We start from the raw sequence: 226414 nt of genomic DNA, 5'->3' as shown, positions 1-226414 counted from the left end.
TGTAAAGTGCCTTTTCTCTCTTAACAGCATACTTAGACCTTCTGTCATTTCACAACCTGGGAGCACTCCATCATTGGCATACTATAATTTGATCACTCTGCTGTTGACAGGCATTCACATTTACAATCTCTTATTATAAACAGTGTTGCAGGGAAGATCCTTGAGTAGCACATGGGGTGTCTGACTCAAGCTTTAAGTTGTTCTTCCAGGAGCTGAGAATCGGCCTGGTGATGACCAAAGAACATGGGCTTAGGATCTGAAGGTACTAGCTGGGAGGTGAAGTGAAAATGAAGTTGTTCAGTCGTGTCCGACTCTTTGCGAGCTCTTCATATGAGCATTGAAACAACATGGTCCTTCTTGCTCTGGGAAAGGTTAGTGGGATCCCCTTTGATCTAGCGGTTTTAGGAAATACAAGGGAAGAAAGAAGCCTCAGTTTCCCCCCAGGCAGGCAGAGTCCACCCTGCCCGCCCAGTGAGGCAGGTTGCTGTGGATCACCTTCTCAACCTGCTCTGGAATCAGACAGGCTTTGGTTCAATTGCTAGCATTGAAATCCTGGCACCACCCCTTAAAAGCTTTTGAGAGTCTGGAAAAATCACATCACAGTGTCTCAGAGCCCCCAGTTTCCTCATAATAGTTGTAAAGATGAAAGAGATGTTTGCAAATCACCTGGCTCCTACAGGCATATGATAACAGTAACAGTAATGCTGTTAAACCTGAGGTCATTTTGCAGACTCATTCCTGCTTTTTGCCATTTACTGTTGCAGACCTGAGCACACATGCCCAGGGAGGCCTCTTGAGAGCACGGCTATAGGATACTTTGAAGATGTGGAGCAGAATCAGCCGTTATGAAGCCCAGACTCCTCTGACTTGCCTCCATGTGCCTTCTAGGAAGCAATGGGTGTTAATTCCTGTGCCACAGACTCTAGGATAGAGTTTTCCCACCCAGGAGCTTTCAGTCTCATCAGAGATAAGACACACTTGTGAGGAATAAAAAAATACAAGACAAGATGAAATAGCTGTCAGATTAGCAGACTAGACTTCAGAGGACAGCTGTCACTTTTGGTTAGAATGGTTGGGGGGGAGGGCGGGGTGGATTTCATTATAGAGGTTTCATGACGGAATTGGAATTGAGAGAGCTGGGAATGGCAGGTGTGTTTTAATAGCTGCTGTCCCAGCCCTGAGGATGATCTGTGTTAGCCTTGAGGGAGAATTCCCCATGAGACAGGATGTGTGCCTGGCCCCCCAAAGTGAAAATCTGAGCACATTTTCCTCTAGAAACATTGTTGTACATGATCTAAACCACAGTGCAGTGACTGGAGCTATGTTATGGTAGATAAAGTCTATATTTAGAACAACATAAACTTTTGTGCCCCCAGAGGTAAGTAGCAGTATGTGCTGCCAACAGGAAACTTTGTTCCACTGTTCTGAAGGGCCAGCTAAGTGATGATGAGCTTTGCAACACCACCTGTTCAGACTTTACAGGGACCACAGTAGGGAGGCACTCAAAAGTTCCTGAGCAGAGGAGCAATATCAGAATGTTCAGGAGGAAGTTATCTGGTGCAAGCACACAGGAGGGATTTTCAGCTGCAGAGCTTTAACGAAGGCTACTGCTGAAGCCCGGGTGTGAAGTAACAGCAAGAAGGACCAGGTGCAAAAGACTGTATGCAAACAGTATCTACCAATTTTTTAGAAAAAAATTGACCTGACACCTGGATCCCTTTACTAGTAAGGTAGGTATTGTGCACCCACTGGCTGCCAGCACTGAGGACATAACAGGAGCGAAACAAAACTCCATCCTCAGGAATTTACAGCACAACTGGGGAAGGCAGTGAACATTTGAGGGCTCATGGCTGCCAGGCACTGATGGGGGAGCCGGGGAGGTGGCAGGAAATAAAACTTTCAAGTCCCTGCTTCCATGGAGCTCAGATTCTGATAGAAAATGCAAATAAATACATGTTAAAAGGAAAAACCAAGGAGAGTAAGAGGGACAGAGTATACAGAGGTTTACAGGGCAGACAGTGATGCCCTGAAGGCAGTGGGTATATACTGTTCATTCAGTAAGTCTGGTTGTGAATGAAGAGAAATGAAGGGACTGCTGAGAACAGTGGGGTGAATAAAGTATTTTCCAGGATAGCGTAGGTAGAGGATTGGCAGCCAGTGAACACTAAGGATAGAGTAGTAAGGATGAGAGGAAGGTGGGTTAAGAGCACTTTAAAAAGCTCAACTGTTAGAGGAGAGTCGAGTGCTGCGGAGGCTGAGGGGAAAGGGGAGGGACCCCCGAGCCTGAGGTCTGGGTTCAGAGCCAGCAGTGCCCGGGGTGGGAGGAAAGATGAGGGCTAGTGTAGCAGAGGCTGGGGAGGGACCTCGGAAATGCACAGTTCAGGCTGGTCAGCAGTGGACTCTGAACTTGCTGAACTCTGTTGAGGGAAGAAACAATTGCTGCCATCAGGTGACGGGAAGTGGGTGCAGATAAGAACAGAGGGCAGCACCACCCAACACGCTGGCCCAGGAGGGAGGGAATAAATGGATCCGTGGTCTCTCCTCTGATGGGCCTGAGAACTGGCCCCTTAATCCCCATCTGCATGTTGCAGGCTGAATCCTATCGAGACTTGGCCCTGCCCTTTGGTCACCCCTCTTCCCCATCAAGTAGACATGAAGCCCCTAGATTGCAGGGACCATCCTGTTACCCAATGGGACCTGGACACAGTGGGCACTTGGTTTCCATTCAGTTAAAGTGAAGCCACACCTAGAATTTACAGAGTTAGGAGCCTCAGAAATAACCTGATTGAACTTTCTCAAGTTTGCTTTCTGTGAGGTGTGGACCAAATTTGGGGTCTCTTACTGTAACTCAGGGTCAGGCCCCCTCCCATTATAAGTAGGATTTTTCTCCCATCTTCAAGATTCGATCAGAATTTTCTAACTGCCTTCTAGAGACACCAAGGCTCCTTGTGAGACTCAAAGGATTCGTGAAGCTGAAACATTTTCACAAAACTGAGATGTCATCTGCCTTTTCCACTCATTCCTTAAGAGTGCATGTTGGAGTCTCCCTGGGCCTGCACAACATGGGACATCACAGTCGACTGAATGCAGCAGCAGACGTGAGAATCCAGAAATGCAGAGGCGTGCAAAAATGCAAAGTAGTGCTGCTCTCCTCAAACTTAACATTTGTTATACGGTTATCTATGCTTATGTGTAATAGATTTATTTTAGGTGAATTAATGGAGCTTCTAAAGTTGACCATTTTTCTAAGATGGTAAGTATCAGTAGGCAAGTTACATATAACCAAGAGTTCTTTGGGGTACGCCGTCATTTTTCACAGTGTAAAGGAGTCCTGGGGCTGAAAGATTTGAGAAACACTGTGTTAAATACTGCAGTACCCCAAGCGTCCCACTTCCCTTCTTTATGAGAGTCTAAATGGTAGTTTGTGACCCAGCTGCCATCTCAACCAGCCCTCAGAGAAGCGTCAAAGTGAACTGGTATTTCCATGCACACACACTCAGGAATCTCACCCAGAAATCCCACTGAGCTGATAATCTTTGGACTAGTTTTTCCAGTTTCCTAAGCTTTGTTAGGATCAACACCTACCTTCCCCTGGGGCAGTCTGCAGGGAACCCTCCTGGCAGCTCAGAACCGCCCAGTCAAACAACTGGGCTCCACCTCTTCTAAAAAGTGAAGCCCACTCACTTCACTGAGCCACACGCCAAGAACTTGACTTGTTTGTTAAATTCGCCTTCCAAAAGCATTTTCATAGTGTGACCCCGGGGCTTGGTGACCACGGTATCAAGAAATGTGGGTTTGCTTTTCCAGTTCTGCAGCCAACTGGCCACATGACCTTAGGAGACACTCCCTTCCTTCCCTACCTCAGTTTTGTTGTTGTTCAGTTATCCAGTCCTGTCTGACTCTTTCCAACTCCATGGATTGCAGCACGCCAGGCCTCCCTGTTCCTCACCATCTCCTGAAGTTAGCCCAAGTTCATGTTCATTCCATCAGTGATGCCATCCAACCATCTCATTCTCTGACACCTCTTCCGCCCTCGATCTTTACCAGCATCAGGGACTTTTGCAATGAGTTGTCTGTGCGCATCAGATGACCAAAATATTGGAGCTTCAGCTTCGGCATCAGTCCTTCCAATGAGTATTCAGAGTTGATTTTCCTTAAGATTGACTGGCTTCATCTCCTTGCTGTCCAAGAGACTTTCAGGAGTCTTCTCCACCAGCACAGTTTGGAGGCATCAATTCTTTGGTGCTCTGCCTTCTTTATGGTCCAGCTCTCACAACCATATGTGACCACTGGGAAGACCACAGCCCTGACTATATGGACCTTTGTTGGCAGAGTAATGTCTCTGCTTTTCAACACACTGTCTAGGTCATAGCTTTCCTGCCAAGAAGCACTCGTTTCTTGAATTCATGGCTGCAGTCACCATCTGCAGTGATTTTAGAGCCCAAGGAGAGGAAATCTGTCACTACTTCCACCTTTTCACCTTCTATTTGCCATCAAGTAATGGGGCCAGATGCCATGATCTTAGTTTTTTTAATATTGAGCTTTAAGCTGGCTCTTTCACTCTCTTCCTTCACCCTCATCAAGAAACTCTTTAGTTCCTCTTTGCTTTCTGCCATTAGTGGTATCATCTGCACATCTGAGGTTGTTGATGTTTCTCCCTCCTGTCTTGATTCCAGCTTGTAACTCATCTCGTCCAGCATTTCTCCTCATAAAAAACGGGCTGGCTCCCAGCCTCTCCTACTTCAGCAAAGACAGGACTGCTGTCCAGCCCAGGCACAGTGAAGACCCGTCCACGTGCTCACATGCCTCTCTTCAGTGTTTGCGACTACATTCAAACGCAGTAATCAATCCGCCGGAAAGATCTGACTCTAGGTTGATGGCTTTTCAAAACTTGGGCTCAAAAAATTAACACCTGCAAATTCTGGGTCCATGGTTACTCTCCAGATCAGAGCTCTAGGTGCCCACGCTTCAGTCTCTGTCCACACACCTCACTTTCCTCACACCATCCATGGATGCAGAACCTCCCGAGGGCCTGCCATGTACGTAGCGCGTTACCTCACCCACTCCAGACAGCCTGGGGGGCTGGACTGTCACTATCCAGGCGAGGACACGTTCTCATACACGTTAGGGGACATGCTCTGGCTTAACATGAAGCAGTCAAGTTAAGGTTTAAACCTGACTTCCAAGTCCATGCGGCTCCACCAGGGTGCTCTGTACGAGAATTTTAAAGAAACAGCTGTGTTTCCTTAAAAATATTTTAGAACCTAGATCTTTAAGTTAGGCTGGTTCCTGTTTTTCCTATTGCTCTTATTTAGAAAGGCTTGGAGCAGTTCAAGACCGGCCCACACAGAACCCTAGTTAGAAAAAAACATCCCCAACTGCCTGTCTCGTTTTGACATCCACTCTCAGTAAAATCATGTCCCCAAATCCCTGCCAATAAAATAGTGTTGACTCTGCAGGTCCCCTGCCCCCTCCCAAGCCCTCCAGCATCCCGGTAGTGGGATGAAGGCAACGACAAGGGACGTGAACCACGACATATTCCCCCACATTTTAAAACAAGTTTCAACGCCAAGATTCCAGAGGCTCCCAGAGTTAAAGGGTTGAGAACGCTGTTTAGTTTTCTCCAGATTAGCTAAAGGCACACCATCTTGTCACTGCCCTTCTAACACATGGCAGACAAAGATAGGGGTTCCCTCTCTCACAAAGTCTCAGAAAGGCGTCTTTTCGAAGAACAGGAAGTGTCCTGTACGCAGGGTGAGGTATGGCTCAGGCCTGTGGCCAGTCACCTGGAGCCGCCTCGGCACTTCACCTCGTGCGCTGCAGGACGAGAGGCCTGCAGGAACCAGTCTATAGAGTGACAGTGACAAGGCTTTTGCCCAGCTAGCCAGCGCAGCAGGAGGAAGAGACAGACTAAGGACACGAGTGGCTCTGGGGACAGACCGCCACTTAAGACTATCCTGCACCTCAATTTCCTCCTCAGGAAAAAAGTCGTAACTAGAGAACCTACTCCACAGGTTGAGTGTGTTAAGTGGGAAAAAAAAAGCCAAATGTCACCTGTTATAATTACTATTAACCCCTAAAGAATAACTTTAAGACATATGGAGAGCTTCCATTCCAAATTCCTCATTTTGCAGATGAGAAAACTGGCCCAGAAAGGCTGGGTGACTCCTCTGAGGCTTAACAGCCCTACCAACCACCAGGGCAGATGGCTTCGTTCTCTGCTGCCAAGCACCTTCTCCTCCAGGGTGTTCAGTCTGGGCAGCTGTCTTCAGGACCGCAGTGATTGTGGGCTGGCAGGGTCCCCTTCACCAGCTCCACTGGCATGACTGTGACAGCCCTTCGCAGCCCACTTCCAGACTCAGGGGATGCAAGTCAGTGCACTCCAGGACTGAGTCATCTCTGTCAATCAGCCTTCATCCATCCATCCATCCTGAATAGAGAGATCTCACTGTCCTCCAGTCTCTGAATGGGAATCCGGTGTTTCTCCTTTGAAAATGTCAGTGTCAGTTGCTCAGCCATGTCTGACTCTTTGCAACCCCATGGACTGTAGCCCGCCAAGCTCCTCTGTCCGTGGGATTCTCCAGGCAAGAATATTGGAGTAGGTAGCCACGCCCTTCTTCAGGGGATCTTCCCGACCCAGGGACTGAACCCAGGTCTCCTGCATTACCAGCAGATTCTTTACTGTCTGAGCCACCAGGCACGTTTGGACTTTGCTTACTAAGAGTCCCCCAGCTGTAAGTACATCAGGCTCTCCTCCCGATTTCAGACTGGGCACGGCACACCAGAGGTGGACACAAGTGTCTGCTCTAAGATCCTGGAGGAAGCACTGAACACTTACATTGGGGGCTTAAAAGAGGCTTCCCAGGCCACAACCTCTCCCATGAGAACTTCACCTGCCTCCCCAGGGCTGACTGGCAGAGGTGACTGTAGCTGCAACTGGCTTGCTGGACATGTGCCCCAGGCAGCTGGGAGCCTGCCAGCGATCATCTGAATCCCAGGAGCAGAGAACAGTTACCATGGCTACCAAAGCTGTAACCATTGGCTGCTTTGGCTGTGGGGACTGGCTCAGCTGCCCTCTCAAGGTCCCTTCCAGCCCTGGGACTCTACAGTTCCAATGAGCCAGTGGAGACCACGTCTGTTGCAAGAGGAGTCCTGTGACACAAAAGGCTGAGGCAGACAGCAAGCACCTCAGAGGTCACCTTGTCTTATTCCTCAGAAGTGCTGAGTCACAAGGCTACTTTCTACCTCTGCTGCATTATTAATAGGCAAAGCCTCACTTTTGTTTGTTTTTTGGTATAGTACTTCAGGCCTTTTATAATGTGAGCTCGCTCCCACCATGTTTCATTTTTTTTTCTTCCTTTTACAGCTCATACTCATTTTGGTACAAGTTTTGTTCCGTATTGTGACCAGAGAAAACAGCCCAGGAACACTTGTGTCACTGGGGCCCGGAGGGGCGGGCTCCATCAGACAGGACGCCTGGATCACGAGCCTTCTAAGAACCAGGAGGAAGGAAGTCATTCATAAAGGAGGCAGATGCTCAACTGCGACTTTGGTTTCCTCTCGCAATTCTGATTACAGGAATGTGGTTTGTTCTTATTCCACAGAAGGGAAGACTTTCTCTGTAAAACTCGACTCTCAGAAACTGCCTACCTTTCTGATTCAGGACAGAGCAGGGAGGTGGTTGATTTGACCCCTGGGATCTCCACACCAGTGAGATCTCAGGCCTGACTGCAGCCCTCTTGAGATCTGGTCTCAGAACAGACATGGCTGCAGGTATCTATGGGACTTCAGAGAGCAGGAGTCGCCCGGAAACCAGAGAGTTAGTTGCCTGTGCTCATGGGGACAGCTGCATGAGGCCTTGCCTTGCTCCTGATGCACGAAGCTTCATGTTTAGTGGATGTTTGGAGATTTTTAAAAATCTGCTTATCAAGATCAAATCAAAGCCTTTATTCAACATCCCTCCTTCAAACTACCTGTGTTTAAACCTGCTCCCCTCCCCCAACTTGCAAACTACTAGGGCTGTGCGAGTTCTGTCCCTGTCACCTGATGGGTCAGATCCAGGTGGGCTGCACAATGCTGAAAAGCCACGCCGAGACACTGCGCGGGCAGGCCTCTGTGGTTCTGTGCCCCTCGGGATCTAGGCAGAGGTTGGAAGCACTGGCCCTGGAGCCAGAGCTCTGGCACAAGAGACCGGGAGGCAGATGTCTGAGCCTCGCGTTCTGGACCCAGCCACGCAGAGTGGACGAGCAGCTCCTGGTGACCACTGGGCGAGGCTCACACCTGTGCTTTTTCTTCTCTTCTCCAAAGAAAAGGGTGAGAGATGGAGGAGGCAATTTTCAGTTGTGTGTAGGTTTGACTTAAGGCTTTGGCTGTGGTCTGTTGATATATTAAAATACTTTCTGGGAACGCCATCTCCTAAGCTCCCCATCAGAACAAATGTATTTTCAAAAATGAAAACAGTGAACAAAGAGGTGGAGCTGAAATGCTGACGCAGAGCCCAGCGGACGGGCCTGGGTCTGTCAGGTCAGGATGGTGTCGTCCACCTGCTCCGTGGAGTCGGCCTGACCGGCCAGCTTCTTCAGAGACCTCCGGTTGCATTCATTCAACACTTCCAAGCTGGCCACATCCAGGATCTTGCAGAGGGACTGGGGGGAGGAGGGAAACGAGGAGACAAAAATCAGAAAATGTGGCTTCCGATTTCTCCAATCAAAGACAACACTGAATGTGGACCCAGAACTAGAACCACTGAGGGGGACCCTGGAACAGCAAGGAGACTGGGTGATCCAGGCACAGCCAAGACATGCAGGCCTCATGCCCTGATGCGAGGACGGAGTGGGGCCTGGAGCGCTCAGCGCTTTAAAGGTGGCTCAGCAGGCAGGGGGCTGAGGGACAGGACTCTGGGCCCCAACAGGCAGCCCGGGGGGGCCTGTTACAGGTTTGGGAGCCACCTGAGGTTTTACTTGAAGGAGCCCTACTGCTGAAAGGAATCTGAACACCTCAGGAATAGAGGGATGTATTTCTAGGCACCAGAGCAGTCACCGCTCATGCCTGTGGGGTGGCGGAGTATGAGCCTTAAACACCATCATGCAGAAGGCCCACAAGACAAGCACCCAGAAGCCGTGGGGAGGCCCGCCAGTCCCAGGCTCCCACCTGAAACACTTCCTCTCCCTGCCTCATCTTGAGGAGGTTGACAATTGCCTGGTCGCTGTAGGCCCTGACGACGGTGTTTTTATCCTTGGTGTTGTCCAGGAGGGCCTTCAGGATGGGCTTGATGGCCTGGGGGTCCAAGGCAGGCAGCGGGTCCTTGTTTGCCCACCAGATCATCTTCTCAGCCACCAGCCTGATGTCACTGGACGGGCTCTGCAGACACTGTGCAGAGGAGCACGGGCCTCCGTCAGGCACACCCAGCCTGCTCCTCGCCGCGACCCAGGCTCTGCCCTGATGCTGCCCCTGTCGTGGGACCTGACCCCCTGCTCCCTCTGCGGCGTCCCCACTGTGGGAGGGCGGCCGGGTATGTTCGGACCCTACCTCCTCCACGTCATCTCACACCACCCTCTCCTTGGCTCGGCACTCTCAGCCCACACGGGCTTCCAACTTCCTCAAAGGCCCCACGCTGCTTCCTGCTTCACGCCCCTGCGCTGGCGGCCCCACTGCCTGGGACGTGCTTGCAGATCCTCACATGGTCAGTCCCCTCTCATTCTTCAGGCCTCAGCTCAGATGTCAGCCTTCAGGCATCTCCCCGACAGCCCTATCTAGATGAGGGCCCTCCCACAGGCCTTTTGTGTACCTCCACCTCCAGAGATCTTGCCTGCCCTGTTCACCTCTGTACTTCAGGGTCTAGCCTGGCCAGGCGCACAGCAGGTCCTCAGTAATAAACACTGAGGACAGCTGCGTGCGGGGTGACACAGGCTCAGTCCAATCAGGGCCCCGCACACCCTCCTCTCCGGGTGTCTGCAGGGTGGGGACAGCAGCCGTGGGAGCCACACTGCTCGGAGTGAGGTCAGTGCACCGGGCCACTGACACTGCCCGGGGGCTGGTTACAAAGGCAGGGTGTAGGGCTCGGCCGCATTTCTTAAAATGCAGTTTCTGGTTTTGTGTGCACACCAACATTTGAGCAGCGTGCTTTATCACACAGATGCTGGAGGCCCCTCTGCCAGGCTCCCCAGCTTTCCCAAGGGGGTCCTGCAGCCACCACAACAGCCACGCCTGCTAAGTACTGTCATGCCTGCTAAAGGGAGGCAGGAAAGCGAAGATAAATTTGAATCCAGGTCTGTCCCAAAGTTTGCAAAATTGGGGTGCCTAGAAAGAATGCCTAAAACAGAGATTCTTAACTTGATTTGGGGTCATGGATCTATGGGAGACTCTGACAAAAAATCGGGCAAAAAAAAAAGAAAAGTTGGGCAGTCTTCCAGAGACCATTCTGCATCCCAGCAGTACGGGATCAGAGACCCCCCCCGCCCTGCAGGCCACCCTCAGAGTGCCTGGAACACACGAACACACTTCCGGGGTCTTCTGGTCACGGGTCCTTTTCACGAGCCAGGCTGCCCCGCTCACCTTAATGAACAGGCTGGAGAGTTTGGCCGGCAACTGTCCTCCTCCGGTCTCGATGTGGTGCTTCATCAGGAAGCCCATGCCCCGGACCCCGCTCACAGCGATGGGGATCTGGACAGTGAGTGGAAAGCTAGATGGGGTGCCTCCGGCTCCCTCCTCGGGGCAGCAGGGTCAGGCACTGTCCCTTCCCCAGGCATTTCCGGGGACCCTGGCTCTCCACCACCAGTCCCCACCCCACCCCCGACTATCACCACCAAGACTCTTTGATGGCTCTCACAAAGAGGCTCTGACTGGCTGTGGGACAGGTGAACAAAGCCTGAGACACTAGTTTCCAGGAACAGAATCAGAGACTTTCTGGCCTAGAAGGGACCTCTGGATACTCCAACCCAAGTCCTCACTGTTTAGATGATGAAACCGGCGCCCAGGGAGACCAAGCACTGGCCCCAGGGCACAGGAGGTTACTGGCAAGTGAAACATGAGCCTCTGACCACCTGGTCCAGCCGCCCCAAAGCCTCACCCTGTCCGCCACGGCGTTACTGAGGATCATGTCCTGGACGTCGCCGCCGTACTTGCCCACGCAGAGTCTGCCGGGAGCCACGCTCACAGCCACGGAGAGAGCCAGGCTCCGCCCGTGCCGAACCATCCAGTCAATGCCAGACACATCCGCTGGGTGGAAGGACACAGGGAGGTCGACCTGCACCGTCTACCACCGGCGAAGCCCACCTCCACCACCTGAGACTCGTGTGTCAGCTCAGAGCCAGGTGGGAACCCCAGTCCTGCACACGGACCTCCCTGCCCCAAGTGGCTGCCGAGAGGCCATCCCTCACAGGCCACTCCCGACCACGGCTGCGTCCTCAGAGCAGAGACACTCCAGGCCACAAGACTCCCGGAAACTCCGTTTTGTTTTGACATTTCCAAGGAGAGGGTGGTCCAGCTGCCAGAAGACCCTCTGAGGGGCGAGGGAGACAGAGAGGCCCTGAAAAGTGCACACAAGAGGCCTACCCAGCAAGTACTGCTGAAGAACGGTGCTGAGCTCCTCTTCCGTCAGAAAGGCACACAGCTCCCCGAGGCACCCGGCCGAGGAGATGCGCGTGTTGTCCTGATAGGGCAGAGAAGGTGGTGAACCAGGGTGCTAGCCCACATGGGCTCCGCGGGCACCAGGGTGGGAGGGAGGCGGACGCCAAGTCCAGCCCTCCCTCCAGCACACGCACTCCCGCCGCCAGAGCAGGGCTGCCACTCACTGCGGATGCCACTCGGCGCCGAGTTAAAAATTACACACCCAGCACTTAACTTAATTATAGAAAACTCCAGCGTATGTGCATATGGTGATCATCATCATAATAGCAACAATAACTGTATTTACATAGCACCTTTCTTCTTACAAGCCTGAATGCTTCACGTTCATTATCTCAGTTACTATCAACAGCCCTGTGAGGCGGGGAGGGGTGCAAGCTCTGCCCACAGTCCTCAGGGAAGGCAGCTGCAGGACCACTGGGAGCTCCACCCCACCCCACTCCACCCCACCCCACTCCCAAACCTCTCATGTGTCCGCCTGTGTCCAGAGAGGCTCCCTGCTGCCCCAACATTGTGTGGGTCTGTCCTGGAAGTCAAACTGAAGCTCTAATTGGCCCAAGGCAATAGGGAAAGGCTGAGGGTTCTGTGTCAAAACCAGTCTTGTACGTAAGCGCTTCCTGGCCGCTCTCCCTGCTGGCTCACTACGGGATGCTGTGCGGAGGATTTTGGGTTACGTGCTATAGTATTTGAAGTGCCAACTTGGCGTGCCTCTCCCAAACAAAACAACCGACCAACCAACCAGGGCCTCAAGGGCCAGTGGGGAGGCATGAGCCAGGCCGGCACCCTGGATTGCCACCTCTGATCCAGTGGAAGTTCTGAGCGGGAGGAAGGTGGCCAGCCGGCAGTCTGGGCTTCTGAACTCCCAGGTGTCACACGAGGCTAAAGCTGGCTCTCTCTGACACAACACCCACTCTCTCAAAGGGGTCTATTTTAAGCTCCATTGTGGTGAAATGCAAACTGGTTTACGTACTAACTTTTGCTTGCACTGTGAGTGGCCCTATAAAAGCCCTGACAAACTGTGACCAAGAGAAGGCAGAAGCTCCCATCTGCACCCCACAAAAGACCGGGGCCTCAGCTGCGGGGGATAACTGGGCATGGGCAAACAAGGTGTGGCCCCATGTGAACCCCGAGGCCTCTCTCCAGAGATCAGCCCCACAGCATCAATCTGGCGACATGGCAGAGAGACGTCTGTCAAAGGAGAAAGAGAAAATCCTTCTCAAAGACTCAACCGCTTCGGGGCTCACCAGAGTGCAAGGCAGCCAACTGGTACTTCACAGATGCTTGCAGACAGGGCCAGGAAGGGCCTTGGGACAGAGAACCAGGAGTCACGGGCTCAGTCCCAGCTCTCACTCTACCACGTGCTAGGGCACGGCCCCAGGTCAGTCTGCCCCTCACAAAAACTGCTGAGCAGCCCGCCCGGACAGACACCAGACACTGTTTCCTAGGGGCTGTGCCCACGCTTCATTCACCTCTGGGCGAGGCTCTGCACATCAGCAAATGTTTCCAGAACCAAAAAGCGAAACTCTTCATTTTACAACTGGGGAAATGAGGGGCAGAACGGGGGAAGCGACTTGTTTAAGACTGGAGAACAAATGAACGAGAGACCTGGGACTTCAGAAACCTTAGCTTCCCTTATCTATACAATACATTGTCCATATCAACACTAGGTGCCTGTCTCCCGCACGACCAGAGGTGGGGCAAACCACAGAGTGGCACGAACGTCAGCAGTGATGATCACTCCTGACCAAGTTCTGCTTCTCGAGGCAGAGACACCAGCCCAGGGAAGGGAAACCAGCCCAGCCCGCGCACCCCGCGTCCACCTGCGGCGGTACCTCGTCGTGTCCCAGCATGTTCAGCAGGAGCGAGACGATGTTTTTCCGGATGACCACATCCACTTTGGCCCCCGCTCCCTGAATCACAAACCTCAGGGCCTGCAGCATGGTGTCCCTGCAGAACCAACGCACCCGACTCAAACCCGGCTCTCCTCCACCCGTGTTCCCACCGCACAGGCAGGGCGGGGCCACCCCACGGCCACGGCTCTCCCCGCACCAGCGCCTCACCTGACGCCCGGGTCCTCCATGACCCGGATGCCGTTCAGCAGCTCCGTGAAGAGAGGATCCACCTTGATGTGGATGGAAATGAGCTTTCCCAGTGCGTCAGCAGCCTTCAGGCGCACGCCGCGGTTAGAGTCCTGCAGGGCTTTGGTGAAGGTGGTCTGCAGCTGGGGCAGGAAGGGCTTCAGGGCGATCCCGACCTGTCGGAGAGACCCCCATCCCAGAGCCTGGCTGAGGGGGAGTGCGGACCACAGGGCACCACAGGCAGGAAAACAGCACCCCAAACCCACACGGCTCCACACTCAGGCCAGGAGTAGCGGCGCCGCAAGATGGGGGCGCCCGGCAGAGAGGGTCCCCTCAGCCTCCTCTTCTGTTTCCAGCTTCCCACGGGCTGGGAGCCGTCAGCTCGGCTTAGGGGAGCTCTGTCCATGTGGACAAGTGACTCAAAACCCCGGCTCTGAATACATTACAGAGCGGACCAGCAGACCTGTCAGTACCGTGGAAGAACATTCTGCAAAGACAGGTAAACAGGCCAGGTGCCACCTACTGCGCTATCCTACAGAACAGGCGCCCTGGGGAGGTCATCCCTGTACACACGTGCACCCACGCACTGACAATCCAGTCTGAGTCCTGACCACATGGAGGAAAAGACGCACGTCTGTGACAAACTACAGACGGGTCCCAGAGGAGAGATCTACTCAAGGCTAAAAGGGAAGACCAAAGAAGCTGTTTGCAGACTCAATGCCATTTAGGGTCTAGAGACGCTGGGGTCGGGGCTGGCAGGCTGCTGGGAAGCAGACCACAGAGTAAAGCCAGCAAAGCTACGGTGAGAGCCACCTGCCCACGGTGACACCTGGCTCACGGGCTGTGGGACAAACTCCAGGAGGGAAAGGCTCCATTTGGACACAGAATTAAAACACACACACACACAGAAGAACAGCACAGAACGGAAGGCAAAGATGATACTTAATTTAAAAGAAAAAAGAAAAGACAATTTCCAAAAGAATGAGGCTGATGCTCACAGTCCCGTTTTTTAACTGGAAAGTTGCTCCCCCACACTTTTCTCCCAGAAGGAAAAGAACTACAACTCTGTTAAGCTTTTGTATCCAAACCACAAGATTTTTTTTTAACAAAATAAATCTTGGCTGTTTATAACTCTCTAAACCTAAAGGCTTTAATTATTAGCCTGTACAGTATCAGAAACAATGTGTTGCTTTGCTCCTGACACTTTGGGCAAAAACTAAAGTTCCTGCAGGTACTCCCGGACTTCCTTTGCATTCTCTCCTCAGATTCTCTTCATCTCCCTTTACGAGGTGGTCATAAAGATGGGAAATGTATGTGAACAAGGTTTCTATTGTAGTCACATGGCCCTGGATTTTCTTCTTTGAACCACTTTAATAAAAGCGATTATCAGACACACACACGCTGGTGTGTTGAGTTAGAACGTGTCGTTAGATGTTATTTCACCTGAGCCCCATATCTCACAGCCCTTTGAGAGACAAGCAGCGTTATACCCTCAAAACACAAGTGAAGGAGCAGACTCAGAAGTTGCACGACCTTCTGAGGTCACTCTGGCCATACATCTGCCAAGTGGTGGCCTGGACTTCACCACGTGTGGTGAGTCTGGAGTCCAAGGTCTCCGCCCCCTCTGCTCTGCCGATTCCCAAGCTGAGCTGTCACCTGCCCGCGCAGCACACCGCGTGCCAGCCTCCTGTGCGCAGATCTGTGCTCCAAGACCCGAGCGGACCACGTGAACCTGTCAGTCCTCACCTTGGCCAGCAAGAGGCTGAGCGTCTCGAGCAGAGCCGCCTTCACGTTCCAGCTGAACCGGTCCCCCAGGATGCGAATCAGAGGGCCGGTGATGTTGACCACCGAGGGCCGCAGGGCATCCGCCGAGGTCAGACGGATCACCAAGCCTAACGCTTTGGCGGCTTCCTCTTTCTGTTCCGGGCTGCCAGTCAGGACCCCCTCCCGCAGCACTGGAAGGATGGACGTTACCCCCTGACAAGAGAACCACACCTGAGAGTCAAATCACAAAGGTTTTGGGCCGGGGTGTCCCCCACCCGAAGCCAGGAGCTCCTCTCGGCCACCCTCTCTTCAACTCCGTGAGCAACCGAGTCAGGTGGGCAGGGTCGTGGCCTGAGAGGGCGCTGGCTGGGGAACAGTCTCCTTGACTTGACAGTGATGAGAGCAGAGTCCCTGCAGGCCTGTCACTCATCTGCTCTGAGGCGACCTCCACAGCTGAAACGAGGTGGTGAACTCTGACCCCGTCCCCGCGGGGCCACCGTGGGGAAGCAGCATGCTGTCCGTGGAGATGTGCAGCAGCACCCAGAGCACTCCGTGGAGCAGCACACAGCTGCTCCAGCGGCCCCAGCACGGCGGCCTGGGGAAGGCGGAGGAGGGCCACACGCCCGCGGGGCCCTGCCCAGGGCCCTGGCTCACCTTCTTCGGGAGGCAGAAGCCTGGCACGTGCTCGCCTTTGCTCTCATTTCCTATGAACCGGATTTCCTTGTGCAGTTCCTCAATGAGGGCCAGCTGGTTGCCCGCATCCAGTTTCTGTGAGACACCAGGGAAAAGCAAAGAGAATATCAGGGTTCAAGTCAAGCCCTCTCAAGACGCCTTCAAAATAGTACAGCAGAGGGAAGGAAGGGTGTGGGCTGGAGTACAGGCAAGACTGGCCACACATTGACAGATGCTGAAGCTGGCTGACAGCATCTGGTCTTAGAAACGCCCGGAACTGTCTTTCACCAGAGGTGGTCCAGCAGCCCCTCACCTTGGTGATGGCATTCAGGGCATCCCAGCTCTCCTCCAGAACCACGGGGCTGGAGTCGTTGAAGAGGCGGATCAGACCTGAGACCAGGCTCCGCAGGTGGCTGGTATAGTCCGCCTTGGAGCGCGAGCAGTAGATGTTGAGGATGATGGCCGCGGCCTGCCTCATGCCCACCTCGGGGCTACGGGTGGCTTCCAACAGGTCCTCGATGATGATCCGGTGCCCGGTGTCATCCTCCACCGACAGGATCACAGCCTGACAGTTGGCCATTTCCTAAAAGCAAAGGCGACACCTCGGCTGAGCACGCGCCTCCAGGATGGGACAGGACATGGATAACAGTCCGCAGGGGTGACCGTGCCCCTCACCAGCTGCTCGTCTGGAGTCCCCAGCTTCTCCTTCAGGGCCAACATGACCGCCGGGAGGATCACGCCAAGATGACGCGTCAGGGCATCACCCGCCACAGACGAAAGGAAAGCCAGGACCCGGGTGTTGACGGGCGGGGTCGTCAGCTGCAGGAAGATGACTATCAGGCTCAGTGGGGGCTGCCCCGTGCCAGCTGTGGCGCTGGGCTCTGGGAGATCCCGTCCCTCTGCAGAGTCGCCGGCCTCCCCCAGCATCCGGGTTCAGAGCTGGTCCTCACGTAGACCCGGGGAGGGTGACGAGGCTGTGGCTGCTGGGCTAGAGGGGGTCGCCATGTGTGGGGACTTACCTTGGGCACGAGGTAGGGCAGCACCACACGGCTCTTGATGGCCATCACCTGCTTCAGACCGTCCAAGGCAAACTCGGACACCTCCTCGTCATCCTGCAGAGGGGCATGGGGTGACGCCTGGGAGCCGCTCTCCTCCCTGCCTCCTCAGTCTGGACCTCCCCAGCCCCGACATCCCCCACCGGCCCCCCAGAGTCAATGCCATTCTATACACCCACTCCCTCTGGGGCCCACACTGGCTGCCTTGACAGAGTCAGCCCCGGTGTGCGGCCTCCACGGAGATAGTGGAACCCCTCCTGGCAGGGGTGAGGCAGACCCACTCACCAGCTGCTTCAGTAAAAATGGGAGGATGTCCTCCAGGGCCTGGTGGCCGATGGTGGAGTGCAGCTGCTCGAAGGTCTTGGCCGCGGCCTCTCTGACCTCCTCCAGCGGGTCACACAAGGCCTTCCTCGCCGTGGGCACAAGGGACTCAGAGAAATACAGCACCTGCAACAGCATGAGAGCGCTGAACCTGATGTGCTGGAGGGAGGGGAAGTCAGTGGGGGATGGGGGTGGTGAGGACCTCGGCCTAGGCAGGCTTCCTGGACTCTTGCCGGGTCTACTTTTCACTCAGCTGGTTTCTGTGGAAATGCACAAGTATAAGAAAGCAGACAGGATATGTGATCTGCCCCTGAGAAGCCTTCCCCCAGTGGTGGTGGTTTTGTTGCTAAGTCACGTCTGACTCTTGCGACTCCCTGGACTGCAATCTGCCAGGCTCCTCTGCCCATGGGATTTTCCAGGCAAGAATACTCGGGTGGAGTGCCACTTCCTTCTCCAGGGGATCTTCCCAACCCAGGGATGGAACCTGCACCTCCTGTGTTGCAGATGATCTCCCACATTGTAGGCAGATTCTTTATCAACTGAGACATGGACTTAACAGTTAATAGTCTTGATTTTTTTTGGCAAGTTCCCCAGATACTCTGGTCTCTCGTGGGAATGCCAAACTCCTTCCCACGGCGAGGCCCCAAGTGACCTGGCCCCCACTCCCCAGGCTCCTTTGTTCATCCTCTTGGGAAACTCCCAGTCCTTCTTCAAGTCTCAACTCAAATACCTGCTCCTTTATGAAGTCTCTGGGTCTACAGTGGGGCCAACAACTGCTCTGTGCCCTCCGTAACCAACTCCACCAAAGCAACACCCCTCCATGACTCTAAGGACAGAATCTGAATATAGTGGCCATGCCATGGGCAAGGCCTCAGGCTTTGGGGCACTACCTATTTAATTAATCACAGTCCTATTTGATGACAGAATTTACAGAATTTGTTCTTTGAAAAATGCAGCTATAAAAACCCAAATGGCACACATGTACTGACACACGCAGAAGGATCAGATGAGGCTATTCAGGCTGAGCAACTGGCCACATGCTCGCATCTCTGACCCGCTATCCACTCATCGCTTTGGCGCTTTCATCCCAATCGAGAGTTCTATGCCTATGCTCAACCTACTCCCCAGGGATGTCTGGGAACTCAATTAGAAAAAGTAGGGATGGTGAAAGACTCCAACCCCCTTCACTGTTGCTATATGGAAACAATCTCACTGCTGGAGACGACGCATTTCCACCCACCAGGTGCTCACTCTTATCTACTCCACGCTCTCCTGCTCCCCACCACCCTCCACCTCTCACATACATGCACCTCCTTTCCTGGCTAAGCACACCACACATGTGAACTGAAGTGATGCATTGACACAAAAGGATTAACCTGAAGCCACCTCAGGAGTGCTGAGAGAAAGATTATCTCAATCTCCAAAAGCCACCCCAGGCCTCTAAATTGCTGAGGTCTTAGCCTATGAACTGATGGGAAAGCTGAGAGGTGAGAAAGCCCAGGGGGCTGTGGCCCCGTCAGTACCTCACTGCCCACAGCACCCTCTGGAGTGAGGCTGGCGTGTCCCTGAGGGTGAATTGTCGTTAATGGAGCAGCTTTTCCAGGAGCCCCCACCCCCCGGCCCTCTGAGAGGGGTGGGGGGCAGGCCTGTGGGCCCTGAGGAGATGCTCACCATGTCCCACCCCCTCGCCCTCTGAGAGGGGTGGGGGGCAGGCCTGCAGGCCCTGAGGAGATGCTCACCGCGTCCCGGCTGGTGGACTTCATGATCTCGCTCAGCCCAATGCACACGCCCTGCCTCTCGTCGCTCTTGGGAGATCTCAGGCCTTCCTCCAGGATGGGGATGATCTCCGGCAGGATTTTCTCCCCTAACTTCCGGACGAGATCTCCCAGCGTCCTGGCTGCGATCTGCCAGGCAGAGCTCAAGTCAGGACAGGGACTCCCTGCAGACCCGGGACACCCAGTGGGCCACTCCAGAATGAGGGCCCCAGGACCTCCCAGACGTTATCTGAGCCAGACTTAACTTTCCCCAATGCCCTATCCTGTGAAGAGCCCCCAGGGTGCTTGCAAAACACCACAAAATAAAATTCTCTCTGCGTCACACAGGCCTACACAGCCTAAAGAGTCGGCACCTTATGGATGAATGAGAAACTCAACACATGTTGTCCAGCTGAGGGCTGATACCCCTGGGTTGAAAACTGTGGCCTGGAAGTCACTTAACCCTCATGCTCTTGCCCAGGAAACGAGAGCTGGGTTTGTAATCACAACTTTCAGGGAAAAAGACCCATCTCCTCTGAGGCTGTGTGCAAACCCTTCTTCAGAGCCAATTATGCAATCTGTTTGCTGGGGATGGGGGTTGGGAGTGGACTGGCAGAAGTGATCATTGGCCCTGGGGGCCCTCCTCCAGCTGCCCTGGCCTTTGCTCAACCCCTGCTGCGGGCAAATTCCTTGCCCACCTCAAGGCTTGGGCGTGTCCAGCCCTGGTGTCTCAAGCACTGATCCTTTGGTCCTGAACCTCCTCACCTGCTGATGCTTACTCATCGCTCGTCTTCAAACATCCCTTTTTCTGAGAAGCCTTCTCTGAGCCCCCCAGCTGACTGACGTGATATAAGCACTGGCAGTGCCACGTAGCCCTTGCCATGGTTGCATTTTCCCCTTGTTTGTGTGACTGATTCACATCCGTTTCCTCTGCCAGACGGCAGCTCCACAGGGCCGCCTTTCTTCTCTACAAGGTCCTAGGCCCCTGCTTAACACATGGTAGATGCTTAAGAAATATTTCTTAACTAAGTAAATAAAAGATCCCCTGCTAGATGGTGGACCCCACTGCTCTCCCATTCTCTGCAGACCCAGCCTTCTAGCCTCTGAAAGGAGGCATCAGGGTTATGTGGTCAGAAGCCAGGCCCGGGACACTTACCGTTCTCTTATCCGCACACGTGCTGGCCAAGAAACCCAGCAGGAGCCCAAAGAGGGTGGGCAGGATCTCACGCAAGGTGCGGGGGGTGTTGGAGACCACAATCTTCCAGACATGCAGGGAGGCCTGCCGCACCACCAGCTGGGTGTCCGAGCGGCCCATGTACAGCCCCGCCAACACCCGGTTCCGCCGATCTACCCCCAGGGCAGTGATGATCGCCTGCAGTGGAGGAAGGGAGCCAAGAATGAGAGGTGGTGAAGCCCCCACGGTGTGCGTGCCAGTGAGTCTCCCCACCGGCAGCAGAGGGAGGAAGGGCACCTGGGGCTGCTCACCTTGTTGGACTGAGCGGTTCCGAAGTTGTCATCCTCCGAGGCAGTTTCTGTGGTCATTTTCCCAGTGACTCCTGAGATGTGGAACAGGAGATCGCCAAGGAGCTGAACAGAGCTGAACCTGAGGAGGCCAAGAAAAGAGTCACACGGGCGGAGGAGGAAGTCTCGGCCAAGCACCAGCCAGAAAAAGAGACTGAAAGGAAACGAACCCCAAATACTGGTGGTGGTTCTCTTAGAACGCGAGAAGTCACAAATGATAGTCATTTTTTGACAGTCTCCCATGTATGTTCCTTCCAACTTTTGCACTAATTAACATTACTTTAATAATGGAAAAGAATAAGCTATTTTTTAAAGCGGATACGAATATTTCTATAATAAAAGTTATTAAAGAGAAACAGAACACAGAGGGAAGTATGAGCAGGGAATCCAGGAATGCAGACCATCAGAATGCCACGTAATGAGAAGCCTAGGAGAAACTGTTTCTCTTTGAATGAATAATTATAAAATTAACAGTCATATTCAAACTGAAAATTCAATTAATACAAAAAAATATAAAGAAAGAGAGAGTAAACAAGTGCCCAGACTGCCAGCACCCAGGCCACCACCCCGACACTCCGGTGACACCCGTGTGCACATCAATCACCCTGTACACAGACACCCCTCCCACACACAGGATGTGCGAAGTGGGCCTGCACATGACCCGGCCGCGGCCCACACCACCCCACCCAACAGAAGGTTGAGGAGAGTTCTGTGTCAGCGGACGTGATACTTACACCATTCTTCGTAACGGCCGGATCAAAGTTCATGGTGTGGACGTGCTACCTGACTTTTTCAAACCTACCTCCAGGTTTTCAAATGATAAGCAGTATCGCAACACACACCTTCTAAATACATCTTTAAGCACTTGACTAAATATGCCCCTGAAATGAAATCCTAGAAGGAGAATCTCCAGATGAGAAAGCACTCACATTTAAAATTGTGATACAAACTGAAGGACTGAAGAGAAAGAACATCTTAGAAGAGAATCGGAATTACAGACACTGCTGTAGGAAACTGGAGAGTTACCAAATGGTGAAAAATGAGGATCTGGAAAAGTTGAGAGATTTTGGCAACATTCTGTTTTTCATTTCTCAGTGCGTGCATGTGTGTGTGCTAAGTCACTTCAGCTGTGTCTGACTCTTTGTGATCCTATGGACCATAGCCCACCAGACTCCTCTGTCCATGGGATTTCCCAGGCAAGAATACTGGAGTGGGTTGCCATTTCCTCTTCCAGGGGTTCTTCCTGACCCAGGGATTGAACCCATGTCTCCTAGATCTCCCACACTGGCAGGTGGTTCTTTACCACTAGCACCACCTGGGAAGCCCTCATTTCTCAGTAAGTTCCCCAAACACAAAGTTATGGCCACTGGGTCTTTCCGCCTGAGTTCTTACCTTATTCTCCAGAGGTCATCAAAGAGGCCTTGCTCCAGCTGGGGCAGCAGCAGGGCGATGGCTGTCTCGGCATACATGGAGATGACCCGCTGGCCCGCACGCAGGGCAGTATCACGCACAAACTCGTTCTCATCAGCAAGAGCCTGTGCACAGAGGGGGTGTCAGCCAGACCTGCTGCCCCCTAAGCACCCAGACCCAAGAAGAAATGCAACTCCCTATAGAGCAGGATGAGGACTCCTACCACCCAGCCGCATCTGGCAGAGAGGCCAAGCCCCCCAGGATAGAGCATGTGTCCTGGCCCCCACCCTAGGCCCTATCCTCAGTGGGGGCACTGGTGCCTACTTTGAGAATACAGGGGATGATGGGCCCCACATAAGGAGTGAATTTGTCCCCGAAGGTGATGGGCAGGTAGTTGAACATCATGATGTAGCCGTCTCGGACGTGGGGGGCAATGTCCACTTTGCTGGCTGTAGCCACAATTTCTGGCATCAGCTTCTCCAACTTCTCCACCCCCAAGCCAGCCATGACCTCAGCCAGCCCTGCAGGAAAGGGACAGAGTGAGCCCACAGGACCCGAGGGCCCGCAGAGCGCCTCCCAGGTCTGGCCCCCAGGCCCACCCTGCCTCACCCTGTGCGGCGCCTGAGCGGTCCACAGAGCTCTGCTCATAGGTCAGTGTCTCCATCAGCCACGGCAACAAGTCCTCAAAGCACGATTCCCCCATGCCCTTGACCATGGCCCCGAGCGCCTTTGCAGACACCGTCCGTACCTGTCAGGGAACCAAGAGCAGGGAAGGTGAGGAGATGTGACCACACAGGAGTGAGGAGGGGTCCCTAGGCTCTTCTGCCCTAGGGATGCAAACGCAGCTTCTCTGGCTTCTTAGCAATCGGTTGTCTGGGGTGGGGCTAAAACCATGCGCTCCCGCCCCCTTCCCTCTCAGACTCACCTCAGGCACAGGATCCAGGAGAGAGGCTTTCAGACCAGGCGTCACACTTGGCAGGTAAGGAGCCAAGTCCTGCAAAGACGGAAGGAGTGACTCAGTGGAGGCCTGAGGCCCACTTTCTCCAGACCGGTTCCTGGGTGGATCTTGACCACCCCGCTCTGCTGACTGGGAGTGCTCACAGGGGTAGAGAACCCCCTCCATCCCCCTGGTTCCCTGAAGGCCCTGTGTGATTGCTCGGAAAAACCTCTGAGGGACCGCAGGCCCTCCTCAGGAGGTGGAGAGCCCCCAGCTGCCATTCAGAGCTCTTCCTCCTCCTGGGACCGAGGGCTGCCCAGCCTCGGGCATCCACAAGGTTCTCTTAGTACTTTCCTTTCAGAGTTGCACAATCTTTACCTTAAAAGGTTTATGTCTCTTGATACAGCACCCGACTTTCAGAAACAGTTTTAAATATAGAAAGAACCTTATGTTCACTGCAGTATCATTTAAAATAGCAAGAAACCTTGGACACTATGTGACCGACAATAGAATTATGTAAGTTGCGGTATATAAACTTGTTGGAATGTTACGTAACTATTTAAGACCCGGTTTTATGAATAACTCGTTATAACTTGGACATACATTTATGTTCAGAAATGTCATTCTTAAACGTAATTTTAAAACATAATTGTCTAGGCTTCTGGAGGGCTATGGGTAAAATGTTTTGATTTTCCAACTTCCAATTTCCCAAATTTCCTAGGATTGACCTAACTTTCCACCTTATCTCTGGTGCCTGTAGCCTCAGCAAGCAAATCAGAGCTGTGGTATTAAGAGCACACACGTCAGCCTCTGGGCCTGAGTAAACAGAGCAGACCTCCCAAACTAGGCTAATTTCCTGAGAGGCTCACAGAAGCCAGCGCTTATGAGAAGAAGACACTGCCAGCAATCAAAGTGGCAGCCGCTTTCCCAACACCCCTGAAAAGTCAAAGGCCAGGCTGGACCTTTCCTCCCCATCAGTCTGTAAAAGGAGTTCATGGGGACGGGCCTCATCTAGGGGTGGAGCTAATTAAGACTTGTGTGGCTAGGCTCTCCAAGATGTGCAGAGAGCTCAGACTTCCACCCTCTACCCCAAATAGTCTATTTCTGCCCTGATACCATCATGGATCAAATGCCCACAGCTGCCCTGTGTCTACTATCGGTAGGGACTATGTGCCCTGAGCCAGCATCCATTGGTCTGTCCTGCGTGAGCCCCCCACAGGCCCATACCTTCTGGTCTGTCAGCGAGTACATGTTGCCAATGATCTGGGCGGCCATCTTCCGTGTGTCCGTGGAACGGTCCTGGAAGGCTCTCTGGACGATGGGCATGATGAGGGCCAGGGATGGGGCATCGATGAAGTGGACAAACTTGGTGTCCAGCAAGGTCTGCAAGCACTTCTGGGTCTTCCGGGAGGGGTCTGTCAGGGCGTCCAGCAGGACCGGGGCGATGGCTGCGTGTCCGGACAAAAGAGAGACAGCTGGGTACAAGTCTGTGGGGCGGCTGCCAGAGTCCCCAGCACTAGACGGGTCAGAAGAGAAGGAGGCCAGGGGCCCTCTCCCGAGAGCCCCACAAGTCACCAGGTGAGGAAGCCAGCCTGTCTGCAAAAAGCAATTCTATTCTTGCTCCCCAGGAGGAAGCAGCGTGGGGGCGGCAGCTGTCACCCCCTTGCACTGCAGAGCTGTGGCTGGTGGGGTGCCTGCCGGCTAGCTTCAGTGGCCCTGAGCTGCAGCCCCAGCTAGGCCTCCAGGGGAGGCCACTTAGCAACGTGGATCTTACTCTGTAAGCTATAACGACCCAAAGTGGCTTTTTGAAAAAAACCGTTTGGAGACGACAAAGGCCCCCTGAACCAGTGGTGGGAGTGAGGTCCACAGATAAAATGAGCTCTCCAAAGTCAGCGCCATCAGCCCAGTAGAAGGAATTCTAAGAGGGGTACCTGGCTCATCTTTCCCACAAGACCAGGGAATTCAACCACTAACAAGATAAACACCGGTCAAGAGTTTTGAGGGAATTCCCTGGCGGTCCAGTGGTCAGAACTCGGCACTGCTGCAGCCCGGGTTCAATCCCTGGTTATTGAACTAAGAACCAGCAAGCCACGCAGAGTGGTGCCCCATCTCCACCCCCAATTTAAAAAAAAAAAAATAGCCCAATTTAAAAACGGGCAAAGGATTTGAATAGACAGTTTTCCAAAGAAGATATGCAAATGAAAAATAAGCACATGAAAAGACGTTCCACATCATTAGTCATTAGGGAAATGCAAACCAAAACCACAATGAGTGGTTAAGACTCTGTGCTTCCACTGCAGGGGGCACGTGTTCGATCCCTGGCTGAGGAAGTAAGATCCCACACGCCTTGTGGCGTGGCCAAAACAAAACCACAGTGAGACGCCACTTCATACCCACTAGGATTTCTGTAACCAAAAAGATAGGGGGTAACAGTGTTGGCAATTGGAACGCGTGTTTGTGTATATACAGCTACTGACAATGTCAAGAATGGTACAGCCGCCAGGTTAACCGTCTAGCAGTTCCCTAGAAAAGGTAAACAGTTATCACATGACTCAGTTATTCCATTCCTAGGTATCTAACCAAGAAACCTGAAATCATGTCTACAAAAACAAAAATCAAATAACACCTTGGACACAAATGTTCATAGCAACATTAAAAACCAAAAAGTGGAAACAACCCAAACATCCATCAATTGATGTATGGATACACAAAACGGTACAGTCATACAATGAGATATATTATTAGGCCATAAAAAGGAATGAAATATTGATAGATGCTACAATGTGGATGAACCTTGAAAACATAATGCTAAACACAAGAAGCTAGACATAAAAGGCCACATAGTGTATGATGCTATTTCCATAAAATGTCCAGATATGCAAACTCAGAGACAGAAAATAGACTAGTGGTCATCAGGGGCTAGAAGTAGAAGGGGAAATGAGGAGTGAAACCTAATAATGGGGGTGGGGTTCCTTTCTGGGGCAATGAAAGTGCCCCAGAACTAGACAGTGGTGATACTTACATAATTTTGTGAAGATGCTAAAAACCACTAAGGTCTACATTTGTAAAAAGTGAATTTTATGCAAATTACACTGCAATTTTAAAAAAAAGAAAAAAGGGCCCACGCTGGATTCCCAAAATGAAGGCATTCATTTGATAAGAGATAAGACTGTTCTGGGCCTTAGAAATCCCCAGGACTGTTGGACATTGTAAAGAATGACAACAAAACCCACATCTACCTGTTCCTCCCGTAAAACTTCATCCTTTTCTGATTAAAATCAAGTCTGAAAATACTCAGGCTGAAACGCACTGAATGGGCACCAATGTCCTAAGTTGAAGCTTAAAATTTAACAAGTATGGTGCTGCAAGTCAACATAGCTGGCTGGAGTTTATTTCTAGAAATCAGTCTTTCCTAATCACTCAAGAAACAGCTATGCTAAAGAGTAAGCTCCCTAACCTTCCCTCCATCACAGGTCTCCTGGAATGAGCATGAACAGAAAGTCCCCTGGAACCTAACCCCTCTGAGGGGTGCTGCTGCTGTGATCCAGAGCCTGTCATTCAGTTCTGCGGATCTCAAGGCTCCCTTAGAGTCAAGCTGCCTCCGGGCCAACAACTCAGTTTCCCCACCTCTGTGGTCAATGACTGCTCCAGACCAAGAGGAGAACAGACCACTTCCAAACTATTTTCCACTGATTATCGTAGGAAAAGGGCTTCCCTGAGTTTAAAGGTTATCTCAGGGCAACCGTCTCCGTCCTCAGAGGGCCTGTGCTAAACGGGTACATGCTCCCCGCAGTGTCCAGGGGCGCAGGGAGGAGCAGGGCCCGCGCCCTCGTGGGACAGGCCTTACGTACCCAGGATCTCTGGGTTCCTGATGACAGAGCCGATCTGCCTGAGCGCCTGCTGCCCGGCCTTCTGCACTTTGACGTGGGAGTCGGTGAGCACCTCTGTGAGCTTAGGCACGATGTTGGGTAGGCAGGAAGACAGCTGCTTGGGAGCACAGTAGGCCATGGCCCCAAGCAACTCCACCGACCCTGCAGATGGCAGACACACGCCCGCGTGAAATCACGGGCCACAGGCTGGCAGTTTGCCCGGGCTGGCTGCCTGGGCAGGGGAGAAGCGGCCTGCTCCTCCCTGAGGGGGAGGGCACAGGGCCTGGCTCCAGCCAAGCAAGCAAGATGCACCTGAGGCCACCTGAGCCGGGGAAGCCCGGGTTAGAAGATGGGCAGTGGTGGGGACAGAGGCCAGACCTGGCCTAGAGCTGGCAGTGTCCCCAGGTCAGTTCACTGAGCTTCTCTGTCCTCTGTCCACTCACCCACTGAGTAAAAGAGTGAGTTTTCAAGACGTAGGGCAAAGCCTGAAGGACCAAGGGGGAAGCCCCGACCGACGTTGACCCTCCCCAAACCAGAGAAGCTCCGCTTTACAAATTAGGATTCCAAATAAGATTGTATTTTAAAAAGAGGGCTTAACGGGGGAAGAGGGCTTAGACTCAAGAGACCTAGCCACAGACCAACTTTAGAGCTCTGGGATTTCCTGACTTAAGTCTGTGGCTCTTGTCAAAGGCCTGTTTCTTGCACGAAAGTGAACAAACTATTATAGAAACGAGCAGCCTGATGAGCCCCGGCCTCGCCCCTGGGCGGGGGGGTGGGGGGATGCACACAGGACAAGAGCAGCGTCTCTGCACCCCTGGGAGGGCACTCTTCAGAACAGGAAGCTGAGACAGTGGCACCAAGGGAGCAGCCTCACCGGCTTTGGTTCTCCAGGATTCCTCCTCCAGGGCAGCCAGCAAGGAGGGGAGCACCAGCTTCACCCCATGAGCACTCAGGTTGCTCATCACAGCCTTGGCACAGTCATCTGCAGCCTCGAGGGAGGAGAAAAGACGTTCAGGGGCCTTCTCAGGCACGCCGGGGTCAAGGCCTAAGGCTGGACAGTGCGTGCGCCCCCCGGTGATCATCGCTCATCGGGAGTCTACCGTGTCAGACCCCAGGCCCCAGCCCGCAGAGGCAACTGACAGGAGGGACGGGGTTTCTCACCTCACCAGGCTTCAGTACTGCACTGGGAACCAGGGGAGTCTGCGCGGTGGCCGGCACCCGAGGGGTGGGCAGAGGCGCTCCCGCGGGGCAGGCCCCCCAACACCTCCGCCCCACGCGGCCTCAGGACTTACCTCCCGCACGTACTGGTTCCCGTCCCCAAAGCACAGCAGCAGATGGGGCAGCACGTGGACCACATACGGCTCGAAGAGCTTCCCCAGCATGGTGCAGAGCATCTCGAAGGCAAAGAGGGCTCCTGGGGGTGGCAAGGTGAGGGGTGTAGTGAGGCTGGGATCGGGACGTCCTCTGGGGATGGGACAGCCACGGGACAAGCTACTCGCCCTCTCCTCACCCTCTGGAAATGCTCAGGGCAGCTGGGGGGCTACAGCGGCCGCCCAAGAGGGAGCAGCACCCTCTGCCCGCCCTGAGCAGAAAGGAGGTGAGAACAGGAAGCACCACCAGTGAGAACGGCACCGTCTCCCTCAACTGAGGGTGCTGCAGAGTCAGAAAAGAGGACGCCCGGGCCACACCGGCGTGGCCGGGATGGAACAGCTCACAGCAGCACACACCCCGACACCGGCCTTCGGTAGGGGAGGAAAAGCCAGGTTCCCTCCTCGGGCAGCCAGGGCAGGGAGGGGGCGCTGCCCGCCCACGCTGGGCAGAGCTGAGCCTGGAGACACTCACCCTCCCGGCGGCGGAAGTTCTTCTTGTCCTGGATGGCATCGGTCAGCGCGGCCATCATCTCCTGCTGCTTCAGCGACAGGATGCCCAGGCCCTTCACCAGGCCCGCCAGCCCGTACGCAGCCCCTTTGCGCTCAGCGTACTTGTCTGACTCCAGCAGCTGCTGCATCAGCCTCTGGATCATACCCCCTGCATCCTCCTTGATGGCGGGGACGAGGGGCGGCAAGCAGCTGGCCACGGACTCCTGGACCTAGGGGAGGGGCCTCCCCGTCAGTGCCGAGGCTTAACCACGGCCGGTGCCTGGCGGCTGATGCGGTCCCCCAGGCCAATCTCCGCCACTGCCCATCAGCCCACAAGGAGCATCAGAAAGGCTGACGGGGCCCCACGATCACGTCTGAAGTGCCTGCCCACAGGATGCATGCTACATCCGTGAGCCACGAAAGCATCAGCTGTTATGGGGCTGTTTCTGGTCTGAAGGGAGAACCAAGGCCTGGGTAGGTGGGGTGAAGGCTCAGAAAGGTAAAACCCACTTACAGAGAAAGAGCCTGAGAGAAGCGGGCTACTGTGTCTTCTTAGAAACAGCCCGAGTCTCTCAGTTCTCAAATCTGTTAGAATCACAGGGAAACAGGGCTGGGCCTTAGACGACCAGGCCCAAATTGAGTGGTTCCAGAAGATGCTATCAACCATCCAGACACAGTTCAGGACGCCAACCAGGCCTAAGAAGCGGCCTGTGGCCAGGGGCCCTGGGCAGGATGCTTTGGAGGCCGGGTACTCTGACAGCTTATTTGACCACAGTTCTGTAAAACTATTCTTTTCAACTGTGCCTTTGAGGACACTCTGGATGGCTCAAAATGCAAGTCACAGAAAATACACGTAATGTGTTCTTCAAAAAAAAAGAAAAAAAAAGAAGTCCTTTGCACTGTGGCCTGGAAGCTGCATTAAAAGGCCCCCCCCTAAAAAAAGGCCCCCAAAACATACAACACAACACACACACAGAGAATGTCAAAAAAAGCCTAACACACTAAGGACAATTTCTTCCCCCTAATCTTTGTGTCTCCAGAGCCAAGTTTATACTAAGTGCAAAAAAAGACTATTAGAAAATAAGTAGAAAAAAATGCAAATATTTAAGAGATCTAGGAGAACAACGTAACAAACTGACTCCCCACTAGGGCATTACTAACTTTAAACTAGGCAGTCCCCTGAGAGACCGGCAGAGAACACAGCCTTCTGGACTTGATACCCGACTCCATCTGTAGCAGCCCACCGCCCACCCATACAGGGCCTGGGTGGTCGGGGGACATACTTGCTGGGAGGGGGTGGAGAGGGCAGCGATGAGCTTGGCGACAATTGGCTTCACTTTGGGATCGCTCTTGTCCAGGTGCTTGGCTAGAGAGCCCATGAGGACCACCACACTCTGCCGCACGGCGTCGTAGCTGGCGTCATTGGGCGCGTTCTTTAGGAACTCCTCGAACACCGGCAGCAGCGAGTTGACATTCTCCTGAAAGCCCAGAGCACCCGGAGCCTCACGTCAGCCCCAGGGACCATGCCCGGGGACAATGTTCTCTGCCTAAGCCTGGCTGGGAGACGGGCATCCTGACGAGTCAGCCAGCCATGCCATCGGGCTTCCCAGTTTTCTGGCAGGATTGCAGCAGACTTACAACAATTTAACACCCTTTGGGGGTCTTTCTGACCCAAGAAATACAAACAGAATCCGCTGGAGGGCCAGCGCCCAGCCAGGACGTCCAGTACCGGGCCTCGCCGTGGCACCATGGTGCAGCCTGCCGCCTGCCCCAGCCCAGCCTTCTCCCCACTCCTCGGGTGGCTGGGACCTTCTCCCCATCTCCTCGCCTGGCTGAGATCTCCTACCTTCCCATGTGTGTTGAGCGTCGCAAGAGCTGCATCCAACATGCACTTCCGGACATCTGGGTTTCGGTCATTGAGGGCGTCGGGGACAAAGAATTGAAAGAGTGGCTTCACCTGAGAGCTGTCCAAACACTGGGAGAGCTTGTTCAGGGCCAAAGCCAAGCCACACCTGGGAAAGAAGCGGGAGCGTGTCAGGGGAGTCAGAGGCCTCCCGGCTGGGGGCCTCTATCCTAGCATGTCACAAGGAGAGCAAGCCAGCCAACAGCACACACTGCTCCGGGGCAAGCACAGCATGGAGCCTGGCGCCCCGTGCTTGCCCTGGGGTCTGCCCGTGGGTCTGGAACTGCCCACATGTAACATAGGGTCCTGCCATCTGCTCAGAGGTTACCCTACGGGGTGACTGCAGGCAGGGGACCAGCTCTGCCTGTTTCCCTCTGTGTGAGTGCACTGCCTACCCTTCTCCCACCAGGCAGAAGGAGATGGAGGGGAAGGAAGCAGAGATGAAGACATCAGAAGTAGCCGTATTCTACAAAAGCCGAGTGTGGTGAATCTTTCAGCCATAGCTGTGAAGAGGTACCTGGAGACCTCTAAGAAAACAGTCCCCAGGGGAAAGGAGAAACATGAGCAGAGTCGCCCAGCTGGCCAGGAGGAGCCGGAAGTGGACCTCAGACCTCTGACTCGGAGGGAGGTCTTGTCTCTTCCCACCCCTGCTGACCCATCACCCTTTGCTGCCTCCTAGTGGCATGCAGCCTCCACCCGCCCACACGTCCAGAAGCGCTGAGTGGTACAAGGCTGCAACAGCTGTCGTACCTGGCTTCCCACTGGTCTGGAGGAGATTCGGAGATAACTCGTCCCAGGGCATCCAGCACCGGGGGCGGCCGCTGCAACAGACAGGTGATCGATGCACTGCAGGGCTCTCTCCGGGCCAGCGGGCCAGTCAGCTGACCGGGTGAGGCAGGATCAGGCACAAGCTGCCCTGAGCCATGGGGTGGCTCTTGTCTGGATTAGGTCGGAGGCTGATCAGGGTCTAACCCACCCTTGCATGCCCAGACCACAGTGCCCGGACGACTCACATAGAGCTTCTCCTGGTAGATCTCCATGAGCCTGCCCATGACCTCGGCCGCCTGCCGCTGGTAACGTGCCACCGCCTGGGAGAGGGCTTCTGCCCCGGCCTGCCTCACAGCTGCCTCATGATAGATGACGTCGTCAATGAGCAAGGAGCAGAGGTCTGGCTGCAGATCTAGGCCCATGGTCAACCAGAGCCTACAAGAGACCAAAGGCGGCTGGTTGGACAAGCACCTGCAGCGCAGGCCCCGTCAAAGCCAACGCTGCAGCCCTTGATCCCTCTATAGGTGGAGCACGCTGGGTCCAGTTATTCCACAAGGAGGAAGGGAACAGAGCAGGACAGGCCGGCCTTCTGACGGTGCTCACCTCTCGGCTAGCTTCCGGATCTCCTCCTCCTTGTCAAACTTGACCACCCAGAGCCTGCGCAGGAGATTCAGGCCATTCTTCTCATCAGTGTCAGGCGCCGGTAACACCATGTGGAGTTCCAACAGGCCCTGAGAGGGGCAGGATCGCACCAGGTGAGGCAGGACCTTTGGGAGGACACTCCGACCTGCCCTCCCCCCGCCGCCCTCGAGGGCTGCACCACCCAAGATGAAGCCACCAGCCACACGTGGGTCTCCACAGAAAATCAATTAGAATGGACTCTTAACTTCTTCAGCTGCACCAGCCACATTCCAAGTGCTCAGGAGCCACGCGATGGCTGGTGGCTGCCCCGCTGGACAACACAGGGAAACAGTCCCATCCCAGCAGACAGCTCCACTGGACAGCAGTGCTGGTTAGGGAGTGCCATGAGGCAGCCCGACTCCTTAGCGGCTCTGTCTCTTCAAAGAGCTTTTTTTCGTGAGATGATGGCATGCAGTGGTAAAATTGTTTAAGTAAAATTTTAAAATTTAACTGTAAACATTCAAGATGAACAAAAATCTCTGAAAAAGGATGTTCCCTTTGTTTTAACAAATATCTGCCACACTGCAATTGTGTTTCCCATTTTACCAAGGACCAGTGAACACTCCGTCACAGAGCAGTAGCTGGAGACTGCAGACTGGCATTTGGGAAACACTTTCTCATGCTCCAAGGGGATCCTTTAGTTTGGGTCCCAAAGCTCCAAGAAAGGGCAAGTATAAGGTAGTGGACTGAAGAAACGAGCCCATCCTGTGAGTTAGACCTGTCTACAAAACTACCAAGTTCCACAGTGCATTTTAGAAATTAAGTGACATCTTCAAAGGTAAAGGAAAAAACCAGTGATACAACTGCTCAGTTGTTCCAATTCCCAGAATGACCCCAAGTCACCCTCTGTGACCTTGCTCTTTGCCTCCAGGACACACTGGTGCACACGCGCGGCACCTCCCGTCAGGGCAGCTCAAACAGCAGAGCTGAGGGACCGGGGGCGGGCGGGCACCAAGGTAGCCCCACGAGCGCGTGGGCACGCACCCGGAGTGCAGTGTCCCGCACGCTGGCACAGGGGGACAGCAGGGCGCAGAGCAGCACGTCCACCTCCTCCTGCTCCGCAAAGGCACAGCCATCCTCGCCACTGCTGCTGGCACACAGGGTGGTCAGGGCCTCTGAAGCCAGAACCTGAAGGAGACATCCAGCCACTGGGCTCAGTTCTACAAATCGTTTCCTACTACGGGGCCAGGCAGGGGAGCTGGGGATGGGCTTCGGGGGGGGATCTGAACTAAGAACGTCCACCCCACCCACCCCTACTAGGCCTCAGATCCCAGCGCCAGGCCAAGGCCAGTGGCAGGATCCAAGCAAAACCTCTCACGAGCTGAGAACAGTCTGGCTGGCTGTCATGAGCACCGCTGTGCCTAAGGCCAGAATTGAGGGCTGGGAGAGGCAATCAGAACCTGAGGGTGGGGTTGTGAACGGCAGAAGCCAGTGGGGGACCAGATCACCTGAAGTCGGGGAGAACCTGTCCCGATCACCCAGGTCAGAAGGCGCAGCATGGCCACGCGAGGTAGCAACTCCGGGCCGTTCTACGGGAGAAAGCACATGAGGTGAGACGAAGCTCCACGGAAGGTCGGTACCCAAGCCCAGAAGCACGTGAGTCCCTCTCCCCCACAGGGGGAGGTTTCAGGTCTTCCTGCTGACCACACTGGAGGGACCCTGTCAGGTCTACCACTCAATCCACAGGAGCCAACCCCAGTCAGCCGTGATCTCCGGGGGCTAAAAATAACTATTCTTAACCTTGACTGAAACTCAGACTTTTGAAATATAGGTGGCTCATGAATACACAAAGAGATACTGAACTTTTTAAGTAAGTAAAGAAATGCAAAATAAAACAAGACACCATTCTTCCACCTGTCATTGGCAAGCCAAACACTATGTGAGGTTGTATGAGGTTTGGAGAAAAGGGAACGCTTAACGAGCGTATAGCTCAGAACATGTCACATGACCTAACAATTCCACGCCCAAGAATCTGTCCTATGGGAATGTTCACATGGTGTGCAAGGCATGTAAATGAACAAGGGGACACACCAAGCTTTGTTCAAAACCTGGAAACGTTTGTGGCCTTAAAATGTCAATCAGCAAGTAAAAACCTGACTAAAACATGGTGCGCCCACAGAACAGAGCCCATGATCCACATGATGTGGACCCCACAGGCCCTGACACTGGAGAAGGCCCAGAGAAGGCAGCCCCATGGAAGGAGCGGTGCAATCCATTCTTTGCATTACTGCGTTTGTGGATATGAGCTTTATATGTGCTTAAATAAAAAAAAGTCCACAAGGGTATAAACCAAACTGTTATCAATAGCTACCTCTGAGGAGGAGCATTTCTCTTTTTGCTTCTGTACTGTTGGAATTTTTTAAAGTATGTAAGCATTACTTTCAAGTTTTTAGAACATAATCTATTAAAACTGGGCTGCCCTGGTAGCTCAGCTGATAAAAGAATCTGCCTGCAATACAGGAGACCCTGTTTCAATTCCTGGTTGGGAAGATCCCCTGGAAAAGGGACAGGCTTCCCACTCCGGTGTTCTTGGGCTTCCCTGATGGCTCAGCTGGTAAAGAATCCACTTGCAATGTGGGAGCCCTGGGTTCAATCTCTGGGTTGTGAAGATCCCCTAGAGAAGGGAACAGCTACCCACTCCAGTTTTCTGGCCTGGACAATTCCATGGACTTTATAGTCCATGGGGTCGAAAAGAGTCGGACATGACTGAGTGAGTTTCACTTTTAATCTATTAAGAAAGAAAACTCGGGACTTCCCTGGTGGTCCAGTGGTTAGGACTTCACATTCCAATGAAAGGGGTGAGGATTCTATCCCTGGTCAGAGAACTAAGATCCTTCATGCCTCCTGGCCAAAAACCCAAAACATAAAACAGAAGCAATATTGTAACAAATTCAATAAAGACTTTTATAGATAGTCCACACCCAAAGTCTTTAAAAAAGAAAAAAAAAATCCTGACTGAATGAGCTCCAGTCTCGAAAGCAAGTGAAAAGGACAGTAACCAGCACTGTCTTCTTAAGAACAAAATACAATAAATTAGAGTCCGTCAACTTCTTTGGGTCAGAAACTATCAGACACAAGAGACCCACAGCTTCTGTCAGGCCCTGACAGCCTCTCTCAATAGAACATTTGGGGTCTCCCCACCAATGGCTGCTGCCGTAGGATCCCCTCTCCAGAACTGTTCACGGGTCAGGAAGTGTCAGAAGCCCCTGCCCCCGCCACCCCGCTCAAGCCGAGGGGGAGCCGAGCTCCCCGGCCTACCTCATCCACGCGCCCGGGCGGGTTGCTGGAGGAGGCCCGCAGCTGGGCGTGGACGGTGAGGATCTGAAGAATCTGGGCCATCCTTTCCTCCTCCTCCTCGCTGTGGTGGGGCATCTCAGTCAGCACCATCTTCAGAAACGGGAAAACCAAGGAGAAGGCTGGCGCAGACAGGGGTGCAGCGTCTGTGAGAGCAAGAAGCAGACAGTCTCTGCAGGCTGGCCGGGCCCCAAGCTTGGCCGCCACAGCGTCCATCCTCAGGGCAAGCGGGCGGGGAGATGGCTGGAGGCCCTTTCTGACACCCTGAAGCCAGCAGCATGACAAGAAGGACGAGAGATGACAGTCCAGTTCTAAAGCCAATGCCGCTCCTACCCCAGACAGCGCCTGGTTCCAGAATGTGAGCATTAAACAGACAAGTAGATTCCAACAGCAAGAACTAAACCCTCAAGGGTGGGGGGGTCACAGTGACTCAGTACCAGGGACTGGATTCAAAAATCGTCCATCTGGTTCAAGGGGTGAGGTGAGGAAATCAAGGCCAGCATGAGGAGAGACCAGTGGAAGCCGCGGCCTCGGAAGCCGGGGGGATGGGAGTCCAGCCCCTGCACAGTTCACACTGCCTCGTGCCCTTGTCCACCCTACCCTGCCCCTCACCTGGCTCGCCCTTGCCCGCCCTGCTGGTGATGGTGTGACTGTGCAGCAGGGTCACCGCCCTCTTCACGGCCACCGACAGCTCCTCCTGGCACCATGACTTGTCCAGGGCACATTCTGGCTTCAGCAGGCGCAGAGTCACGTGGCTCACCAAAGTGCCTGTGTCCAAGAGAAGGGACCCACAGGGGATGGCCCACTCACAGACACACAGTCTGGCTCAGGTGTGAACCAGGGACCCAGGGCACCACGTCCCCGAGTCAACAGTAATCAGCTCTGCTCTGCCCGTCTCCTCAACCTAGTTTCTCGTTTCATCTCCATGACACCCCAAAAGGGTGGGCAAGCCGGCGAGGGGCTATCCTGACAGCAAGGAATCAGAAGTACGTGGCGAGGAGGCATGAGCCACACAAAGTTACTCAGCTGGGAGTGAAGCTCTAGCCACAGGGCGCTCCCACCTTCCATGCAGCAGCCCAGTCAGTCGGGTAACGCTTCCCATAGGTTCTGCGTGCACGGCCTGACTCCAGCCTCACCATGGGAACGTATCCTTAAGGCTCAGAGGTGTCATACAACCCACAGAGTGAGGCTACCACAATTCCCAGCCACCCCACATGGCCTTTGTGGCTAAACAGAAAGCTGTTCAAGGCCACAAAGACCCCTGGTCATCCACACCTGGCTGCTCAGAAGCACTGGGCTCCAAGGGTAGACCACGTGGCACCAACTATCCCACTGCCACTGAATTTAAAACTGCTACAGAAAGATCAAGGGCTTCCCATGTGGCCCAGCGGTAAAGAACCTGCCTGCCAATGCAAGAGACGTAAGAGATGAGGGTTCGATCCCTGGGTCAGGAAGATCTGCTGAAGTAGGAAATGGCAACCCACTCCAGTATTCTTTCCTGGGACACCCCATGGACAGAGGGACCTGGAAGGCTGCAATCCATGGGGTCACAAAGAACTGGATATGACTGAGCGACTCAGCACGCACGCGCGCACACACACACAGAAAGATCACTGACTAGCATCTAAAACTTGGTCCTCAGAGTGAAGACACAGTAGACGTAAAAGAGGAGAGAGGAGATGGCACCACGTGCTCCCCAGGATGTGCAGCTGGGGCTGCCCGAGGCTGCGCCCACGGGAACACAGGTCACTAGCCGAGGTCACTGTGAGCCTCCCCCTGTCCACCCCCGCCTGCCCCGGGGCCACGCCCACAGCCAGCCGACAACGACTAACCCAAAGCCTTGAGCCTCGGGGGCATGACACAGGCAGCCAAGGACAGGAAAGGGGTCTTGATCCTGGGAGCAGCCAGGGGAGACTTCAGCAAGGGCAGGAAAGAGTCGACCAGGACAGGGATATACTGGGTCAGGCCGGATGGGTTCTTGGCCAGGATGGTGTCCAGCAGCCCCAGCGCCGCCTCCAGCTCACCGTCCAGCTGTAAGCAGAGTCAGCCCAGAGGGCCGGTCAGCAGGACCCACCCTGACAGTGAGTGAGGCGGGGGCACTGGGGCAGCTGCTCACCTCCTGCAGCCGCCTCCGGATCTGCGCCTCCTTATCCAGCTGGGCCTGCAGCATCTCCTTCTGTTTGCTGGTCAGCTGCACCTCCTCTTTTATGCCTTTCTTCTTTTTTATCTCCTGAAGGAACAAGCACAATTCCATCTCCAGGGGACAGACCTGCCTCCCTCCCACCACCAGGCAAGGTGAGCTCGGCGCCACCATCGGCCCCAGGCCAGCTCTGAGTCTATGATCTGGGCCCCAAACCTGCCGGCTGGCCTCCCCAACCTCCCACAAGCCCAGGGCCACCTGGTTTCTACAGAACAGAAAGCAGTAGAGCGGCCATTTCTTGCCAGATTCTCTACGAGCAAAACACAAAAAGAGTCTTTACGTGTTAAGAGAAATGGGAAGTTCCTCCAGTTGCTGAAGAGGGTATTCTGGGAGCCACATAGCTTCAGGATTCTAGCCTAAGCCTCTCCCACCCCTGACCAGCCTGCCCTACACTCTCCTCCAGTGTAAGCTAAAGCCTGGCAGAGGCTGAGAGCATTCGTTCATCTGATATTTACTGAGCACCTACGAGGTGCCAGATGCTGGGGAGACTATGGGAACAAGACCAAGTCTCTGCCCTCATAGAGCTCACCATCTTAGTGGGGGCAGCTACACAATGAACAGGTGAACAGATATATAAACAAGGTGACTTCAGATCATGACTGATGTTATGAAAAGAATAAACATGATGCGTAACAAATGAGAAAGGGGCGGCTCAGCTCTGGGTAGGGTGGGCAGAAGGGGTCACCTCTCTGCGGAAGGGGTAGAGATGTAGAAGACAAGAAGAACTCAGCCTGTAAAGACTGAAGAAAAAAAATAAAAAAGACTGAGGGAGGAGCACAGGCTCTGAGACAAGAGAAAGAGCCCTGTGTGCTGTGCTTCCACCAGAACCAGTCCCGTCACCACTGAACACAGCCATGAACCCCGAGGCCCCAGCGGCTACACTGTGCCAGGGCCCGTGCCCACTGTCAGGAGGACAGGTGGGACCCGCCCATCCAGGAGTGGGGCGTGGGGATGGGCATGGAGTCAAGCTACACCATTTAGCAGAGGAAATACACGAACTACTGACAGCAGAAAGAAAAATCTCTTTTCCTTGAGTTGCGGGTGGAGAAAGCTACTGAGAAAGGGCAGATCAAGAAAGTGACAGGAGGACCCGGGCTGAGTGGGGAGGTCAGAGGAGCGTGCCACAGGTCAGGGTGACCCAAGGAACCGGCCTGAGGCCTCCGCACACCCACCTCCTTCAGCTCCAGCTCAATGATCTGCTCCTTGAAGGAGTAAGCTTTGTTCTCTCGCTTCATGTTGGCCTTTTTTATGCTGTCCTGCTGGGCACTGAAACACCAGAGCAGGTGATCAGCCAGGTTCCATCCGGCCACAAGGCCCTTTAGCCTCCCACCAGCCATGAGATCCCTGCTAGCTCTTAAGTCACGGGCACCAGGCAAGTGCTGGGTCCTCCACACACTCTCATATCCGGGACCGAAGACGGTGCGTGGACTACAGCCAGCACTCCCCCAACGAACAGACAGCCTGTGTCCCTTACTGAGCCCTCGAGCAGGCGGCGCACCTCTGGATGATGGACTTGTCGTACAGCTCCCCTGCAGGGGTCTGCATGATGGCAAACTCCTCCCGCGTCACCTGGCACAGCGCGGGGTTCTGCACGGAGGCGGTGACGGTGCTGATGAGCTGCGGGAGGACCCGGTCGGGGGACAGGATCGAGAGGGAGCCCATGGCGTTCATGGAAGACTGCCAGGCAAACAGACACGGTCAGCGCCTGCCGCGGCTGGCACAGGAGAGAGGGCCTGTCGTGTCTCACGCCCTGGGCAGCTGGCTCCCCTTCTTGCCGCTGTCTGTTCTTTCTGAGCCCCACCCACTGGAGTGGACGGCTACAGGCTGTGCCTGCCGCACCCCGACATAGGGCACACCTTTCTCTCCCACTCTCGATCTCTGTGATTCAGGCAGAGCTTCCCCCACCCTCGCTAGAGATGGGCGCGTGACCCAGACCAAAAGGATGGGCCCTGGGATAAGCACAGACCCGAGTCAGGTCAACCCAGGCGGTAAGGCCCCCTGCCAGCTGGAATGGTTGGAAAACGCCGGCTATTCCCGCTGGAGCTAACGAGGGACGAGATGTAAGCCCAGAACAGCTATCCTGTGACGGAAAAGTGGAGACTGAGAAAGAAGCCCATGCCACAGAAAGCAGCAGTGAGGCACAGACAGAGAAGGGAGACGGACAGAAAACAAGAGACATACCACTTATGAGTTCTTGAGGACATCTGAGTCCCCGTCCCGTCACATCCACAGGCTTTACCAGTTAAGACGCGGCAACCAGCAAACTCCCTGCTAAGCTCAAACTAGTCTGCGCTATCACTTGCAACCCAACAGTCCAACCCACTTCTCATCACCCTGTCTTCTGTTTCTCTGAATCTTCCCCGTCTGCTGCTGACCTGAGGCCAGAGCCAGCTCACAGGCCCAACTACCTGGTTCAGGGGGCTCTGTGTGGTGATCCTGGGGATGATCTGGTCCAAGTGCCTGGTAATGAAGGCTTCCGGATCAATCTTCATCCTGGCGAGAAGTGCTGGCCAGAGGCCAGACTGCACAGCCACTGAAGGGAAGGGGAGCTCTTTGAGGCCTTCTGCCTGCCTGCTCTTCTGACAGAGTCCCTGGCCCCCCACCCCTGCTCGGGCTACAGACCTAAGGACGGGTGGTGAGAAATGATCAGCATCTCCTGCGCCAGCTGTTCCATGCCGGAGACACCGCCCTCCAGCCCTGGCACCCCGGAGATGACGCACAGAGCCTCCTGCAGGACCCGCGGGGGCACATAGGCCTTGCCCGCCTCAGTCACCTCCCCAGTGTCGGTCACCAGAGCCTCGAAGGGCAGCACCTGTGGAGACACAACGTGTGAGCTCCCAATGATCAGAGCCCCGTGCTGGCCTGACCCCCAGGAGATGAAGACACTGGGGACGCAGCTGCCTGTCATTCAGGCTATTCTCTGGGCCCCCTGCCGGCGTGGAGACCAATGCCTGGAGCCCTGCACTGGGATCCACACAGGCTGTGAGATGGGCCTGGAAGGAAGCACCTAGGGTCCTGAGCCTCAAAGAGGCCACAGTGGGGAAAAAGGCAACAGAATCCGATCCAGGGGGAACAAACCTGAGACTGCAAGTCTGTCACCAGCCCACATCCCTCAAGCCTGCCCAGGGAGGGAGGGAGGGAAGAAGTGAAACGGGACACAAAGAGCACTGAAATCAGGAGACAGGTTCCTGCCACCACCCGCTGACGGGAGACCCTGAGCAAGTCATTTTAGCTGCCAGAACCATGAACGACACCCATAAAACAAGCGTAGAAAGCCTCTTGGCCTTTTAAAGGCATTATGAAAAACGGACGGAGAGAAGGATTAAAAAAATGTTTTAAAAATTATAAAGTGCTTTAAAAACGAAGTGTTTTTCCATTACTCAAGAATGTGTCATAAGTCATGGGAAGAAAGACAGGCATCTGCAAAGGAAAAGAAATGGCATGAAACAAGGTGGGCCCTGAGCTGCGGGGCCGCGCAAGAGACCCTGGCAGCACACGGAGCCTGCGCCGAGTGAGGACAGCGGGGAGCGCGCAGGTGAGATCCCACAGCGCAGGCAGGGGCGGCTCGGGGGTCTGTGAGCCCCAGTTCCGGAACCCAGAAGAGGCCTTGACCTTGTGAGAACTGAGGACGGTCTTCAGCTCCTCCAGCAGTCCGTACGCCAGCTTGAAGCCCCCGAGAGAGGACAGCAGCTTCCGGGCCGTCTGCTGGGCCTGCCTGCGCACGTGCCAGGTGCGGCTCAGGAGCACGGCCGCCAGGGCCCGGTGGTACTGCCTGCAGCAGGGCGACAAGGCGCGCTGGCGACGGCCGGGCGCGGCTCTCCGCGGCCAGCCTCCCGCCCCTCACACACCGCTGTGGTTCGGGCTCCTCCCAGGGAACAGGGTCGTCTGGCCCGAGGGGGAAGGTGAATAAGCCCCACGTACTGAACTTTGTTGCCTGTGAGTCGCTGCGGATGGTCAAGAAACAGTCTCTCTGTCAGCTGCAGCACGGTGCCCAGGGCTGGCGAGGAAAGAGAAACAGCACAAGTGTTTTTAAAATAGAGAATACGGCCATGGCCGAACCGCCCTGAATGTGCCCGATCTCGTCTGAAACAGAGGAAACGGGGACGTCCCTGGTGGTCCAGAGGCTGAGACTCCGTGCTCCCAATGCAGGGGGCCCAGGTTCCATCCCTGGTCAGGGAACTAGATCCCACATGCCGCAACTAAGGCCCAGAGCAGCCAAATACACAAAGAAATTAAATAGAGAAAATACCCAGAGAGAACTGGAAAAGTTGGAAATCAAAATGTAAGCATAAAGTTACAGTTTCACTTGAACTTTCTTTTTTTTAAACTTTTAACTTTATATTGAGTATAGTTGATTAACAATGCTGTGTTAATTTCAGATGTACGGCCAAGTGACTCAGTTATACATATATGTATTATCTATTGAACTTGCTTTTCTGCTAAAAGCAAGTTATGCTTTTAGCATATGCACACGTGTATTTTGGAACAAGCAAAAGTATACACTTTCTTCTAATTAAAACAATGAGATCCTATGGTATAGCACACGGAACTATATTCAATACCCTGTGATAAACTATAGTGGAAAAGAATATGAAAAGGAATGTGTATATATTTGTATAACTGAATCATTCTGCTGTATAGTAAAAATTAACACACGAATGTATTAATAAATTCAACTGTACTTCCATAATTTAATTCGTATGCAGTTCTAAAGAATAAGAGTACTCATATACTGATGTGAAATGATTTCCAAACCTAGACAGCACAATGCATATAGCATGCATATTACCATTTATTTGTATAAAAAAGGCAGAGAACTAACACATAAGGATATTTATTGGTATAAAAATAAAATATCAAAGATACACAGCAAGTGGATAAAACTGGTTCTCCAAGGCTAGGGACACTGGGCAAAGATCAAAGCAACGGTGTAACTTTCAGTGTAGCCCCTCTTGGGGCTCTAACTTATTTTTGTATTATGTGAATACATTTCCTGTTCAAAGACTAGCTAAACGTGTTTTAAACATCAGGAAGTGACTAACAGTTGTAGCTCATTAACAGAATGTTGTGATGTGCGAGTCAAAAGACTTTTCAAGTCACCAATTAGCCAGATACTTCTAAGGCAACCTAGAATTTTAAACGTACATTTAAAGATCAACGGTTCCTTTTCTGCCAAGATAGAAACCAGTAGTTTTTCTATCTCCCGGTGGGGGAGTGGAGCCAGCTACACTTCACTAGAGCTTCTCAGCTGCCTCTGAACATAAGAAAACCTCTGAGACAGCACCAATTACCCAATCAGCTATAATTACATCTAATATCACAGCTCTACAACTATTAGTGCTCTGTCTCCACAAATCTCCCACTTCACTCCCACCTCCCCAGCCTTCCAGGCCCCACAGGAATAAATTCATTCTCAGGAAAGCTGAGCTGTTGGTCAGATCGCTCTGCTCCAGGTCTTTGCCGAGCTGACTGGTCAAAACAACAGGCAGTCCGGGAAGGGTCCTCTCTGAAGACCCACCAGAGAGACTCGGCCCCAAACTCAACTTCAATTAGGCAGGTAGTGACTCACCATCCTCTGAAGCCATGAGCAGGAATTTCTCAGAAGTGAAAACCTGCTTCTTCTCATCCAAAATGAGCTGCCAAAAACCGCTCAGTTTGGCCTCTGCAAGAGACAAAAGGTCACTCCATCACACAGCCCACTGCCTCGCCCAGGGCTGGCCCCGCCACACTGCAGCTGCTGTGGCTGGGTCATCTGGCAGACCCTCCTCGGTGCAGTGGGCCGGGGTCCTCCCATGCTGAGAACTAACTAGTTCTTCTGGTAGCATCACCTCTTATGGAAACCTCTGGTGCTCCTCCACTGCCTACAGAAGCCCAGATGACCTGCCTCCCACCTTGGATTCCCACCTGCTCCAGGTGCCAAGCTGAGCTCCTTAAGGTCCTCACATGGTGCCTTCCCTTGCCCTCCCCTGGTCTGAACTCACACTGCGCCGTTACCTTCCAATCAGTGAAACTCCTAGTCCTCAGGGCCCTAGTTCAAACACTCCCTCCTTCAGGAAGCCTTTCCTGGCCCCCAACCCCGAAACTAAAAGCAATCCATCCTTCAAACCTGCTCTCATGCTATGTTTTGCCTTTAACGGCAAATGATGTTTGCATATACCTTCTCCCATTACAGTAAAGGCAGCTTAAAATTTGCTGAAGCGGGGTCATGTTCATTTCTGCCTCCCCCCACGGAGAAGTAGCTGAGTGCCTTGGCATATACTCAGAGGTCATGCAATAATCTGTGAAAAGAGCTGAATCTTGTTTCTAACCACAGGAGCATGTCCAGCGATGTCCGCACAGAGCAGGAATTAGACCAAACAAGCATGAACACCTTGTAGCCACAAAAACAGGAAAGCTCTTTTTGTTGCACTGATTTGGAATCTTTTCCCAGATGTGTTCAGTACATAAAATGGCATGTGTACTACGTTGTTGTTGTTGTTGTTTAGTTGCTAAGTCGTGTCCAACTCTTTTGCGACCCCATGGACTGTAACCTTCCAGGCTTCTCTGTCCATGGGATTTCCCAGGCAGGAATACTGGAGTGGATTGCCATTTCCTACCCTGGAGGATCTTCCCAACCCAGGGATCAAACCTGAGTTTCCTGCATTGGCAGGCAGACTCTACCACTGAGCCACCAGGGAAAAGCCTGTGTACAGTACACTACCCAGAGTGTTTGGGCAATTACACATCAGCCACCTCTGGGCACCAAACTGGTAATGTCCTCCAAGGAGAGAAACTGCGTGGCTGGAAGGCAGGCTGGCTAAACCCAGGGGACACTGTTCATGTTACACCCTAAAAACGTATAACCGATCAAAAACAAAGGCCCACCGAGCACCTGCAGGGGTGAGCCTCAGGAGGGCACGGAGCGGTGGGCAGGCAGCCAGGGAGCGCTGTCACCGTCCTCCTCCGCTGTCGCTCCAGTGCTCAGGGACGGGAGCTTGCGGACAAAATCCACCCCGGCAGGTGCTATGTGGCCCCGTGGCTGCCCAGGGGGTGAGTGGCCAAGCTGACGCGGCCAAATCCTGAACATCTGGCCCTCCTCCCAGGGACGCTGGAAGAGGCCCTTGTCTGCAGCCTCCTGGACAGCGCCGGACTCTTACCAGCCTGCGAGTCAGCCATTGAGAGCTTTGTGAGCAGCAAGGCAGCGGCGACCCCTTCGGTGACGACGGGAACCTGAGTACCTTGGGAGGCCGCCTTCTCCACTGTCTGGATGAGCAAGGGCAGCAAGTCCAGGGCTTGTAGCAGCGTGTCGCCTGTGGAGACAGGACCGGCGCCTTACAGAATGCCTCCATCATGCAGGGCCGGGGGGGGCGGGGGGGCAAGATTACCCGAGAAAGGACACTCACGCCTGTCTGAACTGGCTAATGATTACCTCTCAAATACCTCGAAGAAGTGGAGTAGAATCTAGGGCTTAACTCACACTCTACAGCCTACAGCTAGTGCTAGAAGGGCCCTTACTAGCCCGAGCCTGGCTATTCATTTGATGGATAAACAGAGGTAAAATGAGCTGCCCGTGGCCACACAGCTGGTTGGGAGAAGGGAACCAGAGCAAACCTCAGGCCCACCAATTTCTTTCTGGGGCGCTTCCCCCACACCAGACAACCTCAGGACCCAAACCCCCCAACCAGAACCAATCTGCTGACCTATGAACTAATGTCTGTTTTAAAAAAGGTAAAAACTTATTAAAACCTGTAGCTAAACTCATAAATTACCAAACTGGTGTTATCAGAAGGTTTCACACACAAAAAAGCATTTCATCTGGACAATGCCATGCTTTTGAATCCAAGAAATATATATCTTAAAGGTTTATTCTATGTTTGCTTTTAAAGTCTGGAGCAGAACTAGAACTAGCTCCAGCTAAAGGGACGAGGTTAAATCAAGACTTGGCTATTCAGAACTCAATCTGAAGTCAACTTTGATCAGTGCAGCAAAACTGCAGTGATACACAAGCTCAGACAGAACAGAAGGGGGTCACCTTTCTAGAGGGCGCTCTGGAATCTCCCAGACATTTCTTTAGACACAGTCAACATCCATTTAAACTGTAAGTGAAACATGAGTCCATCTCAGAGGTGGAAATCAGTGTTAGAGATTTTCACTTTGGGGTTCAAGCTCCTATACAGATTTGCCGTGTCCCCTCACTGCACGTGGAAAGGAGGCAAGTGCCCAGACGACAGGTTTGTTAGCCCTGACGCAATGGCAGGGCTGGTTTCTCACAGGTCCAGGGTAAAGACTATAAATTTACACCTCACACATCAGTCTTATCAGAATCATATCTTCATGATTTCAGAAAACAGAGCGACGGGCTCTGGTTGTGGGTCCTCTCTGAATAAACTTTGTACTCTGAACGTCTGATAAGGAGGAGAAGTCAAAAACGGGGCTCTGATTCTAGGCTTTGTGGATGACTAAGCTGGATGCTCCCATGGACTCAGGAGGAAATGATGCAAAAAAGGCTGGACCAAAAGGGCAAGCCTAGAGGGGCAATGACACCCTGAAGACTGGGTCTCCTCTGCGGGGAGCCTCTCACCTCGGAAGCAGACTAACATGCACTGCAGGTAGGCATGCCTCACGGCAGAGGTGGAGGTTTTAAGGCTGAAGGCTTTCTTGAACCATTCGGTGAGCTTCTTGGGTACTTCCGTGGTGAAGCGGTGACACCAGAGAGCCAAGACAGAGACAGCATGCACCAAGGTGCCTTCGTGAACTAGGGGGAGAAGTCGGAGCCCAGTCAGCCAGACATCTTACAACCACGTCACATCACCGCGAGCCGCACGCGAAAGCAAGCCAGGTAAAGGGAACGGAAGTACTGATGCTTCGGGGAGGGGAAGCAGGGCCTTCAGAAGGGGTCACCGCAGGCTCCAACCGTGAAAACCGGGCTCAAACACGGGGCCCGGCTGCAGCCTCGCCGTGCTGCCCAGAATTACCTTCTTGCTGGAGGAACGGGATGAAGAGCTCAGCCACGGTCCCGCTCAGGACTTGACTGGAAGGCCCCGACACCACGTGATGACTGACACTCCCGATCCCTGGAAGGCAGGGGTTCCCTGCTCAGCCCCTGCTCAGCACAGAACTGCTAACGCACCATCTTCCTGTCGCTGCCCCCCTCCCCAGCGGCCACGCCTCTCCTCTGGCCATCACTGACCCTCCCTCAATCTCCCATCAGAAGTCCTGCCTTTTACAGAAGCCAGGGTGGGACATCCCAGACCGTCAGAGATGTCAGGACCTGACGGATTCGCCGCACCCGACGGGCAGGGTGACCCTCAGCTACAACCACACTGCGTGACCCCGCAGAGAAGTTCTCTACCTGAGAGGACGCTCATCTTCTGGGCTACAATAGTTAGCTTCCCCTCCGAGCCTGAGAGGAGAGAGGGCAAAGATTCAGAATTCACATCTGCCACCTTTCCCAAAGGGGTGAACAAGGTAGTCACGTGTGTGACATCAAGACACGCCAGGGGACTTCACTGGTGGTCCAGTAGCTAAGACGCCGTGCTCCCAATGCAGGGGGCCTGACTTCGATCCCTGGTAGGGAACAAGATCCCACAGGCCAAGTGATGTGGCCAAAAAAGGAAAAAAGAGAGAAAGAAAGATACAGTTTCTGATTCCAAAAGCAGAGCCTCTTTATCATGAAGTTGGGTTTAAAACCACAATTATTGGGTTTTTTTTTCCTAAGTAAGTAAACATGTTCTTGCAGAAAATGTGACGAACAGAAAAAAAAAATCTAAAAATCACCCGTCTAAGAATATTACTTATATTTTTGTGTGTTTTTCTCTATTTTTTAACCTATGTGCACAAAAACACCTATACTTAACCTATGTGCACAAAAACATCTATACGGTATGGATGAGATCACTCCCACCCACACCACTCTGCCTGTGCTTCCATTCACACTGCTGACACAAGAAAACTCAGAGCACCGAGCTCCCATCAGGCCCCGGCACCCAGGGAGCACCAGAGACCACACCTCAGCCACCCCCGTGTCGGGAAAGGCGAGCCCACCTCCAAGGATAGCAAACAGGTGCCTGGCCAGGGCTTCCATCGCCGAGGAGTCACTGCACTGGCGGGCCAGGTTCCGCAGCGCCAGCACGGCTTCGTCCATCAGGCGAGAGCTGTTGGACTTCAGCTGGCCTGGACACAGAGAGCCGCTGCTCAGAGCTGAGTAGCCAGGCTCTCGTCTTTCTCTTCCTGGCTCCCAACTCATCCATCCTGGCTCTGCATTCTCATGATCAAGGATCTCAGGAAAGAAACTCCCAACAACTGTAGTTTATTTCTAAATGGAGCTGTCTCGTTCCCCTTCTTCTACAATTGGGACAAGTGCAACCAAAAACCCAAGGTGTCATTCGAGGGGCGGGAGAGGCGTCAGGACACTCACCAGCCAGTCCTTTCCCGATGTCCAGGGCATACTGGCTGAGATCAAGAGTCACTGCTGCCAGCAGACTGGAGATAGCTGAGGGGGACAGAAAGCACACATCATGTTGACCTCGGAGGGAAAATGCCCGTTTCTGCCCGACCCCCCAGCCAATGCTCAGGCCCGCTGTCCAGCCACATGGAACATGACCACTCTTCACCTCTGTATAGTCACACCTTTGTCCCTCCACTCTGCTGTAAAGCTGTACACTGCCCCATCCCAACAGCAAAAGTCCATGCCCCCAACACTCCACCTACACCTCTTACCAAGATAAAAAGCGACAGAGACTCAACTCTCACATCCTAGGGTTTCAAATGCCACCATGCACCAAGGTCAACCTGTCTAGAGCAGAGGTTCTTAACCTGGTTTCCAGAAGGTTCTCAGACCTCTAAAAATGTACGTGTGCAGCATTTTCAGTGGGTACACTTCCACGCATTCTTTCAGCAAGAGGGCCCATTACTTTCAACACACTCTCGAAAGGGTCCCAAATCTCCTTCTCGAGGGGCCCAACGAGGTACACAGTGAATACACTCCCCTACACACCCCCCATAAACACTGCCTGTTGCCAAGCAGCTGAGATCTGGCTCATTGGGTGACGTGATCTCCCTCCCACCATCCTGGCCGGCAGCTACCTACTTTCAATGACATTCTCTGGACTCCTCAGTAACGACTTCTGTATGGTGGGCAGGACCAGATCCTTAAACTCCGAGTGGGACATGTACCGGAGCAGAGGGGTGCAGTTATCCTGCCAAGAGAAAGGGGTCAGGTGCCCGGCCCTCATGGCAACAGACCGAGAATAAAGGATGGCTCCGAACCACAGAATTTAAAAGGGGATTTAGCTAGACGGACAAGGAAAGGCCACCTCTCACTCACCAACAGATACTTTTGAGGCTTCACTTTGCTCATCAGGATGTTCTTCACATAAAAGTCCAGCAGGGCACTCTGGGGAAGAGAGAGACCTGTCAGACCCTGACGCTCTGAGGTCCCTCTTGTGTGAGCGCTTCTGAACAGTACCAATCAGGGCCCCAAACGTCATGGAGTCAAGCATGGAAATGCCAGTGTCCCCGCCATTCCCCAATGAAAAGCCCTCCATAGCTTTCCAGGCCCCTGGCGTGGCTCACAGGCCTGCCGGCTCCTCTCTCACCCAGGCAGCCACGTGCCACCCACATTCCGGCCCACACACTGCTCTCTCTGCCCCAAATGCCCTTCCTTGCCTCTTGGCCTTGTTAACACCTCTTCATCCTTTAAGTTCCTTCCTTAGAGACGTGTTGCCTGACCCACAGCCTGAGACAGGTTCCCGCCACAGAGTATCACAGCCTCTTGCACAGTTCCTTTTGTAGCGTGTCTCACAGAGATGACAAAATGCCACTCTGCCTAACAGCGGCCTCCTCAGACTCAGCCCCACCCAGGCAGGGATCACGGCCCCCTCGCTCACTGCTGCACCCCCAACACCTGGCACAGAGCTTGGCACAAGGCAGCTGCTTGGGGGTGAGTGACTCAGCGACAGCACAAACAGGCAAATCAGCATCCCAGTAACTGCGCAGGGCCCACCGCCAGCCAGAACCAGAGAGGAAACGCTCCCGCTCCTCACACACCACTGCGAAAGGCCGGGGTCTCGGGAGCGAAAACCAGCCACCTCCAGATGAGGCCAGCGGCCGGGGCCACCAGGGGAAAACGCGTTCCCCCGCTCCGTGCCCAGCCAGCGCCCACTTGCCTTGTGCTGGCTGACCACGTCCATCTCCTTGTGGCTCGTGCAGAACTGCACCAGCAGCCCCAGCATACCCGCATAGCTCTGGTTGGGCTCCAGGCTGAGAATGGCTGACAAGTACTGTTCCACCAGCCCAGGGTTCTGAGGAGGAACGGGGAGGGCAGGGGCATCAGATGGCAGTGGGGGTGCAGAGAGGAAGCACTGCCCGCCACCCGCCGCAGCCTCTGGTCACCTCTCTCCACAGCTTGGTGAGCTTCTTCACGGCACCGTCCACGGCGTGCTTGTGGGAGCCGCCCAGCACCTCCAGCAGGAGCAGGCACTGCACCTCCACCTGTGGGGACAGGGGCGCTCAGGTCCGGACGGAAAACGGGAGCCAAGCACCCGTGGCCCTCACAGCCTGCCCAAGGCCTCCGTCAGGCCCACCGGCCGGAACCTGAGGTCATCCCCGCAAGGCCTCTCCCACCCGACTCCAGCCAGACCCTCTTGCCTCCACCCCCCGGCCCCCGACTCAGCCCGTCCCAGAATTACATCTGTTCACTCAAGCACTTCGTAAGTAAGGATCTGCTGAACACCTACTATGAGTGAGACAATGAAAACACCGGGAGAATAAGACAGATACAGTCCTTGCTTTCATGTACCTCACAGTCCAGAGGGAAAAAGAGATACTAAACAAATAAAACACACAAATGAACACATAATTACAACAAGGGAAGTGCCATGTGGAAAAAGGGTAAGAGTCTTGTTTCATGTATTTCTTCATCTGCCTTGACTATCTCCTCATTAATTCCCAGGCAGTGAGAGCTGATGAAACGGCAGGCACTACGCCTCTGTGGATACAGAAGTCAAGACCGATAGGCTGACCCTGCCTGCAGGGAGCTCACTGTCCAATCCAGAGTGGAGCACGTAACAGGTGCTCGGTTAACAAGCCTCGGAGACCGGATGGGCCACAAGCACCTGAGGTCACTGGTGAGCGCTGTGGACTGCCACCCTGAGAAAGAGGGCATGCTTAAGTAGTCGGCCGACTTCCATCTGTATGTGTACAAAGTGGGAGGTGCACAAGGTCATTCACGGCAACGCTTTTTATGATGAGAGGCTGTAAACAACGTAAATGGTCATCAACGGGGGACTGGTTATATACCATGGTACATCCACTCAAAGGATTAGTAACAGTCGTAAAGAATGAGAAGCTCTTTATATAATACTCTGGAACAAATTCTAAATCTGGTTAAAGAAAAAAACACAAGATGAGAGAAAAAGATTATATGTATGCTATCATTTGTATAAAAAAATCTACCTAGTTACATACACAGGGAATATCTTTACCTATACAAGGAACTAGTTCTAGTGGGGGACCGAGATGCCTAGAGAAGGGGTGGGAAGGAAATTGGTGTATCGTTTGACATTTGTTGAATATTGAACTTTTTTAAAAAAATTATTATTAAAATAGTTTTTTAAGCTTGCTAACATCTCATTCAGAGCTATACTGCTGTTCCTTCTTCCTGAAATGCTCTAACCCTTCATCTGGGCATGGCTTCTTCTTTCATGTCCCTCATGTCTCTGCTCAAACGGTACCTATTCCAGAGGCCTCCCTCCCACCATTAGCATCCGCCGTCTCTCCATCCTCCTGCCTGCTCTTATCACTCATCTGCGTCCAGCCTCTCCCCAGGGCTGTAAGCTGTGAGAAAGCACGGTCCTCTCCCTTGTCCTCTGCTTCAGCCTCAGCTCCGCCAACAGCACCCGGCACACAGGGGCCCTCAACAAATACCTCAGCGACCGAATGAACTGCCACCTATGTGTAGAGTCAACATCAGCAACAAGCAAAGGAAAAACCCAGATTCAAGACCCAGAGAAAACCACCCTGGTCTCAAGCTCTTGATGCATCCTGTCCCATAAACATAACACGACAGGGTGGACCCCTCCAGCTCACTGACCCACAAGCACACTGACTCACCTCGGGTAACGGTTATGAGAAGTCCCTGGAGACGCACCAATGAGGGGGCCCGTGAGATCAGCCATCTTATAAGAAGACCTTTTGGTGACAATGGAACCTACACTCCAAAGGTGGGTTTGGAGTGCATCCACTACTTGTGACGTCTCAGTGTCCTTATCCTCCTGTCAGCTGCTGATGGCCGATCTACGGTCACCCCCACAGGTGTGCAGGACAAGCCCCCAGGGGTGAGCCCTCAATGAGTCTTATGAGCTGGCTGTGTCTGGCAGAGGTGCTGAAGGTTTTCTAATGCCACGTGTTCACCTGCACAGCTCTCTCTAAGTTTCCACAGCCCTTCCACACCTCTTCTGGGCCCATCTTCATGACAACTCTTTGAGGTGGATGGGTGGGTGGTACTTGTTCCCATTTTCACAACAATGGGAAATGGACTCAGAAACTAAGTTAAGTACTTGGCCAAATCTCAAGGCCAAGAATCAAATCCACACCAAGATCCTCAGACTCCTTTTTGTTAAAACCGTGACACCTCTCCTCTTGCCCTCCACTAAGCATATCGAGACACTCAAGAGAACCTTCCAACCTGGCCTGTGGGGCCATCTCTGGTTAGCAGACATGCTGAAAGGCGAGGAAGGAAAATGGGAGGAGCAGGCATAGAACACGGAGGAGAGAATTCAAGGATCAAAGCACAGGGCAAGAATCCCACTCCATTAGCCAGTTCAGCACTGAAATCCAAACACAGGGAAAGGAAGGATTAGTCAGAAAAAACCAGAATGATTTACAGTGTTTTCTGGTTTTCAGTTTTTTGGCTGTCTTCCCTACTCTGGCCTGTCAGGAAGGCAGGAAGCGCGTCTCTCTCGCTCATCCCTGTGTTTCAGGTCCCTGGGTCTAGCCCACACCTGATCCAGGAAAGCTCACAGATATCTGACAAGTAGATGAGTGTTATGCTGCCCTCACGCCCATCCACCAAAGTCACACACCTGAGGGTAACTCTAAGCGCCCGGTCACCTGGCCCTGAGGAGAGCACTGGCCAGAGAAGGTGCTTAAACACATCCCAACCCTGTGCAGGGAGCCAACTCCAAAGACACGGGGAACCTACCAGTTTGTTCCAGATGTCTCCTTGCCGCTTGGCTCTCGAGGGAAAGACAATGCGCACCAGCAAGCCGGTCCAGGACAGGGCCAGCAAGGCGGCCGAGCCGCTGCTCTTACTGGGAGGGGAGTGGAGCAGAGGCGAGAGGTCAGAGCAGTGGCCTCTACCTGAAGACAAGGCTCCCCGCAGGGCCCTGCCTGGCACATAGGACCCTCCACTGACCTATGACTGGACGGACCCAGACACTGGCTCTCCACAAACCACCTGTGACAGCTCAGGACAAGGAGTGCCGAGCCCCGACCTCTCAGCGCTCACAACTATAAAATCCGAAGGATGGTTTCCCGCCTTTAGGGCCTGGCGGGGTGGCGGAGGCGGCATTTGGTTTCTCCTTAAAATGGCCTTGCTGCCCCTAGTTTCCCAACCCTGCTCCCCAGGAAAGCGGTCTCCCTGGGGGGCCTGACATCCTGGCTTCTCCCTCCATCTGGAAGGCAGACCGCTGGCGCCCCCCAGGGCTGCAAAGGGGGAAGAGGCGGGCGTGGCCACCCCAGCTGGTCTGCAGGGGCTCCTCCCGAGAAGGACTCCGGAGCCCCGGGCGCCACCAGCTTCCCCTCTTACCTGGGGACGCCTGCTTTGGAGCCAATGCCCGAGGACTGCAGAGAGTGCAAAAGGTTCTTGGCAGTGGCTTCGGGCTGGGCCTCGGCCAGCTGCTGGATGGCTGCCTGCAGGGCCCGGCGCGAGGCTGCATCCCTGGGGAAGGGGCGAAGGCCAAGATGAACACATGGACCCGGGGCAGGGGGCTTCTGCCAAGCCCCGTCTTTCCAGGAAAACTACATCGCACTTATTCCAGCCCGTCACAGACAATGGGATTTGGAAGTGACTGGATAAATCTACCTCATCCCAGAGTTCTGGAAGCAACTAACAAGGCCCAAGGAACCTTAAGGCTGTACGGGCAACATCTACATTTACAGAACACTTACTACAGGGCTCAAATGAAGCCGAGTGGCTTTCACATGCACGACAAGTGAAAGCGCAGAGTGAGCAAGGACTTCACACGAACCACCACGAAAGCATGATCCCTAGTCCACAGAGGAGGAAACTGAGGCACAGACAGGTTCAGCAACTTGCCCAGGACACAGGCAGTCTGGCTCCAAAGCCTGGGCTCTAACCACTGCCCTCTACCACCTCTCCGCACAAAGTGCTCTGGACACTGGGCTGTTGGCCGGGACTCGCCTGTATCGATGCAGGGTCAAGCAGAAGAGTTTGCAGAGGCCTTTCACAGCTCCCTCCGGCAGATCTAAAACCAGAGATCACACAGGGGTTAGTCAATAAGCACTATCGACACTTCCTGGGCACTGGCCCAGGAATCACACCACCCAACACTGAGCTCACGAGGCTCAGGCCCTGCTCGCAGCACTCGACACACATTAACTCAGTTCCTGTAAGGTGGGTCCTGAGGCTGAGCCCAGTTTTAAGAAGAAACCAAGGCAGAGAAAACGAAGCAGGCCAGTCGAAAGAGAAGCTGGTGGAACAACGGTACTCAGTAATGGAGAGCCAACCTGTGATGGTTCTGCAGGCCAGGCTGAAGCCCAAGGATGAAGGGAGGAGGGTCTGATGGGGGAAATGGAAGCTGAGTGTCAGACAAACCAGCAAGCAGGAGGCTCATGAAGGGTTCGCATGGGCCCCCGAGTGATGGGGGAGCAATGGAGGAGGAGCACAGACCCAGCTCCCCCAGTGCCCTGAGCCTGGCACTGGCCCACCTGATTTGAGAACGTCTCAGTAACTGAGGAAGAGTGACTGGGGCCAGGAACAGGTTGTGGCTAAGAGCTTCCCCAATGGCTCAGCAGGTAAAAAAATCTGCCTGCAATGCAGAAGACACAGGAGACGTGGGTTTGATCCCTGGGTTGGGAAGATCCCCTGGAGAAGGAAATGGCAACTCACTCCAGTATTCTTCCCAGAAAAATCCCATGGAGAGGAGCCTGGGGGGCAGTAGTCCAATGGGTCGCAAAGAGTCAGACGTGACCGAGCGACTAAGCACAGCAGAGAACAGCAGTTAGTAAGCGCTAAGAGACGCCGGGGCTGCCAAGAGCCAGGCACTGTCCCTACATGTCGCACTCCCTCCTGCTCTCACCCTGAGGGAGGCACGGCCTTACTATCTCCACACTCAACGCAAGGAAGCAGGCTCACAGCTGAAGGGACCTGGACCGGGTCCCGCAGCCTGCAGGCAGCAGACCCATGGCCAGAACACAGAGCCCGTCACCTCCCACTGCACTGAGGGCCTGTGACTGGCAGGGCCAGGCCCAGCAAAGCCGCCTCGCTAGCCTCAGGCTTCAGGTTCAGGGAGGCAGGGCTGAGGAGAGCACCAGACCGCGGGGCCAGGCGGGGCTGAGCCGGGCTGGGCACTGCCTCCAGGGTCTGACGGCCTCTGAAGAGGCCTTCCAGCTCGTCCCACCTTGGATGAACCCACCTGGGGACCTGGGACTCTACACAAGGAGAGGCCAGAATAACTATCACTACACAATGACTCCACAGACTCCGAAAACGAGCAAAGTGAGAACTAACGATTTCAGGTGGCGAGTTCGCTTTCCCCCAAAGACCTGCACATCAAAGGCTAGCAAACATTTTACAAATATGATTCACCGTGAACTGTAGAATTTCAGGGTGACTGGGGAGTAAAATCACCTGGAAAGGCCTGAGTAGTTCATAAACTTCACCTATACGGGTTGAACTCCTTACTCCACAAACGGGGGAGGAAAGGGTGGTACTTGGCAGCTACTTAGCACGGAGTCAGCATTAGGGTTAGGGCGGACAGCCAGCGTCTGTCATGTGGCAGCCTTTTTTAACTAGAACCCTGCTGAGAAATGACCAGAAGGACTTCTGAAGGTGCCATAAACTCATGCACTAAAGCTTTGATACACAGCAGGATCTCTCAGAAGCTCACGAACAGCAATTTACTTAATTTACACACAACTTTAACAAGCTTGGGTATGTAACCAGGCGACAGTAGATCAGAAGCAGCAAATGAGAGTATGGGTGAGACAGTGGTAGGAAAAAGGCTCTTTCCTAACAAGAAGTGAAAGCTGACAGAATCGGAGACCCAACTCTATACCACCACGGTTCTCAAACTGCAGCAAACATGGGAATCAGCTGGGGAGCTTGTTAAAACACAGGTGCTGGGCTCTACCCCCAGAGTTTTCATGAATCTGCATCTCTGGGGGTGCAGCTGAGATTCTGTATCTCAAACAAGTTCTCAGGCGATGCCTATACTGCTGGTCTGGGGACCACATTTGAGAAAAACACACCAAAAGGGAACTAAAAAACTAACGAGGATTTTATAGCACAGGGAACGCTGCTCAATTTTATGTGGCAGCCTGAATTGGGGGGAGTTCTGGGGAGAGTGGATATGTGTACATGCATGGCTGAGTCCCTTCACTGTCCACCTGAAACCATCACAGCACTGTTAATCGGCTATACCCCAACACAAAATTAAAAGATAAAAAAACCAACTCATGAAGATTTATTGGTTGAAGGCAAACTAGTCTTATACACACCCCCATAGTTTGCCATACGAGCCCTCAGTTATGGTACAGAATCAGAATAACTACATGCGCTCAGCATTTCCCAAAATGTGCTGCCCAGACTCTGAATAGGATTTCAGCAAAAAAGAGGTTCAAGGAAACACCGGATTAAAAGGTGACAACTCCCAAACTTAGATGATCTTGGAATCCTTCGCTAGCCAATCACTAGTTACCATCTTGCTGATTTTCATGGAACGCTGGGAAAAACAGTGCCTCCAGTCATTAAAAAAAAAAAGTTTTTGCATCTAATAAATTACTTAAGAAAAACTGTTGGCATCGATTACAATTATTTCCAGTCAAAATGGTTAAAACTGTTAAAAGCTTTGGCACCTAGAAGGATAAACTCTCCACCAACCCAACTGTTTCAATGCACATTTATAACAAGCAAATATAGACAGTGAAGACAGAAGTTGCTGGAAGCGGGGAAAAGGCCATGGTTCTAAACAGAGAGCCCGACTTAGTCTGAAATGGAATCAGTGACGTGGAAATAAATACCTTTTCCAGCAACACACTTCCCCAGCTCACTGAGGATCTCCCTCCGTTCCTTCACGCTGGCTGTTGTGACCTTCCCTGCAAAACGCTTCAGTGTCTCAGAAACCTGCAAAGACCAAGCCCACAGAGAAAATGCCACAGTCAGACTCCAACACGTCAGCGGGGAGTGAGAGGGAGGGCCGTGCAGGACTCAGAGAGGCTCCTCTAACCCAGGGCTTCTCAATCTCCACTTTGGGGGCTGACTTTCACTCCTGACTTTGGGGGCTGCATAATTCTTGGTTGTGGGGGCTGCCTTTACACCCCGGAGGATCTTGAGCAGTGCTCCTGGCCTCTACCCACTGGACCCCAGTAGCAGCACACCACCCTCCCACCACAGTGAGGCAATCCCAGCTGCTTCCAGGCATTGTCAAACGCCTCCTGGGGGACAAAATCACCCCCAGTTGAGATGCAGTGCTTCTAACCCAACCAGTCAGCCACTCAGTTAAACTTAAACTTTGGACAAAAAGAGGCAAGGCCTAAGGCAAAAACCTCAAGACAGAAAACATCCTTTCTGGAACTTTCCTGGTGGTCCCATGGCTAAGACTCCACGCTCCCAATGCAGGGGCCCTGGGTTCAATCCCTGGTCAGGGAACTAGAGCCCACATGCCACAACTAAGATTCAGCTCAGTCAAATAAGTAAATATGTATTTTTTAAAAAAGAAAGAAAAAATATCCTTTCCAAACTAAGCCAAATATAGGGAGGGCCTACTACGTGCCTGGTATGTTCCCTTTATATTATCTCTTATAAGCCTTCTGTAAGGAGGAGTATCCGGGCAAGTCATAAGCACAGTTGGCTAAAGGGTAAAAGGTTAAGAAACTGAATCCCAGCTCGGTCTCCTACCGGCTGTGGAAACTCAGTCAAATTATGTCATCTGCTTGACCTTCAGGTTCCCCATCTATTCAATGTAGGAAACAGCACCTACCTCATGACTGTTACGGGGAATAAATGAGAGAGTGTATGCAGAGCATGACTCTCACTCCGAGCACAAAATCAGGTACTCCTAACCAGCAAGCCTTCAAGACAGGCATCATATTCCCCATTTTCCGGGTGATGAAGAAACCGACTCCCAGAGGGGAAGCCACTCCTCAGACCGGAGTCGAGAGCCACAGCACCTGCATTTCTGAAACTAAACCTGAAACCAGCAAGTGCAGAAACTGATGCGAACAAGTCCTTAGCTGTCCACCACCATCCATGTTACAACTGCCTCCCTTGCACAGGGAGAGAGCATAAGACCTGGAAAGAGGGGCGGTTTGCAAATACTCCTGAAAATCTGCTCCTGAACAATATTCCACAGCGGTATTCCCCAGTGTTTCTGGCACCCGAGACTGGTTTTGCGGAAGACAATTTTTCCACGGACTGGGGAGGCAGGGGGGAATGATTTGGGGATGATTTGAGCACATTATATTTACTGTGCACTTTATTTCTGTTGTTACAACATCAGCTCCACCTCAGACCATCAGGCTTTAGATACCGGAGGGTGGGGACCTGTGTTCTACAGGCTACAAAGCAGGCAGGTCAAGGATACGAGCAGTAGAGTGGGCATAGTAAGACCCAAGTGACCAACTCCTGCCCTCTTTTTCTTCTGAGGGTATTTGACACACAGGCCCTATTAGAAGAGTAAGACTTAAGGGTGCATAGAGAAGTAAAATAATGCCGAGTTCCTCTTATAGTTAAACCTTTGCCACAATTCTATCAGTAATGAATAAAATCATGTGCAAAACTCCATCTTCTACATAAAGGATCTGTTTACTGTCTTCTGCTCTTATAGCCATTCATGCATATAATTAAAGAGTCAAAAAGTTCTGGGAGGTTTGCTCTAAAAACCAGTCCCATGCCCTCACACACAAGCACAAACTCTTTCACCAACACTGGCTGATTACTTCGGTAATTATTCCTCAAGTTTCGTAATATACATTAGTCCAGTAATTCAGTGTTTACTTTACATGCAACTAGTATTCAACTTCCGTTTAATGAACTATGTTTGCTCTCTTGCACGGCTTTTTAAAATTAACCCTGGAGTTGAATAATGAGCCCTTCATTCTCTCCACTCTGAGCTTGCCTTGTTTTATCTGTTCTAATTAACCATTCAATCCCCCAGTGTGCCCTGTGTCTAAATCTCAACACACTGATGCAGATCATGCAGTCTGACCAAATTCTACCTTCCCGAAGAGGTCTCTCCCAGTTTTCTGAGCTGTCCTGATTTGGTGTGTGATGACTACAGCTAGGATGCAGTTTATCACCCTGAGAATGTACTCTTTTGTGTGCCTGGGTGAACCATACACTCCATCTTGTGAAGTCCTTGCAGGTTTGAAAATGTTCTGACCTCCTACCTGAAGTTTGTCTGAATACAGAATGTTAGATTGAAATTTTCCTTCAGAATACTGAAGACTTTTCTCCACTGAGTTCTAGCATTCAGTATTGCTGGGAACCCCCATGCCATTCTGATTCTCGATCCTTTGTCTGAGATCTGATTTTTCCCCCCCCGGAAGTTTCTAAGATCTTTTTGTATCCAAGGTTCTAAAAGCTGGGACTTTCCCGGAGGTCCAGAGGTTAAGAATCTGCCTTCCAATGCAGGCAACTAAGCCCACGCACCTCAACTAGAAAGCCCACATGCCACAACGAAAAGATCTCACATGCCGCAAATAAGAGCCGATGCAGCCATAAATAAAATATAAAAATAAAGAAGAAAATTTTTTTTTAAAAATAGAAAAAATTGGATTTCACATTAATGTGCTCTGTCGTGAGTCTGCTTTCATCCATTGTGCTGAGCATTTTTTATTTGAAAACGCACGCTTCGGTTCAGGGAAAGCATCTTTAATTATTTTGTTGATGATTTCTGTGGATACTGGACCTCCGACACTTTTGTGTGGTCCTGTTTTACACACTCCAGAGGAAAACTTCCAGCCTTTTGCCAAGATGGAGAAAGAAAGCTGGGGTTCTGAAGGCATGTGAACAGGGCTTTCAACCAATCCTCCTAACTTAGACCCTCCCCACTCACCCTCACATCCAGGGGTTAGCGGATGCCACCAATTCCCACCTATCAGAGACTCTACAATGTAAACCAGGTTGGTTCTCAGCTTTCCGAACTGCTGGCTTAAGATCCTTTACCTCGCCTCACTTTATAGCTTCCAAAAGTTTGCTGCTGTTGTCTGCTCCCCATTCTCTCAAGTCTTTTTTTTTTTTCAACTGTTTACTAGTTTCAGTAATGCTGGAGGAGATAGCAAATTTAGATGCATCTTTATATATATAATCCACCCTGTACCTGAAATTCCCACATAGTTGTTTTTCCATGCTAATGTTAAATTCCTGGCTACAGTCTCTCCCCCAAAGATGAAAGGGCATTTCAGGTACAAGGCTCTTCTTTTTCTTAATCAGAAAATGAATGTCACCCACTTGGGACCCTGTCAAAACAAAAGTGAGGAAGAGCACACTAATATCCTTCAGAGAAGTCATTTGTTGGTTGAAATCAGAGGCAAAGAGCTTAAAAAGTTCACAGGTTTCTCTCTAGGGTAACACTGTCCAGAAGCACTTTCTGTGATGATGGAAATGTTCTTTTCCACTGTTCAATGCAGCAGTAACCAGCCACATACAGCTACCCAGGCACTGAAATGTGGCTAGTGCAACCGAAGAACTGAATTTTTAATTTCATTTAATTTTAACTAACCTAAGTAGCTAGTTGGCTGTTAATTAACTGGTTACTATACTGAACAACACAGCACTAGAGAGATTTTTTTTTTTTTTAATATTTATTTATTTGGCTGTGTCAGGTCTTAGTTGTGGCACAGGGAGCACCCAGGCTCAGTTCCCCCAAAGCATGTGGGATCTTAGTTCCCGGACCAGGGACTGAACCTGTGTCCCCTGCACTGGCAGGAGTATTTAACCACTGGAGCACCAGTTAAGTCCCAAGAAGTGTTTGCTTTTTTCATTTGAGTTTTAATGTTACACATTCAGCATGTATTCTCCCAAACCCTTTCAAAATACCCAACAGACTATGCCTTTCTTTCCAGGATCCATCACAATAAACTGAACAAATTACCAGTCCCTCCCGTGCACAGGAAACTCACAATATACACATTCTGAATAATGAAGTTAAGGGCTCACTCTATGGTTTCAGGGCCTTCACATCAAAATCAATACAGCTCCTTACCCAGACACCCAAGTGAGCCAAGCTGTCATTTTGAGACCTGTTTCATTTCCCATAACATTGTCTTTTCTCTCTAAAACACTCACAACTACAAAGGAGGCTGGGGTGGAGGAAAAAAGTTTCCCCCCACAACACCCAAGGTGACAAGACTCTTCCCAAGTTATGATAGCTCTTTTATCTAACGCTGGACCTAATAATAACCACCAACTTACTTGAAGCCCTACTTTATTTCATTGATTCCTCACAACGATCCTACAAGACAGGTTATTAGTTTAGCCCCATTGTATGGATGAAAAGACCGAGACTTGACAGGATTAAGAAATGTGCCCGGCGTCTTAGAGAAACTGATCAACCAGCACTCAAACTCAGATCCGTACGAATCCAAACACTCTGCTTTAAGTCCCTGTGCATAGTAGATATCCTAAAAATATTTGCTGAATATAAAGTTTTAAGGCATAGTTGGCGCTGGCCGAGGTTCATGCTGGAGGGCTTCGGAGAAATGGAGCAGACTCTGAAACGGGAACTGTGGCAACTTAAGGATCAAGAAGGGCCCGCTGAAGCCGAGGCCGGAGTCCGACTCGTCGAGACCACGGCCAGTCGGCGCCGCCTGGGCCGAGAACCAGGACGAACCCGGGCCCGTGAGGGGTTGGCCCGAAGTGCCCCCGGGACCGCGCCCTCCGCAGTCGCCGCCCCCTAACCTCCTAGGGCAGCTGCACCAGCGGTCCGACCCGACCGCCGCCGTTCGCGCCCAGTAGCTGACCGCGTTGGCCTCGCAGTCGCCCGCCTTACCTGCGTGTCCGCCGCCATCCTGCCGGCGCTGACTCCGGAACCGCTTCCGGAGCGCTTCCGGGTCACAGCGCGGGCCCACGCGGCAGGGCGAGGCCGGGAGCCCTCCCGGGCCCGGGGCCTGGCGCCCCCGGGCGGGACGGCGGTCGCCGCGGGCCGGGCTTTGACTCAGGCAGCCGGAGTGGGTATCTGAGGGATACCGGGGACTATCAAGGCCTGCCAAGGGCGCGCTTTTAGACCCCCGGGTCCCAAGGCCCTTCTCAGGCCAGCCTCGTGGAAGACGAGGGTCCCTACAGCTCCGACCCACGTGTGCGCAGGCAGGTCCGGCCCAGGTACCCCCACGTGGGCCTCTCCTATGTGAAGACCGTTTTACTTTTAAGTGTGGCCTACTTGTTTGCTAGAGGGGTTTCCTTGATGACAGGGGCTGAACTCACTAACAGGCAGGCAGCGAACTCGTGTCTTATCCCGTTGTTTGTACCCCAGCAGCAGACTATGTTAGAAGATTCTGGAGCTGTGGGAGGAAGCTGCCCAAGGGCAATTCCTTAAACCAAGGCCACAGGGTAGGAGGCTGGGGCTAGTTTAAATTTTATTCTGTATGCAAACCTGACAACTCTACCTACTTTAATATGGTCCGCACAGATCAGTCCGTCTCTGATGTTAGCAATGTCCGGGTGCGCGCATGCTCAGTGGCTAAGCAACTCTTTGCAGGTAGATTGAATTGTAGCAGACTTGTAGCAGGCCAGGCTCCTGTCTGTGGCATTTTCCAGGCAATACTAGAATGGGTTGTCATTTCCTCCTCCCAGGGCATCTCCCAGACCCAGGGAGATGCAGGCAGATTCTTTACTGCTCAGCCACCTGGGGCGCCCCTTTGGACTTCTGAGACTTGGATACAACCAGCACTTACCTCAGTACAGAATGTTATGATTCACAACACCTATAGGACATTTTCTCTCCTTAAATAACGGTGGCCACTAAATTGGACCACCACCCAGTCTGAAACACCCTGGCAGCACACATCTTATCTCAGTTATGACACTAATCCTACTTATATTATCTTAGAGTGACCCAGGTTTGTGGCCTGATGGTCATGGAGACAAATTTCAGTTTAATAAACATATAGTTAACACTGGGTAGAGGCAAAGTATAGGATGCTAGGAGAGCAATGTGTCACTTACAAAGAGGACGCCCAAATGTCAATTTCAAATCAAGCTGATTTTACCATGCCTTTGGTTTCTAGCATACAGCACTAACATAACCTTCAAATGCACAAAATGAAAAGCTCAGAGACTCGTAAGAGAAGTAAGCCTTTATTTTCTCATTTCACAAATTATGCTGGCCAGGTTGGCTGCTTTCTGGTGATCAGTCAAAGAGACCGAATCCCATATCCTCGTCCGACTCCTCCGACTCCTCCTTTGCTTCAACCTTGGCTGGGGCTGCGGTGGCGGCGGCAGGGGCAGCAGTGGTGGCAGCAGCCACGGGGGCAGCAGCCACAAATGCGGATGGATCAGCCAAGAAGGCCTTGACCTAAAGCAAGGGGAAAGTTCATGGTCAAAAGGGTCATCTGACCACCCCTACTACCCACAACCCTTCAGCCTCTGCAGAGATCTAGGTTTAAGGGCCCACTTCCATGTCAGTGAAGCCTTCCTCTGAAGTAACCAGGCTTGGTAACAGCTTGGGTACAGCCTGGTGAGCTCAGGCCCGGCTCTTACCCATTAAACTATCCCTGCTTTAAATCTCTTATAATTTCTAAAATAGAGGATCATCTCCCCTGCCTCCCAACTTTAAGCAGACAATTGACACTCTGTAGCCAAAGGTTTCACACTTAAAAGACTGAACCAACTGCAGATCAAAACTCAAAAAAAAAAAAAGGGAAAAAAATTTCCAGAACACAAAACTTGAATTTGCTGTACTGTAGCAATTATTTACACTCAAGTTACATTGTATTTATAACCATTTACATAGCATTCAAACTGGATTAGGTATTGTAAATAACCTAGAAATGATGTAACCTAACTAACACCATTATATAACAGACTTGAGCACTCATGGATTTTCGTATCCATGATGGAGGCACAACTATATTCTTGCTGTGGTCCCGGTGGGTTCTTTGTACCTTTTCAGCAAGTGGGAAGGTGTAATCAGTCTCCACAGACAAAGCCAGGACCCGCTTGTACCCATTGATGATAGAATGGGGTACAGATGCAACAGTCGGGTAACCAATCTGCAGGCATACACTGGCAACATTGCGGACACCCTGTGGAAGGAAGGGAAAAAATTCACTTTTAGATCTTTAGGTGTGATGTCTTAGGAGACAATGAAGCAAAGCTCAGCAGCACCCAAGATTTGCTCAGTTAGTATCTCAGTCTCACATAGGACACTTCACCTCACACACCAAATGCTTCTGGCAGTGAAATTCAGACCCAGTTTAATTTACAAATGCTTTCTACCCTTATTCTCAACAAGGGTGTTCCCTATACCATCACGACGGTATTTACTTCAAAAGCCACGGTTTTGTAAAAATATATAGTCACGGCGCTGAGAAAAACGTTAGTTCCAGATGTGAATTTCATCCACTACTTAGATTTCCAAAAGTAACCAGAGTTAAGAGTATATGTAATTACAATTGTCTATTTGTCCAAGAAAAAAAGAATTATATATCCCATCACTTTATTTAAGACAGTGTATTAGTGACAAAAACTAAGCAAGACTAAGGATGGACTGAGAGTCCATTCTCCCAAGACAGTAGGGTACTTGGCAACACTTGTGTATTAGTTACCTCATTTTCCTCATCCCTCTTTTGACTCACTGACACTCAAACTCACATCGTATTGCAGGTCCTAAAATGACAGCCCTTACTGTGTGCCCAGCACTGTTCCAAGGCCTTACACTCATTAATTCATTAGCTCTTCAATGATCCTATATTGACATTGACATTGCCATTTTAAGGATGAGGAAACTGAGGTACAGATTAAACAATTATTCCTGGTTATTACACTGCTAGTCAGCTGCATTGCCAAGATCCAGCTGAAGCCAGACAAGCTCTGACTATTAATGAGAAGGGAAGGGCCTGTAATGGGCCCTTGGGTACCTCCAGGAAGCGGGAATGCAGAGTTTCCTCTGTGATGTCAAGCACTTCAGGGTTGTAGATGCTGCCATTGTCGAACACCTGCTGGATGACCAGCCCGAAGGAGAAGGGGGAGATGTTCAGCATGTTCAGCAGTGTGGCTTCGCTGGCGCCCACCTTGTCTCCAGTCTTAATCAGCTGCACATCGCTCTGAAGAACAAGGGAGTTGGCAGTTAACCCCTGGGCGTCCAGCAGGTCCGAGGCCACTGAGCCCCCGCTGCTGGCCTGGCTAGCACTGGCAAGCCAGGGCCACTCACCAGGATTTCAATGGTGCCCCTGGAGATCTTGGTGGTGATGCCTAAAGCCTGGAAGAAGGAGGTCTTCTCGGGCCCCAGACCGGTGTTCTGGGCCGGCACAGTGACTTCACACGGTGCTATGGCACCAGCACGGGCGGCAGCTGGCACCTGAGCAAAGGAGAAAAAAAAAAGGTGAACAATGAGATGTCTTCTTTCCAGACACAACCTGAGATCGGTCAGTTTTGTTGCTTTTCAGGAGCCAAAATAATGATAAGGTCACTCCAGTCAACCTGATTCTCCCTTACCTTGTTGGCCAGCAGCATGTCCCTGATCTCAGTAAGGTCCTCCTTGGTGAACACGAAGCCCACGTTCCCCCGGATGTGAGGCAACAGTCTGCAAAGAGAAGTTTACGGGAGAAGGTCACTTTTCAGCACCGCTCCTCTCCAGGAGAAGGGAGGATAAAGACACTGACTTCTCCAGAGCTGGGTTGTTTTCCAGATGCCCTCGGATGGCCTTGCGCATCATCGTGTTCTTGCCCATCAGCACCACCGCCTTCCCGCGGAGAGACATGCGGATCTGCTGCATCTGCTTGGAGCCCACGTTGTCTGCTCCCACAATGAAGCATTTTGGATAATCATCCAGAAGTTGCTACAGAAACGAGCCAAAAACAAGCAGTGTTTGACAGGAGGAAAGACAGGAAAAGGTCAATAGAAAGCAAAGCCCGCAATCACCAGCTTCTATCTCACTCCCTCTCCTCTAAGCTTTTGAAATAACATAGAGATTGGGACAGTTCCTCCTGCTATCGGCCACCTGAGTTAACACCAGATTTGTCAAAAATTTGTTTGTTGAGTATAAACGGTGACCATTTCTACAGTAAATTAAAAAAAAAAAATTATAACTTTTGCTCTTTCCCCCATTATGAGGCATGTTTGATTCACTAAATGACTGCCTTAACAATTGTTCCAAGTAAAGTCAGATTTACAGCAATCAAAATACAACATAAAGGAAGTACAATGAAACAGTAACTTGTAGGACCTAGGTTGTGTGTATATAATCATTTTACAAAGTTGTTTGTTAAACTGAAAACTTGCACGATAAATGAGGAAGAACGCAAAGAACTAAACTCCACAACACATCCTAAGGCTTGAAGAGCCACGTGATTAGCATTTCTGGCCAGGGAAGACCCAACTCAAGGCCATCTAAATGAAAGAACTCACATAGTTTCTTGACTGAGAGGCTCTAAATAGGCAACAACTTGCTCCATTATGAGTCACTCATCACCTCAGACTTTCTCAAAGATGGAGACAGGGCAGTAAAATCAGGACGAGTGCTATTTGGACCCGACAGACTTGGGCTTGAATGCTCTTTCCCTTAAGAGCCACTTCACCTGCCTGAGTCTGTTTATCTGTAACACTGGGAGGGGAAAGGGCATGATCTCGGGAAATTGTGAAAATTAAATAAAATGTGCCTAAAACGACCTAATGTGGTAGCTAGCGAGTAGGCCTTCAGTACATGGCAGCTGACTGTTCCCTTAGTGCCTGGGCCCGAGGCAGCACGGAGGGCGGCTGGGGCCTACCCCACCACCAAACTTACGATGATCTTAAGGAAGTAGTTGGACTTCCAGGTCGCCCTGTCTTCCCTGGGCATCACGGCGGTGCGTCAGGGATTGCCACGCAGGGTTTAAAGACGATGTCACTGAGGAGAGAAAAGGAGCTCAAGCCACCCCGACACGCGTCCCCACGGCACGGCGGGCCCCAAGCCCAAGGCACACGCGGAGTAGGCCACGCGCGGGCGCCCGCCGCCCCGAGCCGGGGCTGCAGCTGCCGCGGCAGCCGCCGCCGCGCCCCCAAACCAAACAGGTCGGACCCCGCGGTGCCCAAGAGCCCCCAAAAGAACCCCCAAGGACCCCATCCTTCCCGCCACAGTTGCCGGTGCGACCACAAACAGACGAACCTCACACGAGGACGCCTGGCGAGAGAAGGGCCGCGAGCCGGCGGGCATCTTTTATAGATGAGCGAAGCAGCCAATCAGAAGCCACGGGCAGAGCCCTCCGCCTATTGGCTGGCGCCAACGTCTGTCTGAAGAAATCGGATAGATGCAGGCAGCCATTGGGTGATATCCCTGCCACTCCAACCAACAGGAAGCTGCTTTTAAACGAGGTAGTTAAGGAGGGCACTGCTGTGTCCTGGAGGCGCTTTCTCAGAGCTGCTGCCCTCTGCCGGGTTGGAGGCGCTGCCGTGTAGAGTTAACGTTTGCAAGCTGAGCTCACGTTTCCTTTGGTCACCTGGCCAAGTCGCAACTACAGAGAATGACGTTGAGAAAGAACTCTCATGCTTTAGAAACAGGATGGTCTCTCGTCTCCTCTACAGCTTGTTCTCCCTCCTATCGAAACAAAGGGATCCTTTAAACCTAAGTCGGATCACTTCCTCATCTGCTCGCAATACTTTGGAGTCTCCCCATTTCCCTGCCAGTAAAAAACCTAAAAAGAAAATGGCCTACAAGGCTCTACACGATCTGTTCCCCACCTCCACCCCATCATCTCATCTCCGATTTGCCTACTGACTCAGTTCCTCCCAACTGGGTGACGCTCCCATTTCAGGGCTCATGCAATCTCTATTCCCTCTTCCTAGAAGGCTTCTTGCTGATATCCACACCTCCATCGCTTCTTGCCTCAGTGATCACCTGCTGGAGGCCTACCCCAATTGCCGTATTCAGAATTACCCCAAAAACCACTCCCACTTCCCTCTTCCTCCGGTTTAACTTTTTGGTAGTACTTCCACCTAGTAACACACTAAACTGTCTCTCTCTCTGCCGTGAGCCTGGCACCTATGGGCATATAATAAATATTTGTTGAATGAATGGATGCAGATTTTGCAATCAGATAACATGAATTCATATCCTTATTCTGTCACTTGCTAGGTTGGTCATCTTAGGAAGTGATTTCACCTTGCTGACCCTCTCTTTCCCTATCTGTAAAATAAGGATAATAGTATTCACACCCCATGAGGATTACGTGAGGTATGTGTTAACACAGTTCCTGGAATGTAGGAGGAAATCACTTAATGTCAACATATTTTATTACACTTTCATTCAACATTTATTTGAACAATTGTGCTATATCATTAAATACGTTTTTAATGAATAAGCTTAGATCCTAGAGTGGGAAGGGGAGGGGTGGTTCTCCCCAACTCCATCCTTTTTAACTTGACTAAGTTAGAAACCCTGGTATTTTGTTTTCAAGCTTCCTGATGATGAGCCTGTATAGACAACTGCTGGAGTCCATTACTGCTAAGATCTCTTTTTAGTGACAGGGTATTACTGCACGCTCAGCATTGTACTTTGTGCACATTACCACTGTTCATCTTTGCAACAAACCCCCAAGGAGATACACGATTAGTATCATTTTACTGGTAAGAAAATTCACAGAGGTTAAAGAAATCACCCAAGTCACTCAGCTGGTTAATGATGGCTTCAGAACCAAAATCTAAAAGCAAGTTCAAAGCCCATGAGTCTCACTATGTAATACAGTCCCTTCCAAACCCTAAGGCTGTCTTCCTTCAAATGCACTTTTGCAAGGATATACATGCTGACATATTAACTTCCCAAGGGCATCCTGCCTCTGATGATGTTGTCTCTAATTGTAGTACATCAATATAATGGAATACCATGAAGCCATTAAAAAATGATGCCCATCTCTATTTACTGACATGGGAAAACATAAAGTACAGTTGAGTGAGCCAGTTACAATGAAGTGGACCATGTTCATTTACATAAGTCCAACATGAGCTGGAAATATGATCTTTGGGTGAGGGGTGAAGGTAATTTTCACTTCTGAGCTCAATGTGAAATGGTCAAGGTTCAGACTTGAAATCGACATGCAGCTTTTGGAGGACCATTCCAAACAACAGGGAGACTGCAAATCTACAAAACTGTCCAGGAAGTTTGCAAAGGCCCAGGACTAGAGTTATGGCTCTGACAAGAGCCAAGGGAAGAAGCATGCATGCAAATACAGACATGACCACCAGGGGGCAGTCGAGATCCATCATAGACTATTAAGTCAGTTCATTTCGGTCGCTCAGCTGTGCTCGACTCTGCGACCCCACGGACTGCAGCACGCCAGGCCTCCCTGTCCATCACCAACTCCCAGAGTTTACTCAAACTCATGTCCATTGAGTTGGTGATGTCATCCAACCATCTCATCCTCTGTCGTCCCCTTCTCCTCCTGCCCTCAATCTTTCCCAGCATCAGGGTCTTTTCAAATGAGTCAGCTCTTCGCATGAGGTGGCCAAAGTATTGGAGTTTCAGCTTCAGCATCAGTCCTTCCAATGAATATTCAGGACTGATTTCCTTTAGGATGGATGGGTTGGATCTCCTTGCAGTCCAAGGGACTCTCAAGAGTCTTGTCCAACACCACAGTTCAAAAGCATCAATTCTTAGGTGCTCAGCTTTCTTTATAGTCCAACTCTCACATCCACTTTCAACAAGGAAGGTTCTACACCCAAGGTGTGGTGCCAGAACTGGGGGGCAGTGGTGGTGTGCCTGGTCAACATAAGAACAGAGACAAGCCCTGGGTTCACAGCCTGTCTCTTTACTCGTTCAAAGGATATCGGGTCTCTCTGAACCTCTTTCCCCATCGGTGAGTGAGAGGCCACACCCCCACGCCCACGGGAGTCAAGCCATGGCAAACTGCAGTGGGTAAGAAAACCAGGAGGCCCACAAGTGCCCCGTGAGGGCTTTGGCCTCGGCTAAGTGAACTTCAGTGACTGACCCTCAAACTGCGGTGCTTGTGAGTCGGGAGGGTTTGGTCTCTCTTCTGGGGCGGACCTGTTCATCTCGGACCACAAAGAAATAGCACTAGCACGGGTGAAAATAATGGCAAACTTTATTGGCATAAATCACAGGAATTAAAATGGGAAAAAGCCAGGTTATAAGTTTACAGAGGAAAAAAAAGTTAAAAATCAAATCATCAAATAACCATCGACCCCGAGGGTAGAACCTCTGGAAGCCCCAGATCCTCTAGGGGAGGGGTCTGGGGTGGGTCACTGTAAACAGAGCAATAAGGCCTATGGGTAGAAATGGAGACATCAGACCTGTGGCAGGGCCTGGCTGACCTCCCCAGACCCAGGCTGCTCCCAGCCCCGCCTCCAAGGAGGGACCCCCTTCCCCTCTTGAGAAACTCAGCACACCCAGCCTCTGATGAGGTTAGTGGAGTGGGTCTGGCTTGTCCTCACTTAGGGGCCCCCGTTCCACTGACCCGGAACCCCAGCCCTGCCTGTCTCATCCTCAGGGGGCTTCCTGTTGCTTCGCAGGGATCCTGTCCCTCCGCCCAGAATCCTATCAGGCCCCCAGGCAACAGCCAGGGTGGGCTCTCTCCCCGGGGGCCACCACCAGTCTCCAGGGAAGGCAGGAAGTTTGGGGAAAGGACGTGCCCAGTAGAATCAACAAGACTAACAGTCAAAATCAGATCCCAGCTTTCCTGAGGAGGCAGAAGAAGAAAGGGCCCCCAGAGTAGCAGTGGGGAGGCCAAGAATGTTCTCTTTGTGGCCAGAAAGTCTCTCTGTGGACGCCCCTAACGGCTTACACAGGGAAACGGCACCCCCAGAGTGGACTTCCCCGTCTCTCCCCACTCAGAAACAGGACGGATGAGGTTCGGAATTCTAGGCCCCAGAGGGCAAGACACCCTTCAGGCCGGTCTCAGTGAAGAGCTTGCTGGCCTGGGGAGTAAGGAAGGGGGTTCGAAATACAGCAGTTTATAAAAACAGTCCTGGTGAGCTGTGAAGTTACAGATGGAGAGTCAACAGAGCCGCTCCCCGTTCACCTGCTTTGCTAAGAAAAAAATAAAATATGAATTGCTTCCCCGCCCCGAGCCCTCAGTACAAGGCAGGCCCCGCACGTCCCGCAGCCACCGCGGTGTGCACCGGGCCAGCGGCGGCACGCGGGGGAGGCGTACAAAAGGAGACATTGGTAAAACCTCTTCAAAATCATCTTCATATAGAGAAGTAAAAGCAACTCAGACGATACGAATTCAAACCTCAGTGTAGAAAACTATCAAAGTCGGTACAGTGTCCAGGCAACGGGGTGACACTCGCCACCTCACGCCGTCCCAGGAGATGGAGGAAGTGACTAGAAAACATTATTGCTGGAGAGGCCTTTCTCAGTAGAACCAGAGCAGTTGTAGGGGGGCGGGGGGCAGGTGTTGGGGGCAGCTGCCCAGGCCTGGGGAGATGGGAAGGGCAGGAGGCACGCGAGGAGCCTTCTGTGGCCCCGTGGGCACGTCCGCCCTTGGGTGGGTGGGTGGGTGGATGCTGGCATTGCCTGGGGGGAGCTGGCGTCCCCCCAGTACTCTCAGAACAGGGCTGATGAGGTTGGGGTGGGGGATAAGGATGCAAAGAGGCCTCGTCTGAGCCTGCCTGCCCTCCCCACCCCCGGCTTCACTGCCGAGATACGAGTAAGCAATGGCTCCAGTGTGGGGTGCTGGCTTGGCCAGGCGGGCTTGTGGGGACGCAGGTGGGATCTCCAGCCTCCGCCTCGGGGGAGCCTCGGGAGGAGGGAGGCGGCCCAGAGGCGCTGGCAGGGGGAAAGGGAAGCCATCGCCATCGCCGAGGACACAGTTCCAGTTTCAGTCGGGCCCTTTCGCCACCGCCCCCCACCCCGGCCCCCTGGGACGAGGCCTCTGGGTCCCAGCAGCAGTCAGGAGGCTGGGCCGGGGAAGGGGCAGGCGGGGAGGGACGCGGGCGCCTAGCAGAAGAGCTTGAGGAAGCAGTTCTGGCAGTAAGGCTTGTCGTTCTGCTCCTTGAACGTGCCCTTGTTGAGCTGCTTGAGGCAGAAGGCGCAGACGAAGTGCTCCGGGTGGAACTTCTTGGCCATGGCGGTGATGCAGCGGCCCGTGATGGGCTTCTGGCAGCCCGAGCACAGGGAGCCCCGCCGCTCGTGGTAGTGCGCCTCGCAGTAGGGCTGCCCCTCGTGCTCAAAGAAGCTGCCGTGGACGAACGGCGTGAAGCACTCCTGGAGAGAGGGCGGGCGGGGGTGCTCAGGCTGGGCGGCTGGGGGCCGAGGCAGCTCCCGGGTGCGGGCAGGGGACCCGTCGGGGCAGTCACACTGGGAGATTCCCCCTCGACAAGCATTCTCTACGTGCCGAGCGTGGCGCTAACCCTCACTCCGTTCTCCCAACAATGACCTTGACCCGCTGCTGCCGAGTTGCACTCCTGTGTTTGTCGTTTAGTCCCTTAAGTCATGTCTAACTTTTTTGTGACCCCACAGACTGTAGCCTGCCAGGCTCCTCTGTCCATGGGATTGTCCAGGCAAGAATACTGGACTGGGGTGCCATTTCCTTCTCCAGGGGATCTTCCTGACCCGGGGTTCGAACCCGCATCTCCTGCATTGGCAGGCAGATTGTTTACCACTGAGCCACCAGGGAAGCCTGCTAAGTTGCACTGCCTGGATTCAAACACAGGTCTGACTCCTGGGCACTGCACCATATGTGCCCAGAAACCCTTGCGTCAAAAAAAAAAAAAAAGGGTTCCAAGGTCAAACTTCGCATCCTAGATTCCCGTTTACAGAGCGCTGCAGGCACACTCAGGTAATTAAAGACTGAGAAGTCCTGCAATGAACAGTGTTTCCCAAGCTTACTTAATTAGGGGACCCCTGCTGGAACCCTCATGACATCGGGGGGCCATCACCCCCCAGCATGCAGTCTGGAAACCATCGTCCACTGTCCGCCGAGGCAGCTGAAGGCCTGTTGCCCCGTGTCACCCTCACCCCGCCTTCTCCTGGACACGGCCTGACCCGGGCGGCTGCGCAGGTCTGCCTTGCTCTCCTGTCTCGCAGCCCCTGCGCAAGCCCCGGCCGGGACGGGCTGCGCCTGAGGGAGTGCGCCGCCTGCCTTCCCACCTGATCGAGCGGGCGCTGTAAGTGGGGCTCAGAAAGCACGGGGAGGCAGCCGCTTCTCCCACGGCGGCCCGCCCTCGGGCCTCCAGAGGAAGCGACGGGGCCCTTACCCGACACACGAAGCACTCAGGATGCCAGAGGGTGTTGAGGGCCGAGATGTAGTTCTCCAGGATGGCCCGGGCGCAGCCGCCGCACTTGGGCGCGAACATGTCGAAGTAATCCTTCCGGCAGTAGGCCTTGCCGTCCTTCTCGTGGAACCCTGAGGGGCGGGGGTCGGGGGGCAGTCAGGCTTCGGGGAGGGGCCGCCCTGACTCCGCCCCAGCCCGCCCCCCGAGGCTCAGTACCTTCAGGCCCGAAGAAGGCGCCGCACTGGGCGCAGAAGAAGTGCTCCGGATGCCACGTCCGGTCGAGGGCCGTCACCACTTTCTGTGGAAGCCAAGTGTGCGGCCCCAGCTGAGCGGCTGGCCCGCGGGACAGACCCCCCAGCCCCAGCTGAGACAGACCCGCAGGCCAGGCGGTCCTCCCCGGCCCCCTCCACCCCCACCCGGGCCAAGGAAGGGGCGTGATGCTCCCCAGACGGGGGGTCTCTCCTAGCTGTGCTTTGAACACCACTGAGAATTCCGATTTATTGAAAAGGGTGTGACGTGCCAGACACGCTCTATCTCCTGTAATCCTCACAGGCAGTTGAGGTCATAGGTTCTACTGGGCCACCCATCTTGTAAGTGTAGACACGGAGGCCCAGAGAGGCTAGGCATTTCCCTAACGTCACACAGCGGAAGAGCGAGGGAGCCCGCACCCCGCTCCACCTATCCTCGGCAGAAGGGATCGGGGGGACGGCTGCCTGATGGGCGTTAGGACGGGCTGCGCTTCAGGCTAGAGGGCGAATCCCAGTTTCCCGGCTGTGTGTGCTCGGGCCTGCTGCGTGACTCTCTGGGCCTCGCCGGCCCCCGCCCTGCACCTGGGCACTCACATCCAGAATGGGCCCGTTGCAGTAGTAGCAGCGCGGGGAGAAGAGGTTGTGATAGTCCTTTTCACAGTAGGGCTGTCCATCCCGCTCAAAGAAGTTCCGGGAGCCGATCTCCTCCTGGCAGTGGGTGCAGACGAAGTGCTCCGGGTGCCAGGTCCTCCCCATGGCCGTCACCACCTGACCCAGGGCGTGGGGATGCGGTTCGGGACCGGCCCTGCCCCCCGGGCACCCGGCCCCGCCCCCCGGGCACCCTGCCTCCCGCGCCCCCCGCCCGGCCCCACCCCTCCTCATCACCTGCCCGGCGATCGGCTTTTTGCAGGCCCCGCAGACTCCCTTGGCGACCGTGGCGACCCCCAGTTTGTTCAGGTCAGACTGCAGACTCCCCAGCATGCTGTCCAGCTGACTCCCGGGCTTCGGCGGGCCGCCTGGGGGAGAGCTGCTCCCCGTCTTCCCCTGGGCCATGAACTGCGGAGACAGGGAGAGAGGGCGGGTCAGCACACCCGGGCCTGGGGGGCGGGGACTTGCTGCCGCTTGAGGGCGTCTCTCCCTCCTGGACAGACAGGTTGAGGCGAAGTGTAGCCCCTCCAGGGGCCTTGGAAGCCCTCAGGTGGGAACAGTCTCCCCAACGCATCAGGGGACCCAGGGGCCCGTGGTGGGCCAGACCCGGCCCCGGAACACACCGCAAGCAGGACCTGCAGCCCCAGCCTCGGCACTGACCCCTCCCGCGTCCTGCCCTTCGGGGCCGCTCTGCCTGCCATTCAGAGGCCAGCCGGCCGCCCAGCACAGCTCGCCATCCGTTCTCTGTTCCAGGCCCTGCATCTTAGGGGAGGAAACGAGAAGGATTGCTTTTATTTTTTTCAAATTAAGGAAGAAAGAATAAGAGAACTTGTTACTAGACCATGTCACAAAAGGGACTTTAGGATGAATTAAGAGAATGGATTTCTTTCCCCCGCTGCTGGCAGTAACCAAAATCAGGAGAAAAAAGCCTACGGAAAAACCACCACGAGAGAGAGGGGCCCAGGGAGAGATGAAGAGGGAAGAGAGAGGTAAGCCCACCAAAGGCACGGGACTGAGCGAATGGAGGTGACGGGCCAGAGAGCCTCGCCAGGTACCAGGCCTGGGGCTGCAGGGGAAACAGGTTTGGTTTTCCTTCTGAGGACAGCATCCCCAGAGGGAGCCAGGGGCGGGACTGAGGAGCGACTGACACCTCAGGGGAGGGAGCGAGTGTGGACATCATGTGAAGCGAGGGTCCAGGGTCAAGGCCAAGTCCAAGGAAGGGCTGTGGTACCTCTCAGGTAGTTTGTGGATGGAGGCACGAGGCCGAGTGCAAGGATGGACATGGTACTTTGTGGATGGAGGGACACAGGGCCGTGTGCACGTGTGTGTGCAGAGTGGGGACGCCGCTGGAGCATAAGGACAGGCACAGGTGGGGCCGGGGCCCCGGGAGGCCTGCCTGCATCGGGGGGAAGAGCGGATCCTCGTCTGTCTGGCAGCCTATGGACCTCACGGAGCTGGATGCAGCTGCGCCCGGGGCGGGGCCCTGCACACCGACTCCCCGCAGCCCCATCCCAGTGCTCTGGACCCCGGAGGGGCCGCAGGGGATAGCGGGGGGCCCCGGGGTGGAGGGGGTGGGTGGGCTGGGCGGGGGAGGAGAGCTGCTGGCTGAGGAGGCGTCTTTGCGGTGCTGGAGCAGAGGGCTGGGAGGAGGAGGAGGAGAAGGCAGAACAGAGAAGGTTCTCCGCAGGGGAATTGGAGAGCCAGGAGGAAAGACGACCTGGGAGAGAGAGAAGAGGGACAGAGATGAGGACGATGATGGTGGAGGAGACAGCAGCTTGGGGGGCGGGGGCTCCCGGGGCCTCTCACTCTTGGCATCAGGGGTGAGGCCGGCCTCGCGAGGACACAGGACCCCCCCCGCACCCCGCCACCCGCCCCGCCGCCTGCCCTCTGGCCAGGGCTGGGGAAGAACGGGAGGCCCTCTCTGCCCCGGCCCAGCCCGGGGGCATCTGCTCACTACCTTCTCCACCAGCTGCCCCCCAGCCCGCCTCCCACGCGGCTGCACAGTGATGACGACGCCCTCGGTCAGCCAGTCCTCGGCAGAGGCCCCTGTGGCCCCCGCGGTCTCCTCTGCCTCCGGCCGGATGCCCAGCCGACCCTGCAGCTCGGCGATGAGCCGCTCCTGGGACGGGGTCCTGCTTAGGGTGGCGGGGTCCAGCCGGCGGCGAGGGGAGGGCTCCCGGGACATGGGGTGAGCGTGGCCGGTCTCCCGGCTCCTCCTGATCACCGAGCGGATCTAGGGGGGAGGCACGCTGTCACAGGCCGCTCTGGGCTCAGCAGAGGCGGCTCAGTCCACACTCGGGGGGTGGGGCGCCCAGGAGGGGAGGGCAAAACCCAACCATCAGAGATGAGCAGAGCAGAGCTAGGGCAGAGGCAGGGGGCCCTGACCTTGGGTAAGACCCTGAACTTCCAGGGCCTCAGCTTCTCCATCCTTGAAATGCGGTAATGGTATTTTTTTTTTCAACTGCTTTAAGGGGTTATTATAAGAATGATGTGAAAGAACATTAAGTGGACAGTCTCGGACGGGCTTGAGAATTTTCCTTCCTTTTTTTTTGTTTCTTAATAGAAACAAAAAGAACAGTCTTTTTTTCCATTAAATCCTTTAACCAGTTTTTTTTTTCCTCGTTTATATAAGTAGGATTATAACCTACTTGTTTCTAGTAGTTTGGTTTCATTTTGTTGTTGCTTTTGAAAAGGGCCTAAAAATTTCAATCAAGCAAAAAGCAGATAATAACATAACGTCAGCCACAGCTTATTGGGGACGGCATGTTGTGTTCTTCCGAAGCAACTTCCAGGCATTGTTTCATTTAATCCTTTGGACAACCTTGGGGGAAATGGCCTATTTTCCCTCATTTTAAAGATGAGAAGACTGAGGCTGGTGGCAGGGGGGTTGCCCAAGGTCACACGGGGCGCACGTGTTGGAGGCGTGGTTTGTATTCATTCACTTCTTGCTGGTTCCAAAGCCCATGCTTTTAACCATTCCACACACATCCCATCAGGATGTCGGGCGAAGCTCATCTAAAGGAAAAAGCCTTCATCAAGCAAGAGGCCGGCTATCACTAGGAGAAATTCCGGGGCCCAGGGAGCTCTGCCAGCCCCACAGAGCCCACTGCCCAGCGCTGGCCGTCAGGGTCTCGGGCCGCAGCCTCTTGCAACCAGCCGCCCAAGCAGACATGCGCAGACAGGGAGCGCATGCAGTCAGCCAGGCGGGGCCACGCCGAGCAGCCGGGCGAGCGCGCCTGCCTGGCCAGCCGTGGAAATCCTCTCGGTGGTGCTGGGTGTGTCCATGGCCACAGCCCGTGGGAGTTCTGCCTGGCCCGTCCTGGCCTCGGTGGTGGCTTCGGTGGCACCCTCTGGCCTCCTGGGGGTCTCAGGTCCCCGGGCTGGCCTGACCAGGCCGCCCGCCGTGGGCGTCTCTCCACCTAGCTGCTCATCCTCAATGGGGGTGCGGCGGCTGCTCTCCGGCACCCCTGGCTCAGGCCTTGCCCTCTCCTGCCATCCACGTTCCTCCGCGAGGCTCCAGGTATCCGGGAAGACGGCCTGACGGTCCACGGCCACAATGGCTGACTCGGTGACCTCGTGGAAGCTGGGCGCAGCTCCCCGCGGGGGCTCAGGCCTGAGCGCCCCCAGAGCCCATGGCCCCTGCCGAGTGGCAGCCACTGCCTCCTCCAGGTGCAAAGTGTTGGACGACGGCGCTTGGGGGGCCCCAGGCTCCTGGGGACCTGTGCCCCCAGCATAAGGTAGAGTGTGGCCGGGAGGCGCCCTGCAGAGCTCCCTGACCTGGTCCGGTGGGTCCTTCCAAACGCGAGCCTGGCTCTCTACAACCAGTGGCCCCGGCCAACCCTCCGTGGAGGGAGACCTTGAGTTGGGGGTTTCAGGCATCAGCCCAAGGCCAGCCAAATCGAGCTGGCCAGGGGCCACGTTGTCCTCGGCGCAGAGGACTCCCCGGGTGTGACTGTGGCCTTGAGGGGAGGGCTTCCAAGGGGGTGGCAGGCCTCCAGAGGGCCCGGGAGGAGGTGGAGGGGGGAGGCTGTGGTGTGAGGATGGAGCTGAGCCAGGTGGCAGCCCCAAGGAGCTCAAGGCCACAGCAGAGGAGGAGCTGGTCTGGAGGAGGAGAGAGACAAGAGACAGAGGGAGGAGAGAGACATGGAAGGTGAGGAGGGGCGCACACTGGGGGCAGGCTGGCCTCAGGCTCTGACAGCCCCCGGCTATGCTGGCCAGGCCATCTGCGCTGACCAGGCCGTCTGCGCTGACCCATCTATGCTGGCCAGACTGTCTGCGCTGACCAGGCCGTCTGCGCTGACCCATCTACGCTGACCAGGCCGTCTGCGCTGGCCAGGCCATCTGCATTGACCAGACCGTCGGCGCTGACCAGACCAAGATGGCAGCAAAGCTGAAGCAGAACTGGCCCTGGAAGAAGACTCAGGCCCCAGAAGGGTTTTCCTGGGCTCCACCTCCCTGGCTGCCATCCAAGCCAGGCAGCGGGGTGGGGGCACTTCTCTGGCGGTCCAGTGGCTGGGACCCCGCGTTCCCCATCCAGGGAGCCCCGGTCCGACTCCTGGTGGGGGAGCCAGATCCCACATGCTGCAACTGAAGACCCCACATGTTGCAACTGGGATCCGGCGTAGCCAAATAAAGATTTTTGTCTTTTTTGGGGGGAAAAAAAACAAAAAAAAGAACCCAGGCAGCGGAAAGCAGCCTCTGACCCCTGTCTGTGGGGCTCCTAGTCCGAGTAGGGACAAGAGAGAAGAGATTAAGGTGGGGTGGATCACGGGGAGGTCAGCCCAGGCACGATCGGGAGACAGGCAGCCACAGGCAGCTCCCAGCTCTGTCTCTCCCTGACGATCCCAGCTCTCCTACATCCCCCCCAAGACCTCATTCCTGGGGCGCAATGAGAAGCAGCACAGTTTCTCAAGGGGGTCTCAAGGGGGTTTGAAAATGACAAAGTGCAAAGGGCGCTGGGGCGGGGCTCCCGCCTGAGTCCGGCACACGCTCCTGACTGTGGCCGCTCAGGAGGCTCACACGCGCAGGCCACTGCGTCCGCCCCAGATGAAGCCCCAGAGGCTCGGAGGTGCCCCTAGGGCCCAAAGCTGCTGCCCCTCCTCCAGTTCCCTAACCATGCTCCCCCACCCTGGGAAGGGTGGGGTCAGTAATGGTCACGAACTGGAGTTCAGTCACTATCAGGACCCATCGAGGCACTGCCTCCTCCACACAAAACTCCTCGGGGGTCTGGCAGGTGGTGGGGAGGGAACAGGGCACCTCCGGCAGGTGTGGCCCAAGAGCCTGATGGATGAGGTTTCCCAGACAAGAGCCTGTGGGCCTCGGAGGCCCATGGAGGCTGGAAGGAGGCTGGCGAAGGAGCCAGAGGCAGAAAAGAAAGAGAACACGCTGGGGACAGCCAGCCAGCGTGGGAGATGGGGCTCTGGGACAAATGACCTCTGGGTGGAGGATCCCACCCAGCCCAGCGGAGCCCGCCCTCCCCCGCCAAGAGCAGCCACCAACACTGGGCCCTTTGTCTCAGCCTCCTGATCCCTTGCCTGTGTGGCGGGGAGCCAGGAGCACCCAGGCAGGAAGGAATGTCCTGCTGAGCACGTCCCCAGCCTTCACAGGCTGCTGGGTGCCCACGCGTCCTGGGCTCGGGGCGAGGCACCCAAACCCTGAGTGGCCAAGTCCCAGCCACTCATGCTGGGGTACGGGAGGGGAAGACCGGTGGGTTCTGAGCGGGCAGGGCAAGGTAGAGGGGGGGGCACCTCAGGGCACCTTAAAATCCGACAGTGAGGCCATCAGCTCATCCAGCTCCCTGGTGGCGGAGGAGGCAGAGATGCGCGTCTGCTGCTGGCTGGAGGTGACTCGCTGGGGACTGCTCATCTCGCCCTGGTTCACAGTGATGGCAGGGCTGCGGGCAGGCAAGGAGGCATCAGCGGGGACCCCTGGGGCCAGCCCGAGCGCCCCCAGCATGGCCCTCCCCTCCCCAGGGGAGGGTCAACACCTCGGCTCCAACACTGGGCTCCTGCCGCCACCCAGCCCTGGGGAAGCCCACCAGCTCCCAGTCTCTCCTGGGGACCCGTCGCTGGCTGGGCGGGGGGGGGTGGGGGGGGGGCACTTCTGTCAGCCAGGGGGACAGAGTGCCAAGCGGAGCTGATGGGGGAAAGGAGAAGGCAGCTCAAACGGCACCTTTCCCAGAAGCCCAAGCTCAAGCCGGCCTATGCAACAAGCCCCGGCACCCTGTGCAGCCTCCACGACGCTGGACGCACACGTGAGGCTGTTCCAGCCACGCGGAAACACCGAGAAGAGCTGACCCTGGGGAAGCGCTCACCACGTGGACTCGGTACATGTGTTCTAAGGGTCTTATCAGGTCTCAGCCCACTGAGGCGGGGGGTCTTATCCCCACGACCTCACTTCCCTTTATTCCCTTCTACAGATGGAAAAGCGAAGGCTTGAGAGACGACACTCGGTAAGTGCAGAGCCAAGATGTGGCCCCGACTGCATGGCTCCGAAGCCTACACTGGGGGACTTCCCTGGGGGTCCACTGCAGGGGCCACAGGTTCCAGCCCTGGTCGGGGAACTAAGATCCCACAAGCCACACGTGTAGCCAGAAACAAATAAAAAGCCTGCACCGACAGCTGCTGGGCTGGGGTGCCCCCGGGCCCCCAGGGTCTGTCCTCCCCGAGGGACGGTGGCTCGCTGAAGGCAGGCTTGTGTCTGTGTGACTCACTGCCGTCCCCCAGGGCCTGGTGCGGGGCCCGGCAAACAGCAGGGGCTTCAGCCCGGGAGGGCCCGGTGGAGACTCACACGGGGCTGGGCACGGAGCTCTCCAGCTCATCCAAGAGGTTCTCCACGCTGGGCCGCAAGTCCTCCAGGCCCCGGCCGCCGTTCCGCTTGGGCTTCTCTTTGGTCAGTGGTCCGGCTTTACCCCCCAGCGGGCTGTTATTCTCCGGGACGCCGTAGTGGCTGCTCAGAGCCCCCGGCAGCGGCGGGCTGGAGTTGGCCTCATCTTGGGAGAAGGAAAGGGAAGAGCTGAGCCCCGCGGGGACCTGAGGCCGGCAGGGGGGCTTGGAGCAGCAAGGGGCCCCCCGGCCCGGTCCTACCTGCGGGGAAGCCCGGGGGGTTATGCTGCACGGCGTTCAGCTCTAGCAGCAGGCGGTCGAGCTCAGAGAGGTTGCTGCCCAAGGAGGCGCTCATGACGGTGGGCGAAGGCTCGGCTGACTTCTGCTTATTGGGAAAGCTTCAAGAAGCAAAGGGAAGGCTGCGGTGAGAGAAGCTCCCCAAATCCTCCAGGAGAACCAGGCAGGGTGCGGGGGGAATCCGAGTCTCCAGCAGCCCAAGGACGGAGCGTGGAGAAGGGATGTGGCGAGAAGAGAGGAGGAAGGAAGCGTTGCTTCAGTTCCTGAACCTTCCTCCACGCAAGGCGGTATGACACCCAGCCCAGCGGCTGCACGGGGCGGCAGATAAGGCCACACCACGCCTCCCGCGGTAACCCGAGGACCCGGGGAGGAGCCCCCACCCTCCTCCAGCGCCCTGGCCCAGCCTCGGCTGACTCAGCCCAGCATGGTGTGTGGGACCCCCGGGCAGGGGGAGGGGCTGGCACCTGTACACGTGATCTTCCTCGCCGGCTCGGGGACACGGGGGCCCGCCACTGTCCTGGGGGCTGGGGGCGCTGGAAGTCTTGGCGTGGGAGCCGTACACGGGGGATGAGGACTGAGACTGTGGGGAGAACGGTGCTCAGCGCCTCCCCGGGGGCGGGGGGGCGGAGAAGGAACAGCCCGCGTCACCCCGGGGAGCCTCCCACTCACGGCCAGCCTCATCAGGGAGTTTCCACACTCTGGCCAGGAGACAGGTGATTAACGCTTGGTCACTGTCCCTTCACGTGGCGTCGGGTGGGGAGGGCCAGATGCTTCCTGCCTCTGCCGCACCCCCGCCAACTTCCTGGGCTCCCCGAGCCCCTGCCAGACCCACTCCACTGGCCCCGAAGCTGACTTCTGAGCGCCCCCCATCCTCCACCTTACCTGCTGGTGGGCGAATCGGGAGGTGCTGGCTGGCCAGGGGTCTAAGGGGTCGAGGACCGTGCCGTTGAGGGCCTCACTGGATGGGGGCGGTGGGACGGGGGGCGGCACAGCGATCTCCTGGTACGTGTGGTTCCCAGTCGGGTAGGAGTAGGGGGTCTCCTCAGACAAGAACACGGGCCGCTTGGAGATGTGGGAGGTCGTGGACTCCAGGTCCGCCAGCAGGGCGTCTGCAGAGAGCGAGTGGGGAGTGGGTGAGGGAGAGGGATCCTGGGAAATCAGCCTCCAGGGCCGGCACCTTCCTGGCCTGCACCTGAGAGTTAACGAGCAACTTCTGAGCACTGGCCCCACCCATGGGAGAAAAGACCAGCCCCGGGGCAGGAAGGTGCCAGCCCGGACCAGCCTGGCCAGGTCAGCGCCCAGAGCTCGGCTCCTGGCCAAGGAGGCGGCCCTCTGGGGGCTCCAGGGCCGCCCCCCGGGGCTCTCCTACCTCTGGGAGCCGGGCACTGGGGCTCCCTCCCCGAGAGGGCTGTGTGGCTGGCTGGCCGGGAGTTAGAAATGCCTGCCTGACTCCGCAGGGCAAGGCGGAGAGACCGGGCGGGAGGGGCCTCACGTCACAGGGAGGGGCCAGGTCCCCACTTAAATGCCCAGGAGCTTCAGCCGGCTCAGCCCACAGCCTGGAGAGGTAGTACCTGCCTTCCTGACCAGGTAGAAGCCGAACCTTGGGCTCCAAGCTCCTCCCGAGTCTCGGGGCTACCGGGGAGGTGGGGGCCGGGACGAGGCTGGCACGCTGCTCCCCACCCCCTCCGCAGAGAGGAGCAGGCAGGACTGCTCTGCAGGCTGTTTCTGCAGAAGCTGGCAGGCAGCCTGGCCCCAGAGGCTCCAGCAGCGAGGGAGCCGGATCGGCCTTGAGGGTGAGCTTCCATCACCTGGGCATCAGGCAGCCAACGGGGGGGCTCTGCATCTCCCCATTCCTGAGATAAGAAGGGTACAGCTGCGGGGGGATCCTCCCTTCCTGCGACCCTCAGCCGCCCCCAGCCTGGCCCGACGTGCCATGCCCTCACTCATGCCCTGCCCTGTGCTCACCGACCAGCTCACTCTCACCCCAGTGCTGACCCGCTGGGGTCGGGGCCTGGTGATAACCATCCTCGGAAAGCAATGGCTGGCTCACGGCCCTTTACTAATAACAGGCTTGGTGCTGGGCACACTGCACCCACGGTCTCCGTTAACCCTTCTATGAGGCCAGAATTCCCACCCTCCCTTTACAGATGGGAAACCGACTTCAAGAGGTGATAGGACTGCCTCCCCGCCCGTCGCCGGCATAACGAAGTCCAGTGCGTCACAGGAATGACTCCTCGGAGACTCCCCAAAAAAACCCCAAAAATCTGCCCGCAAGAGGCTGCAGTGATCACAGGACGATGCCAGGTTCAAACGGCACAGCTTCCTGAACGACGGGGCCCAAGCTCCGGGGCCGCCAGTCTGGTCCTTCCTGGTGACCCCGTCCCCAACCCTACCCCTGCTCAGAGGCCGTGAGGAGGAAGTAAGGCCTCGCCCAGGGCCTGGGTCTGCGGCCCACACCGCCTCCCGGCTGCCTTCCCTGGTCTCCGACGCCCAAGGCTGGCCTGGCCCCACCTACCCCAGGCTCCTGCCCCTGATGATCAGAAGCTTGTTCCAAGGAAGGTCAGGTCCTGCAGGTCCCCCTCCCCCTCCAGGTCCTTTGGAAGACGCCTGACTTCCTGTCTGTAGCAAACCGGAACTAGAGGGAGTCAGTGTGTGTCTAGGTAACAGAGGAAAAGGAACCAGCCTCCAGGGCCAATCCCAGTGGCCTCTCCATGGCCACACCCAGTGCCTTGGCTCCATAAGGCGTCCTGGCTTCCTCTGGGCCCAAGCCGGCAGCGGGGTGGGGGTCCCTCCGTCTCCACCACAGACAGAGCCAGCCCCCCAGAGCTGGCAACAGGTGCAAGTCTGGTAAAAGTAATGGGAGCAGCTGCCGTGCTCAAAGGCCCACCACGCGCTGGGAGCGCCACCTGGTCGCTGCTCCTGCCCCTCACACCACACTAGCGCGGATGGCAAAACTGAGGCTCAGAGAGGTAGAGGCACACCCCCGCGTTGTCTGAGCTGACTGAAGGGACGCCACTTGGACCTGAACGCGGTCTCTTGGGCTCCACTCGCTCAAAGACAGATGGTGAACCTTCCCTGTCAAAGCTTCTGAGCTAGGGACACTGCCGCCCCTGCACCAAATGCCTTCCCCCGCCTTGTTCATGAGCTGACTTTGAGTCTGGCTGATTGGTTTATGATTTAAACAGGCTCTTTTCAACACAGCTACATCTGTGGGCTGGAAGGCGCAGTCCTGGGGGATTGAGATGGAAGATCACAGGTTGCGGAGCCGAGCCAGACCTGAGGTCAGTCCCTGGGCCTCTGTCTACACTACCCACGGCCACAGGGCAGATCACCTGGCCCCCACCTCACAGCACTGGTGCAAGGTTTACATGGGAGAGCAGACGCTACAGGACATGGGAAGGGGCTGCAAACATCACGTGTCATCTGCTTCAGAAATTCAAAAAAAAAAAGATTTTCCTCCAAGGAGGCCAGGTGAGGCTGCCAAGTGCTGACTCCTCCTCCTAAGTCCTCTATGGGTAGGATCTGGACAAGGTAGGATCAGGACAAGAAAAGGGCGTCCTTGAAGAGAAAAGCAAAGTAATAAAGTAACACTCAAAGTGAAATGTGTGGATGTCAGAGAGAAGAGCCCCATTGTTGTCCAAACTTGCGTCTGAGGGAGGGACGGGACACGTGTGGCCGCCGATTCCACCAAACCCCCCACAGGCACCTCAAGGAAGATCGGGGAACACAAGAGGCATGGAGGGGTACTCGTTGGCCTCTACTTCAGGTTCCTGGGGCTGCTATCTCCCCAGAGGCTGCACAAGGGTGCCGGGCCAAAGTCTTCTTGCAGGTTCAGCAAACTCCTCCCTTGCCTGAATAAACAGAGGAAGCAGGTGGAGGATGGGACAAGGGAGTCCGCCTGCAGGCAGCGCCCCAAGGTGTCTGGGCAGGGGTCCCCAGTTTTCAGCGAGAGTTACTGCCTGGCACCAGCTCTGGATCCCCTAGGGGCAGGCTCAGAGATTGCTTAACAAACGCCCTGGAGAGGGTGTCGGAGAAGATACCCTCCCTCCCACATGTTCGAAGGCTGCCTTTCATCCACACAGAGGCGGCATCTGAAGCAGTTGGGGCTGAGGAAGACCTCAAACTCCACTAAGCCTCTGGGTCCAGAGGTGAGCACTCTGCGCCAAATCAGAGCCAGCAGGAGGGCCCCAGCCGCCCTGGGGAAGGAGTTCTCCTGGGGGCTTTCCAGTCCCCTTCTGGAGGAAACCACCCCAGATTCTGCAGGCGCTTTGCCTCGAGGACCAGCTGATGCAGGCTCTGGCATTTCCATCCAAGGAGAGGGTCTCTGAGTCTCTCCTTTTGACACTGTGGGTGGAGGGTGTTAATGCTAAGTCTCCAGCCCACCAGAGGCAAAGGCCAGCCAGCGGCGCCCTGGCGGCGGAGGGGTGTGCACTGTCATCCACTGCCCGCCAGGGGGCGCTACTCACCCATCGGCTCTCCACGGCTGGGAGTAACCGAAGGTAGCCGCGCTGCAATCCCGGAATTTTAGAGCCAGGGGAAGACCCGGGAGCCCCTGGCTGGCCACCAGGGCAGGCACACCGGGAAAGTTTCAGTGTCAGGAAGGCCTAACTGAGCTGGAAGGACGGAGGAGGCTGCAAGGAAGAGCACAACAGGGCCTGTGTGCCAAGCCTGCAGGCACATATATCTCTTGAAGGTGAGACTCAAAAGTGCCACAAGAGCCCACGGGGACCCAAAAGAGACAGGCACAAGTCCTGGCTTCCAGGGCCCGGTGGCTGCACCTAAGCAGCGGCTCGGAGAGGTGGTGGCTTCGGCTGAGAGCTGCCCAGGGGTAGGGAAGCGTCTGGGTGGGCACAGCGCACCAGAGCCAAGCCAAGGTGACAGGCCCTTCTGCCGGCTGGCTGCAGTAACCACCAGCTGAGCACAATCCTGAGGACAGAGGGGGAGCCGCTGGGCCTGCCGCCCTGAGGGGGTTAACACTCAGGTGTCCAGGCTCTCTGCCCTGGGAGGTAGGAGACCCAGGGGCCGGTCTGCCTGCATTCCAGGGCCACTCACATTCCCAAACCAGCTCAGACATGTGGGGATGATGGGAGGGGGGCCCCGGGGTGGGAGGATCCCCTGACACCCACAACACAGGGGATCTCTCCCCCAGGCTGCAGCTCCTGGGGCCTGGGCTGGCCCAATAAGAAGTTAAAGAGAAGCCATTAAGCACCTCCACCCCCAAGTGGAGTCTAAAGACAAGCCAGGCCTCTTTCGCAAGCCTGCCTTCCTCCTACCCAAGCCTGGCCACTTCTTAGAATGCGATAATGACTATCAAGATCAGAGGCCTGGAGCTGGCCGGACGCCAGAGAGTGGAGATAAAAGGCCAGCCGTGATCCCTGGAGGGGGAGGCAGCGGAGTGGGGGGGCCCAGCTGATATCATTGCCCCCATCCCAGGCTCTGGGATGTTAGAATTCACACGGGGGGATGGTTCTGAGTCACACAGACTCTGCTCCATGGCCGAGCTGCTCGGCCAGGCCAGGCTGCTTAACCGCTCCTGTGCCTCAGTTTTCTTGTCTGTCCAATGGGAATTTCGCCGTTTGACTCACAGGAGTAAGGACTACAGGACGGAGTAGATATAACGTGCCCGCTTTAGCACAGTCTCTGGGACGGACGGGTGGATGGACAGACAAACACACATACACACACACACACTCGGCAAATGCAGTTCGCGCCCACAGGGATGGTTGGGCCCGGAAGCAAAGGAGAAAAGCGCTTCCCCACCCTGGCCCTCTCCTGAAGGCCAAGGATCTGCAATCTCGGGTCAGCAGTGAGCGGCACCATTTGGGGGTGGGGAAACAAAGTCGAGATGGGAGAAGCCACCCCAGCGGGTCTTCATATTGGGGCGGGTTCATGGGGGCATCATCGCGTCGCAGAGTTCACAGGCCACCCCCTGCCATACCAGCGCTAGGCCGACTTAAAAGAGGCGGGGTCCCTGGGCCACCAGCAAGACCCCACCTCGACGCGCCTCGTACTCTCAAGGCCTGGCCAAGGAGGGGCCCACAGCAGGAACAAGGCGGTTCCAAGACCCGGCTCACCCACCTTCTTTCTGCAGGCCACTTTAACTCAGCTTGCATGGCCCAGGCAGGTGTCTCCTTAGGAGCTGAGAAGCCGAGGGAGGGTGGAGTGGATCCTGCCCCGAGAGCTCCGGTACAGGCCGTCCCAGCGGCCCAGGGCCAGCCGTCCCTCCCCGCCATTTATGGTGAGACCCGGCCTCTCACACAGACAGCAAGTCCCTTCCCCGCCGGACCTGGAGAGGCCCGGCCTTCCGGCCTGCCCACCCTGCTGGGCTCAGAGCGCCAGGCGAGAGGTTTCCGCCCCTGCTGACCACCGGGGCGGCCTTGGTCACCTCGAGGGTCTGAGAAGAAGCCGCAAGAGCTCAGGATGCAAGCAGGGCACAGGGCTGGGCCCTGCCTAAGGAAGGGGCCGCGTGGACAGCGGGGCCGGCTCCCTTCCAGGGGATGGTCTCGTCTCTCGGCCCCCTCTGCTCAGACTTCCAGATTAGGAAGGCGAGCGGCGGGAGGGCGGGTCTCCCCTCCCCCAGCCCCGAGCACATGAGCAGCAGGGGCAGAGGTAATCTAATCCACGGCGGCGGGGCACTTTTGCTCGCTGAGTAACTCCCCAGGAATGGGGAGCTGGGTATATTTATCCTGATAACTGTCCTGGGAGGACAGGCAGATCTGGGACTAGGAAGGGCCAGTCCTACCATTTCAGCCAGGTCCGCTCTGCAGCGCCCAGCCCCGGCAAGCCCGGGCTAGGACCTGACTAGGAACACAGTCTCTCGGAGGGGCCTTCCCCTGCCGATCTGGGTTCTGGGTCCTTGTCAACCAACGGCCTCCTCTCCAAGAAATTAAGCTCTGGGTGCCCTATCCCAGGGAGCTAGCATGAAGGGTTGAAAGACGGCGGGACGGTGAGGAGGAAGAAGATGAAGAAGGAGCCGTGAGCCAGAGAAAGCAGCGTGCTCAGCCTGCTGGGTGCCCGTCACTGAGCTGGCCTAAAATAAGCAGACCCAATTGGCTCCCATGCCAGACTGCAAGCTCTGAGGAGGAGGAGACAATATAATCTAGGGTGAGATTTATAGAGAATTTCCCTGGAGCTCTTCGGAGTTTGTCTAAATCCAAGATACTGCTATTATCTGAATCCCAGACAGCAAAACTGCGCTCCCTAAGGGGCCAGGAAGAGAAGCAATCAATACTGGAGTGTCATTTAAATATTTAATAGCCGTGCCTGGAGGTTATGAAGACTCAGCCACCGCTCCCCTCCGCTGACTCATGCCTCACTCAACAGGAACTGCCGTTTTCCTCTTGGCCCCAAAGGAAGTGTGGGCTGGGGGTGACACACAGGAAACCAGGGGAGTAGGCCAGAGTCTTCCAGGCTGCTGCCCCGAGAGGTGGGAGGCGGCCCTGTGGAGAAGGCGGCTCTTCCCTGGGCTTCCCACCTGCCTCAGAGGACGGTTTCCTGCCTGCCCTTCCTTGCAGGGGCTGATTCAACAAGAGTGCGCAGGCAGGCTGGCAGGCAAGCAGGCCGACTCTCAGCTGGGTGCCTGGGTGGCGCCCAAGGTCACAGAGCACAGGTAATCAGAGAATAAAGGCACAAAGGCCGAGGCCACCCTGAGCTCCAGGCAGAAGCCGACCGAGCCAGGCCCCGTCTGCACCAGGGACCCGGCCCCAGGCGGCCACCGCGCTCCCCCATCTGAGGGGGCTCCAGCAGGCTGAGCAGCAGCAGGTGGGAGAGGCCGCCCAGGTACACACTGCACATCTCCACCACCCACAACGGGCACTGCAGCAGGTCCAGGCTGCCTGGACCGCCAAGTCTTGTTTCTGTTGGAAATAACTCCTCTCTGGGTCCAGCATCAGCTGGCCCCGCCCTCCCCCAGAGGGGCCCAACCCCGTGGATGCATTTCATTGGTCAGATTTCATCCACCTCCTCAGGTGACCCGGGGACTCTGGACTTTTCTAAGGTCACATCCAGGGTCCGACTCCAGGCCTACCCCGGGTTTCTTCAAAGGGTGACATGTGGATTTACATACAACTAGTGAGACAGTCAGCCTCGGACCCTGGAAGCTCAGAGGCCGGGGTTTTTCTCAGCTATTGCACAGCCAGCCCATCCAAGCTTGCAATCTGGGCTCTTCGAGGCATGTCAGGCTGCTGCAGAGCAGGGCGGCTCCGAGGGCCTCCCACTCCTGCTGATCATCAACAGAGGTTAGCAGGGGCTCTGCAGTGAGTCATCCACCCTACAGAGACCCAAACAGAACGTTCGAAAGTTTGCCTGTGTTCCAGGAACGAGCTGCAGTCTTTTCCTGATGTTTGTGGATTTCATAGCGCTAGTTACCCACTCTACACCAGTCAAGTTCTGACTGACGAACACGGCCCATGGTGGCCCCAGCACAGGTCCCTGCTTCCCCGACTCTGGAAGCTGGGCCACTTCCCAGCCTTTCCCTGTTCTCCTGTAGCACCTGTGATAGCCTGCGGGTCCTTTCCTAGCTCCCCACAAGTCATTATCAAGTACCATCAGTTCTTCCTTCATAGGGCCTCTCCCCTTTCTTCTTTTTTTTCCCCCCGCTTTTTGGCTGCAACTCAGGGCATGTGGGATCGTAGTTCCCAGACCAGGGATCGAACCCACGCCCCCTGCACTGGAAGGCAGATTCTTATCCACTGGACCACTAGGGAAGCCCCCCTCTTCCCTTTACTTGCCTCCCTTTCTTTTCATCACAGGAAGCCAATCACTTAGACTGGCAACCGAAACCATGCTAGGCCCCTTCTCGAACTTGCTGGCAGCCCCCTGCCCTGCGTTCCCCGACTCTAACCCTTGCAGAAGAGGCCACCGAGTGAACTTCTTGAAAACCCCACCTTTGCGTGTGCATCCACTAGACGGCTCGCCCTCTGAGGGCAGGAACCTCCTTTCTGCTCTGCAGATCCACGGCACGAGGCCCTTCATGAGCCTCTCAGGCGGTGACTGAGTGTGTGTCAAGCAAGGGGGACTCATGATGCCCAGCCACTGATGACCCTCTCTGTCTGCAGGGCGAGATCGGAACCCCTGGGGCTGGCATTCTGGCCTTGAGTCTCTTAGAATACAGTCCCAACAGCCTTTACCTTCTCGGCCTGCTCACCGCCACCTGCCTCTGCAGCCAAACTGGGCCCCCACTTCCCTCTCCCCATCCGTGTGCCTTTATTCACAATACTGAACATATACCCCACCCCCACCCCCCCACAGGGATGTCCATACCCCCAGGGGGTATGTGGAGGCCAGGGGCCCAGGAGCCAGCTGGGGGTAAACCCAGAACACTGTCTCAGGATCAAACTGACTCAGGAGCAAGAAACTGAGACCACTGCCTTGAATTAAAGGGCTACTGTACAGTGGACAGGAATCTGCCTGCCAAAGCAGGGGACTCGGGTTCAATCCCTGGGCCAGGAAGATTCCACGTGCCTCAGAGTAACTAAGCCCTCATGCCACGATTACTGAGCCCACATGCTGCAACTACTGACGCCCGTGTGTCCAGAGCCCGTGCTCCGCAACACGAGACGCCACCGAAACGAGAAGCCCACGCACCGCAACCAAGAGCCGCTCCCGCTCGCAACCAGAGAAACCCTGTGCACACAGCAGTGAAGACCCTGTGCGATCAAAATATAAATTAAACTGTTAGGAAAGGCTACTTTTATGGAGTCTGAGGCAAAATGCCGATGGACTGTGAGATTAAAAACAGGCGTCAAAGCCCCGTTCTGCACGTGCTCGTGGTGAGGGCCCAGGAGACATTTAAGCAGCCCGCGGAGTCATCCTGTGCGAACCACAGACGTGGCTGCCCACGGGGTGCTGGGAGCTGGGCTGCTGACCACACAGCTCTCTGAAGCCCCCTCCTGGCGTCCCAGCTTGCACGGCAGTGTGGCTGAGTGGACAGAACGGGCCTCCAAGTACAGAGGGGCGGCGGGGGGCACGTTCAAATCCACAGCACTCTCAGCCTGCTCCCAGTGGCAATTCTGGATTTTAGTTGCTCAGACACCTCACAGAGCGCAGGGTAAGGAAATCAATGAAATCAATGAGTATACGAAAGCCACCCGGCAGGGGGAACACCTCCCGAGCGTCCCGTTGGGACAGGAGGAGACACTCAGGAAAGAAACCCGCGGCCCCGCCCTGAGGACAGACGGGAGGGGGGAAGAGGCAGAGCCGTGGACTGCGGCCAGGAATCCCGGGAGCTGTGACAGGTCTGTCACTGACTCGGGCCTCCTTGCCGAGCAAAACCACTGACCTCATCCCTCTGTGCCTCGGGTTCATTCCAAGTCCTCCTCGGAGAACATCAGCTGAGCCCAGGAGCCTCCAACTCACTCCCGGGACCAGGACAGAGGCCCCGGGGGAGAAGCTTCAGCGCTTCACAGCCCTGCCCCCAGGCCGCTGCCCTGTGCCTTTGAACCTGGAACTGGGACAACTGGAGGAGCCCAGGGCAGGGCGGCCCCTTCCCCTGCCACCAACGCTCAAAGCCCTGCCTGCCGAGTGCCCCAGGGGGACCCAAAGCCAGCGCTGCGTAACCTGAAGGGCGCTCAGACGGGGGGTGGGGCTCCGGGCACGGGCAGAGGGCACTGCCCCCATTTTACGGAGCAGAACAAGGAGGCTCAGAGACATCTGAGGAGTGTGTTCAGCAGCCTGGCGGAGTCCTCAAGCCCACAGGGACAGCTCTGCCTGGCCACAGAGCTCACTGTCAGTCTTTCCCTAACACCCCACCGGGAGGGGAACGGCGCGCTCAGCTGTCCCTCCTTCCGCCTGTCGCCACTCTCCGAAGCGCCCGTCTCCAGCGCCGCCGCTGGAGCCGTCCAAGGAGCCCGGCCGCTGGGGTGCCCCTCCACCCGCACCCCTGCTGGAGGCCCCTGCTCTGGGCCTCCCTTCTTGTCTTCCCCCGCCAGGGCAGGATCCTGAGCTACAGGTGAGCCCCTCGGCGTGGCACAGGGACCTCCCAGTTCTAACTTGCTGCCTGGGGGCTGGGGGGGGGTGTCTACTTGCAAGAGTGTTCCCATTACCACCACCACCATGCCATACCCACTAGTCATGATGGAACATCATGACCCAAGACGGGGCTGCCCCAGGGGTGGGCGCTGACCTCCGCCCTCTTCTCATCTGGACAGAGGGAGGGGAGGGGTCCGGGAGAGATCAGAGAGGTCAGAGGCTCCCCAGCCTCCACCAGAAGCAGGGAGAGGAAGCAGGAGAATCATCAGGACACAGGCAGGCAGGCAGTCAGGGCTCCTCTGAAGGCACCAGACAGCCAACTAAAAGAGGGACAAAGAATCTCGCGCGTGATGTGGGATCGATCAGCCTGAGCTGTGCTGTCCGCACACACCTGTCTGAAGCTCAGGATCACGGAGCACGGACTCCTGCTACTTTCTCTGCTTTTACTTTTTGAGAATACACTGGCAGCGGGTTCACGACCATTGGCCCCACCTACGTGTGTCCCAACATGATTTCTTGAGGGTGAAAAAGGGCTGGGATGGGCTCGGAACGCCAGGCAGCGCCCTCCGGAAGAAGGACGGGCAGCTCATGATCCTTATCTACCATCTGGAGGGTGTGACTCTGCAGAGCACCGTTGGAACCACTATCTGAGAAAGTCAAGAGCAGAGACAAAGGGGCAGATGGGCCAAGAAAGAGCCAGGGCCAACCAGCCCACAGGTGACCTCAATGACACTCTTGTTTCCCTAGAAGTGTCTGTGCCATCCAGCCCTGGTTTTCCCAGTCTCACCAATTTGGAAGCCATCTGCTTGGTTTGGGGCAAGACAAAATTCTCTGGCCAGCTGACCGCCTGTTGGCACCTCCCTAGAAAGGGAGGAGCCCCGGGTCTTGTCCCAGTCCCTCCAGCGTCACTGATCTACAGAGGAGAGATGCCTCCAGCCACCGCCCTGAGAAGGGCAAGGCAGATTTCTCTGGAAGCCCAGATCCCTGTCCACTCTCTGCACTGGGAAACCCGCCTCTTCCTGGATGGGGAGGGAGCGGATGGAGGCCGCTAACCAGAGTCACACTGTGAAACCGCAAGAGTGAAAAAAGAGGGAAAGACTTTGCTGAGGGTCCTTCTCAGGGAGGGAGGGACCCCTGTGGACTGTTGGTCTCGCTTGCAGGGCTCACAAGTAGGGACATCAAGGAACAGAGGAGGAGGACGGGGAGGGAAGACCCTGTAGTCCACCAGCAAGAAACTCCAGAGCGGAGGCAGGCAGCCAAGCAGACGACAGGTCTCACGGGAGAATTATCAGGGCCGTCTGTGCCCCGGAGATCATGAAACAGACAGGGTCCAAGGGCTCTGCTTGGCTTGGCGAGGCTGGCCTCCCTCCATCACGCCCAGCTGGTGACATCAGGAGATGAATGGCAGGGGAGGATCCATCTCAGCCCTGGTTTGGATTTTAGTGGAGGAGACATCTGGGGCTCTGGAAACCCAAAACCCAGCAGAGCCAGGACAGGTGGCAAGAGCAGGCACCAACCGTAATGCCCCGAAACATTACGCAGGAAGCCCCCAAACATCCTCACACCAGAGTATTCCAGAAGTTTGTGTGGAAGTCAGAGACTCTCTTTTGGGGATGACGGTGCAGGGAGACCATTTCTATCATTCATTCCGCAGGATGCTAGGTTCTGCAGTTTGCGGAGAACGCTTTCTTATTCTGAGGGGGCCAAGGAGAAGGGCCACCCAAGGCGGAGCAGGGGGCAGCCCAAGCCAGGACCACTGGATCTCTCACTGCGCACTCAGCCCAGCGGGGTGCTGTGCACTGCGTGTGGGTGTGGGTGTGTGTGTGTGTGTGTGTGTGTTGAGGGGGCGGTGTTGGCTGCACACAGCTGCCCTGGACGAGGCTGGTCTATACTTGCAGAGAATGCACAGGACAAGAACTGCTGTGCCCCTGCCCCTGAACAACTGCACAGGAGACTGGGGAGCCTTGCGGTTAACTAGGCCACCCTCGATCTGGACAGAACTGCCCGCTGGGGCTGCTGCCTCTGCTCCTGTCCACCACTGTCCAGAAAGGAAGTGGTCACCCAGGAAGGCGGCGCGTTGATCAAGCACAGCCACTCCTGTCCTCTTTAACACCGCCTGTTTCTCCTTTCCAAAAGTGCGGGTCTCCGCATGGTTACCAGAGGAGAAAGCGGGAGAGGGATAAGTCTGGGGTGAACAGATCCACACCACTATAATATAAAAGGGGTTAAAAAGGGCCCCCTGGAGAAGGGAATGGCAACCCACTCCAGTACTCTTGCCTGGGAAATCCCACCGACAGAGGAGCCTGGCGGCCCACGGACTCATGGGGTCGCAACGAGACGGACACGATGACCGACTCGGCACCCGCTATATGGTACAGGGGAACTATGTTCAGTATCTTGCAATAACCTATCCTGGAAACGAATCTGAAAAAGAGTATATAACTAAATCACTGTGCTATATACCTGAAATGCTGTAAAGCAACCACACCTCAATCAAAAAAGAAAAATTACACACACACAAAAAAAATAAGCACAATTCTCTGTCTGCATCCACCCCTCCTGCTGTACCCTGAACTGTGACGTCTTCCTCTGTGGAAACCCTCCCTGGCAGGAAATCGGGGTGGGGTGGGGGGGTTGCCTATAAGCAGAAGGGGTGCCTGACCCCACTCCACCGTCCCACCCCACACCCAGTTGAGACAGGAGCTGGGATGAGAGGAGTCAGCTTTCACTGGCTGTGAACAAGGACGCCTGTTTCCACGTGGAAGGGACAAACTCCAACAACCAGGCTCACAGCACAGCCCTGGTGCCCTCGGCTGACGTCCGGGTCCTCTGAGGGAAGGTCCCAGGGCCGGTGCCCCCCTGAGGGCCACTGGCAGCTCAGTGTGTGGTGGCAGACAGTGGCAGATGGGAGGAGGTGTGCGCGGCCCGGGGGCGGCTCCGGCTGGGGAGCACAGACTGATTCCACAGGGCCTTACTTGTCTGCACCCACCTATCTTTTTGGTGAAACAGGAATCATAAATAGCAAAGGGTTGGCCCAGATTATCTCACAACAGCTCTTTCAAGTCAGGAACCCTGATTCTTCTCCCTCCAGAGAAAATTCTAGAGGCAGCAGGACCAGGGGAAGGTGGGCGCCGGTTCAAGGAGGCAACAGAGAACATGGCAGAGACCACCGGCCTGAGGCATGAAGGCTGCAGCCGGCCACACAAGCCCCTGGATGTGTTTGTGCTTGTTTTCCTTTCACTGTGGGATCTTAGTGCCCTGAGCAGGGATTGAACCCATGCTGCCTGCGGTGGAAACACAGAGCCCCAAACACTGGACCGCCAGGGAAGTCTGCTTGTGCTTTTTAAAGAAATCTGAGTTAGTCTTAAGAAACTGAGAGGTTTCACACAAAAGCCAGAATGTGTCTGGCTTCCCAGGAGGGGTCACAAGAGCTAGCAGTTCATGTCTACTTTCCTGCAGAGCCACCAGTGGCTGTCTCTTGAAATCTAGCACCCTTCCTTTCTGGCCTACTCCACTTATTCATAACACCCACTGGCCTCAGCGAGTATGTGAGTTTGCCACAAGAAGGCAGTGTGAGTTTTGTAGCTGAGCAACTGCGGTTGTAATCCTGGCTCTGTCGCTTGCTGGCACCGCACCTCTTTGAGCTCAGTCCCCACATCTGTGGACTGGGTCTGAAAACAGCCTCTAACACCACAGGGGGGAGGGGGGTTCCCCAGAACTCGCCTCCTCCTGCCCTTCCATCCCTCTCCCTGGGAGCTGCCTCACCTTCACCTCTGGTGGCCCTGACAAGTGTCTAGAAACACCACGCTGGGCACAGAGGTGACAGAAGTACAGTGTCTGGGGACTTCCCTGGTGGCCCAGCGGTTAAGACTCCGTGCTTCCACCGCAGGGGGCGCAGGTTCGATCTCTGGTCGGGGAGCTGAGGTTCTGCACGCTGGGCGGAACACAGTGTCTGACCCCACAGAGCGCTAAGGAGTGGGGGACCGGCATAACGGGGCCAAGGGAGGGAGCAGGCTTTTTCCTTCCCAGGCAGGAACAGGGAGGAAGAGAGGCAGAGGGGAGCCGCAGCCAGGCAGACAGGCAAGAGCACGCAAGTCCCAGCTTGGGGAAAGAGGGGAGCAGGAGGTGCTGTGGAGTCTGGACCTACCAGGGAACGACAGGACCAGGCTTGTGTTGGTGCATCAGCGGGTGCAGGGAGCCCCGAGGGAGGCGGGGTGCGCCCGAGGCTGCCTGGGAGCCTCAATGCTCTAAATAAAACTAGGCGAAATCCAGGCGACCTGGTAACTGAGCGGCTGTGAGGAGAGGAGAGAGAACAGGATGCCTCCCACGTTTGTTTCCTGCAGGCGGACAGGCCAGCCGCCAGATGAGAAGGGCAGGTGGGAGGAGGGGCAGGGCCGTGGGGAGGAAGGCGCACAGCAGGGTCGGGGTGACAGGGGCAGGCGACAACCTAGGACAGGCAGGGCCCCAGGTCTTTCCTTTCCCCTGGCCAAGCCGCCTCTGAATCTCTCCGGGGCCCAGGAAGCAGAGGTTTGGGGACGGGGCACGCCTGTGTGCTCTGGCCGGGTGTGGGAAGGCCATGCACTGCATGCAGCCGGCTCGGGGAATTCTCGGGGTGCTCACCCCTCCCTCGGCCTGCTCCCCAGGGCCCAAGTCCAGCCCTGGGATCCAAATAAAAGCCAGCTCCATCCCCACAGTGGCTCCCCTCCGGAAGAGGGGCCAGATCCGGCGTGTTATCACAGGAACCAGGTCCTTCCTGTCACACAAGCACTTGGGCTCACTGCTGGGGCCGGCGGGCCCGGGACACTGAAATCTCAGCCCGGGAAAGAATTCTGCCCCAACAGAGGCTCTACACCTGACTGGGGGTCCCAGAGACCGGCTCCATTCCAACTGCCATGCTGAGTCCACCCAAAAAGTCATTCCACCGAAGAAGCAAAGGTTAGAGGCTGTCAGTGGTGGCCTCGTGGCTCAAAGCTGAGTTTGATGAGCCTGTAAGATCCAACTGGATGACAAACGGTGCCAAAGCAGAGCCCATGAATTCATCGTCACACACACAAAGCCTCCTCCTCTGGGCCTCTGCACTCGTAGCACCAGCCGCCTAGACCACCCTCCTGTCTTCTTTACCAGGATAAATCCCCTGAGACTCCTCAAGACTTCAGTTTCCTCTTCTGCAACCCGAGGATAAAGAGGATCCGCCCTGCCTACCTAAACAAAAAGGAATGCATGGTTTTCATGCTGGGGAGGGGGGTGCCTCTTTTGTAAGAGCTTCCGAAATCTTAGTGTGGGAAATAAGCATTTGGGGGGATAAGGGGATCCCAGCTTTTTCATTTTCCCCCTTGTACACAAAACAAAGTAGAAATAATATAGATTAAAACTTCAAAAGTAGTTAATGAGTAGAACATGGAGGCACAAAAATATCCAGAGAGGAAGCAAGCCTATTTACAATGAGGAAGCACACACAAATTAAGGTAGTCTGTCGTTTTCATATGAAACGTTAAAAAAGAAAGTCAAACATATGCTTCATGGGTGACGCTGTTGAAAGAGAGAAAACAACGCTTATTCAGGGATGGCTACCCCACAAGGTACAAGTTTTACAGCACTTCTGTAAGAGATTCCCATATCTTATTATAGAAATCCTTGTGATTTACATAAACGACGAAAGTTTGAGGCTTTCCTAAAAGTCAAGACTCCAGCTAAAAAAAACACACATTAGGGACTTCCACGATGGTCCAACGGTTAGCACTCTGTGCTTCCAGGGCAGGGGGCACCAGTTCGATCTCTGGTCGGGGAACTAAGATCCCACATGGCACAGCCAAAAAATAAAAACAGCAATGAGAATGATGAAATGTTTTTTTAAAAGAAATACAAAATAAGGAAATAAATAAACCACATCAAATAGTCAGTTTAGGGTACCATTTCCTCCAAGAAGCCCTCCATGACTACATCCCAGCACAGAATTCCAAGCCCCTCTCCTTTGAGTTCCCAAAGCACCGTGCACATCCCCTACGGGAGCACGAATCAGACCGGCAGAAGCTGTCGGCCAGAGTGCCTCGGTCCCACCAGTCTGTGACAGTTTACCAGTCTATCGAGGGCAGGCGGACTGTCTCCACCCATCTTCACCTCCGTGCCTCCAGCAGAGCCATGCCAAGCCCCCGTCCATCACCAAGACCTGCTCACCCCCGCAGTCCATGCCACTCCTGGCTTCGGGTGAGCGCTCACGACCAGCCAAGCACAACAGCAGCGGCGGGGGTGGGGACAAGAGCAGCAGGACCCCAGCCCTTCCTCCCCTTCCATCCCAAGAAATCTCCCTCTACTGGGATCTAGTTACCACCACCCCTCCCCAACCGGCCCCACTCCTGCCCTTTAAAGAAAAAAAGAAAAGAAAGAACAAAATCAAAGGAGCACCGCACAGGACTCTGTGGCCTGAGCAGAGCAGCCCCTGGTGGGTACTTAAGGCTTCAGCTCACTGTGTGGCCAGTCTGGCTTCCTCTGTGGGTGGGGGAGGGCAGGTCAGGGAGGGGGTGCTGGCCGGCGGAAGCGAGGCAGCTGGCCTGGGGGGAAGCTGGTACCCGGGGCAGCCCGGCCCTGGGGCGGGTGGCCACTTTCACTTGGCGCTGGAGGGCGGGGAGGAACAGGGTGGCCCGCAGCCTCGGTGTCCTGCGGACCTGCTCCTGTCTGTCACACCTCTTCCCGGGGGACAGGGGAGGCAGGAACGTGCTGATTTTCTGACCCCTGGGCCACTGGAATGTGTTAGCAACACCAGCCACGGGGCTCTGTAGCTGGGGCAGCTGAGAGCATCATTGATTATCAGCACCCAGGCGCGGATGAGACAGCCAAAAAGGCACGCAGGGATTAGCGATGCAGACGGAAGCCTCACAGGCAGGGGCGACTTGCCAGCGAAAGAGAGCGGATGGCAAGTTTTTGGAAGAGAAACTGAAAGAGAGGGGAGGGGGGAAAGATACGGTTTTGCAAATATTTTTGTTAATTTCTTTGGACTTAATATACTCAACGAATCCAAAAGGAGGCAAGAAAAGAAAAAAGAATTCATAAAAATAGTAGAGGGACGTCCCTGGTGGCTCAGTGGTAAAGAATCCGCCTCCCGACGCAGGAGACATGAGGTTGATCCCTGACCCGGGAAGATTCCACATGACGCAGGGCAGTGCACCACGAGTATTGAGCCCGCGCTCTACAGCCCAAGAGCCACAGCTTCTGAAGCCCACGAGACTTCAGTAGTGCCTGTGCTCAGCAACAAGAAGCCACCGCAACGAGAAGCTCACGAATCGCAACTGGAGAGCGAGCCCCAGCTTGCTGCAACTAGAGAAAAGCCCACACAGCAACGAAGACCCAGCACAGCCAAAAACTGACAAAATAAACAAATGCTAAAAAACAAATAACAAGAACAAACGGTAGAAACACAAAATAAGTAGCAAGATGGCAGACTTACACCCAATCAAGTGAATAATTACTTTAAATGTTAGAAGGTCTATACGTTTCCAATTAAAAAGTAGAGATTGTCAGACTGGATAAAAATGCAAGATTCGAAATAGGATATTTATAAGAAACACTTTAGAAAGACACAGTTAAACAGTTCCTACCAGTCTAAGAAGTATAAAATGATGGGGGAAAAGATACCACACTCACACTAGTATCAAGAAAGTTGGAGTGGTTCCATTAATACCAGACAACATGGACTTCCAGACAGGAATATTATTAGAGATAAAGACCCTCCGTGATGATAAAAGGTCAATTTGTCATGAACATTTAATAGTCCTAAACACACATACATCCAATAACTGAGCTTCAAACTAGATGAAGCTAAAATCAACAGAAATAAAAAGATAAATCCACAATCATAGCTGGAGAATTCAACTCTCTATTAGGAAAATAACCCAAAGGACTTCCCTGGTGGTCCAGTGGCTAAGGCTCTGTGCTCCGGAGATGCAGGGGGCTCAGGTTCAATCCCTAATCAGGGAACTAGATCCCACATGCCGCAACTAAGACAGCAAATAAATAAATTTTTTAAAAAGGGTATGTGGACTCCTTTGGTGATGATGAAAATGTTCTGAACTGGACAGAGACAATGACTGCACAACTTGTACGAAATGTACTAAATACCATTGAACTGTATACTTTAAAGTGGCTAATTTTATGTTATGTGATTTTCACCTGGGCTTTTAAAAAAAATGAAGGTATGTATATTACATGCATGCCTACATATTTATAAATATATAGGAGATGGGTGGGTAAGATACACACCGAACTGTTAACAAGTTATCCCTGGAGCAGGGAGGAAGGAAGGACTTTCACTTCTGTACCTTCCTCTTTTTTTGTTTTTACAATAAGTATGTATCTTCTCTGACATAAGAACTTTTACAAAGTAACAGTATCAGACACATAATGATATTAGAAAGATCTCTAGAAAAGAGACAAGAAAAAAAAACAAGGCCTGAGGCCACACTGTGGCAACTGTGTGGTTCTAGAAAGAAGACTAGGACCCCAGACATACCCCCAAAAATGGGCTAGAGAGGGGGAAAAAAACAAAACAAAACACAGCCTTGTTCTGCTACTAAGTGTCCTAGGCAAGTGCTTTCTCCTTGGAGAATTTCAGTCTGTCACTCTGTAAAAACAGGTGGGCTGAACCTCATAAGTCATTTTCCAACGTTTCTATGTTCTTATTTTTAAATTTTTGAAAAACCACAAAACCCCTTTTGCAATTGCAGCCTCCGATGGAAGCTCAATATATAAACAAAGTGAGCAGCTCCGAGGGAAGAAGTGATGGGCAGAAAGCCCCAACCACAGGAGTGGGTGACATCCAAAGGCCCCTTCCACTCTAGAAGTGTAGGAGTCTAAGAAAGACTGAATCGGCCCAGAACCACAGGGAAGGGAGTGGCCACTGGTCACGCCCAGTAGAACATTTGGAAGAAAAACTTTCATAGGCAGTAGAAGCAGCGAGAAGAGAAAGGGCAGAGCCGGGACAAAGCCCAAGCTGGTGAAAAAAAAGCTGCTACCACCAACACCATCAACAGCCCAGGACCACACAGCCCAGCGTCCCCCAGAGGCAGATGAGCTGTGACAGCCCTGGGCCCACGCCTCTGCCCGAGGTCAGGCCAACAGATAGCAGCTGGTTCCAGGCCCGTGCTCCCGCTGCACTAAGGGTGCAAACAGGATGTTTGGGGACAGATGACCACAAGGGATCACAGGGAGCATGACCACCACCTCCAGGTGACCCTCCTCTTCATTCCCAGCTTGCTTGTGGCGTCAGCACACCAGGCCAAAAACAAACAAAAAAAGACTTCTGGTGCAGCTGTCCAGACAGGGTAGGGGCGAGGATTCTTGGGAAGTTCAAGACACGGCAGAAGAAACCACCTGAGGGGTTGAGACAGGGAGAAAGCAAGGCCACAGCTCTTGCAACAGCTCCCTCGCCCTCAGGATGTAGCTAAGCTGGTGCTCCGCCAGATGGTGAGAAAACCACACGTCCACTTGTGGGAACAGAGGACTTTCCAGGATGAGCATCAGGTGACCAAGTGAGCAGGGGGGTGGGGGCACCAGGTCAGGTCCCTGAGGCCCGAGGGTCGTTTTCCAGGTGCTGTGGCTGCTCCTCCTTCACACCCGCCCCAGAGGGGCCAGCCCGATTTGGCTGTCCTACAGCTCAACCGTGCTGAGAACCAACCCAGGCCAGCCAGCAGGGCCGGGCGTCCACGGGACAAATGGTAAACCTGGAGGAAGCCAAGCGCAGGCTGTGTGGGACACGCCCATTTCCACCCGAAGAAGAAGAGTAATATTCCTGGAAACAGAGAGCGAGGAAGAAGCCTCGCCAGGACTCTCTGAGCCGCTCCACACCCCAGATGCGGGGGGACCCGGGATCCAACATAGCAACTGCCCCTAAAAGGGTAGAAAGGCAGGCAGGGGGCAGTCCAGGAACTAAGCCCACTCCACTGACAAAAGCCACAGTTTCCAGCCCAGAAACTCTCCTGTTCTACTGTTCCTAGGAGCCTCACTGGCCTGGACCCATCCTGGGAGGCCTTGGAGATGCTACTGAGCATCCTTCATGGCCTGCCTTGGCCAGCGTAAGGCCCGCAAGTTCTGGGAGGAGCCCAGGGCTGGCCTCAGAGCGGCTCTCAAATTCTTGCCTTACATGAGCAATCAAACAAACCAAGCCACCAAACAACCTCCTCCCCACCGCTTTCTCCTCAAAGCCACCAAAGAGGCTCGGGGAAGTGAGACGTCATATAACCAAAACCCAGCCTAACGCCACCAGCACTAGCACTGACCATGTCATTTGCAGAGCCCCAAACATGCGTCAGTCACCCCATGGGGCCACGAACGGTCCTCCGATCACACTGCCGAGGGAGTCAACAGAACTCAGGGTGCCTCCTCCAGGCCCTGGCTGAATGGCTGTCCAGGGCTCTGAATGCCACCTCAAGGCCACAGCGGACACAGGTAGCAGACAGCAGGCTGTGAAAGCAGGTGGGAAAGTGACAGAGAGAGCCGAACCCTGTCCTGCCCCAGCGACCCATGACTAGATTATTCCAGGGATGAAAAAGAATCATCGTTACCATTTACTGAGCACTTTACCGCATTTCAGGAAATGCACCTGTTTCACAGATGAGGGGACTGATGCTCAGGGTGTCAGGTGACCTGTCCAGGTCACGCAGTTGGCAAGTGGCAGCAGGGATACAGAGCGGGGACACGAGGGGCTGATGGGGGACCCTGCGTTCTGCCCCGGGGCTCCGGGTGGCCTCCCCACCTGCTTGAAACCCAGAGGGCTTCATGCTCAGATTCTCCAGCAGAGGCAGTGTTTTGATGGAGGATCAGCATCTTGGTGGGGGTCCACAGTTCAAACCCATTTCATCATCGACCACCGTTAAATACTTAATAGGGTAGGGCTTCCCTGGCGGTCCAGTGGTTAAGGAAGGTTTCGCCTTCCAGGGCAGGCAGCGTGGGTTTCAACCCCTGGTCGGAGAGCTCAGATCCCACATGCTTCGTGGCCAAAGGACCAAAACATAAAACAGAAGCGATATTGTAACAAATTCAATGAAAATTTTAAAAATGGCTCACATAACAACAAAAAAAACTTAGAAAAAAAACAACTTATTAGGCAACCACAGAGAGAACCGAGCCACATTTGGAGGTCAGGGATGCTTGAATGGCAGGTGAGATCCCTGTCTTCAAGGGGCTTACAGGGTAGAGGGGGAAACACAAGGGGAAAAGCCCAATGGACACAGATCTGTGAAGTTACAGGCAAGTGGGAGGGTCAAGAGGTTGGCTAGTTTCAACTGGAAAGAAAAAAAAAAAAACTTCCCTAAAAAAGTGCCTGCAACTGAGACCTTAAAGAGGGAGAAAGGAGATGGATAGGTCAGGGGGTTATTTTCTGCCACATGGACAAGGGTCCAGACCCCAGGCAGAGCTAAGTGCTTGGAGTGGTGAGAAATCAAACCTAAGTCACAGAATGGAGTTCAAGAAATCCCCTAGATTTGGCAACTGCGTGTTTGCCATAAATGGAGGGCAGGAAGACAGCATTTTTAGGGACTTCCCTGGTGGTCGAGTGATTAAGAATCTGCCTGCCAATGTAGGGGACATGGGTTTGATCCCTGGTCTAGGGAAGATCCCACATGCCGTGGGGCAACTGAGCCCGCGGGCTGCAGCTACTGAAGCGTGCATGGTAGAGCCTGCGCTCTGCAACGAGAGAAGCCACCACGGCTAGAGAAAGATCGAGAACAGCAACAAAAACTCAGAGCAGCCAGAAATAAATAAATACATTTTTTTAAAAAAGAGAGAGCATTTTCAGAACTTTTCAAAGCAGGCCTGCTGCAGGCAAGAGAGAGAGGCGCTGCAAGAGCCGGAGCTGTCGAGTTCAACCCAGCAGTGCCACGGAGGATGGGCGTCCAGTGTCACCAACTCTTGAGTTTCCAAAAGAAAAAACAGCCTATGGGTTTTGAGGTGCCATTTCCTGATACTTTCACCGCTGGTGTCTAATTCTGAATGTGTTTAAATACTATGAAGGCCGAGTGACACGGGTCTGCAGGCCACATGCAACCTCTGACTTCCCATCCCTGCCTTCAGGCTTCCAGCATTGAAAGACCAAAAAGAGAACTGGCTGGGGCACTCGAAGACCTAAGATCAAGCTCTCGCAACACTATCTGTGGTGACACTTGGGAGTGTCCCCTTCCTCTGTGCCCCGGGCTGCAGTTTAGCTTCCTCATTTGTAAAATGGGGAAACCACCGCTTACCCCAAAGGGCTTCTGTCAGAATCATCAGTGATGATGAAGCACATAAACATGTTTTCTAAACTGTAAAATGTTGCAGAAAGAGTTTAACACAGGCCAAGAGAAGGGAGGGGACGAAAACAGAGCGGACAATAGACTGAGGCGGCGAAGAGAGAGTGAGAAGGAAATGAGTTGGATCTTTGCTGGCGTGCAGACCGGAAGAATCTGGACAATAGAATCCACGTCAGGGGTGGAAATATAAATTTAGGCATCACCAGCATTCAAGTGATAAAACAGGTCACGCAAGTAGATAAACTGACCTGGATACCTAGGAGAGAAACAGGGGGCCCAGAAAAAGCCTTCACAAAAATGCACTGGTGTTCCCCCAAAAAGGGATCAGAGAAAGAGGTGGGGAAGGAGGCTGAGGGGCCACGGAGGATGGTTCTTTGGAGAATGGGGGATCTTCAGAGAAGCAGATTTAAGGAAGGGAGGGGGAAATACGGATGCTACAGAGTGGGATGCACTCTCAGCCAAAGAGCAAAACGTGGAAGAATGGCCCAGGCTGCACTGCAAACAGGACAGGGAGGAAACTAAAGAAGTCGGAGGGGCACTTCTCTTGAGGTCCGGTGGTCAAGACTCTGCTTTCCAACGCAGGGGGTGCGGGTTTGATCTCTGGTTGGGGAACTGAGGTCCCGCCTGCCACAGGGTGTGTTCAAGAAAGAAAGAAGTTAGGAAGGACAAACGGCATGGGGGGGGAGGGGGGCGGTGGAGAAACCAGAAGGAAAGCAGATTCGGGTGTATCTATGGATAGGTCACATCCAGGCATGTCGACACTGATGGGAGATGCCGGGGCGGTGGGGGGGTACCCAGGGAGTCATAGGGGGTGTCGAGGTGGGAAAAGGGGGGTGCAATGAATAACAGACGGATGTCTCGGAGGGTCTGTCGGCTGTGTGCTGAGCACTCCCACGCCCACATCACTTGGCTTCCCAACAACCCGAGAGGCAGCTTCAGGCTCAGTTTACAGCCCACGTGCTCTAAAGGGTCTTGCTGTTGTTGCAAGAGGCATCCGTTCAGCAAGGCACCCGGACTGGCGTCCAGGGGAGAGTCCGGCCAGCCAAGGATCCCTGCACTGAAGGGAGAGGAGATCCCCGGAGGCCTCCGCCCACCTTGCTCATGCTCACCCCAGGCTCCAATCTCTTCCCAATCGGCCTCCTCGAGTGTGTGACTCGCTCTCCCCAATGAGAGAACAGAACAGAACATGGCTGTTTCTGCCAAGCGCGTTCTGAATAAGCTGCATTCCATTTCATTAAAACAATTACCTGAGTCCCAGCCAAGAATTACATAAAGCTTCCTTCCAGCACCACCCCTCCCCATCCCCCCCACCCCGCCCATAAAAAACACGTCATTCTGCTCCTCGAACAGACGGTCAGGTTGGACACACGGCTCTGAGACCTCCCTAGGACGACCCTGTGATCAGGACCCAACAGCCAGCCTCAGAGTCCTTGCTTGGGGATGGACAGACAGACGTGAGGCTCAGAGAAGACCCTCGTGTGAGGCCCTCACCTGAGGAGGGCTGACGGGCTGCTAAATGCTTCTAGTGGGCACCAGGGGCCCTCTAAGCCAAGGGGGCCACCGGTGTGGGAATTCGGCTGCTTCTCCCACAAAGATGGGGGGCCCGGTGGACAGGCTTTGGAGTCGGCAGAAACCAAGACAGGAGGGACCTGGGAGTGGGGATACCAGGAGTGGGAGCCTCAAGTCTGGAGAACCGAATGGCTAAGCGGGGCTGCAAGCAAGAGCCTGGGGCCACTCCGGCCTCCGCTGCCCACAGGCTAGTGGTGTTCCTTTGGCCACAGATTTCTCGTGATGTGAAGCGAAAGGCATGTCATCCCTTCCCCCCAGGCTCCAGCTGCCCAGAGGCAGCTCTCTGCATCCCACCCAGGCCACCCGTTCCCAACTCCCACCGGAGCCCGGCATCTTGCTTGCCTGGACCATGATCCGGTTCACATCGCCACATTCAGAATAGCCCCAGAGGCTCCCTCCACACCAGCAATGCTCATTGTCTCTGCCGGGCCCTGTCCTCTTTCCTGCACGGGTCAGTGTGTGCCCCCATCCCTGGTGGCATCACCAGTCACTCCCATGCCAGGCCCGCCTGGCTCCTGTCTCTACCCACCGGTCTTTCCACCACCTGCGTCGGAGTTACGGGAGGTCAAGAGTCACTCGGCTCAATCACAGATAGGCAACTGATGCCCATCCCTGATGGAATGACTCGAAGCCCGCTGTGGAAAAGCAAGGTTTTCTCACCTTTTCTACCCCAACTTTTTATCATGCAAATGTCTAAACACACAGAGAAACTGAAAGACCCCTGCAGTGAGCACCCACATACGCTCTAGCTCTACCTAGATTCAGTCACGGTTGATGTTTTGCCATTTTTTTGTACACACATGCACAAGTTTCCCCTCTTTTCCTCTTTACATATACACACAGTATATACACATCCTCCCTACGTTTTCTACTACATCATTTAAAACTGAGTTGCAGACATGGTGATACTTCACTCCCAAATACTTTCGCCTGCACCTAACAATAACAATGTTCTCCCGTAAAACCACAATACCACAATCACAGGAGAAATAAGCATTAAGAGGCCATCTTTAAGGGGAAACTTGGCCACTGGGGCTCTGCTGGGCCTGGCCAACCACACGTTCTGCCTGCCTCTGGCCCAGCACCCACGGCCTCCCCTGAGCCCCACTGGTTAGGCCATCAGTCCGTTAATTGGGAGACTTCTCTGGTCGAGAATGAACGCTTGAGGCCAAATGCGAGGCTCCTAACAGGACCTGAAAAGGCAAAATAGACCTGAGAGGCCATGGGGCTCCAGGCCTATCCCAGGTCAGGAGATGATCTCTGGACACTTATTTATGTTACTTCATTATTTTTATTTTGGTCACACTGTGAGGCATGCAGGTTCTTAGTTCCCTGGCCAGGAATAGAACCTGTGGCCCTGCAGTGGAAGCTTGGAGTCCCACTCACTGGACCATCAGGAAAGTCCCCCGGCCACCACTTTTAAGCTGTTGGTTTGTCAAGATTTCTGGGAAAATTAAACTTCCTAATGCTTTCTCTTTCTCTCTCCCTCTCACAGGATATCCTCAGTTCTCCACCTGAAGGGTTTCTGAGGACTTCTTCCTCTGGCAATGGGCTGGGTCCAAGTGGGAGCCAGGTGCAAACACCTGAACAAAGACAGGAGAGTTTACGGAGTTGGGGGTCACAGAGGGCTTCTGACTCTAACCCCAAAGAGTAGGAGAGGGAGCCCGGAGCCTGCGCCGGTTCTCAGCACCAGCTGTGCTGTAAGCTCGCAGCTCTGTCTTGAGGCTAACCAGTGAGTGGACAGGCAACCGGTGGACAGATAGAAGGGAGGTCCTCCGATGGGCAGGAGACCCTGCCAAAAGTGCCTGGCCTCCTATCCTCAGCACGGCATCCTCGAGAAAGAACCAACGAGAAGGGAGAGGCCGCAGAGAACAGGAAAGGACGGCGTGAGACTGAACAGAAAACGAGGGGACACCCCTGGCAGTCCAGCGGTTAAGACTCCACACACACCTCTACTGCAGGGGACACGGGCTCAATTCCTGAACTAAGATTCCCGCGAGCCGTGTGGTGATGGCCAAAACAAAAGAGAGAAGAGACTGGGGGTATGGGAAAGGCGGAGAAAGATTTTTAGCATCCTAGAAACAGAAAGCTATCAAACCAACAAGCAAACCAGATCCAATCCAGTGTCAAGAACAGACGTGGAAAATGGGTCACAAGATTTAAATCCAAGCCATGCCACTCGCGAGTTAAAGAACTTGGGCAAGTGGGCTCACCCTATCTGTGCCTCCATTTTATCATCTGTAAAATGGGTGGTAGTAATAGTAACAGAAACTGCGCCTCATAGGGCCAACACAATTCAAAGAGACCACGCGGGTAAGGTGCCCAGCCCAGGGCTCGCACATAGTAAGTGCTCAATAAACATTACGGAAAGGGTTCTGCAAACACCGTAAAAAGTGAAAGTGTTCTACAGACAGCTGTGATCACGAATGAAGGCACTGAGACCAGGACAACCCAGGGGAGGGCTGGGATGAGAAGGAAGTGGAAGAGAGTTTTTCCAGTCTCTGCCCTGGGAATGAGAGAAAGGCCTCAGGGAAGCTTTGGGAAGTCAGTCCCCTCAGGCATGAGGATCCTGGGATGCTCCCTCGGGGGGACTCAAACCCACAGTGGCAGGGCTCTGGCCCACAGCAGCCCGAACCCCTCCCCACCACGCTCTGGCTGCCCAGCGGTAAGGGCACCTGCTGAAGAACCAGACCCACCAGGGTCTGAGTGTCCGCTCCACACCTCACTAGCGCACAGCCTAGGAGGAGATCTGGGGCTGACGCAGGGCCCCCAAGGAGCACACCACCACCCCACAGGCCACCCCTGCCACAGGCCCAGCAGCTGGGTGCCCTTGACCCTGCCCTAACACACAGAGGCACCACAGATGGGCGAGCCCAAAGTCCAGACTTTCCATGGAAACAGAGAGGCTCCGTAGCCTGGAATGCCCCAGGCAATTCCCCTGTTCCCCAGTACTCCCCCCAAGGACAATGAGGCACTGTGTTCCAGAGGGTCAAGACTGCTGAGAAGCTGCAAGGAGACAGGTCCAGATCCCAGAGGCAACTGGGCATTGCCAACAGCTGGCTGCTCCCCCTGCGAGGGGTGGGAACGGCAAAGCTATCGAGGCCTGAACCAGCCTACCCACTGCGACTGGACGATGGCCCCAAGGGCAGAAGTTTAAAAGGTACCTAGCAATTACTCAGCAGGCCGCATGGCTCATTCCCCTGGTTGATTACCAAGCACTCACTAACTCATTAGCCCCCCACCCCCACCCTGTGGGGCTCAGCCGTAAAGAATCTTCCTGCAGTGCAGGAGAGGGCAGTTCGATCCCTGGGTGGGGAAGATCCCCTGGAGGCGGGCATGGCCTGGAGAATCCCCATGGACAGAGCAGCCTGGTGGACTGTGGTCCATGGGGCTGGAAAGAGTCGGACATGACTGAGCACGCACACACACACGTACTACCTTATTATGAAGATGACCAGGTCTGGAAGTGGATCGACCTGGGTTACAATCCCAACACCCCCACTGAACTTTTCTGACTCAGATTTCTGCATCCGTCAAGCGCAGATTAAACACCTCCCTCCCGGAATCGCTGTGATGATACCAAAGAGTGCTGAGTAGGATGCCTGGCTCCTATCAAACGCAAGTGATCACTGTTAGCCCCCAGCTGTGGTCACGGTCCCCATCCCCCCACCCCCCAAGCACGCTAAAAAACGTGGAGGGGAGGGCAGAACATGATCAGAGTGCCTCTGTGTGTTGTGAGAGCTCTGTCCAGGAAACTCCAGCCAGAACTGGAACACACAGAACTCCCAGCCAAACCAGCATCTAAACAGTAATGAGGAAAGCCACCAGCAACCACCCCGGAGCACAAAGCAGACAGAACACCCAGGGAAGGGCCGGACTCTCTGGGTGTACTTACGGTTTTCTGCCCAAAGAGCTATAACTTTGTAACTTATTAAACAACACATGGTGAGTTTGTCACTAACAGCTACAAGGAGGGGAGGGCGCCCCAGTTTTTTTTTCTTTTAGACCAAAAAATAAAAAACAAAGTCACAGCACAGACTCTGACCCCTCTAGACTTGCCACAGGTCAGACTCTTCTGTTTTAGGGACCAAGAGACTCACAGCTGACAGCACTCTCAGGAGAAAAATAAAAACAAGCGGCTTGGCCTCTGGGTCCAGCCTAACTGCGGAAAACAGCTGACGGGCAGGGTGCTGAGCAGCCATCCAGACAGCTGATGGGGGTTGAGAGCAGAGGCGAATTCCTCTCTCCTCCTGCACGCCCCATTCCGCCCACCCCAGGCTCCAGTCGGTCAGCCAGGCGTGGCTGGCCCCCTGGGAGCTTAGGCCAAGGAAGCCAGGCAGCCCAGATTCAGACAACTGAGGAGCCTGTGGGGGGAGGCAGGAGAAGTAGTTACAGGTGGCAGCCATCACCTCTCTGAGACCCCCTCGTCTCGAAGAAAGGCCTCGTGGTGCACAGAGCTGCAGATGTAGGAGAGAGGGACTGAGTTTCCAATCATGATGTCGTCATCTTACGACTGTGCAACCTTGGGCCAGCGAATCAACCTCTCTTAGCCTCAGTTTTCTCCATTTGTAAAGGCCAGCAGTTCTGATAGCAGGGACCCTTAAGGGGCTCCTTGAAAAGAGTTGCTGTGAAGATAGGACAGTTGAGGTACGGGGAAATACTCCAGGAACAGCAAATCTAAATTTCTACAATCTGCTCTGCCAGGACACTTTCTTTCCTTTCAGAGACAACTCAGTTTCCTGGCCCTAAATGGAAGACTGTCAGAGGACAGGAATTCCGAGCTTCAACAGGGAACTCTACAAAGACTTTCTCAGTCCTTCAAACAGCACGGGGCCTGTCTGGAAGCAATGGAACCCACACCAGCATTTCAGAAACTGTGACTCTGCTTGTGAGTTCCCACAGGGAAAGCATTGAAACTTTCAGATCCTGATTCGAAAAATATCCCCCAGCCTCCTTTCAGTTCGGTTATTTTTATGCAAAAAAAAAAAAAAAATACCTGCCTGGAAGCCATGCCAACCTTGAGTGTGCTGGAAATATGGGTGCCAAGCCTGACCCAAAGGCAGAACTATGCTTGGCAGCCATTGTACTCTGCAAAACCGGCAGGACTGCACACTCTCCTCAGCTCCAGGATCTTGGGGGTCAGGGGGTTGGGGAGGCACCCTGATCCCCAAAGGAAGCTTCTGGGAAGCAGTCACGCCCCAATCCTCCTCCCTGTTCCCTTGGAAGTCCAGTGCCTACAAATAACCAGTCTTAATTTAGTGCCCTGTGCGGCTCAGGGGATGCCCATCAGTCCTGTCTGATGAATCCACCCCTAAGAGCTTGAGACAGAGAAAGCATCAGTGGTCACACAAGCCACCCACAGTCCATAGAGGGAAGACAAGGCTCCTACAGAGAAGAAACTTTCCTCCCCCTCCTCAACTCCCTGGCTCAGAGGCCTCCCAGCTCCAGGCGTGAAGGGGAGGGAGGGAGAGTGAATCCTCCCACTCCAGGGTTCACAGTGCTCAAGGCATTCCTAGAACCCTGGCACCAACGCCCCTGGGTTTAGCATCTGGTTCCAGAAGATACTTTCTCCTGCCCAAACTCCAGATCAAGGCTGGACTGAAGAAAAATAGTTTGGGAGCTCCAGTCACATGAAAACAGTAAAACTCTGTTCTGGGCATCCTATCCTCCTTACCTGTGTGGCTTCCCGCAAGGTACTACCAGCCTGGACAAGTTCAGAGATGGCCACACCTCGGGGGCCCACTTCCCACCTCATTCCCCTGGCAGACACCAGTCTGTCTCCCCAGCTTACGCTTCTAGGATGAGGCTGGTCCACTGAGCGGCCAGGGCAGGGAAATGGACCCAGGGCCTTAGTGGGGCAGAAAGGAGCCTTGTCTTTGTGGGGATGTGGTCATGGAGGCTCATCCCTAACCTGTCAATCTGACCTGTGAAATGTAGACTCGGAGGGACTACCCCTGAGGTGCCGGATGTCCATCCGTGAAGTGGGGGTGGTCCTCCAGGGGCTGGAAGCAGGCCCCGGCTGCGCGATCAGGCAGCTGATCCCCAAATTGGGTGTTCCAACTGTGCGATGGGGGTGGGGGAGCCCTGTGTGAAGTGAGGGTCCCGCAGCGGGGGAGGTGGTCAGGTCCCGGCAGTGGGGGTCCGTCCCTGAGGCGGACCAGGCGGGTCCCTGACGAGCAAGCAGGTCCCTGAGGCTGAGCTGGGATATGGGGGTGGATCCCCGAGGTCGGAGGGTCCGGAGGTGGGGCTGTCCTCGAGGCGAAGGGGTGGCGGCTGTGAGCACGGCGGCTGGCCTGGCCTGGGACTCAGGCCCAGCCCGGGATCCGGTCCTGCCTAGCCGGGGCTAGCCGGAACCAGAGCCGGGACCCGGGCCGCAGCGGGTGGGATTCAGCCCGCCGCTCGCGCGCTCGCTCGCGCCCGCCCCGGCCCGGGGCCCGGAGCCGCGCGCCCCTCTCTGCCTCCTCCCTCAGCCCCTCCAGTCACTCACCGAGGTCGTCCATGGCTGGGGGGCCGCGGGCGCCGGGAGCCGGCTCGGCGTCGCGCTCGCTGCCCGTCCCCTGGCCGCTCCTCGCCGCCGCGCAACTTTTCCGCCGCGAGCCTCGGCCCGGAACGGAACGCGCCGCCGCCGCCGCGCGCGCCCGCGCCCGCCGTACGGCCCGCCCCCGCGAGAACGCGCGCCCCGCCCCCGCCGCGCGCTCCGCCCTTGGGCGCCCCCGCGAAGCTGCTGGTCCCGCCCCGTGCGCACTCTGGCCACGCCCCCTCCGCCGACCGGCGAGAGCGCGCCCAGCCGGGGCGGCGAGCGCCGCAGGGCGGGGCGGCGGCGCCGCCTTGCGGCCAAGTCGGCAGGTGGGAGGCTCCCGGGTTTCGAGCCCTCTGTCAGTCTTTCGGTCCCCGGGTCGCATGCCTGACTGTCTGGCTAACATATGCATCCACCTATCTTGACGTCTCACAATCTCACCTGTGTCTGTCCGTCCATCGGTCACTCACTTATCACGCCGCTGTCCACTGGAGAGTCAGATTTGTCCGCCCGTCCATCTACGTCCATCTTCCAGTAAGTTGCCACCCCACCAAAGAAGACCCTGAGTTAGTACCAGGTAAGGCTGATGCTGAAGCTGAAACTCCAATACTTTGGCCACCTCATGCGAAGAGTTGACTCATTGGAAAAGACCCTGATGCTGGGAGGGATTGGGGGCAGGAGGAGAAGGGGACGGCAGAGGATGAGATGGCTGGATGGCATCATCGACTCGATGGACATGAGTTTGAGTAAACTCCGGGAGTTGGTGATGGACAGGGAGGCCTGGCGTGCTGAGATTCATGGGGTCGCAAAGAGTCGGAGACGATTCAGCGACTGAACTGAACTGAACTGAAGGCTGGGGAGGTTTGAAGGACCTTTCCTGGGGTCGCCCTCTGGATCCGTGGCAGTGCAATCTCTCAGCCCAGCCTTTGAGGCCAGATTCAATATTTTCAAGGTTTGTTGTTGTTTAGTCACTAAGGCTTATCTGACTCTTTGCGACCCCATGGACTATAGCTCGCCAGGCTCCTCTGCCCATAGAATTCTCCAGGCAAGAATACTGGAATGGGGCCATTTCCTTCTCCAGGGGAATCTTCCCGACCCAGGGATCAAGCCCACTCTCTGGGGTCTTCTTCATTGGATTGTTGACTGCTGAACTACCCAGGGAAGCCCATTTTCAAGGTTATATATTCTTTAATCTTACACATATCCATCCTCCCTAGAAGGAGACTTTTCCAAAATTCTGGGCAGAGCAAAAAGGACCCCACCTTAGACCCTAAGGGAAAAAGTACAAGGAGGTTACACCAAGTGCTGGGCACGGTTTCCTGAAACACCCCACTGCCACCCCAGGCCCCAGAGGGGCTTTGCTCTCACAGACTCAGAAATCATGTGATAGCACCACCTGCCGTGGTTTTTTTTTTTTCCCCACCTGCCATTTATTGAGTGCCAGCTCTATCAATAGAATGAACAGGCTGTAAGCTGGGTGCTTCTGTGCTTTCTTGCATTTAATTCTGACCACAAACCTAGGAAATGACCACTAGTATCCCCTTTTTCAGTTGAAAAAGTTAAAACCAGAGAGATTGAGTTACCCAAGGTCACGGAGCTGATAAGCGGGACTGAGATCTGAACCTGGGAAGACCTAACTAAGGCCTCTGTAGGACACCAGCTACTCTGCCAGGTGAAACTATTGTCCTTAGACCAATCCCACAGCATACACGTGTCCCTGTTACAAAGGTCTTAAACCACCCCCCCCACCTTTTCTTTAAGGTGGATCAACTATTTTTTAAATATCTATTTATTTATTTGGCTGTGTTGGGTCTTAGTTGTGTCATGTGGGATCTTTCGTTGTGGCACTCAGGCTCTCTAGTTGGAGTGCACAGGCTTAGTTGTTCCCTGGCATGTGGGATCCTAGTTCCCCAACCAGGGATCAAACCTGAGTTCCTTGCATTGCAAGGTGGATTCTGACCATTGAACCACTGGGGAAGTCTCTCAAACCTTTCTTTTCAAAGCAATACTCCCTGAAAAGAAAAACACCAATTAAGCTGGCAATTATGCCTTTGGTGGGTGAAGTTCTAAGGATGGGCTTCCCTGGTGGCTCAGTCGGGAAAAAAATCTGTCTGCAATGCAAGAAGTGGGATTGATATATGGGTCAGGAAGGTCCCCTGGAGAAGCGAATGACTACTCACTTCAGTATTCTTGCCTGGAGACTCCCATGGACAGAGGAGCCCAGCGGGCTACAGTCCATGGGGTTGCAAAGAGTCAGGCATGACTGAGTGACTAAGCACATCAACTGGAATGTTCTAAAGAGAACTGAGGCTTTGTGGTTCAGTGCTGTGACCTTGGACACTCAGTCCCTTACCTGGGATTTCCTCCCCGCGGGGACTCCCATCCCCGAGCCATCAGACTTGGTTAATTCAAACCAGGTTTTCTCATACTTCCTCAAGATGAACTGATGTTGCCTCTCCTCACTGCCCAGACTGGGGTCCATATGGCATCGTTTTGGGTTCCCATCGTAACTTAAAGGGAAACTTGAACCATATCCAGAGCCCTTGATGTCCTGCAAATAAGGAGGAAACTGTCCTCAAATTCCTTGCATCAGAAACTCACTTGTGTGTGTGTGTGATCAGTCACTCAGTCATGCCCAACTGTTTGTGACTGCATGGAGCTCGCCAGGCTCCTCTGTCCATGGAATTTTCTAGCAAGAATACTGGAGCGGGTTGCATTTCCTCCTCCAGGGGATCTTCCTGATCCAGGGATCTTACTCCCATCTCTTGCTTCTCCTGCATTGCAGGCAGACTTCTTTACCACTGAGCCACCAAGGAAGGGAAACCCACTTAGGTGGCACCAACTTTAACTTTCAAATGAAACAGCATGTCTACAAAAGGAAAAGTCATGACATCTACATCACAAATCTGAAGAGAACCTTGCAGAAGCTTCTGTTGGCAGCACATGCCATCGTTGTCATTGAAAACCCAGTGGACACCAGTGTCATTTCCTCCGAGAATACTGGCCTGTGGGCTGTGCTGAAGTTTGCTGCTGCCACTGGAGTCGTTCCTATTGCTGGCCGCTTCTCTCTTGGAACCTTCACTAACCAGATCTAGGCAGCCTTCCAGGAGCCAAGGCTTCTGGTGGTTACTAATCACAGGGCTGACCACCAGCCTCTCACAGAAGTCTCTTCACCTGCCTTCCATTGATCTATGTGACACAGACTCTCCTCTGTGCTCTGGGCCCAGCCATCCCGTGTGATAACAAGGGAGCTCACTCAGTGGGTCTGATGTGGTGGGTGCTCGCCCTAGAAGTTCTGCGCATGCGTGACACCATCTCCTGGGAACACCCTGGAAGGTTATGCCCCATCTTTCCTTCTACGGAGATGCTGAAAGGGATTGAAAAGGAAGAGTGGGCAGCAGCTGAGAAGGCTGTGACCAAGGAGGCATTTCAGGGTGAATGGAGTGCTCCAGCTCCTGAGCCCACCGATGCTCAACCTGAGGTGGTGGGCTGGTCCAGAGGTGGGCAGGAGCTCTCTGGGCCTCTTCTGCAGTTCCCCACTGAAGACTGGTCTGCAGCTCCCACCACTCAGGCCACTGAATGAGTAGGAACAACCACTGTGGTTGTTGAGGAACAACCACAACAGTCTTAAGCTGTTCTACAAACTTTTTTTATTTTTTTATTTTTGGCTGCACTGGGTCTTAGTTGCAGCACACAGAATCTTTAGTTATGGCATGTAAATGCTTAGTTGCAGCATGTAGGGCCTAGTTCCCCAACCAGGGATCAAACCCGGGACCCCTGCATTGGGAGCACAGAGTCTTAGTCACTGGACCACCAGGTGGGGGGTGGGGAAGTCTCCACAAACTCTTTAAGTGGAGATAGGTTGATGGAAAATAAACAGTCTCTAAAAGAAAAAAAGAAGAACTGACATTGACAGGACACTGATGGACAGTGCTGCCAAAACTGAATTCAGAGTCTGCACGATGAGAAAAGAACCTCCAAGAAGGTGGATGCACCGTGGGACCACTCCATGGCCGAGATTGCTGAGGGCCCTCTAGTCCATGGAATGTCTGTCTCTTCGTCTGTGTTGTTCTTTCCACGTTCATGGCTCTGGATGGCTCTTCCTGTCCCAGCCCACAGGCCCCTCTGCTCAGCAATGTAGGGTAGAGGTTAAGTACACAGCTCACTGGACTAAGAAAGACCCAGTTCCAGCTATCTTCCTTGATGGTGGTGAATCTCAGTCCATTTTGCTCTTTGCACCTGTTTCCTCCTCTGCAGAAAGTAGATAAATAATAGCTACCTGTCAGAGTCATCATAGGATCAAACAAGATACTACACACTTACACCTCAGTCTATCCCTGGTCATCAACAAGCACTGTCTAACTCAGGCCTAGGTATGCCATCTCAGTTGCTCAGTGGTGTCCAACTCTTCGCGATCCCATAGACTGTAGCCCACCGGGCTCCTATGTCCATAGGATTTTCCAGGCAAGAATACTGGACTGGGTTGCCATTTCCTACTCCAGGGAACTCAGGGCTTATCCCCTAGAAACAAAATGCAATGTATGCAATTAAAAATTTTCTAGTAGCTGCATTGAAAAAGATCAAAAGAAACAGTTAAAATGAATCTTAGTATATTTTATCTAATCCGGTCTATCCTAAATGTTACCATTTCAACTTGTAATCAATATAAAAATATCAGTTAGATAGCTCACCTTTTTTTTAGTAGGAAGTCTCTGAAATCGCATTTGCATGTTACGCTTACGCATTTCATTTCCAGTAGCCACAGTCCTCGGACTCAAGAGCCTCATGTGGGCTAGTGGCTACCACCCTGGACGGCACAGATTTAAATGTTAGCTGGCATCATTATTTGGGGGAGTGGGGAGATTTCAACCTAAAAGCCATTTTCTCAGAAAACCATTCCTTGGCCTGGTAGACTGTGTCAAGGCTCCTGTGATTATGACCTGTTTTTAGCACTCTTCGTAATTGTACAGTTGACTCGGAAAACACTGGTTTGAACTGCACAGGTCCACTAATAAGCAGGTGTTTTGTTTTGTTTTTTTTTTTATGGCTGCTTAGTTTGCAGGATCTTACTTCCCCGACCAGGGATTAAACCTGTGATCTGGGCAGTGAATGCCCCGAAGAATCCTAACCACTGGACTGCCAGGGAATTAAAGTTATTACAAAGGATTTTTTGTAATAACAAAAAATTACAAAGGATTTTTTTTTTCAACAAATGTAGGTACTACAAGACCTGAGGTTAATTGAATTCGTGAATGCAGAACTGGAGACACGGGGCTGACTATGGCACTTAAGCATCTAAGGATTTTGGTATATTGGGGCTTCAGGAACCAATCATAGGTACCGAGGAACTGTAATGAAATACTTATGCACTTGCTTGCATCTGTCTCTCTCCTCCTAGATTCCAGGCTTCAGGAAGGCAAAGGCCAGGTTTGTCTCATTCACTGCTCTACCCAATGCCTGGCATAGGGCACAGGCTACAGTAAGTGTGCAATAAAAATATGTTGTCTGAATAACATCTATTAATTGAATGAATTAAATTTACCACTGCACTAATTGATGTTGGGAAGAAAGAGGGGATGGGTGTGTATGTTAGTCACTCAGTCATGTCTGACCCTTTGCGATCCCATGGACTGTAGCCCGCCAGGCCCCTCTGTCCATGGAATTTTCCAGGCAAGAATACTGGAGTGGGTTGCCATGCCTTCTTCATGGGGATCTTCCCAACCCAGGGATCGAAACTGCCTTTCCTGTGTCTCCTGCGTTGGCAGACAGGTTCTTTACTGCTGTACCACCTGGGAAGCCCAGAAAGATCCCTGTGGTGATAGTTTAGTTGCTCAGTCGTGTCTGACTCCTGTGACCCCATAGACTGTACCCCGCCAGGCTCCTCTATCCATGGGATTCTCCAGGCAAGAATATTGGAGTGGGTTGCCATTTCTTTCTCCAGGGGATCTTCCCTACCCAGGAATCAAACCCAGGTATCCTGCATTGCAGGCAGATTCCCATAATTCCCCCCAAATTAATGACCAGTTGTAGATTCTTATAGGCCATTCTTTTTCACACATATTGAGAACATTTATTGCTTAGCATGTGGGAAACACCTGTTGAGTCATTTACATTATTATCTCATTTAATCCTTGCAAAGATCCAATGGGGGATTCTATGCCTGTTTTCCAGGCCAGGAAACTGAGGCTTGCTTAGCATGTGGGAAACACCTGTTAAGCCATTTACATTATTATCTCATTTAATCCTTGCAAAGATCCAATGGGGGATTCTATGCCTGTTTTCCAGGCCAGGAAACTGAGGCTTATAAATGAAGCCACGTGCCCAAGGTCACACAGGTATGATGTGACAAAGCCGGGATTCAAACCCAGGACTGTCTGACTGCAGAGTCTAGGTCATGGCTCCTGAAGTGGGGCTTGGAGATTGTGTCACACCCCTCAGCAAGTTTCAACTTCCCCAGAAGGCTTGGACACAGTGCCTTGAGAAGGCTCTGCTATTCCTGAATTTGGGGGGAGGCCACCCCCCCACTCCCCTGGAGCAGGAAGTGGCAACCCACTTCAGTATTCTTGCCTGGAGAATCCCATGGAGAGGGGAGCCTGGTGGGCTATAGGGTCCACAGGGTTGCAAAGAGTCAGACACAACTGAAACAGCACACATGCACCCCCCACTCACTGTCCTGCTTAAAACCTTGCTGACACCAATATAAAGCCCAATGACTCCCCGGGACCTCTGACCTCATTAGAGGACCCAGTGCAAGGTATCTTCTCCTCAACTCTCCTTTCTCAGCTCCAGTCACAGGGAATGACTTTCAATTCCCCCAAGAGGTCACATCCTCCTGGCTCCAGACCCCTGCTGATAACTTGGCTGAAATGCATCTTGCCCTCTTTCTCCTGGTTAACTTCTCTCTTCCCTCATTTCACAGCTCAACCACCCCCTCCTCCAGGAAACCTTCCCTGACCACCACACAGGCTTGGATAATTGATCCTACAACACCCACCAAACTACATAACTCTATGTCAGGCACTACAGAGAGCCTTTTCCCTATATGATCTCATTTAACACCCACAAAATCTCTACAGCACTGGCATGTCAGAATGATCTGGAAAGCTTTTAAAAAAAAATTTTTTTTTTTTTTTTTTTTGGCCCAGAACTAACACTCAGAAATTCTGATTGAAAAAAAAGAAAAAAGAAATTCTGATTGAGTTGACCCAGAATGCAGCCTGGGCACCAGGATTTGTTAAAAGTTCCCCAGATGAAATTTTAAATGCTCAGCCAGGGTGGAGACCTGCTGGCTTCTGAGAGAGACGTGGCCTTTTTCAGCCAGGAAAGCTGAGGCACAGAGAACTTTCCTGGCCTTTTTCAGCCAGGAAAGCTGAGGCACAGAGAACTTAAGTAAGCAACCTAAGGTCACGCAGCTAATGAATGGTGGAGCAAGGATTTTATATATATTTATTTGTTTATTTGCTATATATATTTATTTGTTATATTTATATATTTTATATATATTTGTTTGTTTTTGGCTGTGCTGAGTGTTGTTGTGCAAGCTTTTTTCTACTTGTGGTGAGCCGGGGCTTCTCTCTAGTTGTAGTGTACTCACTGAGGTCGCTTCTTTTGTTGCGGAGCACAAGCTCTAGAGAGCACAGGCTTCTGTAGTTGTGACACATGGGCTCAGTAGTTGTGGCTCTCAGGCTCTAGTGCACAGACTCAGTAGTTCTGGTTCCCCGGGCTTAGTTGCTCTGCGGCATGTGGGATCTTCCTAGACCAGGGATCAAACCCAGATCAATCCATGCCTCCTACATTGGCAGGCAGATTCTTTACCACTGAGCCACCAGGGAAGCCCCGGAGCAAGGATTTGAACCCAGAAAGTCTGTTTTCAAAGCTTCATTGGAAAAAAAAAAAAATCAGTTGGTCTCAGTTCATTTCCCCAGCGATGAACTGGGAGCCAGCTCCCTTCTGAGACAGACGCTGAGGGCCCCTCGGGCATGGGATATTTTTAACCAAGAGAAGCCAGTGATTCCTGCAGCCAGCCTGCAGTGACTTGAACACTGGGGAGATTGTTTCAGGGCTTATGGACCCTCTTGCTGCTGAAATATGCCTCTGAGTCCAGCCTTCTGTCCCCTGAAGCCAGTAGGTCCAGGCTGGCTCAGGCGACAGGGGTGGAGGGGGTAGGGTGGGGGTTGGCTCCATCTGGAACTGATGTTTCCAAGCATATTTCCATACATGGTGGAAGGGGAGAGGGTCAGGATTACCTCACCCAACCCAGCCCCTTCTCCCTGCTTTCTGCCTGGAAAGGAGAACAAACAAGTGTTGGAACTGGATATGAATTCACCCTCCTCCTTCTTCCCCTCCCTAACCCAGAGGAGTCCTGTGAAAGCTGCAGAACATGTCCAAACACACACATCGAACATTCTCCAGACGCTCTCCTATGTGGCTTTGTGGGAGGATACATTGGTATAGTGTTAGGGGAACCCAACTTGGGGGCTCCTCTTAAAATGCAAAATGTGGGAATTGCCCTGGTGGTCCAGTGGTTAGGAATCTGCCTTCCAATGCAGGGGAGGAGGATTCCATCCCTTTTTGTGGAACTAAGATCCCACATTCTACGCAACACAAGGAGAAGCTCGCAGGCAGTAGCAGACCCAGCGCAGCAAAAAAAAAAAAAAAAGAAAGAAAGAACGAACGAACTACTAAATAAGTTCTAAGAAAAATAAACAAATAAAATGCAAAATATGAATGGCTTTTGTGCAAGCAATCTCACCTACAGAATTTCCCCTAGAGATAGCTTACTGGGAGGCAGAATTCCCCCCAAAATACCCCCATGAGTTGGCAAAGATGTACATTCAAGGATGTTCATCACAGCTTTGCTCATCATTGGAAAAAAACTGGCAACCACCCAAATGTCCATCCATAGGGGACTGGTGAGCTGAAGTGGGATGTATCTATATGGGGAGAGGGGAGCTATGAGCTGACATGGAAAATACGTCCACCATCTATCAGTTTAGCAGAAAGAAAAAGGAAATAGTAGAACTGGATGTGGGGTTCCCCAGTGGCTCAATCTGTCTCCAAAGCAGAAGATGCAAGTTTGATCACTGGATCAGGAAGATCCCCTGGAGGAGGGCACAGCAACCCACACCAGTACTCTTGCCTGGAAAATCCCATGGACAGAGGAGTCTGGTGGGCTACAGTCCATGAGGTCACAAAGAGTTGGACACAACTGAAGCTGCTGAGCGCGCACACATGCACAGAACTGAATGTAGAGTATAATCCAGTGTTGGTTAATAAGTAGGCTGGCACATAAATAGAACGATTTGGAGGAATAATCTCACCTATCTGTGGCTGTTTCCTCTAATCCTGGAGGTAGAATTATGGTGATTGTTGACTGTCACTGCTGTATATATATATATATATATATATATATATATACACACACACACACACACACACACATATATATATATAATATCTGGATTTGATATACCAACATGCAGTAATTACCAGATAAAAATTAGATAGTGAAACGGAAACTTATGTGAAAATCAAATGGATCCACTAGAAAATTTGTTCATTTTATGTTCTGTGAATTTTACTTCAGTTAAAAAAAAAAGTCATTGTAACCCAAACTACCCAAAGAAAAATTCCAGTAGAGCTGAGAGCAAGATATTACATGTATGTTCCATGAATTTTACCTTTAAATAAAACACACGGGATTTCCTAGTGGTCCAGTGGTTAATCCAAGAGATACTGGTTCTATCCCTGGTCCGGGAAGATCCCACATGCCTCAGGGCAACTAAGCCCGTGGGCCGCAACTACTGAGCCTGTGCTCTGGAGCTGGGAAGCTGTAGCCACTGAGCCCATGGGCAGCAGATACGGCAGCCCTCACGCCCTAGAGCCTGCGCTCCACAGCAAGAGAATCCATCGCAGTAAGAAGTCTGCGCACACACCTAGAGGGTAGTCCCCACTCTCCGAAAGTAGAGAAAGTTTGAGTGCAGCAATGAAGATCGAGCACAACCGAAAATAAATATTTTTAAGAAACCACGGTGTTGCTTTTCAGCATGTTTTGTTCATATTTTTGGTGGTTTTTCCATGCTTTTCTTTCTTGTAATTGCTTACAAATGAGTCATTACTTACTTGTTATTATGAATTACAAGAAAATCACACACACACACACACACACACACACACAATCACATGTTTCCTAGAGCATCATCTGACTTTCCAATCAACACAAAATTTGCCATGGGAGGGAGCATTCTTGTTTTGTCTCTTCCAGACCTGTTTTGACACCCAGGTTAGCCATCTTGGCACCCAACTAAGGTGAAAAGAAATGATTGGAGTGCATTTTCAGACCACACTATCAAGGATATTTTTAGCTCCTTGAAATTTCAGTCTTTGGGTAGCACATGTTGGCTCCTCTTGTAGTTCCCACATTTGGGATGCCCCTTTGGCAGCTATCACTAACCCTCTCTTTCCATCAATTCTGATACATTTGGGTCAATTAGGGACTCTTCTTCCCTTTCCTGGGACCACAGGGTATTCCTTGGTCTTACCAAACCTTCCCTGGGTTCCAGAGAAGTGACGTTAATTTATCTTACTTAGCCATATTTTGATGACTGGTCAGAAAGTGGTTTAAAGGCATGGTTGTGGAAAGAAAAGGGCTTTTTTAGAACCAAACAGTTCCTATGTCAAGGATTGTTCATTCAACAGATTACTGACTACACTGGGGAAAGTGTACGTTTACAACAGAGAGAGAGCAGTTACTGCTTACCTGGCATTTAAATTCAGCATTGATTAGAGTGGCAGGTGTAATACCAAGTTCCCAAGGCCATCTCTGAGGTCCTGCTGAATCAAATCAAGCTGTGGTCTTGGTTACAGGAAATAAGGGGAACACAATCAGTGAAGCTGGAATGTGAGAGTTAGATAACTGTCTTGGACTCAAAAAAAAAATCACTGTCATGAAGAAAAGAAAAAAGACAGAGGGACTTGCTGAGGGTTTTTTTTTTTTTTGGCTATACAATAGGTCCTTGTTGGTTATCCATTTTAAATACAGCTGTGACCTTCCCAGAGTCACTGCTATCCCTTCCCCCTCGTTGCTGAGATTTTTAAGAACTGGAGATGGAAAATAACATGGAAATGAAAGCCACTCTGGAAGATAATTTGGCAGCTTCTAAAAAACTAAACATGCAACTGACTATATAACCCAGAGAATTTTAAAACAACTTATACTCAGGGACTTCCCAGATGGTCCAGTGGATAAAAATTCTCCTGCCAAGGCAGGGGACTGGGGTTTGATCCCTGGTCCAGGAAGATTCCACAGGCTGCAGAGCAACTAAGCCTGAGAGCCGCCACTACTGAGCCTGTGTGCCCTGGAGCCTGTGCTTCTTAAGAGAAGACATTGAAAATGAGCCGGCCGCACAACACAGCAAAGAGCAGCCTCCGCTTCCCAAAACCAGGGAAAGCCCCTAGTGCAGCAACAAAGACCCGTCACAGCCCAAAACCAACAAAACAGACTTTTGCTCACACAAAAGCTTGTACAGGAATACTCTTAGCAGCTTTATTTGTGACAGCAAAATACTGGGAACAACCCAGTGTCCTTTCACAGGTGAATGGTTGAACAAACCCTGGTACTTCCATTAATGGAAAACTATTCAGCAAGGGAAAAGAATGCACCAGTGATACATGCAACAACCTGGATGGACCGCAAGAACATATTTTTTATTAAAAAAAAAAGTCAGTCTCAAAAAAAGTCACATACTGTAGATTCTGTTTATATAAAATTCTAAAAAATGAAAACTAATCTATAGTGACAGAAGCAGGAGGGGGCTAGTGGAGAGAGATACTGGGGAGGGATGGATAGCCAAGGAACACCAGGAAACTTTGGGGAGTTGTGGATATGTTCGCCAGCTGGTTTGCATAAATGGTTTCATGGGTGGATCTGTTTTCAAAACTCATCAAATTGTATGCTTCAAATACGTGCAGTTTATTGACTATCAATTATCCCTAAATAGTGCTGCTTGTAAAGAGGAAAAAGAAATAGCAAGAAGGTTTATGTGAGAATTAAGTGAAATAAAGCATATTAAGCACTTTGTATGGAGTCTGGGATATGAAGTCAGCGCTTCACATGGAGTCTGACACACAGTAAGTGCTCAATAGTTGTTGCTGTTGGATCTTGGCTGGTCTCCTGGATGACTCCATCACATGTCCCTGTTTATTTTCTTTATAACATTGAAATAATCTGTAATTATCTAGTTCATATGTTTATTTGTGGTCTGTCTCAAGACTCAGCACTCTGGAGCAGAGATGGGTCTGATGACACCCGGGCGTTCACCACCACCCCTATCCCACCCCTCCCGTCTCCCACCCGCCTGGTGCTGCTTTGCTGCTTTGAACCAGTGGATTCTCACCCACTATCTCCCTGCTTAGAAGTGGCATCCTTTTGCTAGAGGCCAGAGGAATGATTCATAAGTGGCGGCCTAAGCAGGTCAAGGATCTGCCATGCCAGGGGTAGGACTCCTGAGGCCTTCTGTCCATAGACAAGCCTGGCTTCCTAAGAGGACAAAACTTGAGGTAGCCACTATAGTAGAAACCAGCATCTTATTAAGAGTCAGGAGATTTGGTTCCAAGAGCAGCTCTGTCCCGGACTCCATAGTGGGACCTGAACAAGTCTACTGTGCCCATTCCCCTCCTCTTCGTTTTTTTTTTTTTTTTCCTTTAAATACATGTATTTATTTATTTGACTGCACCCATCAGTTCAGTCGTGGCCGACTCTTTGCGACCCCATGGATTGCAACCCACCAGGCTCCTCTGTCCATGAGATTTTCCAGGCAAGGATATTGGAGTGGGTTGCCATTTCCTTCTCCAGAGCATCTTCCCAAACCAGGGATAGAACCCAGATCTCCTGCACTGCAGGCAGATTCTTTACCGACTGAGCTACAAAGGAAGCCCGAACTGGGAGTATGGAGTCTTAACCGCTGGAGCACCTCCTGGTCCTTTTAAAAGGAAACATGAAAAATTTTCAGACCTCCGTCTGCTTCTGCGCATCCGTGACCCTCTTAAGAGTCATGGTGTATGACAAAACCCACTGAAATGTTGTGAAGTAATTAGCCTCCAACTAAAAAAAAAAAAAAAGAGTCATGGTGATGGGAGCCGAATTGGTCATTTGGCAACTGTGAGCTCCCAGGGCATAACTACAATATTACAACCCAAATCATGCGTGGTACTGTGGGAAACCTCCAGGCGTGACAAGGTGCATGCGTGCTCAGTCATGTCCAACTCTTTGCGACCCTTGTGGGCTTTTAGCCCGACAGACTCCACTGTCCATGGGTTTTTCCAGGTAAGAATACTGGAGTTAGACACGTACCCCTAAATCACGGTAACTAGAAATAGATGAGAAAACGCCGCAACAGAAGCCAACAAACTTTGTGAAGCATACTTTACCTCGAAGAGACGTAAACTCCCCTTAAAACCCACCTAAAATTCAGGAGTTTTCACATCAATATGAAAGCTGATGCGTTCAAACTGTGGTTTTGGAAAAGACTCTTGAGAGTCCCTTAGACAGCAAGGAGATTCAACCAATCAACCCCAAAAAAACAAATCAGTCCTGAACGTTCATTGAAGGATTGACGCTGAAGCTCCAATACGTTGGCCACCTGATATGAAGAACCGACTTACTAGAAAATATTCTGATGCTAGATAAAATTGAGAGAAAAGAGCGTCAGAAAATGAGATAGTTGGCTGATATCAACCGACCTAACATAACGAACACAAGGTTCAAGCTAAGGCTAGCCACAAAAAGAACACAACACTTTATAAACCTAGTAGTAATTAAGAAAACTTTAAGCTTTTTTTTTATACAAGTAAGATTCAGTCTCCGTAGAGACTGTCAAAAATTGCCAATGCCGACTATATTTCAAGTCGTCATGGCGGGGTATTGGGAAAAGTTTTCAATTAGCAATAATCGCGCCTCGGATAAACCTCATTGGCTACGATACTGCCACTGCGCAAAGCTGGAGGACGTGAGCACGCACCCGCTTCCCCCACGGCTGACAACGCCCTTTACACTGAGGGTGAGCGACCACCGGCGAGTTCGTGGGATTGAGTGCGTTTCCCTGCAGGCAGTTACATTTAAGGCCCATCCGCGCGGGGGGCTTCTTGTAGTTGGACCATCTCTTGTCGAACACTGTTATTTTAGAAATAAGAGCGCTTTCGCTGGGGATGCTGGGGAATGTTATGCAAATTAGCATGACGTCACAGAGACGAATCGGGTTAAGACTTGTACTCTGTGGAGGAAACGGCATCAGGAGGACCGGAAAAGCGAGGGCAAACCGAAGAGGAACCATAACCCTAATTGGATCGGTGAGGGTGCTGGGACCAGGAAAAAAGCACTTTATAACCCGAAATAAAAACCTCAACTATTAGTATAAAAATAAGACAGCACAAATAGAAAAACTGGGTTTACCTAACAGGTTTGATCAAGTAATCTTCACTAACTACTTATACTTAAAATATGTCCAAAACTTAAAACCCCACAGATAAAAGGTTATGACCAGTGAGACCTTCCCCTATTCTCATCACAAACACCTTTATCTCACCGCTGAAGTAGTACTTTCTTTTAAAACCGCTTTATTCAGTCTCCGTAGAGACTGTCAAAAATTGCCAATGCCGACTATATTTCAAGTCGTCACGGCGGGGTATTGGGAAAAGTTTTCAATTAGCAATAATCGCGCCTCGGATAAACCTCATTGGCTACGATACTGCCACTGCGCAAAGCTAACGAGTAACGCCCCTTCTCATCGTTCCCAATAAGCAAGGTTCCTATTTCAGAAAGGTGAGTTTGTGTCTCATGGCAAAATCCTTAATTATTGAATGAATAAAAATTAGACAACCATATAAATAGCTCTCGGAAAGATATAAGCTGATTCAATTGCTTGATTTCGCTTAGTTTTTAGTGAAAAATGAAGCAAAGCATTGTGGGAGGGAACATGCTAATAACCTTAACTCAAGACTACGAATTGGGGAGGAAAAGAAATGTGCTCTGTTGAGAGCTGCTCACTTGGCTTCTAATCCACGGTGTGACTATCCTCTGAAAAAGTGTTGGTTATCATTATTATTGTTGTTTTTAATTGTAGCAAAGTGTGCATAGCATAAAATTTGCCATTTGGACCATTTTTAAATGTACAGTTCGGTAGCAACCATCACCACTGCACACCTCCAGAATTTTTTCATCATCCCAAACTGTTCCCATTAAACACTAACTCCCCATTCCTCTTCCCACAACCCCTGGCAACCCCTATTTCACTCTCTATAAATTTAGTAGCTCTTAAAAATCTCATGGACAGAGGAGCCTAGCAAGCCACAGTCCATGGGGTCACAAGAGTTGGACACAACTTAGCGAGAAAACCACAAGTACTTCATATAAGGGAATCACACAATTATTTGACCTTTTGTATCTACCTTATCTCAGAGCATGTTTTTAAGGTTCATCCATGTTGTAGTATATTTCAGAATTTCATTCCTTTCTATGGCTAATATTCTACTGTATGGAATTTTGTTATCCATTTATTCTTTGACAGGAGGTTTCTTCCTTCCATTGTGAATAATGTCTCTTGGCATACAAATATCAGTTTAAGTTATTATTTCAATTATTTTGTGTATATATCTAGAAGTGGAATTTCTGAATCATATGGTAATTTAATATTTAATCTGAAAAGATTTTCTCTGGACAGGACATCTTAATTCAGTGGAGAGAGGTTATTTCCACAGAAATGCCCACCTGTTCGTGAGTTTGAAGTAACTATCACTCTCATTGCCTTGGCAAGTGGAAGGCTACTAGAAACCTTTATCTGGACTTGTTTCAGCTCTGAACTATATTTTCCAAGAGTTTTGGTTTTTGCTACTCACTAAGATGAAAACGATAGTGTCTGAGAAGATTGTATTTCCCCCAACATTTCACTATGAAAAACTTCAAACACGAAATGTTCAATGTATTGCTTACTGAATATTTATGTAGTCATCAACTAGATGTAAAAATGACATAAAAAGGCCTGTTTGGGGATTTTCCTGGTGGTCCAGTGGTTAAGAATGTACCTACCAATGCAGGGGACACATGTTCCATCCCTGGTTGGGGAAGATCCCACATGCTGCAGGGTAACTAAACTCATGTGACACTACTGAGCCCATGCTGTAGATTCCCGGCTCCTCAACAAGGGAAGCCACCGCAGCCAGAAGCCTGTGCACCTCAACTACAGAGTAGCCCCCAGTCTCTGCAACTAGAGAAAGCCAGTGCACAGCAGCAAAGACCCACTGCAGCCAAAATTTTTTCTAAAGAAGGCCTGTTTGATGCTGATGTCTAGTTAACTCCCCCCTCCCCTCCGCCCCCCACAGCCAGGGTAGGAAAAAACAGCAGAGAGAAAAATAAAAGACTAACAGTGTGATTAACTTAGAGGACTTTGTCATTAATGCTTGGTGCAGTGGATTTGTGAGAAATGAAAAGACTAGCATCATCCAAGGAACTTCTCAGCTCTTGAGAATGTCTTGATTGGGTGGCTCATTACACCCTGTCAGTAGCTACCAAGGGAAATTGTATTTCACCAGCTGTCTTGGATGACTTCATCCTCCACGGATGACTTCCCAGCACTAAGAAAGCTGGAAAACTCAGCTAACTTCTCCCCAGAACATGAGATTCTTTGGGGTCTAAAGGCACAATAATCTTGTGTTCCTGGCCAGTCTCTTAATTATGCTTATTCTCCTTGGAAAATTGGGGAAATAATGTGGTTGTGAAGTTTTCCATGATAATATTGGCCTGAGATTGGGGTAATGTCATGTTTTGACATTTCCATAGGTTTTTATCAAACACTCATTTGTGCAGAAAATATTCTGGATTATAATTTTTTGCCTTAGTTTCCAGTCTACATTTTGATCCTTTTTTGTTGTTGTTGTTCAGCCAGGGTTTCCTGTGGCTTCCGTGTGTCTCAGCTGGTAAAGAATCTACCTGCAGTGCGGGAGACCTGGGTTTGATCCCTGGGTTGGGAAGATCCCTTGGAGAAGGGAACAGCTTCCCACTCCAGTATTCTGGCCTGAAGAATTTCATGGACTGGTTATTCATGGGGTGGCAGAGTCGGACGTGACTGAACGACTTTTACTCACTTTCAGCCAGGGTGGTCAGGTTAACTAAGGCACAAAATATTCACGTCAGGTGATTCTCCCAGCCCAGGGACCTATTTGAGGTGTGACTGGAGGTACTGCTTCCAAAGTGATCTCTGGTAGCCTCGGCCTGCAGAGGCTTGAATCAGGGCTTCAGTTCCCAGCCTGAGATTGAGGTCGGGTCTTGCAGAGAGATAGCTGAATCCTAACTACTAGACCAGTGATGAGTAACAAGGCCCTGGCTTTGCAAAAAAAGAACTCCCACAAAGACGAAAAGTAGTAAGACAAGTAAAATGTTTGTTAGGAGGAAAAGGAGTACAGTACATCTAGATAGACACACAGGCGGACTCAGAGTTGCAACCTCATGGTAGTTTGAATCACTTATATGGGGCATTTCTTCTGGGTTTCCTTTGGCCAGTCATTTCAATTTGCCTGATTCTGAGTCCCTATTCAGTGCCTCTTAGTATCCTCCAGTGTGTGCGCATGAATCTCTGTCAGGATGGATTTCACCAAAAATGCTTTTGGGTAAATTTAGCATAATTCATCTTTTGACCTCCAAAGAGTTTTCTGGTCTGGAAGTCAAGGTTTCCCTGACTTGAAGGATGAGAAATATGTGGTCTCTTATTTTTATCTGGGCAGGGGCCAGCCTCCTCTCTTGGTTGTACTGCTAGTGATATTTTGGAGTTTCTGTCTACAGGAAATAAACTCAAATTACTTTCCTTGTGGGTGAGTGGGGGGGCATCTAGCCCCCGCTTCAAAACTACTGAACTTACTTTACCAATACTTACCTCTATGCATTCAATGAGAGTAAACTCTGACTCCAGCTTTCATATTACTTCTCCGGGCCTCAGGTTTTTTGTTGTTTTTGTTTTGTTTCGTTTGGCGGTGTCCGGTGGCTTGAGGGATCTTAGTTCCCTGACCAGGGATTGAACATGCACCGTCAGCAATGAAAACTCTGAGTCTTAACCACTGGACCATCAGAGAATTCCCCTCATTTCATTTTAAAATGGGGGAAGTGGTTCCTTAGAGTGGTCTTCAAGGTCAGTGCTAGCTCTTTTGATGTGTTCTAAAGCACAAATTGATGTCTTATTCAGGCAATGCTACAGATCAGTGGTTCTCACTGGCTGCATATTAGAAACAACTGTGAAGTTTGTAAAACAACTTGGTGCCCAAGTGTCTCCCCAGACCAGTTAAATCAGAATTTTTGGAAATAAGACTCAGGCATTGTGTTGGTTAATTTAATAAAAACACAAGATGAGAAATAAAATTGGAGAAGCCACATGTGTAATCATATTAGTCCCTGTATGTTATATTTCACTTTAATTGTTCCTTTCAACTGTAATCAGTTTTCCAGACATTTGTGAATGAATTTCTTCACAACTCACTGCATGGTGGAACCTGATTCCGTTTCAATGCGTGGGAAAGATCGCAAACACTGAAGTTGAGGATGAGTGAAACCTAGATCCATCACTGAAGCTTCTAATGAGAGAGTGAATTCCCATTTGGATTGTCAACTAAAAAAGATGCACAACGTGGGAGTTGCGAGTTAAGTTTTATTTGGGGTAAAATGAGGACTGCAGCCTGGGGGACAGCACCTCAGGTAGCTCTGAGAGACTGCTCCAGAGAGGCAGTGAGGGAAGGTCAATATATAAGGTTCTGGTGAAAGGGGAGCTTAATGTAATCAAGTGCTTACTTTACAAAAGGTGCTCTGTTAGTGATGTCACCATGAAGGGATTTAGTGATTTTCTAGATAGGAAGAGATGGCAAAAATTGGGATCATGAAATCAGTTCCTAAAGACCTGTCCCACCAGACTCCCTGGAGCACGGAGTGCCTCACTCCACCCTGAACTCCCTTAGGGGGTGTTCAAGGTCAACAGCTGCAGCAGCACAGGATTCAATCTCCTTGTTTTTGTTCAGTCACTGGCAAATGCTCTTTGCAGCTCTTTGCAATTACAAATTTGCAAGTACCAATTTATAGTTGACAGGATGTACTATTTTTTATTTTTATTTATTTATTTTTACTATTTTTAAAAAATATTTATCTGGCTGTGCTGGTTCTTCACTGTGGCACGAGAGGCATGCGTGATTTAGTTCCCTGACCATGGATCGACTGGGGCCCCCTGCTTTGGGAGCGCTGAGTCTCAGCCACTGGATCATCAGGGAAGTCCTTGGATGTACTATTTTGAACTCAGGACACTGGCATCTAAACTAACCGCTTCTCTCTCAAAAACGCAATGGCTTAGGAAACAGCTGCACAACACATACGTGGGTTTGAAACCTCTGACCAGAGAAGGCCAACAGGGGGCCTTACTGGACAACCTGGGTCCCACAACTGTGAAGCCCAGAGGACTGTGGGATTTGTAGTTCTTCTTGCATCATTTCGGCTTCATGAACTACATTTCCCAAAATGCAAATATAGCCGTTCTGTCCCTGTTGGGCGTAAAGTGTCCCTTAAGCTGTGGAAGGTAAGTGTGTTCTGTGCGGGCTGCAGGTTTCTAGAAATTGTGGATTCCATTTTTCTTCTTTGCCCTTTGGTGGGATCTGGGAGAGAGCAGTTGTTCCAGTAGAGCATGTTTTCAACGGGGTTTCCCGGGCCCTTTGGTCTCAGGAATCGGGATCCTGTATTTGTTCACGAGTTGCTTTGGGAAAGTCAAGAGTCCTGATCCCAGATCTGGAAAGCCCAGTATAAAATAATGTTTACCTATGGGGTGAGTGTCACTGGAGAATGTCTACATTTTATCAAAATCTAGGTCAAGGCCTTGTTTTTTTACAGCTAGAAAAGCTGAGGAAGACTGTCTTGTCATGTCTCATGACTCTTCACTGTGTCCAAGCATCTGTATTTGCAATTGAGGGTAAATTAATAGAATATGGGGGAAATAAAATAAAAGGTCGATGAGTGCTTAACTACATTAATAAAATCCTGAAAAGTCTGAACAACAGTTTCATCAACTAAACTGGAACTCAAATATGCCTCTTTAGTTTATGAAGAAATAAGATAATTTTAATTTATAAAGTGGGATGTAGGTTTTTGGGACACACAGTCCCCTGAGGGATGGTTTAACTAAAAATATAAATGTGTTCCTCTGATAGAGACGTCTTTAGATGGAGTCATAGGTAGGTTAACAATGAGCTATTAAAGGACTTAAATATTTTTTTATTTTTGTCTGTGTCGGGTCTTTGTTGCGGCACGTGGGATCTCAGTTCCCGGAAAGTGTTGAAAGTGTTAGTCACTCAGTCGTGTCCAATTTTTTGTGACCCCATGCATTGTAGCCCACCAGGCTTCTCTCTCCAGGGGATTTCCCAGGCAAGAATACTGGAGAGGGTTGCCATTTTTTTCCCTAGGGGATCTTCCTGATCCAGGGATCAAACCCAGGGAATACTACTTTAGTTCCCGGACCAGGGATCAAACCCACATCATCTGCATTGGAAGGCAGATTTTTAACCACTAGACTGCCAGGCAAGTCCCAACCACTCACTTTTTGAAATTTATAAAAAATTCCGTTCTGACCAGCCAGGAGTTACTGGGAGAGACAGAATAGTTCTTATATTATTTTAGAATTCTGCTTTATCATTTTACCTCCCTCCTTTTTAAAATAGATTTTATTTTTCAGAGGCCCCCTCCTCTTTTTTTGCTTTTTCTTTTTTTTTTTAGGAAACCAAAATATACAGTTTCCCTTGGCTGCAGAAAGCCTTGGCAGATTTGTCATAGTTAATTCCCATCTGATGGTCAGAGCATAGGCGAGCTATGGCTCTTAGGAGACCAGGAAGACAAGATAGGCTTGGGCTATCATGAAATAAAACTATACATTTTATTTTGTGTACAAGATTGTTGTTGTTTAGTCGCTCAGTCATGTCCGACTCTTTGTGACCCCCTGGACTGTAGCCCTCTAGCCTCCTCTGACAATGGATTTCCCAGCCAAGAATACTGGAGTGGGTTGCCATTTCCTTTTCCAGGACATCTTCCCGACCCAGAGATTGAACCTGCTTCTCTTGGGTCTCCTGCATTGGCAGGCGGGTTCTTTTTTTTTTTTTTTTTTTTCAGGCGGGTTCTTTACCACTAACGCCACCTGGGTTTGGGCTTCCCTGGATCAGGAAGAACCCCTGGGGAAGGGCACTAAATAAGGATTTATTTATTTACCAAGCTTTGCTTTTAGTTTCTTGCCTAGAGTTAAGGTTTGTCTATGTAAGTTTAGGCTAAGCTTAACCCTTGTTTACTGCTGTACTGTTGATAATCATATGCTCTTGCTGTCATTTTTGTCTAGGTCAAGGGCAACATGAGGGAGGTATGTTTTAAGTTACCTGTCCTTGTTCACTATGTCTATTTATTTCAAATATGTTTTCTCCAAATACTATATGATTGCTAATATCATCTAGATATTAGAATTTTGTCTACCGTTAAGGCAAAATATTCCATATTTTAGCTTCTTTTCAAACTTCTCCATTCTTCTTTCTTCTCATTAAAAAAAATTATTTACTTGGCTGTGTTGGGTCTTAGTTGTGTCACGTGGGATCTTCCTTGCCATGTGACACTTGAGCTCCAGAGCCTGTGGGCTCAGAATGTTGCTGTTTAATGGGGAGTAGTTGTTGCAGTTTCCCTGCGTTAAAAATGGGGAGTCTTTACCACTGGACCACCAAGGAAGTCCTTTATGATTTTTCTGATCATATCCCTTAAGTTTATAAAATATGGGTATAAACATTTTACATGGCTTTTGGCATTTTCATGGATTTTGGCATTTCTGTACTTGCACTGTCAAGGGCACACTAGGGCATCTGCAATCCAAACATTCCTCTAAGAAATTACTGTTAAAAAATTTATTTGTTATTGTGGAGATAGGTAATGTAATGAATCCCCATCCGTGGATCTATCACAAATCTTCAACAATGAACAACTCTTGGTTAATCTTGTGCTATTTATATACTCTACCTATTGATTATTTGCTCATCTGTTTTGTGTGTTTTTTAATTAAATTAAAAATTTTAGGGACTTCCCTGGTGGTCTAGTGGCTAAAACTCTGTGTTCCCAATGCAGGGGACCCAGGTTCGATTCCTAGTCAGGGAACTAGATCCCACATGCCCCAACTGAATGATCCCATGTGCTACAACTAAGACCTGGTGCTGCCAAATAAATATTTAGAAAAACATTTTTTTTCCTACATTTAGGAAAGTTGAAAGTTTCAGGTGTACAACATAGTGATTCATAATGTTTAAAGGTTATATTCCATTTGCAGTTATTATAAAATATTGGCTATATTCGTGTTGTATTATATATCCTTGTAGCTTATTTATTTTATAGATAATAGTTTGTACCTCTTGATCCTCTCTCCCATCTCGCCCCACCCCCCTTCTCTTGGTTATCTTGATTTTTCAAACCCCGTTTCTGAACTTCCCTGGTGGTCTAGTGGTTAAGACCCTGAGCTTCCAGTGCAGGGGCACCAGTTGGATCCCTGGTCTCAGGGAAGTTCCCTGCATCCTATGGGATGCACCGTGTGGCAAAAAAAAAACAACAATAGATAAAAAACAAGTAATTAACAAAAAAAAAAACCATTTTCTCCTGTGATGTTTTTTTTCTCTCTAGCATGAGGATGAGCTTTGGGTTAACTTTCAAAAGGACAACAAAAGTTCGCTGGAGGGCAGACTTCAGCCAGCAGTGCTCACTCGGATCCACTGGATTATTTGTGCCACCAAGTCCTCCTCTGGACCCTGAGAAGGTCAAAGAGCTACAACGCTTCATCACCCTTTCCAAGAGACTCCTAGTAATGACTGGGGCAGGAATCTCCACCGAGTCAGGGATCCCAGACTACAGGTCAGAAAAGGTGGGACTTTATGCCCGCACAGACCGGAGGCCTATCCAGCATGGGGATTTTGTACGGAGCGCTCCCGTCCGCCAGCGGTACTGGGCTAGAAACTTTGTGGGCTGGCCTCAGTTCTCCTCCCACCAGCCTAACCCTGCACATTGGGCTCTGAGCAACTGGGAGAGACTGGGAAAGCTGCACTGGTTGGTGACCCAAAACGTGGATGCCTTGCATACCAAGGCGGGGAGTCAGCGCCTAACAGAACTGCACGGATGCATGCACAGGTACGGAAAGACCTAAAACAGTGAATGCAGAAACACCTGCTCCGTCACAGCAGGGACCCTGGCCGTCCTGATCACTGCTGTCTTCCTAGGACCATGAGGACATGATTCGGGAGGAAGTTGTTTACTCTGGAGTTGATCCTAGCAAATTCAGTGAGGGAATGGGACTTGAAACAGGGAAGATAGGAGAGCTCGGGAAAGGTTATACTAATGAATGGGTTACTGCTTGGGGCAGCTGAGGCTCAAGCCTGTCAGGGGCCCTCTGACTGTACAGCAGTTTCAGAATCATCTCACTGAAAATCAAGGGACCTGGGGCACTTATCCATCATCTCCAGTCCTTCATTGGTGGAGGGGGATTTTGGGAGAATTAACTCCTTAACACTGACTCGGCTCCTGCAGGAAAGCTTCTATGGCCAGAGAATTAGGAAGCCACTTATAAGAGATCTGTATGCAGGTGGCCTCTGAGTGTTCCCAGGGAACTGTGAGCAGACCACCAACAGCATGTGCTACAAACGGCTGGGTCTCCAGTGCCTAGACACATAGATCACAGGATAGCCAGGACCCAATAAAGACTGATGAAATGAACATATGTAGCCCTGGTCGTAACTTGTAGCTAATTGGAGCTCATTTCCTTATCTTTAAGCCTGGGACACAGTTCTCTGCGAACTGAAATCAGTGCACCATTTGTAAACTCTTTATTGGGTGCCTGCAACATGTGGTGTGTACCGGTGTGCTACTTGCTGGTGTGGAGGGGTCAAAACCAAAATATAAAATGTGGTCTGCATTATATATATATAAAATGTATTCTATATATAATGTATTTTATATATATATATATAATAATACCAAAATATAATATGTGAGAATTTGGTAATCTGTTTGTTGGGGGGACCCGAAAATACCAGGTTTAATGACAAACAACTCCACCCATGACTGTTATTTTATGTGGTCCTTGATAGACATGTTTTATAGGTTCAGAGAAACAGTGAAGACTGGAATAATCAAGAAAGCTTTTATAGGTGAGGTGGGGCTGGAGAATAGCTCAGGTTTGACTTGACAAAGGAGGGGAAAGAGGGCTTTCCCTATGAAGGGGACTTTTGTAGAGTGTGGAGTGGTCTCCTTGGAGACTAGTATGAAATCAGCTTGTCTGGGAAGGCTAAACCCAAATCCTGGATGCATTTGATAATCACACAGTGCTGATTTGGGTCTGTTGTGAGAGACCAAAGGGGGCTGTTGGTGGTTTCTGAGCAAGAAAGCAATATGATAAAAATAGCATTTGCGGAAGGCTGGACAGGATTAGGAAGAGTGGCTCAGAGAGGCCAGCCAGAAGCACTCAGACTAAGGTGGTGTCGGAATGAGCTGGGGATGGCTATGGGTTCATTAAGTTTTTTCTGTGATGAAAATTTCAAAAATCCACAGAAGTAGAGTCGTATAGTGGACTCCCACATACTATCACCCAGGTTCAAAGAGTTTTATCAAGTCTACTTTATCCTTTCTCTCCATCTCTTAATTTTTTTTTTTTTTTTTGGCCTCACTGTGTGGCATGCAGATCTTAACTCCCCAACCAGGGATCAAACCTGTGACCCTTGCATTGGGAGCGGGTGGTTTTAACCATTGGATCGCCAGGGAAGTCCCATCTTCTTAAATTTTTTTTTTTTCTTAAATATTTTAATACAAATCTGGGACCTGGCAGTGAAAGCCTGGAATCCTAACCACTAGGCCACCAGGGAACTCCTGGGAAAGTGTTTTTGTGGGCAGCGATAATTACAGCAAATGATTAGAGCAGAAGATGGAGCGGGGTGGAAAACCCTGGTTTCGGGACTAACGAAATTATCTGGTAAAGTCTTTGCAGTCGTGTTAAGGATAAAAGTGAGCTGCAGCAGATTTAAGCAGGGAGTGGGTGGTGAGGAAACAAATGCATGTTGTTCTTAGAAGGCTGGCAGGCACTGGAAGGAAGGTGGTAGCTAAAGAGGTCATGACAAGGTATGAATAAAACGGGGGGAAACGGTGGGTGTCAGGGAGAGAAAGCCATCGTGATGGAGGAGCTGGAGATGGCTGGGATGAAAGGTCTCTGGCAGCTTTGTGCCTCCCCCAGGACAGTCGGCCTCCTCTGTGGTTTCAGGGTCCTCTGCTTGGACTGTGGGGAGCAGACTCCCCGAGGGGCGCTGCAGGAGCGGTTCCAAGTCCTCAACCCCACCTGGAGTGCCGAGGCCCACGGCCTGGCTCCCGACGGCGATGTCTTTCTCACCGAGGAGGAGGTACAGAGCTTCCGGGTCCCGTCCTGCTCTCAATGTGGGGGCCCCCTGAAACCAGATGTTGTCTTCTTCGGAGACACAGTGAAGCTTGACATGGTTGATTTTGTGCACAAGAGGGTGAAAGAAGCCGACTCCCTCCTGGTGGTGGGATCTTCCTTGCAGGTAACTGGCTTGTTGTTACAAGTAACTGCAGGCTGGGGGGCCCTGGCGGTGGTGGTACTGGTTGTGGTTTAGTCACTAAGTCGTGTCTGATTCCTTCTGACCCCGTGGACTGTAGCCCACCAGGCTCCTCTCTGCCTGGCATTTCCCAGGCAAGTATATTGGAATTGGTTGCCATTCCCTTCTCCTGGGGATCAAGCCCGTGTCTCCTGAATTGGCAGGCAGATTCTTTACTACTGAGCCGCCTCGGGAGCCCTGCAGGGGCTCGCTATTGGGTCTAGCTCTTTCTGCATCTAGAGAGCTCTTACCTGCCTCTTCTGCCCCGACAGGTGTACTCGGGTTACAGGTTCATCCTCACTGCCCGGGAGAAGAAGCTGCCCATCGCGATACTGAATATTGGGCCCACGCGGTCCGATGACTTGGCATCTCTGAAACTGGATTCTCGTTGTGGAGAGTTGCTGCCTTTAATAGACCCACGCTGACCACAGCCTGATGTTCTGGAGCTGGAAACTGGGGCTTTCACTTGAATTCTGCTGCTAAGGGTAAAAAACTTTAGATACTAGATTCCAGTTCCCACTCAAGTCCAATACCACGCTTCCACTGCAGGGGGCATGGTTCCATACCTGATCAGGGAACTAAGATCCCACATGCTGAGGGACGTGGTCAAAAAAAAACGATGGCCATTTTTAATTATTATTTATTTTTAGCTGTGCTGCAGGGGCTTTCTCTGGGTTGTGGCCAGCGGGGGCTGCTCTTCATTGGGGTGCAAGGGCTTCTCATTGTGTTGTGTTCTCTTGTTACCTCTAGGCAGGAGGGGTTCACTAGTTGTGGCACAGGCTTAGATGCCCTTCACCACGTGGAATCTTCCAGGACCAGGGATTGAACCCCTGTTCCCTGTATTGGTAGACAGATTCTTAACCACTGAACCAACAAGGAAGTCTTGGTATGGCCATTCTTAACTGAAACTTAAGTGAAATGGTTTCTTAATGGTTAAGTGAAATGGTTTAAACTTAAGTGAACAACAACAACAACAAAACTTAAGTGAAATGGTTTCTTAAATGAAACCATTCTTAATTTTTTGATGTACATTAAGCGATATTGTTGGAAAGACTATGATTTTTGAATTCTAGGCACATAGCTATTTAAGACAATGTTTCAAAATCTGCCATTGCCTTTTTCCCCCATTACCAAAAATAACAGCTTTATTGAGATATGATTCCCACACCATAAAGTTCATCCTTTAAAAGTATACTTTAAAAGTATATAATTAATGTGTTCTTAGTATACTCACAAAGTTTACACATGAATCACCACTACTTCTAGAATATTCTCACCATCCCAGAAAGAAAACTTGTACCCATTAGCAATGATTCCCCATTTCCCACCTCCCGGTCCTGACAACAACTAATCTTGTTTTTGCCTGTCCTGGACATTTCATACAGTAGACACTTTTGTGTCTGTCGTCTCCTCTTAGTATAATGTTTTCAAGAGTCACCCATATTGTAGCAGGTGTCAGTACTTTATGCCTATATTCGCCTATGAGTACAACCACTTAAAAACAGTTTTTTTCCAGCTTTGAGAAATAATTCATATATCATACAGTTCACTCATTTACTGCATCCAATTCAATAGTTTTTAATATATTCCCAGAGGAGTACAGCCACTTTTTTAAAAAACAGATTTTATTTTTTGAGGTTCATGGCAGAATTGAGTAGAAAGTACAGGAGGTTCCCATACATTCCTTCCCCCCTGTTTACACGGTATTTGTTGTTTATTTACTGAAGGAAACTTGGTTGCTTCCAACTTTTTGGCAATTATGAATAAAATGGAGGTTTTCTGTGGACGTAAGTTTTCATCTCATTTGGGCAAGTACCAAGGAGTGAGATTGCTGGATCAGATGATAAGAATCTCTTTAGTTTTTAGTTCTTTGATAGTAAGAAACTACCAAAGTGTTTTCTCAAGTGGCTGCTTCCCCACCAGCAATGTGTGAGAGTTTCTACAACTACTTTTTAAAAACTATTTTAATGAAGATGTAGAGCATCAGGATCAAGGAACAAAACACTGCTAGCCCCCGAGAAGTCCCCTTGGCACAATCACTGTTGAAAGTGTTAGTCATTCGTTGTGTCCAACTCTTTGTGATCCCATGGACTGTAGCCCATCAGGCTCCTCTGTCCATGGAATGCCCCAGGCAAGAATACTAGAATGGGCAGCCACTCCCTTCTCCAAGGGATCTTCCCGATCCAGAGATCGAGCCCAGGCATCTCACATTGCAGGTAGATTCTTTACCATCTGACCCACCAGGGAAGCCCACAATCACTTTTAACTAGTGTCTTATGACTAGAATAAAACATATTTATTATGGAAAGTGCAGGTGATACAGATAAGTAAAAAGGATTTTCATACAAATTACCCATAATCTCACCACCAAGATAACCAAAATTTAACATTCTGGTGTAACTGAATCTAGATCTTTTCTTACAAAAGTTGAATCAAGCAGTACAGTGTTTTTTCTACATCCTGTTTTCACCTTACAGAGGTGACATGCCCTAAATTCTATGTTTTTTTGAATGGGGGACTGATATACACAGCCATTTCCTCCTCCCCACTGTGGGCTTATTTTGGCATTAACTTGTTTCATTTCTTTTCAGATCCCTAAGGATTCATCCCGACTTCCTCCATCTGATTGAGGCTTACCAACTGTAGTCTGCAGAGGGCGGCAAAGCAACATCTCTCTGCAGGACCATCTCTGAACCCAGCAGGTTTCAGAGCTCAGGAGTTAAAATCTTCAGGTTGATGAGATTTGCCCCATAAGATGGACTTGCAGCTTCTTTTGATAGGAAAACTGCTTTTTAAAAATCTCATTAGGCAGAAGAGCCCAGGAAATATGTAAACCAGAATGACCTCCGGAGTGCTAACCTAGGGATCTCACTAATATCCTGAGTAAGTGGGGGAAGGAAATGACTTAATTTATAATTCTAAATGGTTAAATATATTTAACTCAATCATCTTGATGTACTTTTTTTTTTCAAGAAAATGATGAGCAATAGTATGAATTAATTTTTTACTAACCAAGGAATAAAGGAAACATTTTTAAAAGAGCACATTAGGTATGTGGGTTGTACTTTTGTATTTTTTTAATCAGCTGAAAATGAATGTAGCTTTATGACCCAGTTCTCTAAGGATTTCTGCTTGATTTCAGCTGCTGGAATGAGACCGGCCTTGAACCTGGTCTGTAGAGAGGAAACAGTGAATTCCCAAGTGGGTTCTTAAATTGATTTGTTTCTGCTGAGGGAAGCAGCAAGCCTTGTTTGATTACTGTGTTAGCCAGAGAGAATCACTGTCCTACGCTAAAGCTTTCTGCACAATCTCATCAAAAAGTGAAGCGGATGAAAGATTCACAGCCTATTCTGGGTAGTCTTTTGTCTGAAATTGGGGCAAGCAATATACATTTATCCAGCATCTGCCTAGGAAGCAAATTTCAGTTAACTGGGATAACCCCAGATATTGAAAACACATAGCTTTCTTTTCACCTGCACAATATAGGTTTGCTTATCACCATTAATTCTGGAGAGGCGTAAGGTTGTTGTAAATCTCACTCCAGCTTTTTTGCATCTAGAGATACTAAGACGTTCTGAACCAGATTTGCTCAGTTACTGAAAGTCGGTACCACCAATAATTGCATTCAAATCTGGGTGTTTTGAATTCCAAGCCATTCCCCTCCACGAATCTCATAAATGGTTACTGACCAACAGTGTGTTTATCTACTAAGCCTACAAAGATACAGCCCCTTGTTCTCAAGTGGCTCACAAAAGATGTGTTATCTCGCCCACCCTCATTCCTTACCAAAAGATGTCACAGAGTCAGGCATGAAATGACAGGAGAGAAAATTTAGTCCATCCCCGATTCACTTTGTCTAAGATCCAGACTAACTAAGGCCATACTTTTTAAAGAGCCAGGACTAGAATCCAGGTAGATCTTCTTTCCAGTTCTTTTAGACAGCAGTGATTCCTACTTCTCTGAAGATTCCAGTTAGAAGGAAGTTAGCCTGAAGTGGAAGTCAACAACACCCCTGGCCAAGAATGGTTACAATGTGGGTAGTGGAGACCAGGTTAGGCTGCCAGGGAGAGAGGTCAGGCTCTTTTATCACCTAATGCTGGCACGATTCATGAAACTGAGTCTTGAGGGCCTTAGGAATGTTTGTTTTGGTCGTATTTCCCCTGGAGATGGAATTCTTTGCAAAAAAAATTTGTCTCAAGAGGAACCTGGCATTTCCTGAAGCTGATGCTTCTCATGTCTCTTACTTTACATCTTTTGCTTTCTTCTAGCTTGGCAGTTCCCAACCCGCTGTAAGTGCCCTGAGTTGGACCAACAGACTTCTACTAGCGGGTGCTACCAGCTTGTCGCTGGCCTGGTTACATGGTTCTAACTGCATCCGTCCAGCTTTGGCTGTGACTTTCACTCACATCCTTCCTAGTTGCTTCCACAGCTGCTCTGCTATCACAGTTTTATTATATTGTTTGTTTTTTAATTAATTTATTTATTGTGGTTGTGCTGGGTCTTCATCGCTGCACACAGGCATTCTCTAGTTGCAGTGAGTGGAGGCTACTCTTCTCTGTGCTGTTCGGGTTTCTCATTGCTGTGGCTTCTCTTGCTGCAGAGACCAGACTTTTCAGCACAGACTCAGCAGTTAGGCCCCATGGGCTTTAGTTGCCCCAAGGCATGTGGGATCATTCCCAGACTATGGATTGGACTCATGTCCCCGGCATTGCAAGGCAGATTCTTATCCACTGTACCATCAGGGAAATCCTCACAGTTCTCATAAGTAGAAGTCATGAAGGCAAACAAGTACAGAATACTCAACATTTCCTTCCCACTAACACATATTCCTCCTTTGATGATGTCAAAACTGAATATCCTCTCGGCTCTCCCTTAAATAATAGCATTTGTTGAACATGCTATATTCCAAGCATTGTGCAAAGCATTTTACAATGTATCAGCTCAGTTGACCCCATCAGAGATACTTGTGCATGCATCAAGGTCAATCCTCATTGGATTCCAAATCTTTCCTGAGAGGATCAAAGGCAGGATGGATAGAAAATGCAACACTTCTAGGTAGGGTGACCAGCCATCCCACATTTCCCAGTACTGAAGGAGTTTCCTGATGCAGGACTTGTAGTGCTAAAACCAAGATGACCAGTTCACCCTGCTCTGAGGAAGAGCAAAGGTTGCTGCCAGCTATAATAGTTAATTCCAGATATATTATTCTTGTTGAGATTCAAGATGGTCCTCTGACATCCAGAGTGTATCCTTAATTTTTAAAAAAAAATATTTGTCTGTGCCAGGTCTTAGTTGTGGCATGTAGCATCTTTAGTTGTAGCATGTGGGTTCTAGTTCCCTGACCAGGGATTGCACCCAGGCCTCCTGCATTGGGAGCACAGAGTTTTAGCCACTGGGCAACCAGGGATGGCCCTTGAGTCCTTAATTTTTATGTCACATGAACAAAAAGAAACTTAAACTCATCCAAGAAAGCAGAGTCTTTCTTCTCAATTTATTAGAGGAGGAATATAGCAATGCACTGAAACTCTTAGGATATAGGCAGACTTGGATTTCCAAAACCCTGTCTTGCTAATTAGCAATTAAGTGAACTTGGGCAAGTTGTTTTATCTAATTTTCAGTTTCTATAAATGAGGATAATAGGAGCTACCTCATTGGGTGGCTATGAAGATTAAACAAGTTAATGAAGCATATATAGCTCACAGCACAGTGGCTGGCAAAGTGAGCAAATGTCAGCCATTATCACTAGGATATGGGAGGCGGGTGGGATGGTGAGATGAGAAGCCATCCCATCTGCCAAAACCTTTGTCTTCTATTGAGTGCTCCTTGGAGTAGACTCACTCGGATCTTCCCCAGAGCCACTTTTCCTTATTCTGTACCTGTTTGTCTTAAGAGGGACTCCCCTGGTGGTCCAGTGGCTACTTCTGCTTTATTGACTACACCAAAGCCTTTGACTGTGTGGATCACAATCGACTGTGGAAAATTCTTAGAGATGGGAATACCAAACCACCTTACCTGCCTCATGAGAAATCTGTATGCAGGTCAAGAAGCAATAGTTAGAACTGGACATGGAACAACAGACTGGTTCCAAATCAGGACAGGAGTACGTCAAAGCTGTATATTGTCACCCTGCTTATTTAGCTTACATGCAGAGTACATTATGCAAAATGCTGGGCTGGATGAAGCACAAGCTGGAATCAAGATTGCTGGGAGAAACATCAATAACCTCAGATATGCAGATGACACCACCCTTATGGCAGAAAGCAAAGAAGAACTAAAGAGCCTCTTGAAAGTAAAAGAGGAGAGTGAAAAAGTAGGCTTAAAGCTCAACATTCAGAAAACTTAGATCATGGCATCCGGTCCCATCACTTCATGGCAAATAGATGGGGAAACAATGGAAACAGTGAGAGAATTTATTTTAGGGGGCTCCAAAATCACTGCAGATGGTGACTGCAGCCATGAAATTAAGAGATGCTTGCTCCTTGGAAGAAAAGCAATGACGAATATAGACAGCATATTAAAAAGCAGAGACATTGCTCTGCCAACAAAGGTCCTTCTAGTCAAGGCTATGGTTTTTCCAGTAGTCATGTAGGGATGTGAGAGTTGGACTATAAAGAAAGCTGAGCACCAAAGAATTGATGCTTTTGAACTGTGGTGTTGGAGAGGACTCTTGAGAGTCCCTTGGACTGCAAGGAGATCAAACCAGTCAATCCTAAAGGGAAATCAGTCCTGAATATTCACTGGAAGAACTGATGCTGAAGCTGAAACTCCAACACTCTGGCCACCTGATGTGAAGAACTGACTCACTGGAAAAGACCCTGATTCTGGGAAAGATTGAAAGCAGGGGGAGAAGAGGATGAGATGGTTGGATGACATCACCAACCTGATGGACATGTGTTTGAGCACGCTCCGGGTGTTGGTGATGGATAGGGAAGCCTGGCGTGCTGCATTCCATGGGGTCGCAAAGAGTCGAACACGACTGAGTGACTGAACTGAACTTGTCTTAAGAAAAAAAAAAATCACAAAAGCCAAGCTTTGCTTGATGTAATAAAACCTTTCTAAAGAAAATAAACTATATTCTTCCAGAAAAGAAAACCCTCTTATGCTGTTGGTAGGACTGTAAATTGGTGCAGCTACTATGGAAAACAATAGAGAGATTTCTCAAAAACCTAGAACTAGGGCTAACTAGTTTCTTATCTTGAGGATAAGTAAAAAAAAAAAAAGAAAGAAAAAAGCACTAATTTAAAAAGACATGCACCTTAATGAACACAGCAACATTTTTACAATTGCCAAGGTATAGAAGCAACTTAAGTGTCCATCAACAGATGAATGGATGAAGATATGGTATATATACCCAGTGGCCTACTCAGCCATTAAAAGAACAAAGCCTTGCCATGTGCAGCAACATGGATGAACTTGGAGGACATTATGCTAAGTTAAATAAGTCAGAGAAAGACAAAACACTGTATTTCACTTACCTGTGGAATCTTAAAAAATACAACAAACTAGTGAATAAAGAAGAGGCAAAATCACAGATCTAGAGAACATATCTGTGGTTACCAGGGGTGAGACACAAGTGGGGAAGTGCAAAATAGCAGGTAGGGGATAAAAAAATGTTTAGGTCTTCCCACAAGGCACAGTGGCAAAGGGTCCACCTGCCAATGCAGGAGACCCCAGAGACTGGGGTTCAATCCCTGGGTCAGGAAGATCCCTTGGAGTAGGAAATGGCAACCTATTCGATTATTTTTACCTGGAAAATTCCATGGACAGAGAACCCTGGTGGGCTGCAGTCCATGGGGCCACAAAGAGTTGGACACCACTGCATGCATTAAAAAAAAGGTTATTATGGGGTTATATGAAATCACCTGTTGCAAAACTTTTGAAAAGTATAAAGCACTATAGAATTTAAAGAATCTTTTGTTTAAAAAGTTGAAAAAAATCCTTCTTTTTCCTTTGGAAAATAGTATTTATGGAACATTTACAACAAGCACTGTAGGAATCACTTTACAACCCATTGACTCACCTAATTCCCACACCATATGATCCGCACACTGTTACTTCTGTTACTTCTTTTTAAAGATGAGGCTCACGAAGCTCAGAGACCTTAACTTGCCCAAGGTCACCTAAAAACACCAGGCCAGTAATCAAAGCCAGTCTGTCCAGTTCTGAGCTTGCTTGTGTACCTAAGCAACTGTACTTTGAGAAGGAGGAAGAGCAAGGCTCAAGAAGATTTCAGAAGTGACCCCAGTTAGGTCCTAAAATATGAACAATCACCAAGTGGGGCCATTCCAGATGGAGAGAAGAAATGTAAACACATGGTCAGAACTGCAAATCCCTTCACCTTTTCTTCTCTAAAGGTGGGAATGAGGATTCAAGTGAGAACTTGGAATGCCCCAGAGGCCATTAGTTCATCCAAAATTCACTTGCCACTCTCCTTCGCCCTTTTCTCTTTTCTCCCCATTTTGATTCCGTCTAGCCAAAGCTATGGTTTTTCCAGTAGTCATGTATGGATGTGAGAGTTGGACTATAAAGAAAGCTGAGCGCCAAAGAATTGATGCTTTTGAACTGTGGTGTTGGAGAGGACTCTTGAGAGTCCCTTGGACTGCAAGGAGATCAAACCAGTCAATCCTAAAGAAAATCAGTCCTGAATATTCACTGGAAGAACTGATGCTGAAGCTGAAACTCCAACACTCTGGCCACCTGATGTGAAGAACTGACTCATTGGAAAAGACCCTGATTCTGGGAAAGAGTGAAGGCAGGGGGAGAAGGAGACGGCAGAGGATGAGATGGTTAGATGCTATCATCGACTCAATGGACATGAGTTTGAGTAAACTACGGGAGTTGGTGATGGAAGGGAAGCCTGGCGTGCTGCATTCCATGGGGTCGCAAAGAGTCGGACACGACTGAGCGACTGAACTGAACTGAACTGAACTGACTGACTTTCCTGGTCCCCTCGGTGCCTACCCAGGATAAACGTAATGGAGGTGTTCCTAGCAGAGGGAGCTGGAGAAGGAGGCGCATATGTGTAGAGAATGAGAAACCTAGAGTATAGTTCGCCCTCTTCTCACACTTAACTCGCCTACTCTGTCCTTCCTGCGGGATTCTGGAGAACTCTGAGCCCCACCATCCGCGGACACCGACCACTGCGCCTGCGCTGGTTCGCCCTTCACTCTATCCCTACGCGAGAGGGGCGGGGCCGGAGCCCGGGAAGCGGCGGTAGGCTGGGCCACTGTTCACCAATAGAAAAGAGGAACCGAGAGCCACGTGGCCATAAGAAAGCCAATAACATTTGCTACTGAAATCCTCCATCCTGGAGTGTGGCCTGCGAATCGGCAAGCCTGGGAGCACATGATCACGTGATCAGAAAAGGTAAATATGGCCACGTGGTTTTTCTTCGATTGCGGCAAACGGTTGAGTCTTATTGTACCTTCAGTGAAAGACTTTAATGAACGTGTGTGACGTGCCAAGCTCTGTGAAGATACTGTAGGTTCTGAGATATACCTAATCCTGACATGGCATTACTCTCGGTCCAGTTTATGTATTTATTCATTTAAATCATCCCAGCCGTTGTGTTTCCGGTATTTCGTTTGCTGTAGTGAGCACCCCGCAGATGCTCATTAAGATATTTACAGGAATATGTTACAGGAGTTCTCACTCCCCCAACCCTTGGGATAATAAAAAGAGGTAGGTTTTTACGTAAGAGGGTATTTTTAGAGGCCAGCTTGAGTACTCAGGGGAGTCTGTTATCAACTGAAAAAATTAGGAATCAGAAACAGTCCTCTAAAATCTTATTTTTCTTTCATCCAAACAGGGACTTGCAGTTTCCTTCCATTGAAAGAAGATATTTATAGGGACTTCCGGAGAGGTCCAGTGGTTAAGACTCCTCCCTGCCAATGCAGGGGGCACTTAAGGTTGAGTCTCTAATTGGGTAACTAAGATCCCTCAAGACAGGCAGCTAAAAAAAAAAAAAAAAATGACTTTTACAGTTCTTTGAAGGCCGAGGTCAGGTCTAATTTAATTATTTGTCCCTTGCAATGATACTGTAGGACAGTATGTATAAAATAGACATTCAACCTAAATGATGAATTTCCTTTTGAAAATAGTCCCATTTTTGCCTGCGGAAAGGTGCTGAGCACTAATGACCAACACTTCATTCAGCATTCAGCAATTATTCATTGAGTGCCCTATATATCAAGTACAGTACCAGGCAGATAGAGATATGAAAGTGATTAAGACACGTCACTCTACCTTCAGCAATTCACGATGTGATGGCATTTTCCCTCTAAATGACCATATTTGGGTTCCAGTGTCAGCTATACCATCTATGAGAGGGTGACCTTTGACAGATGACTTGCCTCTTTGAGTCAGTTTCTTCATCTGTAAAATGGGGAGGTAATAATACCTTCAACTACAGAGCTGTTGTGAGGGTGAGGAGGTAATTGTGCAAAGTGCATGACACAGTCTGGAAGGTAGAACATAGCATATGTTAGACATCATATGCCAGTTTGACAAGCAAGGGGGAAAGAAAGTCTCAGAGAACACTAAACTGATGGCAACTACTAACAATAAATCATTGTCTTCAGGCCAACCCCAGATACATTGTATCCTCAGCCTTTTGTGCAGTGTCTGGCCCAGAGTGAGTATTGAATAAATATTCTTTGAATGGAGGAATGAAATGAAGGAGGAGTTGGGACCAAAGACAAATCCGCATGCACTCCTTTGCTGCCTACCACACACCCAGTAGTGTGTATTCTATTAGTCTCCAGTATATTCTGTAAAACTGCTCAGTCATGGCTTTTCATAGTCCACGTGGTCCTTTCTCATCTTTGCTTTTCCAATTCAGTTCTCTTCTGTGCCCTTCTCCACTCCCTCTGGTGAATTTCATTGCCAGTGTAGTAATAAACTTTTGTAGAGAAACTTGGCTGAGTAACTTAGTGGTTAACAGCTCAGGCATTATCAAGGAGACTTACATGCTTCCTAAGTTGCCTCAGTCGTGTCCGACTCTTTGTGACCCTATGGACTGTAGCCTGCCAGGCTCCTCTGTCACTGACATGGGTTGCTATGCCCTGCTCCAGGGGATCATCCCGACCCAGGGATCTCTTATGTGTCCTGCCTTGGCAAGCGGGTTCTTTACCACTAGCACCACCAGGGAAACCCACCAAAGAGACTCATCTGGTCAAATCCTGACTCTGCCATTTGTGTGATCTCAGGCAAGTGACTTGACTTACCTGAATTTTTAGTTCCTCACCCATAAACTGGAGGCAGGTGTATAGATCTCACAGAACTGGTTTGAACACTTAGGGAGATGAGACACGGAAAACGCTTAGCACAGTAATATATAGTAAGTGCTCAAGAGGTTGAAACTATTATTGTTAATTATATTTTAAGACTACAATGTGAAAAATCAGCTTGTACAAATTCCTTCTCATCTTCCTTCTCTCAGAAACCCCTCACACCCTCCTTCTCTCAGAATTCCCTCTCACCATCCCTCCCTCGGGCTTCTCAGGTGGCACTAGTGGTAAAGAACCTGCCTGTCAGTGCAGGAGACAGAAGAGACTTGGGTTCTATCCCTGGGTCGGGAAGATCCCCTGGAGGAGGGCATGGCAACCCACTCTAGTATTCTTGCCTGGAGAATCCCATGGACACATGAGCCTGACGGAGGGTCTCGAAGAGTCAGACACAACTGAAGTGACTAAGCACACGTGCAGTCCTCCCTCCCTCAGAATTCCTCTCACCCACCTTCTCTCAGAATTCCCTCTCATCCACCTTCTCTCAGAATTCCCTCTCATCCACCTTCTCTCAGAATTCCCTCTCACCCAGCTTTTCTCAGGAATCCCTCACATCCTCTCTCACTCATTTCTCTCTAACTGTACTCTCAGAATTTCCTCAGAATTCCCACTCAGATTCCCACTCAGTTTCCTTCTCTGAGAATTCCCTCTCACCCGACCTCATTCGGAATTCCCTCACTCAAATTTCCTCATACCTTCCTTCTCTCATAATTCCCTCTTGGCCTCCTTCTCCCAGAATTTCCTCATATCCTCCCTTCCTCAGAATTTCCTCACTCTCTCACTCTCCTCTCAGAATTCCTTCTCACCTTCCTTCTCTCAGCATTCCCTCTGACTCTCCTGCTCTCAGAATTCCCTCTCACTTTCCTTCTCTCAGAGTTTCTTCTGACTTCCGTTCTCTGACTTTCCTCTGACCTCAGAATTCCCTCACTCAAACTTTCTCACACCTGCCTTCTCTCAGAATCCCCGCTCACCCTCCTTTGCTCAGAATCCCCTTACTCAGAAATCCCTCACTCTCCTCCCATAATTCCTTCTCACCTTGCTTCTCTCAGAATTCGCTCTCACCTTCCTTGTCTCAAAATTGTCTCATACCCTCCATCTCTCAGAATTCCCTCACACAGCCTCCCTCACTCAGAATTCCTCTTGCTCTTCCAGAATTGTCTTTCCCGTGTGAGCATGTGCACGTGTGTGCTTGTAGACTGTGGTGAAGGCTTTGTAGAGTTTAGAAAGGAATTACAGGAAAAAAAACGATTGAACACAGTTGGAAGTAAAAGACAGAAAAACAAGGAGGGCAGGTCTGACTCAAACTGAAGAGCCCACCACCTCAGGCAGGGCAGGGTGTTCTGTTGGATGGTCTGGCTTCAGATCCCTTATTTGCTCTTTACCAGATCCATCTCTCTCGGTAGGTGAATGACCTTTCTTCCTGAAGCTCAGCTTAGAAAAATAGCATTTGCTAATAGTGTCTAAATCTTATAGGGCTGCCCAGAGAATTTAGAGACACACAGTTCTGGCACAGAGTAAATCATCCGTGGTTATTAATCATTATTCAGGTCTTGTAGTACTCACTTCCTAGAAATGTCCCTCTAATTCAGCTTCCAGGTCTGGAACGAATGATACTCCCAAAGGACCAGGAAGAAATTTAGTCATGTTCAGTAGGCAGAGAATAAAACAATCTCCAAACGGGAGGCCTTTCAATAGGTGCTTTATTGGAGGACATGGTATAAGGTCAAAGCCATGGGCCCCAAAGGGAATCCTAATTTCCTGGGAAGATACTCAGATCTAGCAGTTCTTCTTGTCCAGGTTCTTGTGCTCCTTGTTGTATGGCGCCTTTGAGAAGCAGATGGCGGCATTGCGGTCACAGTTGCAGATGAAATTCTCACAGGCATTGTTTTCGCCTGGAATAAAGCGAGAACAGAGGACTGAGTCAAGGTGGTTGATGCTTTGTAGGATCCAGGGGCGGGAAGGATGAAATGAAGCGGTCTGCTGGCAGTTCCACCGGTGCAAATTTAGGGTTGACAGATAAAGCAAATACAAATACTGGAATTTCAGATCAACAATAAATGCACTATTTGGGACACAGACTTAAAAAAAATAATTTCTTGTCTATCTGATAATCGAATTCAACTGGGCAGCTTATTTTATCTGGTGATCCTAAGGTATGATAACTGCTTTGGGGACGTTCTCTGTTTTCACACTTCTAAATGAACTCACTGCTTTAAAAACCCATACAACCACAGAGCGATGATAACATAGATAGCAACTGCAAATTGTATGGGGAATACTAAAACACATACTCAAGGCAGCAAAATATTTTACATTTCAATTTAGTGAAGTTTTGTAAGCCAATTTCTCTACTTTAAAGCACATATTCTTAAGATTACAGAATGTCCTTACAATAGAGTATTATACAGATGTTTATTTTAAATTATTTTAAATTGTGTCTGTATGGGGAAACATTTCCAAGATATTAACAGTAAAAAGTGCATCGTATATGCTGAAAAAATCTGAAGTGCAATATATCTAACTGGTTTTCTTGGGTGTTAGGATTATAGGTGCCTTCTGCTTTCTATGACATACATTTCTGGAGAATTTGAAATTATATTATTTTGACCTCATTTACATTTGTAACCAAAAGAAACAACATAGATAACATTTAAAATGCATTTCAGCTTTATTATCCATAATTTAATTATGTATATCTGCTTACCTTCAATAATCTTATTAAGGTTTTATTTCTCTAGTCCTTTCTTTTAAAAATCATGAATGTTTTCCTCAACCCCTCATTAAGCATAAATTAGTGCTTAATTAGATTATAAAATGTGCATAATGAGATAATTATTTAGCGAATTATTGTTTTTTTCTTTTAATTCTGTTTTATTGAAGTTTAGTTGATTTTCAGTGTTGTGTTATTTCAGGTGTCCAGCAAAAGTGATTCAGGTATACATTTATATTTTTTCAGATGACTTTCCATTATAGGTTATTACAAGATATTGAATATGGTCCCCTGTGCTTTATAGGTCCTTGTTATTTATCTATTTTATATATAGTAGTGTGTGTCTAGCAAGTTATTGTTTATAACTTGAATCAGTGCCTTCTGCTGCAGGCTTCTTGACTTGCTTGTAGGGGAAGAAGAAAGTTTCATTAAAAATAAATTATTTGCAAACATGTATGTGTGGTGTGTGTGTGTGTGTGTGTGTGTGTGTGTGTGTGTGTGTGTATTTCCCTGGGGAGAGTGTCTATAGCTTTCAGCAGATTCATAAAGGAGTCCAGAATCCATAGAAAGAAATTCTTACTGATCAAGTTTCAGGGCAAAAATATGATTTCCCGTATATCTGGCTTTCTGAAGTAGAGCACAGCTGAAATCTGTGTTACCAGGGGACTGTATGAGCAAACGAAGCTATTTTATGCAGCTTTGAAAGAAGTAATAAGGAAGACTGTGAGACCATGGAAACATGGTCGTAATGTGGTGATAAGTGAGAAAAACACAGAATGCAAGATTGTATCTAGACTGTGCATTCATCAAACATTTACATCGAGAGCACCTATGATTCCAGGCTCTGATCTACACTCTGGGGACACAGCCATGAAGAGAACAGACAACCTCTGATCTTGTGAATCCTTTCTATTGGAGAGACAGCAAGTGAAGGAATAACATTAATGTGTCGGCTGTTAGGAAATTCTGTGGAGAAAATAAAGCAGAGAGCAAAGAGAAAATGCTGGAGAGATGGAGAGAACGTGTATATGATTTAAAGGAACAGGTTGAAGGAATTCCCTGATGGTCCAGCGGACTCTGCGCTTCCCCTGCCAGGGTTGGATCCCTGGTTAAAAGGAATACAGAGGTATGAAACTGTTTATTTCTTAGGGTGATGGGATGCCAGGTCAGTCTTTTCTTGGCACTTTGGGAGTTGGACTGGTGATTCCAGTGTTGTTAGTACAGTTTTCAAAAATTGGGATGTATCTGTGATTGCAAAATTAAGGGCAATGAAAATCTAGAATGCTGGTCTCACAAGACAGTTCCCTACACCTCTCTGAATTGTCTTGCTCTCCAGAACTGTCTTCATGGAGGGACATGTTTCATCATGAACGCTGCATAACTTAGTGGTTAAGACCCGAGCCTTTAAAATCAGAAGCAAAAAAAAAAAAAATAAAATAAAATCAGAAGCAACCGAGTTCAAAAGCTGGCCCTACCACTCATAGGTTGTGTGATTTGGAGCAAGTGACTATTTTGGGGCCTCAGCTTCCTAACCTGTAAAATGGGTTTAATAAAACCTATCACACAAGCACACCTTGCCTAGTACCTGGCATGCAATGAAAGCCTGATACGTGGGAGTTCTAAGCTCTTTTTATGAAATAAACAAAGCAGTATGGCTTGGCAGTTAAAAGCAGAGGTTTGGAGTGATATAGACCTATGTTCAAAAACCAAACACCGCCATTCACGGGGCTGCGTGCCCTTGGACAGTTGGTCCAGCTTTTTGAGCCTCAGTTTCCTCATCTGTAAAATGGGGATAATAGCAGTACCTATTCCATAGGGTTGTTTCAAGGATTAAAGGAGATACTGCCTGGCACCAAGAAAATGATCAGTCAGTGGTGGCTATCATTAATACTATTTCCCTCCATGCCCACTAACAAGAGCCAACAAGAGGGTAAACCTACTGCTGCAGGTGACCTCGTTGTTAGAACATGAGTATGAGTAGCTGTTGGTGTAGGGATTGTCCACAAGGACTTTACAGTTGTCCAGTTTCTTGGCTTGTTTGTAGCAGTTGTCGTGTGTCTGGCAGCACCTGGAGAAGGGGAGGAACAGAGCTGAGGCAGGAGCGGGGTAGGGCAGCACGTCAGCCTGAACTTGCTCCCTCAGAACAGGCGGAGCTGTTTTAGATGACCTGCCCTGAGAGGTACTGGTCCTGTGGCTTGAAAACAGTAAGTCTTTTTCTCATGTTTATTGAAGATGATTTTAAAATGGTTGCAGGAATACAGCACAAGCCTATACAGCACAAGAGACAGTGATGGTTTCACCCCAGCTGGGAGATTGAGTCCTTGAAGTGATGTTTTGTGTTGCAAAGTCCTACCACTAGAGGGCAGCATTTGCACGCGCGCGCGCACACACATCACCCATCCACCCACCTTCACACACACACACACACACCCCACCCACCCACACACCCCTCACACACACACCCCTCATACACACACACACACACACCCCACCCACCCACCCCTCACACACACACCCCCCCCACCCACCCCTCACACACACACACACCCACCCCTCACACACACACACCCCACCCATCCACTCACCCCTCACACACACACACACACACCACCCACCCCCACACCCCTCACAAACACACACACACACACACACACACCCCTCACACACACACACCCCTCCCCCTCCAACCTTCAGCTTTTTGCTCCCCTGAATTAAGAGGTGAACATGTGTTACTTTAGCAAATAGGCAAATCTTTTTTTGTGCCTCATGAGACCTTTGTCTTCTGCCCTCCCCCCATCTCAGGGATACTTTCCCAGCAGAGCAACTCACCTGTCCAGATCATCCACAGGGGTCCCTGATCCGCCCAGGCCACAGTAGCAGCCGTAGTTGTTGAAATCCAGCAGTGGTTCACTGCTGGGGATCTTGCACTTAATCACGCCGTTGAACTGCCATAACGCCCTCGAGTTGAGGCCGGCCTGGCCAGCGCCCACTGCAGGAGGACACAGCCAGAGTTCAAATACGTCCTGGTTGGCTGCCGGCACCCCAGGGACCTTACTACCTGCTTGCTCTCTCAGGCCCCCATGCTGTCCCCCTGACCCCCCATCAGCTGCCTCCTCTGAAAAAAGCTGGATACAGGAACCTGGTAAAGTGAGCAGGCATTTTCTAAACAACTCACAAAACGTGAAACTCACCATTTTAAACAAAGCATACAATGCAGTGGTTTTTAGTATATTCACAGAATTGTGCAACCATCAATACTAATTCCAGAACATTTTCATCACCCCAAAAGGATGCCCTCTGCCCATCAACAACCACTCCCCTTTCCCCCCTCCCTTCTGGCAACCACTAGTTTGTTTTCTGTTTCTATGGATTTGCCTATTCTGAATACTTTATGTAAATGGAACCGTACAATATATGGCCTTTTGTGACTGGCTTCTTTCACTTCACATATGATTTGAGCTTCATCCCTGTTATCACAGGTATCAGCGTTTCAGTCCTTTTTATGGCTGATTAATATTCCATTGTATGGACAGATCACATTTTTCAGTTGTTCATCATCTGATGGACATTTGGGTTGTTTCTACTTGTTGGCTGTTATGGATGGTGCTGCTCTGAACCTTTGTGTACTAGTGTTTGTGTGACTATATGATAATTTAAAACCATTTCCATTATTTATTCAGTAAGTATTTATTGAGCACCTATTATATGCTAGTCACTGCCCTGGAGACACATCAGTGAACAATTAAAAAATCTGTAACCTCATTGATCTAGTGCAGGAGAAACAGTAAGCAGTAAAGGTAATAAATAAGGGAATTGGATGTTGTGTTAGAAGACGGCAAAATTGGAGCACAGTAAGGGAATCTAAATGGGGGGTTGGGCTGGGGGATGACGAGGTTGAGGGGGGCCAGGAGTGTGAAGAATGGTGAGGAGGCCCACGTGGCCTCCATTCCCAACAGGACAACTTTGCTTCTTTTTTAAAATTATTTGGCTGTGCTAGGTCTTAGTTGCGGCCAATCTTTGTTGTAGCATGCAGGATTTTAAGCTGCAGCATGTAGGATCTAGTTTCCTGACCAGAGATCGAACCCAGGCCCCTGTATGGGGAGCACAGAGTCTTAGCCACTGGACCACAGTGTAAGTTCCTAGGACTTCTTTACTTCAGGTGTAGAGCCCGACCTGTGAGATTTGGTCCCATAAAGATGGTGCTAAGTGATTTCGGCCCCCGGTGTCGTCTCTGTGCCCCACGCCTGGCCCTTCCTGTCCTTGATACGCTGTGGACACTGGAGTCGCTCCAAGTGCTTCGGCTCCAGGGCTCAGGAAAGGTGGCAGCTGCTCACTTTCTCCCAGGAGCAGCCTCCACGGTGGCAGCCGACAGCGGCTACACCCAGGAGCAGAGCCCGGAGGAGTGGTGGAGCTCAGGCGGGAGTGGCCTGACTGCCTTGGCCCCTCTCCAGACCCCTCTCCTGCTTCCCTCCTCTTTCCTTCTCTCTGATCCCGCCAGTTCTGCTCTTTGCAGAGGCCAGACCTGCATGCAGGTACTGCTGGGGTGCATGAGCACACGGCGAGCGTGGCTGACTCCCCAGTCTCAACCCTGAGCCTGATACCTTAGAGACTCTGATACTGTCAATGTTGAATGAATGAATAATGGCTGAATGAGGTGTGATTTGAATTCTAGTTAATTCTGATTCTATTAATCCATTCATTAAATGGTGCAAACAGCACTATCACTGCTCTCAAGGAGTGCGTGCTTAGGTGTGAGTGTGAGATAAAAAATGAAATGAATCAACAAGAGACGTGCTGCAGGCCAAGACAGGCACCGAGAAGCCCCTGTATCAAGGCCGTGGCTCAGCGGTGAAGAATCCGCCTGCCATGCAGGAGATGCAGGTTCCATCCCTGGGTTATAAAGATCCCCTGGAGAAGGAAATAGCAGTCCACTCCAGGGAGAGGGAGACGGGGTGCTCTTAGCTTGGATGGACAAGGACAAGTCTTTCTGAGATGGGTCATCTGAGTTCAGACCTAAAGGTGGAGAAGATGCCAGGTGTGGGGGAATTTGTGCGTGTGTGTGTGTGTTAAGTCACTTCAGTCATGTCCAGCTCTTTGTGGCCCAGTGGACTGTAGCCCGTCAGGCTCCTCTATCCATGGGGATTCTCCAGGCAAGAATACTGGGTTGCCATGCCCTCCTCCAGGGGATCTTCCCAACCCAGGAATCGAACCCTCATCTCTTAGGTCTCCTGCATTGGCTGCTGGGTTCTTTACCACTAGTGCCACCTGGAAAGCCCATCGAGGGGGATTTGAGGGGACCCCAATATGGGAGCTCTTAAGCCCCACGGTGAGCCCTGAAAAAGACCCTAGGTCTGGCCATCCCTGTGACCTCTGGCGCCCATTGCAGAGGAGAGAGATCCCAGGGCGGGAAGGGGTGGGGCTGAGGGCACTCGCCTACCTGTGAGCAGAGCAGCCAACACTAGGAGTCTCATCCTGTTGTCAGGTTGGTGAGCAAAAGCTGATGTCACTATGGGCTCCCTCCTTATAGCTGCCCTGCTGCCCTGAGATTAGACGATCACGTCTTGTTTGCTTTGCTCCCTGCTGACTCTGAGTTGGCCTTGAGTCTGTTGCAGAAATAATCCTGAGCAACAAGCAAGCCCTGCCAACCGGGGATCCTTGGAAGTAGTGTGCGTATTTGTCACCCGCCCTTTTGAATGAAAGGGATTATTTGTGGAGTTGCACACCTTGGAATTTTGACCCTCATACCCACCCCTTTTGTGTGTGTGTGTGTGTGTGTGTGTGTGCATGTGTTTCTTTTTCTCTTCTTCTTTGTTTTTTTTACCCACCCCTTTTTACTCAGTCCAGCTTCAACATTGTGTGTGTGTGTGTAGGGGTGGCTGTCAACCCCGTTGAACAACTGGGAGAAGGGAGATGGGAAGGAAGTGACTATTGCCTCCAGGTCCTCTCGTGAGCCTGAGTCTGGGCTGTGGGTCTCATTGAAAGGTTCCCATCAATCATGCACTTTGCTGTTGAGGAAATAGGCTCAGAGCGGTGAAACAACTTGCCCCAGATCACACAGCTAGCAAATGCAAAGCAAGGGCTCCAACTTCAGTACATCTGATTCTAAGGCACACCTTGAATTTTTTTTTCCCACTCCAGCAATACCACTGCCTCTCCCAGTCCCCTACCATGGATTTGTAAGAAAACCCTGGACTTGGGAATTACAAAGACTTGGATCTGACTTGTAGAATAAAAAGAATTTTACAACTGTCATATCAAAGGTCTATATAACATTTTTTAGGTGAAATTCACTTCGTAAGACCTAACTTCTTATATTTTGGACTTCCTAGGTGGTGCTAGTGGTAAAGAATCTGGCTGCAATGCAGGAGATGCAGGAGACATGGGTTTGATCCCTGGGTTGGGGGACGAAATTGCATCCCATTCCAGTATTCTAGCTTGGAGAATCCCATGGACCGAGGAGCCTGGTGGCTCCGACCGGTGGTCAAACCCACGTCCTCTTCATTGGCAGTGCAGAGTCTTTACCACTGGACTGCCAGGGAAGCCCCCTGGACCTGGGCATTTTGAGGAATACTAGTCAGGTGTATCATAAGATGCCCCTCTCTTGGAATTTGTCTCATGTTTTTCTCTTGGTAAGACGGGGTTGGCTATGGGTTTGGGGGAGGAAGATCACGGAGGTGAAGTGTCGTTTTCATCCCACGGCCATGCTGGGTTTGATCATCTCTTGTCTTGGAATGCATCTTGGGCACTTTCCAGATGAGAACTTCTAGATGAGGTTCAGCCTTGGGTGAAGCTGGGAATCGCAATGCCAAGACTTGAACCCACACCTGCCTCTTCCCACTGAGACAACTCCATTTGCCCTTGGCAAGGTTATGTTAGGTTATGTCACATGAATCAGAGCAGAATCGATAATTCTGACTCTTGTGACCTCTGCTCACGCATGCATCCCAGGATTCCAGCTCTGTGCTTTTCCCTTGAGCACATACTGGGGGCAAGAAAGAAGAAATCCGTCTGGAAGGGCTTCCCGGTTTCATTCCAAGTCCAAGAGCCCCAGAAAAATGTCCTTCAGCTAATGTGATAACACTGAAACAGCATTTAGTAAGCAGATGGGGAAACTGAGACCCAGAAAGGGAAATTGATTTATTTGCCTGGGCCTGACTCTGCCCCTATTTGATCCAGGGTTTTCACCACCCATCTCTTCCTACTTGCCTGTAGCTATTCTACATCAGTCCATTAGCCAGTGTGCATACCAGTGTACCATAGCCAGTGGCTATGGTAACCATTAGCCACAAGTAGCTATTTAAGTTCATTACTATCAAATAATATTGAAAATTGGCTTTTCAGTCCCACCAGCCACATTGCAAGTGTTTGATAGCTACACATGGCCAGGCGCTATGGTTTGGAACAGCATGAACTTAGAACGTTTCCATCGTCACAGAAAGTTCTATTGCATAGTGCCCCTCGGTGTCACAGCACCTGTCCCGGGGCCGGCCCCGAGGTGAGAACTCCTGGAAGAAGAACAGGTTAACTCAGGACCCAACTTCAGTCTGGCAAGTGGTTCTGCCCCTTCAGAATGAGTGAAGGCTGCCCAGGAAAAGGGGACTCGTGGCCAAGAAAATGCTAAGTCCCTCTTGTGTAGGGTTCTTTGGGACTGAGAACAGAGCAGAAAATAGGCGCTGCTCCTGTTTGGGGGTGATCTGAAGAAGGAGTAGCTGATGCTATAAAAATCCCCTAAGGCTAATAGTATTAACTACCATTTACTGACCACTAACTAGTCCAAGTTGCATGCTAAGAACCTGGCACAGCCTTCTGAGGCAGGTCCAAGGACGAACTCCACTTTACAGAGGTGATGGAGGCTCAGAGAGGTTAAGTGACTGCCCCAATGTCACCCAGCAGGATGTGAGTTGGATCTGGCACTGATGATAACGCAATGTCACCTCACATCAGCGAATTGTAGTAGCAGGTGGGAGTGTCAAAGGCCCATGAAGGCCAGAAGGAGGTTCAGTCCTGCCTGCTTCTCTCCCAGCGACCCCAGCCAGCTGGAAGTCTTCCACAAGGGCAGGCTGGACAAACTCCCACGTGCAATTTGTGCTGGGGCTTAGACAAAGCAGCTGGTGGGAGAGGGGTCAGACTGCTACTGGAACCCTCTCCCCCTGGAAAGAGATGAGCTAAATGTGACAATCCAGACCTCTGCAGGGGACAGGGAGGTGGCAGAGGGATGGACCTGGCAGGTCACTGATAGCCCCCCAGGCCCCTAGGATCTGCACCGTGACCTGCTGTTGCCCTTGCACAGGTGTGTACAGCACAGCTTCTCCCAGCCTGGGAAAAATACACTCTCCAGTGGAAAGAATGGCTAAGTATAGCTTCTTGACTCCTTCAGGTGATGACATACCCACACTCCAGCAAGGTCACACCTGGCCAGCCCCTGGAGGACATGGCTCCTGCTTCTAGGAAATGCTTAAGTGCACCTACCATTTACTGAGTGCTTCTGTCTGTTCAGCCCTGGGCGAAGAGTGTTATGTTGTTTTTCATCCTAACAACCGTCTTCTGACATAGTTATTATTTTTTTCGTCATCTCGTTTTTATAGATGACTAAACAGGTTCAGAGAACTTAAGTTCTGGCTCAAAGTCAACACAGCTGGAAAGTGAAGGAAATAGGATTTGAACCTGCATGTTCTTGCCTCTTAATCCGGCACTGAGCCCAGAATGTGGGCTGTTGGGAAGTTCCCAGAAAGCCTTAGGTAACACTGGACTGGGTTTAACTTGGCTGGGGTCACCTTAAGGGGCTGTTTCCCATCCCCCTCTCTCATCACTCTGTCTCTGTTTCCAGTACATCTGGGCTCAGCTGAAAATATTTCTCAAACTGAGCACAACCACCGAGGAAGCTGACCTTCTTAAGAAACCCAGGAACTCTCTCCATACTCACTCTCTTTCCCATCCAGTCCCTTGCAAGTCCAGCTCTCAAGCCACACCAACCTCCAATACCTGGTACCTGCCCCAGCATCCCTTGCCCCGATGGTTGCAGCAGGCTCCTCAGTGACCCTGTGCTCCCCTCCACAATGGCGTTCCTCAAATCTCTTCCCTATTGCATAGGCTGATGACATGTTCAAACGCAAACCCAATTACATCACGTCATCAGTCTCTCACCCCACTGCCTAAAACCCTTCACGCCTTCCCATGGCTCTTATATAAGAAACAAAATCAGCCTAGAGGCCCAGTTTCCTCTGCCCCTACCTACCTCTCAGCCCAGAGTGGGGTGGAATACCCTCTTCTCCAGCCACAGGGAGCCTTCTCTCGGCTCCCTGATGGAAGTCCTTATGCTTTCTCCCATTTCAAGGCTTTTGCAACTGCTGGTCTCTCCTCCTGGTATGCTCCTCCCCTGTGAGCCTTGCCTAGTTAATTCTTACCCTTCTTGCAGATTTTAGCAGAACTCGACCCCCCTGCACACCCAACTGAAATCACTGCCTTCAGATGACTAATGGTTCTGATTTTTTTTCCCCCTCAAGGACTGAAGGGTTCTTGGGACACAGTTTCCTGTTTTCAAACCAGAAAAGTCCCTGGCAAAGCAGGACAGATTGGTCACCCTCCCAGTTCTTAACAGTGACGCGCACATAGTCGGTCCTAAGCGAATATTTGTTGAATGAGTGTGGGAGTCCGTGGGGACCACCCAGGAGGGGACAGTCACTGCTGAGCCCAATCACCTGGAGGAAACTTGGGATTCATAGCAGCTACTACTCACTAAACACTTACTTTGTGCCTTGCCTGGTGTTGAATCCTCTGTCTGCCCTCCCTATTTAATTAACAACCACCCTCGTTACTGCTACCATTCTCTTTTTAATTTTGTTGAGGTGAAATTCCTCTACACATTAGAAAACAACCATTTCAAAGTGACCAATCCAGTGACTTTTATGCCACAATGTCATGCCAACACCACCTTCAATGAAAAAGTATTTTCATCACCCCACAGGAAATCCCTTAACCATTGAGTTTATTCCCCTTTGCCCCTCTCCCTCCAGCCCCAACCAATCTGTTTTCTCTCTTATGGATTTACCTCTTCTGGCTATTTCACATAAACAGAATCTTATCATGTGACCTTTTATATCATTCCCACTAATAGATGAGAAAATTGAGGCTCAGAGACGTTGAGGACCCTCAGCTAGGAAAGGGAGGAGCCAGGTGGTAGAACCACCACATCTAATTTTTGGAGATTACCCATGCCCACCTGAGCTGGTTTTCCTCCTTCACCCTCTTAGGATTCTGAGTTTAAGGTCAAATCCTGAAAGATGATGCTGTGAAAGTGCTGCACTCAATATGCCAGCAAATTTGGAAACCTCAGCAGTGGCCACAGGACTGGAAAAGGTCAGTTTTCATTCCAATCCCTAAGAAAGGCAGTGCCAAAGAATGCTCAAACTACTGCACAATTGTACTTATCTCACACGCTAGTAAGGTAATGCTCAAAATTCTCCAAGCCAGGCTTCAGCAATACATGAACCGAGAACTTCCAGATGTTCAAGCTGGTTTTAGAAAAGGCAGAGGAACCAGAGATCAAATTGCCAATATCCGCTGGATCATCGAAAAAGCAAGAGAGTTCCAGAAAAACATCTATTTCTGTTTATTGACTATGCCAAAGCCTTCGACTGTGTGGATCACAATAAACTATGGAAAATTCTGAAGGAGATGGGAATACCAGACCACCTGACTTGCCTCTTGAGAAACCTGTATGCAGGTCAGGAAGCAAGTTAGAACTGGACATGGAATAACCGACTGGTTCCAAATAGGAAAAGGAGTATGTCAAGGCTGTATATTGTCACCCTGCTTATTTAACATATGCAGAGTACATCATGAGAAACGCTGGGCTGGAGGAAGCACAAGCTGGAATCAAGATTGCCGGGAGAAATATCAATAACCTCAGGTATGCAGATGACACCACCCTTATGGCAGAAAGTGAAGAGGAACTAAAAAGCCTCTTGATGAAAGTGAAAGAGCAGAGTGAAAAAGTTGGCTTAACGCTTAACATTCAGAAAACTAAGATCATGGCATCTGGTCCCATCACCTCATGGGAGATAGATGGGGAGACAGTGGAAACAGTGTCAGACTTTATCTTTTTTGGGCTCCAAAATCACTGCAGATGGTGACTGCAGCCATGAAATTAAAAGACACTTATTCCTTGGAAGGAAAGTTATGACCAACCTAGATAACATATTAAAAAGCAGAGACATTACTTTGCCAACAAACGTCTGTCTGTTCAAGGCTATGATTTTTCCAGTGGTCATGTATGGATGTGAGAGTTGGACTGTGAAGAAACCTGAGCACCGAAAAATTGATGCTTTTGAACTATGGTGTTGGAGAAGACTCTTGAGAGTCCCTTGGACTGCAAGGAGATCCAACCAGTCCATCCTGAAGGAGATAAGTCCATTGGAAGGACTGATGCTGAAGCTGAAACTCCAATACTTTGGCCACCTCATGCGAAGAGTTGACTCGTTGGAAAAGACCTTGATGCTGGGAGGGATTGGGGGCAGGAGGAGAAGGGGACGACAGAGGATGAGATGGCTGGATGGCATCACCAACTCGATGGGCATGAGTTTGAGTAAACTCTGGGAGTTTGTGATGGACAGGGAGGCCTGGCATGCTGCATGGGGTTGCAGAGTCGGACACGACTGAGCGACTGAACTGAACTGAGCGTAAGGGTGGTGATAGTGGTAAAAAATCTGCTTGCCGATGCAGGAGACTTAAGAGATCCCTTGGAGTAGGAAATGGCAACCCAATCCAGTGTTCTTGCCTGGAAAATTCTTTGGACAGAGGAGCCTGGCAGGTTATAGTCCACGGGGCTGCAAAGAGCCAGACGTGCTCAGACACGACTGAGCACATGAGAGTAAGGGGTTCGATGCCAAGCTTTTTTTCCAAAAAAGTGGCAAAAAATACATAACAAAATTTTCCGTTTTTTACAGCCCCTTCCCAATTTATCAGTTTTCAGTGTACAATTCAGTGGCATTAATTATATTCACAATGCTATGCACAACCCATTTCTTAAATGTTTTCATTATCCCAAACAGAACTCTGTAATCATCAGGCAATAATTAACTCCCTAACCTCCCACTCCCTCCTCCCCAGCCTCTAATCTACTTGCTGTCTCTATGAATTTGCTGATTCTATTAATAGGTACCTCAAATGTGTAGAATCATACAACATTTGTCCTTTTGTGTCTGACTTCTTTCATTTAGCCGAATTCTTCAAGGTTCATCCGTGTTGTAGCACATAGCGGTACTTCAGTCCTTTTTGTGGCTGAATAATACTCCACTGTATGGAAAGGCCTTATTTATCCATTCATCACGGGTGGCTTCCATCTTTTGGCTATTGTGGATACTGCTGCTGTGAACACTGGCGCTCAGCATCTTTTTGAGCCCCTATGTTCAATTCCTTTGGGTGTATACCGAGGAGTGGAATTGCTGGATCATATGGTATTTCGATGTTTAGCTTTTTGAAGAACTGCCAAACTATTTTCCACAGTAACTGCACCATCCTACATTCTTATTAGCAATGCAACAGGAGTTCCCATTTCCCCACTTCCTCACCAACTTTTGTTATTTTCTGGTTTTCTGATGATGGCCATCCTACTGGGTATGAAATGGCATCTCATCATCAACACCAAGTTTTGAGGCTGGTCAAGAAATTGGAGATGGGAGCTGGGTCGACAGGAAAGTGAAGATTACTCCAGGAGGAAAACAGAAGTTAAGGGAAAACGGGGTGTCATTGGGGTACTGAGTTCTGAACGCACAGAGAGATACAAGACACAAGCTCAGGCCCGTTTTCAAATAATTTATTAGGAATTCAAAACTGAAAATAAAACCTGGAAAAAGAAGTTACAGATGTGGAGAGAAGAGACACCGGAGGGTGGTAACTTGCTGGCTTCGAAACACCGTGTAACATCTTTTTAAAAAAATTTCCCAAACAAATCAGAAAACGGAATTCCAAGGCCCTGAGCCCATGGGTGGGCCCAGTTGGGTGGGGGGATCACAGGAAGGGGAGGAGAGGAAAGCTAAGTCTCTCATGACTCAGCTCAAGTGTGTAGAAAATTAAAAATAAAAACCAATAAAATGCAGCTTCTCTTTTATTAGGAAACATTAAAAAAAAAAAACCACGAACAGCCGCGCATCTCAGTAACAAAGATTATTGCTTTGTGTTCTCAGGGCTAATAGGTTAAGCACCTCACACAGACAATTAACTCTCCAAAGGGGGTTTTCAGGGGAGGGGACTATGATGGGGAAGGGAGCTTAGGTTCCCAGCCCCAGACCTGGGGGAGAGGACACGGGTAGGCAGTGGGGCGGGGGGGGGTCCACCCTGCCACACCAGCCTGGTCACTGTTCATGAAGTCATGACCTGAGCCTCTTTTTCCTTTGAAGAGGGCCCAGGGACTCGGGGCTCTGGCCACGGGACCATCCTGGTGGGGAACTTCAGTGAGAGAATGTGGGGGTTCCCTGAGAAGCCCTTTGCTTTCCCCTGGGGTCCGCCCCTTCCCAAAGTGCCCACCCCCAATGCCCACTCATGGGGGGCTCAGGGCAGAGACCATGAAGGCCTGACCAGGTAGGGGGCGGGGAGGGGGTGACCTTTGGAGAGTTAATTCCTTTCCAGCAGTGGCTCTGGGCGAGCCCTTCTCTTCCCTCGCCCCCACACTGGTTTTTTTTTTTTTTTGGGGTGAACGGGCCCAAGGCCTTTGACCCCATAGGGCCTGAGAGAGCGGGGCCTGCCTTGGCCACAGTTGAGGCCTGCAAGCTTACAGTAACGGTGTCTGAGAGGAAGGTACAGAAACGCGGGGTGGGGTGAGGCGATGCCCTCACCCCCAAGGGGTCTTAGAGACGGGTGGGGGCTTCACCTCACAGTATTTACATATATGATACAGGACGGGATGGTTCCAGGGGCTCGGCCTGGCCTCCTCAGCCTGTCCTCCTCTCCAGGGCTGGAGGGAGGGAGCTGGCCAGGGGCCCACACCCACATAGACATTTTGTTCTCAGCTGGTGGGGGGGCACCTGGCCCCTTGCCCCCTGCGGCCTGGGGCTTCACATTCACAAACCTAGAAATAGTTTAAAAAACGGTTTCTTTAAAAAACAAAACAAAACAAAAAAAAGGAAAGAGAAAAGGAAGGAAAAATCAGAATAAAAAATCCAGGGTTGTGGCTGTGGCCTGTTGCAGGCCCCCTCCGCCCTCACTCTAGCTATGCACAAATACAAAAGCCTTCTTGGGGGTCCTATGGGGGCGCGGTGGGGAGAGAGGGGCGCAGACCCGACGTGGGGGGGCGCGGAGAGGAGAACGGGGTGGGGGGGCAACCGGCTAATCCAAAATAAATAAAAGCAGGTAGGACAGGGGAGGTGGGGGAAAGGGCCAGGGGCGGAAGAGGGGGAGGTTAGTAGGGGAGCCAGACATGGATGTCCGGGGGTGAGGTGGGGGACAGCAGGGCAGGGGCCGGGGGGCCCAGGGAGTGGGGGGCAGGCAGTAGCGGTCCGAGTCGCTGCGGGGAAGGGGGCGGCGGCTGCGGCTGAGGTGTCCCCGCCCCCTCGCTGGCTCACTCGTGGTCCTCGTCAGCTGCAGGCCAGGGCGCTGGAACACAGCAGCGGGTTAGGGGGTCCTGCCTCCCCACCTCTCTGCGGCCCACAGAACCCACGTCTCCTCGGGCCTAAGGCCTCTTTCCCTGATCCCTTCCTAGGCAAGCTTCCTGCATATACTTCGCATCTCCTGCTCCCTGTCTGGAACCCTCTTTCCCTAGATTTCTGGATGGCTGGATTTGTTCCAATGTCACCTTCTCAGGGACTGCGCTCTGAACCCCTGAAGCAGGTAGACCTCTCACGTGCAATTTAGAATGATGTCAATTGCTCACTTCATTTTTGTCTGTAGAGAGAGGGGAGCCTTCTTGGTCTTCTACATCCCCCTCTCCCGAAACAAATGCTCAATTAATAGTTGTTGGAATGCACAAATGGACAAACAAAGGAAATGTCGCTGAGACACAGAGCGCCCCACTGTACGCAGCATGATGGCTGTGTGTGCAGGGTCTTCCCCTCCCCCTCGCTCTCTGTATGTGTAGATACGTGGACAGTATCCTGTTTTACCAGTTGGATATTCCGGTGCATGCATGCAGTCTATTTAACTGCTCTGCTGTTGATGGGCATTTCAGTTATAAAAATAAATGCCTAGACGTAGAATCGCTGTGTTATGGGCACGAAATGTTTAGTCCAGATAAACCCTGCTCTTTGAAAAACCTGAGCCGATTTGCACAGGCTCCTCTCCTCCCTCATCACTGTGGAGCCCCAACAGTCTTAAAAAAAATCTTTGCCTGAGAAACAGCACGTGCTGCCTTGTGGTGGCTATCACTTACATCCTTTATGGAGCAGTTTGAGCAGCTTCTCTGGGTCTTTGACCATTGCTGGGATAAAGATCTGTCTCCCCACTGGGGCTGTGGGTTCCAAGAAAGTCTATGTCCCACACTGCGCTGCTCAGCGCTAGCCAGGTGCCACCCACACCCCAAGGCCCCAGCCCACCTCCTCACCTCCTGCCACCTGTTTCCTGCTTCAGTGGTACCCATTGGTGAAAGCTGTGGCAATCAAGGGGCCCTGGAAAGAAAAGGATTTGACTCCTAGATTCCTGGGGGTGGCTGAGAAAGCCCAGGGGCTCCTCCTCTCTTCCGCAGGAGCCTCAGGTAAGGCATAGACCTTCTCTAGCCCTGCCTGTATTGCCCCTACTATCTACTAGGGTAGATTCTCCAGGGTAGGGCCTGAGAATCTGCAGATAACCAGCACCCTGGTAAAAAGCAGGGCACCCCTGGGCTAGAATCTAGCCTCCATGCAGGCAGAGATGCTGAGCCTCATTTGCACAGTATTCCCAGAGCCCACCCAATGGCTGGCATACAGAGGGCGATCATTAAATGCCCACTGAACGAGTGAATGACAACTCTCACTGATCCTGGGTCTCCCATCCATTATCTCTTGCCTCTCTTCTCCACCTCCCCCGAAAGACAGACAAGGCCTCTCCCTCCTTCAACTTCTGGGGCCTCCAGATCTGGGAGCCACTCACCCCAAGACTGTGGCCGAAGCCAGTGCTGGGGGCGGGGCTGGCAGCGCTGATGTAACTGCTGACCCCCGAGTCCTGATTGGCTGCCCCGTAGAGCTCGGCCATGGGGCCGGGGCTGGTGGTCCCCAGGAAGCCCCCTGTGCGGCTGGGAGTCGAACCTGGAGGGGGAGCCATCGTCCAGGGGTGAGAGCCTGGCAACCCAGAAAGAAGACGGTGATAGCCCCGGCGCCCACTGTGACCCCGCAGCAACCCCCCACAACCCATCCCACCCCCTCCCCCGACCTTGACCCCTCCCCCTTGGCCTCACCCCCACACCCAGCAGAGTGTTGTGGGACCACTGCCTGGAGATTGACCAGAGTCCATCCACCCCCACCAGCCTCAGCCCAGGGCCCCTGTTATCTCTGGTCCCATGGCTCAGCGGCCCCCTTACTGACTGCCCCTCCCTTCTGGAGCCCTTCCCACCTGTCCCCACCCCACAGCTGCCTGCGCTGTCTAAAATGACCATCACTCCGCTGTTTAAAATGTTTGGTGTGTAAAATTATAAAAGTAAAAAGTAAAATAAAATAAAATGTTTGGTGTTTCCCTAGAATCTGGTTCCTTGTCTCCATTCCTCACCCCTCCACTCCACCCATGGTAACTGGCCTCCACACCTTGGCACCTGCTCGTCCCTCTGCTGGGAATACCTTTCCTCCTCTTTGCCTTCAGATCAGAAGTTAAGAGGGGCAACCTCCTGGCAGCCCTTCCCAAGAGGCCCGTCTCTGACACCTGACTTCCCCTGGTAGGCTGTATCATGGGATGGCCTTTTTTAACACCTGCCGCCCCACCAGCCCGCAAGCTCTGGAGGGCAGAGACCACACCTGTCTCCTTCCTGGCGGGCCTGGCAGGTGCTAAGTTCATAGTCCTCGAGTGAATGAATCAGTGAGTCCCTCTGAAAAGGGGTGGCCCTGGCCCCTCTAGACTTCTCTGTCCCCCATCCCCCCTGCCCCCTGCACCCCAGACAGCCTCACCTGTCCCTCGAACCACAGCCGCTGCCGCTGCCGCCGCTGCCATGGGTCCGTAAGCGGTGAGGGGAATGGCTGGAAGGAAAGGTGTGGGCGCTTCAGCGCGGCGGCCGAGGGGCAGCAGGGGTGCGGGCAGAGCCTCTCTGGCCCTAGCCCACCTCAGAGGGGTCAAGCGCAGCCCCGGGGTCAGGCAGAAAGAGCTCCCTTGGAGAAAGGGAGGAGAGAGGATGGCCTCCCAGGGATCGGCTGGGCCTCTGCTTCAGCCTGGACTTGAGGGACACACGTGCACAACCCAAATGTCATGGGTGGGGGTGGGGGTGGAGCACAAGCCACATCTCATGGCGGGGTGGGATGGGGGCGGGGCACCCCCTGAGCTGCCCTGAACAGTGCCTGCTGCTGCCATCGCCAGGGAGGGCCCTCGGCTGAACCGGGGGGTTACTCAGCCCAGGGCTATCGAGAGATATGTCCCTCTTTTCAGCCCAAGTCAACCGGAGCCAGTGACTGACTGACACAGGCACCAAAAGCTGGGCCTGTCGCCCCAGGGACCAACGGACCGAGACATGCATTCTCGCCTTCCCGCCCCCCACTCCCCCCAAGCCCCCCAAAAGATCGGGCTGAAGCTAGACTCCAGGTGACAACCCCATTTCATTCTTTCTGCTGCCTGGCTGGCTCCCCGCACGCCCCTCCTCCTGGCTCAGCACCCCTGGCCATCACCCAGGAAGAAATGACCACTCCCTTCCCCAGGTCTCCTCATCCCCTTTTCTCTGACCCTCTCTTCAGACACAGGGATCTGGCTATTCCCTAGTTTGCTGTCTACACCCCCCACCCCGCCACCTCTACAGCGCCTAGCACCCTGCCTTGTACACAGCAGGTGTTTAAGGAATAGCAGTGATCGAGACCATCCCCAAGAAAAAGAAATGCAAAAAAGGCAAAATGGTTGTCTGAGAAGGCCTTATAAATAAATAGCTGAGAAAAGAAGAGAAGCAAAAGGTAAAGGAGAAAAGGAAAGATACACCCATTTGAATGCAGAGTTCCAAAGACTAGCAAGGAGAGAAAAGAAAGCCTTCCTCAGTGATCAGTGCAAAGAAATAGAGAAAAACAATAGAATGAGAAAGACTAGAGATCTCTTCAAGAAAATTAGAGATACCAAGGGAACATTCCATGCAAAGATGGGCACAATAAAGGACAGAAATGGTATGGACCTAACACAAGCAGAAGATATTAAGAGGAGGTGGCAAGAATACACAGAAGAACTATACAAAAAAGATCTTAATGACCCAGATAACCACAATGGTGTGATCACTCACCTAGAGCCAGACATCCTGGAAAGGGAAGTGAAGGCCTTAAGAAGCATCACTATGAACAAAACTAGTGGAGGTGATGGAATTCCAGTTGAGCTATTTCAAATCCTAAAAAATGATGCTGTGAAAGTGCTGCACTCAATATGCCAGCAAATTTGGAAACTCAGCAGTGGCCACAGGACTGGAAAAGGTCAGTTTTCATTCCAGTCCCAAAGAAAGGCAATGCCAAAGAATGTTCAAACTAATGCACAACTGCACTCATCTCACACGCTAGCAAAGTAATGCTCAAAATTCTTCAAGCCAGGCTTCAACAGTACATGAAACATGAACTTCCAGACGTTCAAGCTGAATTTAGAAAAGGCAGAGGAACCAAAGGTCAAATTGCCAATATGTGCTGGATCATCAAAAAAGCTAGAGTTCCAGAAAAACATCTACTTCTGCTTTATTGACTACATCAAAGCCTTTGACTGTGTGAATCACAACAGACTGTGAAAAATTCTTTAAGAGATGGGAATACCAGACCACCTAACCTACCTCCTGAGAAATCTGTTTGCAGGTCAAGAAGCAATAGTTAGAACTGGACATGGAACAACAGACTGGTTCCAAATTGGGAAAGGAGTACGTCAAGGCTGTATATTGTCACCCTGCTTATTTAACTTATATGCAGAGTACATCATGTGAATGCTGGGCTGGATGGAAGCATAAGCTGGAATCAAGATTGCCAGGAGAAATATCAATAACCTCAGATATGCAGATGACACCACCCTTATGGCAGAAAGCGAAGAACTAAAGAGCCTCTTGATGAAAGTGAAAGAGTGAAAAAGTTGGCTTAAAACTCAACATTCAGAAAACTTAGATCATGGCATCTGGTCTCATCACTTCATGGCAAATAGATGGGGAAACAATGGAAACAGCGAGAGAATTTTGGGGGGCTCCAAAATCACTGCAGATGGTGACTGCAGCCATGAAATTAAAAGACGCTTGTTCCTTGGAAGAAAAGCTATGACCAGCCTAGACAGCATATTAAAAAGCAGAGACATTACTTTGCCAACAAAGGTCCATCTATTCAAAGCTATGGTTTTTCCAGTAGTCATGTATGGATGTGAGAGTTGGGCTATAAAAGAAAGCTGAGCACCAAAGAATTGATGCTTTTGAACTGTGATGTTGGAGAAGACTCTTGAGAGTCCCTTGGACTGCAAGATCAAACCATTCAATCCTAAAGGAAATCAGTCCTGAATATTCACTGGAAGAACTGATGCTGAAACTGAAACTCCAATACTCTGGCCACCTGATGGGAAAAATTGACTCATTTGCAAAGACCCTGATGCTGGGAAAGATTGAAGGCGGGAAAAGGGGACGACAGAGGATGAGATGGTTGGATGGCATCACTGACTCAATGGACATGAGTTTGAGTAAGTTCCTAGAGTTGGTGATGGACAGGGAAGCCTGGTGTGGTGCAGTCCATGGGGTCCCAAAGAGTTGGACATGACTGAATCACTGAATTGAACTGAACTGAACTAGGAGGAATATAACTAGGAGGGACCCGTGCCTTAATGATGGGTTGTCGTGAGCCTGGAGCTGCCTCCGGCTGGGGATGAGCACCCCCTACTGCTTGGCTCTACCACTGCAACCCTGAGAGGCCACACTCCCATCCAGAGCCAGCATCTCCCGTTCAAAGATGCGCCCCTGGGGGCTGTTTTAGTGACCCTAGCCCTGAACTGGAACTGGAGGTGGGGTGAGGGACCATGGAAAAAAATCCTTGTGAAAATTCTTCGGTAGGTTGTTGGGCCAGAAGATGAAAATCTAGGACAGCATGCCTGCATAGTTGGCAGACGCTTTGCCTAAGATCTTTAGAGAGCTGGCACCTTCTCACCCAAGACATCACCTCCTTTGAGAAGCCTTCCCTGACTACCCCTGCTAAGGCAGCCCCTCGCCCTGACTTGAGCACACCTTAGCACATCTCCTTGTTTTATTTTCCTTGTGGAACCTCTCACCCGGTGCAAGTATCTTGATTTACTTGTTTATTTATTTGTTTATTCCTGTCTCCCTCCACCAGACTGTCAACTCCAGGAGGGCAGGGAGATTGTCTGTCTCGCTCCCTACTGAATCCCCACCGCCTGGAACAGCATTTGGCACAACAAATATTGATTAAATGCACAAGGAAATACTGTCATCTCTTGAAGGTGAGGGCAAAGTTCAGACCCCCGACCTCCAAGAACTGCTCAGCCTCGAACCCACTGCCTCCCCAGGCCAAAATGTCTGCAGAGGGGCTATTCCTTCCCTCAGTTCTTTAAGGGCAGGGCTGGGCCCTGAGGTCTGGTTTGGGGCCCAGTTAGGCATTTCCTCAAAGCAAAACCAGTATGCTCTCATCACAACAGTAAAGCATTACTCATTTGTATAATAAGTATTTATCTCTCTCTCTAGAGCACAAGTTCTGCAGATGAGAGCTTGGCTGTCTGGTTCCTTCTTTGTCTCCAGGGCTTGGCTGGCTGTCTCACACAGTAGGCCCTCAACACGAGTTCCGAGATGAGTAGGAAAGACCCCCATCTGCCCCCCAACTCACTCTGCTCAGGGAAGATCCTCTATCACCCCCACCATCAGGACTCCCTCCCCTTCCTTCACCCCATGTGCCTCTTTCCCCTCCCCCATTTTGGGGGGCCCCTGAGCGCCCCTTGGAAGGAAGGTCTCATCTAAAGCAGCGGACGTCCACGCTTGTGTCTTCCACACGCGGCTAGGTTCGGGGGAGGAGTCTGGGGGTGGGGTGAGGGGAGAAGCAGATTGAACAGAGAAACCCGTTGCAGCCCACCTCATCTGCATCCCGCCCCTTGCCCCTTGCTGTGGACCTTCGCCCCGGCCCCAGCTCCAGAGCTGAGCTGACAGGCCCAGGTGAAAACTCCAGCTGGAGAAATGGCCCAGGATGGCCGAACACATCGCCCTACTTGCCCACGAGTTGCAAATGGGCTGGGTTCGGCCCTCAAATAGGTTTCATCTGGTCCCCGGGGAACTTAAAAATTTGAAACTCGTTGCTAATATTTGAGAATAACTGAAAAATTCATTTGAAAGTGAAGCCGGGTTTCTGGCTTCTCTTGGAAAAATGGGATCTGAACATACCGGGTTTCTATGTTTCCTCCTGGCAGGGGCTGAGCGGAGCCACGCCCACCACCGGAGCCACGCCCCCACCGTGTCCCGACGTCCCCACCCCGCCCACTCCCTCTGCGTTTGAGACTCTGGCTGGTTCACCTCTGGATCCCAGCGCCGACACGGTGCCTAGCATACGGGAGGCGCTAGATAAATATTTGTCAAGTGGATGAATGAGTGATTTCGCCTCCATCTGCTGGGCTTGGCCCTGTGCCCTACCCTTAAGGACCATGTAGCTACGCAGACTGGCCAGTGCCCGAGGCTGCTGCTCCGCCGGAGGACTGGAGGGCAGGAGAAGAGGGTCCCCCTAGCTTTCCCGGGGTCGGTCCCTGGGTCATTGTCTTTCTCCCCCATGTGGCCTGTGAGATGTACGAAATCCGAGCGACTGACCTGTAAGCTCGGGGAGGACTGGGGCGCTCGGGAGAGGGGTCCGCTCTACACGGAATTCTAAAATGAAACGTAAAACAGCTTAGGAAGATGCAGAGAGGCCCCTCGGGCGTGGCCCAGGGAGGACGAAGGCACCCATGGGACACTGGGTGGGGGGACAGGCCATGCACAGGACCCGAGAGCTGGGGATGGGGAGAGCACGGTCGCCAGCAGGCCAAGGTGGGGACGGAGACAAAGACACAGAAAGGTGAGACCGACAGGGAAGGAACAAGTGGGCGGAGTTGCCACCTACACTCCAGGCACTGGGAGATGGTGGAGCTTCTGTCCCTGGTGTTTTTTTTAAAAGGTCTGAAGGCACTAAAACATCTCCCAGAATCCATCTTTTCTTCTATTTGGGGGGCAGGCAAGCAATGACCCTAGAGCAGCTCTGCCACCTTCTAGATGAGTCATCTTTGCAGTCACTTTTCCCCTCTGAGCCCGTTTCCTCACCTAGAAAATCGGGCTCATCCCGCCTCCCGTTGGAGATCACTGTCAGGACTAGTCAGTGTCAAGTGCACAGAGGATTCATATCTGGACAGCCCAAGGTGCAAGGGCTTAGGGGACCCTTCAGAGAAATAAGACCAAAAAACAAACAAGCAAGAGCCTTGCAAAAATATGATACTTGATATTAAAAAAAAAAACAAAACATTGAATAGTCATCATGGGAAAGGCTCAGAACTTTGTTGGGCTTCTTGCCACATATGGGAAGGGCTAGTGTTGTTTTTGTTTTGAATTGCAAATGAGGGTGGTGATAATCGTGGTTTTAAATTGCTTTTCAGCATTCAGGGTCTCAAAAGGTCTCATCTGCCTTGGAAGGGGCTCAGTGTAGCACATGGTCATCATGGGGGAGTCCATAAGGACACAGCCAACTCTGGCCCTCAGGGGGGACTCCCCACCACAAGCCTGATGCCCTTTTGGTGGAAGTGGCAACCCTGGACGCGGGTAGGGAGAAAAGGCAAGAGACAGGCAGAGGTCAGCCTGGGAGGGAGGGTGTCATGCAGGGCCACACGGGGAGCCCCACCCCCAGCTTCTCGGGAGGGGAGGGGGGCTGGGTGGGGAGAGGCGCTCCTTCCTCAGACATGCCCTTCCTTCCAAGCCTCCAGCAGGCAGACCTCCCCCCAGCCATGCACCACCCCCTGAACACTGCCCTGAGGAGTCAGACTGCCCGGGAACCGGGGACATGCGGGCAGCAGAGGGACACTGGGCAGGACTTACCGGGGAACTGGTAGGTGTAGCCAGGGGCAAGGCCTGTATAACTCCGGCTGGCATAGGTCGTGGCTTGGAAACCAGGGTAACCTGATAAGGCAAGGGGACCGGTGTCAGATGCTTTATCTACAGCTCGGTGGGGGAGGATGTATCACGAATTCCCCTCCCCACTCTGTATCATGAATAATAATCACATTTACCACATACATGCTATCTGCATGCCAAGCCCTATACAAAACCCACTGCACACTTTGCTCTCTCCTTAACCCTCCTAAGAATCCCAAGCGGCACCATTAGGAGCCTCATTCTACAGGCAGAGAAACTGAGGCTCAGTGAGGTGACATTTATGAGCTGAGAATAATCCAACCCCTTATCACAGTTCTCCATGCTGTGGCTCCTGCCTCCGTCCTCTCCTCGTCCACACCCTGCCCCTCCCTCTCTCTCTGCTGCAGCCACACTGGCCTCCCTGCTGTGTTTCAGATTCACCAGCTCCTTCCCACCCCAGGGCCTTTGCACATGATAATTCCTCTGCCTGGAACACTCTTCCCCAGGTTTTCACATGACAATGACCTTCTCATTGTGCAAGAGGCAGCTCAAATGTCACATCCTCAGAGAAGTGATCCCACAAAAGGCCTCTCTCTCATCAGTTACAACAGTATTTATCATGTGACTCTCCCTGGTTTTTCCCTTTCAATATTTATCATGTCACCCTGGTTTTTTCCTTTCATAGCACTGATGACCAGTATCTGAACTTATCCCAGGATTTCTTCAAGAGCTGATTTTCTGTCTTCCCCACCTTTTATTTCTATCTCTCCATCACCAGCACAGTGCCTGCTACTTAGTATGCATATATTGTAATAGATATTTGTAGCTTTGAAAGAAAGATCACACAGTGAGTAATAATGGTATAATTGGGATTCAAAATCAGATCTGACTGGCTCCAAGTCTCTTAACCATGATTCTCTATTAGTTAGAGGTATTCTTTTCTTTCCCCCACCCCCACTTTTTTTTGGGGGGGGGGCCTCGACAAGCACATGTGGGATCTTAGTTCCCCAACCAGAGATCAAACCTGCTGCAGTGGAATCGAGTTTTAACCACTGCACTGCCAGGGAAGTCCCCCTCCCCTACTTTTTAAAAGGAGTAAGACCAGCTAATGAATTGTTTTGAAAAGAAAATTTTCTCAAAGTTCCAAAGGACGGTAAAGAAACAGAACAACTAAATTCAAAAACTGATTCTGGTGGATCTTGTTCTGGAGGACATAAATAGCTATAAAGAACAGTACTGGTCAACTGATAAAATCAGAAAATAGATAGTAGATTAGATTAAAATATTGTATCAATATAAATACATGAAGTTGATAATTATAATGTTTCATGAAAGCACACCCCTAATCTTGGGAAATATACACTGAATTAATTTACACTCAAATGATTTAGAGAGAAATCATAAGTGTATCATGTATGTGTGTGTGTACACATATGTGTATATATATACATACACATATAGAGGAAATGAGAAAAGCAAATAGGGTATGATGTTAACAGTAAGTGAATCTGGGGACTTCTCTGGTGGTCCACTGGTTAAGACATCACCTTCCAAAGGGAGTAAGAGTTTGATCCCTGGTTGTCCCCCAACCAAGTCTAATAACTCACATGACTCTCAGGCAAAAAACCAAAACATTAAAAAAGAAGCAATACTGTAACAAATTCAATAAAGATTTAAAAAGGATCCACATTAGAAAAAAAATCTTAAAAAAAAAAAAAAAACAACAGGTGAATCTGGTAAAGGGTATATGGATTTTTTGGTACTACTACTTTATTTTTCCAACTCTTCTGAAAATGTAAAGTTACTTTCAAACAAAAAGTCAAAAAGCAAAAACAAAACTTCAGCAGACAATGTTCCACTTGGTGGGTATGCTCCTCACCCCTTCTACCTGTGGTCCCAGTCCTGACCGTCTAGCCCATGCTGCACCCCCTTCTCTGAGTCCTCAGGGCACCCCTCCCCCATCTCCAACATAAAGACCCCCTTGTTAGTGTTCTCCTGTGTATATACAGCTTGTCTCTCCAGGAAGACTGTGACCGTCTTGGGGTCCCAGCTCAGATTTTTCACCTTTGGTCAAGGGCCCCAAGCACTGCTGACTCTTGTTCATCTTCCAAGGCTCATGGTGACCTTGACCCCCCTCCCCAGGGAGCTTCCCCAACCCCCAGGTCGATTTAGGTGCCTCCTCAGGCCTCCCACAGCCTCCAGTCACTCTGTGGTGACATGGTCCATTTAATCTTGTCTCTCGCTTGATGGGAAACACAATGAAGGCAGGTCCTATTTCTCAGAAGCTGCTCAATAAATATTAGTTGAACAAACAAGAAGAAACATGCTTCTCTCTACCTTCCCAAAGGCCTGTGCGTCTGTAAATGCTGTTCCATCTGCCTGACCATTTTTACCCTCCCCTGCTCCCGGCCCTCCCATGACTTAGCTCCTACTCAACCCTCAGACTCGGCTTAAATGTCACGTCTCTCCTAGCGTCTCCAAGTCTTGGTCAGCTTCACTATGACCATCCTCCCTTGGCACCCTACACTTCTCCATCCCAAACCTATTATGTTTTTGTTGTTTAGCCACTAAGTTGTGTCCGACTCTTTTGCGACCCCATCGCTCCTCTGTCCAGGGATTTTCCAAGCAAGTATACTGGAGTGGGTTGCCATTTCCTTCTCCAGGGAATCTTCCCGACTCAAGGATGGAACCCGTGTCTCCTGCATTGGCAGGTAGATTCTTTACCACTGAGCCACCAGGGACTTATTTGTTTTTCCTGCCAGACCATAAAGCCCCAAGGAAAGTCACCGCTGTAATTCTTGGCATAGGGCCTGGCATTTATAGTTGCTCAATAACTACTTACTAGATGGATGAGTGGACAAACAAATCGAACGGCGGGATGGACAGTAGGACCAATTAATGAGGAGCAACTGGACCATTCTTTTGGTTACCACCAGAGGGCAGCACCCCACAACCAAATCGCCCACCTTCATTAGGACTGCCAGACCTGAGATCCTTGGTCCACACACCCTGGGCACTGTCTGCCCAGACCTGAGGGCAGACCACAGAGGAAAGGCAACACCCACACAGCTCCTGGGAGCCCCAGGTGCAGTTCTGGGCAGGGAGAAGCCACAGGTGCAGGCCTAGCACATACCCAGCATGCCGATGCCCAGCATGAAGGCGTCCATCCCGTAGGGCATGACTCGAGACCTCCCCCGGGCCGAGCCCGTTGGTGACATCACCTCTTTTGGCTGAGCTTTCTTACATTCCACCTGCAATGAGATCCGGTGGTCAGTCCCTCCTACAGACCCAGGGTCACAGACCCTCTCCTATTCCCTGGCAGGCCTCTTGTTCATTTCATAGTTACTATTTTTGGTGTGATCGCAATGTGCTAGAGATGGGTTGAGCATGCAGTGGTTCATCAAATGCTTACACCGGCCCTGAGATGGATGGAGGTACTACTGACACTCTCGTTTTGCAGACGAGGGAACTCAGGCTCAGAGAGGCAAAGTCATCTATCCAATGACTAGACTAGGAAGCGGTGGAATAAGGATTTCAGTCCAAGTCCCTCTGAGCCCACCAGCCATGCTTTCTAACCACCATGTTCCTGTCCACACTTTCAGGGGGTGAGAGAACTGGCTCTGCCCCATTGACTGTGAGGCCCCTCTGCCTGCCTCCAGAACCTCCAAGCATTCCCTGGCTGACTCAGCCTAGAGCCCCAGTCTCCCTCTGCATGCCATGCACAATGTTCCCCACCAGGGATTGAACCCATGCCCCTTGCAGTGGGAGCGCAGGGTCTTAACCACTGCACCACTAGGGAAGTCCACCTGCTCACCATTTTGTTGTTGATTTCGTGGAAGTGGATTTCACACACTTTCTCCACGATGTCCTCACTCTCAAATGTGACAAAGCCGAACCCTGGAGGGTAAAGGCAAGGTCAGAACCGGGCTCCTGGTCAAAACCCAGCCCCAAGTCACACCAACAGGCATGTGCATACCAACAGCACCACTCCCTTCTTACAGGCAAGTGTCTAAGAATTAATGAGAGGCTTCGCCCGCACCCTGGCAACCTCTCAAGTACGTGACGAGACAGGATTTCAGTTCCCAAATCATAGATGTGAAAACCAAGGCTCAGTGAAGTGACTGGTCCAAGGTCACATAGCAAATTAGAAAGAGGCAGGGCTGTGACGCAAATGAGATTCAACATGCCTTTTCTCTTCCTCAGATGCTTTCCAGAGAGGGAAATAGAAATACTTTTAAAATACACACACAAATCCTTTTAAAAATGTACATGAACATGGACAGGTATATTTTTGTATACAGATACACACACACACATACACACCCCTAGGTACCCACACATCACAGAGACACTTTAACTAGTGCTCACAAAGGCATTAAGGTCCCTGTGTGCATATGAGAGTTACCCTGACATGCTAGGTCTACACAACTGTTTCATATCAAATATGCTCACATGCATACATACAAACACATAGACACACACACCCCAGCACATATCCCACTCCCCAAACAGGTTAAAAGGCCCAAAGCTCTGAAGGCACTGGAGAAACAACCTTGCCTCCTCCTGGGTGTGCCCCAGGGGCTGGAACGGGATTTCTCAGAAGGCAAGGCCCTTGGGAGAAAAAACCAGGCAGTGTGCACCCGGTGGCCCAGAAGCTCACAGAGTCAGGGCCAAGGGGGCTGGGCTCGGCCCGGGGTGGGGCGAGGGGGCCAGAGGCAGAAGCAGACTGTAGAGTCAGCCTGACCCTGGGGTGGCCGGGCCCCAGCTCTGGTTACCAGGGACAAGGTAAGCCCAGCAGACTCTGGCTGGGGCGGGGGCGGAGGGCTCGGTTGCAGGGGGAGGAGAGGTCCACTCCTCCATTCCTCTCCTCTCCGGTGTCTGCAATTCGGCAAGTTTCTAGCACAGGAAACGGCGGGACAAAAGCCTTCTGTAAGGCCAGGCCCGGGAGAGGATGCAGATCCTCGGGGATAGGATGTCAGGAGGCGAGATGAAAGGGCAGCTGTGACCTGCAGCCCCCTGGCTGACCACAGGCCCCCCAGCCCGGCCTAGGAAGGGGGAGGGGCCACACTCACCTCTGTGCCGGTTGGTGGTTTTGTCAAACATCAGCATGGCATCATCCACCTAAAACAGAGCTCCCGTGGAGGACCCACCAGACCCGGGGGTCCCCACCGCAACCCAGGAGCGAGGGCTCCGACACCCACTCCCCTCCTGCCTGGTCCAGGCTTTATCTTCAACCTGCTCCCTGGGTGGGGGACAGCGTTCCATCTGCAACCCCAACTGGCTGCCACAGCACCCCGGTTCAACCACCAGATTCTCCTGCAAATATTAAGCACCCACTATATGCCTGGCACTTTGCCCCACCATCTTCTCCTTGCATAGTAAGAGCCTCATTCTGTCGATGAGGAAATGGGCTCAGAGAGGTGAAGTCACCTGTCCAGGGTCACACAGCACATCCCAGATCAAGTCTGGGAGGAGTAGGAGGAGGCAGACAGTGGGTGCTAGAGGAGAAAATAGAGGAGTAAGATAGGAGATGGGGAAGTGAAAGCCTCTTTCCCACTTGCAAAAGGCCAGGAGGACAGCAGCCACTCCAGTCAGACCCAACTCCCCTCTCCTCATACAGATCTTTTCCTCTAATTGAGGTTTCCTTTTGCTAGAGGCTGTAATTAAAGCAAGTAGAGTTCAGTGCCTGGGCTGCCAGCCTCCCACTGACTGGGGGAGGGGAAAGGGTGGAGGAAGGGGGAGGTTCTGCATTATCCCCCATCCCTTGGACCCTAAGTCTTCTCTTCTTGCTGCTCCCTCAAGGCATCCTTTCGGATGCACGGACATCCAAAGGCCTTCTCTTCCCTTCCGCAGTCCCAGCTTCCCTCTGCCTACATCTGCTGCTTCCTCCTTGCCCTCTTAATTCTTCAGCCAATGTCCGCTGTCTCATGGGGTTAAGCTAAGGTCGGATTCATCCTGGGTGGAAATCAAGGGCTGCCTCTGACACTGCCTCTCCCTACTCCACCTCCTACTCCAGCTGCTGACCCTCCCCCAAATGGTCAGACACCCAAGGGATCAAGGAAAACTTCCTGAGGCCTTGGGGCACAGCCTCTTCCCCACTCGCCTTTGCTCTCTGTCCAGGCTGTCATCCGCCTCGTTAAAGTGGAAAGGGCGGCCCCTGAGCTGGGTGGTCCTCCAGCTCTTAGGCACCAAGCAGTAATCGGGCCCCCGACTTTCCCCAAGGAGAAGCAGGATCCCCCACACCACTGAGTCAGGAGACAGCTGGGTCCCTGGAGAATCTCAGGAGAAAATGACATCTCTCTGCCCAAAGAGGCTCCTGCCCTAGGGCCACACAGCTCGCTGTCACCGTGGCTCCCATCCCTATGGACCCATTCTGAGTCCCAAATCAGCTCAACCGTCCAAACCGGATGGACACTTCACGTTTGGCACAGAGAAAAGAGAAACCCGGAAAGGGGGGCTTGTGATAAAAGCACAGGCTTTGAGTAGGTCCGGCTGGAGCTGGAAAGTAACCTTGGCCAGCAGCTTTAGGTCTCTATGATTCAAGTTCGTTATCTGTCAAATGGGGCGTTAGCTGTGTCTTATAGGGAGGTGTTAAAGGAGATATGCATGCAACAGTCGTAACTCACAGCACCCGGAATAGAGTAAGCGCTTAATAAATAGCAGCTGTTATTATTATTATTACCTTTATTAGAGAGGGGCTTGCCCACAGTCACATGGGGAAGGCTGGCAAAGCTAGAGAGTAAACAACTGGACACCACTGGCTTTGAAGGTTCCATGAAGGCAGTGCCAGGTCAGTCATGACCGCCCTATCCATCACGGGACTTGTACTCCCTGATTACTTTTTGAACCAATGAATAGATGAGCCCAGCCACACCCTCCTTCCCTATCCCTCCGCTGAGTTCCTGATTCAGCCCAAATCCACCGCCCTTCCTCCAATCAACCCCTCACGCTCCACCAGCCCTGGCCACCCCCCACCCCCAGACCCTTCAACCCGGGCCTTGGCTGGACAGACCGGGAGTGGGCAAGCCGGGTTGAGGCCAGGGCACAGACCAAGGAAAAGTGGTTGGGGGTCCAGGGGACCCCCCACTGGCGTCCCCTCCTGGGGCCAGCAGAGGGGAGGGAGGCTCCCAGCCCAGTGTCCTTAATAGGCTTTGGTCTCCATGGGAACCCGGGGGCAGGGGGGCTCGGGCGGGGGGGAGGGGAGGCGGCCGAGGCCTGCTGACCAGTGGGAGCCGCCAAGTTCGGCGGCCGCTAAGCCTGAGTGGCAGCCATGGCGGCTGACCATTGTTCCCCCCTCGGCGGCGGCCCCTCGATCCGGGCGGGGGGCCCCCCGCCGCGGGGCCCTTGGCATTCCCGGCTGTCCCCCTCGCTCCCTGGCAGCCTATTCTCCGGCTCCCCCTGGCCTCCCCGGGCCGGTTTCACATGCCAACGCCGATTTAGGCCCGAACAAAAGACGCGGCCGCTGACGGCTTCTCCTGGGGCCCGGTTGCCATGGCAACGCCGGCCCCGGGGGCAGGCGGCCTCCAATCACAGCTGCTGGATCAGATTAGTGCGAGCTCTAATGCTCGGCGCTCAGACACAAAGACACCCCACCGGAGCCCGAGCGGGGCCTGCTGCTTCCCAGGAGCGCCCTTCCCTCTGGGGCCCAGGCCGCCCGACCTGCCCTGGATCCGGTACCCGGGTCCCTGCGGAGGCGCCTTGAGCCTAGGCCTCTGGCCCAGGAATCGCCAGCATACGCTGGTCAGGGGACCTCCCACCCGTTCCCTTAGAGGCAGGGGCTGGAAACCCACCCAGTCCCCAGCTCACGTCCCATTCCCAAGCCACGATTCTCCTGTGCCCTGCGCCTAATATAGGGAACCGAAAGGGCCTTGATGGGAAGGTGAAACCCAGCCGACAGCCTGTTTCACGTCTGAAAAGCCCAGGGACCCCAGCACTCAGCACAGCAAGCTCTACTTCACCCCAAGGCTTAAGTCAAACTTGGTCCCCTCCTAGCCATCTCTCCATGGCACCTTGAGGTACACACGCTCCCCTTTCTGGGGGGTGGTGGGGGACACGCTGTTGTCTGATGTCACCACATTGCTTCTGCATGGATTAAATGGCCCAGAAATTTAAGTTCCAGGCACCGCAGAGCTGAGAACCAGTTCTCTGGGACTGATCAGGAATTTGGGGTGGTCTCTGCAGCCCCTCCCCGATAAGCTAAGAGATCAGCACCACCCCCCACCCCAGCTCCCACCTGCACAAGCAGGGTTCTGAGTACAACTGGGAGTCATATTTATTGCCTCGTTATCATCCTTAGCAGGAAGGAGTGGGGGAAGGTACAACCACCCCGTGGACTGGACAGGTGCAGACTCCCAGGAGGCCAAGGGGGTGACTGGATTGAACTGGCTTCGGGAGCACAGCCTCCCTCAGGAGAAGGAAGATAAGCAGGAGAAGGGCAACAACAGGGATAGCTACTGTGTGGCTTCCCTCCCTGGGGACGTACGTGTCCACAGAGTCTGAAGCCCACAGATAGGCCAGGAGCCTGAACGCTGGGTTTGGCCCAGCCTCACCCACAAAAGGACCCAGCCCCCTTTGCGACTCTTGCAGGAATTGGAATGACCTGGCTGGACTCCGCGCTTGCTACCGACCAAAATTCCACAGGGCTTTCATACCCTGTGCCCGGCCTCCCTCCCCCTGCCCTGACCCCCAGCCAGTACTCCCCAGTTCGGACCCACCTTCCCGAACTGCTCAAAATACTGCTTCACGTCCTCCACCGTGGTGTTTACTGATAGGCCCCCAACAAAGATCTTCTTCGTTCGAGTCACCATCTGTTCAGGGAGGGAATGAGAAAGTGGGCATCTGAGTCCTGTGGCCTACCGCCACCAGCGGGGGCTCCAGCCCTCCTGCTGGAGTGCCAGCTGACAAGCTCTCTGCGGCCCCAGCTACTCAGAAGACACCCCCTACCACCACCCCGAGCTCCCCCCGTGGACTCCCACCTCTGGCCCTGTCGCAGGCAGCTGTACACCCCACACCCTGGCTCGCTCCCTGGGGTCTGTTTCAGGAAGTGGGTGGCTGGCTCAGTGACCCAGACCTACAGCCGTACCTCGAAGACCCCACCAGCCACTCCTAGAAGAGGCCAAGGCCCATCCCAGGGTCCCCCGGAACTTAACACCGACATTTTCCTCATCAACCTCTTCCCAACCCAACCTCTGGCAGCCCCGTGGCCCCAGCCCTGTTTTAGGAAGAACACATGGTCCTAATTACCCCAGGAGCGCATGGCTAATCCACGGCAATTCCCAGCCCCATCCTAGCACTAAAGCACCTTCTGTCACCAAACTGCTTAATGGAATTAACCCAATTCCGACCATGTGCTCCCTGGTGCGGCTTCCTTCCAATACCTGCTCCATAATTGCTTTCAGGCCCTCTGCTGGACCCTCGCAGGGATGCCCTTTTCCTGTCTCCCCAGACCTGCCCCTCTCCTTTCACTGTGGCCTGAGCTAGGCGCCATGACTTAGAATCATAAAGCCACCAATTCCCACCAACCCCTTGCAAAGGGGGAAACTGAGATCTCCTGGAGAGGGACCTAGTCCCAGGACACATGATAAATCAGCCGACTCAGGGCTCCTGCTCCCAGGACTGTAGTCAGCCCACTGCCAATCTCCTGTTTTCAACTGCTTAAAAATGAAGATGTGGCTAGTTGCCCTGGGAACTAGAATACCACTGTTAGGCCCCGGTGCTGCACCAAAAGTTTTGAGTTCTGTATGGCTCCACTGCTCAGAGAGCTGTTTTGCGGGTACCCAGAAAACTGTGCCACAGCTCCAGGGACAAAGAACACTTAGGAAGGCAGCCACAGTCACCCAAGTTGAAAGAAAACAGGTGACAGATGCCATGATCCCTTTCTGCTCTGCAAGCCCAAACGCACCTCATCCCAGAGGTGAGGGGAGCTGGGGGGGGTACTGGGGGTCAGAGGTAGCTCCCTGACCTGTCTCTAGTTCAGCTTCAGCAGGTAAGCCTGGGCTGTATTTGAGTGCCTCCCACCCCAGAGGTGCGGGCACAGAAGTTGTAATCTCCAAAGTCACAGAATTAGAGTCCAAAGTGTGCACGCGTGCATGCTGTCACTTCAGCTGTGTCCGACTCTGTGCGACCCTATGGACCGTGGCCCTCTGTGGACCAGGCTCCTCTGTCCATGGAGATTCTCCAGGTAAGAATATTGGAGTGGGTTGCCATGACCCCTCCAGGGGATCTTCCCGACCCAGGGAGCGAACCCACATCTCTGTGTCCCACGCACTGCAGGTGGATTCTTTACCCTCTGAGCCACCAGGGAAGCCCAGAGTCCAAAACGTACTGACTTCAAATACAGGGCAATGAATCCCCTGAGGGGTTCCTCTTTCTCTCAACAAATGCAGCCCCCTCTCCCTAGTCCACCCCAGAGCACAGATGGAAAAATGCATCGTGTCTGCAATCCAGAAAGCAAGGACATCAAGAATCCTCCCTCCTCCCATCCCATGCCATGTCATTAGCACTCCACCCAGAAGCCTCTTCCATAGAAGAGAATGATGGGAAAATCTCTACTGGTGGTACAGAGCTACTCCCAGACACAGACATACCTACCTTAGGCTGTGCTCGCCGAGGAAAGGCCACCTTGGGATCAATCTGAAAGAGAGGACAGAGATAGAGGAGGCCTGGCTATCACACATAGCCTGAGGATCTGAGGACCACTCTCATCCCAGGACACAGAGGTGACGCGGAAGTGACAGAAACCACCACAGCCTCTGGCAGGAAGATGCAGTGGTTAGAGCTGGGCTGTTGGGTTCAAATCCCACTTAACGCTGCTTCCCAGCTGTGAGATCGTGCACAAATGACTTAACCTCTCTGAGCCTTAGGCCTGAGTTCACCCGCAAAATGGGCCAATATTGACATCCACCTCAAAGGGTCCTCTGCTGATTATTTGAGGCAATGCTTACAAAGCACTTGTTGTCTAGCCCTCAGCAAGAACCACAAAAAAGTAAGCACAGACTTATTCCTTCCGGCACCAGGTATATTGAAGCCCTTCCTGCCTGAGAGATACCTGTCCAGGTGAGGCAGGCGATCCAGACTGCGGAAGCGTTGGGAATGGAAACGATCTTTGCCTGAAAAAGGCTTTGAGATAAGAGTTCGTAAACCACAAGGGTAGACTCCATTGTTTTCCCAACACCACCGCCATCCAACAGTCCTTCCTGATGGTGCAAGGAAACAGTTCCCTGATAGTACAGGTCGGCTTGGGGTGAAGCAGAGCACAGGCTTTGGTGACATGCAAGAGCACAGGATTTGGACTCAGAAACTTTGGGCCCCTGGCCAAGTCTGTGATCCTGGTAACTTGCCTGACCCCTCTGAGCCTCAGTTCCCTCATCTGCAAAGTGGGGACAATAGCACCCACTTTTCCCAGAGGCAGCTGCATGGAATCAAATGAGATAACGCAGGTGAAAGCGTTTCTTTGTGAACTGCCCTTCTTTGCACAAACAAAGGTGCTATTACCAGTGGGCCACCTTTGCCCTTGGCCGTGAACAACCAAAGGGGAAAAAGCAAGATGCACCTGGGTACTCCCAGGTACTATATTCGTATTAACAAACATCAAAAGTCAGAGCTCGAGATACTGTGATCAACACAGGACCTCTGAGGCCCAGTCATTTCAGAGTTTCTTGCCACTCACGTGGGTGGACACCACTCAGAAGTTCACTAGCCAATCGCAGGGGACATCTGTCTTTCCCCACAGTTCCTTCCATTCAAAACTCAGCCTAGTTCTAGGCAACAGACTCTGGCTCTTCACTGCCTGAATGGCACAAACCAGGGAACAGCCCTCCTGTTTCCCCCACTGGAATCTACCCACAGAGAAGGAAACTCCAAACTCCACACTGGGCAATGCCTCCTCTCTCCCCAGATCCCATGGGGCTCCAGGGATAATTACAGCTGCCCACCGAGGTATGATTTTGTATCTCAATGCACATGTTCGTCCTTCTGTTTCTCCTGGAGGCCACCAGAACACACCTCTGACAGTCCCCCTGCACAGACACTGATGGGGAGATGGTACTTAAGCCATGGCCCGCAGACCCACGCACAACCAATCGCTGACACGCCCTACCTCCATTCTGACTCACAGCTGGCAACATAAAACCCAACAAGTAAATAAAAGGTGAAAGTCAGAACCCAAAATAGACTCCCCACAATAAGCCTCCCTTCCACCCCCACCCCTTTCCCAGGCTGGAGAATGCCAAACACAAAGCCCCTGCCCTTTTCAGAGTCCCGCATCTCAGAAGGATGCCTATCTCTTGCTCCTTTCTCCCTTCTCTCTTCCTCTTATCCATCTTCCATGCCCCTGCCCCCCAGCTCCAACCCCAGTCCCAACATCTCGGCTTCCTGAGTGCTGCAGAAGCCATCAGTGCATTCTGAGGACAGGGGATGGTAGGAGAACAGGCAGCTTGATGGCAGATAATCACCAAAAACAATAGGCCACTGTCTCTCCATTCCCAGCTTGGGTCACTCAGTCTGCGCCAAGAAGATCCTTTCAGGGCCGGCAAAGTTGAGGCCTGGCCTCATTGGCTCATAACCACGGGCAAGAGTGGGAGCCACTGGGCAGAGATAACAGGAGCTGGGGACAGGCGGTAGTTTAACAAATTCTTGGGCACAACCAGCTATTGTTGCAGGTAAGCAGGAGCCAGTGACTGACCCAAGCAGGGAGGCCCAGCGCTGGAGGAGAGTGGGGGAGTGTGGAGAGAGATCGCACTGTCCCTGGCAGACGGTCACCCCATCACAGAGGAGCCCTTCCTCGTTTTCTCCTCTCCCGTCTCCCCTTGAGCCGGGGCCTGGGCCAGCGCCCCCTGCAGGGCCCAAGACACTGGGGAGCGGTGGGACAGCAGCAAAATGTTCCCAGAGTCTGAATGCCCAGCCAGCGGCTTCTCCCCAGACCTAGCCGGCAAGAGTTGTTTCCAGGCAAGCTAGGGCCCTCCTCATAAATTCCTCCACGGGCAAAGCAGGTTCACATCTTCCACACAAAGCCAGGAGCTCATTGACCAAAAGTCAGGGGAGGGAGGGAGAGGAGGGGGGATTCAATGATGCTTTGCCATTGGTCTGGAATGGGGTGGTGGTGAGGGGGGGAGCCAAGTACTAGTTAGAGTTCAGAGAAGCCACGGGTGGGTCACTGCAGCCCTGACTCACCCCATTTGGGCTAGGGGAGGGACCTAGCCCCACCCCAAGCTCCTCTCTGAGGCATCAAGATTAGTTTGTGCAGGGAGGGGGTGGCAGCCTCATCTTCCCTCGCCGGTCCTGGAGGGACTGGGGTGGGGTGGGGATGTAACATCGCTTAGCAGGCTTGGGATTTTGCAGCTCCGTCTCCCCTCAACTCGACTGACAAAGTTTCAGAGCGTGGCAGCCCTCCTACTCCGCAAACTCCCTCCTTTCTCCCGGGATCCCATCCAACTGTCCCCCCACCCCCACCCCTGGACAGTCCTGCCCCCTCTCCTCCAGCGACCTCCCTCTCCCAAAAGACCCCCGAAGCCCCGAGGGCCACTCACGGTTTTGGAGTCGAGCTCGTGCCGTGACTGCGCCAGGACTTTATCCACCCCCGCCTGGTCCATGAAAGTGACGAAGCCGAAACCCCTGCGCGCCGGAGTGAGGGAGAGGCAGATGGTTACAAGGCAGAGAGTGGCGGCGAAGCGGGGCGAGCCGGGAGCCGGAGGAGGGGGTGAGGGGCTCACCTGGATCTCTTGGTCAGGGGGTCCCGCATCACCAGACACTCCTTCACCTCCCCGAACTGGCCGAAGTATTCGCGCAGCCCTTCTGTAACCACACACCCGCCTTCGGACCAGCCCGCGCCCCTGCGCCCTTCCCCCCTTCCCCCGTCCTTTGCCCCCAGTGACCCCGGCGCGGCCCGGCCGCCCCCGCGCCCGGCAGCCTGCACGCTCTCCAGCGCTTCCCCCCCCACCCCTGGTCTTCACCCGACTCCCCTGGAGCCTCCTGGCGCCCACGGGGGCCCCAGGAAGCCGAGGGCCGAGCAGGACTGGAGGGGGGACGGCTCCGGCCGGGTTCCCGCCGCTCCGGGAGCCGCCTCACAAAAGTTTGAGCCGCAGGTGCGAGCGGAGTTGGCGCTGCCGCCGGCGGGTCCCCGGGGCCCAGCCCACCCCCCACCCCCGATGCCCCCTGAACCCCTCATCTCCTCCCCTCCACCCGCTGGGCCGTGCGCGCTTGCCGATCGCCCGGCGCTCTCGGGGTCCCCGGGCGGGGCGCGAAACGGCGCAGGGGCGCCCGGGGTCAGCGGGGCGCAGGGCCGGGCTGGGGTGTCCGGTTCCGGGGCGCCGGGGGGTCCCGGGTGCCCCGCCGGGCCGGCGGGCGCTCCCGGGCTCGCTCACCCTGCGTAGTCTGCCAACTGAGTCCCCCGATGAACATCTTGCTGCGGAGGAGGAGAGACACAAAGGGCCCGCGTGAGCGCCGGGCGCCCGGGCGCAGGGGGCGCGGGCCCGGGCCCCGGGGAGGCCCGGCCCGACCCGGATCGGCCATGTTGGCGGGGCCGGGGCGGGCGCGGGCCAGCGAGGCCGGGCCGGGCCGGGCCGGGACGTACCAGGGGTCGTGCGGCGAGTCCGGGGAGGCGAGGCCGGGCTGGGGCGCGTCAGTCTCCATCGGGAGCCGCGGGCGGCGCGGGCAGCGGAGCGGCGGCGGCGGCGGCGGCGGCAGCGCTCGGCGCGGGGCAGATGAGGAGCGCGGCGAAGGGGGCCGGACGGACAGGCCATGCTGCCCCCTCCCCCGACCCCGCTCGGGCGGGCGGGCGGGGACGGCCGAGGGGAGGGCCCGCCGGGGGCCGACCTGCCGGCTCCTCCCCCCGCCGCCCTGCGAGCATAAAGCCCAGCGCTCGCCAGCCCGCCCGCCCGGGCGCTCGCGGAGGCGGCGGCGCCCGGACCCCGCTCCCGCCGGGCTCCCGGGTCCCCGAGGGCAAGAGAGACCCCCTCGAATCCCGAGGCGGGCCGGGACCTGGGCGCGGCCGCACCCCCCACCCACCCCGGCACAGGGGCCGGGCCGCGGGAACGCCCTCCCGGAATGAAGCGCTTCCCGGTGCCTTCAAGGTAGCTCGGTTCCGGATCGGGGACCCCCCCCCCCATCCCTAGTCCTCTCTCTCAGTTCCCCTCTATCTAGAATCTAAGAAATCCCCAATCTCCCTGGGTCGGGTGGGAGATAGCCCCCCAATGCCCTCACGTTCCAGCTGGTGAGGATCCCCCCATTCCCCCTGACGGAGCGAGAATCGCCCTCCGAGCCCCCAATTTCCGCTAAACCTAATTTAGAGTTCCCCTCTCGGCGGCCCTCGGTCCACTCCCGGTGTCCCCTACCGCCCCCCCCCCCACCCTCCCGCAAGTCCAGTTCGGGGAACCCTCTCGGTGCCTCGCGTCCCGAGCGGGGAGCCTCCATGAGCACCCCAGTAGAAACCGTGTTAGTTTCCCTCGACCCTTCCTGAGACTCCCTCTCGGGTCCCCCCACCCCCAGCCCCTTCCATGCACAGCCGTGGACTCTATAGTCTTTTTGAGGAAACCCTCCTGCTGCGAGCTCGGGTTCTCGGTTTGCCGGTTGCCCACTGCCCCCACCTCCCCAATGTGAGGAATCGCCACCGTTTGCCTCACTCCCCGGCTAACTCTGGTCAGCCCTACTCGAACTTCTGTCTAGATTCGGGAAAGCAGGTCCCAGAGGCTCACCGCCCAGTCCCTATGGAGGCTGGGGGAAAGGTCAGCGCCTCCAGAGGGCCCCCCCTCCGCTTCCAGTTTAGGAGCCCGTTGGCTCAGCTGTGCACCTTCCTCTTTGAATGACCGCCCCCCCCCCTTTTTTTTTTGCAGAGTTCTAAACCCCACCCCATCGGATTGGAAGAACCTAAGATGCCTGCCCAGTGCGTTTGGAGTTACTTCTCTCGGTCCGTCTCAACTTAAAGGGCTCCCCATGGAGGCAAACGCTTTCCCGTCTTCTTTCTCCCCACATCCCCATCTTCTGGGTCTCTGAGACCCTCTAGTGCCATTGCCCTAGGCTCTTGGGAGCGATCTCGCCCACCCCTTAAACGCCCTCCCTCTAGCCCGGCTAGTCTACCCTGGATCGTGGGCAGATTCAGGCCACTCTCCTACTCCATCTCTCCAAATCCATAGGCTCTCGTCAATTCCCTGGCAGAAACCAGTCAAGAAAGGGTCAAAGCAGGAGGCTAAGCAGCTGCTCCTCCCCAAATCCGCGCGGGGGGTGGGGGGGGGGCGGTCCCAGCGCCACACAGAACCCCCCCCCCCCCCCGCCCCGCCCCAAACTCACCTCCACTCCTTCCCTCACCCCCCTTCAGTCCACTCTGCCTAACCCGGTGACAACCCTCGCTGACAAGCCCTTTGCTCACCTTGACCTCCACCCTCAAGTCAACCACCTTTTATTAATGTGTGCAGGAGCTCTGGGCAACGTAAACCTGACCTCTGGAAGGATGCCCATCCCCCTCCTCTCAGTATACTTTCCCCGCCCCCCACCCCAGCCACCTCTGCTAGAAGAACGTGAGAGACTCAAGTTAATGGTTTCCTTGGGGACTTTCTGGGAACACTCAGCAGGTATATCCCGCCACCCTGTGTGCATGACACTAGAAACAAACTTGCTTTTTCCTGTTTGTATCATCTGACTGGTTCCACAATTTCTCAGACACCCCCAGACTGGGGGTGGGGGGTGCCCCCACACATGGTATTTCTCACCATCTTAATACAAACTGGAACATCAGGTGTGTACTGGAAGAGACATGGATAGGGGTCAGCAGGGTGCCTCTCTGGTGTTAGGGAACTAACCATTCCTGGGTCTAAATTTCAGGTTTCCTGTGTGTAAAAGGGAGCCAATGAGGAGATAGGAGGAGGGAGCCCCAAGCGCCCATGAGCATTGATTTTGGTGCTAGTGCTGTTGGGTACTGGCTGTTGGAGGGTAGGAGGTGGGTAAGGATCATTTGTGCAGAGCCGGCCAAGCCGGGTGAGAGAGGATCCATTTATTATCCTCCTCGTGCAGGACCTCAGAGGAGGAAGCGTCTACTTGTCACTACCTGTCACGTGTGGGGTGAGTTTACAGAAGTCCCCTCCCACTGCAGGTTCATCTCAGTCTCACTGCTTCATTCCACTTTGTTCACAGTAGGGGCAAGGAGTCCTTCGAGGGGTAGCCTTTACAGGACAGTGCAGCTGTAAATGGATGGTCCTCATAGGAAAATGGAGATCTCAGCGGCATTAAGGAAAAAATGATTTTTAGAGCAACTGGCCCAGACCCCAGAATTAGGAGATTAGAGGATTCGGTTCCAGTTCTTTCTCTCTAGTATGACACACCCTGAAAAACCACTCAGAAAATTAAAGCATAAATTGTTTTATACTTTAAAAAAATCCTCTCGAGAAATACAGTGGGCCAATGACATTCCACCCAAGTACCAAGATGCAACTTGGCACATTCATTCATTCCACAAATATTTATTGAACAGCTGCTACCTACCAGACACTGTCTTAGGTGCTATATTCCTAGCAGCTACCTTGGCGAAACTTGCTTACTAGAGACAGGAATCAGACAATAAATAAATAGATAAATAAATTGGTGATTTGTCAGTTACTTAATGGTAAGTGCCAGGGAGAAGGAAGGGGGATGATGAGGGTAGGGGGCATGGGGGAGAGGGTGATAAGCAATTTTACATCAGGAACTCACAGTCCTCACAGGGAGGGTAATGTTTTAGTCAAGACTTGAAGGAAATGAGCTCCATTAATCTGTTATCCAGAACTCTCATTTAAGCAGAATGCCACATCTCTTAAGTGCAATGATAATTGATACTCATAATTTGACTTTCACTGCTCCAAAGCATTGGTTCCCAAACTTGAACGTGCATTAAAAAGAAAAATCACCCAGTAATTTTCAGTAGACACAGGGTGGACGGGGGCTCTGAAAATGGCATTTTTAGACAAGCATCCAGTGATGTTGATAGCTGAGGTTTTCCTTGAACCACTCTTTTTTTTTTTTTTCTTGGACCACTCTTGAAGACACACTGCTTTAAAATATACTAAACAGTCTTCTAGAATGACAACAACAACAAAATTAAAGATTAAATTACAGCCTGTGCGGTTTTGGTGTTGAGAGAATTTCACTGTGTTCTCATTCTTTGAAAATGCAAAACCCTGGATTATCCAGAACATCCCATTTCTTGTCCATGCAGGAAGAGAAGAGAAATTTTATCACAAGCTGATTAGGAGCCAAATATTTATAATCAGTCTGGCTTACATCCTTCCCCCCGCCCCCCCCCCCCTCACAATTTTGCCCTAATTTCTCTCTGTACTTTTTACTTTCCCCAAATTTCTGGACAGCAAGCAATCGGCCGGGGGAAATGAAAGCACTTATCAAGAGTCCTGGGGTCCACAGGTTGGTCCTGGAACCACCACTATTTCTGATTGTGTGGGTCTAGGGATTTGCCACTCAGCCTGCTGGACTTGCATTTACTCCCCGAATTGCTACAAGACTTAAGTGAGATCATGTATACGAAAACACCTTAAATACTCTGAGGCATTGCAGGGGAAGCTCTGTGACTGTGTATCCCCAGGTCCAGTTAACTTTGTCCAGTTCAAATTCAGTTCCCCTCAGGACTGTGTGGAACTGGCATAAGACTATACATAGAGATCAACAGAACAAAACTGAGAGTCCAGAAATAACACCTCACATTTATGATCAACTGATTTGCTGATAAGGGCGTGAACACAATTCAATGGGAAAAGAACAATCTCTTCAACTGAATGTCTACATGCCAAAGAATTAAGTGTCATCTCTTCATCGCACCATATACAAAAATCAGCTCAAAATGGTTCAAAGACCTAAAACTATAAAAAGAAAGATAGACCAGTTGGACATCATTAACATCCAAACCTTTGCACTTCAAAGGACACCATCAAGAAAGTGAATAAAACAATGAGACTTCCCTGGCAGTCCAAAGGTTAAGACTTCAAGCTTTCAATGCAGGAGTCTGATCCCTGATCCAAGAGCTAAGATTCCACAAGTTGTAGGGCAAAACCAAAAAATGAGAAAGAAAGTGAAAAAAACAACCCAAAGAATAGGAGAAAAATTTTGCAAGTCATGTATTTGCTAAGGGACTTGTATTATATAGAATACAAAAAGGAGTCGTGCAGCTCAATAATAAAAGGATAGCCCGCCAGGCTCCTCTGTCCATGGGATTTCCCAGGCAAGAACACTGGAGTGAGTTGCCATTTCCTCCTCCAGGGGATCTTCCAAACCCAGGATCGAACTCACATCTCCTTCATTACAGGCAGATTCTTTACCAATGAGCCACCAGGGAAGCCACAATAAAAAGATAAATAACTCAATCAAAAATGAGCAAAGGATCTGAACAGACATTTCTTCAGAGAAGATATGTAAGTGGCCGATAAGCACATGAAGAGATGCCTAACATCATTAGCCATCAGGAAAGTGCAAATCAAAGCCACAATGAGATACCACTTCACACCCACCAAGATGGCTATAATCAGAAAGATAGATAATACCAACTGTTGGTAAGGATGCGGAGAAACTGGATCCTCTGTGCATTGCTGGTGGGAATGTAATGGTACAGCACGGTGGAAAACAGTCTAGAAAAGCAGGTCCTCAAAAGGTTAAACTTGAATTACCATATAATCCAGAAATTCCACTCCTAGGTATATACCCCCAGAGATAAAGGGAAACATAATCCGCACAGAAACTTATACATGTCAGTTCATAGCAGCATTATTCCTAATAGCCAAAAAGTGGAAACAACTGAAATATCTACCAAGTCTATACAATGGAATATTATTTGGCCATACAAAGGATTCAGTACTGAGACCTGCTACAAAGCGGATAAACCTTGAAGGAGTGATGCTAAGTGAAAGGAGCTGGAAACAAAAGGCCACATGACTGTGTGCTTCCATCTACCTGAGATGTCCACGGAATCAGGAAATCCACAGAAACAGGAAGTAAACTGCTGGTTGTCTAGGGTTTCGGCAGTGGGAAAACTGGAGATTTAGGGAAAGCAAAGTGACTGCTAGTGGATATAGGTCTCTGTTTGGAGTGATGACATATTCTAAGATTGATTATGGTGATAGTTGCACAATTCTGTGAACACACTAAAAACTATCGAACTATAAACTTTTAATGGGTAAATTGTACTGTATGTGAATTGTGTATGTATGTGCTCAGTCGTGTCCGACTCTTTGTGACCCCATGGACTGTAGCCCGCCAGGCTGCTCTGTCCATGGGATTTCCCAGGCAAGAATACTGGAGTGGGTTGCCATTTCCTCCTCCAGGGGATCTTCCCGACCCAGGGATTGAACCCGGGTCTCCTACACCTCCTGCACTGCAGGCAGATTCTTTACCCGCTGAGCCATTGAGTGTGTGAATTATATTTCAACAAAGTTGTTAGAAAAAAAATCACTTGCCTGTTACAAACCTTTCTCTTAGCTCTGTGTCTATCCATCAAAATGAAATTTACTCTTTTCTCCTGTAGCACCTTTTTTTTTTTTTTAAAAAATCATTATTGTTAGTATTACTATCGTCTAGAAATTATTAAGTACTTTCCACATACCAGCACTGTACTAAGCACTTTTCAGGGATCTTCCCATTTCATACTTCCAGCAATTCTTCAAGGTAGGAACTCTTATATTTTTATTTTACTGACCAGGAAAAAGTCTTAGAAAAGTTTAGTAATTTGTCCAAAGTCACATAGTAAATGGGAAAAGTAATAGCTAAGATTTATTGAGCTGCCCCGGTGGCTCAGACAGATAAAGAATCTGCCTGCAATGCGGGAGACTCGGGTTTGATTCCTGGGTTGGGAAGATCCCCTGGAGAAGGGAATGGCAACCCACTCCAGTATTCTTGCCTGGGAAAATCCATGGACAGAGGCGCCTGGTGGGCTACAGTCCATGGGGGTCCCGAAGATTTATTGAGCAATTAGTATGTTCAAGGCTGAGTGACTGAGCATACACACGCACAGACACTTTGCTCACAAAACTCATTCAGTCCCCACAACAGTTTTGTTAGGTAGGTTCCTATTTTACCCTTCTGGAAACAGAAGCATCAAGAGGTAAACTTGCTAATAAAGATCAGAACGGTAGCAAGTTTGATGCCGGAATCTCCACCATAAACCACTATATTACATAATCTGCCTATTTCATGCATAACAAAGTGTTTGTTATTTCAGAAGTTCTGGACTCTTAGGCTGGTAAGAGAGCTACTTAAGGGCAGGGTATCTGTGCCAAGCTGCTTTGCAATCTTGTGCACCATCTCCATCCTCAGGACCATACCTTAGACTAGGTGTTCAGTAAGCCCCTGCCTAGAACTCCACTGTGCTAGTGCTGGAGGATGCGACAACGAATGAGACAGGCAGCTCTCCCAGCCCTTGCAGAGCTAACAATCTAGAGTCAAATACAAGAGATAAAACTACCACTATAAAACTGCAACTTTTTAAGCAAGTCGTTTTAATCACTGCAATAATCCAATAAGTAGGTCCTGTTAACACGCCTGTTTTACAGATGAAGAAACTGAGACTCAGATACCAGAAATGACATGCCCAACGTCACACGGCTAGCAAGGGTGTGGGGCCAATCTAAACCCAACTCAACCCAACTCAAACATTAGGCTACATTCTGTCTCCATTTTTTCCTCTCTGACTTTTCCCCCTTGCCCTGGCAGGGAGAGAATTAAATAAACTATTCCGCTTGCCCAGCTGAGAACACCCACAGTCTGTCCAGACCTGCTGACTCTCCCACTTTCTCACTGTCGCTTCCAATGACAGCCAGAGTCAGTTTGATGTGTTGGTGAAAGGCGGATGCTTTGGGGAGTTTCACGGTTTCAGCATCTGAAGTCGCCTCTCTGTTGTAATTAACAATTTGATTTAGTATGGTCAGTTAATAATTCCACAATTCTGGGGCTGAAGACAACGATGCTAAGAGCCTGGCTCCTTTGTTTATTTTTTATTTTTTTAAGTGTTTATTTTGGGAAACTGAAACCGCAGACCTGAAGCACAGAAACCGCAGGTCTGTGGGGGAAGGGATGCCAGTCTGTTGGCAGGGGCTTCCGGTTACAGTCAGGCAAGGCATAAAGATGAGGGGCTGCCTAGAAGAGAGGGTCCCATCTGTGAGCACTGTTTGGGGAATAAGTTGCTCTTTCCCTAGACACCAGGTTTTCAGGTATCCCAGGGAAATCATTTCTGGAGTCAGTGAATATAGTAGAAAAAGCATTAGACAGGAAGTCAGGAGCTTGGGGCTCCATCTCTGACCTTGAAGCAGGCTCTTCCCCTGTCTGAGCCCTAGTTTATTCATCAGCAGAATGGAAGGTGGCCAGATTATTTCAGACATGGGAAATTGGTTTCAGTTTTTCTATTGATTAGTAGTGGCTGGGGCAGGGCAAGGATAGAAAGCTGTGATTGATTAGCGATGTCTGACATGGATACAGGTAATGAAGGAATATAGAAGAAGTGCCATGTATTTGCCTTCCCAGGACCATCCCTATGTCTTTTCCAGTTTTGGTCTTCTTGGGACTTTAGAACAAGCAGGGCAAGAATCAAGAGCCATGCAGCCATCTCCAGAGGTCAGGAAGTCAAGGGAGGTAGTTGCAAAGTGAGAATTTTATTAATAATGATAATGGGTGTGTGTGTGTTAGTCTGACTCTTTGAGACCCCACGGACTGTAGGCCTCCAGGCTCCTCTGTCCATAGAATTCTCCAGGCAAGAATACTGGAGTGGGTAGCCATTCCCTTTGCCAGGAATAATAATAATACTTGATTCCACACGTGGAGGAAAAGATTTGAAAAGATTTATACCAAACATAAACCATTAACATCAAACAGGGGTGGGGGCCCACATTGTATGTTAGTATGCTTTTCCTGTCAGCGCGTGTTGAAATGCTTCAGTCGTGTCTGACTCTTTGCAACCCTGTGGCCCATAGCCCTCCATGTTCCTCTGTCCAGGGGATTCTCCAGGCAAAAATACTGGAGTGGGTTGCCATTTCTTCCTCCAGGGGATCTTCCTGACCCAGGGATCGAATCCACATCTCCTGTGCCTCCTGTATTGGCAGGCAGGTTTTTTTTACCACCAGCACCACCTGGGAAGTTTGTGGGTATGGATTCATCTTAACAATAAGAAAAAACACAGTAAATATAATTGATGAGACTATTGAAAGACTTTTTCAAGAATGGTCATAGGAGCATTATTCATAATAGTCAGAAATTGGAAGCCATTCAAATGTCCATTAATAGGAGAATGAATAAACTACCGTGTGATCTATTCATACAATGGAATACTACACAAAAATAAGAAGGGGTGAATAAAGGATACATGGATGAATTTCAAAAACATTATGTTGAGCAAAAGAAGTTGAACCCTTAAAAATATGTACTACGTGATTCCATTTATATGAAGTTCTGGAACAAAACTTCTGAATCCATAGGGAGAGGAGTTGGTATAGTGTTTGTCTGGGGGGAGGGGAGAAGGGAGCAGATATTGCCTGGAAAGCAAGGAAGAATTTTCTGGAGGATGAAAATGTTCTATACCAGATACCAGCACTGTCCAATAGAATTAAGATGCAACCCAGAGCTGTCAATTGTTAAGATATCTTTACATTAGTTGATATCCGATGTATACTTTACAACACTTCTTAGGTTGGACCAGCCACATTTCAAGTGTCCAGTAGTCACATGTCGTGAGAGGTCACTTTAGTAGACCACACAGGTCTTCATCTTATTTACTATGGGTTGTAGTTAAATATAAAAATTCGTCAAGCCAGGCACTTAAAATACGTACATTTCACTTTATTTAAACTATAGCTCAATAAAAAAGAACATCATGCTTTACTAAAAAGGCAAAATTTTAAAAATAAATAAATAAAAGGAAGATAGGAAGAGACAGTGGGAAAAAGAGTAACCAGACAAAGAAAGAATGTGCTACTGGGACTTCCCTGGTTCATTGGCTAAGACTCCCAGTACAGACCCCCACCCTTGATCCCTGGTTGGGGAACTAGATCCTACATACCTCAACTAAGACTGCACGTGCTGGAGCTAAAAAAAAAAACCCCAAACCCCTGCATGCACAACTAAAGATCCTGAGTATTGCAACTAAGACCTGGCACAGCCAAATAAATATTTAAAAATTTATAAAAATTTAAAAATCATATTAGAAAAAAAAGAAAGAATGAGCTACATTCATAAATCTACTTAGTATCTTAGCAGAGAAATCTACCTGTACTCAGGACCCCCAAGAATGGGTCAGAAAACCACAAAAGATTAACTTTGGAGAAGCTTATCAAAAGCGTAGTTTTCAGTCTTCAGCTTCGTTCCTGCTCTTCTAGTGTGTTAGGTGTGTGTGTGCTCAGTCGTGTCCCACTGTTGCGACCCCACGGACCCTGCTAGGCTGCTCAGTCCATGGGATTATCCTGACAAGAATACTGGAGTGGATTGCCATTCCCTTCTCCAGGGGATCTTCCCAACCCAGGAATCGAACCCGAGTCTCCTGCATTGGCAGGCGAATTCTTTACCGCTAAGCCACTGGGCATGTAACTAATCACAGTACAGGTAGATATAGACAATTTTTCTGAACCCTTGACGCCTGGTCCGGATGATGCTAAGAACTTTCCTGCATGATCTTTCTTAATCCTCTCCACAGTCCTCTGAAGTTGGTTCTGCTCTGATACTCCAATTTTGCAAACCAGAAAACCCAGGCTCAGAGTAAACTAATAATCATAATAACAATAATAAAGAAAAAAAATAAAGAAGAAAGAAAACCCAGTCTTAGTAAGTTGTCCAAAGTTACTCAACTCAGAAGTGGTGAAGAGGGGATTTCTATGCAGGCCTCCTGGCTTCTGACCTGATATTCTTTTTTTTATTTAATTTAATTTTGGCAAAGGGTATCTTTGTTGTGTCATGTGGGATCTCTTGTTGCAGCTCAAGGGCTTCCTCCTTGTGGAGCATGGGTTCCACACCACTCGGCCTTAGTTGCTTCGCAGCATGTGGGATAGAACATGCATCCCTTACATTGCAAGGCAGATTCTTAACCACTGGACCACTAGGGAAGCCTCTGACTGGGTATTCTTAAACGCTCCCTCTAAACTGAAGCTTGAAAATGCTTTACTTACTTTCAAAAAAAACAAAATGAAAGAAAGAAAAGAAGAGAAAGAAATAAATGAGGAATGGTGGACTCAGGTTATGTCTATAAATAACGTCATGCTTGCTCCCTGACCTTCAGACGTGCTCTCCAGCGTGCTTTCCAGGAAGAGCTGGGGTTATATAGGGTTTCTGACTATCTTATCTGAATGCCCATGGAATTATGCATCATATGGGATTGTCATTCCATCAGGAGTGTCCAAATTTCAGAAAGGTTGAGAACAGTTGCCGTGAAGAGCCTCAGAAGCCTTCTTGCTTTACAGATGGAAAAACTTAGAGATCCAAAGAGAGAAGGATTGGGACATCCCCCATGGTTCAGTGGTTAAGGCTCTAAGCTCCCAATGCAGGGCACCTGGATTCCATCCCTGATCAGGGAACTGGATCCTGCATGCCACAGTGAAGATCCTGGGTGCCACAACTAAGACTCGGCACAGCCAAATTAAAACAAAACAAAACAAACAAACAAAAAAAACAAACAAAAACTTGCAAAGACTCTTGCCCAAGTACCCAGTGGTTCCATCTTTGTCTCTTCACTTCCCACTGAATAAATCCAGTGTGCATTTTCTACCAAGTCAGTTCCCTTGGAGAAATCTACACCTGAATGAGACTTGCTGCCAGTTCTTGAGGAGTTTATTACTGTTTTGTTGAGTTGTTAAGTTTTGTCTGCCCATAGACTGCAGCATGCCAGGCTTCCTTGTCCTTCACTATCTCACAGAGTTTCCTCAAACTCATGTCCTTTGAGTCGGTGATGCCATCCAACCATCTCATCCTCTGTCGCCCTCTTTTGCCTTCAGTCTTTCCCAGCAGCAGGGGCTTTTCCAGTGAGTCAGCTCATTGTATCAGATGGCCAAAGTATTGGAGCTTCAGCTTCAGCATCAGTCCTTCCAATGAATATTCAGGGTTGATTTCCTTTAGGATTGACTGCTTTGATCTCCTTGCAGTCCAAGGGACTCTTAAGAGCCTTCTCCAGCACCACAATTCAAAAGCATCAATTCTTTGGCACTTAGCCTTCTTTATGGTCCAGCTCTCACATGCATACATGACTACTTGAAAAACCATAGCTTAAGGAGTTTATACTCCAGTAAAGGGACAAATTACAGCATATTAAGTAAAGTAGGAGGATCATAAGACCTTAAGACAGCTTTGCAGGCTCAACAGAGGGAAGGTACAGCAGGTTGGAGAAGAAAGGAAGATTGGCATTTGAGCTGGATCAGAAAGCAGAAATAGAGGAGTGGGCACTCCCTGAATGAGAGGCAGTGGGCACTCGTGTTGACTGAACTGTGTATGCATTTCCTACATCCACTGCACATCACGGTGCTGGGTCTACATTAAGGCTCTAGCAGTGTTGGTAGACTGGATGCAGGATGGAACTCTCTCACCAGAAACAGAGAAAGATGTACTCATTCATTTATCCACTCATTCATTCAGCAAATGCTTACTACATGTCTGTTATGTTCCAACCATACTGCTAAATGTTTTACCTGGGATTTAAGTCAAATATCCCATCACCAGGCCCACCTCTCTTTATTGGACATAACAGAAAAACAATAATAATAAGAATAGGAGTGATAATTACCATTAGTCACAGCTTACAATATGCCAGGTGCTTTGCTAAGCAGTACGCATTAATTGATTCATATCATTTTCCCTCCCAAACTGAGGTAGGTGCATTTATCAACTTCACTTGGCAGAAGAGGAGACCCAGACACTGAGAGGATATATAACATCCCAAGGTCACATGGCAAAGAAATAGGGAGCTGGGATTTTCACACAAGTTGGTTCTCTTTAAAAAATATTTATTTGGCTGTGCCGGGTCCTAATTGTGGCAAGGGAGGATCTTCAATCTTCGTTGCAACATGCAGGATCTTTAGTTGCAGCATGTGGTATCTGGTTCCCTGACTTGGGATTGAACCCTAGCTCCTTGTATTGGGAGTGGAGTCTTAGCCACTGTACCATCAGGAAGTCCCCAGGCTGGTTCTAAGCCACTTTAGAATCCAATCACTTCTATGCATTGTCTCGTCCACCACCAGGTCCGGGCACCATGCCCTCAGTAAGATGTCTATAAAGCACACCTGGAAAAAAAAAAAAAAAAAAGCACACCTGGTATTCCAGGGGTTGCTCTGGCTCTCTGCCCCAGGCTGAAAACCCTCTAATAGCTTCCTGCAGCGATAGAATAAAATCCAAACACAGTGGCCCAGAAAACTCTAGATAAACTGGCATCTGTCTCCCTCTCCAGCTTCATCTCCCCCACATCCTACCTCCTCTCTTTTCTCTGATCAACTGACCTTTCAGAACCTGGAATCGCCAAACTCTTTCTCCACGGAGGACCTTGGAACCACGGTCCTGCAGCCAGGAGCATCTGTTTCCTGGAATGCCTGCCCTTTGCCCTCTTCTCTCAGCCTGCGGCCGCCTTGACTCAACCTGCAGCATCTTTGCCTGAGCCTGGACACCCATCCCCAGTCTGACCACGCTGCCTCCAGCCGGGAACATCCCTTCCCTCTGTGCCTGCTTCCTTTCTTTCCATCTTTCGAGTTTCCGGATAAATGTCACTTCCCCACGGGACTTCCCCACATCACTTCTCTGATCTTTTATTCCTTTGCCTTTCCCCCACTCCTTCGTAGCATCTGCCACAGTGAAGATTCACATGAACCTCTTGCTTGGTTAACGCCTGTGTATCCCTAGGTTGTAAGCTTCTTGAAAGCAAGGACTGTCTTTTCCTGTTCCCCATCATATGGCTGGCATGTAGTCGGCACTGTATAAATCTTGATAAAATGAACAAACGGGTAAATAGGGTGGTAGATACAGTATCCTCTTTAGGTGTCAAGTAGAAATAATAATCACCGCTGTGTTTCAAGCTCTTCTGGCAGGGCAAGCACTTGCCCGTGCTGTTTCATTTGCTCATTAGATAACGCTACGGTGCAAGTGCAATTATTATTATCTCCCTTGGACTGATGAGGACGCTGAGGTTCAGAGAAGTGTCACCGTCTGGCCAAGGTCACGTGGCTGGTAAGAGGAAGAACAGGCCACCCAGGCCTTTCTGCTCAAGACACCTATGTCTCACCCATCACACCACACTGCTCCTCAGAGTGTGGGCTGGCCCATTCCAGGATGGCCTCTCCCCCTTCCCTTCCCCATCCCTTCCTTCTGTTCCTCCAACCAGGGGTACCTGCCTTAAATTCTTTCGCTAGAAGTAGAGGATCAGAAGGTCTGTCAGGACTTGACTCCTTAAATATAGAAATAATGAACATTGTTGGTTTTTTTTTTTCATTATTTGGCTGTGCCAAGTCTTAGCTGCAGCATGTGGGATCTAGTCCCTTGACAGGGATTGAACCCAGGCCCACTGCCTTGGGAGCATGGAGTCTTTGCCCCGGGACCACCAGGGAAGTCCCATTAAGGTTTACTGAGACATCAGGTGCCAGGCCCTGTACTCATTTGTATCACAAACCACCCAGTGAAGTAAGTAGTGTATGTGTGTGTGTTCAGTTGCTAAGTAGTGTCCAACTCTGCAAACCCTGGCGTGTAGCCCGCCAGGCTCCTCTGTCCATGGGATTTTAAAGGCAAGAATACTGGAGTGGCTTGCCATTTCCTCCTCTAGGGGATCTTCCCGATCCAGGGATGGAACCCATATCTCCTGCCTTGTCAGGTGGGTTCTTTACCCCTTGAGCCATCTGGGAAGCCCATGAAATAAGTGAGGACTATGTTATCTGAGGGCTTCCCTTGAGGCTCAGCTGGTAAAGAATCTGCCCGCAATGCGGGAGACCTGGGTTTGATCCCTGGGTTGGGAAGATCCCCTGGAGAAGGGAAAGGCTATGCACTCCAGTATTCTGGCCTGGAGAATTCCATGAACTCTATAGTCCATGGGGTCGCAAAGAGTCAGACATGACTGAGTGACTTTCACTCACTCACTCACTCATGTTCTTTGAGGCTCGGAAAGCAAAGCTATTTGCCTGAGTTTACACAACTAGGAGATAGAGCAAGGGTTCAAACATCTGCCCCTCTGACACCAGACTTTGTAACCCGGAAGAGGGACATCAGATCCAACCTGGAGTGCTCAGCCTCCCACCATCCCACCAGCAGCCCCAGCCGTCCCTTGGGAAGGACAGCTGACTTTGCTCTGTCCTCAGGACCAGCAGGCTCCAGACAGGGACGAGAGCCCTGGGAACTCTCAAGATGTGATCCACCAAGAAAAGACCAGGCCTTCTACATTTTGTCCTATTCATCTTTTTTTTGGCAGCACTGAGAGGCTTGTGGGATCTTAGTTCCCTGAATAGGCATTAAACCCCTGGGCCCTTGGCAGTGAAACTGCAGAGTCCTAACCACTGGGCAGCCAGGGAATTCCCTATTTCATCTTTTAAAGTGATCCTTTGTACACATTTTATAACACAGATAATATAATTGTACACCTATATACTTTATAAATAAGTACATCTACAGGAACTTACTTGGTGGTCCAGTGGTGAAGACTCCACTGGAGGGGACAAGGGTTCGATCCCTAGTTGAGGAGCTAAGATCCTGCAAGCCTCTAGGCATGGCCAAAAAATAAAATAAGTACATCTACATATACTAGAGATATGGGCTCAAAGATGATTTCCTCTAGGATGTCTGATCATAAAAATTTGGAGATCATTGGTTAAGATAGCAAGGACAAGGATTGAAAACAATTATGATAGAATCTCTACAAGGAAAAGAATGAAGTTAGGTAGGTCCCTACCTCACACTACATTTAAAAACTTACTCAAAATAGATCAAAGACCTAACCCTATAAAACTCTCAGAAGGAAACATAGGAGTGAATCTTCATGACCATGGATTTGGCAATGGATTCTCAATTATGTCACCAAAAGCACAAACATAAAAGAAGAAATGGATAGACTTCATGAAAATTTTTGTACAGCAAAGGACACTATCAAGGTGAAAAGACAACTGACAATACGGGAGAAAATACTTGCAAATTATACATAAGGGTCTAGTCTCCAGAAGGGGCTTCCCTGGAGGCTTAGCAGTAAAGAATCTGCCTGCAGTATGGGAGCTTCAAGAGATTCAGGTTCAATCCCTGGGTCAGGAAGATCCCTGGAGAAGGAAATGGCAACTCACTTTTGCCATTTCACTTCTTGCCTGGAGAATGCCATGGACAGAGGAGCCTGGTGGGCTACAGTCTATGGGTTTGCAAAGAGTCAGACACGACCGAAGTGACTTAGCACACAGCACACTCTCCAGAATATACCATAAGAACTCTGTAGTTGTTTAGTTGCTCAGTTGTGTCCAACTCTTTGCAATACTATGGACTGTAGCCTGCCAGGCTTATCTGTCCATGGGATTTCCCAGGCAAGAATACTGGAGTGGATTGACATTTCCTTCTCCAGGGGATCTTCCCGACACAGAGATGGAATCCGAGTCTCCTGAATTGGCAGGCAGAGTCTTTACCACTGAGCCCCCAGAGGAGCCCACAGGACTCTTACAACTCAATGATAAAAGGATAAACAACCCAATTAAAAATGCACAGAAAACTAGAATAGATATTTCTGTAGAGAAGATACACAAATGGCCAATAGGCACATGAAGAGATGATCAACGTCATTAACCATCACAAACACAAATGCAAGTAAAAGCCACAGTGAGATATTACTTCATACCTACTAGAATGGCTACAGTAAAAAAAAAAAAATAAAAAAAAACTTAAGAAGGAAATTGCAAGTATTGGTAAGAATTCAGAGAAATCATAATCGCTCATGCACTGTGTTAAGTATATTAAATAGTGCAATGTTGTGAAAAACACTTTGGCATTGCTTCAAAAAGTATAGAATTACCATACGACCCAGCTCCTAGGTATGTACTCAAAAGAATTGAAAACAAGTATTCAAATGAAACTTGAAGACAGACTATAGAAGCACTATTCACAAATGCCAAAAGATGGAAACAACCCAAATGTTCATCAAGGAATGAATGGGTAAACAAATAGTGGTGTATCCATACCGGGGAATATAATTCAACCATGAAAAGGAATGACGCCCTGATACCTGCTACAACATGATGAACTTCAAAAACCTGGTGCGAAGTGAAAGAAGCCAGACCACAAGAGGCCACATAGTTTATGATTCCATTTCTATGAAATAGCCAGAGAAGGCAAATCCATAGAGACAGGAAGGAGGTTCGCAGTTGCTCGCAGCCAAGGGAGGGCGGAATGGAAATAACTGCTTAACAGGTACAGGGTTTGTCTTTGGAGGGATGAAAATACTTTGGAACTAGATAGAAGTGATGGTCACGCAACCCTGTGTATGTACCAAAGGCAGTAGAATTCTACACTTTAGATGGATAAGTCAACCTCAAAAAACAAAATTAAATGTTATAAAAGAAATACATGATCGTGGTAAGAAAATAATTTTTCCAACAGGATAGAATGGTCCTGAGGACTGTCCCTACTCTCCATCTCCACTCCCCAAAGGGAATAAAGAAAGTGTTAGTCGCTCAGTTGTGTCCGACTCTTTGCGACCCCATGGACTGTAGCTCGCCAGGTTTCTCTGTCCATGGGATTCTCCAGGCAAGAATACTGGAGTGGGTTGCCAAGCCCTCCTCCAGGGGATCTCCCTGACCCAGGGATCAAACCCAGGTCTCCTACACTGCAGGCAGATTTTTACCATCTGAGCCACCAGGGAAGCCCAAAAGTAGGGAATAAACACGGATACAATTGATTATGTATTTGTCTTAAATGTTTTCTGCCCATATAGCACTGTGCAGTAGGTGTATATGTGTGTCACTGTGTCTGTCCATATTTCCTTTTTCTCTTACACAAATGGGATTATGTTATGCTCAGTGTTGCCTTTTTTCTCTTGGCAATGTATCAGTGATCGTTCCATTTCAATACATCCTTCTTAATGGTTCCATTATATGAAAGTACTCTCCTGCCTCTCCATCCTCTGAGTCCCGAGTTGCAGCTTACCCGTGACTTTGACCTGGGTTGTTGCTTCTTCGCAGGCATTGTGACCAGCAGGTGCCTGGCCCCGTGGGCTTTGTGAAAATGACAGCTCCCTTCTCCCTCACTCTGCCCGACTCTAGGACCAGCCGAGGGTACTGAAGCCTAATGCTCGGGGCTCTAGAGTCTAGACTCCTCCTCTTACTAGCTGGGTGACCTCAGGCAAGTTCCCTAACCCTTCCGAGCCTCAGTTTCCTCGCGCGCCTCCGGGATCACAGCTCTCCGGGAGGATGCACGTCAAGTCCTGAGCCCAGCTCAGAGGCTGGCGTCACAGGAGCTTTCAGGAAGAGAAGGTGGGTTGAGCCCTGGGTCTGTGGCCACCTGCCTTTGGGTAGGGCTCTAATACGGGGTGCTGAGGCGGGAAGGTGAGGCCCGGCGGGGCGGCCCTGGGAACCCGGGAAGGAGGCGAGGCTGAAGTGGAGACGATTAGAACGAGAACAAACTGGCTCCTGAATAGAAGCTTTTATTCCTGCCGGAGAGGGCTTTGTTCCCCAAACACGTGACACACAAAAGCCTCTACTTGAATTCGGGAACCCTAATTGGTTCTCAGGTGGGGGAGGAGAGGGGTGTCCGGATTTAGGGATTCCTTAAAGGGACAAGGCCGGGGAGAGCTGGGCTCAGGGCGCGTTCTCATTGTCAGGGGGAAGGGATGGGTTGGGCGGGGGGCGAGGGGGTGGGGTGGGGGGAGAGCTGGACCAGTGGGGGCGGGGCAGCAGTTCAGAAGAGGAGGGGGAGGGGACAGGAGGGCAGATGGGCAGAAAGGAAGAAGCCTGAAGAAACTCACAGGGCCCCAGCCCCTGGCCCAGTGCCTGGGAAAACAGGCACAAGGGGAAGAAAAGGAAGGAAGGAATGAAGGGAGGGAGGGAGGAAGTGAGGGAGAGATGGAGGAAAAGAGGGCAGGAAGGAGGAAGGAAGTGAGAGAGGAGGAAAGGAGGAAAGGAAAGAAAAACACGCTTCTTACCAAGTTCCACAAGCCCTACCTGGTTACGTCCTTCCTCCCTCCCCAACCTCTGCCCATGACACCCCCCTCCATCCTCTCTCCCAGTGTTGCAGGCCCAGGACTGCTCCACCCTGCCCCAGGGTCTTTGCACTTGCTTTCCCTACAACCTGCCTCCTTCTCCAATCTTCCCACAGCTATCCTGAAGTTCAAGTATCACTTCATCAATAGACAGCTTCCCAGACGCACACCCCCACCACCACCACCGCCACGAATCTAGTCTTCAAAGTCCTTATCACTCACAGAAATTACTTGCTTATTGTCAGATTCCAACTCCAGGAGGGCAGAATGACAGGCTACGTTCGTCTTGTGCCCATCTCTGTCCCCCTTGGCACTCAGCACAGAGCTTAACACACATGGATGATCAAGACACCTGAAGCCGGCTGGCTGTCAAGTGGAGAAGGGGCACTGTCTGCTGTCACTTCCTGGACCCCAGAGCCATCGTTTTTAGGGGTCAGCTGGCCTCCTGCCTCCCTTCGAAACTTTGTAGCTGGGCGGCCTTGGGCAAGTCACTCTCTGCCTTTGTTTTCCTCTTCTTCAAACAGTACAAAACCCACTTTGCAGGGTGTATTTTGAGAGTTGAAGAGAGAATCTAGGCACTGAGCAAAGATTGGCTTATAAAGGGCACCTGATAAACCACAGGGCTTCCCTTATAGCTCAGTTGGTAAAGAATCCGCCTGCAATACAGGAGAACCCAGTTTGATTCCTGGGTCAGGAAGATCCACTGGAGAAGGAACAGGCTACCCAGTCCAGTATTCTTGGGTTTCTCTTGTGGCTCAGCTGGTAAAGAATCCACCTGCAACGCAGGAGACCCCAATTCGATTCCTGGGTCAGGAAGATCCACTGGAGAAGGGAAATTCCACCCACTCCAGTATTCTGGCCTGGAGAATTCCATGGACTGTCCATGGGGTCGCAAAGAGTCAGACACAACTGAGCGACTTTCACTTTCGCTTTCTTGATAAACCATAGCCATGTGGGCAATGATACAGTACATGTTTCTATGGAAGGCGAAGAGAGGATTCCTATTCGCCTGTCCCCAACCATGTGACAGGCACTCCCATATGGCATTTTAGTGAATACTTATAAATAATATTTGAAATATATATTTTTCTGGCTGCACCTTGCAGCTTGTGGGATCTTAGTTTCCCAACCAGGAACTGAACCCGAGTTCCTGGCAGTGAAAGCACAGAGTCCTAACCACTGGACCAATAGGGGATTCCACTGAAACAGTTTTGTTTTAAATTTATTTTTTATTTATCTGTGGCTGTGCTGGATCTTCTTTGCCATGTATGGGCTTTTCTCCAGTTGCAGAGAGCGGGGCTACTCTAGTTGTGGGCACGGACTTCTCATTGTGGTGGCTTCTGCTGCTGCGGAGCGTGGGCTCGTGGGCTTCTGTAGTTGCAGCAGGTGGGCTCAGCAGTTGTGGCTCATGGGCTTGGGCTCAGTTGCTCCACGGCATGTGGGATCTTCCTGGGTCAGGGATTGTACCAGTCACCCCTGCATTGGCAGGCAAGATTCTTTACCACTGAGCCACCAGGGAAGCCCCCTGAAACAGGTTTTGATTGTCCCCATTTTACAGCTGAGAAAACCGAGTCTCAGAGCAGTTAGGAGACTTATCTGAGATCACACAGGTGACAAATAGCAGAGTTAGGACTGGAACCCTGCTCTATCCCTGTGCTCCACCCATTCTCACCCAAAGTCTCTCTCTGCCTTCCAGTGTCAGGAGGCTGGAGGGACAAGGAGAGATTCAGGATGCTGAGGATGGGGATGGGCAGAAGGAAGAAGACCCTGAGGGACCTGCAAAGATGAGGCTGCCTCAGTGTCCCCCATCAGCAACATCCGGGGGCCTCATTATATACAGGTAGATCGAGTCCGTGTTCTGAAGCCATGGGCTCTATGCTTCAGCTACTTATCGGAACACCTATTCTGCCTCGCGCCAGGATACAGCTGTGAACAGTTCATACCCTCCGGTTGTGCACTAATGGAGCCAAGGAAGATTGAAACAAGAAGCACTTTGAAATCCCTAGTGAGGATGAACCTTTCCCCTATGGCCTGGAGTGGTGGCACCCACACTTTGCTAGAGCTGAAGGTACTGTTGGGGTCCTTTCCCTGCTCCCAGCCCCAGTGTGGGCCCTGGGTGCAGGGGCCCTTTAAGAAGATCCTGTTCCCCTCCCTCTCTGCACCCGCCACCCCCCCCCCCCATAATTAGCCAGCTAAAGAAAGAGCTGGCTCAAAATGGGATTGTGCAGACCCAGCTTTGGGCCCCGAGGACGCGGGATCGGGGATTGTTATGCTAATCGCCTGAGATCAGCAGTTCCCCACGTCCTTCAGATGGCAGGTAGCGATGCCCAGCGGCTGTGGCGGCAGCGCCGCAAGGAGCCGGCCTTTTCCTCCTGCTTCCTGCTTCCTCTGCCTCCCTCGTCGGACCCGCCCTGTCTGTCCTCCAACCTGCCTGGTGGCTGCGATGCTTGGCCTCTCCTGGAAATGTCCGGCCATGCTCCTTCCACTCTCCAAAGAGAAACGGGTCCCACTGTCCTCTGCCTGCCTTTGGAGTGGGTGCTGGTGGAGGACGCAGAGGCAGGAGGAAAAGGTACCCAGATCCTCCGTAGAGCCTCATCCTTCCTGGGTCCTTCCTGCCCCACCTTCTGTAACTGGGGCTTGGCTACTTACTAACTACGCCATCATGAGCAAGTGACTGCCTCCCAGAGCCTGTATCCTCATCAGTAAAACAGGTTGATAATAATGGTACCTATTACAAAATATTGAAATGCAGATGGAATGAGAGCTGGCATCTAACAGACCCAACTCATCAGTCGCTACTGTCAATCCCATGCTTGACAGTATAGCAGCCTGTGCTGAGTCCTTTTTTGTGGCATTATCCCATTTTGCCTTTCAACCATCCTGAGAGGCAATTTTCATTATCACCTCCATTTTACAGATGAAGAAACTGAGGCTCAAAGGAGCTAATTCACTTACCCAGGATCCACCCCGAGCCAGCCCATTCTCTTAACGTCTAATCTGCAGTTTGGCAGGTAGCTGTCGACCCTGCAAAAGGTGAGCTTGGTTGGTACAAAAAAACAAATACTTTTAAAATATAAGATGCTCACATAAACATGTAGAATAGTTATATATTTATAAAACTGGCACGTCAAGCCTGTGAATTCACAAGTAATCTTGCTTAGGTTAAATGTGTTCAAGTCCGTACAAAGACTAACACAAGTCTGATCATAGCAGTGTTATTCATAGTAGCCAAAAACCAGGAACAGCTGAGACATCCATCAAGGAGAGAATGGATGAACAAACCGTGGTACAGCTATACAATGGAATAAACTTACTGATCCAGGCCGCAATGTGGACAAATCTCACAGACAGAATATTGGATGAAAGAAGCCAGACTCAAGAGAGTACATACTATACGATTCCACGTATATGAAGTTCAAGAACATACGGAAGTCAGACTAGTGGCTGCTGACTGGGGAGGGTCTCAACAGGGAAGTGATCCAAGGGAACCTTCTGGGGTGATGGAAATACAGTGTATCTTGATCGGGTGCGATCTCATGGGTGTCTGCGTAGGTAAAAATGCATCTGGAGGTACATTTGATGTTTATTCAAATTGATGTGTGTAATGTGTGCACCAGTAAACCACTGTTAATAATTTAAGTTAAAAAACAATGAGTTCATTTAAAGAAAAATAGTGAATAAATAGTAGTTGTTCAGGGCACATGCAGATATGTCCAAAACCAAACCAAAAGAAAAGAAAAAAATAAAAAACACAAAAAAGCAAAACAAAGCAAACAAAAAACAACTCCAACGACTAAAGTTAGGAGAAGTATAAGCCTAAATTGTATTCGGCTTCCTCTTCTCCCAGAGTGCCAGATGAACTGAACGTACAGGAAGCCTGGTTAAATTTGAATTTCAGATAAAAAAAAAACACAAATACTTTTAAAGTATAAGTATGTCCCATGCAATAGTTGGGACATACTTAACACTAATTTCTTTTTGCTTTGATTTTTATGTGTTACCAGAAACACACATTTAATTGGGCGTCCTGTATTTTTATTTGCTAAAATCTGGCAACCGGACCCTCTCAGGACCCCACCCGCTCTCGCAGCCCGGTGCCCACCGCAGGCGGGAGAGCCCGCGCGGGGCAGTCACGCCGGGCGCAGCCTGGCAACGCAGCCACAAAGGGAGCCCGGGAGGCGGAATCTTTCCACATGCCTGATCAATGGGGGCGCGGAGACGGCGGCGCAAACAGGCCTGAGACAGCCGCACAAAGAGGAGGCCCCTCGGCCGCTCCCGCCTTCCATTGATCCCGGCCCTTTGTGGCTCGGACAACGCGGGCACGGGGAGGCGCCTCGCGGGGACTCGGCCCATTCTCATTAGGGGGAGAAGGCCTGGGGGGACCCCCGCCCCGCCAGCCCGCCCCACGGTTCCCCCTCCCGTGGGCTTCAGGATTCAAGTCTGGGGGAGTCCAGCTCCCTTCAGGGGCACAGGGTGGGGCCAGACCAGGCCAAGGAAGACCCTGCAGTCCAGAAAGGTCTAGAGCCTGCCAGTGGAGCCTGCCACCCAGATCCAGCCTCCCGAGGACCCCCCAGTCTGCCCTGGCAGGCTTTCTCTGTCCCCCTGGTTACAGGCAGGCCTTGCAGTCTTTTTTTTTTTTAATTGAACAAATATTTATTGAGCATTTGCTCCAAGCTGTTCCCACTCTCCTGCCCCCATGGCCACTTACACAGGCTAACTCCTCCTCCAAGTCTCACCTCTCTGGGAAAGCACCCCTGACCCCTCTCCCACCCCCCCACCCCCTGGTTGGGCAGGGGGTCCCTCTCTCTGAGTGTGCCACCTTCCATCATGGTAGGAACAGTTAGCAATTACTGAACACTTTCTGTGGCTTCCTAGGTGGAGCTAGTGGCAAAGAACCTGCCTGCCAGTGCAGGAGACGTCAGAGACCTGGGTTTGATCCCTGGGTCAGGAAGATTCCCTAGAGGAGGGCATGGCAACCCACTCCAGTATTCTTGCCTGGAGAATCCTCATGGACAGAGGAACCGGCAGGCTACAGTCCATGGGATCGCAGAATTGGACATGACTGAAGTGACTTAGCACGCACTCACGAACTCTTATTATGCTTGCTGGGCTAAGCATGCAAGGTTGCCCTCTTGTTTCATCCTAACAACCGCCCTCTAGGTTGAAGCAGCTTTGATCACTTCTGGGAGGTAGGAACTGAAGCTTGGTATGTTAAGGTGGTCGGTCACCCAAGGTCACACACCTAGCAAGGAGCAGAGTGAGGATTTGAACCCAGGGAGTAAATTCCAGAGTCAGGACATCCTCCCTACAGTGCAGGCTCCAGGTTCTATACAGGATTCGTTACTGTGACCCAGCTGGCACACCCTTGATGTCTCACTTACCCCATCAGAACGCTGACCGCACTGTCTTGTGTCTATTTGTTTATTTTCTTCTGTTTTCCCAACTAGATGGATAGGTCTGTGACCTCAGCACCCAGCACAAATAAAGATGCCCGAGGTATATTTATTTGTGTGTGTGTGTGTGTGTGTGTTTTGTCTGGCTGTACTGTGCAGCTTTCCGGATTGTAGTTTCCCAAGCAGGGATTGAACCCACGCCTCCTGCAATGGAAGCACCGAGTTCTAACCACTGGACCACCAGGAAATTACCAAAGTATGTTTGTTGATTTGCACTATTGAGTTTGAAAATATTTTGCTAGACCCCAGGGGTCAGAAGAGGGAGAAAAACCTAAAGATGAATCTGATCCAGTTTCTGCCCACAAATGGGCTTGAAATCAGACACTCAAAGAATATAAGAAGGAATCAGTTCTAATGAGATGGATGAAACTGGAGCCCATTATACAGAATGAAGTAAGCCAAAAAGATAAAGAACATTACAGCATACTAACACATATATATGGAATTTAGAAAGATGGTAACGATGACCCTATATGCAAAACAGAAAAAGAGACACAGAAGTACAGAACAGACTTTTGAACTCTGTGGGAGAAGGTGAGGGTGGGATGTTTCAAAAGAACAGCATGTATATTATCTATGGTGAAACAGATCACCAGCCCAGGTGGGATGCATGAGACAAGTGCTCGGGCCTGGTGCACTGGGAAGACCCAGAGGAATCGGGTGGAGAGGGAGGTGGGAGGGGGGATCGGGATGGGGAATACGTGTAACTTTATGGCTGATTCATATCAATGTATGACAAAACCCACTGAAATGTTGTGAAGTAATTAGCCTCCAACTAATAAAAAAATTAAAAAAAAAAAAAAGAAAAAAAAAAAACCAACTTTATTGAGATACAATTTACAGGCAATAAAATGCACCCGTCTTAAGTGTCCAGTTCAGTGAGCATTGGCAAATGCATACACCCATGTAACTAGCATCTCTGTCAGACGTAAAACATTTCCATCTCCCCAAAAGTTCCCCTGTGCCCTTTTGCAGTCAATGCCTACCCTCCCCCCCACCCCTGGTTCCTAGGCAACCACTGATCTGCTTTCTGTCACTATAGGTTAGTTTGCATTTCCTAGAATTTCATATAAATGAAATCATACAATGTGTACTCTTTTGTGTCTGGCTTTTTTCGCTCAAATGCTAGTTTGGAGATTCAACCATGCTGTTGGATGATCCCTTAGTTTCAAATCTCCTCTCTCCTGACCTCTTTGAGCTTCAGTCTCTTCATCTGTAAGATGGGAGGGGATGCTGGGAGGGCGTGTTTAAGGCCTGTCTGCAGAGTGTCCAGGACCTACACATAGTAGGCATATAATAAGTGTTCTAGATTTGTATAGCGTTTCTGATAGATGGCAAGTTCCATGACACGATAGGCATGGGACCTGCACACAGCAGGTATTCAGTAAATGCTCTTGATTAGCATAAACTTTCTGCTTGACTGCAAGCTCCACGAGGACAGGGACCTTACTAGACATGGTGAATCCAGAGGTTCAGAGAGGTATAGCAACTTGCCTAAGATCACACAGCTAGTAAGAGGCAGAGGTGAGATTGAATTCAGTCAGTCTAGTCTTGGGGTTCTTATCGCTTACTATTACTGTTATAATTGCTGTGAAATATATGGGATCTTCACTCTTTCTTTCTCTTTCTTTCATTTTGGGCTGTGCCACATGGCCTGTGGGATCTCAGGTCTCCGACCAGAGATTCAACCTGGGCCACGGCAGTGAAAGCTATGAGATTTTTCTGTTAATCGCTATACAAAACTGCCTCACACATACTTTTCTCGCCTCCCACCATCTCCCTGAACCATTTTGTCACCCTCATCTTTACCAACGAAACGGCAGTATTCTTGCCTGGGAAATCCCATGGACAGAGAAGCCTGGTGGGCTACGGTCCATTGGGTCACAAAGAGTCGGACATGAGTGAAGCAGCTTAGCACATGCGCACACATGGGGGCAACATAATGTAAGAAAGAACAACTTTACTACCACTGATATATTTTTTGAGTTTATGTGCCAGGGAATATTCTGAGCCCTTCATGTATAATAATTTGTGTAATTCCCCAACCACATTGTAAGGTCAGTTCAGTGTTTCTTCCAGTTTTACAGGTGAGTTGGCTGAGAGGCTGCAATTTTGGAGTCAGGACAAGCCTGGCGTGGCCACGCTGTCCGTGATGGGCAAGTCTCTTCCCTCCCCAGCCTGTGTGTTCCCCCTGCCAAGGCTTCCTGAGCGCCCCTCCCTGACCTGCCTTCTCCTTTCTGAACCCTCGGCAAGGTTTTCTCTTCCTGTTGATTCTAAATTTCTTTCCCCAGTCACTCCCTGGGCCTTGGCAAGTCCAGGCTACAATTTCAAAAGGAGTTGAGTTCCTTCAGGAAAGGGGCTGGGTCTGAGCCCTCCCCACCCTCTCGTCTCTTCCCATAAATACCCCCTGTGTGCAGCACCCAGGGGCCCCAGGGAGTCGGGCTGCTGACCTGTAATTAGAAACTTTTCTCCCTTCCCCAGCCGGGAGGAGGAGGGCTGAGTCTGGGCCAGCCATTTTGCTTGTCATGAATTATTCAGGAGATGGGAAGTGGTGTTGAAAGGGCTCCTCTGCTGACCAGACATCTCAGACCCTGCCCGAAGCTCTAACCCACCAGCTCTGCCCCTTTCTCTGGTTCAGACCCAGAGACTAAACAACCTATATGCCAGGCTCATTCATCAGATCCCATTAGGGAGGTGTGTCCTCCAGCTGAGCAGGGCGACAAGGACTTACCCAAGGACACAATGCTAAGAAGTGGACCACTGAGCTGGGATTCCAAACCCAAGAACGATGCTGAATAGAGGGCCAGGGGGCAGGGGCTGTGGGGAGCAGGCTAGAAAGAAAAGGCAGAGGTGATTCCCTTTTTCTCCTTTGCCACCCTTGCTAAATCTCTAGAGGTGTTGAGAAGGGAGATAATGTGAGAAAACTAGCTCCAGCTAGGTGACAAGCAGGCATTGTTTTGCAGACAATGCAATTTTCACACCTTTCTAAGGAATGTGTTATTATGCCCATTTTATGGATGCAGAAACTGAGGGGAGACTAAGGGAGTTTATTTGAGGACACATACAACTGATTAGTGGCAGAATGGACTCAAACCTAGCACATCCCTCTGTGGCACTCTCTTTTCCACCACTCCTGGAGGGTGGGTGGGAACGTTATAGCTGCAGAGATCCTGTCTCTTAAACCCACAATGATCCTTGGATCCTACTTCCCTGTTGTCAAACCTCTCAGTATCCAAGGCACCAGATCCATGGCTCTGCTCCAGGAGAAATCCTTTGAGAATCATAAATGAGCCTCAGGATGCTATCTGCCATCTCACACTGGTTAGCCTTTGCAAGGTAACCCTTTAGAAGGCTCAGGGCTTCCTCTGTGGCATGGAGTTGGCAATTCTGAGACAGACCAGCTCTAAACGTAGTTCCCAGAGGAGCTAAGATCACAGGATTTGGGAAAGGACTGCCTAGTTCCACTCCTTACTATCTGTACCAACTTGGCCCAGTGCCTTAAACACTCAAAACATCAGTTTGCCCATTGGTGAAGTTAGAGGATACGAAGGAAAAAAATATGATAATGTCTAAAAAGCATTCAACATAATGCCTGGCACATGGTGAGCACTCAGTAAGAATTATTTATTATTATTATTCTTGATAACAGCCTCTCCTTAAGCTTGGTTAGCAGAGGAGTGGAAACTACCAGATAAACATATGTCTTCTTCAGGGAATAGCACCCCAGTTTCCCTGGGGAACTCTCCCTCTGCCAATATTAGTCTGTGTACCTTGGATGGGGTTTACTCCACCTCTGTGATCCAGCCTGGGCATAGGATGGTTGGAAGATGGACCCGTGACCCAATGAGAGCCAATAAGAGACAGCCCTGAGATTTTTGCTGGGAAGAGGCACTTTCCTTTCCCCTAAGAGGAGAAAGCAAGCATGGGGCTTCTGAGGGCCATCTTGTCACCCTGGAGATGAGGGTATCTGCCAGAGAACAAGCCATTGAGGAAACCAGAGCCAAGACATGGCAAGAAAATTGAAATCTTTGGATGCCTGGATCCAGTTGTGAGCCACAAAACAATAATTGTTATTAATTTTACTTTTTTTGTTTGCATCAGTTTGAGTTTCTGTTGCTTACAACCAAGCATTCTGACTAAATATACCAATTATGTTCTCTCTCTCTCTCTGTATGTATATGTACATATATATATATGTGTGTGCTAAGTTGCTTCAGTCATGTCTGATTCTTTGAGACACTATGGACTGTAGCCTGCCAGGCTCCTCTGTCCATGGGTTTCTCCAGGCAAGAATACTGGAGTAGGTTGCCATGCCCTCCTCCAGGAGATCTTCCCCACCCAGGGATAGAACCCACATCTCTTATGTCTCTTGCAGGCAGGTTCTTTACCACTAGTGCCACCTGGGAAGGCACTCTCTCTCTCTCTCTCTATATATATATATATATATGTATACTTATGTTTATATATTATACACATCTGTATGGTGGCTCAGTGGTAAAGAATTCTCCTGCCAATGCAAGAGACTCAGGTTTGATCCTGGATCAGGAAATGGCAACCTACTTCAGTATTCTTGCCTGGGAAGTCCCATGGACAGAGAAGCCTGGGGACCATGAGTTTGCAAAGAGTAGGACAGGATTTAGCAACTAAACAACAACAACAATATACATACACACACACGCACACACACACATACATACATATACATATGCACACACATATATTTGTGCATATATATCCTTAGTTAAAATGACAAAGTACATTGAAGACTCACTTCTAATTATTACTTTTGTTTTACAAACTTAGGTCAAGAGGTAATGCCGAGTAAGACTTTAAGATTCACAACACCTACGTACAAATTATGGGCCTTTAACTCCCTAAACTTATCCTGTCATGGAGTCACAGACTTAGAGTCATGGCTTGGCTTTAACCATGGTTTTCCTTTCTGCTTTCAGGAAAACATTTAATTTCCACCCTGGGCGTAGTCTATCCCAGCTTCCTTGTGGTGCGCTGTTTCTGTCTGCCTTTTGTCTGTGTGCTGGTGGTGTCAGAGCCGGTAACTCTCTGTTTACAGTTTCAGGCAGCAGCATTAATTGCCTTTTGAACCTCCCATTTTCCTCTAAGAGCTCCCCTTGACTGTCTCAACTGTCTCACTTGTATTTCTTTCCGCACAAAGAAAAATGTCTATTTTTTTCCCTATAAAGTCTGACCACCTGCGAATCCCTGCGCATTCTCTCGTGAGGAGGCAACATGAGAGAAAAACATGTAGGCAGCGAAATATCTGTGTTGAACACACTTTACAGGACAAGTTGTCACAGCCCAGAAGCTTCGAGGCCAAACAAGGAGGCATCTGTGGTGTGATAAGAAGACCCCTGGAACTGGAGTGAGAAAAACTTCTGAAATCTGGTGTTTATTTATTTTTTTGCTCATTTGCTATGTGACCTGGGGCAAGTTACTTCATTTTGCTGAGCTTTAGTTTCCTCATCTATAAAATGGGCATGATAGTGCCTGCTTCACCAAGTTGGACACAACAGCTGCCAGACAAAATCACTTTCCCTTGGAAAAGCACTTTCCAATGGCCTTTACTTGTCTGGTATGGGTTGAAAACAATAACAAAACTAGCATTTATTGAATAAATACTATGGCTCAGCATTATTTCAAGTGGTATTCAGCCTTACAACAAACCCTATGAAGGAACTCTTTTTTAAAATACTAATTTTAATTTATTTATTTGGCTGCACCGAGTCTTAGTTGCAATACTTGGGACCTTCTATCTTTGTTGTGGTGTGTGTGTGCGCTAAGTTGTTCAGTTGTGTCCTACCCTATGGACTGTAGCCCGCCAGGCTCCTCTGTCCGTGGGATTCTCCAGGCAAGAATACTGGAGTAGGTTGCCATGCCCTCCTCCAGGGGATCTTCCCGACCCAGGGATTGAACCCACGTCTCTTATGTCTCCTGCATTGGCAGGCAGGTTCTTTACCACTGAGCCACCTGGGAAGTCCTTGTTGTGGCATGAGGGATTTTTAGTTGCAGCATGTGAACTCTTAGCTGCAGCATGTGGGCTCTAGTTCCCCAACCAGGGGTTGAAACTGGGCCCCCTGCTTTGGCAGCGCAAAGTCTGAGCCACTGGACCACCAGGGAAGTCCTGAAGCTACTATTATTAGGCACCCATTTTACAGAGTGGAAATGGAGGATCAGAGAGGGTAAGTAAGCTGCTGGAGTCACACAGTTCAGAGGCTAAGCTGGAATTTGAACCCAACAGTTTCACTCCACAGCCTTCTCTTATCGATAAGTACATGGCTCCCACTGAAGTAGCAGATACCAGCTACCCCAGCTGGAAGCCAGGCAAGGTCAGAGGCTGGGACTGCTGCCTCTGGAGCAAACCACATCATTCGGACTTCCCTGCCCTGATCTCCAAGTCTACTCCACAGAGAACTTGATGTTTCCAAAGTCCAGACTCCACTACTCTTGGAAGGCATGGTGGGAATAAGGACATGATATTTTGAGTTTGGAATCCAAATCCTGCCCCTCACCCCTGAATATTCATTGGGAGGACTGATGCTGAAGCTCCAACACTTTGAGCCTACTCATCGGAAAAGACCCTGATGCTGGGGAAGATTGAGGGCAGGAGGAGAAGGGGGCGACAGAAGATGAAATGGTTGGATGGTATCATTGGCATAATGGACATGAGTCTGAGCAAGCTCTGGGAGATAGTGAAGGACAGGGAAGCCTGGTGTGCTATAGTCGATGGGGTCACAATCAGACACGACTGGGTGACTGAACAACAACAACGTCTTATACACACACTTACTCCTTCTGTATACCAAGGGGAAGGGGGAGAGAGCAGGGAGACAGGTCCTGTGGGAGCCTGAGTGGGGGACCCTGGGTGCACATACACCCCCACATGCCTTGCCCAGGTACACTCATGTCAGCAGAGCACATTTTTTTTAATATTTGTTTTTATTATTTATGTATTTGACTGTACCAGGTCTTAGTCACGGTACATGGGTATCTAGTTTCCCAGCCAGGGATCGAGCCCAGGCCTCCTGCCATGGAAGCATGGAGTCTTAACCACTGGACCACCAGGGAAATCCCCAGAGCACATGTTAACATAGGCACGTGTTACATAGGCACGCACTCATGCCGTCACACTCATAGTGAACACGTGGGTACATGTGATCATGCACATGTACATGCATCCTCCCCCCACATTTACACCTCCACCCACCCCACCCTGCACTGAATTCCTGGGTTTGGTCAGACCCCAGTAAGCACTGTAGTGTAATAAGTAAGCACACAGACTCTGGCTCTTGACTGCTGAGTTTGAATCCAATGCCAGTTGTGGGGTTCTGGGCAAATCCTCTCGGCGATCTGTGCCTTGACTTTCCCATCTGCAAATGGGAGCCCTAAGAGTATCTACTCCCTGAGGGTGTTATCAGACATTTTGTATGAAGCACATAGTACACACACAAGTGATGTTGCATCTCTTATCCAACAGAGGCAGAGTCAGAGACAGAGAGCTCAGCACGTAGAACTTTATTAGGAATTGCTCCTGGGGCCGAATCCTGCAGAAAGGGAAGGAAGGAAGTGGCAGTGGGTAGAGGGAAGCGTTGGGCTGTAATGAGTCTCGCTGGGGCCCCCAGCCAACTGCCTGGGGAGTTCTGAAGCTAAGATGGTCCGTCAGAATGGTCCTGAGTTGACATGAGGGGCCGAGCGTTTATAGCTGCATTGAACCAGCCCAAGCACATAAGTTACCCTGAGAAAGGGGCATGACCTTGGTGCAACTGCTCCCTTCAACTGTGAGGAAGCCACAAAGAGGACTCAGCCATGACCAGTCAGCCACCAGCACCTGGGAAATGCACGCCTAGGGGACCAGGGCAGTGGCCCACGGCATGTGCTACACAGGCCCCAGACCACAGTCAGGTGGGGGGCCTTCTCCCTTCCTCTCATCTCTGGACTCCAATACAATGAATACAAGGACCCTGAATACAATGGATCAAGGAGTGGAAACCTCTGGAACTTCCCTGTCATTCCAGTGGTTAAGTCTCCACGCCCCATTGCAGGGAGCATGGGTTCGATCCCTGGCCAGGGGAACTAAGACCGTGCTACTCAACTTTCCCTGACTTGACCAAGGCGTTTGCTTTTGCCTTTGCTATCCATGACACCTTATTCAAACCTCAGAGCCCAATATAGAACATTATTGAATAATAATAAGTGGCATCGGGCTTCCCTGGTGGTTCAGTGGTGAAGAATCCGCCTTGCAATACAGGAGACCCTGGTTCGATCCCTGGTCTAGGAAGATCCCACACGCCGCAGGATAACTAAGCCCATGGGCCACAACTGTTGATCCTGAGCTCTAGTACCTGGGAGCTGCAACTACTGAAGCCCCCATGCCCTAGAGCCCAGCGCTCTTCGACAAGAGAAGCCGCCGCAGTGAGAAGTCTGCACACCACAACTAGAGAGTATTGCCCACTTGCTGCAACTAGAGAAAAGCCTGAGCAGCAGTGTAGACCCAGCACAACCGTAAATAAGCAAATAAAATTATTTAAAAAATAATAAGTGGCATTAGACTAAGGAGCATGTGCCCAATAGATATGAACTAGTTCTGAGCACCTTAAATGGATTAACTCATTTAAGAATTACAACAACCTTCTGAGGTGACTATAATACTGTTATCTGTACTTTATGGATGAAAGAAGTAAGACACCAAAGAGGCTAGGAAATTTGTCTAAGGTCACACTGATTATGGGCTTCCCTGGGGTCTCAGACAGTAACGAATCTGGCTGCAATGCTGGAGACCCCGGTTCGATCCCTGGGTCGGGAAGATCCCCTGGAGAAGGGAATGGCTACCCACGCCAGTATTCTTGCCTGGAGAATTCCATGAACAGAGGAGCCTGGCAGGCTACAGTCCATGGGGTCGCAAAAAGAGTGGGACATGACAGAGCGACTGACACTTTCACACAGATTATATGTGTGGTGGAGCCAGGATTCTAACTTGGAGAGTCTGATTCTAGCACTCTATCTTAACCAGCATGCCCACTAGTAAACTAGTGGTTAGTGTTAGCATGGATGATGGATATCCATGGATAGATGGGTGGATGGAGAGAACTGGCAAATGGATGGACAAATCAATGGATGTATGAATGCATGAACAGATGAATGGATGGGTGGACAGATAGATGAATACATGGATGGATAAGTATCTATTATCTTGACCTTTTTTTGGAATTTTCCATTCTACTAGTTGTCTTCCCATTAGAGCAGCTGAGTCCACATGTGCGCAGGGAGTGTGGCCCAGGCCTAAGCAAGGAAGACAGAGCTAGTTTCACCTCCTGCAGCTCTGGTCGTCAACCAAGAGATGATGGGACTGTAACAGAAGGGACTCAAAAGCAATGACAGAACCCAGGCGTGCCATCTGTGTGGCTGCAGAGAACCTGCCTCCCTCTGCCACAGAGACCTTATCAGTAAAATGCAGTGACCGGAACTTCTCGGGCAGGCACACTGCAGTTCTTTGAAGTGGGAGCTCAGGCTGGGACACTCGGTCCTCACTCACCTGTGGGACCAGCCAATTCTAATTTACTTCTTCCAGACACCAATCTCCTTCTCTACTGCCTGTTTTTGCAGCCTTCCTGCAGAATGCACTCGTTTTTAAAGCATTTTTCCTTCTCGTCTTCTATCACCTCTTTTCTGTTTATCTTAATACCTCATGCTCCCAACCGTGGAATGGCCATGGCTGAACATGCAGTGGGGCTGCCCGATTTCCTCCTTGTCTGGGCATGTGGGTGCTTAACTGCTATTTCCTTTTTTTTATGACTGACAGGCAGCACCCAGCCCTGGAGGGGAGACGCACAGCTAGGGCTGTGGTTCTGAGAGACTCTGAATCTTCTTGGAACCAAAAAGCCCCACAGGCAGATTTTTGAAGGCAAAGAATTTTGGAACTCCTGCAGTCTTAACTCCCTGGATTAGCACCCTGTGACCAGACAACAGAGCATAGCCAGAAAAAGTTCAGCAATTTGGACTTAGACTCTTTTTCTGACTTTGGGCAATTTGCATCCCTTTTCTGCCTCAGTTTTTCTTATCTGTAAAATGAGTGCTTGATCAGCCAAAGAAAATCAGATTGCCTGGTTCAAACCTTAGGTGAACCACTTGTCAGCTATGTGACCTTGGGAATGACACTTACCTCCCTAAATCTCAGTTTCCTCATCTGTAAAATGGGGATGGTAAGACCGCCCACTGAAGAATTGATACCTTTTTTTTTTTTAGAATTGATACTTTTGAACTGTGGTGTTGGACAAGACTCTTGAGAGTACCTTTGACTGCGAAGAGATCAACCAGTTCATCCTAAAGCAAATCAGTCCTGAATATTCAATGGAAGGACTGATGCTGAAGCTGAAACTCCAATACTTTGGCCACCTGATGGAAAGAACTGACTCATTTGAAAAGACCCTGATGCTGGGAAAGATTGAAGGCATGAGGAGAAGGGGACGACAGAGGATGAGACGGTTGGACAGCATCACCAACTAGATGGACATGAGTCTGAGTAAGCTCGGGAAGTTGGTGATAGACAGGGAATCCTGGTGTGCTGCAGCCCATGGGGTCCCAAAGAGTCAGACACGACTCAGCGACTGAACTGAACTGAACTAAAGACCACCCACCTCATAGGATTCTTGGAAGAAGTCAATGAGATAATGGATTTACAATGCAAAGCACAAACTAAATGCTTAGTAAATCGTGGTGGTTGCTGCAGTCCTAGAGAAGAGAAAGAAAGAGGGTAGCTGGCAACAGACAGGCAGAGATATATATTTAAATTTCAAGTGTTCCCACCCAATCTTGCTGAACCCACCCTCCTCCAGAATGCCTGTGCCCATCATACACAGTGAAATGGGCAGGACATTTTAGAGACTGTAGGTGAGATGTAAGGGAGGGTAATGCTTGAGAAACACTGGACAATGCTTTCTAAGTGCTAGAGAAATGGATATTGCCTGTAGCCCAATAGCTCGACTGCTGAGATACAAGGACATTATTTGACACACACAAAAAAGATGTAAGTACAAAGTGTTCATCTGAGTTGTTTATAATAAAAAATTTGGAAATAATTTAGCAGTCATTAATAGGAAAATATTTGAATGAAGAATATTTTGTAACTATTAAAACTAGACCTGTGGGAATTCCCTGGCAGTCCAGTGGTTGGGACTCCGAACTTCCACTGCAGGGGGCATGGGTTTGATTCTTGGTCGGGGGAAATAAGATCTTGCATGCCACTCAGCAAAAAAAAAAAAAAAAGACAACAAAAACCCTGCAGTTGCAAGTCATTTATAATAACATAAAAGAGCATATAAAAATAAACTAATGAATTAAAGGAAAACACAAATTTACATATATAGAAGGAATAGAGTTTTAAAAAAAATCAACTCCCCAAAGAAAACGCTGCAGAGAAACATTCAAAGTTTATACACTAAAATGTAAACAGTGGTTATTTCTGAATAGTAGGGTTTGAGTGGTATTTATTTCCTAACTTTGTTACAAATATATCTTTTGTGTATATTTTTCCACTAGTGTATTTTTCAAAGTTAAAAAAACTTCAGAAATAAAACTAGAAGGAAACAAACCAAAATGTTAACAGTAGAGTCTTTGGATGGTCCTGGTGGCTAGGTCACTAAGTCACGCCTGACTCTTTGCAACCCCATGGACTGTAGCCTGCAAGGCTCCTCTGTCCATGTGAAAGATTTCCCAGGAGAGAATACTGGAGTGGGTTGCCATTTCCTCCTCCAGGGGGTCTTCCCCACCCATCAAACCTGAGTCTCCTGCTTGGCAGGCAGATTCTTTACCACTGAGCCACCAGGGAAGCCCTTTGGATGGCATAAAGGATTATATTTTCCTTAGTCAACACTGTATTTCTTTAATGAATTTTGTGTTTATTTAGTAAATATTGTACTTTTTTAAATGAACATATATTAGAGTTATATATAGCTAAACTACATTTTTTGTTAACTACTTTAAAAGTATAAATATAACATACGCTCACATTAAAAGAAAAATTCAATCAGTACACAAAGGTATAAGGTGAAAGTAAAACTTCTTGGACCCCTCTTTATCGTTTAGTCTCTCTCCCCAAAAGTAACTGTTACCACTTTCATGTGTGTTCTAGAAATTTTCTGTGAATGTACACTTAGATGTGATTATCCATTGAGAAAATGTGTTTATATATGGAGATTCATACAATATAATTTTGGAACTGGCTTCATTATTCACTGCAGTATAGATTTTTAGGTATTTTTGCAAGTATGATAATCTGTTACAATGGCTACAGAACATTCCACAGTAATGTGACAGAGTTTATTTATTTATTTATTTTTAGAGTTT

The 226414-nt window shown here is 51.1% G+C and overlaps 7 protein-coding genes, 2 non-coding genes and 1 pseudogene across 23 annotated transcripts; 3 read left to right on the top strand and 7 right to left on the bottom strand.

The window, feature by feature from the left end:
* Positions 1-7926: 7926 nt before the first annotated feature.
* Positions 7927-62026, bottom strand: GCN1 (GCN1 activator of EIF2AK4). Of its 2 annotated transcripts, XM_043439177.1 has the most exons (58): positions 61924-62021; positions 56954-57056; positions 54114-54177; positions 53499-53630; positions 52893-53001; positions 50084-50182; positions 49858-49992; positions 49017-49085; positions 48780-48888; positions 48108-48182; positions 47735-47863; positions 47043-47093; positions 46666-46764; positions 46272-46445; positions 44848-45000; positions 43281-43373; positions 41633-41708; positions 41324-41483; positions 40334-40523; positions 40120-40244; positions 39210-39388; positions 38884-38977; positions 37628-37741; positions 37344-37542; positions 36124-36279; positions 35476-35657; positions 33666-33746; positions 33202-33345; positions 32140-32267; positions 31782-31971; positions 31519-31589; positions 30712-30877; positions 30149-30343; positions 28849-29095; positions 28299-28420; positions 27881-27995; positions 26989-27168; positions 24365-24585; positions 23126-23194; positions 22810-22948; positions 22525-22721; positions 22183-22325; positions 20755-20872; positions 20426-20641; positions 19255-19419; positions 17480-17641; positions 17159-17251; positions 16815-16958; positions 16453-16722; positions 16122-16235; positions 15450-15680; positions 13686-13879; positions 13458-13572; positions 11554-11650; positions 11069-11217; positions 10555-10662; positions 9151-9369; positions 7927-8645 (listed from the first exon to the last, which is right to left on the bottom strand). In XM_043439177.1, exons 1-58 carry the CDS (start codon positions 61939-61941, stop codon positions 8520-8522), a joined length of 8016 nt encoding a protein of 2671 aa, XP_043295112.1. In that variant the 5' UTR covers positions 61942-62021; the 3' UTR covers positions 7927-8519. The 2 variants fall into 2 exon arrangements, with proteins under 2 accessions (XP_043295112.1, XP_043295121.1); XM_043439186.1 differs by lacking the exons at positions 7927-8645; positions 9151-9369; positions 10555-10662; positions 11069-11217 and adding an exon at positions 12870-12929 and having other exon boundaries at positions 11573-11650; positions 61924-62026.
* A 1182-nt stretch (positions 62027-63208) lies between these two features.
* RPLP0 (ribosomal protein lateral stalk subunit P0) lies at positions 63209-67287 on the bottom strand. The gene is made up of 8 exons (XM_043439164.1): positions 67234-67287; positions 66874-66975; positions 65753-65928; positions 65586-65673; positions 65302-65448; positions 65009-65194; positions 64034-64174; positions 63209-63444 (listed from the first exon to the last, which is right to left on the bottom strand). Exons 2-8 carry the CDS (start codon positions 66925-66927, stop codon positions 63280-63282), a joined length of 957 nt encoding a protein of 318 aa, XP_043295099.1. The 5' UTR covers positions 66928-66975; positions 67234-67287; the 3' UTR covers positions 63209-63279.
* A 2857-nt stretch (positions 67288-70144) lies between these two features.
* On the bottom strand, positions 70145-112786 carry PXN (paxillin). 9 transcript variants are annotated; one of them, XM_043439083.1, is made up of 15 exons: positions 112612-112786; positions 82195-82421; positions 81777-81892; positions 81277-81413; positions 80981-81182; positions 79949-80084; positions 77432-78292; positions 76149-76424; positions 75588-75908; positions 74852-74953; positions 74429-74599; positions 74138-74311; positions 73512-73593; positions 73278-73426; positions 70145-72285 (listed from the first exon to the last, which is right to left on the bottom strand). In XM_043439083.1, the coding sequence occupies exons 1-15, from the start codon at positions 112622-112624 to the stop codon at positions 72019-72021; spliced, it is 3234 nt and encodes a 1077-aa protein (XP_043295018.1). In that variant the 5' UTR covers positions 112625-112786; the 3' UTR covers positions 70145-72018. The 9 variants fall into 9 exon arrangements, with proteins under 9 accessions (XP_043295018.1, XP_043295053.1, XP_043295044.1 ...); XM_043439118.1 differs by lacking the exon at positions 112612-112786 and adding an exon at positions 87391-87851; XM_043439109.1 differs by lacking the exon at positions 112612-112786 and adding an exon at positions 82888-83078.
* LOC122440725 lies at positions 112623-116224 on the top strand (annotated as a pseudogene).
* Positions 116225-126499: 10275 nt separating this feature from the next.
* On the bottom strand, positions 126500-126640 carry LOC122424766. The gene has a single exon (XR_006264527.1). It is a non-coding gene; the product is annotated as a U4 spliceosomal RNA (small nuclear RNA).
* Positions 126641-126899: 259 nt separating this feature from the next.
* SIRT4 (sirtuin 4) lies at positions 126900-141266 on the top strand. 3 transcript variants are annotated; one of them, XM_043439065.1, is made up of 5 exons: positions 126900-126983; positions 135348-135850; positions 137970-138264; positions 138591-138803; positions 140910-141266. In XM_043439065.1, exons 2-4 carry the CDS (start codon positions 135351-135353, stop codon positions 138741-138743), a joined length of 948 nt encoding a protein of 315 aa, XP_043295000.1. In that variant the 5' UTR covers positions 126900-126983; positions 135348-135350; the 3' UTR covers positions 138744-138803; positions 140910-141266. The 3 variants fall into 3 exon arrangements, with proteins under 3 accessions (XP_043295000.1, XP_043294993.1, XP_043295005.1); XM_043439058.1 differs by lacking the exon at positions 126900-126983 and adding an exon at positions 132121-132239 and having other exon boundaries at positions 135350-135850; XM_043439070.1 differs by lacking the exon at positions 126900-126983 and adding an exon at positions 134038-134057 and having other exon boundaries at positions 135350-135850.
* Positions 127263-127403, bottom strand: LOC122424771. Its single transcript, XR_006264530.1, has one exon. It is a non-coding gene; the product is annotated as a U4 spliceosomal RNA (small nuclear RNA).
* Positions 141267-151286: 10020 nt separating the features above from the next.
* PLA2G1B (phospholipase A2 group IB) lies at positions 151287-157881 on the bottom strand. The gene is made up of 4 exons (XM_043439044.1): positions 157751-157881; positions 155143-155302; positions 154254-154381; positions 151287-151495 (listed from the first exon to the last, which is right to left on the bottom strand). The coding sequence occupies exons 1-4, from the start codon at positions 157782-157784 to the stop codon at positions 151380-151382; spliced, it is 438 nt and encodes a 145-aa protein (XP_043294979.1). The 5' UTR covers positions 157785-157881; the 3' UTR covers positions 151287-151379.
* A 7231-nt stretch (positions 157882-165112) lies between these two features.
* On the bottom strand, positions 165113-190188 carry MSI1 (musashi RNA binding protein 1). 4 transcript variants are annotated; one of them, XM_043439005.1, is made up of 15 exons: positions 190053-190188; positions 189844-189884; positions 189193-189274; positions 189010-189094; positions 186074-186115; positions 184198-184290; positions 180556-180604; positions 179298-179380; positions 178617-178734; positions 175448-175528; positions 174197-174253; positions 169374-169442; positions 168370-168557; positions 167846-167909; positions 165113-166902 (listed from the first exon to the last, which is right to left on the bottom strand). In XM_043439005.1, exons 1-14 carry the CDS (start codon positions 190109-190111, stop codon positions 167868-167870), a joined length of 1089 nt encoding a protein of 362 aa, XP_043294940.1. In that variant the 5' UTR covers positions 190112-190188; the 3' UTR covers positions 165113-166902; positions 167846-167867. The 4 variants fall into 4 exon arrangements, with proteins under 4 accessions (XP_043294940.1, XP_043294945.1, XP_043294955.1 ...); XM_043439010.1 differs by having other exon boundaries at positions 168370-168524; XM_043439020.1 differs by lacking the exon at positions 174197-174253.
* CD24 (CD24 molecule) lies at positions 190126-192110 on the top strand. The gene is made up of 3 exons (XM_043439033.1): positions 190126-190551; positions 191311-191384; positions 191890-192110. Exons 1-3 carry the CDS (start codon positions 190183-190185, stop codon positions 191993-191995), a joined length of 549 nt encoding a protein of 182 aa, XP_043294968.1. The 5' UTR covers positions 190126-190182; the 3' UTR covers positions 191996-192110.
* Positions 192111-226414: the final 34304 nt, after the last annotated feature.

The sequence above is a fragment of the Cervus canadensis genome, chromosome 1 (genome assembly GCF_019320065.1).
Source record: "Cervus canadensis isolate Bull #8, Minnesota chromosome 1, ASM1932006v1, whole genome shotgun sequence".
NCBI lineage: Eukaryota > Metazoa > Chordata > Mammalia > Artiodactyla > Cervidae > Cervus > Cervus canadensis.
The sequence above is the reverse complement of the archived record's forward strand: the minus strand, read 5'-3'. Positions and strand labels throughout refer to the sequence as shown.

Bases quoted from the DNA above. Each gene is read 5' to 3' on its own strand.
- GCN1 (XM_043439177.1), bottom strand. The intron at 46,765-47,042 runs GTAGAGAACTTC...CCTGCCTTCCAG, and splicing joins GAAGATGAGCGTCCTCTCAG to GGATCGGGAGTGTCAGTCAT. The intron at 32,268-33,201 runs GTGCGTGCCCAC...TGCCCCTCTCAG, and splicing joins TGCGGGACACTGCACTCCGG to GGCCTGTTGGAACTCCACAT.
- RPLP0 (XM_043439164.1), bottom strand. From the start codon at position 66,927: ATGCCCAGGGAAGACAGGGCGACCTGGAAGTCCAACTACTTCCTTAAG. The intron at 65,449-65,585 runs GTAAGGGAGAAT...TCCTTTGCTCAG, and splicing joins ACATGCTGCTGGCCAACAAG to GTGCCAGCTGCCGCCCGTGC. The intron at 65,195-65,301 runs GTGAGTGGCCCT...CTTGTTCTTCAG, and splicing joins GGGGCACCATTGAAATCCTG to AGCGATGTGCAGCTGATTAA.
- PXN (XM_043439083.1), bottom strand. The intron at 74,954-75,587 runs GCAGGCCTCCCG...TCCTCCCCTAAG, and splicing joins CGCTCTTCCCCCCGATGCAG to ATGCAGGGCCTGGAACAGAG. The intron at 74,312-74,428 runs GTGATGAGGAGG...GCCCTGGGTCAG, and splicing joins AAAAGCCGATCGCCGGGCAG to GTGGTGACGGCCATGGGGAG.
- SIRT4 (XM_043439058.1), top strand. From the start codon at position 132,163: ATGAACTACATTTCCCAAAATGCAAATATAGCCGTTCTGTCCCTGTTG. The intron at 135,851-137,969 runs GTACGGAAAGAC...CTGTGGTTTCAG, and splicing joins CTGCACGGATGCATGCACAG to GGTCCTCTGCTTGGACTGTG. The intron at 138,265-138,590 runs GTAACTGGCTTG...CTGCCCCGACAG, and splicing joins TGGTGGGATCTTCCTTGCAG to GTGTACTCGGGTTACAGGTT.
- PLA2G1B (XM_043439044.1), bottom strand. From the start codon at position 157,784: ATGAGACTCCTAGTGTTGGCTGCTCTGCTCACAG. The intron at 155,303-157,750 runs GTAGGCGAGTGC...GTCCTCCTGCAG, and splicing joins GTTGGCTGCTCTGCTCACAG to TGGGCGCTGGCCAGGCCGGC. The intron at 151,496-154,253 runs GTAGGTTTACCC...GCTTTATTCCAG, and splicing joins CAACGAGGTCACCTGCAGCA to GCGAAAACAATGCCTGTGAG.
- MSI1 (XM_043439005.1), bottom strand. From the start codon at position 190,111: ATGGAGACTGACGCGCCCCAGCCCGGCCTCGCCTCCCCGGACTCGCCG. The intron at 189,275-189,843 runs GTGAGCGAGCCC...GTGTGGTTACAG, and splicing joins CAGTTGGCAGACTACGCAGG to AAGGGCTGCGCGAATACTTC. The intron at 174,254-175,447 runs GTAAGTCCTGCC...GTTTCATTTTAG, and splicing joins CTACACCTACCAGTTCCCCG to AATTCCGTGTAGAGCGGACC.
- CD24 (XM_043439033.1), top strand. From the start codon at position 190,183: ATGAGGAGCGCGGCGAAGGGGGCCGGACGGACAGGCCATGCTGCCCCC. The intron at 190,552-191,310 runs GTAGCTCGGTTC...TTTTTTTTGCAG, and splicing joins CGCTTCCCGGTGCCTTCAAG to AGTTCTAAACCCCACCCCAT. The intron at 191,385-191,889 runs GTCCGTCTCAAC...TAATGTGTGCAG, and splicing joins GTTTGGAGTTACTTCTCTCG to GAGCTCTGGGCAACGTAAAC.